Here is a 287,721-nt window from a genome sequence, read left to right on the forward strand (position 1 = left end):
AACCTTTTGAAGACAACACTGCTAATGTGTTTATCTGGCACTTGAACACATTTGGATCTGAGCAACTAGGTAATGGCCTTCATCAGTGTAACAGCCTGATATTTTTAAAGACTTCAGCAGCTAACCAAAACATCATATATTCAAGCTACTTTTGCTAAGGTTACAGCAACCTCAGTTAAGTTCCAGTTTGAGAATTTCTGAACTCTCCGTAGGGTTATGAAATAAAACACGCCAACGTAACAAAAGGATGGTGCAACGTGAAGGCACAACTCCGTCCCGGCTTCCCTACTCCACCCCCAAACGACAGCCGTGGCGTTCTCGGCTGGTTGGGCAGACCGAGCTCGCTGAAAGACAAGAGGACTAAGCCACATTCAGGTTTTCTTCTCTGTGTTTTGCATACCTCAAACGTGCTTCTCTTTTTGAACAATTGCCATTTTTTTCTGTCTCAGCTTATTTTCACAACACAACAACAAAACACCGTGCAGTTATACCAAAAAACATTCAAACGTATTTATTCATTCTTTAAACAAACTTACAAATCAAGTAACTGCAGTGAAGAACAAACAAACGTTAGCAAAACTAAGAAAATTTCAAGCTAAAAAAAACCCCCATAAACAAGAGAATTTAAAGATTAACATACAGTGAGATGCTTGCTTTACATGCCAAAGCACAGACTCAAGAAATCCATCCGTTAGGAAGTGTGTCGATAACCATTAGTCAGAAAACAAAGAATTACTCAAACCATTTTTACCACGATCTAAACCACCCTTTGCATTTAAGTCTTCCTTTCGGCCTAGCACTTTCAGTCTGTCTTTTCTTCCTTTTGCTTTATGAACTTGTTTTGTTGGTTTTTACAAAAATACACTTTGATTTTATTATCAACACCAAAGCAGAGTCAAAAGACTTTAGGGCAAAGTACCAAGGATCTTCTTCCTTGACTGTTTTATCGAAAGCCATAAAACTTTATATTACACTATTACGCTTCCTTTTATTGAAATAATACATTTCTGCTTGTCTAGTGATCTATAATTAGCAACATTCTAGATGAGGTAGATTTGAAAAATATTTATAATTCTATCATAACATGAATTTCAGGGTGGGGGAGGGAAGGGAGTTAAGTTGGCACTGGAATTAAATAATTCTTTGCCCCACACTGTTCCTCTACCTCTGGAATAGCAAATATTCCTGCTAGCTGATTTTGGATAACCTGAGTTTTGTTACATCTCACTGAAATCCCTGAGACTTTGTTGTTTCGTTTCATTAGCCAATTTTTATGTCTTTTTTTAAGCCTGATTTTAAGTAAAAGATGTAAGCTCTTATGTGGCCTGCTAGTTCTGCTACATTTCTCCTCCCGTTTCTACCACCAGTAGCTAGAGGTAGGTAAGAGATGTGGGGGGAATTATTTTTGAGAGGCTCAAGGGAAAGCACCTGGATTTATTAAGGCAGGGAACACAGAGCAGGTAGGGGACGTAAATTTGTAGCGGGGAGCCAAGCTCCACTAGTCCTACTTCTCACAGAACAGAATGTGCCCCAAAATAGTGCTTCCCTTCAGATTTTTGATTGAACCGAGTTTGAGGATAGAGCTGAATTTTAAAATATAAGTTAGTGGCGATAGAAGTTGTCCCTGGCAATCTTTGGAAGGGATCTGATCCCAGGCTGCCGAGACTGTCTGTCCCAGCTGGCACACACTTACCTGCTCGGGAAAAGCAATCCCTGGATGCTAACTACAGCCAGCTTGCACAAATCCCCTTCTCCCCTTTACTTTCTGCCTCCTTTCTGAGAGCACAGTCAAGGTGCTGCTGTTGACATCCTTGCAGCACAAGGTACAGACTGATGCTCACAATTTCGAGCAGAGAAAATACACAGTTGTGCCAGTAACCTTCCGTTGAACTCTGCTGGGTAAAGCACCTCAGAACGAAACCACGATAAAAATGAACAAACCAATTTGTGATTTACAAGAAAAAGAAAAAAAATCAAGCTGCTGCAGAAAATGTAGGAGAAAAATTTAAAAAGTCAAATCAGCACCTTACTTTCAAATTGCCAAGCTCCAAGAGAGGAAGTTTTTCATCAGAGAAAGAAGAAAGCTTCTCCCCCAGAAGGCAGGCCAGGGTTGTCATCCCCTCTTCCACCAAATTCATCAGCTTAGCAGTGAGGATGGGTCTTAATGTCTTTGAATTCATCCCGTTTCTGTGGTTTAGCATGTGTTAAGCATTTGACCATGGCTCCTTAGACTCATGCATCCGTCATTTGGTAATTTTGCTAGACAGACTCGGGATGACCTAGCTTCCAAAATCAGACACTTTCAGGCCAATATGGCCAAAGTAGAACCACAGTCAGGTGAGACTCTATACAGAGTCATCAGCCACAGCACAACACAGGTAAAGAATCCTATTTATCATTTAAAACAAAGTATAATTAACCCAAGCAGTTCATGGAGGCAAGGTAAAAAGCCTGAGGACAGGCACTTGAAAGGATAACAAAATAATAATAAAAGCACAAGGCCGTTCTATGAATAGACTGAACACCACTGGAAGGTGAAGAGGCTTTTCATATACATTTTAAAGAAAATCCCAATTCTCTTTTATTGGGTTTGATCAGCCCATAGCTGAAGCACATCACCCAGAAGCTTCTGAAGATCAGTCCATAAATGCCCTCTGGAAAACACCCTGCTCCCTGTCCAGCCGCCTGGGAACAGACCATTCACAAATGACCCATCTGCTCTAGCATCTGCTCTGGCAGCACTTCCACATAGCACCAGTAATGAACCATCAGCTGTAAACGAGCCTTGTCTCACCTGCTGCAAAACAGAACCAAGTACTTCAGCGAAGTCACAGTGCCTGCGCCAAAAAAGCCCACCTACAGCCTAACGGGAGGCCCAAACACAAGTGTAAACGGTAGGTGGTAGGGCACAGCTGGCACCAGGATGAGAGATGCTGCAACGCTGTCAACAGATGAAATTTATGTACACACTCATCTCGAAAGACCCAGGATGAGTATTTCCAGCAGAGATGGAGGAATGGCCCATGATAGTGATGTTTCTTCTGAGCATCATACAGATGAGAAGGTTCAAAAAGGACTCAGTAAGTTGAAAGCTGGTGAATGTCTTACAGGCTGGTCCACATCTACGTTGTCACCTGAGGTAAGGGAGCACGAAGAAAAGTCTTTCCTCATCATTCGTTGATAAAGAGAGTTTATCGGTTTTCATTTTCAGAATAAGAGCACTCTAGAGTTTCTGTTAAAACTAAAGAATGAATTTCTTCTTCCTTAATTAACCTGTTGTAAGCGTTCACAGAATCATCCTTTGCACCGCTCTGAAAGAGAACAACAACATATTTAACAGAGTTTCTTCGCAGGTAGCATCAGTTTTGAGATACCAGAGAGTCAAAAGGTCCATTCCATGCAAGGATGGTCTTCAGAGAACACCATACGTTGCCTCATTTCCAGGTCTGAATGAGGGTTTGTAGCTCTTTTTATAAAGAGCTACTAAATTATTTTTGTTTGGAAACCCGGACACAAAAACTGCAGAAGAGTTTCTGTAACCAGTACTGTTTATTTTTCCAGAAATAAGGGCATACAGTGAACCCCATCAATCTAAGCTGTGGTTAGTTCTGTTCCTTTGCCAACAAGAAGCTAAATATCTTGATTTTTCTCATAACTAACTGATTGTGATAACTATAAGTTTCTGGAAGTCAGATATAAATAGCTTCATTCAGCAGCATAAATAGGAGCAACCAGAGACAAAGACCTGAATGTTCATGAAAAGTAGTTTAATGGAGTTGCAAAGGAAACCATTTAAGGGAATAGAAGGCTACAAAAATAACAGAGTAATTAAATCATATCAATGTATCTGGAAAAGCTCATGCAATTTGAGAAGAAAATCCTTCTCAGCTTTGGGTAATTATTTCTGTACAACTCTTAGCATTGTAAATACTTAGTCTGCATACGATATACTTACATATATATAAAGTTGACATATATACTTACATATATATAAAATTTATATATATATATATTTAAGACAGACAAATATCAGAAAAAGAGCTGGAAAAAAAAAGAAGCCTACAGATTCCAATCGCAACAGATCAGCCAGCCAAAGAGCGAGGCACTAACCTGGGAATCCTCAGTCTGCTCCCCAAACATACGCTTAAGAATTTCCCGAGGGTCAGGAATTGGTGGAAGGATTAATATCTTCAGCCTTTGGAAGAATGAAAAGCAAAGTTTTAGATGAAAGAGACAGTAATCTAAAAATCACCACGTCAAGGCAAGACTTAGGTGCGGGCATGGAAATTTGTGAAGTAAACTGACATCGCTGGCCAGCTTTCGTCCTCTGCACAACCCTCGCTCATTTGCACTTTTACTCCCCACAACGAAAGGAAACAGGAATGTTCACACACAGCCAAATTCTAAGCAACTTCCAACAGTGACAACAGCAGCAGCAAGAGCAGATTCCTTCTTTTTAACTGGTACAAGGAACTTCATATAGATTTTCTCAATTTTGAACTTGGACTCCATTGCTTAGGAGAGCGGATGCAACGACTGTGCAGCAGGAACCCAGCGGTAAGCAGATACAAGCAGATACAGGCAATGTCACCAAAGTACAACCGGAACGGACATCTAGTCTAACCTAATTCTACCTACTGAAGCACAGCAGTGTTGCCATTTTTTTTTAATGCAATACATGCAAGGGAGAAAACAGCTACTGCTGAAACACGCCACATCACGGACAGTTATCTGGAAGCGAGATGATTTATAATGCAAATCACAGGCCAACCAGAAATAATGGACTGTAAATAAAGGGGTATGATCATTTACCTTTTTAGGTAAAAAAGCAGAATTATCGTAGATACTGCTACTATTATGGGAATGGTGATTATTAAAACAAAATAGAACATCGAGTCTGGCTTTTCACCTGGAAGACAAAAATTTGTAGAAACTTAGAGAAAGTTTCTGGAAGCTTTATAGGAATAAAGACAACAAACATTAATTCTCCAACTCACAGGCTGAACATTTCTGCATTATACTAATGCTTCTGTGGGCAGGAACTTATTTTTCAAAACATACTATAATGCAGATAAAGTTGCTATGACAGTGAAAACCAGAGAGGCCTAACAGATGAAAACTAAAGTTCAAAGAAGAACTGCTCTTACCAATACTCTTTTCCTCACTCCAGTCACTACAGAGCTTGCTGCTGTAACACTCGGGCTTTGGTTTTGCTCTCACCTTGAAGGTATACTTGCTATTAGGATCAACACTGGGAACGGTAGTATGATTATATTCAACCTAACGTTAATAAAAAAAAAAAAAAAGGTCATTTACTGTGTTCAATTACTAGCATACTCTTGCTTGTTTACAAGCCCATTTTCGCTTTGCAGTTAATGTATTTTGAATGTTTTTATGGAAGATCCTTCTGTGAAAGCAGAACTTCATAAAAAGTTCATAATAACATTTAAGCAGCTTGACGAAAAAGGCTGCCAAAACAAAGATTCCTAGGCTAACATTTAAATTGACTCACGCCTATATCTATTATACAGCACTTGGCACCGGTGATTACACTAAGACTCAGCGTCTAGAACTGCGTTTTGGTTTTCTTATTGTTTTCTAAACATCTGCGATTCATGCTGAATTCCCCTCTGCCAGTCACCGTAGCAATGTTGATCAAGCTTTGTCCATGGAAAAGTCTTCTGGGATGCCTCTACAGCGTGAAAAAGATTAGCTGGAATAGGATCTGACTTAAATGCAAGCTAAGAGTCAAGTTTCCTAGAAACTGTTGACATAATTCCAGTTTGCAGCATTTTGGGTAGGACAAACTGCCAGATAAGCTCCCATTGTTTTGTGCAATGGATTTCTGCATGTTCAAATTCCCCAGTTACTGGGAAGATTTCATTAAGCCTCTGTAGATATCTGGCTCCTGCTGTTTACACACTGGTTATTTCTAGAAATTATACTTCTACCTGTCACATACACAAGCCAGAGAAGACTGGCACCTTACTTCTGAATTTATCATGGTGTTTAGCTGTTGGATCAAACAGGCAGCTTGATTATTCAGATACAGGACTGAGCAGATCCAGACACTGAAGTTAATGCCTTTCAGATAAACAGATTTTGACGTACATGACGTGAGCGCACTTTTTTCCTTATCCTCAGTCTTTTTTTATCCTCTTGATTTTCTCGATAACACCCTGTGCGCACCAACAGTTAATCTTGCTCTAGGGCAGTCAAGTCATATCATCCAAGACCAAATAAGTCATCTGACGAGGAGCAGCCCAACGACAGGAAAATGCAACACCGACAGACCAAAGTTCATTCCATACTGGCGAGAAGAAAACAGGTACATGCAATACAGTGCATCTCCTGGGAAGGGCTACTTGCTTCAGTCTACGCCTCTCTTAACTGGACTCTTCTTATATATTACTGCTTTGCCATAGTAAATGCTGGCAAAGATTCAGAAGACTAGTCCTGATTACATCGCATAGATATTGCTACCAGAAACCTACTGTACGGGAGAAAAACCTAGTATGTCCATGCAGAGCTTCCAGTTAGTGCAGCAGACCCATTCCCAAGCACCATATATAATCACTCATTTTTTAGAAGACTATTTGAGTTACTGTGATCATTTCCGCAAATTATAAAAGACACACATGACCAAACAGGTAACTGTAAATAACGAAAAGTTACTTTAATGGTCTGAGCGGTGTCCGGATCATCGCTGTGGTATTCCACCTCATAATACAGACAATTTGCTGGAAAGGTGTCCGATTCGCTCCATTCTAGATGTATTCCATCCTTAATCTTTGACAGTGTAACTGCTTTTGGGGTAGCAGGTTTTACTGAAATGCAAAATAGAAAAATTAGTTAGAATCTTAACATTAGTGGTTATAAAAGTGGCTAGAAGTCTTGTTTTGCATGATGTTACACATATACGAGAGTTCAGGAACAGAAAGGGGGAAAAAATTTGCACCAGGAAGTAAAGAGAGAGTATTTGGATTCAATACTTTAAAGAAACAAACTTTGAAAAAACATCCTGGCAAACTTCAGTTACTTTGTAATGTGATACTAAACTTACCAAGGGTGGTAGGATTTTTACTTTCACATAGAGGCCTAATTTCCTCCGAATCATCTTTAATCAAAATACTGATAGTTGGATAAGTATTGGAGACCTTTGGGAAGGTAAGATTGAAAATGCATTCAAAGATTCCTTCACACACGGAGTAATTGTTGCACTTCTTAGGACTTTCCAAGCCATCATACCTACAAGAATAAAAATACTTTTTCAGCTTCAGAAGATTAGGACTGATAAGGGAAAGTTTGTTTTTAAGCCTATTTTACAAATTCTAAAGATTGGCTCTGCATAAAAGTTGTGCTATGGCACATGTAAAAATAAAGTTAAACAAAATAAGAATCTTGCCATTTATCTCAAGTTGCAAAAGGAATGTTATTCTCATAAAGAGTCTCCAGTAGTAGAAGAGGAGATGGGTCAAAGTGTATTCCAGCATCAAAAATAAGAGCGAGTTCCAGCTCTGTTCCACATTTTCCCATGGGAAAACAATTTCAAGAAAAAATAAATAGGAATCAAATCAATTTGGATCACTTCCTGATATGGGAATTTCAGTTCTGGGAGCGAATGAGCTAATTAATATGCCTTAAGTATCTCAGCTCTTGCTCGAGAAAGTTAAGTTTCACCTACTGCATGCACTTGCTGCCCAAAATGTTGGTATTCCCTCTGAATATCAGAGAAGCTGTGACGGCCTGCTTCCTTGCTTCTCTTTCTTCCCAACAGTTCAAGTGAAACTACCCCAGGGGCTTTTCCTCCCCAGAAAACTGGGGAAACCGATCTCTCTGTATCACAAAACAGAGTAATCTGAACTTCGTTTAGGGGCACAGGAGGAGTGGAGTTCCTCTGCTGCCCATCTGCCTATGCAGGGGTGGGGTAAGCAAAACCCTCGCTCCCGTTTTCGGTCCCAGACCCCTTTTTATCCCCCGTCTCATCTCCCTCCTTTGGGCTCGGGGAAGACGGGAGGCAGTCAGAGCAGACAGCACCGTGTAGATACATCAGCTCCACTTCAGCAATTATTAATGCGCAGTGACTGGATCTGTTTGTCATGAGCAGATGTTATGCTCATGTTCACTTCTGATGAAAACATAGATTTCGCAGGAAAATATCAAGGAAAAACAATATGGAATAGAATTAAGTGACACTATTTCAAGTTCTTTATCCGGTCACTTCTGAAGAAACCCTGCATTACAGAAAATGCACCTTTCAACCCCCAAATCAAGCGTTTCACCTTAGCTTTCATCTTTAAAAATTAAAAGTGCCTTTTTGTGTTACTGAAAAAGTTGGACTGACCTTGAAAAAAGATGTTTGACTTCCAAGTGTTTTTATGCTGAATTCAGTCAAGCAACATGAATCAAAATACTTGATGTCACTATAGATGCATCTTTCATTAAAATGAAAGAGCGAGATGCAAATATATAGCTCTAGCCTATAGCACTATATACATATATATACACATACCATATACAACTACACATAAACCTGGAAATTCTGATCTTCAACTCATTGTTACTGTTCTTGTCATAAAGAAAACGTTTGTTGTGAGTAGCAGCTTAGACACTTAGAGAGCAGTCCTCCCTGCACGTAACTCATACAGCAAGTTCTCTGCTATTTGCTGTCAAAATGCATTTAAAAGAACAGTCAGTCTGTGAGACTGCCACTGGAATGGAAAAGGAAAAGCTTTATTTAGTCAGGTCAGATAAGACACACAGCAGATTTAAAGCAAATTATAACATGGGGCTTTCAGAAAAAAAAAAAATCCACTATTTCTACAGAAGCTACTGCAATCTGGCATTTCACATAAAGCATCAACACGCAGAAGCATGCGTAGATTAGCGTGCACAGATCTCGTTGCCAAATTTTCCTCAAACCACAACTCTGTTCCTCTGGAACAAGAGACTATTTATGGCAGTTCGCTGGCAAGCATAGATGATGATAAAAAGATGTTCTCCATAACTTTCAAGGTGAATCAGTTATTTATGACACAGAAGACACAAGCAAAACTACTGGTAAGTGTTATTAACTCTTCCATACCATTTTCCAGTGATTTAAGAACTGACATATGCATTAGTGAGCAGCTCTGACATAAATTGCAACCCAAGTTCATCGGGCTGCAAAGAAAAGAATGAGTATGTTGGTCCGATGCAGCTCTTATTCCTCCCTGTTTGAATCCACAATTAAAAAAAGAATAAGAAGCAGTAGTTATTTTTAGATGGGCTGCAGAAGTAGCCAGTAGTTCGTGTAAATAAATCAACTTCCCCAAAAGACTCAGCAGCAGCAACCTCTTGAACCTTCAGCAGCTAAGTTTTCTGTTGGACAGGACCCAGCACCATAACTTGGGCACAGTGCTTTGGGATCTTTCAAAACAACAGGAAACAGGCAAATAAAACATACTAAGTAATGTAAAACTGAAGATAAGAGTTAAAGCACTTTAGAATTCAGCATAAGAAGTCGATACGAACCAGTAGAACAGAGCATACTCGGTGTCGCTGCGCGCGTTCTTCCCGGCAAGCCACTTGCAATCCATGTACTCCAGGTTGTGCCAAACGCAGTCCAAGTCCGTAGCCGCAGTACCCGGGACACCTGCCATGCAAGTTTGAAAGGCCTCTTAGATTTATACTGCCGGCAACGTCTTCTCCCCCTTTTCCGGAGCGGAAACATCCCATTTGACGTAAAAAACTGCTGCTTTTAGCTGCCTGAAGGGCGAAGATGGGTTACCTCTCCAGCTGCACGGCATACCTTCGTGCAGCGAGCGAGTGGCGGCTTGCAATAGCCAAAATCTCACCGGGGCAACTTTTAAATGCAAACTAAGCAGAAAAAAATCTCCAAGTTTCTACCATGTCTGAACTACTACCTAGAATTATCTGATACTGAATATGAGTTGGCAGGTCAGGAAGTTGTTTTGCTTCTATTAAACAACAGACACTTTAAAAAGGAGTGTGAGTAACTGGCAATTATAGGGATAGCGCTCAGCTTTGTTTGAATTACTACAGCCATTGATGTTAAAAATAGCCAGCATTTAATTACAGTTATCTTCTCCAGAAACAACATTATTTTCTCTGTATTCTGAATATGGAAATATATGTTGATCTTAAATATGGATAAAAGCAACACTGCGGTAAGCTGAATTTTTAATTGAGACCCATACACCACTAGACATTCTACTTCTTCAACATATTGAAAACCCAAGTTAGAGAACATAAAAGCAAATGAGTACATAGCAACTGTGAATAGAGAAGTCAATATATCCCCCAGGCAGAGCCATTACAGAATAATGTCTTTCATACTCAATCTTGCATCACTGCATGGTACACATTCCTCATAATGTATTAACATATTATGGCTTATCAGATATTTTTCTTCCAACAAGTAGCAACAGCTCCAAGAACTAAAAATGCGTGATAGTTTTAATCAACAGTCCAGACTTTTATTGATGGCAAACTCGAAGCTTATTTCTGCTCCCGAGCTTGCCTTCTCCCTGAAGCAGTGACTAAGAAAGAGTAGAAGAAAATGAAACTGGTTTTCCTATCCCAAGAGGTATTTAAAAATATTTATCTGCAAGCAGACTTTTAAAACGCCAACTTGTTTAGCACATGTTGTCGCAAAGATCCACTTCCCCGGCTTTCCAGAACACCCTTTCAAAGGACACGCAGACAAATCTGAGAAGGTCTCAGATTCTCCTGTCTGCAAGCTGTTTTTATACATATTGAGGCAGGATACTGGGTAAGACAGACTTCTACTATCCAAAGCAAGAAGTACTACTTCCTTGCTATAACCTCCTAACTTCCAGTATTCAGCAGTTCGAGGATATCCTCAGCTGGTGGTTATGTATATATATCTCTATATGTAACCTCAGCTGAGGATATCCTTGAACTGTTGAATACTGCAAGTTAGGAGATATACAGAGATATTGATACACATGACTGTATGTAATAGCCCTTGCTGGACCTTCCTTGCCTCAATGTATCTAAGCAGTTTTTAGAATCCGTGTATGCTTCTAGCATCCAAAATATCGTGTGGCAAATACACTTCATAATTACAGTTTGTGAGGAAAAAGAATACATTTTTGCTTAAAGTCTTCTTCCTAACGATTCTTCTATGTACCCCTTCTTCCTGGATTAAAAAACAACAGAAAATTTTTCCTCCATTCATTTTTCCATTCACAGCTTCTTAGATTCAGCTCCTCTCTCTGGAAAATGAGACAACACTACTATAATTCCTTAACTAAGCTGCTCATTTATTCAACAAGTTAAATTTGCTAGATTCATCCCTCCACATGTACAAATGCAGGGTTATTTTGAGGAGTCGTGCCTGTACAGAAAAATGATACAAAATAAACTGACTTAGATTTTAATAAAGAAGTCAGCTGGCTTAGAAGGACAGAGGCTCTCTCTTATCTCACAACCGGAACATGGCAGAGGTAAGACGAGCGACAGGAATTGCATCATTGCCTTGGAAGAGCATTTAAATTTTAAAAGCCTGCCTGTAAGACTTTAAGTGCCAAAAGACTCCATCCTGGTTTAAATGTAGTAGAATCGCCCTGTTCAGGCTCTCCCAACTGCAGAGTTTCCTAAATTCCCAAATAAATCTCAGCTGCTCTTCCCTACATCGTCAGCTCAGCCGCAGCCTCGGATGGGCCTGTACGTAGCACAGGGCGTGCTACCATGGCAGTCCTGCTCTTTAGTTTCCTGCTTCATAGGTTAATGCTTGCCTCTGGGATCTCTCCCTGAGATATCTCCCTATGATGTACTTTTGCGATATTTTGTTAAAATTGCTCAGAAAACAAGACTGTGTCAAGAAGAGGCACGTCTGTCTTAGTCCTGCTGTCCGGAGCGTTACCTTTTGGCCGAACCGAAGTCTCTACCCATCTGCTCGGCTCACTCGTGTTATCGTACTTGCATTCACTTCTCACTTTGAAACGCATCTCCCCATTCAGGAACGTATCGGTCACACGGAAGAGACTCTTACTCCATTCCTAGGTTTAGATGGGGGGGAAATGAAAAAATCAGACCATTTGGTTTGTCATACACAAGGAAATTACTACTAATAAAAGAATACATTAGAATCCATCAAAAAAACTGCAGCTCAAGCCCAAAGAAATGACCTTCTGGAGACATGCAGAAGACTCAGTGGTGCTCAGCCCACTTGTGTAATCAGGCGCACTCAGAACTCGCAGCATTACAACTTCTCTTGCTCTTAACCCAGCTACCTACAGACACGAACACAAGCCACGCAGAGGTCAAGGAATTAGTATATTATGGAAGAAACTCATCCTAGAGTAAGTCTTCGAGAAGTTTGGGAGACGAGGCCAGTATGTGTTTGTGTGAGGAAAAGACTCCCCCTTTCTCACACACTTTCTTAAGCATCTTTTATTTGGCCAGGGAGATGTCTCTTACTTAACTGCAGGCGGGATACACAAATCTTTGGTATGAGCAAAGAAAGGCATAGCCCCTCCTGTGCACAAAAATATTTCACATTAATGAATGAGAAAGGAAATCAGACAGCCATTAACAGCGTAGGTGCTATCAGCTGTAATGCAATAAGATGCAACAAGATGATAGAGTCTGGTTTACAGTGTCTCGTGAAACCACCGGCTAGCAGCTCTCTCACTGCTGCTGACATTTGTCAGGCCCTTCCACAAACTCATTGGACTCGTTAACCAAACGGAAAATGAATCTATCAGGAGAGGGAAATAGGTTTCGGCTGAGGTGGCAAGTTCAGCTGGCTCACAGAAAGGTCTGATGAATACCCAGCCCATCGTGAGAGAAGGGGGTGTCAAAAACGAAACTTCACCCTTTTAGCAGTGTTAAGCCACTAAATCAGCTGAGTTCTTTGTCAAACTGCTGTCTTAGTTCAAGTCCAGGATATCCTGGAGCTGCTAGAAAGAGTAGAGCAGCAATAGCGAGGAGGCCACTGTACGCGTCAGGCCATAAAGCTATAACAGCACTCAAGAACAAAGGACTATTTCGGAAGGCATCTTCATGAAAACATACTGTCAATTTAACTATATCCACAAGACACTCACTGTGGGGCTGGCAGTGTCTATGTTTTGCATCCCGATAGTTAGAAATTACGCGCTGATCGAATATTATCTTGCTGGGAATAAATTTTAAAAATATTCCCCCTACAGCCCTTTCAGCACCATAGAAATGCTGCTCCCTCCGTCACGGTGAAACAGCTATCGAGCCATAGCTAGACACACCATGAATCACGTCAGTGATGCAACTCGTCTAACAGAGAAATAAAAGGAAAAGCCCACAACAAATGGATTTTGCAGCTTTTTTTCAGGGTACAGATTTGTTCCCTGTCCTGTTCGTAACACAGTCCCCATGAATAATTGCCAGTACCTGTGCTGGGACAGTGCAAATGTAGCAATAGTTTAATACTTGGCATTGCCTCCAGAAGACAATATGCTGGCAAACCACAACCTACACCGATATGAATGTGCGTGCCTCTTTCTTGGACTGAGTTCAAAGTGAAGGAAGACGGCCTTTGCAAATTCACTCACATCTTAAGGTTACGTGTTCTTAATAGAAAGTTGTAAAAACAAATAATGAAATGATTCTTTTCACATTATTATTATTACGGTACTTGCGAGTCGTCGGTAACAGTTGTCTTATCAGACAGCCACAGACAGATTTTTCTGATCTGAATATTCCACACGCTGGCGTGACTCATTTTCTGAGGTTTTGATCCCATGACATGAACTACACGCTGTATTTATAAGTGTATGTATGCATAAACAAACATACCCAGTTTTACTGCAATAATACACTAATTGGAGTATAGAGGAGCTCAAAGACCTGAGGAACCTACTCTTCTGTCCTGGGGGACTTCATTGATGACGATGTCGCTGCAGTATTCCAGGTTGCAGCTGCTGCTGACGTTCTCCGGGGCTGTCCACGTCCAGTTCAGGGTGCAGATTTGGACAAACGAAAAGTCTAGGTTGGATGGAGGTGGAAGAACTTTTGCTCCTAAAAGAAGGAAGAAGCTTTGAGTTGACAATTTACCATCAATAACACTGACAGATATTTAACTCTCCCATGGAAAAGAACGCAATGTATTTGTCTGTTCCTATTGCTATCAGATAAGCTGCTGTCTACTAAAATGTTTCTACTCATTACTGTTAACTCAGCCCTCAATAATTTAAATAATTATATGAAACCATTCCAGAAAAATTTATTTTTTAAAGTAATTTTTAAGTAATTGCTGCAGGTAACAGCACGGAGGCAGTGGCTTATGCTTGTTAAGGAAGGAGAATAAGTCTTACAAAGTGCTCTCATTTTTCAGTTTACTACTGTGAGCTAGCATCGTGCATGCTGAAGCTTTAGTAAACATAATATGCAAATTCTGCAGAGCAGTTAATGCCTTATTCTACCCACAAATTAGCCATCAACGTAGTTTTAGAGAGAATACTCGAAAAAGACAAGCGATCGTATCTCACGGTGGCGACTGGAGGTAAGAACCACAATCTAGCCCAATCTAAGCAAGACGGAGAATGCCAGCAGCAACAAAAAACCCCACAGCACATTCCCTGTTGCACACCTATTAAACCTGTAATGCTCTGCTCCTGCACAGTAAGCAAAATCCGTGTGGGACAAACGGTAATTTGCTGCTGGCACACTTCGGCGGCGCTTTTTTCACCTCTCCAAAAGCAAGACGGAAGCAGGGGAAGAGCCGTGACTCAGAGAGACTTGCCGAGATAAATCCGTCCGTGCACTGCCCCTTCCCCACTCCCGCGCTCCGACTCGCAGCCCCCTCAGCACTCAGCCGAGCAGCCTGAAGGCTGCATTGGAGAGGAGAGAGGGAAAATAGGGAGCAAGTAGAAAACTGCCAGGAAAAACGGAGTAAAGCATGCGTCAGAATCAAATGCCAGAGTTACCAACTGGGGATGTGCCGAGAAAATGGAAAGGATTTTTTTTAAAAGGCTACTGTATGGTGTAGTACGAAAAGGCATTAAACGAGAGGCCAAAGGGCTTCTCGAGCCCATCGCCAGGTATCACTAACGAAGCACCACCACCTACTCGACCGTGGGAAGAAACCGTCCCTGTTACGCAGTAGTTTCACAAACACTTTGCGCTAACATCAGTTGGCACTGCAGGTCTGGCTCATCCTGGGAAACCAAGCTCAAACCCTGCCGGACCTGGGGACGAGGTGGGAGGAGGGCAGGAGCTCACCCCCAGAGCAGCTCTCCCGGCCGGCTCAGCGCGCAGCCAGCGCGGCTCGCACCGATGCAGGGCCGGGGGCGGGTGGAAGGGCACGGCGGCTCTTTTCGGCAATAATTGCGTTTGAAGGGTGCGTGACACCGTGGTCCGACATCTCCCTAGAGCCAGGGCTGCCAAAACACGAAGTCGAAAAGCCCTCAAATTCCTGGAAGTTTCTCGGATGCTTGTGTAGTTAAAGAACAGGCAGCAGTCGAGAGCACACGTCGCTGTTTGCATGTCCATGCGGATGTATGATAATGTATATTCTCACGCAAAATGAGAATAATTACTAGGATTTTACCATTTTAATCTGAATACTCTTAGCAATACTTGACCTAATTCTGTCGTAAATTATGAAGTATGAAATGATGTGTCACCAGGCAGACTCTGAATCTTTTCTTTTGTGGGGGGGGGAAGACTTAAAGCTTTCTTTTTTGTTTTGTTTATTTTACAACTGACCTCAGAAGCAGCAAAAATTTTAGTGCTAATGAACTGAGTAAAATATAGTCTCTCCTCAGAGCACTGAACCTACCCAGAACATCTTTGCCTATTACCTTTCCTACTAATAAAAATTACTACAGGTTTTAGGAACAGCATCGGGGCCTTAGTTTACAAATACTAAGTGTTATGTGACTTAAGTCCTTTAGATCCGGTTAAAAAAAAAAAATCAGCGGGACGATACAGCTGCAAGCATTCTGGTTTTTTCACTATCAAGCTTTTTATTAACTACTAACGCACAAACCTTCAAAATACAACGTTTTAGCTTTGCCTGTCATTCTGACGATCGACACGTTGCCTTTTAACAGGTCTGAATGAGAAATCTGGACGCTCAAGCGGATTTATTTCTTACTGTACGGAGTTAGAACTGGGGGTATTCAAGGTTCATAAATAAATGAAGAAGTACCATTAGCATAAAATCTCTCCTAAATTTTAGATTAACCCATACAATTTTGAGGTGCATGCTTTAATATTATATTCAACTGGAGATTTGCTTTCGTTCAGTGGCTGGGACAATCTCAGTATTTTTGTTATTAAAATCTCATTGATACAGCAATTTAGCAGAACACCTCGAAGACGGGTAACAAAACGTATAAAAGATATTACTTCACTCTGAAAAAAAAAATCGGCAGTGCCGTTTGCAAGGAGATGAGCTGCAGCGGGGCTCACCGCGGCAACCCCGCGTAATTAAAGCGTTTCACTTCCAGGTGCCGTAGCGCGGACCCATCGCTAACGAGCGCTCCGTAAAACACTTCGCGGCTGCATTCTGTGCTCCCAGACTTCCCGAAGGCCGGGTTTATGGCCACGAATCGGATTTCAGCCGGGTAAGAAAAGAAAAAGCGTTTCTCAGACGGTCGCGGCCGCGCTGCCGCACGTCGGCGAGGAAGGCGCGGAGCCCCTCGCACCCGCGGCCCTCCCGCCCGGCAACGCGCCGCTCCGCGCTGCTGCTCGCTGTCCCGAGGCGGAGACCGCGCCCGGGACGCAAGCGAGGGCTGAGAGGTTCTGCCGGCCGCTCGAACGCTGCCTGACCGGGAAGGAGAGGCCGGATCTGGGGCCGCCCGCTTCTCCGAGCGCACCCCAAGCGCTGCCGCCGGCCTTTTACCGCGGCTGCGCTGCCGCCGCGCCCGCAGCGAGCGGCTCCGCGAGGCGCGGGGGCTCCGCGGGCCCCGGCGCCGCTGCCCCGCGCTGCCCGCGCCCGCGGCGGCTCCTCACCTGCGGCCGCCAACGCGCAGCCCAGCGCCAGGAGCAGCCGCCGCAGCGGCCCGGCGCCCGCGCCCTCCATGGCTCCGCCGCCCCGGGCCTCCGCGCGCGGCCCCCGGCTCCCACTTCCCGTCGCGGGGGGACGGGCCAGACGGGAAGAGCCGCGCCGCGGCCCGCCCAGGTAACCCGAGCCGAGCGGGAGCGGCCCCGGGGGCGGGACGCGGCCGCCCCGCCGCCACCTGCCCCCCGCCCCGCCGCCGCCCGCCTCCGCGCCGCCGCCACACGCCCGTCGGGGCCGGCACCCCCGACGCGCACCCGTCGGGGACGGCACTTCTCCGACACCCCGCTGCTCGGGGCCGGCACTTCCCCGACAGCCCTCACGTCGGGGCCGGCACTTCCCCGACAGCCCTCACGTCGGGGCTGGCAACCCTGACACTCCTCACCTCGGGGATGACACCCTGACACCCCTCTCCTCGGGGCCAGCACCCTTGTCACACTCCTTCTTGGGGCTGTCACCCCCTGACACCTTGCTCCTCAGGACCGACCACCCCTGCCACCCCTCACGTCGGGGCTGGCTCCCCCGACACCCCCCTCCTCGGGGCTGGAGCTGCCGACACCCTGCTCCTCGGGGCTGGCACCCCCTGCCACCCCTCACGTCGGGGCTGGCAGCCCTGGCACCCTCTCCTGAGGGCTGACCGCCCCTCACACCCCCCACGTCGGGGCTGGCTCCCCCGACACCCCCCTCCTCGGGGCTGGAACAGCCGACACCCTGCTCCTCGGGGCTGGCACCCCCTGCCACCCTTCACGTCCGGGCTGGCACTTCTCCGACCCCCCCCGCCTTGGGGCTGGCACCCCGCACAACGCTGCCCAGCCGCTTTCAGCCTCTGTTCCCAGCCCTATGTTCCCCCAGGGCTTCTCCTCCCGCTCAGAGGAACGTCCTGACACCCCCAGCTTGGCCCCAGCCCTCCCTTTGCCCGCGGCGCCTGCCTCCCTTCACCGTCACCGCTTGTGTCACCCTGCGCCTTGGGTATCACTCGAGGACCCTGAGCGCTTCCCACGTGCCCCTCTCCGGAGCCCGTGCTGGTGCCCCGTGCTCCCTCCCGCAGCACCCTGCCAGCCCCCTCGGACTGCGCTCACCGGCAAGCCCCCTGCGTCGGCGGGGCCAGAAACTCCCAAAGATCTTGTCTTGGGAGTCAAATATTCTTCCTTATACAACCGGATCTGTACCTAGCCCCTACTATTACTGAGCCGTGCCCGAGACATTTACATCCCCTCACCAGAAAATCGCATACACCAGCGCATCCCCCAGTAGCTGTTTTGATGTTAAACCCAGCTATTCACTCCAGAACGCCCCTCTTCCAAATCCCTCGCACAGACTCCTGTAATCTCTATCGTTCTTCTCATCAGCACTAAAAATGCACATTGTTCCTTCTCGCATCCACGGCTACCGACTTTTCCCTCCGCAAACTTCCTGCTCCCCCAGCTGCTTCTGCTTCGCGCGTACCACTGACATGGTATCGGCGCTTGCAATTTTGCTCTCACTTTTGCCAGTGTCATGCTGCAGTGTTCCTCCCACGTTTCCAGACGCAAATGATATATTGACACATTCCTGGGTAAGAAAACATTTGGAATGAGGCTTTCCTTCTCAACGAGGTTTTTGGGGTAGCTAGCATGCTTGCTCCTGGTTGCCAGCAAAATACAGTTAACATAGTAGTTGTACAGGTCCTGCATACAGGAAACTTCCGCTAAGACCGTTTCAAGGCACGCTGAAATTCATCAGTGAAAATGAATTATTCCTAAGCCAACAGAGCTTTTCAGTATTTACTCAGCTCTTCAAGGAGTTTTGCAAGAATTCATCTGCTTTTTAGAGACATTCATCTTAGAAAAAGGGAAGCGGATCTTTTTATGATAGGGTGGGGAATATCCTGTTTTAATGCTGTATTTTTCTTTTCTGCCAGTTTGTTTTTTATACTCCTGGGAAAAGAAGAAGATTTAGCAAAGCTCCTAGTTTCTGTTAAAAAAATGCCCAGGGGACAGCAATTATAAACAAACATGAACTGTAGCTTAACGATCTGGTTTACGAACATGTGAATCAGGCTGCATGACTACCTACAGCTGGTATGGGCTACGCCTGCCGCGGTGACCTTTGCAGAGAGAAGCCGAGCCGAAGTGCAGTGACCTCCTCCTTGCTTTCGGTTTCCTTGCTAACATTTTCTTTCTTTCCTTCTTCCCATTTTGTCCACTCTGAGGAGCAGCGGTGCCAAACATACATCCCATGCTTAGCACGCTGCTGGCCGCCTGCCCGCTCTTGGAGGCCCCCGGGATGCTTTTCCCTGCCGCTCGCTCCCGCCACCCCCACGCGAGCCGGCTCCAGCAGCTCGGCCCCAGTGCGCAGCCCCGTCCGTCGTGGCTGCGCGGCGGCGAGGACGCCGGCTGCCCTCTGGTCTCTGCCACCTCCCCGAGGCTTCGGGTTTCGCAATCTCGTTCAGTCCTGTCCTGCGTCTTGCTGCTGCAGCTCTCGTGTTGTGGCGATGCTCTCCGTAGACAGTATATCCAGACCACAGTGACGGGGACGCACATAGGCACACCTGAGGTATCCTTGAAAGAATCCACTAAATATTTACTTGGGATATGGCTTCAGGTTTGGCTTAGACTGATTTAAGACCATGCTGGTGATGTGCTCTTGGCTGTACCTTCCTGCTCTTTCCCCCCCTCACCCAGCTGAAGCTAGCGATGGTATTTTTGGCTGGGCAGTGGGTTGGGCTGGTTTGCTGATGCATTTAGAAAAAGCTGGTAAGTTTTTTTTGTATGCATGGGCTTTAAGTCAGATTAGCAAAAGACTCTGGCACATGGTATGGCTGCGCGCTGACTGGGTCTACCCAGAGGCAGCAGCAGTTCTTGGCAGCACGGCGCTGCGTGGGATTGACCCTTTTGGGAGCAGCTGGTTTATGCTGACTGCAAAATTCCTCCCTTATCATCTCGATTTTGCCGCCTTTATCGAGCTGCGCTCTGATAGCGCTTGAGTGAAGTGAGTCTGGTATCTTTGTAGCAGCTTTTGGGTACGCCTTAGGTCTCACCTGGCATAACTACGGGATCTTCAGGAGATGGAAGGGCTCGGTTCAGAAGAGGCTCAGTCATTTCAAACACAGTTGGGTCTGAGACGCAAAAAGCCAAAACTGAGAGATTAAAAAAAAGCCCCAGGGTGACTCACTGAGCCTGTCCCGTGTTGACCTCACGTTCCTTGCGGGGTACAGAGCGTTGTGGCACGTGTGTCCAAAACTGCCGTGAACTCGGCAGCTTGTCCCCTGGCTGCTGCCCAAGCGGCACAGGAATCCCCACGTCGAGGGGAGCAAGAACCGCGTCCCTCGAAGGGAACTTTTGGGTAGATGGGGAACCAAGTATGTCTATGCATAAATTGTGTCCCTCCCCAGGCAACTGCTAGTGTGAATCCATTCACCAACAGTCCTGTCCACAGTTCCCAAAATACTACGGTCTACTGAATCGGCAAGGCAGTAATTCCTTTGCTTTCTACTACCCGTGAACAGAGGCAGGGAATGAACCTGGCTGTTCTGCCAACCCTTGCAAGACAGCCATGGAAGAAGGCAGGAGCAAGGGCAGTTGCTGATCGCACCCCCAGAGCAGGCAGAGGGGTCAGAAGAGGGTTTTCCACCTCAAAATCGAAAGCACGTTTCCGCTCGTGGCCCAGCGGCGCTGCGCAGTCCATGCTTGGCGAGATCTGTTGGGCTTAGGCTTCCACGTGAAGCCATGGCGCTTTGAGGAGGACTCACGTTCTGTCCTAACACGACAGAAAAAGCAGTTTGTCTTTTATCAGATGATACGAAGTAAATAACACCAGTATCACTGACTTCCGTTACATCACGCAATATCCACCACAGCTGCAGATGCTCGGAATATAAATTAATATACTGGCACCTGAATCCAGCCTTTTAAGCGGAGCCGGTGGGAGTCCAGCGAGAGAAAATACATCCCCAAAGAGCAGAAATCTGGGTTTGAAAGGAACTAAAAGACGAAGCAAAAACCCGATCACAACTCGCTGACTATTCTATAGGAAAGCAGAGTGATTTGCTGCCATCATTTCCTGACCGGCGACTCATACTTTGCTTCTATTTATACCTCCGTATGATTAGATTCAGTCGCTGGTCAGTCTTGTTTCCGGGATCTGGGTTCACGCTCCTTCAGTATTTCTGAATCAACTCCTATTTGCCACTGAATAATTCAGTGTTAACAATTTCATCTGGTATCCCTACGTACTTAAAGGTTTATTACAGTAACCTTCGTTAGAGGCAGCACATGCAATAACTCATTTAGCTAGGTTTTAGTCCCATGAATTTTAAAACAGTATTAGCTTCAAAACACTCGTTCCGTGAAGAGCAAAAAAGAAAAAGCAAACTGTGCTGATTGCAACACTTATTTTTCCTGGTTTTGTAGGTTTTTTTTTTTTTTTTTTTTTTTTTTTTTTTTTTTGGTGAGCTGGAACTGCCCCTTCTCTGGATCAGCGGAAATGAGAATTTGCCCTTGCTTCCTGTCAAAATGATTGTTTTTTCAAGAAAGAGAAACTAAGAATAGAAAGAATAATATTGTATCGCTGGTCAGAGAACTCTCTGGGTGGCTTTTGCATATTATGGGGGGTCAAAGGGACATCGGTTAATGACTCCAGCACATGGGATCTACCATCCCTCATCAATCACCCAGAGAAGCTTAAACAGGGGTTATATGACATACGTATATACAACATGAATGGTAAAAGCACTTTTGTTAGGAATATGTAGTAGCAGGTGTCAAATTTATGTGAAAAGAATGTAAATTACATCCATAATAGCTGAAATACTATGTACGGATCATAATTGGTTCACCATTGCTTGCCATAAGCACATTATTTAAATAAGTACCACAGCCTGTAGTTGCATGATAATTAGCTGTGTGCAGGGTGCCTAATTCCGGCAAGAACCCCCTGTTTAATTAGGAAAGAAGAGCTCAGGGCTCTGTGCATCGAATGAATCACCCTCGATCCCAGCTTCCAGATACACCACCCTTGATGCAGCATGGCAGCCTCCTACGTGCATAAATTAACTAGGATGTGGTTTAGTTTGTAGGAGATTTTTGAGCATATTTTCCACTTAAATTTTCTTCCAGTCCTTTGGGCTTGGTTATGTCTAATTAGAGAGTCACTTTTCCCGTCCTATGCCTCTGTGGAAGCCTCTTATGTCTCTCTGAAGCCTCCTGTGAAGCTAGTGGGACTGTCTCTACAAGGAGGGGAAACTTCAACATACTCTCAGGGAGAAGGCACTATGCCTACGTTAATCTTATTCTATAGCCCAGTACCAGGTGGTGTATGTCCCAAAGGCTTCCAAAACAAGATAAACATGTGGCAAAGCACAGCCATTCTCACAGCCATAATCTTCCATTCGTTTAGCCTATGTAATGAAAATTTCTCCTCCATTTTCAGAAGAAATTCAGAACATTGAGTAATATGTAGAAATACATCCCTGGTTGCAGTGAATTCCAGGTGCCAGATTTTGGGGGGAAAGAAATGTAACTCTTGAGTTATTTGGCTTAAAATAGTACCTTCTAATCTCTCTGCAGAGAGAAAAGCAGCATGTCAGAGAGGAGAGTAAATGTTTACCCTTTGCCCACTCTGCCACGCACGTGTATAAATCTCTGGAAGTGTCTCTTGTAAATAATGTGCTGGCAGACGCTGGGTTCTTCTATACATCCTATTTGCACACAGTCTGGCTCTAACACATACCATTAGCCAAAATAGTCCTGATACTGAGACTAGCCAAGCACTCTTAATCCTCATTGACAGATACTTTACCCTTTCTTCTCCATTTATGCAAACGATTGAGTGCTTGCAGAATTACTAGCGCATCTGTTCTGCAGACCGAACGTGTTACACTGCACTTCTGCAGCAAAAGCAATTGGAAATGTATGTGTAAAATATGCATATAAGTATCTATATATCTGTACCTATCTATATCTATCTACATAGATATATTTACAGATACATAGAAAGAGTGCATGCCAGGTTGTAATTTAAATATGTAGAGTAATTTCTACAGACCAAAAAGATTCCCAACCATTTCTCAGGATTAAGCAGAATAGGAAAAACTAAAGCATTAATAAACATTTATACTCCTCAAAAAAAAAAAAAAAAGAAAAAAAAAAAGAAAAAGAAAAAGACAGCAAACAGGAAGTACCCAGCGCGAGTACTGGTTAATTAAAAAATAGACGCATAAATAGTACAGTCCCCAGTGAATTAAACTATTTCAATCAGAAATAAGAAAAAATCTGGAGAACTTTGTTAAAGTGGGACAATTGCCTAAGAAAAGGAAAGAAAGAGATAATGAAAATACTTTCTTGGCACAGTTGCCGAAATACAACTGTAAAATATCTAATGACCACCTCCCCATCATCTCTAGATAAATGTAAATGTAAAGCAAAAACAAGCTCATTTGCTGCTAGTCTTTTTATGACCCATCCAAAAAGGACAAATTTTCTTGTGAGATTTTCCTATTATAAATCCAGTAGAGTTGCTTACCTGCAGGACAGGAGGCAAACCCTTAGAATGATCATTTTTGTTATTCATCAAAACTGCATGTAAGTGTGTATTCTGAACTGCACTGCTTCAAAGAGCATATATGAAATAACTGTAAATATTCTAACTGGAGTTATGTGGTAGGTACTTTTTTGGCTGAATTACTGAGACAGCTTGCCAATATAGTAATTTTAAATGACAGGACAATTCCAACAGCAACAATTAGCTGCAAAAAATCAGCCAAGAAGATCATCTTGGAACATTAAAGACATCCAAAAACATAAATAAAATTTTCACTGGAATTCCAGTAAAACTAAGCAACAACACTTTGAAAAATTCAGTCAAAAAGATTATCTTTGAACATTAAAGACATCCAAAAGCATGAATAAGAATTTCACTGGATTCCAGCAAAACTATTAGTTTACTTGTAATATTTAAGAGCGGTATAGTGCAAGAGCTTTTGGATATCTATTGCTCACCATTGCTTATTGTATTCAAAATATGTATGTTTAGATTTTAGCTAGCCCTAAATAATCATTTAATGTATCCACTATCAAACAACTTCAGCATCTTTTAGAGAAGTAATTTGGAAAACTCTCACTATCTGCCTTTAAATATTCTTTGCCGAAAGATGAAAATCAATAAGGTAGTAGCCATAATTAAACATACTAGTCTCTCTTCCTCTTTCTGTTAAGCTAAATTTGGAGCCTGCCTGGCATAAAAGCACATACAAGCAGAAATGTGGTCTGTTTGTTATATAGGCATATCTGTATTTTGCTTGCAACAACAATTTATGGGTGAATTTAGGGATCACAAAATTTCTTTCTCAGAAGACAATTAATTTTAGGTATTTAGAATCATGCATAGCATACATCTTAAAATGTGGTCCATTCACTATTTGAAATAATTTTGATACAGAAATTAGAAGCTTAACATTTTATAGACACTGTAGCCAAGGTAAATAACCTAACTGGAGTCCTATTATTATGGCTTTTTGTATGCATCATTATAAAAAACAAACAACCCTCCCCTATAAACTTTTGGAAGCATATTAACAATTGATGGGATTTTCAAAAAATGCAGACATTAAAAATGTTGCTGGATAAAAGAATTACTGATCTGTTTTCTTCTTCCTGTATCTGAAAGCATCCTATTGAGAGAGACAGAGATAGTGTATTAAAGCTTGGGGGAGAGAAGGAATAAAGGAATTCTGGAAAATACATTTGCTCTAACCACCAGCCAGACAAAAATAACATGTTCTCAGAAAACAGATCCGTCTAACATCAGGGAACATGTATGTCATATGATGTTAAAAAACAAATTTGTGTGAGTTATTTCCTTTCAATGCACTACATTTTTTTTAAACAGATCTTACAGATTATTACAATTTTTCTGAAAGGTGTTAAAGCACTTTATAATTCCCAACTCATTTTAAGACAGCCTCTAATAATTTCCGTATCTTTGCAAGTACGTCTAGCACTTTATATTTGTGTGAAGCCATGAATGGTAAAGAATAAAATTAGTATCAAATGACAAATCTCCTGCAGACATGCAAGGTAAGCCACAACTGAAAAGAGCCACAGTAAGCTCAGCTCCCACAGATGTTACTTTAAAATTATCTGTACAGGAGATGTATGAAAATTATAATTTCTGAATTAGCTTTTTGTTATTCCAGAGAAGGGTGAGTTTACTCTCATTATGTGAGTGCATAAGTGGCATATGGAGCGCAAGCCACTTTCCAGAAAGGGAGGATCTCTTACTAGTGACTACAATTTCTTCTTTGTGTTCCCTGCCCGAGAAAGCTTTTAGCAGCAGATATGGTATAATGCTAGTTTCTATACACTCTATGCTCCTTCTATGTACAAAGTAGTTTTACAGTTTATTATATTCCATTGTACAATTTTACATAGTACCGTTACCATTTCAATTCATAGTTCAGCAATTCAGTACATACTTAGATAACTGCCTTTCCATGTATTGTTACACATTTAACAAAAAAAAAAAAAGTAGAAAACAAGCACAGTGGTGCAATGTCCAGGCACTTTCAATGTTGCTCAGCAAAATAAGCAAGCACCCTGTTTGAAAGCACGGTAACTTGGAAAAAAAAAATTGAATCTTTGCTCGTTGTGGATTTTTTTAACAACCTTTGCACAGTTCCAAGTATTCCTGAGAAAGCTGTGTAAAATATCACCGGCATGTTTATATTTCAGCAGTGGGTCTAAGCGAGCAGTAACCTCCATCACCAGATGTTCCGCTGATTGCACAGAAGACGTGTAGAGAGTCGTGCATCCATGGCGAATGCATTGTATCTTCCTGGTACATCTACACAAAACAAAATAGTCAGAAATTCAGTAAAAAATTCAGTTCATTATTGTAATCCAGCTTTTTTAAAAGGTATGCGAAAGAGATAGCCAACCTTGTCTTCAAAGCTGTTTCGCAAAGGCAGCATAACAAAGAAACGAGAAAGAACAGTAATTCAGCAATTTCTGTAGCATGCATATATACACTGTTTTATATATTACTAGATAGTTTTCAGTTAAGACTATCCAATTTAGGAAGGAAACAATCCTCTCTGTATGGCAACTTCTTATTATACTCTAACAATAACAGAATTTTCTTTTTTTTTTTTTTTTTTGTAAGAGGTGCTCTAGGAGTAGCTGACCGTGTTTGGTTTTTATCCTGTCCTTCACCAGTAGGCTCAGTAAGTTACTCTGCATTTATATTACTGAAACTGAGATCGCTGGCCATCATAAACAGTTTCTGGACATCCAGTATTCTGCCAGTCTCAGACGTTTCCTGTACCCATTCAGCTGCAGTTCTCCAGTTTTTTGTTTTTGGGTAGGTTGCAGGCTGACCCAGTGAGTTACCCATCTGCCAAAATAGATGCAGTGCCTGTGTGGCTTTTGTGGCACTGAAAATACTTAGAAAAAGGTATGTTATTTGTAATAAGAACCCTAAATGAATCTAATATCCTTTTTATGTTTAACTGAGGAACTTTGCAGAAGAGGAAAACATGCTTCATTGTGTTTAAATTATTAGATATTTAGGGCATTCGATGGAAATACAAAGTTCAAGTTAACAGTTATTTACATAATGCTGTACAACCATGAAGAACAGTCCTTGTAAATACAATGTTTTAAGCTGCTTTTGGATGCAATACAAAATACTAAAGCCAAGTAGAAAAAAATGAAAAGTGTACCATTTTCAGTGAGCACTTCACTTTGCTGTTTGAGTTGCTGTAATAATATTTTGCCTATTAACCGAAGAGAACAAGGCAATGGATTTGTAAACATATATATATAGGTAATAGGGTGTACTTTAATAATGCTTCTTTGTTCTAAGATAATCTTAACTATTGTCCTGCTGAGATGCAGAACTGTATAATTTGTTTTCACTTTGAATATTGCAGAATTCAAAAACCACAAAAGTTCCAGCAGCTGCATGCAAATTAAATGTCTTGGAAAGCTTTACTTGCAAACAGTTTAGAGTAAGCAGGTGGCAACTCCTGTGAACAAACATTTCTGAGCAAATTCAGCAGGGAAGTAAACTTGCCAATGTAAAAGTGGGGGGAAAAAAAGCTGAATGTGCAAAATGCATAGTTGGCCCACTAAGAAAATTGTGGTTGTGGGCAGAATAGCAGGGAAATCTCGGAGCAAAAGTAAAGGGGGATATAGCAGTCACTTATCCTCCTACAGCAAAATTCAGCACCATCATGAGACTGTACTTTGTTTCCCTGCAATGACACTATACCCCCCTGTGCCAGCACTCGATCTGATTCCTCTAAAGATTATTTTATTGCAAGTACACTTGATTTCCAAATATCAGTCTGGTGCAGTTACATTATTTTGTCACTTACGCGTTTTTGTATCTGTTTCCACAACTCCTTAAATTATGTGGAATTTGTCTATATATTTTTATGGGCTTAAAATGCTGCAGTTATAATTAATAGTCACTCATGGAACTGTTGGATAAAAAGTAAATAAACCATGTTTTGTGCAACTCCTCTATGCTTATTCCTTCTCATTTAAGCCGTTATAGTTCTGATTTAAACTAAAAGGCTAAATTACTCTATGTAAAGTAACTAGGAAATTTTGAAAACATTCAAAAAATCAAATTTCAAGAATGATGAATCACTTAATGCAGTCTATACTGTTCACTTTATATGCTTGATATTATATATGTATACTTTTGTCAAAATGAACAGAGATTACTTCAGAAAGGCAGTTTTCATCTTATTTCACAGCTTGATACTAGATAGATGAGCAATTGCTCCTTGAATCTCTCACTGCTCTGATGATATTACTCAAATGTATTTTCCTAGAAGGATGCATGAAAACTTTTAAAATACAGGTCAATTAAGTTAGGACAAATATTTTAACAGTGCATATAAACAGCACGTTGGCATTAGGCCAAAATTCAAAGGAAAAATACCTTTAAAGAAAAACAAAAAAAAGGAACTTAGGCAGGACACAACAAAGGAAACTGAGCTTTTGCTAGCGAATTTCGACCTGTTACTTATCACAGGATTCTCACAACGTAGAAAACACGAGGCAAAACGTGGCACAGCATTTCTGGTGGCCACGGCAAGCAGGAAACTAGTTATACGGATCTCCGAAGGCTCCACCCTGAAGCACACGGTGCACCAACGCCACGATGGGGCTTTCAGTCAACAGAACCCGGGTCGTTAGGAGTTCACCAAACGTGCCATTTACTTGTTCGCATTCGGCGACTCGTGTTTTTACGTTTAGTTAAACAGCACGAGGAGACCCGTGGCGAGTCTGCAGGTGCAGAGAACCAGCTCCGCGGTGCGCAGTACGTGCCTGCTCGTGGATGATGTCAGAAAGCTCTTTCACCATATCCCTGAAGTTCGACTTCAGTCCCTCGTGGTACTCCAGCTGGTCCTCTTTGATGAGTCGCTCGTTGAGCTCCAGAGCAATTCCGCAGGCTTGTATGAACTTCCTGCGGAGGAAAGGAAAGAGCTTGTGGCATTACGTTTTCCGCCACCCCGGCAGATCTCTCAACTCTCCTTTTCTCCAGGTCTGGGACAAGTCATCTCCTAGGGGTACCTCCGGCCCGGTGGAGGAGGTGGCGGGGAGGGACCGCTGGGCAGGAGTGCGCTTTCCTTTGAGCCTGGGCTCGCGATAAGTGCACACGCGTCCCTGCAGCGTGACGCAGGGGTCTCGCACCTTCCCCACCGCCTCGGGCCCCGCACACGGCTTGCAGAGGGCAGGAAGCCCAGGCGGGGAGCAGGGGGAGGCCGTGGCGATGCACAGCTGGGAAGGCTGGACGGACTCGACCGAGCTGGATGTACACGATGCAGCACTTGTGCTCGAGGTGAGGTTGCTAAGAGCAAACACACCACCCGGAAAGAAACTTAGATCATGGGGAGCTGCAATATTTTCTTACTTAGTGTTGCTCATTTTCTTCACTTCATTTCACAGGCATGTATTCCTCCTCATTTCTCAGACTACGGTGGCAAAACAAGCATGCCTGGATTTTCTGGGCTTGTTTGTGTGAAGCACAGTGATCATATTTGTCCTTCAGGGCTGCAGAGCAGGGCTGAAAGGTGAGAACGCCTTCCCTCCGTTCTGCCTCCGTGCGCGGCAGGCTCACCGTGCCCCTGCCCTTCCTGCTCCCACGGCTTGCCACGTTACTCAGTACGCCAAAGGAAAGCAGGAGAGGCCCCAGTCTGCTCCTTCCACGCGGTGACTGGTGGGTGAAACGGGAGCCACCAGCACCCGGCAAAGGAATGGAGGAGCTGGTGGGCGACTGGTTCTCCTGGAAGTCCAGGACGTGCTCCGGGAAAGGCAGGTGGGGAAGCACAGTGTCCTGAGGGCAAGCAGGAGCCGCCAGGGCACTCCTCCTGCACGGAGGTAACGGGCAATGCTATAAGCACTCACCCTGAGGGACAGCACAGAGAGGTTGGGGAAAAAGGGGGAAAAAAAAAAAAAGCCTGTTTCAGGTCATATCGTTTCAAAAAAAAAAAAGCAACAGAAACAAGAATGGTGTTAAGGATGCTAAACTGGAAAGGGTTTTGCTTCAAAATATTTAAAGTCCATCATTTTCCCTTTGGAAAGACTGGGAAACAATGCATCATATGAAAGATCTCTGAAAACACGGCTGCCAAGTCTGCTTTTTGAATACACTTTCTTCGCACTACAACCTCAAATAGCCACGCAAACAGCTGAAGCAGGAATTCAAGGAGATCACAGCCCCGAGCTTGGGAGCTCTTGGCGGACAGGGCTACCTTGGCCCCTTCCCACCTCTGAGCACCTGCAGCCCCGGGAGACCTGGATCTCTGTAAGACACATTCGAGCATTCAGCACCTGCTGATTTAGGAGGCAGATAAAAACATAAGAAAAACAAGTACCATATTCTAACCATATGGTTAGTTTTTATTACATTAGAAATCCTACCTGAACATTTCTTTTAATTCATTCACCTTCTTAGCAGGGTATTTGCTGGACTGACTGTCACTTAGGAAAGCCCTAGCATAGGCCAAGGGACCAGCATTAACCTAAAAAGAGAAGCAATTTATGCTTGAACTTAAGTCGAAATGCTGAAACAGTTATGAAAGTATAACAATTTTGTTTTACTTGAAAACCATTAGCATATTATTTGAATACCACCAACCCTGCACTACTAATGTCACAGGAGGCATCTAAAGTTTCCAGAATTGAGTATTAGTTTTTCTATCTAAGTCTTTAAAACCTAAAGACAAATGGAGATAAAAAACAAAAAGGTAGTCTGTTTCCTCATACTTTCCTCTTATTTCTGTTTGGAAAGCAATGTGGTCTTAGTTTTAAAGTCACATACCCATCTGCAGAGAAACCAGGTTCACAAAAAAGCTACTTCTGCCTTACGTTTACAGTATAATCTTCAAGAATTAAGAATATTTCAGCACCCACCCACTGCAAATTGATGTGGAAATACACTTGTGCTTGACACCGCAAACACAACTGGACAAAACGCTTATTGCCATGGGCCACCTGCTAATATACAATTGTATGTGGCAGGAGAAGCTGTGTTGGCGAGATTATGGCTGCAGTGCTGCAAACAAGGTAGTTAATGATTTCTGGAAAGTAAATGTGCTGCATTGCCAAAAGATGACTCACTCTGAGATGGGCATATAAACATAACCCCAGGTCTTACCTGCACAGAAACACAGCCTTGCAACTTGAGCTGCAGTTGGATCATATCGACATCACTGGCAGAGCAGAGTTTTTGCAGCTCTGCTGTCTTGTCTTTTATCTCATCACTAGCGACATCAATTGGTTTTAAATTAACCTGATGTTCATAATTGACTGGAATTCTCTTCTTTACATACGGAAAGGAGTTCGAGGCTAGCAGAAACAGCAAATGAAGTTTATAGGTTGAAAAGCCTTTCAAGAAATGGGACTATTCTTCACAGAACAAATACAGGCAGCTCCTTGCCCTCAGGGTTTTACAGTGTGAAATCCTGAACAAGGCTCTAATCTAACAGCATGACTTATCCGTTCGTAAACATTTGCACACAGAAGTATAAGGTAAATCCTCCTCCAGCCTCCCGCCACCAGTAAGAATAATGCATCACAGTTGTGACTGAAACTGAATTTCTGACTTGTTTTGGATATTTCAATGTACTAAAAATATTCTGCAAAGAGTTCCTGATACCTGTCTCACATTTAGATGCTTGTACTTACTAGTTAGAACAGTCCTTTTTTTACACTGTTCTTCCACACTGCCGTGCTTTTTTCCAGATAAAGTATAAGGAGTTTCAAACACAAATCTATTGATGTTATGATTTCTTTCAAATTCAGTCTTTCTTTCAGAAATTTCTTTGTCTTCAAAGTAGGGCTTCACATAAGTCACTTGAATATGGGCATACTTAGGATCAAGGTCTTTAACGTTTACCTGTGAGATAAGAGGGTTACTTGCTAGAAGGACAAAGGCTACCAACATGATCGATAATCAGTTCACTTCTCCCTCCTGGGATCTGATTCACCCTGCTGCGACTCCCTGCTGCCCCAGCCCCACTGCAGGCAAGCGAACGACACACAACGCTCTCCCTTTGACCTCAGCTGCGATGGCACGGTGCTAAGGCCATCAGCCAGCAGACACATACAGAGGTGTGGCATGAGAAACACCTCATCTGGTGCCAGACAAGCTACGTCTGGAACAGATAGCCATATCACCGTGTCCATCAACGAAGCACGTGCTTGACCTACTTAGTCCTTCTGACGTGACCGCGTTGCTTCCAGGCCATGAGCTAGCGTCTATACAGTACTGCGCTGTGGCATGCAAATCCGCAGGCTTGCACAAAGCAAACTGTGGGATCGGCAGCACTGCCTTTAGTAACCCACACACACCCACAGCTGCAGCCCAAGGATGCGCACACCCCTTGCAGTGAGGACAGATGGATATTCCAAAGGAAGCGGAAGGAGCTACGGCTGTTGCAAGCTTTATGCTCAGTGAGAACAACAGCATGTGTCAGACTGGTGTGCAGCAGGGCAGTCCATGCAGGAAGAGCTACACAAGTGGGATGTCCAGGGAATCCCCAAAACTGCACCATAAAGAGGGGGAGCTAGCAAGAGGGTGCAAAGGATTTTCTCTTAGACCAGCAGTGACAGAGCAACAAGTGACCCTGTTTCCAACCATCTGCTCCTTTGTGCTAGTTCCTAACTCCTCCTGACACCAAGGCTCAGTGAGATGTGGACTGCAAATTTCCAATTCATAATTCCCAATTCCTTTATTTCCACCTGGGAGCCAGATCAGCACAAGCCTTATCAAGGTATGTAACATGTCCACACTGAGGCACGGGGATGCGAGAGGGAATTGGAAGCAGGGTGCTTGTAAGAGGGAAGAAGACAGGGATAGCTTCTTCCTTCCCACTGGCAAAACGGTATTAGTCAGACACAAGTGATATTTTGTCACACTCTGCAGAGCACAGTCTAGTATGTGGCCCTGACGTTCACTGCTAATAGCATTTTGTTAGCTTGTTTATTCAGTTTAACGCTACCTTGTTAGAATCCTGGATAATTTTTACAGTCTCTGACCCAAATTTTTCTCCATAAAGTTTAAGAAGTCTGAAGGAGATCTCCGAGAGGCCTGTCAGCTTGGGTTCTTTGTAGATGTATTCCTTCCCATCTTCTTCTTCAAAGAATGTCTAGCATTAATCACACCAAAAAAAAAAAAAATAGTGAGAAACAAATGAGTTTCTTCACTTGGGAAACTTTATTTTAAATTTGCTACTTCGAAAGCAACTTTATACTAACATCTCAGAAAGTCAAGAAGGTTTATATGGTTGTGGCTTGCATAAAGTGTCACTGAACATGGTCTGTTTAACAGGTTCCTTCAAAAATTGTATAAAAAATTAAGTTCCTCAACCAACACAAGCATGTCATTGCTGAATACAAAGGCTTGAATAGGACTGATGGGAAATCTATACAATGTGGAAGAGGAATTTGGCCAAAGGTTGGCTTTTAGGGAGTGCAGAGGCAGGCAAGCAGGAGAAAAAACACAAAAACAGGCACAGAAAGGAATAGAAAGACACATACATTGAATGGACCCTGAGAGCAGAGCCACGCGAACAGTCTAAAGAGAGGGATTTTGTGCAGGTTGAAGGGGACTTGAAGCAATAAAGAGAGAAATGTGCTTCCTCTGGTTTGATTCCTCTTGCTTTCGGGGAAGTGGAACTTACTGCATGTGTTGCAAATAGAGACAAAATTGCACGAAAGGCATCCAACTGCATCGCCAGCCCTCCCTGTAATGGAAACAGCCTGAAGGCTTCATACTTTGGCCAGCTATTCCAGTTAGAAGTTGTGACAGAGTAGTAAAACCATCTCTATGTTGTTGACAGATAAAGCTGGCAAGACTTTAAAATGAAAAACTGGATCAAGTATTGTTCATCAGGATAATATGTTTTGTAGCTTAATTGGAGGGAGACTAAAGTCTACCAGTTGTTTCCTTTTATCTGTCGTTAACCTTATTTGCTTTGTAAATATCCAAAGCTGAAGATAAGACAAGGACAAAAACAAAATCTATGTTGCTGCAGCAAAAGCTAGTGCTCAGGTATGTTGTATGTGTAATGATGGTGGTGTTCCTGTATCCAGGATAGTTTCAGGGGTATACATCATCTCACCTAAAAGAAGGAACCAGGAAAGACAGGGCCAATATCATTTACATAACATTTTCTAAAGAGTGGTTCTGCATCTCCCCTAGGGCTAAGGGTTCACAAGCAGAAGCAGACGGTCCCCATGGAAGATGAGAGGTAACACATTTTATAGGACCAACTGATATAGCTGGAAAAAAAAGCAACTGCTTTTAGGCACAGAATATTCTGTGAGGTCTGATAAGAGCATGCTTCTTGGAACTCCAAGCCCCAAATCTTCTCCATTTTTCTAACTATGTCAGATAGTCTAATAAAAAATACCACCTATTCCTACAAATACGTAACCGACACCGGTATATATTGTGCCTCCAGTTTCTCAGGTAACCATTTTACTCTGCTGATGTCTATAAGATAGCAGCAATTGTCCGTAGAAGAAAATATCTGCTACTACTGCTGGTTGTATACAATATGCTATACTATTACCAGTTATATACTACACACACTAAACTGCATTTGTATAAATTATAATAATAATTACACAGAATGTGGTTTTCTGAACCTGCTAAGCCACTTTCTCACTGCCGAGTTGCTGTATGAAAATTCCACCAGCGGCACCACAAGCTTTACAATAATAAAGTGCTCCTAGAAAGACAAACACTGGCCTGAAGAATGTAATATTGAAAAGCTTATGTATACACACCAGCGGCTGCACCCCCAGTAGGCAGCAGGCGTTTCAGCTGCAAAGCTTCACACCTTTAGGGGCCTGGATGTCAGGCGAGTGTTAACAGCCAAGCTGGTATATACACTTACTTGTCCATAAAAGGCCACTCTGAAAAAGGTTCCAAGAAGTCTCTTCCTCGAGTGCATTACCTCCAGTATCTTAGCATAAGCCCCATGAAGCGTTCTGTACAGCTGAGTAAGTTTCTGGAAATCAAATCTTGACATCATTAAAGCAGAATTATGCGAGCAGGAAAATAAATGTATAGCTAAAACACTGGAAGTTCCTGAGATATCTGAACCCAGTCCTACGGGGACTTTGAGCTAGAATTTCTAAAGAGACTCACTTTTCCTTTGAAAAACCTCAGTTTTAAGCACATGCTTAGCTTCCGGTCTGAGAGGTGCTACTTACTGCAATAAAGCCACTACCCTTAGAGATAAGAACTGAGCCTAGAGTCTCGGCATACTCTTGGACTAAGCCTTTAAGGGTATAGCAGTTTGCACTATTATATCCAGAAATTCTTTTCTGATTACAAACAGCCTTATGATGCAAAAATAGATCAAGGCTTTCCCTAGCTTCAGTTGTATAGTTGGATGCTGTCCTAGTGTGGAATGGGACGTGGGAGAGGTAGGGAAAGTGAAGCACTATTCCACCATCCAGCAACAACGGCTCTGCAGTAAGGATCACAGCAGAAGATGGGCAGGAGCAAAGGAAAAGATAGGACAGTAACAACTTCCTTCCTTCCTTCACCACTTGCCGCTGAATTACCTGCAAATTTAGTCCTCTCTTTGAACAGATCTCACTCCTTTTTTAATCCTTAAAACTCTGAAGTCTTTATGCATTAAAGGACAAAAAGAAACACTGGCTTTGATGGAGGATGACAGCATAATATTGAGGAGTGGGAATTAATACCTAGTAAGAGCCTTCTGTATCTGGGATTGCCTTACCTTTAATAATTACACTCCAGATCATTGCTTTTACTAATTTGTTTAATGACTAGCAATGACGCACAGTGTGTGCTTTACTGACACCAAGCCATTAACTCATAATTTCTGAAATAAAAAAGCCTCTTGTTTTTTCCTTAGCAATCTAGGAAATTACCTGAAATGTACAGAAAATGCCTACCTCAAATTCACGCCGCTTTTCATAAATAGGAATGATCAGTTTGGAAACTTCAGAAATTGTTTCATAACGCTCTGCCTTCCACAGGCCATCTATACATTGCTCCAGCAGCTCCACTAGGACTTCCTATGGGAGCAACCAAATGGGTGTTGTTGTTAATAAAGTCAAAGTTAGAAGTTAAAACATTTTAGCTTCACATAGTTCAACAGATACCAGAACACGTGGCCACAATTCCAGAAGTAGAAATTCATTATGTTCCTGGCCTTTCCATAGGCATTTTAAATTTTGAAGGAGAAAAAGATCATTTTAAACAAATTTCATTTTTTATAAATCATTAGCACAATAGCCTGCAAGTATCTCTTAGCTACTTAGCTACCTCCCCAAGAGAATGCAAAAACTTTGGGAGGGTCTGGAGATGACAGCCCTGGAAGCCAGATGTCTTTACACACTTAAAAAACACATCTAAGAAATGTGTGCAATGGGCGATGGCATGTGTTGCTAAGGATCCTCAAGCCTAGCCTTGATGAAAAGACAATCTAGTGGCGAGGTGGCAGGGCCACCTTGCTCAGCCACATGGCCCACCCAACACTGTTGCACGAGGATGGTGCAGAAGTAATTGTGAAGCTTTATGACTCACGGGAGGATTACTCTCCACTTCCCTGGTTCCCTGCTATGGTTTCTGGACTGTTCTGCTGATGTGTTGTGTTGCAGAGCAGCCTTAACTCGTGGGGCACCTAAGCTGTCTCCTCGCTTGGCAGAGCAGGACTGCACTTGACTCACGTTCTGCTCCTCCTTGAAAATTTCATGCTGCAACGCCCTGTGCCGGCAGAATTTGCATTTGCATCATGTGGCAGGCAAAGTTTGTGGTGTAGCCTTTTCAATCTTAGTGCTAGAGAAGCCTTTCAAAGGAACCAACAACTTGTACCGGTTTTACCGACCTGAACTGTACACCTAAAAACCCTTAAGCGCCCTTTTCTCTTGTGAAATTGTCACAGAATATTCTTCCTTACAGGTGCCAGCGCACAGCTGTAATTTATTATAGCTCACACACAAGAAGATCTAAAGCTAAATCCTAATCAGTTATCAAATCTTAAATCTGCAGGTCTGCATTACAGGACCTCACCTCACTGTAATGTACATCCATCATCCCACCATCTTCTTTCATTGCACCTTCTTCATCAATGTTGGGAGTGATTTTCCTGAAGGCAGTGCACCCACTGGAGAAGAGTTCTGTAGAGGACAAAAGCAAATAGCTTTACAGAATAATATACCTCAAGTGCATCACGCTTCAATAGCCAGCGAAGGAGTCTAGCTGACAGGAAGGTCCTACAAGCAGCAGAAGACCTGATTCCCATTTTTGCTACGGATTCGCTATATGGCACTGAACACATCAGAACCTCCTTGGCCATTCTTCGTGGAAGCCACTCCTAAAACGTAACCAGCACCAAGGACAACAGATCTTCCCGCACGCTATCTGGAGGTCATCTTTAATCAACCTAATGGGCTGCAACCCACTGTAAGTTGGGAAAGACAAGGGTACATTTGTGCACAGAAGATGCGAGGAGAAGGCTATTACCAGACACTGGAGAGCTGGGTAGTAAGTGAACAGGGCTGTACACTCCAAGCAGAAAGCATGTTTCTTTATGCACCCCAAAACTTTGAGTAATTCAGCCTACATATGTGCAAAGAGTGTCAGTAATGGAGATAGCTCATTGCATTCACTTGATATCCCTTTGGACTTGTTCCTCTTCTTTTTTAGAAGTTCTTGTTTTACCATGGTTTTGGTCAGCAGCCTCCAATGTATAAATAAAGAATGGCTAGCTTTCAATCCTCTCTGCTCTGTAACTACTTGAATTTTGCATACATATCAAAAAAAAAAGTCACGATTTTTCCAACTTAGCTAATACACAATACATAATTTGGAGGGACTCCAAGCCCCCTGGGCAGGCCATTCAGAGACCGTCCCGTCAAAGGGAGCACAAGTTGTCAGCTTTTGTGGACTCTTAACTTTCTGCTACCTTTTAAACGTTAAGTGGCCATTTCAGCAATACTCCTTCTGCAGAAATGGGGTCAACTGTGAAATAGATATTTAAAAGAAAACCTGCAAAATGGTGTTACTTTAGAACAAACTAGTCTGCCTTAACTTCCTGTTTTGCATTAAACCACAACACTTTTTTCTTTTCTGTGTGTTCTTTATCTATGTGTATAGTTAGGCTATAGCCTCATTTTTTGACTGAAATTCAACTATAGTTTTGTGTACTACCTATAGTGATACTTCTGGTATGATGAGCATACCAAGAGTCAGTTTTTAACATGAGCTTCCCCTCCAAGCACATTTCCTAATGTAAAATACATTTGAACATTTGAACTTAGATGTGATGTATCTGTTCTTATTTTACTCAGCAAAATGCCAATATGACCATCTAAGCAGAACTGGCCAGCCTAGTAAATGCCCGTACTTGAAAATCTGGATTCATTTCTTAAAAAACACTCATCTTCTCCCTTTGACAACCCATGGTGCACTATTTTTTTCCCCCTTTTTAGTTTGTTTAGAAGCGCTCTACAAATAATCATTTACCGAATCAGGAGAAACTTATCTTTAAAAAGATTCGGATCCCCCAAAAACCCAAGGGCAAAAGGTCACGGCATTGTCTTCCTTGTGCCTCTCTAACAGTGAACACTTACTTTTCCTGTGAAGAAACTCGGCAACAAGGGCTGCTACATGAACGTAACACATGGCTGCCTGCAAATTACAAAGGGAAAATTAAAATGTCATCTGTACATCTCTCTTTTTACACACCATGTTTTTAATTACATGGTTACCTCGGAAAAGTCTCCATTTTTCACATGAATCTTTGCCATACTGTCCAGCCAAGTTTTCCGGAGCTCTGGAGTGCTTGCATAAGATTTGGCTAAGCTGTACTGTAGGTCTATCAACATTTCTGGATCCTTTTCGTGTTCTTTCATCTGGGCGGTAGCCATAAGCACCGTACGGATTCTCTTTGTCAGATCTTTGACTTCGGAAGGAAAAGCAGTTGCCTGACACAAAACAAAACTAATGAGAAGCAAACACAGACGCAGAAGATGTCCCAGGCTTTGTCAAAGACAGACCCTCGTTACCCTTTGAGCCAATATTCCACTTGCTAACGGTCTGAAAATGCAGAGCACAGGAGATGACCGCAGCTTCTACCTTTTGAACTCACACTGTGTACAATGCAGAGTATTACCTATGCAACGACAAGCACTTCGCCCTGCGTGTGCAAATCCTACTGATTGTTCAGGCCGAACTCTCCTGGTCATGCACAGGGCATCGGGCTGGTTATTCCTGAGCTGAAGTGAGGTGGGTACCTCGGTGACCTGCTGGGCTGGTGTGAGAGTGAGACAGAACTGCTCCGAGCGTGTGAACGCCACGGAAAGGGGCTTTAAACCATTCCTGAACTAGCTCCCATTTCATTCAACATCCAGCTTGTTAGTCTCTGATGTTGTTACTAATTCCTACAGCACCAAAGACATCTGTAGAGCTGCCCACCGCAGGAATGTAATAAATAGGAAAGAGGAAAAGCTAGATAATCACAGAATTACAGACTCTAGTCCAATCCCCTGCTCAGAGTAGGGCGAATGTCAAAGATAAAGCTCGGGGCTCGTCCAGCCAAGCTCTGATAATCTCTAAGGACAGAGATCCCACCTCCTTTCAGGGCCCTGCCCTAAGACTACACGAGTCTCTTGGGGAAGAATGTTTTCTTCATGTAAAACTGGAATTTCCCATGCAGCAACCTGTGCCCATTGCCTCCTGTCCTGTGACCTGCTACTTCTGAGAGGAGTCTGACTATCATCTCTACAGCCTCCCTTTTTGGTGGTGGAAAGCAGCAGTTAGATCCTCCCTCAGCTTTCCCTTCTCCATGCTGAGCAAGCCTGGTTCACTTTCCCCCTCCCTGCGCTCCGGCTCCCCGGCCATCTTCGTGGCCACGCGCTGCATCCTCTCCAGCTTGCTGAAGTCTCTCTCGTACTGGGGGGCCCACAACTGGGCACAGTATAGGTATACGAGACATGTATAACAATGGTCACACGATGCAAAATACAACCAGCAAAGCGTGGCTCAGTGAAACCTTTTCAAATAAACATCTATGTACAGAAGAGAACCAAGGTCTTCGTCAGGTATGTCCTGAGCATAATTTTGTTGTATCGGAATTCAACACCTAACTGAAGTTCCCATTCCATCTTTACGTCACAGGATGATCACACAACTATAAAATACTTCCCATTTTTTTCTGTCTTATATCTGTAGTTACAGGGTGCACAGCGGAGCATCGTTCAGTGGGGTTGGTATATTGTTCAATGGGTTTGGGAGAAGCTGTTCGTTTTAACACAAGGGTAGATAATTGTTTTCCAAAGAAACACAGAGAGCAAAGTGAAAATATATTACAAACATTAATCTCTATGAAAGAGGACTTTCTTTATATCGCTGAAAATCAGTTAATTAGTTTTACTTCCTGCTAATTGATACTTCTAGGCAATAGAAATGCCAGGCCCTCGCTTGTCATCCCTCTCAGTGCTGGAAGTTCTTGGAAAGCTCTCTGGATAATCTTGAAAGCAATACACTGGGCAAAGCATAATCTGAATTACAGTGCTCCCTCCTTTTGGCTTTAAGCCCAATGGATGGAGCATGATCTGCCTAAGCAGCTGGCCATATTGCTGTTGGCATAATCCTTGTTTACTGAACAAACACAGCCCAATATGAGCTTATAAATCATGCAATTCCATTCATTAGTTTTATCCTTAAACACGATTTTCTTGAGTGCTTTCCCACTCTTGTCCCCAGTAGCTGATAGCACATGACATGATTTATTTTCTCAGGCTTACCTTCATAGGCCTATCACTGTTTGCAAAGTTGTTAATGATGAGCAAGGAGTCCTGAAACCTTGTCCCACCGCTGAGTGCCACATCTGCTATTAACTGGCTCACTGCAATTATTATCTGTTAGGAAAGGGCAGGGGTTTTATTTAAACAAAGCCCTGTAGAGGTGTTTTATTGTCACAGTTACATAAGACATTCATACGAAAAGATCATGTCTTTCTCACAGCGTAAATGACGGTTGTTGTGGCTTCTCTGTCACATCTCTCAGGGACAAATAGTCTCCAGAGTACCAAATGGCTTTGCTGAACACCAAGTTCACACAATTAGCAATATAATGATCTTAATACAAATCCTAATGCGATAGTTAGTACATCAGTTCTCTTCCTCTGTGATTTATTACAACCCAGGTGGTGTTCATCTGCCCCTCTAGATATCTAACTTTGCTTCAAAAAAGCAATGCTGCAAAAGCAGCTCCAGAAAAATTCCTCCTCCTGAGCCAAAGGCACCTCTTCCTCCCGTCCTTCCCACCCCATCCCAGCCAGCCTCCAGGGCAGAGATGTGTCTTTCAGCCGTGATTCCAAAAAATCAACATCTTGGAGTCTGACTTGGCCAATCAATGAAAAGAGGAATTAGGCAAAGCCTGGAAATCAAGAGGATTTTTGACCCAATAATTGCAATATTTGCTCTTTTTAGAAGTATGTGACAAGTTCCTCCGGAGACAGTAGATGACACACAGCTATTAGGGCAATATACAGTCAAGCTCTTGATGTGTAAGTTCATGAAATCTGAGGTGGACTGCTGGCTACCTGTTTCCTGTTCACTGACCTGAAGATGCGTTCTCAGAAACGTTCTCCTCTTGGTGAACTCAAAGTTATTTCTCATCAGGAGATACAGAAGAGCAGAAGCCTCATTCCTAGTGGAGGCCAGCTTTGACGTGCAACACTTCAGGATCTCGTAGCAGAGGGCAGCACACATGTTCACCCTTCCCTTGAAGAACGCCGAGGGAAACTTCACGAGACACACACAAGTATTAGAACATGCACTGCTAAATTACACCCATGGGGCTCAGATGGATCGGGGTAGAGGGGCTACACACTGGGCTCCAGCCTGAACAGCCTATGTAAAACTTCTACCAGAGTTTTGCGCTGAAAAGTATTTGTGGGAATGAATCCAGGGACTATTTTTAACCACACTTCCTAGAGCGACGAGACCTTTGCTGTCCCGCTGTTTGGGGATGTGTTCATCCGTTCCGTCTATCTCCTCCTCTAAAAACTTTCGGGTTCATTGGCAAATTCTCACTGAACTGGAGAGGCAGAAGTTTCTTATGAGTGTCATGAAAACAGGCAGCAGGGCCGAGAAGAGAGGTGCTTCGGACGTTCCCACCAAAGGCTGCCGCGTGAGCCATCGGTGAACGCGCCAGAGCCCACCCGCGAGAGTGACTCTGCCAGGAAACCCGGCCCGCAGTGCTCACCGAGCTACGTCCACGCATCTCCGAAAAAATGCCTAAATTCGTATGACTGCCCTCAGGAAAGCAAACGAGAAGCTTGCTTGCCCCGGCGAACTGGAAACACGCAGCGAGGCTGCCCTGCTGCCCCGCGGGCAGAGCTGGCCGCAGGCAGCAGCAGGGTAAGCCCAAAACCGGGTGCTGCAGCGGGGCTCTGCCCCGGCTGGGTGGCCAGCCTTCGCGGCGGGCTCGCCGGAGAGCCGGGTGCCGGCGCAGCACACGACTTCCCCCCGGCGCCGGCCGCAGCGGGGTTGGCGCGGGGAAGCAGAACAAGGAAGGACGGTGGCGGTGGCACGCAGCCGCCTCCGCAGCCGCAGCGGCTGGCACCGACGCTTCCCGGGGGGGAACGGAGGCTGCGTGGGCATCGCACGTGGGTGCTCCCTCCATGAAAACGCTCCGTTTTCAGCGTCTGATCCCCTTCACATTTCAGCAGAGCCCAGAGATCCCAACGCCTGCTCCTGCACAGGGAAACGTTGCTGCCTCAAGGATTTTTCCCCTGTGTTCCCGCAGGGAGCCAGGGCTCCGGGGGCTCCGGGCAGCAGCGCCTTGGGGACCGGCCCCCCCGCAGCGCCGGAAGCCTGGCACGGTTTGCTGAACGCACACAGGAACCCAAGTATCAATCAGAAATTAGAAATGCAAAGCAGCAAATGCAGTAACTCCCTCCACATGACTCCTAGTGCTAATCTACTTTGTTTATAAAGCATCTTCTTCTCCTTCTTGTTTATTTTGCTATTTTATGAAGCTAAACGCCAGCAATGTCAACAAGCAAAAAAACACCATGGGATTCCCTGGAGGCAGAGAGGCAGCAGAGGGAACCGCACATTTTTGTTCGCTCAGCGGAGAAATGTGCTCAGCTCACTGAGGACCCAGTGGTCCTCATGGGCCACGGTCCATGAGCCACGTCTGTCTGCCCCAGCGCCGACTCCCTAGGGGACACGACGGCAAATACCGCCACGGTATTCAGTCACATCCTCCAAGTCCGAGCCCAGAGCTGCTACTTCATCCCTCTCTTCTTGCATTAATTATGATTGAGAGAAGCTCGTAGGTACTGCTGCAGCCACCGCCATGGCGTGCTGGTGAAAAGGGTTTTGAAACAGCAATGTAGCAGCTGCGGCTGGCCAGACTATGCCGTGGGAATTACACCGAGCCACCCGGGTTGCAAGGCAGCCAGAGCACGCTGTCCAAACTCTCGGTGTTCGCTGCCTCCGGCCAAAAATATTTTCAGGAAAAAATACGGGAAAAGAAAAGCAGCAAATAACCATCATGGTAACACAGGGCCAAGCGTGCCATGTGTGCGCTCAGGAAAGGGGCTGTTGAGTAACTGCTGCTGGCTGTAATGCAATCCTCCTTCCATGGCAAGACGGAGTCACGCTCAGCACTGGAGTTAGCCCAGAGCGGGCCGCAGCGGTGCGGGATCGGGCAAGCCTGGGCAGCACATGGGCAACCAAAGAGAGGTAGCCAGCGCTTGTTTTCAAGATGCATCACTGCTTGCCTGCATGGAAGAGGTTTTTCCAGATGTTTCCAACCCAGTGCTAGTGAGAACAACTTTGTCCGGGAATCTGCTGCGGAACAAGTCCAAGATCCCTTCCCTGTGCCCTCCCCTCCACGCTGCGCCAGCTCTGGGGGAAAGTCTGTTCACAGGGAACCTGCCCGCCAGGGCAACTCCCTTCCGGGGCACTGATCCTGAGCAGAGGCAAACCCTCTTGGCGCCGGGCCCGGGGCAGTGACCCAAGGGTTTATGCCTGCTGGAGATCTGGCCAGGTGCTGCCTGCAGCTCTCCAGCTGGCAGGCGGACGTGAGCTGGGAAGCGCTGGGAGAGCGCACGCGAGGGGATGCGTGCTCTGCGTGCTCTGGAGGAGCACAGCTCTGATCCGGCCCCAATACGGACAGCCACAACAGGAGCCAATGCAGCGAGTGGATCCTAGACAGGCACGAGAGGGGCCCCAGGGCAGGGCAGCCGCAGCGGGCGCCAGGACACGCCAAGTCCTCCTCGCAACCCCAGGGGAGGCTGCAACCACCATCCCGGGGAGCAGACTGAATCACAGCTGCCAGGATGCTGCTTACGAGCCGCGGGCGAGCTCAGCGGACAGCTTGGTGCTCCCCAGCCCCTTGCAAAGCTCACCCGTGGGCGGCAGGCTGGACACAGGCTGCTACCGTCGATGGCACCGCTAGGGAGGAAAGGCATCTCAGGATGTGGCCAGGGGGAATTGCTAACAGGCCAGGGAAAAGCTTCCCGAGCCAGCTGTCTCTGGAAAGGAGAGAGGGCTGGCACAGCAAGGCTCTGCTATCCTGCTCCTCCGTGGCCTGGGGTGCGACGCCCCTCACGCTCTCCCCAGCCTCCCTGCACCGAGGGACATCACGGGGCACGCTTTCCGTCACTCTTAGATCCACATGTTCGAGCTACTCAAACATAGGCGAAGCCAGCCTGCCGCAGGGCAAATTATCCGAGCCTCCACCCTGCGCACGTTCTCCTTCATAACTCTTAATTTAGTGACCATTCCCAAGCATGTGAATATATATTTGTCTGTAACTGACACTCTGAAAAGAAGGATTTGGATTTTAAGAAAACCTAGGGTGTAAAACAAAAGCAATCTTGCTTTTATTGACTCTTCCCAGTCGATAAAACGGAGACAGCTTCCTTCCCAAATTCCTGGCACGCATGCACGCAAGCAGCATTCATTTTAAAACCAAAACCAAACATGCAAACAATTACAGACCTTGCTCTGCACTTTCTCAAGATTTCTTTTTTAAGTCTCTTGCCTATCAAATAATAAGTTTAATGCAAAAGGGCAAAGTACTTTAAATACAGATTTTGGGATGTAGAATAACTATGACACCAGGAAGCTTTTCTCCTCCAGTATCCACTAGTGATGGACACCAAACTGTGTGACACACTATGTGACACCAGATAAAAGGGGGATTTTTTACATTGTTATTATTAGCTACAGAAGGCCATAAAAACGACAACTTTGTCCTTTTTAACTGCCTCAAAGGTATAGTTCACTTTTGTTTTACTTGAAGTTAACACTGATACACTAACCAGCTAACAGCGATATGAAACTCAGAACACGACAGTGCAGTTTTCATATGTTAAAATAAACTCGCAGAAAAACTTGCCATCCTTGCACTTGCCATGAAACACAGTGATGCTGGCTATTTTATTGTCACTTTTGGACTTAGAAAAGCATTTTAGAGGACTTAAAAGGAAGTTTGGAACTCATGTGGTTACAGAGTTGGCAAAGAAAACACTTCCTTATAGATACCATCTGCTGGGCTCATATCTTGCTTTTACAGAAGTAACACTGTGTCCTGTCTTAGGGGAAATGTGAAAAATTAACTGAAATCAATTTTTCAAATCTCTGAAGACCCACGATGCCAGTGTGGATTCAGGCTTGCATAAATCCAAGAAAACTGCCCAACTGCCCATCCTTGCAGCAGCGAAGGCAGCCAGCAGTACTGCAATCATCGCTTTGCAAAGCAAGCATGTAACCCCTGAAGGGCTCCAGGTTTGAAAGCTGATGGCAAGGCCTGATTGAGCAGGTGTGCAGGCTTGGCTTCACAATTAAACAGCCACAGAAAATTGGCCAGAGAGGCAAGGAAAGTCTCTTATTTGCTATAGGCAAGAAACAAATATTTTGGGCTAAATATACTTTCATCTAATAATGGAAAGAGAGATGAAGAAGGGACTGTGTGGTTGTGCACAGATCTGCAGCAGGACATATTTCAGAGCTAAGCAGATCAGAGTCAAGCAGAGAACTTAAAAGACACTAGTAAAGGTAGAACAATAAACAGGTAAATAAAAGGTAGAGTATTAAACCTAGTAGGAGAACTGAGTGATTCCTGCCCAGTGCCTGTTCTCAATTTGGCAAGCTTTAAGAAGTCCCATTGAAAAACACCAAGTAGGAAACCATTCTGTCTGGAGCCAGGTAGATAGCTAGCAGGACTTCTGTATTTTCTTGCTTCTTTTGTGTCTGCTTACGACAAGCCAAAAATCAGCCCTAGGCATATTCACACCAGCTCTTAGCTTTACTGTGTGGTTATAGTAAGATGTTCACAGCACAGACTTTTTCCACCTTTGTAGGGGTCTCTTTCTTTAGCATCAAACTTGGTTCAGTGACTAGTACCAGATACCTCTGCCAGCAATACTTCTTAAATGCATTTCAATCACATACTGTGGTACCTGGCTGCAATCTTAAGCCACACGAATTTAGTTCATTAAGTGAACTTAGTCAATTAAGTGTTGCATTCAAGTGATTTGGTAGCTTTTAATTCATTTTGAATTTATCATGACTGTGCAGCATGGAAGCAATGGAGGTTGCATGCACATTTGGTCTAAAAGAACGTATTTATGAGAAGCAGCAGGTTTTGACAAACAAGAAGGTAAATGTTAGCAACAGCATCAGTCACAGCTCTCATGTGGCTTTGACTCTGCTTGAGCTCAGGGGATTCAGCAGCCTCACTGTGTTCCAGGGCTTGGGAAGTCAGAAGGCTGTAGAAGAGGTCCAGCTGCTACTACCCTCTCTCAAACGCAGCCTGAAGCTAGCAGATGAGCAGGTCCAGCGTGCAAGTACTGTTCTAGCAGTAGTTTTGTTAGCAATGTTGCCTCTTTGGGGAGAAAATTCAAGAAGCACCAGCTTTTGGTGGAACTGATGAGTTTTCTAAAACTCATCTTCAAACAGCACAAATGGCAATTTAATAGCTTAAGCATATTGGTCTCTTCTCTCAAGCATATGTAAATTCTACTGAACCTTTGGCATTATGTATTACATACCTTGCTAATGAAAGCTCTTAGAGAGGCGAACACATGCTTAAGAGCTGCTTCTGATTGCCCATTTTTGAGAAAAGCAAGATGAATATCAAAAACCTTCTTCATGAGTGGATTATGGCCATCGTTGCTTAAGAGCTGGGTCTGGAAAGGAAGGAGAGAATTAATTTTGCAGAAACACTGTGCCTGAAGCTGGAAATGACGGAGATAATTTTACATAATTAATCACATCAATTCTTAAGCCAGATAAGGAATAGGGACATTTTTATAACAGAAAATAAAGCAAAAATATTTAACCATTTTTGCACCATTAATTCCAAAACCTAACTCAATGATTTGCACAAATTTTCACCAGTTCCCAGAGTCATTTTAAACAAAACAAGCTATTATCAGCGTAGTTCTCATTCTGTTTTTCCTGTTTCTTTTTATGAGTCTCAACAAGTGGTTTTTTTGCAGCCCAAAGAGAAAGAGAGAGAGAGAATGACATTTACATATCTTTTCACTGGAAAGATTCTTAGCTGCAGTAAATCAGTACAGTTCCCTTGTGTTTGCAAGATTTTGGCAGTCTGCACCTTCTGGGAACCCATCTCCCACTTCCCCTGCACAAAGATGGTAAAATGGCATTATCTCGAGAGGATTAAGATAACTTGGTGTCAGAGTTATTTTGCCTATGTCTACTTTTTCTGCCTGGAAAAGACTTCTTTCCAGACCAGAAAAAGAAGATTTGGGCCCTTTCCAGAATCTCTGAAAGTTCTTATTGCTGGGAAGTCCCAGACAAACAACCACTGTGTGTGCACCTACAAGCTCTATCGCGCACACCTACTGACTGTGGCACAGTCAAGCCCTTGGGCTGGCCCTTGCCCGCGGCGATCCTTGGAGCCCCTGTGCAGGAAGCCTGGCACCTCACAGCCACCTGGCAGGAACGCGGAAGCCCTGTACTCCCGGGAGATCAATCGTCTCTGTTTGGTTGCCAGCCCCGGGGTTGCCCGGGCTCTGGTTTGTCTTTGACATCCTACACACACCTTGTGGAGCTGGGTAAGCTTACAGTCCATACTCTTTAACTGAGCCCCACTTACTCTGCTGATAAGAAAAGTATCAGCACTTTTACTGCAGCATAGAGCACACTTCTGTGTGGTAACACTGTATGACCATAAAAGCAAAGCAGAAGCCCATTAAAGCGGAAGGGAATCCAGTCTATCCTGTGGTTTGAAAATCACATTGTTTTGTGGTTCAGCTATATTCAAAAAGAGAAAACTGTGAATGTCAAGCAAGTTTTAACTCTTGCTTCTAAAACCTTCCGCTGTAACCAAGCTATTACACGGTAATTTAACATGTGCACCTAGGTTGGTTTCTCGCTGTGTAACAGGAGCAGAGGATGAGACCTTTCTCATTGTGTTACTCGATATATCTAAAAAGGAGATCTTCACTGTGCTTACTCTGAAATCCTTGTCCTTGTGCCATTATGCAAGACACTGCTATGAGTGGGATTCCTCTAATCACATTCCGAGGAAGAGCTTTGCTGGAGCAATATTTCAACACTGTGCTGCCAACCGGCTCTCTCCATCACAGGGGTTTGATTCTTGCGGATGTCAATGACTGCCAAAAGTGTGATTCACAAAATGGAGAAGACTTATACTGGTGGTGCTGGTCCTGTCTGAACTGGTAATGGCAGCTGGAATGCTTTTGCCCACAGACATCCGTGCGTAGCAATTCAAAGAAATCCGGGCCTTGCTTCCAAGCAATCGCTGGTAGAAAATAGACTGTTCTAAGAATGCTAGACCTCCATTTCCCTCTCCGCTGGTCCCTCCTTTCTCTACGATGCACATTTCCTCTTATTCTATTTTTGTAATGCCCACACTCATGGTATAATGCCCACATAATTTTCTCTGGCCTTGCAATTTAGAACAAAGTGTAAGATTGCATAAGTGTGTAATTACTCTGAGATCCTGTGAAACACTCAGCATTTTGGAAAATAAACAAACTGCCAATCATTTGCCTTCCATTATCAGCCTCGCTAGGAGAACAGATCACCAAAATGAACAAACATACAGAAACAGAGCACGCTTCTCTACAGTATTCTTGATTTCAGTGCTGACCTTGAAACTCTGAGTGAAAAAAGAGATGGTGTCCAGGACCGTCAGGCACACTTCGGTGGCAATATTGCCCTCCAGTAACGCCTGGTGCACAATATCGGCTTCTGATGTGCCTGCATCTGCGGACAGAAAGCAAATCAGGAGCAAACGGTGTTCAACGCTACAGCTCCCACAAGACCTAACAGCTGATACATTTATAAGGTTCTCCCCTTACACTTCTCTGGATGCTGGAAGATGAGGTAAGAATAGCAAGAATTTGCTATTTGGCTGGATTTGCCAGCTCCGTTTAGAGAAGCTGTCTCTGCCTGATGCCACCCAAGGAAACAAATGTCAGTATCTTCACTTAATTTGACTGTCTTCAAAACCAGACAGAACGAGGTGCCCAGGCAGCATCCATGGAGGGGAAACTGCAGCGTGCCTCAAGGGGGGAAACTCAGCCACGTGGAGAGACTTAGAGCTGGTCCAGGTCTCTGCATGGGGCCAAACTTCTGCCCCAGGGCAGCTCTCCCACCTGCCCTGCTCACTGCCCAAACCCGGGGGTCTCCTGCACCCACTCTCAGCGAGGGAGCTGAGTCGAGACTGGGGAGAGGAAAAGCTACGCAAGTACTGAGTCCCCAGGCTGATTTTAAAGGGACTGTCTGAAATTTCACCACCTGCGCTCCCCCAACTTTAGGAATGTTGCAGAGACACCAGTGATCACAGTACTTCTCCAGAGCGTAAATATCCCAAAGCAACAAGGAGTGAGTGGAAAAAGGCTACGTGCAGTTTTTAAGAGGCTAAAACTCCACAGTCCCACTTCACTCCTCGGTACATACTGTGATTGAGAGTGAAGGAGGTCTCCAAGCTGCCCAGATGCTGGAGTCGCACCTGCATCCCGCCAGGTCTGCTGCGGAGTGCTGGCATCGTCTGAGATTTCCTATCGGCTCCCACGTGCTTGGATAACCAGGCATCGTGCACCCTACAAGGGCAAGCTAAGGCTGAGGATTTGGACGAGCAGTAGCAGCCGCACCACTACAGGTTACACGAGGCACCGGGCTGGAGTCCTGGCCGCCCTCCAAGGTGCTAACCTCATGCTGGACAATCCCAGCAGAGCTGGCCAGGTCTCAGCAGAGCTGGTCTTGCCTGCGCCAGATGGCCCTATGGCCAATGAAGCAGCAGGGCTGCTGCTCAGGGCCACCGAGACGGAGCCCGCGACTCGTGTTTCACCTGCACTGACTGCAGGGGCCATTGCAAACACGCGCAGGCAGCTGGCAGCACCGCGGTCTCATGCCGGCGCTGGAGGGAAGCGGCAGAGTGCTAAGGTGACGGGATGCTGCCCTGGCCTCAAGGCAGCGAGCAGCATCCCGGCCCCCGCGGCTTCCTGCGTGCTGGGGCTGGCCTGGCACGGGCGCGCATGCTCCCTTCCTGCCGCAGCCGCAGCCAGGAGCGCGGGGAGGGGCCCCGCGGCGCCCGGCGGAAGAGCACGATACCTGGCAATATTTCTCTTCCCCACGTATCTGAAGTGAAATAAACACACTCTAGAAAGAAAGAAAAGAAAATACCTGTTAAAGATCCTGCAGATTAGGAATGACCCCAAACATTCCAGATCGACCCCGTCCCTGCCTGCGAACACACTCCTCTGCGCGCGAGGGTTTGGGGCATATATTTATGCTTTCCTTGACCTCATACCCAAGGTCTCTGAACTTTACAGTGCTCCCCACCCATCTCTTCCACCAAGCCCGCTGCAAAGCGGGGCTGGTGCCAGTTGCTGTGGGTGCCAGCGCTGTGAGCCCTGCTCTCCCCTGGGCAGCTGGGCACCCTCCCCACAGCCCGGGCTGCTGCGTGCAGGACAGCAGCCGCTCCGCCTCGCTCCGGCAATAGAAATCACCCAGAGGAGGAAAACTATTTCCTTATATCCTGGCCAGACACCTCTAGCACTGCACAGGAAAACGGGCATCTTGAGAGGCACAGGGCAGTCGTTTCTTCTTTGCCAGTGCTGCATTGCACGAGGGTTTAACAGTGCAACGGTGCAGCGTTTGAGCGTCCTGATACTCACTCCAGAAGCACAAGGACGTTTATCAGCTCTTGGGGGGAGAATTTGTTCCAGTAAGCTAAAAGAGTATCTGAAAGAAAAAATAATCCAATGAGATAAAAAAAACCCCAAAAACCTATCTTTCAGACCAAAACAGCCAGTGATGGTCTCTTGCCTTTCTGGCTGCCCACCCCAGTGCATGCCCCCAGCGCACGAGAGTCACCAACCTTCAGAGATCATCTTCACAATGTAGAGGTAGCACATCAGGAGCGTCCGGATCTCAAACTGGTCCAGGCGGCTGCACTGCGACACGCTGCTCCTCGTGGAGCTTCTGCGGATCTAACGAGACACGGACGTGATGCAGAGGCCAGCTGCCGCGGCCGAGGTGGCTCAGGCTGTGCCAGAGGGGAGCGTGGGGCCAGATGTTATGTAGAACAACACGGGCACTTGCTGGGCCTGCTGGCGTTTCTGCTCTCCCCCCTGCGTGCACAGCCCGACAGCATCGCATGTGACACGCTTTGGAGACATCTCATCCACCCGGGCTGCTGCTCATCCAGCAGGCACTTGTCTGGAAATCCTGGACAAATGGCCAAACTCTTTTCTGCCCAGAAAAATATTTCTGGGTGGAGAAGAATGACATATCCAGCCAAACACATGGCAACTCTGCTTTCACTTCCCCTGCTTTCTAAAGTTTTCTAGAGGAGCTTTTAAGTTCTGTGACATTTTTGAAGTCAGTTCTTGTCAAACAAAATAGTTCATTAGCTTTCAAGACTCAAAGCAAGATTCTAACTTTCTGTTTAAACAGATACACTTCAAAACAAAATGTCACAGTGAGTAGAAAAATAGGAACTTTCAGCTTAAAAAAGGATTTTTTTTTTTTTGATGTTTAGAAGTGTTCTCTCCCCCCCAATTTGATGGCTTAGACAAAGCTAACTGAAATAACTTCTGGTGAGTCAACCTGTGTGGGAAAGGCTGATTATTCTGTGGTGGGAAAGACCAGACTTTCAAAGTTTCACCAATTTTTTTGCATTCTGTCTGCAAGCCCCAGCCATATCCTCTGACAAATGGATACAATTAAGCTCTAAGCAGGACTCTTCTTTTTAAGTTGTGCCTCGCATGTTGGAAGAGCAACCCAGAGGTCTTATTTGTTGTTTATTCTGGGACAGGCTATGGATGTGAGTCATAAGAAAACAGAATTAAACATTCACTTCAGAGTTGGAGATACAGCGCTACAGCCAGAACTTTACTGCCGGCCCATGCCAAGCTATCAAGTCAGCCCACAACTCGCCCAAAGAGAACAGGCAATAAGCAATGTGTCTTGCCTCTGTTCAGCAGTGTTAAAGCTGTGCACCTCCACACTAGAGAACTGGTCACAGCACTGCTTTTAAATGGCTTTGTAGATACGACATTTATTAATACAGAAGCAGTTTTTGGCTACTCTGAAAACTGTACCTTCTGGGCCATAGAAGAGGGCGACAAGAACTGAGCTGAAAACAATACCGTTTCCTGCAAACCAGTCAGGCATTGCTACCAGCGGAGCTGAAGTATATCCTTAGAGCTTTGCTGCATACGAACATTTTGATATTCAAGTGTTTGGCTAAACTTGGTCTCGTCTTTTCGTGATTCACGCAGGGGAGCTGGGAGTGCTCCACCTCTCCTGAGCCTGTCAGGACAGAGCCGGTGGCAGCCCAGATAATCTTTGCCATACTTGTCATAAAGGCCAAAGCTGCTAAAGGCCCAGGAATGATGCATGCCAACCCAAGACATCTGCAAAGCGCCTTGAGGAAAATCAGGGCTGGGTTGCACAAATACCCGATTTCCATACGCGTAATCTGGCAACAAGGAGAGTGCACGCTCTTTTAATACTTGGGGCCAGACCTCTGTGGTTTGACCACAGTCATTTACTGCAAATTTGGGATTATGGTTATTAATTTGCGCCGGTTTTCCTACAAGTGCCTCATCCTCCCTCAAGTCAATGGTCACAGGAAATCTCAGGTCACGGTGCTTTGCCTCCCAGCTGCGTACGGACACCAGCTCCCAGCACCACGCATGAAGCACTGCTCGGCCAGGCTCAAACCAAGCACAGAAAATACGTCTGCGTACGGATAAGCAGAGATTTTCCGTGTGGATTTTGCTTTTCATGTTTAATAAGTCATTTTTCACCGGTTTGTATTTTTGGCTCAGAGATTCTAAAGACGGAAAGCGTACCAGATCAGTGGGTCTGACCTCCTCTATTAAACACGAACCTGTTTGCTTCCAAATGGAGAAATTTTTAAGCTGGCTTTTGAGAACATCATCAGAGGGGACTCCTTCTCCCGCCCCCCTCTCCCTTCTGGCACAGCCTGGGCACGGGCTATGGGTCCGTGCAGTGAGCGCCGGTCCTTCTAACCCCAGATACATTACATTTTCACACTGATCCGGGGAACCCGTTGCCCCCTCCAAGTTCAGGGATCCTTTCGAGTCCTCTCTCTTTATGCCGTGCCCGTTTGGAAGTGCTGCTCCACAGGCTGCAAAAAATAACAAACCCCACAACGACCCCGTTAGCACCTGCACGCCGCAGGGTGCTGCCCATTACCACCATTGCACGGAGCAGGTGATTCGGACAGAAAAGATGGGTGATTAACCTGGAAAGAGCAGCTAGGGTCACACAACATTTGGGGAAAAGAATATGAGCTCAGAGGGGACGTTTGCCTCTTGAGAGGAGGTTTTGGGTGAGGGCTGCTTACCAGCTGTGAAGTACTGAGCACTAGCAACAGCTTCATTTAAAGTAATGAGAAAGTTAAAGATTAGAAAAATTAATTTACCTGTGTCTTTGTCTGCAATCAGACTGGATCTGTTTGAGGGGGATGCAAAATTGTACATGAATTCATCTCTGGATGCCTGCAAAGCAATAAGAGGCTTTTTGTCACCAGTGGAAGATAACACCTCTTCAAAGTATGGAAGAGAATAATGAAATAAAAAGGTAAATTAGAGCAGCCTTGTAAAACACAGATGAAAAAACATCTATTTTCTTACTTCCATAACAAGGAGACAAATGACTTGGGGAGCTGCACAAAGAATGGCAAAACATACTGAAGTTATAGCAAATTTTTCCTTCTGTTTTTCTTCATTTGATCTGAAATTGTTTGTTTCATTTGAATGTCTTTTTTAAATTTTGCTCTGAACAAGGAGGAAAGTCTAGTCTGCAAGGCTGAGCCCACCTGGGAACCACACACTGCCCTAAAGCAGACAGGCAGCTCCTAAGTAAAGTTGCCTGAGTCTAAGGCTGAGTCCTGTTATAACTCGTTGCACACAGAGGGACTAACCTCCCCTCATTGCACCTCACAATATTGGACACATAGCACAGGGTTACCTTAAAACAACAGCAAGCAAAAGGCTTGCTATTGCACACAGTGCTGCAACCAGAGCAACCTCACAGGAAAAGTGAAATTAAAAAACAAGGACATCACTGGGCTATGGGGAGAAAAGAATAAGCCCAGCCGCGGACAGTTCAAGCTGCACAGCGCGGGGCACGGGGCGAGCGGGTCCGAGGAGGAGGGAAGAGCGCCGGGCGGTCGCCGGGCTTTGCTCACCGGGCTGGCGGCAGCTGCGCCGGGGCAGAGGGTGTCGCGGCCAGCCACGCGCTGGATGTTCTCCAGGAGCAGCCCGAAGAGCGGCAGGTAGAGCTGAGCGATCTTTGCCTGCTGGTTCTGAAACACAGGCAGGGAGGAAAACACAGGTAAGAGCCTAGGGTTTCAACAGGCTGCGGGTGAAAAACAGAAAACTCTTGAGCTCTTTTTTTTTTTTTTTTACACGCTGCATACGGTATCTGTGAGGACGTGGACTCATTTGGCTTCTCACTTCCACTGGCAGAGCTGCAGTTAGGTGTTCACCTTCCAGCAGCTAGCTCCAGGCAGACAGGGATTTTGGAGGCTGAGTGACATTCCTGGTCATAGAGGAAGCGTGACAAACTAAATCCTGGATTTCCTGGCTCTGACTGGCACTTCACTTGCACAGGTTGGCTTTCAAGTGCAACACCCGCGAGCAATGCAACACAAATACTTGTTCCGTGCCTCGTGATGACTATTGCTTCCCGTCAGGAATTCTCCATGGAAAATGCTTCTGGATGACACAGTTTGTAGGAATGGGTTGACCTGGATTGACTGATGCAGATTCGTTTTTCAAGTTTTGAAATGATCAAAAATGGTCTGCCTGACCTTTTCTAAATGCAAGGCTCATACACCCCAAACTCCTTTTTGTTAGAAATTGGTTACTTCGGACTTGACAGAAAAGTTAAAAAATGTAAGGCTTGTAAATTGAATCGCACGTTTGGACTGACACAAGAATTTAACTTTTTCTTCTGATTCAGGATGACAAAATTGAAAGAAATCTTGAAAACGTCCAGGGGTTGAGAAAACCTTCTCTGGCAACAAACGCAGGGTTTCTGCAGCTGCAGGGAGCCTGTGCCGGCAGCCTCGGGCACGTCCGGACCGTCCCGCCAGAGAGGTGGTGCCTCACGCCCAGCTCCAGGCAGGCAGCTGAGCATCCTGCCCCCGCGCCAGCCAGACCAAGTCACTCCTGCTCTGCTGCGCCCGGCCGCCCACCGTGCCGCGGTTGGGTTTCCAGGCAGTGCGACCACCAGGGATCTCGCTGCAGAGAAAGGCAAGCCCACCTCCTCGCAGCGACGCTGCCAGACATGCCGAGAAGGAAGACGAGGGAGCTGGCTCCAGTGCCCGCAAAAGGGCAGGAGTCCCCAGTGCGTGGGGGTCACTTCTGCCAGCCTTCGTGCCCAGGGGGCAATCCATGTTCCCAGGCCAAACCAGGAATGCAGCGGATTAGGAGCAATTTGAGGAGATAACATTAAACAGAGACCGGCTTTCAACCCAGAGCAAGGACAGCCAGTATTCGCAGAGGTAGCTCAGTGCTTTCAAGGATAGGTGGATCACAGGGATCAGCATCAAGAAAGGAAACGAGCCCACCTCCGAGCTCTTTCAGCGATACTACATGCTAATCCTCTGCCTGGAGAAAGCAGAAGGGCTATCCAGCAGAAACCCAGCATCCCGTGAGAATGCTCTGATTCACCAATTAGTGAAACACGCAGTCAACTTGTAACAGAGATCAGTCCTGTTTCCTAATTAGAGTATATTAATGCAAGATATTAATTTAACTCCAAGTCCAGAAGAACACTGATGTTGCTTAATTCTGAACAGCCTCCTGGCTAATGGCACTCTCAAATTCCTTACTGGCTCAGAGCTTTATTACCTAAATACTCAGCATGGATAAGAGCGCTGCAATTAGCAGACTGCATTATCTGTATTCCTAGACGATTCCTTAGAACTATTACTGTAATGCCGTAACTATCAGTGACTTAGAACAGTTCTCTAAAAAGTAATTAGAATACCCTAAAATGCACTATGCAAAATCTGAAACTCTGATGTGTGTCTTTGCAGGAAATTCAAGAACATTATATTTAAAAACCAACAAAATATGCCTGACCTTGTGCTGGTATCTGTTGTCGAAGGCATGCTTTATCAAGAGATTTTTTAAGACTGCGATGGCCGTATATCTGATATCATAGTTGTCCTGCAAGGCAACAGAGGCTTCTCTGAGAAGCATCCCCACTAGGAAATGATGCTTGCAATACTCGTCAGTTAAACTGTATTCAAGATTTACATCTGAAAGAAACAGCAAGGAAATGGTTAAGGAAACTGTTCCTAGAATCTATTCAGGGCAAGACAGAACAGTCATGTAAGCCAAAACAGTTCATAAGGATGGTTTATCACTCATTCTCCTACAGTGCAGGAATCTTTTAATGAGGCTGCACTGACTACAGCCTTTCCTCCCAGTAGATTAAGCCATATCAAAGAACTTGCCCTCTTCCAGTTCTGGCTAATCATTAATTTTGGCCCTCACTGCTTCAGCAGCTGCTAAACGAAGGATCTCTGTGGTGGGATGCTTTTCAAACCTCGGTGCTCCAAAGACTAATTGTAAAGCCAGAGATGGATGAAATAGGGAAGGACAGCTCTACTTGCTGCCTCGGGACAGCTTTGCTCCTGATGGGGGGTGGTCTCATGAATCCCCAAACCACCCAGGCAATGGAGGTGCTGACCACCGCAGGGGTAACGGGCAGCGGAGAGGGTGCATTTATCATGGTCATCGAGCCCTAGCATGCCATCTCTGCAATTTGTTCTGCATCCTCAGGGGATGTGCGTCCCTGTTAGCCAGGGTCAGAGAGCAGAACAAAGGCAAATACTGCTGCTGCTGAAAAGCCTGAGGGATGCAAACAAGGACACGGTGCCAAGTGAGCGCTACTGTATCCTCCGATGGTTTATACAGCCGGGCTTCCAATGCCCCTGCGAGGAGCCGGGGAGCCAGGGCAGGATGCCAGGAGCTACTTGCCCCATGCTGTGAGATCGTGTTAGCTTTCCAGAAGCAGATGTTACAAGCTCCACTGACTCTGAGGAGAAAGGCAGCCCATCATCTAACCACCTTAGTTAGCTTAACTTGTACCCTGTGCCTCCTGTAGACGCAGGCAATATCCATACCGTGATCAAAGCAGTGGCTGCTGTACGGGTGAGGCATCACTGTCACCAACTCGCCTGCGTACAGTAGCAGAGAAGCGACAGAGAAGGTTGCAGCCCAGGCTGCATGTGCACTCAGGCTGCTAGGAATGACCTTGCCCTGACACCGTTGTGTCTTTTGGGCAGCCCACATGCCTAATCAGAGTTTCGATGGGCAGAATTTGACTGTTGCATGATGGCAGTAAGCCTCCCAGAGGGATAACCCCAAAGCTGTGCATTCTTTCCCCAAAGGGAACAAACGCTGTGTGCTCAGCTTGGATGGCTTCTTGAAAACCCCACAGGTGTGAAAGTTTCTCTGCGGTGAGCCATAGTGCACACACAGAGCTTTGAAAATCCCAGCCAAAGGGTTCCAGCAGTTCTGTCCCGTTGCCACAGAATATTTTAAAGATATTTTTAAGTTGATTGATTCATAAGTAGCATTTACTGGTTTGTGAAAGTCTGATTCAGAGGAAAGAGAAAGCAATCTGGAGCATTATCTAGCTTTCATTGTTAGTCATGTTAGCAAATGCCTAAGAATCACACACCATGGTTATTTCATTAACTGGATGCAAGCTAGTTGATTGGTGGCTGTATATTTAATTTGACATTAGAGGATTCAGGGATCTCCGTTGGACCTACCTACTGAAGCGAACCGTTCCACAGCAAATGAAAAAAAATCTAATTTAAGCGTAAAAAGAAAAGGGACAAATAAAAAGACAGCAAAAATGAACAGGAATAAGTAATGTTCTAGACCTTGGAAAATGGGACAGCACTTCATGTCTTAACACTATTTGTAAGGCTATTGCTTAACTTCCAACTTTTATCAACTTCTTGGGTTTTTCGCCATCACAAGATTGCAAAAACAATTCCGTCCTGCTGATTCTGCGGACAGGCTGCAGGGTTTGCTCTGGCTGATGATGCCCACGTGTCTCCCAGGCAAGGCAGCAGGGATGCAGACCAGCAGGCAGCATCCTGTTAGCGGAGACATCTCAGAGGAACTGCTCCAAGATGCCTCTGAAACTCAACAGGATGTGGTCACAGGGATGTGCTCTGCCTGCCTGCCTGTCTACACCGACTTCTGCAGAAGCCCTGGAGGCTATTCCTTCTTTTCTCAGTAACAGAACACTAGAGAGGATCAGTGGGCACATCCCCTCTCTTTGCTCAAGTGAGCTGACAAAGAGGTGAGGCATCCCATCTCCTCGGTGATGTGCACAGGGTCTCTCCCGGCCTCTGGGGTCTCTGTCCCCTGTAACCCTAGGCCTGTTCATAAAAACGGCCGAATTTGCAACAGAGATGCCCCATCACAAGTCTCCACCATGGCAGGTGGAGCACAAGCACCACCCGATGGGGCTTCTGCTGAACGACGATAGGCTACTCTGCTGCCAGAGATGCGTGTGAATGGCAATTAGTACCATTATTTTAAAATAAACATTTTGAAAATAAAACCTCACCTGGCAAGTCCTAGTCATAGTAAAACAGAGGAGAAAAGATGAGCTGCTCTAGCAGCTTGTCAGCTTAACCATTGCAAATGCAGAGCTGAACGCTAACCAAGAAAAAGCGTTTGTATGTTATCATGCTGCCAATAAGCAATGGGGAGGCGCTGGGGTTGTGTGATGTTTTGTGCCTTTCTTAGCCATTTCTAGCAGTGCACTTTGTTAAGCTATGCCAGACAAGTAGCCAAACTGATGTGAGTGTAACAGATTAGCAGCTGGCCCAGAAAGCTCAGAGAACATACCAAAATGAAGAAAAAATGTGACTTATTGTTGCTTCGGCCACCTGGATGTAAAGGGAACCATTATGGGATTTATATAGCTGCACCCAAAGGCTCAGCCAAGCATCCCATTGCCTCCATCAGAATAAATCTGCTAGGCTTTCACACGGGAAGATCCCCATACTCACTCCCATCTCTGGTGCTTGGCCAGGCTGTGAGCACCCAAACCTTGCAATCTTTAGTGTATTTACCTAGCACAGACGAGGCATCAGGACCCAGAGGGAATGAGGCTGCATCTACACTAATCTCAGGAGGCCGGCCAGGCACGCTCCTGGGCTCGGAGCTGTGTGTCCACACTGTCATGTGCAGCACAGCCGCAGCCATCTGTCCTGTTGCACAGCATCGAGCTCAGCTCCTTACAAATCCCCTCTGCCCTGCAGCGAGCAACAGCAGGATCAAAAGCAACACGGTGTGACTGCAAGACAAGGCTGGATACATGGCGGTGCCATGTGTAGGCACATGCTTGGTATGCACTAAAGACTGGCACGGGCCCAAGCTCTTCACTGGCTGCCTCGAGCCCACGCTTGAGCACAGGCTCAAACGCAGAGTACGTGGCTGTACTCTTGTTTCAAAGTGAAAGCAGAAGGAATCTAAATCACCTTCCTGTGGCCACAGAGAGAGCTGACAGCAGAGCAATGAACTGAATCTGTCCTCCTGTATCTCCATCAGCTACTGCCCTGTCAATGAGACATCTTGCTTTTTGGGGCATGCTGACGGTTGTGGGAACAAAGGATTACACTTGCACTATTTACTATATTTACTGAAATAGAGGCAATTTCTTTTGGATATTGTTAATCCAATGCAAACTTAAAGATAGGAAATACTGAAAGGACTGACTGCAGACCAGTCTGGAGCTCAATAATGTAAAAGTGCCAGAATAGTATCTTGTCCTGTGGTTAATGTAAATCAGGCTAACCAAGACATGCATTTATTTGATACTAATCCAAGTTCCATCTGGTCAAAGGCCACCAAGACCAATAAATAATAGCTGTCTAGCCAGTCTCTTGAGAAAAGACATACCTTGAACTCGCTGCAGCTTGGGTTTGGAGAAGGTCATTGGTAAGTTCAGAGGAATGTAGTGCTCGTGGTTGCAAATGGTTTGAAGGAATTCAAACTTGTATTCAACCAGGAGCTGAGGAAAAAAGAAAACAGAGAAACACAAAATATGATTCCAGTTTGACTCATTTTCTCCCAGTTCAGTGTGTTTCTTCCGCAGGGAATCCTAACAGTACTCGCTGAACCTCAGTAATAATCAGCAGATTTTTGTCTAGTCCTTCGAAGTGTCACGGCATGCAACTATCGCTTGAGACAGGGAATTCCTGCCTTTTACTGCCCAGACACTCCCTATTCTCTTCTCTCTGACGCATCTGTTACCTTTGTCATCCAGACTACTAACCAATCCCTCCTTCAGTTCAACTGTTTTGACTCTTTACCTTGTTTTAAAGCTTAGATGCATGCAGGCTCTTGGCCCAGACAAAGGGGTCTCTGCCTGCAGAAGACTCTGCAGGAACTGTGTTTAAAGGTCCTCCAGCAGTGGTATAAAATAGTCCTTACAGAGCTTTGACTGCTGTAATATGTACAACTGCAGACCGTCTTTCAAGAAATACCCTGCTTACCTTAGGGTCTTTCGGGCTGAATCCAGAAATGTAATCATTTATCAAGTTAAAAACGAATCCTCTGTCCATAAAGGTCAAACAGCGCTGCAGAAAACATAACAATGTATGAACGATCATTAAAGGAAACAATAATCTTAAATCTTCTCTGTACTACCATCCTGCCAGCAGTCAAATTTGATCCTCTAGGCTGCTGCTCACTTCCCAAAATTCACTTGACTGTTTCTCTGAAATTACTTGGATGACCTCACTTAGGTCTCTAGTGGACAACAGAAATATTTAAAATGAGAGCACATATATTTCAGCTCAGGTTTTGAACGGTTGCTAGGCATGACTAAAACCCCAGATAGCCTATGGGGGTTACAGCTTCTTTCTGTCCCTGCGAAAGCTAAACCCCCCCGAGTTTTCATTGCCGAGGAAACCGCTGAGATGATTGAGTACAAACATCTGTTTGCTTGTTCCTTGCTTCTAATCATTTTTTCCTTAAAGCCTGGGAGAAGGAAAGAAATTGCTGACCTTCAGGAAGTTAGCCAAGCTAAAACTGACATTCCTGGACTCCTCGGGAATTTCGTTATAGCGAATGGTCACGTGAGGAATTATGGCAAGCAGCAGCGAATGCAGTGCATGCTGGTAGGAGTCGGGGAACCGCTGGCCTCTGGGAAGCTGAAACCAAGAGCATGTCATATAGTCACTGCTGCAGGCAGGACCGAGTCCAGGCATAAGCTTCCTTTAGCGTTTGTTTAGGTTATTTCCTAACAAAATACTGGCACAAAGAAAGCGCCGGCTGAAACTCCAGTAGCTAGTAACAGAAAAAGAGGTTGCACGAACTGCAAGGAGATTTAGAACTTTTAAATTATGAGGAAAGGGAAAAAGGGGAAAAAAAAGGGAAAAGGAAAAAATAAAAGGGAAAAAGGAAAGATCTGACTAGCTTTGTCAGGGTTTGTATAAAGAAAGAGAATTACATAATTTTTCAGAATAATTTTGAGGGAGAGTTAGTTTGTGATGGCTCCGTAATGCAGCAAACTAATTTATTTTTACCTTAATTTTGTTTTCTTCCAGTAGGTATATTGCCATTGACTTTGCCAGTGCTTCAAAGAAAAACCACGAGTACTAGAATGAACAAAGAACACTATTATACTTCTCAGCGGGACCGAACGTGTTTGACTACGTGGGGAAGCAGCAGTGTATGAAGGAGGGTTCAAATTTAAACAGCCTTTTAAACTGAACTCCTCACTTCTTGCCTGTTCCAAATAAGCCTTTTAAAATGGATTTGGAGCATTAGGACAGGGCTCTGCTCTATGCCGGGGTAAAGCCCTGCAGTGGCAAGGCTGTGCTTGGGCAGCTGGTGTTGTGTGGGTGCCTTTGCTACTTGGAGACGTCCTACCAGCCTCGGGTGGCTTGAAGGAAGCAGATAAAACCGGCAAAATGAACCCCCTTTGCTCCGTCCTGCTATGTGCCTTGGCACAGTCAGGCTCCTGGCAACAATTCCTCGCTGTTGGAAGGGGGGAACCGCAAGGATGTGGATACAAAGAGCTGCCCTGGCAGCTTGGCTCCTGCACGCAGGCTTTGCTCCTGCCGTGGGCTTGGACAGGCGGGGTGCTGGGCTTTACACCCTTCTCTTCCTCCCCGATACTTTTGGTAGCCAAGTATTGCCAATACTTACCTTGAGTAGCTTATTGATGGCTAGAAAATCTGCTGATTGCTTCAAGATGGTGGCCATGGAAAGGACCAGGATTTCGTGGGTCATCTTCGCCTGCGTGGCACTGGGTTTCTCGGCTCGAAAGACGTACTGAGAGGCAAGAGGAACAGCGTCAGCAGCGTGCCTGCTCGCAGCGAGCAGCTTCACAGAGCAGCGTGGTGTTGTGACTGACCTTTATGAAAGAGCGCAAGTAGTGGTCCAGGCCTTCCTCATGGCACTTGGACACGATGTGCAGGAGAACCCTGAGGAGAAACATGGCTCGTGTTCAGCCTGCAGCAAGGGCGAGCTCCTCTGGCTCGCAGACACAGCTGCTGCCCGAGCCTTGTTCAGCCCCGAAAGCCTCATTCCTGGCAGAGCCTGGTTTACAAAGAGCCCAGTTCTCCAGCCAACGACCGGTATTTTCCCCAGCCATCAGTGCCTGCCGCCCATTCCCCTACACAGCTCCTGCGGCTGCACCATCCTTGCCACAGCACAGCCCCTCAACAGAGCATGCAGAGCCGAGGCGGCCAAAGCCTTTTCCCTGCGTTGGTCCTGGATGAGGTGTCACCTTGACCAGCTGCATTAGATGCTCCAGCCTCCCTGCGGGACACCTCTTTATCCTCAGCGCATGCCAGGATTAAAGGCCTGCAGCAACTTCAACTCGCGTTGCAGTGAGCATTAGACACCCGAACAACACTCGGGTGTCAGCCAAGTTTAAAACAAGCATATGAAGTTTGTCTGCTCTGCACCTCATTTTCTTTGGCTGGTGTCACCCAACAGCGGCTGTATCTACAGAACTGCCAAGCGGAGAGCAAACGCACGCTAAAGACTCCTCCACACCATACAGCTTACCACATATTGAGCCTGGCTTCACTGTGAGCCCTCTCCTAATGCTAATTAGAGTGCTAATTAACAACTGTAATACTAGAAAAAGTCCACAAGATCAATACAGAAAGCCCACAAAACCTCTGCTGAAAAGGGGAAAGAAGTCTCCACGGTTGTTATAGTCTGACACCTTCCTGAATCTCCTGAACTGATTAATTCTGAAGGCTCATTTTTACTAAATTTATGTCACATTTATCCTCCCTCGCTCCTCGTTATTTGCACTATGTTATTTTCTGGCGTGCAGTTTTCTTGCAGTTCACTGGGGACATGCAGACGGTGGAGAGCATGCCAGCCCGCTGGAAGCACTCCAGGGAGTTTACGAAGGCAGCAAGCACCTGGGTTCCCTGGCCAACATCAGGGATTTACATTCCACTTGCAGTCAGAGGGAACAACAAACTACTGCTCTTTGTCACAGACCCCGCAGGCCAAACCACAGAGGGAAGATTTTACAAGCAATTTATCAGATAAGATGGATTTTAAATTCCACTCAAAGCCTGGATGACAAAATAGTTGTCATGAAACACTGAGCTAAACCTGGAAAGGAAGAAGCAGAGCTTTGAAAAGCTCTCTCTGGGGTTGAACTTGGGAGGTGGTCGTTCAGCAGGTGGCTGGAGTCACTCGCTTCCCCCTGATTGCCCCTGCGATTTGAGCAGAGCGGGATTACGCAGCGCTTTGAGCAGGATGAGTGCCCACCACCTGCACCCACGGCAGCGAGCTGGGTGAGGACTGCAGCCTCGGCAGGCCCCGCATCCCTGGAGAAGCAGGGTTCAGGGGAGCCAGAGGTTTTCAGCAGGAGGAGGCAAAGCATTTCCCAGAGTCGGAGCAAGCGTTAAGGTCTCCAGGGAGCAACTTCCAGCATTCCCCTTTGCATTACACCACTTTGCAAAGGAAGAATCAGCCTGCGTGTTTTCAGTCGATCGACTAACTTGTGTCGCGAGCAGAGCGAGGAAGGAAAGGTGGCTGGGCCCTGCGCGAGCGGCACATCTGGCGGCGGCACTCCCCCGCGATCAGGCCCTAGTCAGCACTGCCCTCTTGGGGCTGCAGACGTTGCAGAGCCTGGTTAAACAAAAAATCCCGTACTTCTGGCCATAGAGCTATATGGTCTGGGCCAACGTGTATGCAGCAGCTACCTCTACGGCGTAACACACATCCCAACGCCAAGGGATTTTGAGCAATACTCCTGAGACAGGAGCCTGGCCTGCAGGGTCCCTGTTGCAACCACGTCTGCCGTGGCAGCCCAGGACGCTCACACGCACTCTGGAGCCTTTCGACACCTCAGTAGCTCAGCTATCTTCACAACCAGAAGCCTCCCACCAGCAAACCCTGCCCCAAGTAACAGCAGGAGATCTTAAACCTCCTTAATGAAGCATTTGAACCAAATGAAGTGACAGATACGACAAATATCCAAGTCCCTGGTGCCAGTTTCCATTCTGGCATCCCTCAGAAAGGAATTTGGAGAACTCTGCAGGATCTTTAACAGAAATGTCATTTTGGAAAACTGCTAATGAATTTCTTGTCATAAGTGACAAAATATCAGGTTTCCTTTGAAAAATAAACCAGGAGGGTTAATTTGCATGGGCATCACAGGCTTAAGTATCCCCGCTGTCTCCAGTGCTCCTTCCCAGCAGCTGTCTTTAAAATAACACAACTTTCCCTGCACGGCTCTTTTTTTCATTTGCACGTGCTCTCAGGACAAGGACTCCATGCTGCCCCACGCCACCTGCGTGTGCCAGGAGAAGAGAGCAGCTGGCGGTTCACAGCGCCTGGTGGGAGGCCAGCCTGGACATCCAGGACAGCCAATGCTGCCACTTAACACCTTGTACCAGGAAACCACACCCTGATTTGCACTGCAGTTTGTGGCTTTGCATTTGTAACTGAAGAAAGATGCATGGTTTACCAGACACTCACATGGTGCAGTTGACAGCGACTTCATCTTCCTGGGTCACATTTGTAAGGACTCTAAATAGTTGCATAAGAATTACAGGTAGAAACTGAATCATTACTTGGATCTCCATGGCGTGCAAACACTAAAACAAATGTTCAAAACACAGACACTTTTAGTTCAATATTTTACAGATGTTGTGAAATATTTATAGTCCACAGACATTTCTGTGGCAATAGGACAGGCATTAGCAAATGCTTCAGGGTGTGGGCTTCAGCCTGTCAGAGGGCAGGAGGACTTGGACCTACACCACTGCTTACTCAGAGCCTTCAGGGAGCAACATGAATCACTCCTGACAGGTACTAATCCTCCTCTCAGATGTGCCCAGGCAGCTATGACTTAATTAGAGGTCACATGCTATGATCTGACCCCAGTAACCCAAAGTTTACGGCTGAAGTTCTGTTCCCAACTCTTCTCGCTTGGGACAGTTTTCTGAAGCGATCAAGTCCCATTTTCACAAGTGCCTTTGGAGCAAGTAAACTTGACATCCAATTACTTTCTGCGAGACTTTTCCCCAAAAAGCACAGCTTGATATTGGAAATAGGATTGAAGGGACTTAGTGAAGGCCAAGATCATCTGATGCATACACCCTTCACCCATCTCATAGACGTCTTATTTCACCTGGGTCTGAAGGTACAAGTCTATGAAGTCACTGTTTCATTTTCAATTTTCAAACTTGCAAATCTAAAGGAAGGTTCTTAAATCTGTATTGAGGTATTTAAATTACTGAAGTACTTAAATAATTGAGGTATTGATGGTGGGAGGCCCTAACTTGTGGTTAGCATGTAAATGTCTCTCTCCCTGCAAGGCTGCAGTGGGATCCCTGTGGCTAGGCAGGGCTGGGACCTAACCAGTTCCTTCATGAAATGCTCTCAACAAGGCAACTACTGTTTTAATGCTTGGCTTAAAAGCCTGCCATTATTTTTATTGCTTAAAATATTTATATATTATCTGAAACACACCCAGTAACTTTGTGATAATAAATTCCCAACACTGTAAGTGGAGCTGTTGCTACAGCAGCACACTTGAAAACAGGCTGTTCAGAAAGGAAACAAGGACAGTAAACAGCCAGGAAAGTTATTCCCTGCAGAAGCCTTCCTTGGGCCTGCTCCTAGGCCCTTACTCATGCTGCAGGGAATGCCAAAAATCACAGGTCATCTACAATTCAATTTCACTGTAACCGAGTTACACTCTCACAGATCTTTTTCTGCCTGAACAAAAATCCTGTGTTAAATGTAAAAAATTCCTGAAAACAAGAGATCGTGCTACAATTTAAAGGTTTAAATCGGGTCTAATGCAGCAGGTGGAGAAGCCCCTTGCAGCTTGTGCCTGCTGAGGAGTGCCTGAGCCCTCCAGGAAGAGAATTTGCCAGGAGCACAGCAGAGCGATGCTAACTGCCTGTTTGCACCTCCCGCGAAAGGCAGCAGGAAGCGGTACACAAACAGCGGGCAGACGTGTCAGCAAGCGAAGGAGAAGGTAAGGATTGTGCACAATGCACCAGTCCTGGATGCTGCAGGCAGTGCATGTGTCTACATGTGCAGCGGTCTGGTCTGATGGGCCATAAAAACATAACCAAAGCCCACTGAAAGGCACTGTTCACCTTCAGGTATTTAATAAGCTCTCCTGGGACTTCCTTAGCTCCCGCCTGAACCAGCTGGCAGTACTGGAAGAATTTGTGCAAGTGCATGTCCTGGAAGAGACGAAAAGCAAGTTCAGTGCAGCAGCCTCAGTCTTTGCCAGCCCACCCTGTTCCACAGCCTCTACCTGCAAAGCCACTGGCACACCTGCAGCCGCAGGCCAGGGCCACGTCTCTAGCGAGCCCCGCATCGCTACCCGTGGCACTGCCTTGGTCCCCAGATGCCTTCTCCCTGGACTACAGTACTGCTTCCTGCCTTTTCCAAGGTTCCCAGTCACTGCCCATCCTCTAGGTCCCAGCTAATTTCAAGATTAAGCACAAAACTGCCACCATTGTTAAAATGCTCCTGATTGCACTACCCTGAGCCCTGACCCCGTCCAACTGCGGCTTGGAGAAGCAGGAGCCTTCCTTTCCTAGCTGCGATTCTTTGGGACTGCCCCGCCAATCTCCTACAGTCCACCTGAGGCTCTCTCGCCTTTCCTGTGATTGTCCATTCCTCTCCCTCCTCCTCCAAGCTTACATTTTATTATTGGGTTATTTAACCCTGAAAAACATCTGGGAACATCACTTGTAGGGAAGTGGGACTACCGTGCTGCTTTCCGTACTGTGCAGAATCAGTAAGACCCCAAACCAGGCTTAGATGACACTGAAAACAAGTTGCAGCGAACGTAAACGAAGCTGACTGCATCTGGCACCGTACGAGGAGCCCTGCCAAGGGCATTCCCCTGCGGGCAGCACAGACGGGAGGCGCGGGGATATCCGCTGCACTTCGCAAGAAGCCCGGGGAAGTCCATCACCACCGTAAGGCAGCACTGCACACAATGACTGGGCAAAACTGCCTGAACGGATCTCGAAGGGAAATTAGGGCTCTGTTTTCTTGTGAAAAGCCTGCTGTTGTCAGCACACTTTTTTTTCTTAATTCAGTGAACAGACTAATACCTGGGGAAACCTCCCATCTCCAGCAGCTCTTCACTCTTTCACGTCATCTAAGCAGCTCTTTTGCTCAAAGGTTTCCTTGGTCCTGGCAGTTACAGTGCAATCAGCCAAGAAAACACTAGCCTCTCCCAGGGCTCAGTCACACAACCACCTTATCACGTCCACACAAAGGACGGACTCCCTGCAAGTGATCCCAGATCTGCTGCTACAGAAATATCTCAGTGCTGCTCCACAAACCCGGTAGCCCCTTCCCGCAGCCCCTACAGCAGAGCAGCAGTAGGGATTCAGCAGTCATTTCCTCCGCATTTGTTGGGAGTCTTTAAGAACGAGGTGCTCAGCTTACCTGGGTGTAAATGGTGGAGTTCAAATGGATTTTGACTTTAAACAGCGGCTTTGCTCCATCCACCCACTTCGCATCCACACTGGACTGCTGCGAACAGACAACACTGAGGTATTTGGTTTCAGATTGTGGTGAGAAAGTGGCTTTGTGCAGATAGAAGCCTGGTCAGAAGGCACTGTGTGGGGTGGAAGAACAGGACACCCCCCAACAGCAGCAGCACCCCCCCCCCCCCCAGCTGCAGCTACACACCACGTGTTGCACACCAGGTGCAACCACCCAGTCTAGGCAATCACAACAAATAGTCTCTGCAAGCCTTACAGCCATGGAAAGCGGAATAAAAGTGTCCTGGTTCCCACCCCTAAGAACTGGAAGCTTCAGGGGCTTCACTGCAGTAGGAATCTTTCCAGCCATGCATCCAGGGGATGCTTCCCTGAACAGCTAACTGGGCTAAAGATGTGCACAACACAAACACAAGCCCAGAATTTACAGAAGTAACAAAAACTCAGCTGGCTTCTTCCTGTTATGTTTAAGCCCATTTTAAATGGCCTTCCTACCCTTCGTGACTCTGTGTCTCCAGGACCCAAGTAGCCAGGTGGAAGGTTGGATGAAACAGGCAAATGCTGCTCCAAGGTGATAATCCGTCCATCCTTCAGCAATGGGACCCAGGCGTATCCCACTGTGGAGGCAATCAATGGTCCAAAGTTAGTACACCCACAGCGATATACGTTTATCTCAAACTCCAGTAGGAGCTGTGTCTCACTGAGGAAGTCCAGCCCACAGCTGTGCAAGTGGCTTCAACTAGGCTGGGATCAATCATGTCAGCCTTGTCAAAGCACGTTTCACCTGAGGACTTAGTGAATGAAATTCAGACACAACACAACCATGATCTCAGGAACCAAGGAGTGGGTTTCTGGGACAGAAATGGTGCATAAGGCTCATGCACCAGGATGAGGGTCCATCAGTTGCCCAAGGACTGGCTGCAAGGAGAGTCCCATCCAACCGGACTTGGGTGTGCTCAGTCACTTACACATGCTCAGTGCCGGCAGAATCAGCCCCTGAGGCCCTGATCTTGCACCAAACTTTTGTTGGTGACTTGACTCACGATAGGATTCATCGTTCATTGATGCCAGCCAAGTCATGATCACACAGAAATAGTTGTCACGTTGCAGCAAAAAGTTGAGCTTTAGTATGCACTGAAAACATTGTGTTCTATTCCAGTTTAGATTCATTATTTGTATTAGGTGGTTTTAAAAAAAGTAAATTCAAATAGGCTAGTATTTTAATCAAATATTTTTTCATGTCCCAACATTTATTCCATTTTGGACTCTTACACTCCAATAGAAGTAATTTAAGCAGCGAACATACCTTGAGTTTCAACGGTGTCTTGTTTTTTCGATGTTGTCTTTGTATTAATTTCACAGCTGACATGATAGAAGGTGAAAAGCAAATGATGCTTTTGATGGAGGTGAATTGGAAGCTCAATTTTAATCTAAAATGATATCATGATAGATAAGACTGTATTTTTAATTGTGGAGTTCTTTAAGTTCTATTTTATTTCACAAATGTTATGTTGTATGCAGTTACACAAGACATGTTTCTACCCATCTTAGATAACTCCTGGCTAACATTTTCATCACATTTGCACATTACTTATTAATGGGGGTGTGTGATTGGAGTGCACAAAGCGTGACAATAAAGACAGCAGAAAACAAACTGGCATTAAAAATTGAGAAAGTCAAAAGGGCTCTGCTGAGCCCTTCTACTGAGACAAAGGCCTGGTGATCACTTTTATCCTCATTCTACCCAGCCCTGGAAAAAGAGGTGTCCTAAAAAGCCAGCTGGCTTTGCAGGATCCAGGCAAGTCTGTTATTTCTCACTGTTTTGTTTTTACCTCATCGTAAAACTCTGGACTTTGGTTGTGATGCAGCACGGCAGCATATGCATTTGTTGTCAAGAGAGGACCTCCAGGTTTGCCATATATACACTGGAATGAAAAATGAGAAGCTGGATTCAGGATACCTGCCACCATAAATTACCTGATCAAATTAAAACAGCCAGCATCAAAGCTCAGTGTTTTGCTGTTGTCCTGCTCAGGCGGGCTGCCATACACTACACAACTGGAAGCAAATGGCAGCTCCAGATCCCTAGAAATAACAGGTACCCACCTTTAATGGCCTGGCATCAGCTTCATCCGAATCCCTGAACTCAATACAGACGGCAATATTCCTCGCCTGAAATGAGGGAGAATAGGAGAATGAGCTATTGCTACAGATCAGCATCACCCTAGATCATGCTGCGTCTGTCTGCAGCCTGCCTTCTGGGTTGCTCACCTTCGCAAACACCTTCTGGTTCTCATACTTCAAATGCAAGGGGTAGACGTAGAGGTGGTTTTTGTAGACAGTGAAGGGATAACAGTATTTGGCAACTTCTGGGACAAGCTCCTCCACTTCAACTGCAATGTTCTCACAGCTCTTTTCAAAGGGCTTTATAGGGATATAAGAAGCCGTGACACAATCTAGAAGGGGAGGAAAGCCCAGATGAGCACACGTCTGACAAACTTGGTAAGTACAGCTAATGTGACGGGAAATCTGTTGGTCTGAAATTCTGCCATTGCTCCTGAGCACCCACTTCTCTTCAGCCAGAGGGTCATGTGTGTTGACCAGGCAGCAGGATTTGTCCCACTCTCTTTGAAGTGATTTGAGAAAATTCTCCTCTTGATCATGCAACATCTGCAGTCCCCAATTGCACTAGCAATACCGAGGAAAGATGAGTGTGGAGGCACCATCAGACTCTGCTCTCCTTGCCAGCAGGAAGGAGGGCAAGACAGTGGCACTCTCCTGCAGTTCTGGGCAAAGCCAAAGAGTCTTATGAAATATTTATATCTGGGCTGGGGCCACTGCTCTGCCCAGCCCCTCCCTGGATTTGCACCTTGACACTTCCAGGAATTTGACCTATTAAGTTACTTTTTCATAAATCATGCAAATATCACCTGACTGAAGCATCCATCACAAAGGACAGTTCAACTCAAGTGATGGCCTTCAAAAAGAACAAAAAAAATGAAGTCTACCAGAAAACCTTTCAGACAGAGGACTTGGCTAGAGAACCTGTGACATGAGCTGCCGCAGGCCCTGAGGTGACACCGAACAGGTCATGAGTCCTTTCTTTGCCTTGGTTTCCTCATATGCAAAGTGAAGAATCACACTGACCATATTTGTGAAGCCCTCTGGTGCTATAGATGAAAAATGCTACATGAGATTGGTGTAATAATAATAGCAAAAGCAGACAGGGGGTTTCCTTTAGATTTAGAATGTGATAACCAAACTGCAAAGCATATGCACCCCTAAAGTAAACCGTTGTGCTTGCATCATGCCCCTCCACAGAATCCATCCGAAAGACTTAGGAGTCAGCAGCTGTGCTGAACCACTCATTTCTCATTGCAGCCCTGAGATCCTCCTTTTTAATGAAATAGCAAAACCGCTCCATTAACACCTGAGGGCCAGCACCATCAGAATTTATTTTCAGATCCAAGATCCTTACTTGTGAAGTCTAGCGGGATGTCTTTGATGACAATGTTTAACTGGGCTGGAATGACTTGTAGTTTTGTCTTCTCTGGTCTGCATTAGGGAGAAAGGAACAAGAGTGTGAATCTTGAAAGCTCATGTGCTGAAAAGATCAGCATGGCTTTTTGTTACTCTGAGTATTTTAGAAACTGTCATCTCATGCTTACACTTACTCTTTAAAAATGTATATTAAAATGCCTGTTCAGCCTCTGCACCAGTCTCTTACACTTACTTCTTATACTCTGCTAAAAGCTTCAGCATATCTTCATTTGAGAGTTTGCCACTGTCTTGCTTGTACAGAGGGGAGAATTTTCCTTCAAAATCCAGAGTTCCTTGTGAGTCTTTAAAAACTGGCCTGCAAAAAAGACAGGACACATTTCCTATATGTTGATAAATAGGCAGACATCCGAGATCTTTGACACATCAGGCTGAAGGGCACTTTTCATCTGGTGAGAGGTTCACTGGCTTGCAACTGTTCTGAATGCCTCCAGGTCTCCCCATCACTCTCCCATCCTCACCCGAGGCTTAGACCCCACACGCAAGCCTGCAGCACCAACCAACACCAAGACCTCTGCCTGTCGCGTAAAACTGCATGTGGCATCACTCATTTCAGTCCCCTTCCTCCGAGGCCAAGTGGTAAAGTATCTTCCTGGTTACTCATCCCCACATGGGGCCAGAGCTTGGAATACGTCCCAGGAAAGGAGCGCTTAGTGAAGACAAGTCTCAGGACAGGCATGAGCTTCCTCCTGAACCCAAAGCAGAACATCGTACTACTCCTTCATGAACACTTGCATCTTTGCCCTTGAATATAAAGACTGCAGAAAACTGTGTATAGTAAGGACTTGAAGCATCCCTACTGCCTTTCTGTGCAAACAACTTCCTCCGAAGCCCACAAGGAAGCTGTTCCAGGGACGCAGAGCGACACAGCTCCCCACACCAGGCTCTTGTGTGCTCAACTTCTTGGACTCCAAACGCAGCTCTTTACCCAGCAGGAACAAATCCAAAGCTGGTCAAAGTTGAGGCACACATAGAGCACACCCTGAGGCTGAGGCAACCCTTGAAAGAGGGCTGAGGCACTGCACAGGCTGTGCGCTGGCTCCTGAGAATGAACCGCATCCCTGAAACACGCTCCTGAAGCTGAGTGGAAAATGTCACAGGAAAATCCAGCTCAAGAATACACAGTGTAAGCTGCACACCATGAAATCACAGCCCAGTGTGATAGTCATCTGGTGTTCCTATGTCATTACAATTCCTCGTGTTAGCATCAGATAGCAAGGCAGCAATAGGATGCAGTGGCAGTGATGAACTTGCCTGTAGTACCTTCCTCTGCTAGCACAGATGTACTTTTATCAGCCGCAGTAGAAGAACAGTGAGGGAATGGCATCACGATCTCCAGTCATTCCCAAGAACATTAATTAAAGCAGAGACAAAGATGGGTGCCACACCTCAGCTGATTGCCACAGCCAGACCAGAAGGTCCCCCACTCTTATCCCCTCCCCAGCAATGGCTGGTGCCAGGAGGGATTTCTGCACCAGATCCCGTAGTAGAAAGGGAGGGCGTAACTTGTCCCCAAGAATGTCCTGCCCTGATATCAGTAGCTACAGGTCAGCAGGAAGGTTACTGTCTTCCCAGCACTGTTTACTTTTTAATACTTTGTTTCTAATTCTGGATAGAGTATTTCAGCCAATCCAAATTCTGTCTCAGGAATCAGAGTCAGATTCTGCCCTGTGTTGCCTCCATGCAACTCCACGGACTTCAGCAGTTTGGCTCTTCGCCCATTTAGCCTGATATCCTCCCAGATAACTTCCAGCAGCAGCTCCCGTAATGGCCAAAGCGAGGTCCGAGACTACTAACCTGGCAGCCCAGCCGAAGGGCATCCTGTACTGCCCCAGCCGGCTGCACACCTGCTTGGCTACCTTATGGACCTTCTGGGCAGTCTGCAAAAAATAAGAGACAAGGTCAACGTGCGCCACTGCTCCCACGCTGTCCTGGGAAAGAAATAAAGAATGTCACACTCTCCAGGGAGAAACTCTCCACGTTCCACAACATGCAGTTTTGCAGACACACAACTTAACAACTGCCTAAGCAGTTGATAGAAAAATCACTGTCACTTCACAATATGCACATTTATTACTTTTGCAAAGATATAAAAGGCACAGTCATATTAAAACTCCACTTGATTCTACATTAAACTGTGAGATATAAAAGGGTATTAGCAGTATATTTCCAAATCTGACTGTAGCTGGCTCATCCTGTACAGGCTTACAAAATGTGCAGAGCGAATGCCATCATTTATGAGATGCCCAGCACACACTGATTTTCCTGGGACCGTTTTTACCAGCTGCAGCAAGGCTTCGTCAGCTCTGCCCGGCACACACAGAGCCTACTGCAGTCAGGACCAGGGCCTCTCACTGAGCACCGGTGGCATATGTTCCCCCATATGGTCACAGCACCCTCCATAGAGCATGAGAGAGGCAGGATGAGCAGAGAAAAGGGTAAAGCCTATGTTCTGTTGCTACTAAAACATGACTGCGGCAATCCAGTGCAAACGAGCCAGGCACCAATCTGAAACACCGGGTATAGCACCACGCAGCAGTGCAGCCTCTCTCAGGGGATGAAGTGTCCCACTTTGGTGCTGCCAGAGGGGGACCTGCCTTGCTGACGTGCAGTGAGGAAAGGCCTCCCTGCTCCAGCTGCTTGACTCTTTCTGAAAGTCCTCTGCCTCCTTCCAGGGGAAGAAACTGAGTTCTCCCAGGACAGCCTGGCTGATGCCAGCCTGGGAACAGCACAAGTAGCAGAATGGATAAAGACCAATATTTGCCAGAAAGAAAGTTCAAGGGCAGCAGGAACATCCCACGTTCCAGATCACACTACTCCCAGGAGCAACAGACAGCATCACCAAGAAGATACTCTCACAGCCCCATCAAATACCTTCCCCGGGTCCGAGTTTTTTATGTACGGCTCTGCACAGTGCGTAATGCTGCCCTGCAGCACCTTCTCCACGCGGGCCACCAGGAAGATTTCCACATGAGGGTCAGTCACGGAGAAAACACCCTACAACAAACAGACAGCAGGCTGTCAGAAAGCTGGACACCCTACTCGCACTGCCAGACTTGGCTCCGATCAGCTTGCCGCCCTCCTCCCGCAGCCCACGCAAGACCCGCTCTGGGTGCTGCTGACACGCCAGCTGGTGCTTTGCCTACCGCTACCAGCGAGCACGAGGGGCAATCAGCTTCAGACGCTGACCAAAACAAAGCAACCCAAAGCCAACAAAAGCCCAAAGCCCATGGGAAATGCTGGCTTCTGTTCTTCCATTTGATTCATCTGTCCTCATTTTAGCTCATGAGGTGAGAGAGATATGGTCAGTCGAGAGGGCTGATGGCTTTTTGGAGGAAAGGCCATCTTTCTGGGCTGTTTCTAAACCAAGCCCTGCACAACCATGCAAGGCCGTTTACAGCGACAGCTCACAAGCACTGGTCCACATAGTGAGTAACAACACACAGCAATGATACTGAACAGCCACAGCATCAACAGAGATACAGATGGAGAGGAGAAAGTCAGTTCTTTACCCGTTTTATATAGCGCAGACAAGACTCAGGGACTCCATGCACAAGACTCTCGCCTGGCGATCGCCCCTTGGAGCCCTCTGCCCCAGGTGTGGAGTTATCCAGCAACATATCACGGACAGACGGAGGGTTCAAGTCCACATGGAAGTCAGCTGAAATCTTGCAATTATTTTTCAGGTCAAATAATGCCAAGCTTAGAAAAAAGGGCTCCACCTGGAAATTTGATTGAATGTATATGTCAAAAAGATGCATGGTACATGCTCAAGAACATTGAGAATATTGCATTGCATTGCCTGCTGGCTTTGCCTTTTGCATCTTTAGTTTTGTGTACCAGAATTTTACCTTGAAAAGATTCTTACAAATACTGCATACTTATTTGCTTTATAAATACATACATTTTTTGTTGCATATTCTTGCATTTTAGTCTAGTTAATTTAAGCAAAGTTATTTTAAAACCATCAATGAATTATAAAGAGTGAAATCCATAGGGGTTTTTATGTAAATAGTAAGCTATGAGGTCAGGAAGAAAAGATGACCCTGATCCATCAGTTACAACTGTTTATCCTTTGCAATGAGAAAGAATTCAACTAAAGAGTGATTATGTTCACATGCTAAAGATGACTTTGCATGTCACTGTCCCAAAGTAAATCAGCTCGGCATTGCCCAGCTTCAGCTATCTACTACCAAGACACGCAAAGTGTTTGTTGGTTGCTGTCAGTGGGGCACAGAAGGAAAGTCAGCATAAACCACCTCCCATCCGACAGAGCTCAAATACAAGGTTAAGACTGTTTTGGAACTGCATGTGCAAGATTTGCCTCTCAGGGGGAACTCTGCGGGCCATCTCACACCAAGCTGAACTCACTACTGACCTTCACAGCACAATGCAAGTGGTAACAAATTTACATATTTTTAGTTCAAAGATCCTAGCAGGCATGCTTCCACGTAAAGATAAAAGCGAAGGCCTGAAGATAAGACTGTAGTGTTTCTGAGACATTACAGCATAACTTGGAGGCATTACATCAATACTAAAAATGTGCTGATTAGGTCCTGCTCTGGGTGCGATTAGGGATTAATAACAAGAATCTCTGCCATGGGCAGCACTCATCAGCTGAGAAGAACAAGTGTGGTGTACTAGCTGATCCCATGATGGCTGCGAGCGCCAGTGTGAAATCATCATGAGAAAAGCTTTTGAACTTCTAAGAGGCATCAGACAGGGTTTGCAGAGACTGGGAACTCCCAGTGGCTCTGCCTCTCCTGCGATGCTATCTGCTGTTCTGGGCAACCTTGCTCAAAGGGTTGACTCCAGCTGGAGGGAGTACAGGATGAGAGATTAGGGAACATATCTTGGGAGAGAAGACTGGAAGAGCCTGGTCTGTTCAGCCCGACAGAACAAAGGCTAAGCAGAGATATGACTGCTGTCTACAGACATCAGAGGCTCAGAAAAGCCAGGCTAAAGCACAACATTGGCACTACAACAAATGCACATAATAAAATGGCCATGAATACAGCCAGGCTGAGAGTCAGAAGAAGGTTTCAGAACAAGGAAACTCCTTAACATTAGGGGAAATGAAATAAAACACAGCAGTGAGTGGTCTGGAGATGGAGCTTAATCATTCACCAACAGGATTTTAGCAGGGGCCCAGAATCTCAGACATGTGCTCCCCATTCCCCATGCCTCCAAACCACTGGTTTCACTGCGGTCCCAGTTCCCGGCAGACCTAGGCATGTCAGGATCCAGCATCCTGTTAAACAGCAAACAGACCCCTCCTCGGCCATATTTTTGGAACACAATAATACAAGGGCAGACAGATCCTGCAACGACCCTGGACCTGTAGACCCTGTCCGTTCAGGTCCCATCGGAGCTCATGGCAGAATGGGACATTTTTATACATCCAGATTACTCTGCCATAGGTTTTTGTCGCTAGGGAGGTGAAAGACAACAAAGCTGGAAATGCCAGAGCTCTCCTTACGTTGGTGGGTCCTCCTTCCGACCTGTCGCTGAGCTGAGCGAGGAGGTTGAGGGACAAGTCCTGGCAGTACACCACGAAGCGCCTGCTGCACTTTTCCTCAAATGGCTTCACGTCTGGCTCAATTCCTGAGAAGTCTAGCCTCTAGACATCAAACAAACAGATCTGGTCTCATTAAAAATGAAAATAAACCCCTGAATAATGTTAAGGGATTACATTACAGCTAATATTGTTTTAACCAATTTTTTAAGTCGTACAAGAAGTACAGGACGTTCACAAATGAGTGCCATTCAGTGATGTTACACAAATGCGTTCAGGACATGAATTCATGAGGATGTATTGATTTTTAGCCATCTGGTTTTTAGAGCACAGAAAACTAAACCTCAGTACGATTTCAGTTCCTTCCTGCTTTGCTGTTACCCTGGGGATCTTCCCAAACACCATTTAGAGCTTGGGGAAGAAAGCAGAACATAAGCCGTCGTTACATTCAGAAAAGTATCTTCCACTTTGAAGATCTGACTACTTTAAGAGATGGTCCCTGTGCCTGAAATAGAGAGAAGGCACAAGCCGTTGGGATTGCGAACAACATCTCAAACCATAAGGTGTTTCTAGCACAGTGCTAACCTGCGTGGTAAGAAGCAACAAAGACTTCAGAGCTGGCTGGAAAATCCAAACAATCTTGATTATAATCACTTCTTTCCTAACCGAGAATGCCTATGGCTGGCCTGTGCCTCAACATAAACCTTCTCAGACAGCAGACATATATGCAGCCAAAATACCATCAGCCAAATAAAGATCCTCAGCCGTCACCATACCTACTCTGCTGGACACTAGGGACACAGAGCTACCAAACACCCCAAAACAGCAGCACGTCTCTCATGGTGGATCTGGCACAATGCTACTGTTTTTCCCCCTCGTATCCTGCAGAAACCAGCATGACAAAACCAGGACGTTGCTTTCTCACAATCAAGCAACTTCTGCAAAACAGGCTGTAATTGTTAATCCAGTTCTGGGAAAGTCTTCCCATTGTTCTCCCAATTTCCTTTCTAGGAGGAAAGTACCTTGCAGGTATATGTTTCCTCTCCCAGCTTTCTTAGCACCAGGCATGCAAGCATGCACATAAACACCAGCATTGACTGGGGCAGTGATTTTGGAGGTCCACTGTCACAGCAGCTCTGACTTTGACCCACAGCATAATGAAGAGCTCTGTGTACACAGAAAGGGCACAGTCAGTTTAGCCCTATATTTGGTTAGAAAAAAAGGTATCTTGGACTCTCTGCACACTACAGTGAAAGATATTTCCACTTTTATCATCTGACTAGAATACAGGAAACTTTTCAACATTTCTCTTCAAAAAACCAAGTCTCCTGCATGATACAAAGAAGATAAGCCTGGGGCAAAGCTCCTAAAGAAGTGCCAAGAGAAGTTTGCTTGGTACAACTAAAGCTTTCAAAAACTAATCACATTTCCCTGTTAAACCAGAATGTTCTTTTTCATAGGTGGGAACAAGCCAAAGCACGCCAGAAAGAAAACCAGAAATGATGAAATAACTTGGAACGATTCTCTAAAACTGCATTAACAATTGCAACTCATTTCACTGAAATCCCACACCTGGGCCTGGGCAGAGGGGTCAGCAAAGACATCAAAGCTGAGAAGAAAACAAGCCAGATCGTCAGTGAGCTCAGTGAGTCCAGCGTAATGAAAACAGCATGTGGTATTTTTTTAATTTGCGTTTCACCCTACATTTGTAAACCCTCTGGAAACTGAGGCTGTTCCTATAAATCCCCATGGCCATGTTTGGTGTCACTGCTCCGTACTCCGGCCATGCTGAGCCCATGCAGCTCAAAGGCCCAGAGGATGGGTTTGTAATTCAGTAGTATCACGAGGCATTATACAAAACCAGCAAAGCTGAAAGGAGGCCACCTGCGGAAGTGTTGTGAGTGCTCCCTTTTTCTGAGTTACCAGCTGAGCATTGACATGTTCAGTTCTCACTGACTACCAGCACTGGTACACCAGGGAGGCAGGCACAGATATCCTGCTTGTTGTGCTCTTCGGCAGGGACACGGGCTGCACATCTATCCTCCAATCCACCAAAAGAGACACTGCATCTGCAGGTGAACGCTGCAGCCACGCAAGGGAACAGGGGAGGCATGATGCCAAGGAGGCTCTTACAGAGAGAGAGAAATGGGGGGATGTTTACCTGGACTTCTGGGTCAAAAGAAAAGAGGTTTTGTCTTCCGTCATTTCTGCTCAGTTTGTTCAGCTGATCTGTTTCTCTTCCATACTAGGACAAAGGAAAGCATTGATGTTACTGCCTGGCCACAGAGATGCAAGCATTCGTATTTGGAAAGAATAGATGCAAAACAAAATAAGTATTCTGCAGGTCCTCCTTGTGATATGCGAGATGACGCAAGGCTGCCCAGCTATACCCACAAGCACTGTACGGTTTGACTAAAGCAATGTGGCTCTGCTAAATGAGAAAAAAGACAGAAGTAGGCAGCTACTGTCTGGATCATATACAATACCAGGTGCCATATAACTCCCCCTTAGCAGTCTTATCCAAGACAGTCATCCCTGCTGAGCAGGAGTGATCAATGCTAACCACCATGTCCCTACACTCACAGTAAGTCTGGTTCTTCTTTGTGAAGAAGCCCCACACTTGGAGGTGAGGAGCATGGAGCTATCTGTGGGGCAGTTCCAAACCTTAGAGCTATCCCAGCTCCATCCTTGGGCAGACAAAATGCTAGAGACAGCAGCAGCATCTGCTGCCGGCCCAGCTCCCCCAGAGCTGCAGTTTGGGATTGACCTTTAGCATGTCACAGAACGTGGAAAATTTCCTTCACAGAAGTGAGAGAGAACTAGCTATGGGGCCGGGAAAGGGAGCTCTGCAAACATAATACCTTCATCAGCTCTGGATGCATGCTCCTCTCCAGGCTCTCCAGGATGTTCTCTGATTTTCCCTGGGTACTTGACTCATCATCTGTAGGGACACAAAACACAGATGTCCAAGACAACTGCGGGAGTGCCATCTTATTCCCGGCTGCCAGAGAGCATCCTGCAACATTTGCTTACAATAGCGCAGGAACAGTTTATGGAGACTTTTCTATTCCTCAGAAGCAAGACTTTTCCATACATTACTAGTACCAGAGTGTACAATTACATCCTGCTAGGTCTTTCCAAAGCAGAATTTTACCTCAGGGCCAGTTTTCCAGGAGTCTTGAAACTGTGCCATGGATTTCCCATCCAGAGGAAGGGTTGTGTTTCACTCTGCTTTTATTTTTCAGACTATCTACATTATATTAAGACCTTCTACATGATATCATGTGTTAGGCACAATTCTTGTGATTAATCTAGAAATAAAAGGAAATGGTTCTACAGGCACATTGCTTGCATCCTGCTGGAGAAGGATGAATGTAGGTATTTATTTATAAACTGACCTTGCACAGATTCCACAGTATCTTTCTTCTCTTGCACCAAACTCTCGGCATTGCTCTGAATGATCTTTCTGAGAGTTACCAGCCACTCTTCCATCTCCTGCTCAGTTTCAGCTGCGAGATAGTGGCTGTACTTATCTATCGTCTTGAGCTCAAATGCATAACGGCGCATTTTAGGACACTGAACGAACAAACAAAAAAAGGGCAAGCTTTGTATTACACTTTCCTCAACTACTCAGCTCAGTACCTGTTACAAGTGTCCTCTCAAAAAAAGCAACCTAAACTGAAATACCAAGATAGGGAAAATCACATAACACCACAAGCATCCTCCTTGACGCAGCACCTCCCCTGCAGCAGTCACAAAGAGCTTTACGACTGTGAATAAGCAGTCTGTGGCTCCACGGTTGCTAGCTGCTCCGAGAGTGGAAGCAAGCCGGACTGAACCACAGTTGCCACATTGGGAGAAACAGGACCAAGCTCCTTCTTATGTCATGAGACCTTTAATTTATCCAGGGAAGCCAGGAACTGGTTTTGTCCAACACAGTAAGTAATGTTGCACTCCAGGATACTTACAGGCATCTATCTAAAAGCTAGTGGTTCAATGCAAATTTTCTGAGATCTTCTGGCCTTTGAACAGCATTTTCTAATGAGAAGCCCAGGCAAATCTGATGCAACCCGGGAAGTACATCCTGTACATCACCAAGGCATGTGCATTACTGCTTTTACTGTATTCAGAAAGATAAATATCTATGGAAATGCACTGCTCTGACTCATCCATGCTGAAGGAAACAGCCAGGGTAATTTAAACTGTCCTGCACTAGCTCCACTACACTCTGCGCTTGAAGCTTCAGCACAGAGGCAGCAATGGCAGAAGGCACACCAGCTCTTCATTGCTGCACTTCACTACCAGCATAACAAAGCAAGCCCAAGTTTAAGCCCCACACAGATACCTGCTCCTAAAACCTCGCAGGCCCTTTACAGCTGAGAAGTCCCAAAGGGCTCCATATTTGCATGGAGCAAACTTCTAACTTCAGAAACAACAAGCCAGTGCATGTAGCAAACACAAAAGGAAGGTGCACAAGACTAAATCACACCAAGTAGATACTGGCCTCAAACCTCAGGGTGTCCTGGAAGACACCTGGCCTACAATAACCAGGTAGAGGAGGCAGACAGCAGGGAAAAAGCAGATCAGGTAACAATGAAATCCTTTGATTTTACTCTGACAGCAGTATCTTCTGCTTGTTGCCTGTCTGGGCAAAATGATGGCACCATTATGCAACCCCTTGCCTGGCTTTTAATCAGATTGCCTGACAGAGCAAACCAGCTTTGAGTTAGTTTGTAAATCCGTGCCTTCACCTCTTGATGTTACAGCCCTGAAGAAAGCATTTCTACCTCTGAGCTAGCAAGGCGCATGCCCATGTACAGCCACGCAGAAAGCACACCTACCTGAACAACGTCGTTGCAAGCATCCAAGAAAATACAGCCTTTGGATTCTTTTGATATTTTCTCATCTTTGTAGGAATTAAGAATATAGGAGCCATCAGTGAGTTGTGACAAGTAAAAATATCTCCTCTTGAACACCTGCAACAGCACAAAGTTTCTCGCATGTAAGTATTCACTCTGCTGTATATCCCTAATGACAGCCTCATTTTCAGAATCTGCCTTCCTGCTGTTGAGAAAATATCCTAAAAGAAACCCTGGTGATCCTAGAATATTGCAAATTCACCACTTTGGATATTACTTGTTTTTTCTGTTTGTTTTTTTTTTTTTTAATGAGAGATTGCTGCTTCATCTTTAATTTTAATGTCATTGTTGCTATTACAAGTTCACCCACCTAAAGCAAAGTCTCAGGGCTTCCAGCCCACCCCTCAGCTGGCTCCAGTCTCCTTCATCTTCACAAAGTAATGCTCCCTAGCTCCTGAATGCAAGCCAAATAACACTCTGTAATCCACACTTACATCTTTGTTTGAAAAATACAAGCCTATTTTCATGAACTTGCGTTGGTTCTGTCTGTCCAACAGACATTGGACCACAACTCAGGAGACCATTTCGGCAGCACTTAAGGTAGTACCATATGCTGTCCAGTCTGTAAGAAACAGCGCGTATTTCATAGGTGCTGGAGATCACTACTAGGAGAATCACGCAGGAAGCCAGGGCAAGGGGGATCGCAAGAATCAAAGCATCTCCACTGTACTGGTAGATCTCTCTAGATTTTACAGGGCTGATATCCCTTATGAGGTATGGGATTTCATGCTAAAACATTTGGAACTTCTCAATCTGTTTGAGGGAAATGCAGAAGCAAGCAGCAAACACTATTCCTATCATCTTTCCCCCTCTTGTAAGCACTGCCATCAGAAATAACTGTCAGAAAACACTAATCATTTGGTATGAATAATATAAACCCAAGAATAGGGGGAACATCCCCTCTGATCAGGCTACAGATGCTAGTGGTGAGCACAGCAAAGGCAGAGGGACAGCTAGAGGACTGGGGAGGTCCATTTTGGCAGAGAGAAAGAAGAGAGAAAATCCTTATGCCACAGTGCAGTGCAGCACACTGAATTAATTCAAAACAAAATACCAGACACTGCTGGGCCAAACCAGGGAAGTTCTTTGCAAAGGAAAATTTATTCTGAAACAAAGGTAGGCATCTGTAGCCTAATTACATTTCACTTGCAGGCTGACTCACCACAAAAGACATTCTGCACATGCTTAGCAGCAATGCGAGGTACCAGCGGCTCAGTACCTCACAGTAATGAAAGAGTCAGTACCCAAGAGATGGGCAAGTCTGCTTCTGCAACAGGACAGCAGCCTCTCAAAGTGCCAATAAGGCTGAAGACTTTCAAAATCCTCAAATTTCTCACACCTGTCTTAGGAGGTGTTTTGCAAGCCAGCTCAGAAAATGGCCACTGATTTTGTGTGGTTTGATTTCTGAATTTCACTAGAGACTCTACAGACCTTATTAATAGAACTGAAGTCAGTGTAGTTCAGACAGCGTCTCTGAACGGTGGGTCTGAGATGCTGGGCACTGAGGCCATCAGTAAGTACTACAAGGGCCTCAGTCAAGCATGCATGTAACTAACTGCTTTGAACATATATGATAGCTGCTCCAGAAGTGACAGGGGCAGAAACGGCTAGCTCTCTGACCTTGCTACTCAGAAAAGCAGAGAATTAGAAATCCCTATTCTGTCTATGCCTTCAAGCTCATGAGGAGTCATTTTAAAGCTCAAATTAAAATTGGGCATGTGAATTGTCCTGTGCCACTTCTCATGCATACATAACTTGCTGAATTGAGCCTCAGAACAACTGAGCTTTTTGAGATTTACTAATAGGCTAACAAAGCAAAGAGCCTCGCAGCAGCCATCCTTCAGATGCACAGTTGAGCATGACTACCTAATATTCTCTTTATGCAGTAACAAGGCAGCTGCATGGTAAAAGAATAGATAGACTTATTGCCACAGCAAAAATCTGTGGTGGAGCTATTAAAAACTACCACTGCAAAATCTGAGCAATGTCATGCTGGATTATGCACAACAGAGAATAGCAGACATTGCAGCTGTTGCTTTTCAGGTCAGTAATTCTCTGTCTTCTCAGTGACATCATCCCTGCTTTTCAAGCAAAGACTTGTCATTTAAATTCAAAGCTGGTCTCCATGAATATTTTCTACCAGTGAGGAAACTAGCAATTCAGAAAGCTTATTTTGTTTTAGTTATTTAAATCATTTTCCTCTTCTGTGTCTCAGCTGCCCATTCAGAAAGCAATCTGAGGTTTACTAGAATGCACTTTACCTTTTTGTTCAGCTTGCCTATCACGATTTGAAGTACATTAGTCTTATATTCTGGGGAGGGAAGGGTCTAAGACTGTTTCCAGACTGGGTTTTCAGTGCAACTTGGGATATTCTGCAAGAGGGCTGGACATCCATCCAAGCCAGAATCCCACAGCTGCACTCCTGCTAGCTTTAGAGACGTGCTCTGCACTTAAGGGGGACTGTGCTCCATTCATAAGTAATACAACACGGGATCCACCTCACCTTCATGGTAACAGTGATTGTGCTATTTACATTTGCTTTATGCAGCCAGCCTTGCTTTATCACGCCGCCCTTCTGGGAGCACAGTGACGAGGAATCCTAGGAGAGAGCAGAAGATCAAAAGAAGAGGTCACCTTAACTGCCTCCCGGGCCTCCAGTGCAAAGCTCCCCTTGGACACAAGGCACGTGTCTACACCAGAAAGTGATCCGTTTTCACTACAGCAAGATAGCTAAAGTACAAGGTATATGTAACAGTTACAGCTACATGTACAGTGTATCACAAGAAACATAAGGGTTATTTCTTTCCAAGAAAGAGGCAAAATAGGCTGGCTCGGGTCACTTTTAAAAGGAAAAATTGCACCCACACTGACAGAGCTGCATCGCAATTTTGCAATTCAGAAACACACGTTGGTTCTTATGCAGTATTTCAAAAACTGGGGGAAGAGGAAGTAGCACATTTTCAAAATGGTCTGTTTGACCACTTGCAAAATGCAGAACTCCAGATTTATTTCATCATTTGTTGTTGTATAAATCAACTTTCTATTTTATATTTAAGTAAACTTCTCCCCCCTGCCCCAAAAAGTTGAAATTTAATTGAAATGTTCCACGTTAATCAACACAAAACATTTCAAGTGACCCAACTAATCTGCTCTTGGCATACCAGCTGGGATTTCAATCTCTGGTCCTGAGTCCTGGTGCCAGGGAGGGAGAATGGCCCTCCACCCATACTTACCTGTAGCCTCCACTGGAGACGGAGGCAAACAAGATCTCGGGGTGATGAAATAACTTGCCCTGGGCCTGCTTCTAGTGAATGAGTAGCAGAGATAGCCTCTCTGTTGATGAGCTATCAAGGGACTGGTTTATATTGTCCCCTGGATCCCAAATGGCAGGTTTTTACTCTTCAAACTTCCAATGACAAAGTAAATTTTCTAATGCTTTATTGCCATGGCTAAAACAACCCATTATTTCTCCTTTATAATGGTTCACCTTTTTTCATCAAGAAATTTCTTTCACTCAAATTTCCATTACTTAATTCTAATGTAAATGCTCTGTCAGGAAGTTATATAAGAATAAGTTAGATAGGGCCATGCCAAAAGATGTAAATGCTAAAGTATCTGCCAGAGCACTTGGAATGCCCTTCCATGAGCGACATCGGAAATTTCACTTGTGTGAGTATTTGGGAACTGATCAGAGGGGAAAAAATTCTCCACTAAATTTTGATAGTATATTTTTGTCCTTTTTCTTTTTCAGAAGCAAGCTGATAGCATACTGCACAGCTCTCTCTCTAGCCCAGACAAGATACAATTAAAGAGATAACAGCCCAAGTTAATGATGTGATGCAAACTGACAAAACAGCCAAGAAATTTAAGGCCAAACTTGATAACACATTTCCATTTACGGAAAAGCCATCCCAGTCTGGGGCTGAAGTGTGTTGGGACATAAACAGCAGTTGTTAGAAATGCACATGAAACAGCCCTTTCAAATCTTCAGCTTTGGCAAGAAAAACTTCCCTTTCTCCTCAGTAAGTTCCTCAGCAGCGGCATTTTGGTGCTGAGCTTATTTTAAACATCTGGGCTAAACTCCTCATACTATAAACTAAATGTTATTAAGGCCAAGCCTGTGAATTAAGCTTCACGTGGTACCTGAGACAGAAAAATATTATTTTTCTTTTGCAGATGGGGAAAACATGACATACATGGGAAAACAAGGCATCACAATAGCCCCAAATGACTGCAAGGTTTGAGATATCCTGGATTTTTAGCGTTGCCAGCTCACCCAAACGGAAAAGCTTCAGGGCTGCAAATCTTCCCTACAACTGGGTTAGCACACACATGCTGACCTCCAGAGGAAGTGAATGCCTCTGAATATTTCTACAGGGAATTATATTCATAGTGTGTCAGGCCCATACAGTACAGGTATGATACACTATGCATATACTGGGTAGAAGTGACTGATTAAGAACTGTGCATTATGAGGCAGAGCACAAACTGTTTTAAGACCCTGATACTGCTGTATTGTAGTGTGCAGTTGAAAACCAACCTGTCCACATTCAATTTTAGACACAAAGAATTTTACTTAGCAAGATTTTTGACTTCCTTCTTTTCTCTTCTGCTGCTGTACCATATCAAGTGAAAATGCCATGAAAAATGTTAAGGTTAATCCTTCACCTAATTGAGGAGATTCTTGGCTCCAAGGGATTATTTTGCAACACTTCCAAATAAATCGCTGTCCCAATTTTGGCCCCAAATCTGCAGGACAATGCATCTCAGCAGAAAACCACTCCTGGAAATGTATTCTGACTTTGCCTTGTGAAATCTGCTTTGTAACAGATATTACAGTGCAACAGGTAAGAAAAAAAATCCACTTACCTCATCCTTTTCAAAGTCTTCATCAATTTCAAACACATGGCTTGGAATCTTGTCTGGCCTAAAGGATTTGCTGAAATCATAATACATTTTAATTTTTAATGACTGAGGAATAAAGGTGCTCTGAGCCCACTGTCTGATGCTGGATCCAGAACCAGCAGCTAAACTGCAGATTATGGAGCACACCAGAACTGTCCTCCTGTAGAAGATTTCACCAGACTTACAGCTCTGTACAGCTGGGGAGAGCTAACTTCTGAGTGCATTTCATGGTAGTTAAACACAAATAGCATGCAGCTGGCTTTTGCCATGTTATTGTCTGATTCTGCAGAGTTTTTGCTGACTTGCATTTGTGCAATACAGAGAACCAGCAGGCCAGTCTATCTTCCATCTTGCAAAACACCCAAATCAGATCAGACTGCGAGATTATCCACAAATTTTAATGCAATCGGATCAGCAATGACACTCCATCGCTGCTTCACTTCCCTGCAAGATCCTCAGAACAGATCCGCCTCAGTCAATTAACAAGAACCAATTAACAACCTGCCAGCCCACGGGTAGTCTGAACAGCGCTCCAAACACGCACAGAGCAGAGAGTGGGAGCAGCACAGGCGCCGCCGCGGAGAAAACAACAATCCATCAGAAATCAGAGATGTATACGCTTGTCTAAAACTGATTAGCTTTGGGGCTGGAATGACTGGCAAGGACTGCTGTCTCACAGCACGTAACTCTCCAGCACTGCCAACATTAATAGTAATATTATGCCACTGGACTGAAGTTGTAAAACAACTTCCCCATGGCACAGGGCACAAATGGGATCCTCTCGGCACAGGAACGCAGCATCCAGCATGCAGATAGCATCAGCCCGAGGAGGCAACAGGGCTCCTGATTCAGGACGAGCAGATGCTGCCAGCACTATTTATCCTGCCAAACACCCCAAGTTTAGTCCTTTCCTATCGCAGATGGAGGGGGGCTGTTTGCATGCTGGTTAATAGGATGTGAAGTAACGACCCACACTTGCAATACTGTCGGCAGCTCCCTGATGCAGCTGTGAGCAATGGTGATGTGCTAGCACGGATCTCCAGCTCTCAAACCTTCCGAGTGTGACATACCTCAGGAGGGGGGGCCCGTTGCAGGACAGGCATTAGGAAAAAGCAAACATCAGGGCAGGCTGTTTCTCTTAAGCCAGAGCAAATGACAGCCCTATAACGACATATTAGTATTCCAGGGGAGAGCAACACTTACCATGGCAACATTCGAAAGTCTCCTGAGTATTCCTCATACTTGTAGTTCACCACGTGCCAGTCCGAGCTGTAGGTTTTTATGCACTGAAAGGAAAACAATACAGTTCTTTGCAAACTAGAACAAGCAAAAAACAAAAAACCAAACCATGCACAAGTCCAAAGGGTTACAAACTGCTTGGTGAGGTAAGCCCAAATGGAAAGGGTATGAACAAAGCCGTCTCACTTATTTTGTGCTGCAGTACAGAATTTCATAAGGAACATTTTCAGCGCAGAGACACAAACACACAGCATCTGGCCTGCCACACAGCTATTGATTTTTTATTTACATAACTCCAAGACTTTAAAAAATGAGTAGTTATTTGGGAGGAGACTGTCTTTCAGAAAGGACCAATTTCCTGCCCTCGGAAGCATGGTGCCTCTAATTCAACACTGAGCATCACTCGGGAGTTGTCTCCACCCATTTGTGGGAATGATCTCAGAGGGCAGCATTTTACACAACCAATTTGTATGATTCAGGCTGCAACCTAGTCCATGCCCCTGCCCCGCTGCACTCCGGTCCCTCGCAGCCCAGCCACAGGCCTTGTCTGCCAGCAAAACCCGGCTCCAAAGAACCGCTGCACAAGAGGCACCAGTGACAACTAGCTAGCGCTGCTGGCCTGCTGGAGTGACCAGCACTACCCCTACGAGGAAGAACAGGTAATCTGCAACCTCCGAGCCACAGCAGAGCTTCTTACCTATGGGAGAAAGCGCTGAAGGCAGGTGCTGCCGAGACTTTGGCTCTTACCTCTTTGACAAAGAGACTCTGAGCTTTTTTTAGGGCATCCTCTGGCACTGTAGACTGGACAGTTCTTCTCTGCCGACCAATGACTGAGATCTGCAGGGAAAAGGAAAAAATGGTTTCAGTGCAGACTAGGTCTTTAGGACTTGATACTTGCTTTTAATAAATATGTTGGACCCAAATCACCAGCGGGTCATTTCAGTTTTACTTGTTGGTAGCACAGCCAAAAATCAACATGTGGCTAGCAGTAGAAATTTTCCAGAGTAAGCAGGACTGGAGATGAGTGAGCCTCAAACATGAGAAGTAGCCAGTACAAACTCACAGACACATCTTCTATTGGAAATATCAGCAAGTCCCGCAGAGGATCACTGTAGATCTGAACTTTACGTTGAAGAATCACATTCTCGTAGTCCAGCGGTTCAACCACTTTGGTTTTTTCCTGTAGGAAAAATAGAAGTAGTTAAATTTATATATAAAAATATATACATAAATTATACATACATACATATAAAAATATATATAAAAATCAGTATATAATCAGTTAATTTATAAAATCAGTTAATTTAGCCTGATGATTTCAAAACACATTACCAGTGGACTGCTCATTAATTCGGCAATGCGACACTCATATGGTGTGAGCAACCACTGACGTTTACGTGTTACAGAGAGGAAAGCAACCACTGACGTTCACGTGTTACAGAGAGGAAAACAAGGTTAAGTGACTTGTGCCTGGTAACAAATGATAGGAAGAAACAAAGCACTGTGCTGCTCTGGTCCAAGTAGAGTCTCCAGTTTCTTAACGGAGCACGTAATCCTCCTGGATATGCCATAGCTTTAACAGCTGCAAGTTTCAGCTTCTCTAAGTAAGAATAGCTCATCAGCACAGCTCAAAAGAAATATGGCCTGAATCAAACTCCTACACTGACTCCTCTCAGCTTGAAGCTGGTTTTGTTATACGAGCTGAGGAGATTCGCACCACATCTGGAAACGTGCCACTTGGGGAGATGAAAGCAAGCCAGCTGTTACGACCTCCGGCACAGGGATCTCACTGTACGGAAGGAAGATCAGCATCCCTCTAGAAACACAGAAAAACCCTCTTCATAAATCACAGCTCAGCGACAGCCCAAGGCTCGAAAAGTCCGGGGCCTGGTTTTGCTCTAACTTACATTTTTGGGAAGTAAGAGGAACTCCTCTAAAATCCCTTGAGCCATAAGAGTAAACTATTAGGAGAATGAGGCCTCTATAAACCAGGAATAAACACACTTAGCGACAGCAACTGCTTCACTTTCTCCCACTCCAACTTGCCAGCACCAACTGGCATCACTTGCATGCTCAGTGTCAGCAGGGGCAGCTAAGTACTAAACATCGTTGCTCTCATAACACTGTTGCTGGCAAATTACTATTTGCAACACAAAGCAGTTGGCTGTTCTCTCTGAGTTTCTATTGTTGCTAAAAGCACTGCATCTGAGCCAAACATCTTTTTTTCCCTTCATCTGACATCTCGCACAGAAAACATGGGTCAAAAAAGCTCATTTCCTTCGCAAAAGGGAATGAGTTCATAAAGATGGTCATTTGAAGACAGTGCAAAGCCATTATGCTCTATTGCATTACTTTTATCCATGTTACAAGTTCAGAAAACAGAGTTTAAGAAAATCTGAGAAAACCATAAAGGCAACTTCCAAAGCAGGAAAAACACCCCAGCTGTCTAGTTCTAGGCTTCAGATTTCAAAAGCAAGAGTTTGGCACTTAGCACTAGACTTGTGAAAATTAAAATTTACTTCAAAAGCAAACACATGATTCTGTATGTAGTGAATGGTCATAATAAAGGGAAAGCAAATTCTGATGCCTCAACTTTGCCTTATTTTGAAGCTTGACTGAAAGCGTACTGATGCCTGGCCACCCTATGGACAGTGTTCGTTAAACCCTGCCAGCAGCCGCGTGATGCCAGGCAGGCACGTGGCTCTCGGAGATAACTCCCTTGCAGCACTGAGCGTTTGGGCTCTGCACCCTTGGAAGAGGAACGCCAGATGATTTCGCATCAGCAGCAGGCTTCACCCCACAGCTGAATTTTTTTTGCTGAGACGAACTGGTCATGTAGCACGCTCCCCGAATTAAAAACGAGACCAGCACAAGGTCTCTTGACAAAGACAGCAGAACCTGCAGCTTGAGTGAGAAAAACAGTGAGGACTGGAAGCTCAGCACCGTATCACGTCTGTGCCCTAGTGATGGCTGTGCTCTTGCGGGCACCGTGTCCGCACCTGAACGGCTCAATTCCCCCAGCCACCAGCTGAGCCCCAGGCAGATAGGGCCAAACCCCCAGGGAAGTAGCAGTTACCACCAAGTGTCCAAGCAGCCGAACGTTGCTGATGATGCATGAGATAAGCCGAGAAATCACCACCACTCTTCCAGCAACAATCACAACCAAAGGTTCCTGTCCCGTGTTTTTCGTTTCTGAGTCTCTAGGACACAGTGAGTAACGTTGTGGAGCTCTTCACAGCAAATATGAGCCACGGTTTTGTTCTCATGACAGCTGGGCATCTCCCACGTTCGAGTGGAGCTGGTGCTGGGGCTTTGGGGTGGCAGCTGTCGTAACAGCCGGTAACGCGACTCCAGGTGAGGACCATTTGGGGGGTGGTCACGTCCCCCGCACGCTTCCCCCAGCCTGGCGAGGTCTCCCAGGCGGTCGGAGGCGGCGGTGTGCAGATGCTGTGCTGCAGCCCAGGAGCCATGATCTCCCTTTGCAGACAGCCCCAGCCCATGCAGCCGGTCCTCGTAGCGCGAGTGCCCAGCGGTGCCCTGGCTGAGGCTCCCCTGCAGATGGGACAGCAGCAGGGAGATGGGGATGATGCTACGGGGCTTGTTTTGGGGAACTCTGCACCTCCAGAGGCAGCTGGGCCCCATCCCTGCCCACAGGTTGGAGGGAAGGAGATGCTGTCCTGGACACGCTTGAGAAAGCTGGGCAAGGCATGGTGCCTCCCGCGGATAACCCCAGCGGCATTCAAATGGCGAGAGGGAGCTTCCTTCTGAGAGGATCCTCGTGGAAATGTCAGACCTGTTTTATCTGCTTCCAGCACTGAGCCTCCACTTGCTCAGGGTTTGCATTCTTGGAATTTTTTTTGAGAATTAGTCTCCAGAACTTAAAAGATTTGAGTGTGAATTAAGTCCCTGTAATTGCTATTACCAGCATTACCAAAGGCATTACCAGCAGTTACTAACACAGTCACGCTAACACAAAGAAGAAGTATAAATCATTATTAACTGTATTACCTTCACTCCCTTCAGGAGACATATCTAGTTAAATTCATCACTGTGGAGACGATTTTTACATGCCATTATTAATTTCCTTAAAATAAATGCACTCATAATCAGGCCAGGTATGTTAGGACGAGAGCATCAGAGGTGCAATGTTAAAGGAAGACACAATGGTCTGAAGAGGCCAGAAAGACGCATCCAACCTGAGAACATCTAATCCTCCCTTTGGGCACACAAACAGGTTTGACGTCCTCTTTGGCCAGCCAGTTCAGTAACAGGAGCCTGAGCTCCTGCAGTCTTTACTCAAGCACACAAACTCCTGCTGGGGCTGCTTTGCTTTGCATGCATGAAGACCAGAAATCTTTCCTCCTCCTCTGCCAGCAGCACTTTCTGACCTCCCCAGGACGCTGCTACGCACTTCTTGCTCTCTCTGGCTCCATGTCACTGCCCATCACCACGGTGCTCACTCCCCTGCAGAGCATCTCTCGGTCCTGGCCCTGGCTGGACCATACTCGGCTCTGCACCTTCTCCTGGGTCTCCTCTGGAGATGTTCCTCTGAACTGCGTCTGGGCCACAGGGGTTTCCTCCAAAGTTGCAATAGAAGAGATAGAAGTGCTGCTTTCTGCGGAAGAGGACCACTGCATCCCTGGTATTTCCAAACACAGCAGGCAGGTGTGAATTTACAGTTAAACAAAAATAGCACACCTTGTTTTAATCTTTTTTTCTGACACATGCAGAAAATGATCTCTGCATAATGATATTGATATCTTCTGATAAAACAAGCATGTTTAAAAACTGAAAAATTGCAGAAAAAATGTTCTTTTCCTTTTTTGCCATGCTTTGTGGTAAAAAGAGAATAAAAATCCAAGGTCTGTAGGAGGCCTGGATGGTCCATCAGGCTGGAGCATGGAATGCACAGCAGTCTCTGCCCTGCTGCTTCTGGCTTCTCCAGCCCAAAGGACCAGCCTTATCGGATGGAAGCTGTTTTTCCACCCAGGCACAGCACTAGCAAGCTTTTAAAAAGTTCAGAAAGCAAAACCGAGACGAGAACATTTCCCCACAGCACGGCAGAAATGTGAGGCAGGCACCTTTTATTCTGTGTTTCCTAGAATGGCATCCAGAAGCAGAAGAACATCCCAGTAGCCTCTCTGATGGAGGAGAGCACAAAGCCCATGCTCAATTAAAGCCAATCTTAATAACGGAGGTGATGCCTGGGTCCTGTGTGAGCCTCTGGGCAGAGCGATTCCCACCCAGCCCTTCGCTGAGCACACGCTCTCTGCTGTGCTTCTGGCTGTCCACGAAGCAGCTCTTACTCTTGGCAAGGGAAAAAAAAGAAAAAAAAATTTATCTCCTGCCCCAGACAGTTTTTTACTCAAAACAGCTCTTTTCTATGCTGCAGGAAGCCAGCAGGGATTAGCTCCGATATTTGAAACTATTCCCTTTTAATCACCCTCTGGAAAACTCTGCCTCATGCCTAACACGGGCCTGAAAGAAATCTCGCAGGCCTGAAAAAAACCTTGTGCTAGCAGAAACGTCGGAGCCATCGCAGGGATGAGCCCACCAGATTAATGGCGTGAAAGGCAAAGGTTGCTCTGCAGAGAGCCTGCGCTAAGCGCTGAAGCTTCAGATCACTGCCTAAATCACCTCCTCCACTGGGATTTTGCGGTGGAGCCCTCGGAGGAAAGGGCAGCAGGAGCAGGAAGGTTACAGATGCTCGGGCGGACCCGAGAAACGACCAGGGAGCAGCAATGGTCAGGAGCCCCCAAGGGATGCTCCCGGGGCTGGCGCCCTGCTCCCCCCATCCCCAAGGATTTGGGGCGCCAGGGTGGCAAATGTGCTCCTGGAACCAGGATTCGGGGTGAACCGGGAATCTCGGCTTGTAGCAAAATAGAGACAACCCCAAAACCCCCCCGAGTCCCTAAAACTCAAGAAGCAGAAGCCAGAGAAAAGGAACCTCTTGGTTCGGTTGGCCTGATGCTCTTTAAATGCTCAACTGAGTTGTGATTAATCACCTACAACACCAGTCTCATTCCAGGATAATGCAACGTGCTCCTGAAAATTTGCCAAGCCTTGTTAGCGAGGAGCCGGACGTCCTGGAGCTGCTCTCCTGTGCACGGGCCCAGCGTGTGGAGGAGGAGGAGGAGGAGGGGGACCAGGCATCCCCCCTCGCCGCAGCACCTGGCTCCGTGAGTCCCAGCACGGCACGTCCCTGCGCCCGGCAGGCCCCCGCGGATGGCAGCAGGGCCACGACGGGCCAGTACGGCTCTCTGCAAACCTGTCGCGTTTGTTCTCCTTGCTGCCAATCGCTGCAGCAATTCCGGCAAAACCCAGCAGCGTAAGCGGGTTAAACTGGCGCCGTAAGCCTGAGCTTGCGGTCATGCCGACTCCCCTCTCACCCCGCTCCGGCGGCGGTTGTAACGGTAAATTAGATTCCCTCCAAGAGCCCTTCACGTTGCTAAAGCATTAGAAAGTGGCTTCGGGTACTCAGCACTCGGGCCTTGAGATTACTCAGTATTTTTAGACCTGTTTTATACTGAAACGTCATCCTGAAACTGGGACTGTGCATCAGAAGTTGTTCTTTTAAAAAGTTTTTCTTTTTCTTTCTTTTTTTTTTTTTAATGGTAACACATTTCTTTTCTAGTTTTAACACCTCTGAAGATCAGACAAAGTCCCGGCAGTCATCCTGGAAGGGTCTGATGACAACTACAGGTAGTGACTTCAAGGGCCCCCATCCTCCCAGCGAGGGAAGGTGGCAGAGAGCCGCGGCACTCTGGCCACGCTCGCCCTTTGCGCCGAGCAGGATGCGGCCAGGCCGGCAAACGGAGCAGCAGCTCCCAAGCAAAGCTGAAAGATGTAGGTCAAACCGTTTGCAAGCAAAGCGGCTGCTAATGAAAGGACACAGTCTGTCCTCTGCCCGCCGTCGAGGAAGGAGCCCGTGCACCACCCATCCGGATGGGTCGGGCACACTGCAGCCCCGCTGCAATGGCCCCACGGGCTTTAAGCCCCGAAATCAGATCCTGAAGTCTTAGTTTTTCTGAGGAGCCCAGTTAAAGTGCACGTGCCTCCCAGCACAGGCGGTTCAGCCGCTCGCTGCCCGGTGCTGTCACAGCAGCAGATGGCACCCACCAAAATCATTACGAAAGCAGAGGAAAAACTATTAGTCTAAAGCAATTAGAGTCTTAGAAACCACAAATTCCTCCACGGGGGAAGCCAATATCCAAGAACAAAGAAATGCTGCCGGTCCAACAACAACACCAACACACTTCTGCAGGCAAAAAACATGCGGTTGTGCCAAAGCAAGCCCTCTTCTCCAAGGAACACCCGGCAGCTTTGACCCCGGCTGGGCAGACGGGTACACCCCGCTGCTGCACGGCTTTCTCAGACCTCTCGAGCAGCGGCAGCGTGGGCAGGTCCCAGGAGGTGCCGTCTCGTGCGGCTCCTTGACCAAAACATTATTTCCAATAAGAAAATCCCCACCAACTCCAGTGGGAAGCTGTTTTTTCAGGAAGACAGAAAAACCTTGGGAAGGGAAAGGCCGTACCTTGTCACAGTCCCTTCGTACAACCCTTGATCGTATTGCTTCTGGTTGCCAGGTGCAACCGGAATATACTTTAAACCTACACGGGAGCTGCATTTTTGCATTGCAACATCACCTTTCTCCCTCTGCTCCCCACTTCATGCAGGGGCCGACTGCTGCACCCCACGGCCCTGTCCGGCAACGACGGTCCAGCTGCATGGGCAAAGATGAGCACGAACCTCCCCAGCGCGTCAGCCCGCGGGAAGGGCGAGGGGACCCCGCGGGCAGGAGACACGCGGCTCTCGGATAGAGCTCCTGCCCCGAGACCGCCGCTCCGTGAAGGCAGGAGCGCGAGGAAGAGCACCGCGGTGCTCGGATCCCCATCGGAGCTGGGTCACAAGGCTCCGCTCGGACAACGGCGCAGGCAAAACAACGGCCTTTCTGTTACGCTACTGACTGTCTACCAAGGAGCAGCTTGGCTGGCATTTTAACAGGAAATTCAATACATGACTTCAACAGAAACATGCCCACAAACACCAACGCGAGGCTCTGCCTTCGGCCCAGCGCGGGCACAAAGCAAGCCAAGGGCCTCCTCCTTCCCGGCCCTGCTCGCCCAGCAGCCCTCCTCCGACCCAAACGCAAACCGCCGCCGGACGTATGCCGCGACAGGGACCAGGAGAAAGCTTCGCATGGTCCTCGGCCACGGCCACAAAGCACTGGGGAACAGCAAGGAAACCACGCGTTAACCAAGGGGAGGAAATCCTAAGAAGCTGGATTATCAGAAAGCTTTTGTACTTCCAGCCCTTTCAGGCTGGCTCTCATTTAAAACAAAAAAGACAGACTAATGTTGTCTACCCACAGCAAGATCCAGAGAAGGAAACACCAAACTGCAAAGCCAACGGGCTTAGCTCCGCTTTAACCAACTCCCTTGGCCCTTTGGGCTAACGGGAGCGCAGCATCGGCTGCCGGCTCACGTTTCCTGCTGCACAGCGGATGTCATCCCCCAAAACCCACAGCCCGGGCGTAAAAACGACACGACGCTCGCCTTTCGTTTCTCATTGCAAGAGCCACAGCGCTAACGGCCAACACACGCAATATTTTTCAGCCTGCCCAGTGAAAGGCTCAGCCTTCCCTGCAAGGCTTCCTCTGCGCCTTCCCCCCAAAATCTCGGGGGTGAGGCGACCTGCTGGACATCACATTTTCTCACATCCTCAGCCAGGAAGCTCAATGCCGTACACAAAATCCACGTTCGCAAAGCAACTAGAAAGATGCAAGTAATCTGAATATTAAAAGTGATGATTCTTCAGAGCATCCGACAGAAAAGAAAGGAAATAGCACAGACCACACGTATATAAAAATATATTGCCTCAGACTGCACGACTGTTCCCAAAATTTTAGTGAGCATTTTACAGCATATCTATTTCATCTCTTGCCGCCCTGCAATAGATGGAGCAGTAGTTGCACTTGTGTGCAAAGCCAAGCTGAAATTTAAAAACAAAACGTAAAGGACCAAGTAGAAGAAGCACATAGAAAACAGGAGGCAAAGTCAAGCTGGGGAACTGATTAAAAGCTAAAGAGAAAAAAAAGGAAGAGTACAACTGCCCTTCAGGAAAACTAGCCACAGTCAGATCACTCCTGCGACTGGCAACACCGCCAGGCAGAGAGGGACTGCTTCCCGTTGCAATATGCAATTGGAAATACCTCGGAGACTGAGGAAATCTCCACAGCTCTGGATTTTTCTCATGAAACTTGTCAGTAAATGGGAGAATTTATATGGAATCTGGGAACTGAGAAAATTCACTTGACAGCATGTATGGGTACATGGAACTGAGGAATTTTTATCCATAAAAAAGCTTTTCCAAAGCCAAGGATTCAAAGATCATGAGTCAAGGTTCTCTGAAATTATTTGGTCCGTAAAAGTTCTTTTTTTTCTTTTAAATAGCAGGTTTGGGACTCTTTTTCTGCCCCCGGTTGCTGTGCTGCTGTATGATCACATCGTCAGGCTCTAACTCAAGCTTGAATGACAACTAGAGAACTTCACCTAAAAAAGCTGAGATTCTCACACAATTCATCACTGCAGGAACTTGGGAGTAAGGATGAACAGTGCAACCAGGGAAACCCTGCGTTTGCCTGTGCAGCGTCTGGAAGCGATCACCATGATTCAGGAGCTCAAACATGGGACTCGTCCCTGGCCCTGGGTGCCCACCGCGCTGAGACCCTGCTCCTGCTGGGGTCCGACGGGCCGCCCCAGGCCTGCCTGTCGCAGGCTGGTACGCCCGGGAAATGCTGCCCACCACACGGCCAGACCCCACACGCTTTCTCTGGGGTTCGGGATGGGATGCTCCAGGGAGTGAACACTCGAGAGCAATGATGTAGCTCTCATGGGCTCTTTCCCAGCTGATGGGGACTTTGTGCCCAGGAGCCTGCTGCAAACCCAGCAAGCAGCAGCAGGGTCCAATGGGCTGGATCTAACAGCAGAGCCTGGGGTGAGATGGTAAAACCACAAGGATGGAAAATAGTCAACACAGCTGGGTATAAGCAGGCCAAAACTATTTTTACACTGGCCAGAGAGAAGGAAATTTGAAAACTCCAGGTGAATGCCCAGAATCCTAGCCGTGCTGGAGGCACAAAAGAGCTGCATCCCAGGCAGGCTCCACAGGAAGAGTCTGTAGGACTCGGATGCAATCCTGACTCAAAAACCCTTGGAAAGCTTCAGGTGAAGGACAGCACATAGGCTACAGGCCTGACAGAGGGCCGCGTGGAGGTGATGCTCTCAGAAAGGCTGACGCGAGTCTGGAGACAGAAGGGCAGATCTGGAGTAGAGCAAAGCATCTGAGAGGCACCAGTGCTGAGACAAGAGCAGCTCTTGGGCGAATACCCTGACCCAGAGAGCAGGGCATGGGGGACCGAGGGCAAAGCAGGAAGGCACATGTCCAGGGCTGAGAACAGCGAGGGGAAGAAGAGGGAGGAAAGGGGACTGTGGAAAGCCTGTGCGTGCATGCTTTGAGGAAGAGCACAGCAAAGGGCGCTGGAGACAGCCGAAGGGCGAGGAGAAGTGAGGGGAGGCCAGACTCGTGAACTCGGCAGAGCCCAGCGTGGGCAGCTTCAGCCAAGCATGAGGCAGCAGTGGCTGACATGGGAACAGCCAGGTTGCAATTAGAGGGTACAAACCACAGCAGTGATTGCAAGGAGCATGTTCAAGAAGTACAGAGATGAAAGGAAGGGAAGCAGTAGCTGAAGATGCAAGTGTGGCCAAGTGTGCACAGCTCTCCTTACAGATGGGAGAGGCTAGGAGAGATGCCCATGGAAAGGGAGATGGTATGCAGAGGAGAAAGAGAGAGTGAGTGAGCATGGGGCTGAAGACCACACAGGAAATATCTGTACCTGGGACATGGGAGAGACAGGGACTGTCGGATGGAAACATCAACATGCTGAGCATTTTGTGAACTGGTTGAAAGAGGAAAACCTTCCAAGGAGAAGGAGCACAGGAAGTGGGGAGAGGTGTCAGGAGCTGGTCTAAGATGGTGCAGAGGCAGGTGGGATTGGGGATGCATGTTTTGTTCAGCTGGAGATGAAGCCAGCTGAACGGAGGCGATGTTATGGGAAACAGGGCTTGTGCAAACACTGGGGCTGCGCGGCTGGGAGAGACAGGGAGACAGGGAAAGGCATGCTGCAAGGAGCTGGCGGAGCGGACGTGCACTGCAGACGGGTGAGAGGAGCACCAGTGGGCAATCAGGAAGGGCTTGAGATGAGGGAGGAGGCTGAGCTGAGGAAAAGGAGCCCACCAGGGAGAGAACAGGTATGAAGAAATTCAGAGCAATGCTCTGCATAGCCCTCCCTCAGGCAGTGAGCAAGCATCCTCCAAAACAGCATCATTTAATGCTGTGGGCACCTAGGGATGCAGTGTCCCTACAGCCCCAGCCCTGCTCTGCCACTGCATGCTGCAAGCGGCCCATCCTGCACCCCACTCCCAGCTCCCCCCAAGTCCTGCAGGCCAGAGTGAAGCTGGCAATACCACCTCACACAGGTGCTCTCAGCACACGGATGCTTTGTGGCCAGGGGCAGAAAGAGGAAAGCAGGACACAGGCTTGCAGTGGCCAGACTGACATACGCAAGCAGATCTCTGCCTGGCCTGGCTGGCAGCCTGCATTGCCGGGAGAGGGCACGCCTGCCCACTGAGGTCTCTTCTCTCCAAGCAGCAAACAGATCCCCCTCCCAGCAGAACAGGCTCCCAGAGGAGATGCTAGCTGATGCCTTCAGCAGGGTCCCCTGCAGAGCTCATCCTAAACCTTGGAAACAAATGCTCCCTCAGCTGTGCTCCAGCATGCTCTCTCTTTCCCAGTCCTCAGCAAGCTGCAGGCCTTCTCTTTTATACCCAGAACTGGGTTCACATGGCTAAAGGTGCCCAGGTGCACCTTAACGAGGCCTTTAACCCTTTCTGGCCTCTCCAGCTCCCAGCAGGAGACACAGCTGCAAGTGCATAATTCCCAGGGATCTCATTAGACAGGGGCCTGGGTGACAGCCCCTCCATTCCCACCTCCATACAGGAGTTACGTGCCAGTCTACACCGTTCCCCAGCTCTGAAACAGAGTGCAAACAGTGCAAGGCTTCTGTGCCCCTCTCCCCCCCTGCTCTAGAGATATGGGGGTGGCTGGGTTTGACAAGCACTCTCACAGAAATAAAAAGCCATGTGGCAAAGAAGGGGAGGTCGGGTACACAGTCCTGGCACCCTGCAAGAAAACACTTGCAGTGAAAATGACTCACTCTTTCCATCTGAAAGTGCCGAGCTAGAGCCTGGCCCCTCTCCCTTGAGTCCCTCCGCTCCGGCCCTGTGCAAAAGCAGTCTCAGCCACCCACGCCTCGCTCCTCTTGCCTTGACATCCTCGGGTGGCAGCAGGCCCAAAGGAGGCCCCGCAGCCCGTGCGGCCCGAGGCTGAGAGCCCCTCTGAACATTACGAAGGACAGACGGGGCCCTATGACCCTGGAGTCTGAGGGGAAATCTCTTCCACCGAATTACAGCAAAAAATCCTCACAGTGCGCTTGGATCAGGATTTACTTGCTGAACTATCCCCCCTCCAGCCTTTGGCCAGCTGTGTTGCATGCACTGAGGCAAACACAGGCCAGGAACTGGGCCACTGCGTATTGACAGCGATCGCATCCACTCGGGATCACGCTGTTCATCTGCAGGCAGAGTCTGAGCTGGTCTTTGCAGCAAATCATGGCCTGAACAGGCTATGATGCACGCCACAAATTACCATGGTGAATCTACCTCAGAACCACACAAAAGGGTATTTTTTAACCGTATGTTTCCTTTTTCAATGTAATGCCCAATTCTCTAATGACAAACCAAGTGTTTGCAGTTATGAACTTTCTTTGCTTCTGATAGTAGGTATTGCATTAGTTTATGATGCCAGTTTGGAGAAGGCTTGGAGAAGCAGTCAGAAAGTTGATGTTTGATGAAGACAGCCAAATATTTACCCTATCAGTACTGCTTAGGCCTGGCAAACAAAACAGTCATGCCCTAAAATATCTTCAAATTGGCTTAGAAATTATAGGAAGCCAGGATAATCAGTGTATAGTTCTTCACTTTCCTTCTCAGCCTTAAGGAGACCATATTTTTTAAACTTCGTTCTGCAGCCATGATGGCCAGGAATGTTGCTGTTTCGCGAAAGCTGAGTTTTTTGCATAATCATTTGAGCTAAAGAAAGCAGTCACCAGAAACAAACTGCACTGCCATGAAGCGGTAAGAGATCACAGCCAGACTGCCGGCAGCACAGGGCGTGATGCAGTGCTGCCACTGCAGCCCACGTGCACTTCACTGTCACACTCCATCTGTGAAAATGATGCCCCAGAGGAGAGCAGAGTCAAGAGGATACACATGGCCCAGCTCGGACACAGACACCCACCCAAGATGATGCAGCACCACTCCTGCACAAGGCTGTTAACCTGGGCCACCATCTGAGGTTGCTTTTGCTCCCCTTGTTCGCTGTGTGCAAGGAGGGATCTCGTGCCCTGACCTTCCCCGGGATCACCAAGTGCTCCTGTGCGACAGACATCGGTGACAGCTCAGTACGGACTGCCACTGCATCTCCAGTCCCCAAATACAACGCCTGAAGTCACGCGTGTCCCTGCCTGCGTAGGTACATCCCGGGTGGAATCCAACCCTTCTGCACGAGGAACGGGGGAGGGATCAGCGCATCTCCACATCAGCAGAGCTACACTTGCATTCAGCTGAGCATCTGGCACAGAGCACGTGAGATATGGAAACACAGCACAGATTTGACTTTCTCCTCTGAAAATAACAACATTAATAGTATTTGGCAAAAGGCTACTGGTTTCCATGGGGCATTTGAATTTCTGCCAGATATGCCTTCTCCAAACATTTTGCAAGCACACGCATGCTTAAAAAAGGAAATAATAATTACAATAACAATAATATGTTATTTATGTAAGCTATTAACTGGAGGATTCCAAAGTGTTTTTCAGATGTCACTGGTATTTCGTCATTTATTTATATAGTATCAGTTCCATATTTAGCATTCAGTTCCAGAATAGCCGCGTTCAGAACATCTTAAAACAATTAACTGCACATCAGCAGAACCCCGCCTTTTCCTGCCTGCTCCTAAAAACCCTTGTTTTTCACTCAAGAAGCTGCATGCGTGCTGGGCCAAGCCAACTGCGCAGCAGCTCCCCGAACGAGAACACCACCAGGGAGGCAGGGGAAACGCTCCTTTCTGCTTTGCTGGCGTGTGAAGTGAGACAGGCCACGGTTAAGTGACTTGCCCAAGCCCATGCAGCAAGGCTGAGGAAAACAAAGCAGGAAGTCATAGTAGGTTTTTTGGGTTGCCTTAGCAATACGGTAACCACCCACAACAGTAAAGTCAAAACGCAGAGATGTCAGTGCTGATTTAACCAGCTCAGGAAGTTGTTTGCGTCAGCCCCTGGGTTCCTTCTGCAGCTCTGTCTTCGGACTGCAGGAATTGCACACCGGTGCAGACTGCTGCAAAGGCTGCAAAGTCAAACACTGTTCTCCCCAAAAGAGAGTGGATGCATGCTCTAAAAGAGCCTCTTTAGTTCCTGGCTAGACAGACTCTGCGCTGCATCAACCCAATCTCAAACCAGCTACAGGCAAAATGCTGCTGTCAAGGAAAGCACCTGAAAGCTCCCCCCAGATTAGGACACGTGTATAAACTCCAGCCTAAACTCTCAACTCCATTAGGCAAAGTGACAAGAGTGTACTTAGGACAACCCAGGCAGAGAAGTAAAGGCAGGACTGCCAGGGAAACGTGAGTTGCATGTGGCTTTCCTGGACCATCACGCTGCTTTGGAAAGAGGCTGTCCGGGGGGAGTTTGGTTTGCTGCCCTGAAAGCCAGCTCTGTGCTGTATTCAACCATCCCAGCCAGCTCCATCATCTCCTCCTTCCAAGAGACCGAGGCTCCTTTCTCCAGCAGTGAAACATTACTTTAGAAGAGGGGGAAAGGCAGCATGATCCCCTTCACAGTGACCACTCATGAAGTGGCGGCGATGCCAGACTCCTCCAGACTACTCTGGTACAGGAGATGTCTGCATCTCTGATGCACTCACAGCGTGTCTTCTCCCAGAGGGATCAGACATGGACTGGGCCCCTCTTGCTGGCCAGTGCGGCAGGCACAGAACCAGTCCCTGCTGCGCCCGCTGCCTGACGGGGCGGCCCGACTCCCTCACCCACCTCTGCCTGCGCCTGCTCCAGCGTGGGGCCCTTCACCGCGCATGGATTCACCGGATCCGCGAACCACCCACGTCAGCACCCGCGGAGAAACGGGTGAGCCGCAGCTTCTGCTTTTCTGCGGGACCTGCTGCTGCCTGGTTACCTCATGCTCCTAAACCCTCGGCAAGCAGGTCACGGTCCTTGCTCTTCATCTGCACCCCTCCTAGCGTAACACAGCTCCAAGCCAGAACCAAGGCTCCTGACCACTGCCAAAATACAGCTGTTAGCCCTACTCTGCTCAAAATCAGCTAAACTGGAGGAGGACAAGCAGGATTTGGCATTTCTTGTGCCACTCCCTACTTCCTTCAGCAACCAAGAGGAGACAGTGGTATTTCCCTATCTTGCACAGGAGCTGTTACAGAGAACAACATCAGGCACTTTGACATGACCACGTCCTAATTACGTGAAGGGGAGATGGAGACTTTCCAGCTGCAGCTGCTGCTGTGCCCCCTGCTCTGGCGGATGAGGAGGGGGTCCTGGCTGTGCACAGGCAGGGGCCACAGCAAGGATGTCACCCCACAGGAAAGCCGGGAGCCGGAGGAGAGCGGGGAGCTCTCTGGACCGAAACGGGCAGGCTCGTTTCCCCCACAGCCACTCCCAGGGACAGCCCGATGGCAGGAGATATTAATAAGAGCAGAGAGAGAAAATGCCTTTCAGCCAGAACGGAGAGAAAGGGGTAGGAATGAATAGACCTGACCCCATTAGAGAAGCGGCGGGAGGCAGGGAAAACCTGTAAAGACGAGACGAGGCTGTGCTGAAGGAGAGAGGAACCAGCAAGGGAGAGCTTTGATTTGTACTTTTTAAGAGAATGAAAGAGATCGAGGGAAAGGGTGGCAGGGAAATGTACTCCAGCGTTTCTGAGATGACAGCAACGGCCACAAAGGCATGTGAAACTCTGCTGTTCCTCCTTGGGCAGGAGAGCAATGAGGAGGCTAATTCACTAGGGAAGCTAGAGGACACTTGCGCCCCAGGACTGGCTGCTGTTCAGCTGCCTTGTGCGACCGTGACTTGCATTCGCAGGCCACAGAAATGTCAAAAGCTTTGTGTAATTCTACATCATTAAAAATAAGAAATCAGTGTGCAAGGGACTTAGTGAAATACTGTAAGAGCCACCAAAATGCATATATAAAAGGGTGTTACAACACGCACTACAACAGCCCAGGTTCAAATGCTCCCGGTCCTGGGGGGGGGACTGTTTCAGCCCTGAAAGGGGCTGAAACAAAGCCGTAGAGCCATCCCCTCACTGGATTTTAAGTGCATCAAATCCTCAACCGCATTGCTGGCATTAGCTGCAGGCACCAACAACAACCATCTGTTCCAGGCGTTTCACTGCATTGACAGTGGCAGGTCGGGGCAGATGCTGTCAATGCAGGGACACCTGCATTTTCATGATACCATTTCTGGCACAGAACAAACCACTCAGCCCTGCCCAGCAAGTACTCAAACCCTGGCCACACGGCTGGCAAAATGTGGTAAGAGGTATATATATACATGAGCGTGAGGGCTGGATGCTCTGCTTTCTTCCTCAGAGCTTTCCTGCACTGGGCAGAAGGGCACAGATTTATTCTAATGATGTGCTTAGGAAGGGTCAGGTGCCTATCGAGAGCCTGCCCCAGCCTCTTCCTCTCTGTAAAACAGCTCCCAGGGCCCTTCTTCCACTGCGCAAATGCTGTACGCTCAGGCAGGAACAAACCAGGCCACTTGCACCGTACGCACTGCCGAGGGCCATCTTCACGGCACCCAGCCAGCCCTGAGCTAAATTCAGCCCCTCAGTGCACACGAGCCCTGATTTGGGAAAGCGTGTGAATAATTTTAAAGAATGTATTTAAGTGTTTTCTTGAATAAGTCTTGGTGAGCAATAATCTCTCTGCGAACACTTCCACGGAAGTCATCCGAGCGAGACGAGGCGGCAGGCTCCGGAGTTACCCTGCCGCACTGCTAAAAGCTGCCCTAGCTCGACTGACAGCAAAACTCCCGCCCACTTCATCAGGGACAGAATTTCCTCCATCTCTCTAATACGTCGCTTTAGCCGCTTAAATTATGCAAATACAGCGTACTGACTATACCCTAGAGCAAACGCATATATTCAGTCTATCTTGAGAGCACCAAGATCGCTACAAGCACAGCACATACACAGTCATCACGTTGATCAAAGAGAATTTAGCTTATTAAAAGAGGATTTTATGCAGAAAGCTGATTTCCTCCGCATGGGTGCAAATCCAGTCATAAATAATACAAATGAAGCTGAAAAGACCCATGAAAAGAACAAAATACCTTTCTGCCTCTAGTCAAAACCATCTTAATATCATTGCTAGGGAGCTTTTTATCTCCAATTTTGCACTTGAAACGGAGCCACACATACAAGCCCAGCCCAGCCAGGATCAAAGAACTCCACCACCTTCTCTTGGCACACCGCCACAGTCTAATGATGAGGGTTCAGAGAGCACATCCCACAGCCCCACATAACGCAGGAGACAGGACGCTCTTGGTTTGAATATCTCTGTATGGTGAGAACCTACACAGTCATTTGCAAGTTGAGGCTCTCCCACTCTGCGATTGCTGGATGTCTGTGTGCTGGCACATGTGTAGCTGAGGTATGTCACTGGGCCTGGGGACACACCGCCGAGCTGTGCCATGGGGTGCACGGGGACCGCGCCGCCGAGCTGGCTGGCAGTCAGCGCGGGCAAAGCCTGCGCAGCTGCTCCTTCTTGGATAAGACACTCTGGGTCTGCATCCTTTGTAAGTTGCTATGGCGAAGCTGTAAATGTATCTTCAGTTAATCTGCATAGAAATGATCTATAGAAAATAGGAGTAATTGTGGGAGACTTAAAATTGCCACCAGCTGACTAGTTTTGGCAGCACTGTGGGAAAATAGATTGTCTGGGTTTTGTCAAACGCTTGCTCCTCTGATCTCATGTCTCCCATACATTTTATTCCTCTGTCACCACGCAGAGAACGACACCTTTGGAAAGCTTGCAACGGGCTTGACATACAGCCCTCTCCTCATCCGAGCCAGGTGCTGCCGAGCGCACCGCTCCCATGAGGAAGGGGAGGTGTAGCAAAGCCCTGGCTCAGTGTTGGTCTTGCTTTCACACAGGGCAATAAGTGACCCTGTGCAACTGATATAGGTCCCAAGCAGAAGGTAGAGCCTTGCTATTTTTCCGGCAGTGCTGCTAGACACCAGATTATGGATCTCACTCATGCAGCACGTGCTCTTTAACTGCCGAACTCTAACAACGCTGGGCAATTCCCTGGCAGGGAGAGCAATGATGTGATGAAGGATGAAAGAAAGAGGAAGCGTGCAGGGACCTCTGCCAGGCCAGGGAACACACACCCTGGAGCACGTGTGAATCCTCCTGGCACGGGCTGAGCCTTCTCTTGCAACGTTCCCAGAGCTGAACAAACCTCATGTCGACCAAAGACTTGGTACAGGTTTTCCCTCCCTTGATACATGACCTTTCCATTAATACTCAGCAGCATCCTCAGTATGAAGAAGAGGGGAGGATGGACATTTTATCAAAGGTCTGAGTCAAAATCACCAAAGTCTTCACTGCCAAAGGTCCCCTGGCTGCTCTCCTTGAGTTCTAGCCTGGCTGTTTCTCCCCAGAGACCACCAGCACTTTGTATTCTGGGTTTAAAGTTATAGTTCTAATATTGTATTTTACTTTTAGTGCCCTGAGGTTTAAACTGCAGACAATCTTTCAGTTAAGAGCAGTTTAAACTATTGCACTTAGGCTTTGACTGTTCCTCTCTTTAAGCAAAACTTAGAACTATTGTATCTTCCCACATGTCATTTATCCCACCAAGCAACCTAATGTCTTTGCTATATTTGTCTTTTTATTTAAATGGTGACCTTGTTTATCAATTATTCTGCCAAAATTCCATGCACTAATTTATAATCAGTAGCATGCATCAGGGACCATTCAAATCTGCAACTGATACAACCTGCCCTGCAACTATGCTAAGAAAAGCGTGGAGAGCGAATTAGGCTTCTCACATGCTCCTGCTGCCCGAAGCACCCCATGCGCTTGCGGCTCTGCTCTGTAGGGCTCTGCAGACTTTCAAGGGGTTCCTGCTGCATTCGTTTTTCTCACCAAGACCTCCCCTACACAGCCCATCTGTGCTGTGAACGCGATGCAGGGCCAGAACGACAGCCGGGGCACTAGGAATACCAGCACAGTCAGAGGAAACAAAACACCAAGCGAAAGCTGCACTTGATCCTTCCCCATCCATGGGGAAGGATGAGTTCCCCACCATGGTCAGCACTTTCGCTACTACAAATCAGGATTACAGCTTGGCTTATTCCATGACGTGAACAGTGTGCAGCCTTGCAGCTAGCCCAAAGGACAACAACTTAACATCACGACACGGGAACCACAGGACACCTTGGAAAGGCTAGGAGTGAGGAATAGGAATGATGCATCTACTGCTTTCCTTTCACAGGCACAAGGAGTGAAGCCCTGCCAGAAGTCACCAACCAAACTCCCACTGAACCTTACTCCAGGTTTGAACACCAAAGAGAAGTGTAACTAATCTCCTGGTGCTAGGAAAGCATAAAACCAGGAACAGAAATAACACAGAAAGAGCTCCATTGCACATGCAGGACAACACTATCTGAGCTGCATTATACAAGACATCACGCGCACACACACAGGTTGGCTTCACAAGAGCAGAACACTCCTGGCTGGAGCTGCGTCTCCTTTAAAGCATGAATTATGGCTCTGCACAAGCTGACCTATTCCATGATGTTAAAAGCTCTCCTCGATGAGACATTTTCATTTAGTAGTATTTCATTCTCTGAGTGCAAATGGTTTCCTACTCTAAGACGGTTCCTTGTCTCAAGGGAGTGACTCGAATGCCCAAAATGCCAACTCAGTCTAAGCGGTAAAGGAGCCCTACGGCACCTGCTCCTGCAGAAGACGTGAGCTGTGTGTTATGGTGCATGCAATATTAGTTCTCCAGCAGGGCAAACGAGGCCTCTTATGTGCTCCCCATCCCTTGGTCTCCTCCATGCTCACTGCCATGGATCTGTCTTGCCCCAAGACAGGCAGACAGTGAAGCTATCTCACAGGATCACCGAGACTACTTCAGGCAGAGTATCCCTAGGGTCTCAGGAAGTATTAAACCATTCAAGGTTCTTATTGACTTAACATCATCGGCTATGTTCAGGCTGCAGGAAAAGGATGTGATCCTGCCAATCAAGGTCAGTAGTGTAACTCCAGCCTGCTTCATAGAGACTGATTGGTCTCCTGCAAACAGCAGCTTTCACCACAGTTCCTCTGGGCAGGTGGTACAGCCACATGCCCCCAGCTTCTGACACCACTCTGGAATTGGGACACACCACACTGCAAGCCTGCTCCAACACTTGCCAAGTACCAGTGCATGTACCTACCACACCCTGCCTCCCAGCAGTACCTATGAACACAGGCTCAGCACTGCCCCAGGGTCATTGCAGAGCTCTTGGCCTGACCTTGACTGCAGCCTGCCTACCCACACAGCTGCCACCGGAGCCAATGGGTGTCCTGAACTCTGCCCCACGGTGAGAAGGCAGCTGCATGGGCATGGGATGCGTTTATGTCAAGTGGGCAGCTCCAGACTGAGCCTCAGCTTGGAAGTAGGATCATAATCTACAGCTTTTCAGTCTCCCCCCTCTCCACCGCTCCCCAGTACCTTCTCCTGGGATCCCATCTCCACTCTCCCGACGACCAGCACACCAGGATGGGGACATCCCTTCCTAGAAGGGGCAAGGACCTGGTGGATGCAGAGGAACCATCTGTGCCTTGGAGCAATACGAGAACCACATACTTAGTCCTGAGTTGGTGAAAGAGTCCGAAGTGCTCATCTGAGATACTCTCACAAGCTCACACCACCTCCTTCACCACTCCCTGGATACTGCAGTGCCTTATGGCTCTTCCTAGTGATGCAGAAGTGCTTGGATTTATCCCTCGCTGCTAAACTGTCAAAAGCAGGAAACTCTGCCAAGATCTAGGAAACAGAGACACCTGCCCTCACCCTCCTCCAGTGCTTGGCTGCAAACACACTAAGCAGTACAGCAGCTCTGGGACATCTGCCCATCAGAAAAAGAGAGAAAGTCAGGAGGGGGATGGTGTGTGTATTGAAACCCTAGAGAGGAACAAAGAGAGTGTGGCTACTGATGGGTGCTGAACACTGCTGGCTCCCTGGATTAGCTTCCTTCAGGTCGCTGTCAGGGTTTTGTTTGTTTTCATCTGCAGTCCACCCACCCTTCCACTCTCTGACAGCAGGCACCTGGCACAGGCACTGAGTGAGCATTTGCCTGTAGGATACCGAAGCTCTTCGGGTCCTATGCAAACGATTTCATTTTTAATGAGAGGTTCCATCAGCTTTTAGAAAGCATTTATCCCTATGTATCGTTTATGGAAGAGTGAAAACAAAACACATGAAAGCCTGTAAGCATCCCTAAACAACTGTGTACAGGAAACAATAGCCACGGCAGCAGGAAGTCACACAGGATTATCGCAATATTTTTTTCAACCTTAGAAATTAGTATATTTGCAAGAAAATTCTGTTTTAAAAAGAATTGTTTGAAATCCTCCATTTATTTTACCATTAATCTACCAGCATAGAATGAGTAAGAATTATTCACTGAACTTGTATTGCACTTGCTGAGTGTCCCATCGACTAACCTTCCATCAAAGTCAAGGTCAAACTTGATTGCATACTAGAGTAATTCAATGAGCAATGATGAAATATATCCAACGAAGCCCAGGGAAGCTTTGAACTGACCCCAACCTCCACCGCGGGGTACAGCAGTGAACGTTTGCACAGCTGCGATCGTAACAAAGACAACCTGCTGCAGCATCCCACATGCAGGGATGAAACGCATCTGATAAAGCACGTGATTTTCACACCAGACGTTTGAGTTAGACTCCCAGGACACGCTGGACTCCCGGCTAATGCCAGTGCCTATAGGGGTGTCTCACCTTGCCAAGCCATGCCCTTCAGTACCACCCTCTGCACTTGCCAGTTTTGCATCGCCTGCACCTTATGCTGGGCACACTTAGTTACCTGTCCTACACAGCCAGATTCTTGTTAATTCCTGCTCCCACCACAGAAGCACCAACCAGCCCTGGGTGGTGAAAGTGTCAGCCCTTGAGATCCTCACATCTCTGAACCGTATTCAAATAAGCACAGTAACAGCAAGCGGCAAATGGGGTTGAAGGTGGAAAGCAAAAACACAACACAAACCCGAAGAGGTAAATTCTGCCCCGGACCTGCCCTCCCCCATCCCCTGCCTTGCCCAGCTCTGCCCAGCCCCTGCCCAGCTCCTTCCCTGGCCCTGTCCTGCCCAGCCCCTGCCCCGTGCCCTGCCCTGCTCCTTCCCTGGCCCCTGCCCACCTCTTTCCCCGCACAGCCATGCCCCAGCCCCAGCCCCATCGCCATCTCCATCCCCAGCCCCGGCGCCGCGCCTGGGGCCAGCCCAGCCTCGTGTCCCCGCCGCCCGCGGGCCAAGCCGGGCCGAGCCGGGCGCGGCGCTGCCTCGGCCCCGCCGCGATGCTGCCCGCGGTTCCGCGGGGCCGGGCCGGGCCGGGCCACGCGCGGGGCTCCCGGTCGCGCCGCGATGCCCCGCCCGGCCCCGCGGCGCCGCGCTCACCAGCACGAAGGAGCTGCGCACCGCCTCCGAGACGCTCTGCCGCAGCTCGGCCGCCGTGCCCGGCTTGCTGAGCCGCTTCGTGAACTTCCTCACGTCGGACATGGCGACATGGCCCGGGCCGCGCCGAGCCGAGCCGAGCCGCGCCGAAGGCTCCTGCCTCCCTGCCGGCGGCGGGCGCGGCGCGGCGGGGCCGGGCCGGGGGCGGGCGGAGCCGCCCCGGCGGCGGGCGGGGACGAGGACGGGGACGGGGATGGAGATGGGGACGGGGACGGGGAGGGCCCCGGCGCTCGGCTCGCCCCGCCCCGCCGAGCCCCCCGGCGCGGCCCCGCTTTGTCCGCCCCGGCCTCCCGCAGCAGGTGCCTCTCGGAGCGCCGCGCCTCCCGGCTGGGGCTCCCCGGCGCCTCACCCTGCGCCTGCCTGTGCCAGGGCCGGGCCCGGCTGCTGGGCTGCCCCCCGCCCCGGCACCCACACCCATCCCGCTCCAACGCGCAAAGCCTGGCAGGGGCTCCCGGGGCCTCGCGGGGGGACGGCCAGCAGCCCCCGGGCTGGCCGGTGCCACAGAAGGGCCGGACCCCGCCAGCCCCGGGGCGGTGCTCCCTCGCCACAGGCGCAGTGGAGGCTCTTTCGCTGTGGCTGCAGGGATGCAGCAGCACATCGCCCAGCGAGGGCACGCTGGTGCTGGGACCCATCCAAAGGAAGCCAGCCTCCACGTGAAACCACGGGGTATTTCTAACTCTACCACCCAGGGGAGCAGGTCTGAGGGCCCAGACGGGGCAGATGGCGCATTTGGGACTGGGGCTTTCCAAGCAGCTCTGCCCAAGCTGTGCCCTTGCCATACTAGCTGTGCGCCTGTGGCTCTGCTTCCAAGGAGCACGTAGCTAAGCTGCATCCAGGACAAGATGCTATTACTCACCGTCTCCAGCCGATACGGTTTGCTGTAGGAAAGTGCTTTGATTATAGGGGTCATGACCCTATCTGCCTGCCTGCCTGCAAAAATGACAAAAAAGCTTGTCAATGAAAGGTTCCTTAACACTGAAATTAAACTCTAGTCCTTGTTACTTTACCATTGTGCATTGCTTTAAGGGTGGTGATTCTGAAATTATAATAGGGCTAGAGAGATCCATTAAGCCTTTCTTTAAATTTTGTACCTTAAAGATTTACTATTAATCTTTTTGCTTATTTTATTGTCTGCTATGGCTCCACAGTAAAATACAATGCAAGTAAACATTAAATAAGCAGCATATCCATTAACTACATGAGCAGTATCAACACTGAATTGGATAGAGTTGCCCATAGTCATAAGGAATTTACACACATTATGCCATATTGCTGATTAAATACAATTTCCAAGGGCTTCACTGGAATTATAGGCATGCTGTCAGTCACGCAACATATAGAGAAGTTGTTTAGATTATTAGAGCCAATCTGTAGGGGGTAATGAATACAGCTATTATGATCCAAACCATGTAAAATGGTATTTACGACTTCTAAAGCATACAAGCCAGTTGTTGTTCTGCTTTTTAGCAGTTCACTGAAGGGGCACTAGACACCATTTCATATTAAACAAAACTCTGATTTCCTATACTAGAGGCAAAACAAGTCTGAAATTTTAATCTCATCTACTAATTCTCAAATGTCTAGTATAGGAGGGACAGGAATAGGGGTAGCTCATTAACTGGAGAATTAACATTCTCAGAAACATCCTTTCTTAAGGCTTTTCCAAATCAGTTCAAATTAAGAAGCAAAAAACTTTGTGACACACGTAATTCCAGCAGCAGAGCGCTGAGGTTCACTTCCTTATTCCTAGGCTCATGCACATACTTGCAGAGGTTTTACTAGCCACTTCAAATTGTCACACCATATAGCTCTAGCCACCACACTATGATGTCCTGGGCTATGTCCATACCTAGAGAGGGCAGGTAACACAGCATGGCTTGTGCCCATACGGCTACTCTTCCCAGAACAGGGTAGCCTTGCTCATCCTGCCTGCTGGGAACAGTCCTTGGCCCCTACAGTTCCTCCGACAAGGCTGGACACTGTGCGGGTGAACACTAGCTAGCAGAACACAGATGATCGGGGCCAGCGCTGCCTTCAGTTTGCTAGTTCAGAAGCAGCTCTGAGAACCAGAAGGTTTGCAAGGGGCTGAGGAGAAGAATGCTGTGATGGGTCACTTGACAGGAAATAAAATCATGCTTAGCACACCCACCCCTTGTTTATCCAGCCAGAAGCAAGAAGTTCCTGATAGGGTTGTGAGCTTGATGTGGTGCCAGCAAGGGGCTGCATGCAATCAGCTGCACACGAGCATCCCACTCAAGGACCCATGGAAGACCAGAGAACAGTGAGGCCGTTTTCTGGAGCTGAGCATGAAAACAAAAGGAAAACAGACGCAATGGGAAGGACATATCACATGAAAACAACATGTAGAAAGCAGTGACTCCCTCTCAGGAAGATTAAACATCAGAATAAGAGTCTCAAGTGCAATGAATATTAAGGCAAGAGAACAATAGTCACAACACCACTGTGACAAGACAAGCCCAAGGTTGAAAGAGTTGTGTTTTTCATCTCCTTGAGCACGGGGAAAGCAAAGGATGGCTTATCAGTTTAAGAATTGCACACAGAAAAATGCAGGGGATTCTGGAGGTGCTGAGGCACTGCAATGCCTCAGAGAACTGAACTCTCCTCAGCCTACCATGGGGAACTCATGGCCTCAAATGTGCTAACATTTTCACCTCTATATTTTCTGACTTGAGGTCTCTAGTCATTCTGACTGTAGGGGAAGATGAAAAACACAGGCTTTTACAAAGCATAAGTGTTGTCAAAATGGCTTCCATTTTCATTATTTCAGTACACATTTTTGTAAAATAATTTTTTCTGGCCAGTTCCTAAAAATGCCCAGACAGCTCCATCTTCCCACATAAGCAGCCAGAGCCTGTCACTTGCCCTTAACAGATTCAATCAAGAGCACTGAGCACCGGGCCCTCCAGCAGACGGATTACAGCTGATGGATTGGCTACCCTTTTCCCAGACATGTCCATTTATTGGGAGCACATGAACCACAAAGAACAACAGATTCTCTGAACAAAGCAAGCATCTTTGCTATAGGCTGAGACTGTCTTTAGGACAAGCAGCTCTTCATGTTTTCTGTCACCCTTTACTCACCCAATTCAGACAGGGAATTCCTCTTTCTGAGAAAAGAGTCAAATTCAGCAGCCTGACCGGAGAAGTGTGCTCAACTGCTTTTCAGGCTTGGGTGACCCACCCAATCCAAAAGGAATCTTCAATACAACATAAATATCAGAACTCGAAAAAATGAAATAGATCCCCTGAAACAACAAGGAGTTCAAAAACAAAAGGGAATTCTTGGCTGATCCAAACCTATTTCCAGCCTGTAGCAACTTTATCTTCGGAAGAGCTGATGGAAAAAACAGCGATAGGAAAAGCACCTCAGGTAGATTTGAACTCTGCAGCTTGCCAAACAATGTAAATGGCAGGACAAAATAAACCAGGTTTCTGAATTAGCTACTGCAGAGCAACCTGATAAGGAAACGGTCTCTCGATGCTGACGTTCCAGGGGACAGTTCATACTTTGTTACCGGCAAGCACATCAGCAAAGAAAAACATGAGAAGGGGCTGTGGAAGAAGAGAGGCTCTGAAATCTCTTCATTTCAGTCTAAAGAAAGAAGCAGCAAGCAGAGGCAGCAGTTTGTGCAGCAGTGTCTGGGCTCTGCTCAGAACCTTCTGAGAACTTTGCTGGAAGTTGTGGGGGCCTTCTGGGACCCTCCAAGGAGTTAGAAGATGCTTGCTGCAGACAAGTCAGTAGAGCTAGGCAAGGACAGCTACAGGAGGCCTTAACTCCTCCTGAGAAAGCTCTAGCTAGGTGCAGCTGCTGCTAATGAGCTCTGTTGGCTGCCCCTGATCATAGGGAGTTGGGGCCTTTGTTCCAGGTGACCCTTGATTAGAGTGGGTCCAGCACCCAGTCAGTCAGTGCTAGGGAGAGGTCTATGTAAGAGCCAAGCCTAGAATGCAGCTCCCAGAGTGCAGTGGACCGAGGCTGCGGTTTGTGCAGAAGGGTGCAATAAGGTGCCTTTGTCCCCAGTCACAGTAGCATACGCTTCCTCAGATACGGTTATGACACACCACTGAGCGTATTCTCCAGCAGCCATTGGAGCTGCTGTATCTGCCGTGTCGGAGGCTTTCACCCAGACAGGCCTCCTGACAGCGGATGCAACTCTGCAGGCTGCAGGGAGTGGTTGGGGCTGACAGTCAACTTTTCTGCAGAAGATGTGCTCTTGATGAGTTGTGTTGTCAGGTGAAGGAGTTAGAGCAGGAATTAAGCAGGCTGTGTAGCATCCAAGAAGATGAGCGACAGATAGATAGGATATTCTTGGAGATCCTACAGCTTCAAGAGTCTCAACCCCCCCATAGCAGTGGAGATGCAAGGGGGCTCTGTGCTGTGTGGAACAGTGAGTCATAACCCTGTAGAAGATAAAGGCTGGAAAGTGGTCACTTCTCTTAGGAAGAGAAAGGCTCTTGCTCCTTCTGAAACCTTGCTGTTGATGAACAAGTTCAGTGACCTCCAAACCAAGGAGGAGCTGGGCATGGCTTCAAGTGAAGCAACTGAGCTGATGGACGCTGTACCACGCAGGAACACCTGGAAGAAGCGGAGAGTGATTGTAGTGGGTAACTCCCTGCTGCAGGGGACAGAGGCACCCATCTGCCGACCTGACCTCTTGTCTAGAGAGGTTTGCTGCGTGCTGGGGGCTCAAATCCGGGATGTCATGGAAAGACTGCAAGGCTTGTTCATCTGTCCGATCCCCTGCTGCTCTTCCATGTGGGTACCAACAATACCAAGGCCAACTTGGAAACTACTGTTGACTACTTTACGTTAAAGTATGGGAAGTCTACATTTTACAGAACAATCAAGAACAAGACAACAAAAGGTGCTTTGCATAACACCTCAAATGTTAATAATAAGCAGGTCTTACAGTGGTATATATGTTGAAAGTTAAGCCTTTAACATATATTTGAGGGTTTGAACTTCAGCTGTTTCTATTAATTAGAAAGCTTAAAAAATGCAACTTAATGAATTCAGTGCTTGTTTATGTTAAACTGTCAAGGAGTTAAGGAGTGATAAAGTGTGATTTGGAGAACATCTGATTACAGACCATGTGGAATTCCATATGTCAGAGAAGCTGGAAAGCATTTTATTGAACCATTGTCTAGAATGTGAATTAATTGCCTACTACTTCATAAAAGATTTCTTAGCAGGGTTGACAAAGGACTAACCCAATTAAATTGTTCATTCAGCTATGTCAAATTCAATCGCTTGAAGAAGGCTTGTAGGTTTTGCTTTGTAATTCTTGTACTGCATGATGGCACGCAAAAATGATGTCCTTGTGGCTGACATTTAGTCCCAGCCCATCATCAACATGATCTCATGCCATGTGAGATAGTGAAGCACTAACATTTAGAGTTATCTTGCTATGAGGAGTTTTAAGTCCCATCCCACCCCTCCCAAAGGGTCCCTTTCTAAGGCATAGATTAGGGAAGGGAAAGCCCATGTATTACCTCCAACCTTTGATCATCTCTCTGAGGAGACAGAGCTTGACAGTCTGCACTGCAGACTATTGCTCTTTCGATCCATGCCAGGAGAAACCATCCTTGCACAGGTAAATCTGTTCCAGTTAACAGTTCCCTCAAACCCACCCGAGAGCTGGAGACTAGCAATATCAGTGCTTTGGCCTCATGTACATCCTCTGAGCAGGATAGTGTTTCCAGCTCCTGAGGTACCTTAGTCTTGGGTGAGATGAGCCCCAGCAATTTTTGCTGTGCTGCAGAGCTGGGTGGGAAAAGCAGCTCCAGCCCACGTAAGAGCTCAGCCTCATTCAACCCTGCCAAAGTGACCAACTCCCCTCACACTTGCTGGCTGCTTCCGCTCCCTTGTGAGGATGGAGGTGAAAGCCCACTGGCACGTGGGACTGAGCGGGAAGCTTGAAAGGAGGTGCTCAGGAGCAGGTTGTGGCCTCCTGAGGTGGGATACAGCGATGCAAGTCCTCTGTGACTGCACTGCACAAGGGATTTAGTAAAAGCCTGTAGCGAGGAGCCCTGATGGTGGGGAAAGCCAGCACCTGCAACCCAGCAGGGCTGCTTAATGCTGCATGGTGCAGAGCAACCCAGCACCTACTGCACTAGCTGTGGCCACCTTCCTTTCCCATCCAGTGAAGCAAGACGGGAATGTTTCCCAGCCCCCCTTTGGTTCTTGGGAGGCTCCGGTCACTCCTGCCTGTTTAGGGATCACAAGTCCGAGGCACTATTTTGCAGGGAGCAGGGGTGTTAGTACACAAAACCAGCCCTTTATTTCCCTCTGCGATGGGTCTTGGCTGTCACCCACTGTGTGTAAGCAAGAGGCCTGTGATGCACGGCAGACTTGTGTTCACATGGCACGTACATGTGTTCACATATATATATCCATATACACAATGGATCTATGCATACATGTCAGTGTATGAGTCACCCTGCATTTTAAAGATGTGGTTTAAATTTCATTCAGATTGAACTTATTTCCTTCTCAATTTATCAAAACTTATCAGCTGCTGAGTATCCTCAGCTGTGTCCCCTCAACTACAACTTTAATATAAACTCTTCCTGAAGCAAAGAAATTGAAAAATGTTTTATATGGTCCCAGTAGAAGAAAACATTTCCCTTCCAGATAGTTCTTAAGCATGTACTTAATTTTAGCTATGTTTAACTCCAACTGATATCCACAGAGCTGAAAAACATATAAAAGCTGAAGTTAACTGCAACAATTCACTTCACGGCTGTTCTGAACAGCTTTGACTTAAGCATATGCTTAAATATCTTCTTGAATCTAAGCTTATATTAGTGGAAAAGACATTGTTCTGTACTAGATTTTTATATGTCTATGACTCTAGGATAGTTTTAGTATTCTCAATGGATCGGTTCTTTGGATGGATTCCTCCACTCATCATTAGTATTTGGCGTCAGCTCTCTTCCTTTCTTATCCATTCCCAGAGACAAGGAAAAAATTTTCCTTCTTTCCATGGATGTATTTATGTTTCCTGTGGAAATTCTTCTCTGTGATATATGAACTATTTTCAGAGAAGTTTAGCAAAGTCTAAATCACAAAGGGGAATAAATCCTCCTTGGCTTGAGTACATAAGGGGAAAAGTTGGGATTGCAGTGACCTGTAGTGTGAATTTCTTTTCTTGAGTTTAATTGTTATTTCCATTCAAATCTCTCATAGCCTCAGTCATAAGACTTCTGAATAATCCTCAGTTTTTGTCCCTATATCTGCCTCCCTTAAAATTAGGAAGAAATATGTAGGAACTGTGAAGATGATAGTGTCCTTTATGGTGGCTGAATGAAAGAAAGAGTATAACTTTGGAAGCAAGCAAGATGCTTTTCTTCAGTGTACGATTTCTTCCGCAGAGACATCATCACAGACTGTCAGAAGCTGGGCAATTCCCCAAAGGTTAGACACAGGGCCAAAGCTTGTAATTTCTGCTATACAGAGGGCCATTTCTGTCTCTGAGATTTTAAATACTGTCTCACCGCAGCTGTAAAATTTGGAGCTTGTAGACTGCAGCTAGTACAAGACGTTAGTTTGCCAGTCTGGGATATGTCATAGCTAGGTCTGCACAAGCTACTTCTAGTAAACTAGCTGGAAATGAGTTTTCAGGAATGAATGCCAGGACAGGCACAGCATGATCATGCGAGACAAGCAATGCAGCAATCACTGCGATGTCCGGCATGGGAACACTCGGCTCTGCCGCCCTTCACCTCCACCAGTGAATATGTGGACATCTCCATGGAGCGCCCACAACAAACCACCCTCCAACCCACTTCCCAGATAAACCTCTGCTTCCCTTCAGCTTGCTGAGCGGCCTGTGGTCTGCTCAGCCAGGTAGACACCTCCATGTTGTGGGAGCTGAGTCAGAGTTGGTGTTGCGTGCAGCCCAGGACACACAGACCATTGTGTGAGGAGCTGCGCAAAGGCACAGGACGACGTGCAGGCTCAGGTATTTCACGTGACATTTCCATTGTGCAGAAGGTCATCCTCTGCATTGACCGTTCACTTGGGGCCAAATTCTTACTGCCTGCTGTGGTGCCTAAGCTAGGGAGAGTTAATGGAGAATTTGCCCATCTGCCGACTTGACCTCTTGTCTACAGAGGTTTGCTGCGTGCTGGGGGCTCGAATCCGGGATGTCACAGAAAGACTGCCAAGGCTTGTCCACTTGTCTGACTTACCCACTGCTGCTTTTCCATGTGGGTACCAACGATACCAAGGGCAACCTGGAAACTATCAAAGGGGATTTCAGAGCTCTGGGGACCATGGTCAGGGGTTTTGGGGCCCAGGCTTCTATCTTGCTAGTGAGGGAGAAGGATGGGAGGAGGAATAGACAGAAGGCTAGGGGCAGCCTTGGCTGCAGTGACCATGAGATGGCGGAGTTTAGGATCCTGCAAGGACGAAGCAGGGAAAAAAGTAGGATCCTGGACTTCAGGAGAGCTAACTTTGGCCTCTTCAGGGACCTTCTTGGAAGACTCCTATGGGATGGTGCCCTAGAAAGAAGAGGCGTCCAAGATAGCTCGTTAATATTCAAGGATCGCTTCCTCCAGGCTCAAGAGCAGTGCATCCCAATGAGGAAGAAGTCAAGCAAAGGGAGCAGAAGTCCTGCATGGATGAACAAGGAGCTCCTAGCAAAACTCAGGCATAAGCAGGAAGTGTACAGAATGTGGAAGCAGGGACAGGCCACTTGGGAGGAATGTAGGAACGTTATCCAAGGATGCACAGATGCAACTAGGAAGACCAAGGCTCATCTGGAATTTAATCTGGCAAAGGATGTCAAGAACAGCAAGAAGGGCTTCTTTAAGTACATCAGTAACAAAAGGAAAACTAGGGAAAATGTGGGCTTGCTACTGAATGGTGCAGGGGCCTTGGTCACGAATGATACAGAAAAGGCAGAGATACTGAATGCCGTCTTTGCTTCAATCTTTACTGCTAAGATCATCCCTCAGGAATCCCAGACCCTGGAGACCAGGGAGAAAGTCTGCAGAAAGGAAGATTTTCCCTTGGTTGAGGAGGATCAGGTTAGAGATCATTTCAGAAAACTCAACATCCAGAAGTCCATGGGCCCTGATGGGATGCATCCATGAGTGCTGAGGGAGCTGACAGATGTCATTGTTAAGCCACTCCCAATCATCTTTGAAAGGACACAGAGAAGAGGAGAGGTGCCTGAGGACTGGAAGAAAGCCAGTGTCACTTCAGTCTTCAAAAAGGGCAAGGAGGACCTAGGAAACTACAGGCCAGTCAGCCTCACCGCCATCCCTAGAAAAATAATGGAACAGCTCATCCTGGATGCCATCTCTAAGCATGTGAAGGATAAGAAGGTGATCAGGAGTAGTCAGCATGGATTCACCAAGGGGAAATCATGCTTAACCAATCTGAGAGCCTTCTATGATGGGATGACTGGCTGAATAGATGAAGGGAGAGCAGTGGATGTTGTCTACCCTGGCTTCAGCAGGGCCTTTGACACTGTCTCCCATAACATCCTCATAGGCAAGCTCAGGAAGTCCTAGCGAGATGAGTGGACAGTGCAGTGGATTGAGAACTGGCTGAATGGCAGAGCTCAGAGGGTTGTTGTGATCAGTGGCACAAAGTCTAGTCGAAGGCCTGTAGCCAGTGGTGTCCCCCAGGGGTCAATACTGGGTCCGGTATTGTTCAACTTATTCATCAATTCATCCCCCTGGATGAAGGGACAGAGTGCCTCCTCAGCAAGTTTGCTGATGATCCAAAACTGGGAGGAGTGGCTGATACCCCAGAGGGCAGTGCTGCCATTCAGGGAGACCTGGACAGGCTGGAGAGTTGGGTGGAGAGGAACCTCATGAAGTTCAACAAAGGGAAGTGCAGGGTCCTGCACCTAGAGAGGAATAACCCCATGCACCAGTACAGGCTGGGGGCTGATCTGCTGGAAAGAAGCGCTGCAGAGAAGCACTGGGGGTCGTGGTAGACAACAAGTTGACCATGAGCCAGCAATGTGCCTTTGTGGCCAAGATGGCCAGTGGTATCCCGGGTTGCAGTAGGAAGAGCATCGCCAGCAGGTCGAGGGAGGTGATCCTCCCCCTCTACTCAGCCCTGGTGAGGCTGCATCTGGAGTACTGTGTCCAGTTCTCCCCAATAAAAGAGATAGGGAGCTACTGAATCGAGTCCAGTGGAGGGCTACTAAGATGACTAAGGGACTGGAGCATCTCTCATATGAGGAAAGGCTGAGAGAGCTGGGACTCTTCAGCCTGGAGAAGGGAAAACTGAAGGAGGATCTTATCAATGTGTATAAGCATCTGAAGGAAGGGTATAAAGAAGACAGGGCCAGACTTTTCTCAGTAGTGACCAGCGATAGGACGAGAGGCAATGGGCACAAACTGAAACACAGGAGGTTCTGTCTGAACATGAGGAAAAACTTCTTTACTGTGAGGGTAACAGAGCACTGGAACAGGTTGCCCAGAGAGATTGTGGAGTCTCCTTCCTTGGAGATATTCAAAAGCCGTCTGGACGCCATCCTGGGCAATGTGCTTTAGGTGACCCTGCTTGAGCAGGGTGTTGGACTAAATGATCTCCATAGGTCTCTTCCAACCTCAACCATTCTGTGAAATATTATCCTCCTTGCCCCCTTATCTATGTGGCAACAAGTCAACATTGCTGTTGAAGTTTGTATAGGAAATATTTTTCTGACTTTGAAAGTGATCATTTTTCTCCATGAATCACAAGGATTTCTGGTTCCTGTAGTTTCCTCTAAGCTAGTCCACTATTGACTTAAGAAAACAACACAAAACAAAACAAAACCCTGAAATATCCTTGGAGCAAGCAGGGAATTAGTGACATAAGAAAATACAGGGGATTTCAGTGCTTTGTAGTATGTGCACTGATTGTGAAAACACACAGTGTCAGGGTGCAGATGAAGAGCTGTCCAGGCTACTTCAACTAGCAGCCAAAGGGGCGATTTGAAGGAGAGGGAGGGATGATACAGTGCTACAGACAATCTTTTCACCCTGGAAATCTGAATGTTCTCATAGAAAAGAGTGTAGTCAGACAACCCAATTTAACAGCGAAAGGAGATTTATGTGTCTTTATGCAACTTAAAAAAAAAGTTAAAACCCTAATCACATCCATTCCAGCCTTCGGACCATCCAAGACTTGCTTCCCAGCCCCTCAGAAGCCTTCATACCTGCCTGGCTGATCAGTGGGTGAGCAGCAGCACCAGCTCACAACGAACAGTGAGGAAATATGTTGAAACGTAGTGAACATGGGTGGAAACAGCTTTCTGGCCAGCTTCTTCTCCAGATCTGGTGGACAGCATAGCCTACAGAAAACAGAACATGCAAAGGGCTTTCTATTAGACCAGCAGAGGAATCCTTCCCAGTGTTATCAGGTAGCGCAGTAGCACACAGGATACATTAAGGAAGACTCTCTCGTCTGGCTAATATCCATCAGAGTCTGCAACTGACACTGATGTGAGCTCTGGAACCACCTATATTGGACTCCTGAACCAGCTGTGAAAACCTCTTGGACAAGCTGGAAGGTTGGTTAAGATTTCATTTCTCAGAAGCCATCCCAGAAAAAAGACAGTATCATTACAAAATAATCCTGTTTTGTGGTACCTTCACTGGTTATCTTTGGACCGTTTTATCACCTGCAGATGGGCCTGTCCCACAAAAACATTTAACTATGTGATTAATCTTAAACTGGTGGATAATCCCATTGACTTCACTTCATTCGATAGGGGTCTATATTCCTGCAGTGAACTCACTGGACTCAGTAACCCATATCCAGACATGCTGTTTTGCTGGGAGCTATAGGGTTATACAGTGCTACTGCACCTTCAGTTTCCCAGCTTCAAAATTCCTGTGAGGTAGAGCTGTGGTATATTAATGTATTTCAGCTGCTTCAAGATAAGCACTTTTATAATTGTGCCTTTTTATAATCGTGTCTGCACATTTACCTCTCTATAATAGAGCCAAGCCAGAGACTGCTCCAGGTCCACACGTGAAGAATTCCTTAAGCAATGCCTTCTCTGTAGCCGCTGCCTCCTGTCAAGAGCAAGAAAGGAAAAACTCTGTATTTGGGTAATCGGATTAGACCTCTCTTCTTAGCAATACACACAGCTCAGCCAGCAGGTCTGGTGCTTCCATGAAAAGTCCAGTATAGCACTGACACTGTTATGAGCCCTATGCAGGGCTAGATATAGCAGAAACACCAGAGTTTGGACACTATCTCCAGTTGAGGTTTAACAGATCTTAGACACCTACTGCCATTATCCCCTGCATGCCACATGCCCTGTCTACTGACTCGTATCACTTAACACTAGGTTTGTCCACGGGACTCTGAATAGGAAGCCATCACTGGCTTCTCTGTGCAGGTGAAGGGAGCATACTTCAGCTGCATAACAGCAAACTGGTCCTTAATTCAGGGCTAAGAAGTCCTTGCTGTTAAAGCGCTGCCCTCTGCTGACTTACCCAGAATGGTGCAGTGGCAGCTGGGCTCCCCCGACAAAGGGAGAGGAACAGGCGGAGGTCTAAACGCTGCCTTTCCCCAGAAAGTCACCACCTGAGCGAGCACTGACATACAGCAGGACCAAATGCTGCTGTACTTCCTGCCAGGGCCACTCTTCTCCACATATTCACCTGCCTTAGTTCCTGGGGATGGAAGGTGATGATAGCCACGGTGTGTCCACAGCTGTTGGTGCATCCTGTGAGCTCCCGCCAGCGTCCACCTTCATGGGAAAGAGTTCACAGGTCTGCAAGGGAGTGATGAGAAAACTCCTCGCTGCACTAACAGGAAGTGAAATAGTGCTAATAGAGTACCAACAGTGCAGCAAATCCCTTTAATCTACTGCCCTGTCCCTAGCATCACTGTACGCCTCATACAGACAGTATTGGCCCAGTGAACAGTGTAGTACAGATATTCAAACCAAACTGGAAAACAACACAGAGGGGTCACCACCATTCAAATAAGTCTTTTTGGCAACATGCTCTACAGTGTGAAGTACAGCACTTAAATCAGGCAAGGCCAATACAAGAATCCCTCATCCTTTCAAAATCTGAACTGTGTTACTGGATATCTATTAATTAGGAAAAAAAGCTACAGGTAATAAATGAGGGCTATTAAAAATAATGGAGCTCCCCATGGGCCAGAGGTTAGGAGGGTGTGTCCGAGGAACTGCAGACTATTTCAAAGAAATGCAAGCCTGCTTAAGGACTGGAAGCAATTTAGTAGCTGCAGGACCTTATGAGTTTCAGTGCAGCGCTTCACTGCTGTGGCTAGATCTACCCACAGTAAGTCCTTGAAAGCATGCTACAGAATCTGCACCCTGCACTATAGACTTATCTCAGACTCATCCTGCTTCTAAAGGGCCTTTGTCAGTATTTACTGTATTAGACAAAAAGGAACTCACTCGGGAAATGATCCAGGTCCCTTCTTCAGAAGGGCTGCTAGGTGCATATGGAAGTTAGAGAAGTCTCTTGGGCTTCTTTTAAAAGCAGGTTTACGTACAGTTAGAGTTACCTCTTAGTTATGTATAAGACCCACATATATGAGAGAGGAACAGCACAAACAGTCTGTTCATAGCCTTGCACGAGTGCTCACAAAAAGCTTTGCTGTTGTCGTCTAGCTGTGCAGATGGGAACACGCTGTCTTTCCAGAACAATCCTCCACTGGGATGTTGGCTGAACCCATTACAGCCTGTCTTTTTTAGGGTTTTTAGTTTTTTTTTCTTTTTTTTTTACTATCTCCTAAAAGCCTCACTACTGTTCCACACTAGGTGCTAGCACAGCAAATAATGTATCCAAAAATACAAGCGAGTGGCAATGCTAATCGTATAAGGCGACACTAAACAATTATCACATTTACCTTCTATATCTTGAACTTTCTTTCAAGCGATGCATTAGTCCTGCACTTGCAGGAACTCTTACTTAACCCTGTGATCAATGCATTTTCCTGGGCAGAATATTTACATATTGAAGCTTTATTTATTTTTCCCTTTAGGAACTAACCAACCTAATCAGTTAACGGTAAGAATCGCACAAAGTCTTCACTTACTTCAGTGGTCTCCCAGAAGGGCTCTGAGGTCACTGCTGTTACAAGCATAGGGACGTCTCCTCAGGTACAAAGACAGTTGCACAGGAAAACTGAAGCATTTTCTTGCAGAGGGTGGAAATGTTTCACAGCAAAGGGATTCATGGCTTATAACATAGAGTTCCCATTTCTCTGCCATTTGGCACACGCTGCAATGACTCCCATGCTTCAGCTCTCAATATTTCATAATAACACAATAATACTTTAGAGCAGTTACAATTTTTCGGAACACAAATTTTACCAGTGTGTAAACCCATCCGCTGTAGTTTAATTTCTTGAGACAAAGATCTGTTGTCTTACAAGAGGCCTCATGAATCCTGTCTCCTCAGCTGCTTTAAAAGGTTCAGATCTCACCAGCAAGTCAGATTTCTAATGCACTAGCTTTTTGGTTTTGTTCTTTCTGTACTTCATGACACAGAAAGACTTGGACCATACTGGTGGAAAAGGTCTGGACAGTAAGCCGAGCAGGGAACGTGAGCTCTGCACTGAATTAACTTAGCTCTGACAGTGTTGCGATACTACGTGGTTGTCGCCACTTAGCACATAATCCTTTTTTCTGGAGTCTCTTGTACAAAAAATACCAAAATCCAAAGGTGATTAAAAAAAAAAAAAAGGAATGTTTGAGGCTGCTGTTTCCACTGTTTCCAAATAAAACAAGAGCGAGGAGCCACAGGGGCAATTGCAGGAACTCCTCCTCCTTGTGCACGAATACACGTGCCAAGGGTTGAGGCGGTGCCCATGGCAGGCTGCAGAGAGGCCTGTGCCTACCAGTGCCTTTTTCTGAACACCTTGTCCAAGTGTGACCCTCCCTGGGGTCAGTGGGTCCATTATGGAGCAGGGGCAAGGCACTCCACAGCCAGACTTGCCCAGAACCAACGAAGAGCTCCTTCCTTCCAGAAGGAGGCTTTGTCATTCCTCTTGAGCAGTGCCACAGAAGGCAGGAATGGGGCTGAAGTCCTGTTCTGAAGGAAATACTTCTCTAGGCAAATATGCTTGACTGAACCCAGAAACAAGACAAGTCAAGCAGGCACAAAGAGCTGGTTGATTTACAGGCTTGGCTCCAGCACAGTATTCAGAAGTGTGCTGAGCACAGACAAGGGAACTGTAGGCAGAACAGAGTGTTTTATCAATTAGTTCAGCAATTCAAGTTCTTTCTAAGAGTAAAGCAATTGTAGGTAAAGTTTCATTGCTAAATATATGGACCTTGCTGTACTACCAGTCTGGTCCTGTGGAAAGAATCCACAGAGACACAAGCAAAAGCAATGACAATAAAAATCACCCACTGAATATCAAAGTGCCTGAAGTTGAAGAGTGGCCTGGTCTAAAAGAAGCTCTGATATTTAATCTGGAACTCCATGTCACTCCATCATTTCCATGTGGAGGAATGCAGTCTTGGCCAACCTGTCCACGCACCCCCAAGCTTTTCCCCAGAGGGAGGACAGCAGCCCTTTAAGTTACTGAGTGAGGGCTGGTTGGGTTTTTCCTACGGGTGGCAGCCCAGTGAACTCTTCTAGGCAGCTCTCTCTCCTTCCCAAGACAAAAACTTCCCTTGCTTTTGCAGCATCAGCAGAACTATGACACTGCCCTAAAGAAAAGCAAAGAATTTTTTCAGGTATGTCAGTAGCTCCCACTCATGTGGCTGTTCTCATGTTGCAGGGCTCTGATGAGGTGTAAGTCCACCTGCTGACAGCATTGAGGTGGTTTTCTTCTCTTTGTCCTGGACCTTTCATGCGTCACAGATGATGGCACTGGCACCGACAGCACCCGTACTTCAGTTCTTAAGCTTTCTGTTAGGCAGATGTTTTTCTCAAAGCACCCAAATGATCTAGAGCACAAGCCCATGTGAATTGAATAATGTACCTAGAGCATTCCCACGCTTGTGAAAACACACCCAGTTGTGGGTTAGATTCTTAATCAAGGAGATCAAAGGTTAGCTTGGAGGAGAGAGCCTGCTGTTGCCTGACATTAAATTCATATTACGGGGGGCTCATTAAGTGCTGCCTGGGTCCATCCTATGGAACAGCTACTCTGAAAGTCTTGTAAGAATTTCCTGGGTTGGCATCAGAGCCGAGGATTAATGTTCTTTTGTCCTAACAGTCAGGCCTCAAAGCACAGAGTGATGGAACAGAACAATACCAGCCTGTCATCTGGGTCTGTACTTGGCTTACAAATTGTTCAGTCTTTTGAATCAGTCCAGCAGCCTGCGGCAACTTTCTTCAGACTACGTCCTGTACTGCAGAAATTTACTTAGGCTTACAGAAAACAGTTGGGTGCACCAAAAAGGTTTTTTTTCCTTTTTTTTTTTTTTTAAATAAAGCTTTTGTAGTTTCATGACTAGCATTCTTCACTTGACAACAGGGAAAGGTCCAAACAAGCCAAAAAATAAAAGGCAAAAGTGCCCAAATGCCGTATCAAAGCAAGCTGAATTCCATGACCCAGCATTTTCTCTGGCCTCTACTGACAAAAATCACCAAAGACACCATCAGAAGTGTTATACGGACTGTGGAATCATTTGTAGCCTTTCAATTTAAACATTAATTACAGATTTTCTGAAATACTGAAACTTCCAGTTAAAAATATTTTTAATATACGACAGGGATCATCCCAAAGACCTTTCTCAACCCAGGTGATGAAAAACAGAAGCATCATCTAGAGCATTTGAACATGACACAACAGAAACAAGAAAGAGAAGAACACTGCCCATGTTAAAACCATTCTAAAATGTTTCCGATGGATAGGTAGCACAACCAAAAACAGTAACATACCAAAGGCAGTTTCTAAAGTTTAGCAACTCCATTCAGAATTAAGTGTTCATGTTAAAACTGCTATGATGTTCATAAAATCATCAAGATGGTGTTAGGAAAAAAAACCCCTAAAAGATAATACTCTTAGAGGACAGTTCAGAAAAACCACTGATCCCAACTTTTTCTCAGACCACTTAGTAGTTATTTCGACAAAGACAAAACCTGCTGAAGAAGTGAAAAACTTGGACACAAATTCACCTAGGCAATGCCTAGTAGGACTAAAAAGACAGAAATGATATTCAGACATCTAGATGTAAAACCAGAGGAAGTAAATGGAAAAGGAGTGAACTGTTCTGATAGTCATGATAATATAATGATGGCCCTCATTCAGGAGGGTATTACTGACATGCTTGAGGTTAAGCATGAATCCTACCAAAATCAAAGGAGTTAGAGCAGTTGCAAGCACAAATTTGTGTGTGTAGCTCTAAGTATATGCTTATCACTTACCGCAGTCTAATTTACCCACAGGCTTAAAATTAAACAAGTACTACAGTCCTTTTCTGAATGGCCTGTTTTTTTTGTACATAGCACTTGGCTTAACTAATTATATATGCTCCATTTACTTATCATTGTATTCTGATCTACTTTCCACACAGAAACCCGAAGTACTGTCACTAAAGCACATATAGAAAAGAATTACAAATTCTAATTGTGTTAACTGAAAAGTCTCTTTAGCATCCTGGCAGCAGGCCAATACAATTTGCAAAACAGCAGGAAAGCAGTAGTCCTAACCAATGGCAGAAAGAACTTGGAATCACAATAGTAGTATCTTACATCCTCAGAACCAGCCAACAGTTCCCTCTAGCTTTCCAGTTTGTCCACACATTCACAAAACAAAGCAAAACCAGTATGCCTATATGCAGTTCTCAAACAAACTAGATACGTTCTCTCTATATGTGCACACGTAGATACATGTAGGGACATCAGACAGTGAGAGGAAAAAAATAAATTCCTAATGCTTGAGATTCCCAGTAAACAGCAGAGCAGTTTAGCATTCACCTATGCTCTGAAGTTCACTTAGAATCAAGTTGGAAGAGCAGCCAGTTTTGACTATCCCCTTTCAGCCTTCCCTGAACACACACAGATTCAGATTGCTTTTCAAGTCCAAGAAAACCTGACTCCTGCAGCATTTAAAGATCCAATTTTAGCAGGTTTGGAGAGGGAGCCAAAACATAAGAGAGGTCCCTTGAGGCGTGAGCTTGTCCCAAGATGCCAGCAAGCCGTGACCTGACCTGTAACACGCCACATCTGCCCAAGTGACTGCAATGCTGCCACGCTCTCATGACGCCTCTCTGCCAGGATTCTGTACAGTCTTTACACGGCACAAACGTGGGTGAGGATTTAAAGTATATATTTACTGTCAACTGGAAAAAGAAAGTTATACTGACCAAGTCTAATAGCATGTATTTGATATATAACTATTAACGCGCCATTCTGGACTCCAGCAAATGCCACCTGAGATAATATTCAGTATTTTTGTTCATGTACTGGAAGAAAAATTCAAACAGTTTGTCCATGACATATGCAAAGTAACTAATATTTCTGATCTAGTATTAACAGTAAATATAGAACCTTAAACTTCACTGCAGTATATTAATATATTTGATTTTAAGTACTGGACTGGAAAGACAACTTTTTTCTTTGAAAAAGAAAAAAAGCTTTGTTCAGAATGCAATATTTACATTGTCCTTTGACCAACGCATTTTTACACAATATATTTTGGCTACAGATACACCGTAGCAGAAGGCTGTGTGAGCTGCCTTTACACACAGCTCACTCTTTCGCTTACAACATTACAGCTGTTTATGGAGAGCTCTGAAGTCCCTGGCTGCATTTCTAGACCCTCCTCAGCTTCATCTAGTTCCATGCTGTTGAGTTCATTGCCATTTCGGTAACTAGTTAAAGTCAGATCTTTCCCGTATAATGCTGTCAAAGCAACATTCAGACACTGATTCTGTCGCAGCGCTGATTTTTTACTGGTCTTGTATTGGCAGCAGATATAATTGGAAAAAGCCCTGCGATAGGTTTTATTGAAGAGTGTGTATACGAGGGGATTAACCCCAGAGCAAACATACCCGACCCAAACAACCACGTCCAGGAGTTCACTCAGGAGGTCTTTGTCGCAGGCTTCCTTGCAAAGGACAGACAATGTTAGCGATGAAAAACGGGCACCACGTTTGCCAGGAGGTTCCTGGTTTATTTGGGTAGGGAAGGTGGTGCTGGTAGGGGTTTGCTCTCCTGGCTAGATCCCTTGTACGCTTGGAGGAGAAACCTGAGAAGCAGCGCAAACCCGCAGGTATCCAGCTGGGCCATTTTTTAAAGAGAGCGCCTCAGAAGTGTAAAAAGCCCCTGCTTCACCTGAAAGACAGCTGTGGGTGCTGAGAGGGGGGAAGCCGTGAGCAGGCACCACCCTTCACAGCCACTGTCAGCTCAGGACAGGCGGCTGGCAGATGTTGCTGTTGCCCTGCCGAATCATTTGAATCAGGTTTTTGTTTTACCCAGAGAAGAGCTCTTGTCTCTTTATTGCTTGGCTTGTTTTGCATTTGCTTCTCCCCCCCCAAATCTTGGGATTTGCAGTATTAAAATTCTGGTGATAAAATGCTGCTTTAGGAGCTGAGCAGAAGCAGGACAGACAGTGGGGGTCTGGGTGGGCCCCCCAGCAGGGTCCTCAGCAGGAGAGGTGCAAACAAGGGGCCCTGCTCATTTGTCCTGTCTGTGGATGAGGGGGCAGAGCTGGGCAGAGGACAGGGCTGTAAGTGCTTGCTAGTGGCATGGTTCAAAGAGAAGCTATGGCCAGGGACAAGAAAGAAGCCAAACATTTTCCTCAAGATCAGCTTTGTTTACTGCCAGTAATGGTTAATGGACTGGTAATGAAAAATAACAACAACTTTTATGAAGTGCTGAGTACTTAAAATGCATCTGACCTGTTAACAGAACTTCTGGCAGTGACAGGGAGAAAGCAACGTCTGACTTCTTAAGTCTCCAAAACAGTCATGTTTAAATCTCTGAGAAATCATTCAGATCACTAAGGTGTTAAAGAGCAGACACTTTGCACAGAACATTTAAAAACAATCTACCAAGATGGGTGTCATTAATGTTGCAGGATCCCTCCTGAAGCTCACTCAGTCCCAAATCTAGCTTCAACACTGCATGCTGACAGGCACCAGGTCTCCAATCCCTTTCTCTTATTTGGATTTCATACCCACTAATAAGCATTCCCTCCTCCTGTTATTCACTACCAATTTCTGCAATTGCTATTTTAATGATAATACTGGAATCCAGCAACAGGACGGCAGGACACCCAAAAATAAGTGTGCCCCCAGAAGACCAATGCAAAGCCCATATGCCTTTTCCTCCAGTCTGGGCTTCTAGTTCCAGAGACAGCAAGGCCATGTGTGCCAAGACACTAGGGAGACAGTATATTTGACAGAGCGATGGTGTTCACACTGCACTCTACTGCAGAAAACAGCTTTTTTTTCTTCTTCAAAGCTTGTATTTCCCTCTAAAAGTGTGGAACATCTAAAGCAGATTCCAGAAATGTCTGGGACTAGACCATAGGAAACAAAATTAATCAAGCACAGTCTTGCACATATATAACTTATTACAGAAACACATTTTTGGGAGTCAAAAACTAAATGTCTTTGTTTTGTAACATTTCTTCACCTGTGTCAGTTCAGAGGAGCTCTAAGTAACCAAAATATCCTAACACAAGACAGCTTGTCTCATCTATACAAGTATTTTCAAATCAACGAATCACACTTAAAAGTATCAACTAAGAATCATTTTCTATAGCATGTACCACTTCTGCATTTATTATACAGTTTGTCAGACTATGTAGCCCCTTGCAACGTCTTCCTTTCTTGTTCAAGATAATTCTTTTACACAAAGCCATGGTCAAATTCATCTGAGTGTAAATGAATTAAAAGAGTAAGCCTAATTTCCTGTCTTTCCATTTTCCCCCCCCCCACTATTGGGAAGGAGAGGATTCTTTACGCACTTTGGAACTCCCCTCCTCACACTAAACTATCATATAATTACGCTTAATTCTGCTTAATATCTAGTTCCAGTATGCCATTCCCTATTACTTCAGAAAGAAATCTGTCATCGAAGAAGTGACAGATCAGAAAAAGCAGAACTCAAAAGTGAGCAAGTGCATGCAAGACCAATGATCTGAGAAAAAGGCAGAAACTATTCACACAAAAGGCAAATTTATGAATGAAAATGGAAAAGAAGCAACAATTTCCAAGTGTGTGACCAAGTTTAATGATATATATGTCCTCTAAAACACTTGACCATCAATAACATTTCATGGGTTATGATGCCCAGAATGTTACTTCATAGGTGTTTTATATGCATATTTACAAAGACTTTCAAAATTCAGTGACACTAAACAAACAAGAAGAACTTAAAACTTTAAGCTACAAAGCTTAAAAAAATGTAAACAGTTTATTTTACATAGTTGTAAAATATAAGAATATCTAATGCAGCTTAATTTTACCTGGAAGGTGAATATAGCCTGGTGCCCATCAACAAGGAATGAGAGAATTCTTTACACATAAGTATTGTGCTCCAGTGTGCAAAAAATTATATATAAGAAAGGAATCTAAAGTCCACAACAATTAAAAGACAACAAAAAGTTTTCATATCCTGAAGTTGAGAAATTTATAAAAACATTTACACATGGTTGCTGACCCATCAAAAACTTGCATAACTTAAAATTCTGAACAATAGCTACTGCAAATTCAAGATCTTTCTCAAATGGAATTTTGTGCAAAGATCAAGCTAGGTCATTTAGCATTTTTCCAGCCATCCCTCTATCCTTCCCTTCCCACCCCCATTCCTGACATCTAGTGGCCACAAGCACCACTAAAATCCTCTTGATATATGTTCAAATTAGTGCATGTAACCAAAAGGCACACACATGTGTGGATACATTTGGTGCAGAAACCTGTGCATGTTCACAACTATGTTGCAAAACAACTGCTCTTGGAAAGTTTACACTCTGATGTTTGGCAGGATTATTTTTACACATTCCTTTCTATTCTACAAGCCCCGGCATTAATAGGTTGTCACTGCTTTCAAAGGATCCAGTATTTGAGTAGCTTTAAAATAAAGATTTTAAAAATAAATCAGCCTGCAACATTATTATATTAGATACTTTGCTTTTGCCCACATTATTTATGGAAATTCAATCCCACAGTACCATAGCTTTATGCTGTCAGTTGCAAAACAATTAAGATACATATTTCTTTTTGTTAATGAAGACTTTGATTGCTCCAGTAAAGTCAGCTGATAAAAGCACTTCTGTGTGATCCGTCTTCAAAGCTCCTTAATAAGGAAAGAAAATAAATGGTCAGTTCTTAAAATCAAGCTCATAATAAAAAAAGAGCTATAAGCATGACATCCCTCTTCCTCTATCACCTGCCTGTTATCGAGCCATTACTTCAAGAAGCATGTGCATTTCCAGAAGAGGGACTTGTTATTAAATATGGGTATAGCTCTACCTCAAAATAGCTCAGATGTGAAAGAAATACTCCTAAAATACACAGGACTACATCTATGCCCCTCACTTCACACATCCTAAGTGGTTTTAAGAATGCATTTGCTGCCAAAATGTTCAACTGCTAGGATATGAGTATATCCATTCCCCTGCAAGGATTTTCCTCCTTGAGAAACCTCCCAACTTGAAAATACTCTTTATAACCTTTTCCTTCTTGCAAAACATATAAGTTTTCCTTTCAGTCAGTATCAAACAAAGCTTATCTTAAACACCTACCAGAGGGTATGGTATCTGATGTTTCAGAGTCTTCTCCCTTACTTTCAACCTCTTGCTTTTCAGAAGTTTCCAGTGACACCATCAAACCAGGATTGGGAGCAAAAATCGCAGATGTGACCACTGCATTGTGTGCTTCAGAAAGACAATCCAATTTTGATTACCTTGTTTCAAGGAACTGCTAATTTTGTAAGAATAGCACGCATAAATTAGAGTACAGACCCAAGAATCTCAGTGCTAGTGGCACCAGATACACTCATTCAAGGAGCAATTGTCCTCATTTTATAAGCTTGAGGATCTCAGAAGTTCCTGCAAGTCCCCCAAACCAACTGGCAAGACTGCCAAAACACACATTTAATATAAACATGGTCTTGTATTTCCCAGGATTTTTTTTTTTTTGGGGGGGGGGGGGGGAAGCAGCAAAGCAGATAGGGGCTTTTTTTTTTTTTTTAAATCCTGCAATGAAAGAAAAACTTGCATTTGGTTTCAAAGTCACTTTTCCATAAAATGGAACCTCTAAGGATTGATGAATATTTTGAGTAGTTCACTTTTATAATGATGATCAGTCAAAGATTCTGGATGAATGTAATGTTTCACTGGCAGAAGTTGGACTTGCTCCTAGCTACTCAGACTTCAAACCCATTTCTTGCTACCCCAGTCATGCATCTGTGAAGCGTTTCCTGAAGACGAGGTTTTCTGACAGATTCCACTCATTAAAAACCCACAAGTTACTAACATACCCTGCTTCTAGAAAACTAATAATTTGTTAAAGCTAAATGAATAACACTGCTGGGAAAATGATGATTTTTTACCTTTAATGCCTTCCCAGAAGTCATTACGGTCTCTTCTTACAGACGTAAACTTGCTCAAGTCATGGTACGTACTCCAAATATACACATATTTATCTTCTGAACCACTTACAATGTAGGTAAAGTCATGGCTATGGATACAAAGAAGAAAAAAAAAGCATTACTCTTCCTAGCTGTTCAAAAGCTGTTCCAAGATGACTTGTCGTTTTACAAACACAGTGAGGCTAAATTCACAATCCAATTTGATCCTTTATGTTGGTGACTGCAGCTCAACAAATATGCAGTCCTTTTAACAAGGGTGCATGCAGGCTCTTCGATGCTATCCCTCTGGAAAAAACAGTCCTCATGAAGAGCACACAACTGATGCAAGAGCTTGATTTCATCATGGTGCACAGAAGATGTTTTCCTGCAGCTTCCGATAACGAAGGGGGTTAATCCAACAGCTATGCTCAACAACGAGAAAGTGACATGATCTTTAGCTGCAATTTGCTGCTGTTTTGGACTGGAACCTGTGTGAACACCCAATCCGATATGTAACATATTGTAAACAATTTCTATTACAGGTATGTAAGATCCACACACGTGGAAAGAGAAAGGCATCCAACAAGAAAACCAAGTAACTGCATAACACACACAGGGACAAAATAGCACATGAAAATCCAACTCAAATATTTATCTTTAATCCTACTGCATATGTATGCCACATATCTAAAAGCATAATTAAACTCTAGTACTATCTATCCTACAGCCTTGTGAGCAGAGATGATTTGATTTGTAAAATGCTCTCAGCCTTAAAGATACTTCTATGGCTAACAGCTGACAAGCAAGATTAAACCTGACATTATTCCTTGGGCATCACCCTCTCCCTCTGCCCAAATGTTCAGGTTAAACCAACATCCAAGCATTTTTCCCCCTTGGCATCTGCAAGATTCAATTTAACAAGAGTATGGAACAAACCTCCTCCTCGTCCCTCTTTTCTACCTTACAAATGAGTATTTCCGTGACAGTCACAGCAATACACTCCAAGTCAAAGATGATGCTTAAGACAGCACAAGGAAACAGAAACAACCTCCAACTCAGATCTGCAAGCTGTATGCTGACAGTGAAGATACACAGGCAATGACCAACAGCCTTGAACAACAGTTGGGTGACTAACACTCATCCGCACCAGTACATGATGAAATTAAGGAAATAAAACCTATTTACCACAGCGGAGAAAAAAAAAAAAGATACGGTGTTCCAGCCCTACAGTTCTAGGATACTTCCTGCCTTTACAGTAATAATAATGGATACACACATACTGTCAATGCAAAAGGATTCACTCATTCCTGTAAGCTCCCTGCTCATAAGCAGGTTTGTCATTCCGGACCATAGCCTTCCCAGTTAGTTTGGTATTCCTAGTTAGTGGCATTTCAGAAGCTCTGTTTCATACCAGGTTACACAGATAACAAAAACCTCTCTGCTTCACCCACAGTATTTCTGAAATTCACCAACTCCATTGCCATAGTACTTCCTTACCTAAAACTGGCTTTGATTTGACTGCTGCTGTTGACATAGCCCTTGTATTTCATGGATAAAGACAGATCTCTTAGGTCGTACAATCTGATTCTGGAGTCATTTGATGTCACCAGTATCTAGAGAGAAAATAGTGAAAATTTAAAAGTGGAAGCCATTAGGAACTATCAATTTATCATGCATAAGAAGGAGCACCACAATTCAGTCAGAATTCCCAGTTCTTTTAATAGAAAAAATACACGAAGTGACATAGGCAAAGGATAGTCCCAAAGAAGTGGCCAAGTTTTAGGACAATGCCATTCTCCTTTCTGGTCCTATGATAACAGACAGAAGACAACTTCACTGCACGTCAAGAACATAAGGACTTGTCTCAACCAGAAGAGCTATTCTTTACCAAAGTAAAATGTGGGCCCAAAGAACAGTCACCAATTTGCAAAGGTATTTTGGAACACATTCTACAGTAATATAGCAGAACAGCTGTTCCATTAAGGTAGATTCCTGGAAAGTCATGGCCTGTCAATCACAAAGCACAATTTAGAGGCCATTACTCTTTATATAAACAAACTGAGCTTTCCTTGGTCAATGGAAGTTTGCTTCCTTTTCACATTTTCCGAGATCAGAAATTTACATGCACTTTTCAATAAGAAACAACGAGCTCCATGAAAGGGTCACCAGAATGAGTAAGAGCATTCAGCTGATTAGCCCTCTTCTGGCACCTTCAAAAAGGAGCAGACCACAGGTTAGCAGTAAGTCTCAAGATGACACTATGAATGGGGTACCAGGGCAGATATCATAAATATCGACTATTTCTATTTATCAAATCATTTTATTCAACAAAGTTGTGACAACCCTTGAAACACTATCACTGTCAGATTACAGAATTTCCTACTTGCTTTTTAAAAAAGTTCCTTGAACTGTGCTTCCTTAAATGATCCAACATGCCAAGCACAGCACTTGATGCAAGTGCTAATTTCTGAATCTTCTGTATATCTTTGGAATCAAGTCAGCTATGTAAGTATCAGTGGCAAGAACACAACACCAGGAAATAACAGCTGGTAGTTTACTACTCTGTTAAAGCCAGCTGTTGATCCCAGGTACACCTGAAACTTTACACACAAGTGAGAAACTCTCCAGTTTTAGATTATGACTTTAATACCCAACAGCATATTCTGTGCTTGAGAATTTGACCCTTTCAACATAAGACCTCAGATCAGACTGAAGTTAAACAAAAGGACCCATTCTGAAGAATGGGGTACACTTTCTGCTTACAGCTTTGGAACTTTCACCTTCTTTTCAGCTTCTGCATGAAGCACATTTCATGAATTCATCATTCATTTGGAAAGGTTAGTTATGCCAAAGAAGTTTTCTTTGAAAGTCAGCTGTGAGCATTTTTTCACTTTTACATAATGTCATTAAAATACTGCATAGTGGCAGAATAGAATTTTTTCTATTAGTCTAAACCAGCAAAAAGTGCTTTTATTTTAGTAACGTCAGAAGACTTCTGATTTAAGCTAGTGACAGCAAACAAAAAGCTTAGCACAAACTTACCGAGCATTGGATATAAGTATTAGACTTCAATACTGAGCTGAAGCTGCACTGAAATACAGTACCTTATTTTCTCCAGGCAAGGGTTCAATGCCTGTAATTTTTCTTCCAACTCTGTTTCGGCCTCTGGTAGAACGCACATGTATTTGTGTATGGTACTTCAAGTGCTGAAAAGAAATAAAAGTGTATCCTTACTCAAAATAGGTGTGTAAAAGCTTCAGTTCTAAAATATTTTGCTTTAAGTTCTAATAGATTTGTTTCCCGATACTTACATAATAAGCGCGATTTTAAACCATTTGCAATTTAACATGACAAAGAAAATTTTTCAAATAGACAGTCTCAAACTTTTTACCTCTGTGTCATAGAAGATGCATCTTCCATCATATGTGCCAATGACTGCATATTTGCCATTTTGACAGAAGTTGGCAGCTGTAATCAATTTTGTCTGCCCATCTACTTCATTCCATAGTGCCACTTTTTTGTCAGGAATGTTCCAGAGTCGGAGTTTCCCATCCAGTGAACCACTTAAGAAGTACCTGTCATCCTGAGGGGACACACTGCATTACTCCTAGCTTGTGCTATATGTACATCCTGAAATATTTCCTAGAACTTTACTGCCCCGTTTCCAAATGGCTTCTCTCCAGAACCTCCCAAATAAGAATTCCCACATGAATTCACGATGCATTTACCAGCTATATATGACCATTTCTAGGGAACACTGAAAAATGCTTTTCCTCTCCTTCAATTTTATTAATATTATGAAGCTTTATGTTACAGGGTTTTTGTTGGTTTTTAATTATGAAGTTGGAAGGGACCTTCCGAGGTCTGTGGTCCAACCTTCCCTGCTCAAAACAAGGGCAACTTCGATGTTTAAATCTGGTTGTACAGAGTCAATCCAGGCAAGTTTTGAATATCTCCAAGGATTCCATGTACTCTCGAGACAACCTGTTCTACATCATTATAAACTGTTCCCCCTAATACCTAATTGCAACTTCCCGGTTTGGAACTTCTGACTTTTCAACAAGTTATTCAAAACTATGCCAGCTGTGAGGTTATAGCCAAAATAAAAATTCACTTTCAGCATCATGCCTACAAATGGTTAAACCACAGGAACATTCCTGACGAACTTTCACGAAGATGAACGCTTAAAGTTCTGGAATACTATCCAACTGAGATATTTTCAAATTTACAAGCCCATTTTATTCTTTATTTGGAAATACAGGGGGAGGACTCCTATTTCAAATCCTCCCTCTCAGGAGAAAAGAGAACAACTACACTTACTCTGGGATGGAATGCTATAGCAGTGACAAAGTCTATATGCTGGAAACAGCAGAGACACTCTCTTCTTGATATGTGCCACAGTCTGACAGTTTTGTCCATAGAGGAAGAAAGCAAGAAGTAATTCTGTGGGACAAGCGAGAGAAATATGTGGTTTATTAATAGACACAGAAGTAACAAAATACAGAAATAATCTGATACCTTGTATTCTTGCTTGGATTATAACACTTAAATGCTAGCTTTCTTGCAGCTGAAAAGCATCAGCTCCAATGTCCCAATGCTTGATCCCTGATGAATATATTTAGTTAGCAGTTGTAACACTGGTTCACTAAGCAATGTAACCTGATGAAGCATTCTGCAGTTTTCTTTAGGACAGTACTTTTGAGGCACTGAGTATAGCTGTAAAGTAGAATAAAACAAAAGTATTTTTTGATCTTCCCCTACTCCCCTTTCTTCATTCTATGGGAAATGATGGAGGGAATTTTTGAAACTTCTCTTCAAACAAGACGATGCTGTCAGAACTGCTTAGTTTCACATATTAAGACAAAATACTCTATTCACAACACAAAAATTAATTTCAGTTGCTGACGAAGTTAATGTTTCGGAAGAGCAGTGATCCAGCAGGAACAGGGTAACTCTTCGTAAAAAAAGTTTCTTTAACTGCAGCATCCTGAGGACTAAAGGAAGGAAGTCTCACCAATTGCTCTGCTGTCACGATACTCATCTTTTCAGATAAAATGTTTTATCAAAGTTATCAATACTGATTAGTGTTTTCTTTAACACCAGGGCACTGATGCCTAGCTACAGTAATTTTTCTAGAGAAATCTCAATGGAAGAGAAACTTGTAAATTAGAGTATTCAGAGAAAATACTGCACAGTGGGTTTCAGAGAAGGGGTGAGAGCCTCTCCTGCCTAAGCTCCTTCAGCCAGACTGCGTTCTTAAAGAAGTCTATTCCAATACAGAGAATTAACTGAATTAGCTCCATAACAGCTGAAATCTTCGGATTAATTCTTTTCAGATACATAGCAGTAACTTTAGAACCTGTATACTTTGCATAAAAACAGTGAAGCATACTGAAGGCAAGAGAAGCAGTAACACCGTAAATCAAAAGTCACATAATAGCTCAGTGGAAATTCCTTTCCTTCTACTCTAAACAGTTTAGCTTCATTATTGAATACACAATGGTAGTTATTACTAGCTTGATTTTTTTAATAAAGCTTAATGAAGGAACACTAAGTCCAAGAATTTTGTTCACTTTATTCCAACTGAATAGTGGGATAAGTGCTCTCTTAACAAACCTTATCTCTAACTGCAGTAATTGTTTCATATTGTTTAGATACATAGTTCCAACAGTAACTGAAAAAAAGAAAACCATAAAACCACAGAAGAACTATGTAGTCTATTTTAAGGTGCCTTACTTTAGACCAGGAAAGATCAAGAAGGTCTGCAGTATGTCCTTTGTATTTGCAAAACGGTCGTTGACGAAATGGGGCATTTTTATCATCTGGGTCTTCGTCAACTCCACTGCAAATCTATCAGATAAGTGTTTAGAAACATTAGAAAACATTAGCTGGAAATACTACAAATAATTCAAAAGCAATTATTGCTTATAAAAGGTACAAGGCCAATAATAGTTTGGAGAACAATTCTAGTGACATTTAAAAGAATGACACAGTAGTAACAAACAGTCATTTTTCAAGCACAATGGGCTGTGATACATCAGCCTGAAATTACAAGATTAAGCTCTACATTGTCCATCAATGCAGCTTTTATTTCAATGGGATAAGCTTAAGACAGCAATTTAAGCAAACATCTTAAGATCAGCTTTTGGAACAAAGTATACCAACCTTGAAAACTGTATTCCAACTTAGAGTATAAACTGTGAGTTAAAGTTTCCATGTTCCTAGTGCACATCAAAAACATTAACTTCATAATAAAAGATCCTTTCAGAATAAACAGGTGCGAAATAAAAGAAAACCAAAAGTCCCTATACAAAAGCTGTCCAGTAAAGAACTAATACAAAACAATATCCTTAGTGTGTGTGTGGTTAGCCATGCATATTAGCTTATCTTTGATAAGAAATGACCTCTCCCCATCGCACCAAAATGGCACATATTTTTACTGATGTTACTGCTAAAATCTTTGCTTAAAACCCTAATTTTATCATGTGTTTCTTACACTACTGAAGATCAAAACCAGAAATAAATACATTAATTTTAATGTAAAGTTCATTAAAGTATCCAAACACTCTACAAGCAACATTGTTCTAATACTTCTGGTTGTTCATGTTTCATTATAGTCTATACAGATGTGAAATATTAAAGAATGATATATTTTAATATACTGAGTATCCCATTGCTCAGCTTGGCCTTCCTCAAAGAGTCATCAAGTCAGATGCTAACGTTAAATAATACTGTAAGGCAAAACACTAGGACAGGAAATTCAACATTCCCCCAGCCTCTTTTAGTAGTTCACTCAAAATTCCACCCAGAGATGAGTTAGCTAGCAGAAAGCCACAGGGAAGCTATGCAGATTTTGTAAAGCATTAAGTTTAGCTACTTTGTTTCTTGCTTGTATTCCATACACATAGAAAAACAGTATTTGACTGAAGATGTCTATTTATTAATAACACAGTTCACCCACGCCTCAAAGATACAGAATAAAAAACTTTTTACTGATGAGAAATGACAATATGTGTTTGGCTAAAGTCACAATGAAGATCTCACATTATAGAACACTGCAACCCTCCCTTCCCCAAAGTAGCCTCCTCCCTTGCAACAGCTAGTGTACATACCCCTGCATCAGTATCAGACTTTGAAGAATTCAGACTCTCTTGAGATGGGGAGGGAGAGACACGGCCTAGAACACAGGCAGAAACCCCACGTCCATTACGAAGTTCCTAAATAACTGTAATTTTTAGTGTTTTACAGCTATAGTGATACATAGAAGGATACCTTCTGTGTTGTATTTCATTCGCATATTATTGAAATAGTCAAAAGCATTCTTTAAAACCCATATTCTCACTACATTGTCCTGTCCTGCAGATGCAAGTAATCGACCACAGTGAGAGAATTTCATTGTCCAAACAGCACCCTGTCAAAATAAAGAGTTCATTGTTTCAGCTTTACGAGAAGTGCCTTTTCCCATACCAGAAAGCCTTTCTATCATGTCAACTGACATGATTTAGTACCTTTACAAGATACCACAAGTAAAACATTCAAATTGTAGATCAAGGCACTGAAAGGTAGTTGTCAAAACCAGCGGTTTGTGGAACATACTTGCAGAAACACATTGCAAGATCAGCGCACAAGCAGTTTTACTGTAGAAACTAGGACTGTTTGATAGCTAAGGGAGCTCAGCACTGCCACAGCATTCTGCCTATCATTGGTTTGCTGATTGTTACTAAGCATACCCATTTTTAGTGACTTATAACCTGCGGTTTGATTTGCAGAAAGGGCGAGTATTTGTAGCTGCACCTAAAGTTAGCACAAGCTGTACTAACGATTTTTGGGGCAGGAGGGGAGAAACTGTGCTTGGTTACATCAATTCTGGCACCCAAAATAAGTACTACATGTATTTAATAAATCACAGCTACGGCATGACGTTTTGCAAAGCTCGTAAAGACAACAATTCTTTCTCAAATACAAAGTTTTAATAATAGCCAATAAAGCACAGTATCACACACATACAATATTCCATTTTCTTGTTATTTAATGAACAGCTATTTAATTAGTCATTTGACTGCCAACCTAGCATCCTTTCAGAATACCTTTTGGAAAACTTTCTAAGTTTTAAGCAGCAAACTATTGGCATGATGGAAATTAACACAAATTGAGTACCAGTAGGACTGGAAACATTAGCTCTGAACGATAGCTGGAACTCTTCAGCTGCCAAACTGATTGCTGTAAGCCATCATCCTTAGCTTAAGGGTTAAAATGAGGGTCAGTTTTAATTGTTGTCAGATAGTTGCTGCCAGCAGAAGAATTAGGGGAGTCTGGAATTCTAGAATCCATTTCAGATTCTGTGGGGGAACACACACACTTCCAACAGTGACAAATAGGTAGTTTTTCTGCCTTACATGCCACAGTCATCTCTTTGCAAACCTCACATCCCAGTCTCTTCCCCTGATCATCACAATTCACATATCCCATGAATCTCTCCCCACTTTCACCTCCAGAGCCTATCTAGTAGTTCTGTTCAATACTTGGATTCATACCTCTTGCACTCACAACGGGCAGATTATTTTGTTCACTGCTAGGTTGGGTCAAAATCTGAACTTGCTGCTCTGTGCTCAGTTCTGGTAGTTGACCACAGCCCTCATTTCTGGAGGTCATCACATAGATGAATACTTGAAGTTCAATCTCAGGCTGAACAGATTGAGCAAAGCCACAACTGAAACTTCACAGACTTACCATATGCTCTCCACTGAGATCCTGAACTACTTTAATTTGTTCAAAGTCATAGGGTCCCTTGAAGCCATGTGCTGCTTTGAACTTAACTGGTCTTGTGTATGGCATCCCTTCATCATCACTTGAAGAAGGATCATCTTGATCTGTATGGAAGACTAAGAGGAACACAAATTTAGAAGTATATTGCAGCGAACATTTATTCTATCAGTAAACATTTGCCAATACTTTCTGATAGCCGATTAGCCTTGAATCAACAACTCTCTATAACCAATTTTAAGATCTTAAAGCAAGACAAGGGTGCTGTTGCGTCAAGGTCTAAAAATACATCTACACTAGTTTTAGGTTGCAGTGAATATATACACTCAGCCAAAATAATTGCTATCAATTTTTGTTCTGCCTCCCTTCTTGCATCAGCTCTTGCATTCATCGCATCCTGCACTGAGTCATTTTTGGCAGTTTAATATGTACTGAAAAGCAGTCATTGCATTTTGTTTCTTCCCATCGAATGTGCTGAAATGGCCCAGTAATTAGTCCATGGAGGATGTGAACAGACAAAAGAGCTGGGGCAAACAGCCACTGGCAACACAGAATGCTAAGGTGCAGCAGTTCTATGGCACTTATTTCTGAGTGTGCTACATTAGCTTACTGAAGTACTAGAAGTCTGCCTGAAAGAAGGAATACTAATGAGACAGTAAGGAGAGGAAGAAGGTTCAGTTTTAACCGGGAAGCCTTCTAATAGGAATTCAAGCTACATGAGAATTCTAATGCTGGGATAAGTAATCAGAAAACCATTTTATTACATAAAAATAGTAATGATAATCCCCACTTCTACTTTTGCTGGAAGAGCTCTCCAGAAAGTTTACATTTTGAATCCAGACAACTTTCTAACAGCACAAGAAAAAATGACTCAACTGAGTTAGCCGAAAAGGTCCCTCAACTACCACTTTACAAGGATTCATCCCTGTAACCTGATAGTCTCGGAACGTCCACTCAGCTACAAGCTTTAGCTCTTAAAAGCCACGTTGTGATGAACTGTATAAAGCAGATGATGTCCCTCAGCCAGCTGTTTATCCTTGGGCTTCTAGGAATCAAAGACTATCCTATTTTTAAAAATATTCAGTTTCACTGACCTTCATCTCGAACACTCTTAACTTTATTTACAGCACGTTCCCCATATTCTTCAGCAAGGTGCTTTGCTCGCTTTACGGATTTACCCAGGAACTTTTTCAGCTGGGTCCTTAAAAAACAAGAGTACTTTTTCAGCATATAATACCAGAAAATTCTTATTTTTTGTTATTATGAATCAAAAGTTATGATTTGAAATGCAGTATTATCTCCTTCCATTATTGCTTCTTAAAATAAGCATTTAGCTTGACAGCAGTCACAATCATCAGTTTAACTACAGAACAATGGGCTCATACAGTTTCAGTTATTACTTGTACTTAAAAAAAGATAAATTTTTTCAAAAGTCAGAAGGGGAGCCTCAGTTTAATAAAACAGAGCAGAACTGCCTTTTCTTTGTAAGGACATGAAATAGCATCTTACGTTTTTTGTTTTAACCTCCCTCCATCAGAATCTGTTTGCTGTGTCTGCATTTTGTCTTCATCATCAGACTGTGCTGCGTCATTACTAGGAAACACAGAAGTGATCATCATTTAGTACAAAACCATAATGAGCCCAAATCGAATGAAACATTATTAAAGTAGGATCATTATTTAGGACCCATCTTTACTCCTTAACATGGCACATCAAAAGCACATGATGTTCAGCAAGTAATGCAACATATCTTGCAGTCCTGAGGCATATGCTCTCTAGATGCCAAGCTATATATTACTCTCTTCTGCAAACTCAAAGCATCGCAGTAAGCTTAAAGTCTGGAAAGCTAAAAGCAGACAAAATAAATTACATATGAGAACAAGTTTTTGTATACTTTCTTTTCCATATATATATCAAATAAGGTAACATTGCTTAACTCTGAATTCACAGTAAGAATTTTTTTACACAGAAGAGTAAGGTTCTACAGAAGTGAGCTTTCCACTGCTACACAGCAACGCTAAAAACCTAAAAATTGTCTGATGTATAATGCACATAAATTCAGGCCTTTGAAATAAGTGTCTAGAACGACATGATTTTCTGATCATTAAGGAACTGCTTTAGTCTATTACAGTCCACAAACAGATTCAGTTTTAAACATTACAATGGCCTAAAGCTTTGTTGAAAGCAAGGGAAACCTCAAAGCGCTCAGCTATAGTGATGACTGCAGACCTTCACAGCACCAAGGTCTACCAAATTAAACACTGAAAAAAAATTACAGGAGGAGTTAACATAAACACACAGTACTTGAGCATAAAGTTCTGAATTAAATAGATTTAGTACATCTATTATTAACTAAAATTCAGCTGAATTTTCAGAGATACTTGCCTGTCAAGTTCCAGTGATATCAATCTTTAGTCAACTTAAGATACAAAGATTCACAAAACAATTCTGCTGCCTCAATAAATAGCCTAGTTTATTGAGAACTGGGAATTATCACTCATGTTAGACAGTAAGAAACAGATGGGTTGGGACTCCCTTACGTGCATAAAAAATAGAGTTGTGCTACATGCATAGAATATCAGCACAGCACTATCAGAAAAATTTGAAAGCTATCTCCATTCATACCTGACATATTCTTTAGTCCTCCTCATGATATGCAAAGTCAAGGGATTGATGCCTGTTGGCAACTTTTCTTCTGCCAAACTCAGGGGTATTTCTTCACCTGTATCAAGGTTTTTTATCATTACACTTGCTAGAATTTCCTACGGAAAAATAAGATGTGAAACCAGGGTGATTTCATTAAGCCCCCAAACCTACAGCAAAACAGAAATCAAGTCTTACGGGTTATTTGTCTTAATGGGAAATTCTGTAATTCATTATGTATTTACATGACAAAGACTGAATTTACAGGAATAAGCTTACGCTAAAATTAATTAAATAATACTCCAGCAGCTATACGCAGATTAACAATTACACGCCATCAAAAGCTTCCACTTCATAAATCTGAAATGCAGCTATGTAGGCATTTGCCATTGCCTGACACCTTCCACGCTGACATCAAACATATGTAATTGAAAGATTTCGAAGCCTTTCCCTTTTCAGTTCTTCTAACAGTTTTAGTTTAGATTTAGGCAAAGACAAACTTTACCCACACGAAAATACATTTAGAGAAAATACATTTAGACATAGCTAGTACTACACAAAGGGAAAGAAGTTTTTCCTGGAGCATGAGTACACTGTTGAATAACCTGTTCAGCAATAGCAAAAAAGCTATACATACAAATATACACGCACAGCTGGCAACAGCTTCATAACATCATTAAGATTAATGGAAGTTATTAACTGAAGAACCCACTTCCTAACATTAGTAAAGTTATTCCCTTCTACTAACTCCTTTCCCTTTCAGATGCATGGCAATGTCAAGTTTGCTAGCATTCCTTCATACTGAAATCTTATAACATGTCTGTATATCTACAAACCAGCTCACAGCATTCCATATCTACCGCAGCTCACTCCTTCAAACACCGTAATACCTAGTGACTCAGGGACCACAAAGTTCTTATACAGGAAGCACAGTATGCTAGCTTTTGCTGTTCAGGTCCCTGGTCACAACATATAGCGCTCAGAGTGGAAAGAATGACCTGAGACTTTTCTAATTCCTTCAACAGACTGGAAAAAGCAAGCACAAGAATGTATTATGTACAGACCACAATCACTAATACCTCATCTGTGAGCTCTCTTCCAGAATTAGACCTTGGTCTTTGTGGCCCAAGTACTTCATTTGCTGTTTGGCCATCAGCTGCTTTCCCATTTTCCTGAAATTTTGCAGACACAGAATACATGATCTCTAGTGTTACATAGAAAGTGTTACAGCTAGTCTAAGAGTTATAACTATTTCCCAGTACCTGTGCAGTAACTATTTTATCTCCACTAGTTGCACTTGCCAAATCCAGAGAAGGCTGAGAGTCTTTGGGCATGCCTTCTGTCACTGTACTTGGAGTTAAGAGACCACCAGTTGTAAAATGCTCTCGAGGAACTGAAAAGAGATTTCGTATTAGGAAGAACATAACACTACCCATAGACAGGCTAGAGCTTACTAGAAACCTAACATCATTGTTGCACTCCTAAATGCCCTTTCTGGCAATTTTTTTTGTTTTATTTTAAATCAGTTGCCACTGAATCTATCTTATCGATTATATTTTAATACATAGCTGGAGGCACAGGGATGATTTCAAGCCTAGTCCTCTAAGAAGTTTTATTAGCAAATTGCTTTTTTCTTCTGACAGTTTTTCTAGTGTCCCAGGATTACTCATATTCATGACACCTCGGTTTACATCTCGATCTGTATTTCCATGCTGATACAGATTGCACACACTTCTTCTGAAACATGCAACTTCAGGCTTGTGGCAGCCTTGTGGAAAAAAAGGGTCACTTGATTATTCTGATAGTTAGCATAATCCCCCTCCCCTCCCATATTGCCATGGCCACTTCTCATTGCTTACAGAAGTAGCTACTTTGGTAGAAGGTGTTAGCTGACAAAAAAGCCTGTGTAGTAGAGACACCTGTAATTCAAAGCGGAATTCTGCTACACTTTAAGTCTGAAGCTAAGACAGTTACAGGATTTTTTTCCTTGTTAATAGGTCAACTAGTCTGAAATCAAGAAATTTAATGATTATTCACTCAAAGCAGGAAAACAGTAACCCTGTAGATAACTAAAGTCATCTAGACAGAATACTTGCCTTCTAAAACAGGTTTTTGTACTTCGAAATCCAGTTCACTCTTCTTCTTCCGCGGTGGTGGAGCAGGCCGGGCAGGCGGTGGTGGTCTTGGAGGAGGAACATTTGTTGGAGGTGGCGGCCGGGCTGGGACAGGCTTCTTTGTGCTAGCAACTATATCGGGTTCTACAGTAAGCTGCCTTGGTGGTTTTGCTGGTGGCATTTCTTCTGTTCCAGAAAGGTCTTTGGTAGATAAATCTGAAGCCACTTGTTCTAAAGCATTTGCTTCTTTCTTGTTTGTTACTTCCTCATTTTTTGATGTTTCTTCTTGTGCTTCTGTTTCACTGATTTTGTGGTCAGCTGCATTGGTAACTTCTGTGAGTTTATTAGTTTCTTGTTGCTCAGAAGTAAGCAAAAGTTTCCCAGAGGCCAATTCAGTGTCCTTACACACACTCTGATGCACTGGTTCTCTGGGATCTTCTTGTAATGATATTTTAGGAGATAATACTTCTGGGATACTACTAATGATGCCTGCTCCAGAAATCCAAGCATTTGCATCTGAAGTTGGAATACACAGTTCTTTTCCTCTAGAAGCTAAAGAATCATTATCTAGTTGTTGTACCTTCTGGCTTTCTTCTATAATACTGTCAATAATCTAGGGGAAAAAAATGAAATAAAACCATCCCGCTGTTAAGTATCAGGCAATCCTGGGGAGCACTTACCAGTCAGTCTGTACAATGCCACAAAAACTCTTCCATTGAAGAGTTGCTTTGTATACAAAATATATTTTGTTTAAAAACTCAGGAAACCAGAACCCAGGTGCAGAAATAGGCCTATCTGAAAGATAAGACAAAGTGACTAATTCCCCTTGCATTTTATTACTCTTTAATAAACTTATATTTTGAGAGAGGAAGTTAGGCAACAAAAGGTGCTCAGCTCTTCAGAGGTTCTTACACCCAGCAATAAATGATCCTGAAAATTAGACAAGTAAATTAACAGTGAACCCTAAAAATGTTTTGAAAATAGTCAGCCTGATATTTACCCTTTAGCATACATTAGAATTTATCAGTAACATTAGTGAGACTGTTCATCTAGTTTCAGGATGAGGCCTGATTAGTGTTCTTTAAATAATTTAATGTTTCTAGTACTATGCTGAAAACGAAGAGCACCATTTAACTTACCTCTTTTGAATCATCGTGTTTCATTTCTTGTACAGAAGCTTCATTTCCAGCTTTGTGTAGTTTGCTGTCTGTATCCTACCGGGGGGGGTGGGGGGGGGGAAGAGGGAAGACATAGGAAAAGGGTAGTAAAAAGTTCTTGAATTAAGATGAATTAACAAAGAAAGCTACAACCAGTCAGACAACTGAAAGGACAAGTATTCTGCTGTGTTTTAACACATTACTGTTTAAACATCTGACAGCAGTATATACTAAAAGCATTTCGCACTACTGTACATAAAGAGACAGCCTGCACAGTACTAAACAAAAAAGCTGTTATATTCATCCTGTCTACAGACAGGAAACTTTCTTTTTATTTCTGTTGAGGTAAGAATTGAGGCCAGCAGTCCTCAATTCTTACTCCAGAACATTTAAGTCCCCAGAGACATTCTTGCTACTATAAAATAATTTTGTTAAACTATGAATTTAATTCAGCTTATACTGGTTTGGAAATGTGCATGACACACAGCCTCCATAATAAACAGAAGCATAATATTCATTTCTCAACAGTTATTTGAAAGGACCACTACATATTTTTTGGACCCTGACAAGACTGACAGAGTGACCACCTAGTACAGATACATAACAAATTTCTCCTCAGATTTTTTTTTTTTTTTTTTTTTTTTTTTAAAGACGACTAGCCAGTATATGAAGCAACATTAAAATCTGTTGTTACTAAATGAATGCTTGGTCAGAAATACTAGATGCCAGCTATACTAACTATAAACCTATACTAAACTATAGAGACAACCTTCAGCTGGTCAGTCACAAACAACAGAATCTTAACAGCATACTAAAGTACTACAGCACACTTGAAAAACCCTAGGTAGACATCCATTTCAGAGAGTTCTGACCTCAAGAAATGCCGTATCAAGCAGAGACAGCTGCAATCACTAGAAAAATTCCTCCTGTCCACTCCTTCCCCCACTTCCATAAAAATATCCTTTCTAAACTGTGTGTTCTATTTTGCTTTATCACTAAAACTAATCTTCAAAGGTATGACAACTTAAATATTTAAGAGTAATTCATGTCTACAGAAGCCCATTATATTAATTACTAATTCTGTTGACATTAAACTCACACCTGTTAAACTTTGGACTTGAATATTTCTAACTTGCTCCAAGACAAACTATACCATTAGTCACACATTCAGTGAGCTGACATGGTACCAAGCAGAGAAGCAACTACTTTTTCACCTTTAGATAAAGTTAGTTTTGAGCAAGTGACTTAGGAAGATACTTAAGAAGAGAACCCTACACGCAATATACAGAACTTTATAGTTAAAAATTCCCATTTCCATTGACATACAAGTTTTGAAGTGGATCGGCTGCACTGAGTTTAGTCAGAAAATAATAGAATTATATTTCTTGAAAGGCTTAAACATTTAACATTGTATTATTAAAGGAACATTAAGCAGAACAAAATAAAAATCTGTTCCCAAATGATATCACTGTAAAAAGACTATTGATTCACTGACAGCTGGGGATCAGACTGCTATCACTTAGTTTCTACCACTACTGACTAATCGGAAACACTGTTTTCACTACGATTGCCCAACATTTTCAGGACAAAATGTTGAGGCTTTTTTATTCTACGTAGGAGTGTATAGCACTCCTACAACACAGCATTACCTTTGGCCCCTCTGAGACCAGGCAGTGAATGTTATCTGTACAATGTTCCAACTCCTAAACTACTTAAGTGTCAGATTCAGCTGCACTGTCACTATGCACAGATGCAGCATACTGATTACCTGCGTGGGAAGTGGCAACCCTGCCTCATTAAGCTAAATATAGTCTTTTATTTTCATATAACCTAAAGGGGAGGCTTTTGAAGTACAAACACTAAGACTTTTCTTATTTTGATGACAGAAAGGACTAAAGTCAACTATTTCATATAAATCAGACCAAACCCCAAGCTCTGCAGAGACTTATTACTCACAAATCACTTGAAAGAGGATTGTCTAATAATTAAGTACAGCTCAATTAAACTACAAATATAAGTTTCAGAGTAAAATTAGTTTCAAGACATGTTAACATACCCTAAATAAAAGGGAAGCTGGAAATTCAAGAGATAGCAGCACAACTGCTCCCTACAACAAGGGGAGTCTGTAATTTTCTATCTGTGTAGCTGTTAGACCATCACAGTATGTCTACGTTTGGTAAAAATGCTCAACACTGTTCTTCAATAAGTATTTGATTGGTTTTGTGAAGAAACATACCTTTAGTACATGAGATCCAACCTTTGTCGGTGACCTGATAGAAAGAAGAAGCTAGATTTAGGTAGAGCTCCAAGAAAAACAAAACAAAAACACACTCATCACAATAAGCTTCATATTGAACAAAATCTATAAGGCAGTCTTCCTTTAGAGTGAATGTGTACTTCATACATTAGATTAGCAAAGTGAATGCATCTGATACTGCTCCTTTACACAAAAGGCTCTAAACAGAGTCAAGTGCCCAACTATCCCTGAGATACACCCCCACAGCTCCTATAATATGTAGGCCCCAGAGGTCCTATAATCCCCAAAAGTTTCTCAGCAACAGTTATGAGAAATCATATTTCTATCACTCTTTTCTAATAAACTGATGCTATTCCTAAGGCACATTTAAAAACATGTCTCATTAGAGAGAATTTAAAAGTGGCATTTATAGAAAGCACAAGTTGGACAGCAAAGAAAAGCAAAACTTTCAGCAAGAAGTGTGAATGCTCTAAGTATCCTCCAGACCAAGTGCACAAATCCTTACCTGTAGTATCAACACCATCATATCCATTCAACTCTTCAACTTCTCTAGCAAATGCAAGCTCTTGCTTCTAACTATTATGCTCAGTATAATCATCTACATCAGTTTTGTGCTATTTGCTTTCTACAAACATATACTCTGAAATAGTGAGTTGCAGTAGCATCCATTCACAGAGTCTTTTGTTTAACTAGAGGGAAGAACAAGGTATCTTAGGGGACTGGTATCAAATAATTACTTCTCTCTAGGTCACCAATCAAGTCCAACCAGCATCAAGCCTAACCAGCAAACTGTCAACTGTTACTACACCCTGAACTTGCATTTTCACAAGATCTTCAGTATTCACATATTTAGTCACATCGCTGACTTTGATTAACAGCATCTTACTTGGATATAAAGAAGTTTGTTGGCTACAAGTGGAGAACAAACTACAGTTTACTACTTTACAGGCTGCATGCAACCTGGATTGCACAAGTATCCCAACTGGCTGCTGAGTTCAGTGACACTGGACAATTTATATCATCTTGTACTAACAATATATATAAATACAGAGATCTGTCTTATTTTGATCTCCAGCCTCCAAAATGATAGTTTCAAGGGACAATACCTTCCAAAAAATAACGTTATTTCCATTTCATTTTAAGCTATCATTGTTATGCCAAAAATTAAGTATCAATTCTTTTGTTTACCACCTGAAAGTGTTTTATGGCAAAAAGGAAACTCCACTGTATAAATGTGAGCTTAAGAAAGCAAGAAAGTTCAGTGGATTTATATATAATCTCTTAAACCTACACATTTCTGCCCAGATACGTACACTTGAGACAAGGCGTATTCTTTCTAGAAGGAAATGCTAACCCCAGTATGCAAAAAAAGGCAAAAATCAGTATTTCGACCTGAAGAGCAAACATGTGTCTTTCATTTCCCATATCAATATATTGCCAGGGAAGGCCAGAAGGCCAGTCTGTTTTGGACTTCCAGTTACTGAAACATTTTCAGTTGCACTAAACACCCATGGATTTCAATAGAAACAGTGACAAACCTGTGTGTCAGTGCTTCATTAATTCTTCAGCAATAAAATACAGTTACAAAGAGCAGGGTCCCACTGTACCAAGCACTGCTCAGACTTCACAGCCTAAAGAAAGTGCAAATCTCTCAACTGCAAATACATACTTTATAGCTTTTTATTGAGACACTTCCCACCAATTTGCATGTCACTCCTGGTACAGGCAAATCATTCCTGCACTGGTAACACAAAATTTGAGGTTCAAAAGACCTTGTTTCCATTTCTAACTTCTTTGGCTACATAATCAGTTTCCTGGAAAATCTGCACTCAAACTAAAACAGATGTTATTACCCACTCTCATGCATTACTCAAATGCCTTAGGAAAAAGCTACTCAAGTGACAAAGATTACTAAGATAGCAGGTATAGAATATAAAACAGCACTGAGAGCTTGATTATCAAATATACAATACTTATGTTAAGATTAACCTTTGTCATGGAAATTACATACTTTTAAAACATTCCAAAGCTTCCATAATGGTTTGGCAATAACACCAGGCCAGTTTATAGTATAACCAAATAAATTTAGCAGCTTGCCTGAAGAGTATTTGAACTATGTGCACATCGCACCCTTATCAAAGTAACAACTAGTTTCTTATGTGCCGTTACATTTATAAAGACACAGTACCTCATAGAAGAAGTTGATAACTGAAGTCTCCTGCAGTTTAACATTATTCTGCAATGGTCTCACTTTCCCAAGCACTTGAAGTTACCAGCCTTTTCCCCTCTTAGTTTTACTTTAAGCCACTAGGTTTGCAGATACAGTATCTGAAATGCCTGTACTTTTTAAAAAAGTATATATAGGGGCAAAGGTGTCTGAAAAGATTTGCTATGAAGATCAATCCACTGATCAAATATTGATCTTGCTTTGGAAGTTCTGCAACTTTACAGGGTTACCAGGAATAACACAAAGACTGACATTACCACAGAAAACTTAAGGCAAATACTTAATTTTGTTGTTATGTATTATTGTTCGGTAAATAACGGGATTACACATTTGACAACAACGGATCTTAGAAGCATTTTATTTGAAATGCATTCTATAACTTAAGTTTTCTTTTGTAACACTGGCCATGATAGCACTAGTTTAACAAAGGGGATGTTCAAGGTTATCTATAAAGATTAAGGAAAAAAAAATCCTATTTTACCTGCACAAAAATAACTAGCTGTCTGAAGGTCAGGTAAGCTCCTAAAGAATGTTATTTTTGCATTGATTCAGCCTTCAAATTCATCCTGATTCCTGACCAGGCTATACAAAGCTGCCTTTCCCACTACTTGGTAACTTCAAGCTAGTACCTATTCAAACAAGGGTCTGAATCTTCACTAAGCTTCCATTTTCAGCACATGCTTGATAAAATTTATCTGAGCCTTTAAAAAAAAAAAAAAAGTGTCTGTGTGGGGAAGCATTAAGAACAACTGGTTTTGGTCAAAACCCCAGGGCTAACCTGCCTGCTCTCCTAAAATGATCTATAGTGTTACACAGAAGGTATGTTAACAGGCAAATGGAAAGAGTGAATGTACAATAGTATATTGTACAGAAGATACATGTTTAACCACAGCCAGCCCAGTGAAGATATTTACTGCTGTTCTTCAGCTTGCAGAGGCATATGATGCTTTCCTCCCCCTAACCTATAGCTGGCCTGGAAGCTACAATTATTCTTGATGCAGCTCTCTGCAGTAGTCCCCACTTTTGAAACCACAAGGATTCATCACTGCAATGCACCCTCGGCTACCCTTGGAAAGCACTCGGGAACTTCAGCTAACTCAGAGCACAGAAGCTTGTCTGCAGTGCAGCAAGCTCCTAGGCTGACAGAACTAATGCTCCATACTACATCTCTGTGCTGCCGAGATCAGTTCTGGATGTTGGCTAATATACACACAAGCAAAGGTTCTGCTAAGCATGTCCCATGTGCCATCAGGGTACAACTCAGCATTATCTAATTTCCTACAGAAAAGAAAACTCGATGCTTCAGGAGAAATACAGAAGCAACTTCAGAAAGACAGGATTACTTAGGTTAGAATTCAAGAACTTAAACTAATTAAGGTATTAAAGGATATTTCTCATTATTCACACTGTCTCTTGGATACAGTACCTTTTGTTTAGTTTCTTGTAACAATTTTTAGGATAAGAGTACACTACACACAAACCGGCCTTTTACTATTAGGCATATGATGTTCAAACTGCTTGGCAGTTCTTCATTTCAGAGTGGGTGGCCCCTTTTTCTTATAAATAAGACATAAAAGGGCCAGTCACATGCTTGCATCTGAACAAGTGTGCCTTACTTCATATTTTCCTCCTCTCGAAACTGTGGTTCTCCTTCAGGGGAGTGTTCATGCCTCTAATAATTTCGTTATCTTTTTCTAGACCTCTACTATGGTTATAGTCTTTTGCAAGCAGAGTGACAAAGGACATCTGTACATAGCGTACACAGGGTTACCACATCTTCGGCCTTCTTGATTATCTTCTGCCACAATACCTCCGATTCCCCCTCCACTGGCTAGTGGAAGGCATTGAAACAGATGACTTCATTGACTGGTCTACACAGGCACGTAGATTTTTTTTAGGGTCTACAAAAACTAATGGAAACAGACATAGTTTGGGACCCAGTTATCCAATAGATGGACACTCTCCATATGTGCTGTCAAGAGCACAGTTGCACATAAAAAGGAAAACATACAGCAAAAGTGAAGCAGCATGCAGGCCTAGCCAGAGAGGATGCAGTAGTCTCCAAATATCTGGTTTAACACACTTCATCTTACAGAAGTCATCAATCCTGTAGAGCTATCTCAGCCCATAATCATCTGAAATAAACATTCTGTAACAAGTTCTGTAATTTTTGCTAATTAATCCTTAAATAGCACCAGTTATGCATGCGTTTGATGATACAGATACGGTGCTTTCCTCGATAAGGTTCTTAAACCTCAGTGCCACTTGACTTATGATGGGAATTGGAAGCTTACAGCAACTTGAAAATGCTACTTTTGCACATGAGAGAAGACAATTAGCAGAAACAATTAAATAGCAGAGAAGTCAGTAAGCTTACATAAACATTCAGTTGTCATCACTTTCAGAAGTTCTGTATCAGCAGTTACTGAACTTCCCCACGCAGAACTCTGGGCAGGAGGGAGGAACTATAAAACCTCCTTAAAACCCCATATGAATCATGAGGGCAAATACACCTATACAGCTTTGGGAAAACTAGCTACAGCACATGCTGCGAAAAATGATCTCCAGGCATTTTTGCTGATCGGAGTGCTTACTGCACAAGCAGATAATTCAAAATGCAGAGAGCAATATCCACTTGTTTTCAGCTGTCCTTCCTCCCATGAGGTTTTGATTGGTTTTTTTGGTGCATCCCAATTCACATTACACATGCAGAAGTCTCAGAACTATGATCTACTAGCCAGCTTCCGAGAAGTGCCACACTCAAACCTCAATTTATCTCTTGAGAAATCTCAAAGCTTAGAGAAAAATACTCTTGGTATTGTTAGTACTATTATGCATTCGGTATCTGGATTGCCCACTAAGCCCTCTGAGATCACCTCCTTACTTGACTCAAGCCAGTTGAATTCTATCGATTTCAGTCAATGGTGCGTCCTTACAGGTTATGGAAGCGCAATATAAAAATAAAAAGGCATCTTCAGTTTTAATCTCTAATGCATGACTTCATAAAATGAAATTCTGCTTAGATAAAAGTTGGGGGAATCTTCAAAATCTGAACGTACAGCATTATTTACATCACATGCAAGCTAGGAAATGCAGTTATTACACGTTATACACAGAAGCCTACCAACCCTAGCACACACCTCAGTGACAGTAAGCTATGGCTGCATTTGCACCCGAGCCAGATTTAATAGCTCATGTCTAGCAAAAGATCTGTTTTCTCCTTCCTGCCTCTCCTACTTCTAGCCACACCAATCCAACTCCTTCACACCTCCCCGACCCTTTTGTTAGCTATCTGAACACGCAAAATAGTTTTTGCTGTTTCCAGTTTTCAGCTGTTTTCAATTACTTAGAGTTAAAGCAACACATAGAAGAGTTCAATAATCACCAGTGCAGTGCAAGGTAAGCAGCTGGAGCAAGACCTCATTTCATACTGCTATTTCAGCAATAGCAAGCTGTTGATTTGGCTCACTGCATCTTGCGGAACTGTATGCCAAGATATGCTTTTCACAGGGCTACTTAAAAAGCTAAGTTCAGAAAAGCTTTGACACAGGATGTGTGTAGGAGCAGAGTAAACCTAGTTTTTCCTTTGTTCTAAGCATCCAGTGACCACCGATATACAGATTAAAACAAGCGCTTAGTCAATTAAAGCTTCAAATGGACGGACCCCACAATCTATTTTATCACTCTTCAGACAACTACTGTACCTACCGTACATGAAACCTCACCCTATGAGATCAAGTGATGGAGAGATCTGGTCCACACTGTGTGAAAAGTAGAACTGATACAACTCCACTTATTCAACATACAACCAGAAAGAGAGAGATTTACATTTTAAGAAGTGGGAGTGCATTCGGCTGCACCATGACATAGGGGTTCAGTTCAGTTCAGTTTGAGGTAACAGCAGTAGGAATTACCATTATAAAGTCATGTTAAAAATCCACTACACTGAACCACACCATGACTAAATGCAATACACAGCACACAGAGGCATAACCATCAAAAGCGAACGACACAGCGCACCACAAGTTGTTTCGCACGCAGCAACAGTTAGCCTCAGAGGAATCTTACTCCGACTTTTCAGAAAATCGGTTACTCTTATCAAATTTCAGAGATTAGCTCTGTTGGGACCTAGATTTATCGCTGCACGTCTTCTCTGGAAACTACGTGTTGTCTGCCCAAGGAAGGCAGATATGATCTCATCAAGATAATGGCTACTGCCAGCCCCGCAAGCCTCACAAAGTGCACCGACAGCGGCTTGATTTCTTCGCATCCTCTCGACTTTCGGGCTTGCCAGTCGCTCAGCCGCCCCACGGCCAAGCGCAGCCCCGCCTGCCCGCGGCCGGGACCCACGAGCCGCCCCCGCCCCGAGCGCGCGGCCCCGCGGTGCGGGGGGCCGCGGGCAGCCCCTTCCCCGCCGCAGCTCCCCAACGGCCGTAACGGTCGCGAGCCGCCGCCTCCCCTCAGGGCCGCGCTGAGGGAGGCAGGGCAGGGCAGGGCAGGGCGGCGGCCGCGGCGGACTCACGGCGCGGGGGAGGCGCCCGCCAGGTGCACGTCCTCGGGCGCGTCGTAGAACTCCTCGGTGTCGCTGTCGGAGGCCATGGCGGCGCCGGGCCGCACCGCACCGCGCCGGGACGAGCCGCCAGCAGCGCAGCGCAGCGCGGCCGCGGCCACCTCAAGGCAGGGCGAGCGGGCGGGGGCCGCACGGCTCTCGCGAGAGCGGCGCTGGCACCGCCCCCTACCGGGCGGAAGTGCGCGGAGAGAAGGGAAGTGAGGGCAAGCGGCCGGGGTGGACCCGCACGCCGTGACGTCACGCTAAGGCAAAGGGCGGGGCAGAGCCCCCCCATGCACACTGCGACGCCTCCTAGCGGCGGCGTTGGGCGCGGCGGGCTGCGCAGTGCGCCCGCGCCGTGCAGCGCCGTGCACCCTGCACCCCCGTGCACCCCCTGCAGCGCCGTGCACCCCGGTACTGAGCTGTGCACCCCCTGCAGCACCCCACACCCCAGTGCACCCCCGTGCACCCCCTGCAGCGCCGTGCACCCCGGTACTGAGCTGTGCACCCCCTGCAGCACCCCACACCGCAGTGCACCCCCGTGCACCCCCTGCAGCGCCGTGCACCCCGGTACTGAGCTGTGCACCCCCTGCAGCACCCCACACCGCAGTGCACCCCCGTGCACCCCCTGCAGCGCCGTGCACCCCGGTACTGAGCTGTGCACCCCCTGCAGCACCCCACACCCCAGTGCAGCTCCGTGCACCCCCTGCAGCGCCGTGCACCCCGGTACTGAGCTGTGCACCCCCTGCAGCACCCCACACCGCAGTGCAGCTCCGTGCACCCCCTGCAGCGCCGTGCACCCTGGTACTGAGCTGTGCACCCCTGCAGCACCCCACACCCCAGTGCAGCTCCGTGCACCCTCTGCAGCGCCGTGCACCCCCGTGCTGCACTGTGCACCTCCTGCAGCGCCATGCACCCCAGTGCAGCTCCGTGCACCCCCTGCAGCGCTGTGCACCCCCTGCAGTGCTGCATGACTCCGTGCAGTGCCGCACACCCCTGTGCAGCTCCATGTACCCCCATGCATCCTAGTGCACCCCTAGCGGTGCCGTGCACCCCGGTGCACCCCCAGCAGCAGCAGCATGCACCCCAAGCAGTGCTGTGCATCCCAATGCACCCTCTGCAGCAGCACTGTGCACTGCACACAGCACCGTGCACCCCCGCTCACCCTGTGCAGCGCTGTGCACCCTCTGCAACATCATGTACCCCATTTTACCCCATGCAGCGCCGTGTGCCCCAGGCAGTGCTGTGCACCCTTGCAGTGGCACTGTGCCCCCCAGTTCCCCCTTTGCAGTGCAGTGCACCCCACGCCGTAAGGTACACCCCAAGACAGTGCCGCGCACCGCACCGCACACCAGCACCCTTCACACGCTCTGGGCCGCAGGGCTGCATCCCAGAGCCACGCAGCCCGGCACGCTGGGTGACAGGGGCAGAGGTGGCCTTGCTGTGCCCCCGGCACCTTGGTTTGCACCGAGCGCTGCACCGTCCTTGTGCTTCCAGCCACTGGCACGGCCCCAGCCCACCCTCCCGCTCCGGCGCAGCCGAGAGACGGGGAAGCTGCACCGCCACCACGCCGGGCCCCGCTGGATTTTTTCCTATTAGTTTGGCCACAGGGGGAAAGCAGCATGGAGATAACAGTGAGAATTAGATGACAGGGAATTAAGATACCCTGGTAGATGAATTGCTAAGAAATTTCAAAAGGATTTTTTCCGATTAACTTCTGTAATGAACATCTGAAACCGGTAGCAGGAATTAAATTACATGGTTCCTTATTTGGTTTTCCCGGCATCTTCTTTCCAATAAATTTTCATCTGATCTTCTGGTCCTTCTTGCTCGGCCATCGAATTAGGTGATCGACAAGAATTCGCAGAGGAAGGAAGCTTCCCCTCGAAACCTGGGATGCTTTTCCGTGTAATATCTGCAGTGTTTTGGAGCCAAAGCAGGATCATGTCAAACCAGTGACCTCTGAGGGAGACACACATGGACACTGACACGTGTGTGCGGGCGTGTGCGTGTGTGCAAGCACGCACCCCCCCCATGCACGCACACGCAGCGTGCAGCCACGTCCCTTTTTTCTCCCCAAATCCCAAAGCTTATCCACCAAGCCAGCAGAAGCACTGGGGAGACCAAAAGGACACAAACTGGAAACACATGAGCAATTTGCCCGATTCCTCTTAAAAACGCGGAGGCCAGGCCCAGCTTACACCTTGCGCTTTTGTGGCGAAGGATTTGGGCAAACAACTAGCACAGAAATTTGCTGCCGCGTGATTCATTGCTCCATGTTGCTGCTCTAAGGGACGGCCAAACACGCCGACTGCATTAGCGAAAGCAGGATGCTCTCTAAATTCTTGAAGACGGGAGTGATGCCGCCCTCGGCGGGGAGGCAGCGCCGGAGGCCGGGGCAGCGAGCGCTTGCGAGCTGCCGGAGCTGCTCAGCCGCTTGCCAGCGCCTGACGGCAGCTGCCCAACTTACTTCGGGTTTTGTGGCACGGAGGAAACCCTGTAGCTGCGGAGTGAAGGAGGAGGGAAATGAAAGTGCAGTTGTGAACGGCCCAGGCGTTTTCTGCCTGGGGTTGGTGCAGACGGAGGCGGTGGGGACTTGTGCTCGGGGGAGAAGAGCCTTGGAAACAGCAGGCTCGTTGACACAGTGGACCGTATATGTGCTAGGAGGTTTTGGTATAAAATAATTTACAAATTCAGCCTGTTTTCAGGGCTTGAACCGCTTTTTGACCTCCTGGTCGCTGAGGACCTGCCGTCCGTGCTCTGCTCCTGAGCTGAGCATGGTGATTCCCATCCTCCTTGGCTGAGACGCGAGCGTCCCCGAAGGGCTCCCAGGGTCCGGGCTCACGCGTCAGCCGGCCCGGGCACCCCGCGGTGTCAGCGGGACCGTGCTGTCGAAACCACCGGGGGTATTTGCTAGCAGGTGTGGAAGCTCTCCCTTCTTTTCCCACCACCGAGCTGACTTCCAGCCTACGTGGCTGCATCCGCTGAACCGCGGGAGTCCTGCTCAGTTGTCTCCTAGCTCATTTGCTCGTGGGGCTGAAGTTGGCAGATACGTCTTGCTACCTCCACGGGGCCACATCAGCATCTGAGAATACCCGCTGTGGGCAGATACAGGGTAGATTTATGGCCTCTGCAAGATATTACCCGTCTCTTGATCCATCTTGTCACCCAGGGGCATAAGCTTTTAAAGCAAAATTAGATTTTATCCATGCATTAAAAAAATAAGGGCGAGAAGTATGTGTAGAGAGAACTTGGAGCTGGCTCCGTGCCGCGGTGTAGCCGGTGGTGGGTCTCGGACACCCGCGGTGTGAGCAGGGAGATGCACGCCGGACAAACTGCTGGTGCCGCTTCACCCTGGGGAGAGGAGGGTCCGGGTCTAACACATGACCAGAGCTGAAGACTCCGTGGGGCTGTGATGTGGCTTGGAAACGGTGTCCGTGGTCAGATAAAAGCAGGTGATTCCCTCGGATTTGCAGTCCCGAGCACCGAGCCTGCACGGCTCTCGGCGGAGCGGGAGAGCAGGAAAAGCCACATGCCGCTCACGCACACGGACGGCTCTGCCCTTGCCAACTCCTTTGACAGCGATCGATGGAAATCCTGATTTCGGTTCTCGCCCTCGGCTCTTGGCGGTGGGGGAGTTTTGCACTTATGTGGGCCAGGAGGCTGGCAGAGCCATCGGTGCTGGAAGGAGCACCGTCCCTTGCTGGGACGGGGAAAGGGCTCCGCGCCGGTCGCCTTGCAGGAGAGAAAACCACGTGCACATCTGGAGGTGCACCTGCGCATCTGGAGCAAGGCTTCCCAGCAGGGACAAGGCAGGCTTTTCCTGCCGCAATTCAGAGGGAAAGGTATTCCGGCACCCGGAGACTTTGCAGAGTTGGTGGGTGAAGCCTCACGCTGGAGATGAACCGCGTGAACAAGGCAGGCTGCGCTCAGGCAGCGTCCTGCAGTCTCCGATCCCGACACAGCCGCTTCGGTGCTAACTGCCTCCTGCTTGCAGCCCAGATGTTGCAGCCAGCATGAAGCCGCAGGTCTCCAGGAACAGCAGATCTTCCTGCCTTTCCAACCCCGGGACAAGGCGGCTGGGAGGTGGGTCACCACCCATGGAGGGCTGTGCCCTTGCAAATGGGGGAGCCCAGCCCAGACCTGCCTCCCCTCGCACTGGGCTGGGAAGCGGCTCTCCGGAGCTGAGCGGTGACCGCCCATCCCTGCCGCGGAGAGGCCCGGATGGGCTGAGCAAAGCCCGAGATATCTGGGGAGGGCTCCCTGCTTCCAGAACCGGAGCAGCCAGCTGGTTTGGTGGAAGAGTTATTAATAATTTGTATTATTTTTATGGGATGCTATCCAAAAAATTGAAGTAGGAGGTAGTGCAGCTACTAAATTGAAGGTGAGCTGCAAACTCGGGGTCACCAACTGGAATAGGAGAAGGTGCGAAAGCCATGTCTGCCCCTCTGCAGCCCTCCCACGGCGTGGGCTGCTCGTGGGTTTGTATTCGAAGACTTTCCCAGCTGCTCAGATTTGCGCTACACCATCTGCGCTCCCAAATAAACTGATTTAATTACCCAGACTTGCGCTTTATTCCTTCTTGCTGGCACACTGGTGACTTCTGCATGTGCAGATGGGTTGTGCCTCAGCCTTTGCCAATGCAAATGCTCCATCCTCCGAATTTCCGGGCTTTATTTTTGTCTGGAGATGCTCAGTGGATGCGTGTGCACTCACGCACAGTCCTCACGTCTTTGCTTTCTGTACGCTTCACCTTCCAATGTCCAGCAGCCCGCTGCCAGCTTGTGAACCGGCACGGGTGCCTCGCCACGGCGCGGAGCCACGCGTTACGCTTTCCCCCACTTTTACTGGCTGTACGACTGCATTTTGGACTCCATTCCTCCACAGAACAATTGCAAAAGTGACTCAAAGTCACGCAAAGGAAAGAATATAGGATTTTCACGGAGAAAAGTGAAGCAGTTCTTGTCGCAGGGGCATCCACCAGGCCAAGAGAGGACCTGGAGCTGCACAGCCTGTGCTGGTCCCGGAGGTCCCGGCTCTGGGTGCAGGAGTTCATGGGCTCCCTCACATATGAGCCCTGGCTTCGCTCGGTGCACGTGTTTGCACCCCCCGAGCTTGGGTTACAGTGCTTTCCTCAAAATTTGCATCCTTCTCCACGAAAGCCCCGGCCGCTCCCTCCAGCAGCTCCGTGACCCGTCTGTAAAACCCCCACAAAAAGCCGAGCGAAATGCCGGCACTTGCCGGGAGGTCCCGAAACGCTGCCGTGCTTGACCACACCGCCCAGCCCTCGCTTCCAATGCTCCTGCTTTCGTGGTTTTCTGCCTCAACCTTAGTCTTAGTTTAACCCCAGTTTATATATATATCCGTGCTTTTGATGATAATTACTATTTACTCCTAGGGCCTTGTTCTGCTTCTTTTTCTCTTGACGGGTTCTGGCTCCCAGAAGAAATGAAACAGTCTATTTTTGCTCTCTGCAGAGCCCCAAACCAGGGAATATTTGCAAGCCCAGCTGCCAGGCGTGGGAGAGCAAGGCGGGTAGAAGGGGCTACGTAGTAGAGATGGACTGTATTTTTTGAGGGTATATCAATAGCAATAAATATCCCGATCTGTTAGCTCCCCAACTGATGCATCTGGTCTGTACTTGAGCTCACGTTATCTCTGCTTTTTCCTTTCCAGTGGGGAATGTAATTTTTTTCGCCGTTGCACTTCATTTGAAGGCTCGCACACGGTGCGGTGAATTCCTGGGGTGCAGCTCCGTTTGTGTCCCCTTCGGGCTGCATAGCTCTCTTTAACTGCAGCCAGCAGAAGCAATTCATTTGCTTAATAGCATCCAGAAAACATAGCTGAGGGAGAGCTCCGAACACGGCCGCAAGGCCGATAAGGATTAACGGTAGGATATTGGAAAAGGCCATTCCCACGTTTGGGTCAACATCCGCTGTTAATGGCACAAGCACTGGGTAAGGGAACAGCAGATTATTATGTGGTATTGCATTTAATAAGAGTCCGCATTTACTTTTCCTGTAAAGGAGGATGGATGCGTCCCTGAGAGGGCTGCATTTGGCCTCGCCGCGTGCTCAGCAGCCACGAGACAACCTGCCCATCTCTCCAGCAGCGAGTTTAGCACCACTGTCACTGAGCTTTCAAAGGGCACCATGTGGCCTATATATTTTTTCTTAGACAAGACCAACAATATTTGACTTATTTTTCACTGCTAGCAGCAAATGCATTATTAATGGAAATAAATCTCTCTTCCACGGGTGTTGATATGTGCTGTGAAGCTGATGGAGATGTCAGGGGACATGTGTAAAAGCAGCTCCAGGAATGCGGCGCTCATAGTGCTGCTGATTATCCGACCGGGCCAGCTCCTGCGGCGTGCGGGCGAGGACGGAGCGGCTTTGCCGACACCTGCACGTCCATCCTCACCTCCCGTCATTTCCTGCAGCTTCGTTTCAATAAAAAATAATAAGAATCCCAGGAATATTTAGGATGTGCAGAAACCCAGCTGTGTCCTACACATGGTGAGCCGGAGCTGGAAGCTCCTCTCCCCGGCGGCCAGCTCGCGGGGCGGCTGCAGCCCGGCAGCATTTCTCCCTTGCTTTCCCATTCTCCCGTCCCGTCCATCGTGCTCATCCCCCAGCCCAGCCTGTGGGCTCGGCAGGGCCAGGACGGCCTCTCGCCTTGCCCCTGCTCTGCTCAGGGGGCTGAGGCTGCAGATCCCCGGTGCCCACCGCCACGGGCACCAAACCAGGTAACACCCAGCAATAGCTTCTGCACGGAGGAGAGGGTTGGCTCGGAAAGCCTGGGTACCACGTGCTGCTCGGAGCCACACTGTGCACCCAGGTGGGCTGAAACAGCTCTGCGACATCTTGGCATTACACTGAAAAGAAACAAATTTATTGTGCTTATTTTATAGAAGAGTCAAAATCTCTTTGGCAGTGAGCAATAAAGAACCATCTATGGGGATGCGGAAAGCAGCAATGTTAAAGCATATAAAATTGAAGATCCTCTGTAACGGTGCAGTTGTGTGAGAGAGCCGAACTGCCGAGCACTTCGCTCACTGCAGCAAGTCGATGCCGAGCTGTCGACGAGCCTCGGCACCAGGCTCGCGTCTGCACAGCGGGAGAAACGTCCTGCCCCGGGAGCTCACAGCCTGGCTGCAACACGAGAGACGAGGCTGAAGAAGGCTATAGGAGCCTATAAGTGCCACATGAGGGGCAGAAGCGCCGGTGTGTTGCTTATACCATCACCTTACAGTCTGCGGGCTTGCAAAGCTGCACGCCTGCTCCCTGCAGCGATGAGACGTGCCGGGGCGGCTGCCTGCACGGCTGCAGCGAACCCCTGGAGCGGGATCACCGGCGTGCGCCCGCCTGTGACCCGCGTCACGTAGAAAGGGTTTTCCCATCCTGGGGGCATTTGCAAGATTTCACACTTTTCTCTACCTCATCAGCCAAAAACTCAAAAACGGGGAGAAATAGAAATCGCAGCCATTCCGTCTTTAACAGAGCTCCATAAATCATACAGCCTAATAGGCAAAAGAAGCTACGTTAAGGTCTTTGTTTAGATCTTTAATCTAAATTTTTGGCTTTTACTGACTTTAAATAGAATTCTTATAGCTGTTTATATACAACATTTTTCCTCCTCTTGGTTTAATTTTAGCCGTGCACAGCTAAATGTTAAATATGCATTGCTAAGTAATTGAAATGTCAGAGTCCTGGATTAAACTCCTCTGCTGGGATGAAATGAAAAGGTTTCTGCTCCCATCCTGCTTCAGACGAGCGCAGCGTGAATGTTTATAACAGCAGCAGAGCCAGAATTACAGGTTAGGCTCCCAATCTGTGTGCATGACTAACACCAGGAAAAACACAAACAGTTTGAACTTTTAAAGCCAAGAAACAACAAGGGAGACGTAACTTATTTTAGCTGCAGCCGGCTGCCGGAGTGGCGCAGCCCCTGCTGTGGCCCGAGTGCAGGGCTGTGCGTGTGCAGCCTGGGGAGGACGCGGTGGCCCGGGCTCATCCCGGACATCCCGCAGTGCTCAATTTGGTGGAAACGGCCTTGCTACTGCCTGCAGAAAAGCGCGGTGTATGCTAAGGCTGTGCAATCACCCTCATATCTCTTGCTCTAAGGGATTTTGGAGCTCGCAGCCATTGCGGCCACCACCCCGCCAGCCGCTGTATTGCATCGCAGGGTCACAGCTGCAGCAAATGCTCATTGCACGTGGGAAAAGCAATCCCGTGGGAATATCGGCTGTGACCGTGCCGCTCCCGCAAGACCTCCTCCACGCGAGTGTCCATCCTCCCGCGGGTGATTCCCTCTGGCCGGAGCAGATCTGGAAACGCAACAGCTGATGTGAAAAGAGAATGAAAAAAAAAATGTGGAGACGTTTTCCAGCTTTTCAGAGCGCACTGCAGAAAGAGCTGAGATTTTTCACCGGGAAGCACAGAGTCCGGGGCGCCGATCCGGCAGCCCATGCGACCCAAGCCGCCCCGCGCCCATCACCCCGGCGGGCAGCGGGGGGGGGGCACCGGACCCGTCCCCAGGCGGTGGCGCTGGGGCCCCGCGCGCTGCCTGCAGCAAGCGGCTCCGGCCGGCGAGGCTGAAGATTGTTTTAACAAAATCAGCCAAAAGGCAAAATGTCTCTGTCCTGCCCTGGTTTTTTTGCAGCGGCTGCGAACTGATGTGCTGCGGGCTGCAGGGGGTCCCCGGGGCAAGGACATATCAAAGAGGCAACGAATAAACTGGGCTGCAGCAGCAAAAAAAGAAAGGGAAGTGGTGAAGCATGGCTATAGATTAAAAAATACGGGAGAAGTGTTATGTCTGGTAGAAATTACCTGGGTTTTGAGCAAAGTGCTGCGCCCCAGGGGCTGCTGGGGGGAGTCAGAAGTGGCCCTGGCCGGGCACCCCGGCAGCACTGCTGTGCCGAGGGCAAACCCACGCCGGAGGCTTTCGGCTCGCTGGTCCCCGGGGACGAAGGGAGCTTGATACAGGTCCTGCGAGGGGAGAGGTCCTGCCCTGCCGCTGGTACCCGGGAGCCAGAGCTGTGCTTTAGGGAACACGGATCATGCCTCCCTCCAAGGGGCCGGGCAGGAGCCACCGCCGTGCCCAGAGAGCTGCCATCTCTGCCTCCACACGTGAGCTGAACTCATGTGTGCTCAGCCGCTTGGGACCCGTCCGCTTGCCTGCTTTTATGGCACGGTCGCTCTCAGCCCAACCTCATCCTCCGCTATTGCCCTCCCCTCCGCCTCGCTGCAAGGGACCAGCTGGGGACGGTCCCGCGCAGGCTGCTCTCCCCCTCCTGCCCTCGCAGGCACCGCTGCAGCCATTGCAACCTCCAGGTCTCCCAGATAAAGTCACAGTATTTAACAGCATTTAACGGCCATTCATGCCCTGCTTGCTGGCAGCGTCGGTGGCAAACCTGCTGTCCGCTCCCAGCGCAAGAGCTCCGGAGGCCGGAGCCTGTCCGGAGCAGGACGGAGCTGAGGCAAAGCATCTCTGCGCGGCGCAGCCGAGGCTGAGGGGCACGGGGAGACCAGGGAGCTGATCGCATTCATCCGTGGCTCAGAAACACAAGATAGGATCCTCTTGCCTTGCACGTTTTAACCCCTTGTTTGTTTTTGCAACAGCAAAATGAACATTTAATTCTACTGAGCACATAGGGAAGCCTGGTCCTCGCTGGGGCAGAATAAACCTGTTGGGGAAGAGCTGCTCCATGCACACAGCACAGGCACACAAAGAAACATACTGAAGGACATCTTGAAGAATGGAAGAAAATACTTTAAGTGATGCTACCGTGTGTTTAAAGCCCAGTAGGTATCTGTCTGAATGAACCTTGGAGCCGCAGACGGAGGTGCGGATGGCAGCCCGGGGCCGTGGCTGCCTGCCCGGCACACGTGGCCTCGGGAAGCCTCTTCCCGGGGCTCCTGACCCTGAGCGGGGCCACGCGCGGGAGCTGCCGCTGCTGGGGAGCCCGGGCCAGGGCCCCGTCAGCTGGCACAAGGGCAAACAGCAACATTTTGGTGAGGAGATGACAGAAACTCCTAAATAACATCTGGGGTAAAACTTAATTTAAGCAGGCAGAACCTTTGTGCTCGCAAGTGATGCTACATCTGCGAAGCCCGAATGTCAGCCCGTACCCCTTACAGACCAGGACGGATGACCGCAGGAAAGGGCACATTGCGAGGAGTAAAGCTGAAAGCAGCAGCAGTGCTTGGAGCATGCGGGGGAAAGAGCATCCATCCCCGCGGAGCCCCGTCCTCATGGTGTTGAGCCCCAGGAAGACCATTTCTTCTCTCTCTCCAGGGCCCAGCAATGCTGGCCAGGAGGCTGCTGCCTGGCACAGACTGGTTGCACTGGGGGGATTTTCCGTGAGCTGTTTTGAGGCAGAAGTGCGGCGTTTGCTCAGGGCGGTTTTCCGGGGCTCGTGTGCCAGCGCTGCAGTGCTGTGCGCGGTGATGCTCGCCCGCTGCCCCGGGATGCAGGGTGGGCGCCCACCTTTCCCTCGGGGGTCTGGCCTGGAGCATCCCTCCATCCCCGAGTCCCAGCCCTGGGTGGCGTCGGGAATAAAAACATGGAGCTGGGTGGAAACCCACCAAAAATAGGTCAGACCAACTAATCTGCTAATTTCCTCATATTCGCATGATCACGGAGGCGCAGTGGGAGCGGGGTTGCACCCCGGAGCCGGCACCATCTGTGCGGTGCTGGAGCTGGGCCGGGGCAGGAGAGAGCCGCGAGCCTGGGATGGAGGTGCCAGTGTCCCCGAGCCACAGTCCCACCATAACTGAGCTTCCCCTTGGAGACCAGGTGAAATGCAGCTCTGGCTTGTTATTGCATTTATCATTCACGCAGGATGGCAGTGCTTTGGGGCGCAGCGGCCGGGCCAGGCAGGGACGGCTGGTGGCAGTGGCCGTGGCGGTCTGTCCTTCACCCTGCAGACGAGCATGGGGCTGGATTCAGTGCTGTCGTGGCAGCAGCTCTTCTCCAAGGCCTTTGGTGCTGATTTCAGGACTTGCAAATTAAAATGCTCTAATGTGAGCTGGGTTAATGGTCTGGCAGGCCCATACGCAGGGGACGGCAGCACAGCGCGATCTCCCAGGAGCACATGCTGCAGAGCAACGGGCTCGGGGACATGGCGGGACGTGTCACTCGGGCTGCTTCCACGCGCCCACCTCGAGCTGGTGCTGGGAAGAGTGGTTTGCTGGAAACACAACGTTCATGCTTTTGTGGGATGTGTCTGGCCCTCAGCGTGCTGAAATCTGAGTTCCGCTGCCATCCCAGCCACTTGCATTCGATTTGCTCTTCAGCCGGTCGTGATTTCTGTACTTCTGCCTATCATGGCTCATTAGGTCTCAAGAGGGTCCCATATTGGTCCAATTTTTCATGCTGATTTACACCATCATGAAGCCAGTCAGGGCTGTGAAGCTACGCGAAAATCTGCTTTGGGGCCCACCAGTCTGAAGTCCTCCAAGACCCAGAAGTGTCCAAATTCCTGACCCAGGGGACTTCCCAGAGCAGCGAAAGCCGCACTGCCGCGTGCTGAGCATGGATGATCTGGTTACAGCACAAAGCGCCTAATCCAAGGAGATGCCGGGGCTCTGGCTCGGGATTTGCTGCTGCGTAGATGCAGATAACGCCCAGCTGCGGGCTTGCGAGGTGGCTGTCGTGGGAAATGCTAACGGGACTTTTGCTGCTCATTTGCTGTGGGTCAGCACGAGCAATAAGAAAGCACAAACTGCACCGGGCTGCAGCAAAGATGAGCCAGTTTTGCAGAGCAGCCGTAGCCCTTCTGGAGTCAAGGAGGATGCAAACAGGAGCCAAAGCATTTGCCAAAGCATTTCACTCTGGGCCAGTGCTGGGCCAGCACTACCACTGTGCCCGGGGAGATATCGTATGAGGACTCGGCTCCCAATTTGTCCCAGGCAGGTCCCCAGCCATCTGCCATGCTGGAAGTGTATCCGTGCCCCCTCAAACGGCTGGGTGTTTGCGCAGGGCATCGCCTACCCACTCACACCTCCGGAGAGGCGGTTCGGGGTCTCCTGCCGCATCCTCCTCACGGGAGACAGCCCCAGGCCGGTTTCGGGACCATCCTCCGCTTGACACGGTGGCAGCTCGGCCGGAGGGGAAATAGGAAATGTTTCGACTTGGCACTGCAGAGTGACAGGCATTAAGCCTGGGGGAGATGGTGCAGAATGAAATATTTCATTTCTTGGTGAGAAATAAGGACGTCAGCACAGCGGAAATGTTCTGGGGAAAATGTTGATTTAGCAGATAGCATGTTATCTCCTGAGAAAGCATAACCAGAAAATCCTGGGCTGGGTCTTGCTGGCAACGTGCAGACGCAGTGGTTTCCCAGGGCTCGCTCCAAGCGAAATCACCCCATCTTCTCGCACGTGTGCGGTTTGGAGCTGTTTTGCTCTCTCTCTACATTGCACCTTTGAAGATCAAGGGGAAAAAAAAATCAACATTATTGAAAGAAACGTCCTGCCCACCCAGTAACTTGGAAGCAGCTGCTCCGGAGGGGGATGACTCATCTTTACCTCTATCTTCAGAGCAGCAGCTTGCTCTGTTGCTCACCCAGCGGATTGCAAACGCTCTGGCCTGAAGGACCAAGCGCTCCTGCACTGCCACGGCTGCCCCCAGCAACGGGAAAGCATTGGGCCAAGCTGCTCAGAGGCTGCTGCCTTCCCAAGCCCCAAAACCCCCAGGAGCAGCCGGAGGCATCACTGCAGGGACCCCACTGGTGCTGACCCTCCCCTTCCCAAGGATAACCCCGGCTTTGATTAAAGGCAGTTTCCCCCACATGGGGAACGAGCTCCTGTGCTAATTCCCAGGAGGGGCAGCTGAGCTGTCGTTGGATCTGTGACGTCCGAAGGGTGTAACTCAACTCCTCGGGAGGCTTTTCCGCAGCAGATGGGTATCTCAGTTATGCTGTCTGCATTTCCAGTCGGATATTTGTTGCACAAGTCACGTTTGTTATCTGGATGCCGCGTGCTTTCCCGCGGCCGCGTGCTCGCGCAGCTGCTCTTGCCTGATGGGAGAAGCGAAATCGCCGCACTCGGTTCGCAGACGCGGTGTCCGCCCCGTCCCGCCGCCGAAGCCGCAGCCGTGCTCCCTGCAGACGCATCGGGACGTGCACGTGCACCAGCCTGGTTTGCCCAGACGGAGGTACAACGCGGGCTGCGGCACCGTGTTGCGGTGATGAACTCGGGCAGCAGTTTCAGAGCGCCAGCTTGTATGATAAAACCTTTAATCATGGAAGAAAACAGAGGGATAAAAATATCATTGAGTGCATGTAGCACATGCACATCTGGTTAACAAGTCACTTTTAACCACAGGCAGAATTGTTTTGAAGGAGCAGGACCTCTGATGTTACGTTTGTGAAACTTCAGCACATGGGCTAAGTAACAGGGTAAACGGCTACAAAATCACCTAACTATAAGCAGGCACAAGGAATTGTATGTATGCAACAAAATGGGAAGTGGAGATTTATTTCCATCTGGAAGGGAATGGTATCCACAACTGAAGTCTAAAAATTACTGAGCACTTATTTTTGTCAGCCAATTTCTCCTTAGGGAATCATGAAAGCAAAACATTCTGGGACAAGAAAAACAGTATCTCGGCAACCTCCTGAAAAGCCAAACTGCGATCTTAGAGTCAGAGGGGATATTTTAAAAGGCACAAAAAGTACCTGTCAAGTGCTCAGGTGTTGCTGGATCTCAATGGCTTTCAATTTTCCCTTGGATCCTTTGGGAATCTCCCCCAGCGAGTGGCTTCAGAGCAACCTGGAGGCTCAGAAATGCCTAACGCAGCAAGGCCCAGCAGTGGTTTAAACATATTCTCTTCTCTAGGCACAAATTGAAGTCTCTGCGGAGCTGGCACCCTGATGACTCAAATAAAACCATGGTTTTGAATATCCATGTTTCCATATAATTTATTTAAATCAAGAAGTGATATTTACTGCTCATAAAGTCAGCGTGCTGACCAGCTTGCAACACAGAGGGCTGGAGCAGGACCTTTACGCTTTTGCTCTGCACAGCTGGAACGAGGAAGCCTCCCTGCAACTGCAACGTTCCCTGCATTAACTGCTTGTCGCGACGGTGTTCCCAAGGGATGGAAAAGCAAATGAACCGGAGAAGAAGAAGCAACTTTGGACTGCCAGATTTGAAAAAGTTAGTCCTGCAAGGAAGGTGGTTTCTGCCACTGTAGAACAGACAATTACTCCCCATGAACATGTGCAGCTTTCATCTACACCGTGCTTGAGCTGAATAAGCTCTACTGCATCCTGGCCTAATCCATATATGCTCTTGTACTGTGCTTTTCTGGGGGTGCCCAGCACCGTCCATGGAGCAGTGTGGCCGGCGTCTCTCACTAGCTGTTCTTCCTGCCTCTCCCAAGGGCACAAGCAAGCGTGGTGCTATCTAGTTTTGGTAGTTTTAAAATATAAATCACACTTAGGTTAGGTGAGCAGGTTGATGAAATGCACCTGCACTTGAGGAGGAAGAAGAGGATGGTTGTGATAGCTCGTCCTTCCTGGGGACAGTTCACCTCTGAGCCTGAGGCCGGTCCCCCAGGAGGTCCATATCTCCTGCCCTCACGGTGGAGAGCCTCATTGTGCAAGGAGTGTTTTCACCTTGGGTCTCTAAACGGTCACATGAGATATTTCAGGCCCAAGACTTGGTGTTTGAGTCAGTATGAGCAAGTGGTGTAAGAGGGGACACGGTTCAGGAATGCGGATGCTGCCGTGTTCCTGGGAAGAAGTGCGTGGTCTGTGCGATGTGCTGAGCCTTCATGGCCAGAAACACCGTGTGCTCTCCTCCTCTCCAGGTCTCAGCTGAGCCTTGGTCACAGTCTGCTGAGCAGGATGGGGTCTGCTGGCTGGTCGGAGGTGACTGAGAGGGTGACTTCCAACCACAGCTACATGGTGGCTTAGCATCAGCGATACATCCATGCGCTTCCCTCTGGCACAGTCCTGCTCGATCAGTTATGAGCAAGTGCTATGAGGAAAAGAGAACAGGCTGTGGCTTCCACCAGCATCCTCTGCGTCTTGCTGCCGCTGGTTTTCCCAGGGCGCAGAGGCTCTTACAGGATATCGCTGGTGTCAGCGTGTCTGGTGCTGAGCGCGGGACTGATGTCCCCGAAGACAAGCACTCCTTCTCCTTTGAATTAAGTTTAAATAAACTGAATTAAAGAGCATCTACCTGAGACCTTGCAGAGAAACAATCCAGCAGGGAAAACAAAAGCCCGGAGGTAACGTCAGGGACGGCTTTCGAGCAGCCTGGCCCTGGAGGCTGTGTCTGTCCTAATTTTGCACTTTTGGTTTTGGACCTTTCCTTGTACCCTGAGGAGCGTTACTGCAAGATGTAAACAGCTGGGACAGAGAGCAGAGCAATAGCTTTGTCTCATCTAAAGCAGGGGCAATAACCACAGAGGAGGACGGGGTGCTGGGCAGTGGGGCACTCACCTCCCAGCACTGCTGCTGGCTCCCAAAGATTTTAGGGTGAAATGCTGCTCCTGCCAGTTTGGGCATTTGCTACATTCAATATTAACTGCTGCTCTGCCATTACTAAAGATGGATAAAGTTCTGCCAGTTTTGCCTTTTCCATTCAGGGTCCTGTACATGCAAAAATCACCTCTGCACGCTAATAAAATAGCCTTTGCTTCTCCGATGAGCTGCAAACTGGTGAGTGCAGCTGGTGTAGCCATGGTTTGAAGCTCCTAGGTGGCCGCTCATTTCTTGCAAATGTTATTATTTTTCCTTTTATGTAAATAATAAAGATTGCTATTCTAGATCACAGACATTTCAAGGAATTGGCATACCACCCCTTATTTGTTCATATATTCCATGCACATTAAATGAGTCCCAAAAGGTACAAAATGAGTGAGGGAATGTCCTTGTGGAGGATGCTGGATAGGTTCCCTGAAGCTAAGTGGGGAAAATGGTTTCTCTTCCGAAGGTGAACTGGAAGCTACCAAGGAAGTTTTGCTCTTGAATGTAAAATTGCTTTTTGTGCAATTATGACATTCTTTAAAGCAAGGAAACTCCTGAAAAAAACAGCAGGAAGCTGCTCTGCTCGGGGCTCCTGGCCTTTCTGCCCACTCTCCCCCGTATTTCGGGTCCCCCTGGGCCACCTCTCTCGTCTGGGGTTTCTCTTCCCCTTGCACACAGATGCCGGGGACCGGGATGCTTCTTCTGGTGCTTTCTCACCTCTCCGACACCTGCTCTGCGGTTTGCAGCCCCGGGCTGGAATTGCGCTGTGAAAACCAGACGTGATGATTTAAGCGGGCTAACATGTATCTAGATCAAATAAATCCGCAGCTGCCGCAGGTCCCTGTTCAAACAGCAGGCAAGCTGGGGAGCTGCAAAGCGCGCAGTGACTCATACAGTTTTTGAAGTGGTCTGTGCCACTTATTTTTACGCTATTTAGCATGCACAAGAGTTGTTTTTTTGTTTGGTTTCCCGAGGAGCTTCCAGCCACTGCAGTGCATGCGTCCGTCTGCGGTCAGCACGAGGCGCGGGCAGCACCGATTTCTCTCCTGCATCGCCTTAGCGAGGCCCCGTGCCGCGGGAGGGGTTGTCTCTAAAACCTGGTCCTTGCAGTAGTTCTTACCAAATCCTAGCTTACGCAGAAAATCTGCGCAGCTCTCGGAGCCACAGGTGAAAAAATGCAACCTATTGGCATGAACACGGCATCCAAACGCGTAATCATCGCATTGAGTATGCTTGTGGGTGACTTTATTGAAATAAGGAAAATTTGTAACCAAATTTAGGAAGTAATAAACTGACCATATATATATGCTTCCGCTAAAATGCAAGGAGCCAGAGCAGCCCGTTTGGTACAGAGGCAATCGGCTGTTTTGGAGGTACGATGGCACACGCACTATGCAGTGAAGCGCTGAAGCTTGACTTTACTGCCTTCCCACTTCGCTGCAGGCTACGATTCAATTAAAATTCAGATGCACTGTATTAAAGTGCCGTTCCTCAGCCCCCTCGGGAGCTGCGGGACAAGGAAAGTGGCAGCCAGGCCGCCGGTCTGCAGCGCCGAGCATCAGCAGCACTGCCGGCAGGGAGAGAGATCCCTGGAAATAAATACCCCCGTGTCCGTCTTTCCCCTGCGAGGGCAGTCGACTCAGCACCGCGCTGGATTTGGCCCTGGGGAGCTGCTGCTGGAGCGCTGCGTGCAAACTGCTTGTGCAAGGAGACCGAGGGGGGCTGAGCAGCGATGCCGGCATACAGAGCAGCTGCGAGGACAGAAGTGGTTATTCCCGTTTAATGAGAATCCTCATTAATGAGAATCCGCATTTTTGAACAAAGTGACTCTTTTGGGAGTCACCTCGCCCGACCAGGATGCACAGGCTGGCCGGGAAACAGCACTGGGCAAAAAACAAAGGAAAATGAGAAGGGACGATGCAAATTCCTCCCTTTTTTTTTAACTAAAAAAGAAAGAAAGGTTAAAATCCTCGGTATTTTCAGCTGGGGGGCTGGTTGCCATGGGGCATGCAGCCACGGGGGGTGCGAGGGACCCCACTGGGCCCCCCGGCACCTTTTCACAGTGGGAGCCCTCCCTGGCTGGGTGCCAGTGTGCTGAGCGGGGCAGCAGGGCCAGACCAGGAGGGCTGTGATTAAAAGGGAGCAATACGACCCCCCAGCCGTGCCGGGATGGTCGGTGTCCTCTGCAAGAGCCCCACGACTGGCAAGAGACCGGGGTCGGCTGCGGAGCGTGACGAGCTCAGGGCTGTTCTCAGCCCTCGTAGCGATGCCGTGTGCAGGGAAATTCGGTTCTCCCCCGTTCGGGTACCTCCTGCTCCAGCCACCCCAAATTGCACTGTTCCTCTACGTGCACGTACAGACCGTGGTGCCCCAAATCTCACCGCGTTTTGTTTCTCCTGGCTGTACGGGAAGCATCTGCAGGGCAGGGGCTATCGCACGTGTCGAGGGGTTGCATCACCTGCCAGACACACTTTAACACAATATTTCTACTGAATCCCATTCCAATTTATTTTATATTCGCCTTAGGTATCATAACTAAACAGCGTCTTTTTTGGCTCAAAGGGGTGTTGCAGAGACAGCAGTTGTGGCCCGCACCGACCGCAGAGCGATCGGAAACGGCGGAAGGAGGAATTTCAGCTACCAGCCCCGGGCAGCGCTTAGCCGGGCAAGATATCCAGATGTTGCTTGGGAGGATTTCCTCCTCGCCACTGCACAAAGGCTGTGCACACCATAACAATAAATATATATATTAAAAAAATATATATATATATAAGTATATTTTATATAATAATATATGTGTATAATAATATATGTATATAATGATATATTAAAAAAGTAAATGTGGCCTGAGCATTTCTGTCATTCAGAAGTGAGAGGACAGACTCGTTTCTCCTCTGTAGCCTGGACTCAGCGGCAGCCAGCCTGGGACAGCGGGGCTGATCTAGCCGAAGCCGTTCCAGGCTTCTTGCGCGGCCCCGGGAGCAGCACCGAGCTGCTCCGTGGTCTGCGGGAGGCAAGTGCGGAGAGCGCTGAGGAAATGGCCTGCAGCTGGATGTGTTGCAGCCGCTACAGAGCAGCTGCTGATGTCATTTTTACGACGCTTTATTGCAATTAATTCAGCTGCCTTGTCTGCTACATCTGTGTAAGACATTAGTGGACAAACAAGGAGAAGGAAATGAGGTGCTCCTTGGCTGCCCTCTGCATGGTTTGATGTTTTCACAGCTATAAGAAAGGTGACAAGAAAAGCCCGTGAGGTGCTGGGGAGGAAAGCCGTTCAGGTGGGTGTCCTGCGAAAAAATCGTTTTCCGTAATTTTACCCGACTCAGCAAGACCAGGGGTACGGAGTAAGTCGAGCTCTGGTACAGCCAGATGGGATTGCTCCTACAAGCCTCCATTCAACACCACCCGTGCAGGCTGTGCTGCCTTTGTGCAATGCTTTTCTCATAGACAAAACTTCGCTTTTACATCCGAGGGGGACAGGAGCTGAAAATCTGTGTAAAACAGCAGAAAATCTTCAAGTCAGTGGGTAGTCGCTGCAGCCTGGCAGAGGAAATCCGCCAAGCAGCTTTTCAGGGATTTTCTGCCATGTTTTATCTTCCTTCTTCAAGGATGAGCTGTCGACGGACACAGAGCTTGTGTAACCGGGGGCTCTGGCTCAGGCACGCTCCCGTGGCCATACGTTTTGTGGGAGGTTGACCGGAAACAGTGAAACCACGATATTATGACCTGACTGCTGTTGTTCATCACCACACATGCCTCACTCAATGAAAATCAGGCTAGAAAGCTCGTAAAGAGGGTAAATCTCTCTGGTGAGAACAGAAATCCATGCGGAGACCCTGCAGAGCCATGAGTCTCTTTGGTATCTAGTCTGCAAATGCACAAGGAGCTCAGGTTATTTCTCTTCTGATGTGTTATGGTGCATTTCTGTTTGTGCATTTTACCTTCCTTGTGCCATTTACCCAGGCTGAACTCTCAAGTTGCCCACTGTCCTCTCTGGTCTTACAAATCTTAGTCTTACAAATTTTGCGTGCAAGTGGTTGAAATATTCCACTACTGCTAAACTGTTAGACTGAATGCATTTTTTTGTTTGCCCTCCTAAGTCAATACTCTTTTGCTGGTCAGAAAGAAAAGGGCATGCACTTTTTGTGCAGCCACAACTCATAATTAAGGATTTATATCCGTGCAGCTCCTGCAGTAAAATACTCCGTTATGAGATAGGCTGGTTTCATTAGATTGTGCCGCTACTGCGGGCACACTGCAGCCAGCGTCTCAACGGTACAAGCACATTTTATGACCATTTGTTTATCTCTGAAGAAATAACATAGCAAATAAACAGTTTGTTATTGCTCCTGCAGCCTAGTTGAGCCGTACTAGACGTGGCTAAATCTGTCATTTTTTCTGCCTCCAAGGAGGAGAACGTGGGAATTTAATATGTACGCTATTGCTTTGGGGAAGATCGTGATGAGGCACTGCATTGCATCCTGTGGCAACTTCAAACTTAGTTTTGAAGCATTAGTCCTGGAAATACAAAGCGGATAGTTCTGTATGGGTCCCCTGACTAGGTTTAGGAGCAGTGTAGTACGTACCAAGCTTTGCTACGGGGTCAGCTCAGCTGATTAATGGAAAACTTCCAAATCACCGACAGTTGCTAAATTTGCTCCACTTGGAGCCATTGAACTGTTCTTGCTTGGAGATAGATTTGGCAATGTGTTTCCTGACAGTCATCAATAATTTATTTTATATTCATTATGGTCTTTAACTGGAAGTGAACCTAAAGACGTATTGCTTGGCTATGAGAACCATCGATTGCCCCCGAAAGCACACTTATCAACTTACATCCTGGAGAACGGGAATATACTGTTACTTGTTTGTACAGCTCTTGTGGTGTTGAGAGGGGTAGCAGTCAGCTCTTCCACTAGAGCACAGCTGGGCTGTGTCACGTCCAGCTTTGGTCAGGTCTTACACCTTCACATGAGCAGCGCTGCAGAAACGGGCACGAGTGTTTGCAGCAGGCGAGCAAGATCTGGTTCTTAATAGTTATGATATTAAAATAACGTATGATAGAAGTCTGTATCTTGGTTTGATATTGTAGTGATATATGATAATTTGATAAATGATCATTTCAATGTCTTCTGCTGGTGCACATTCTTCATCCACCTCGTTCCACGTGCGGGAGCAGGGCGGGCGATAACAGCGCGCTGCTTTACCTGCCTCGTTCCTGGCAGGAGGAGGAACGCTGAGCTCCGTGCTTACTCTTTATGATACCTCTGCCGCCAGTTTTATGGTTTGAAAGCAAGATGATTTTACAGAAGTTTGAGAAAAAGGATTAAAAATTTTTTCTTTAATTCCTCTCACGTTATCAGAGCTGACTTGCAGTCATATGTGAGGAATTAATACCATTTGCCAGAGGGGAACAAAAGCGTATGAGCATGCAATGATACGTTGCCCAGCCTGGAGAACATGCAGCCTACAGAGATGAAAACAGTTTTGTGCAGCGACTAGTAAAGTTTCTGCAAAAAATGTTGTAGTTATTGCTCAAACTAGAAGAATAATGAGGCCTTGTAGAAGATATTGATTAGCCTAGCGGTTTTGTTGACTGTTTGAACTTGCGTATGATAAATGAGAATGTAATTATTTAATGAATCATGAAGCATCCCCACGCTAGCACATCAAAGCTCAGTGCCTTGTGAGTTTTGCTGTATAGACATTCCAGGAAAAAAAGAGCCATTGGTGGGAGTGATATTAAAAGACGTATTGTAGCCCATTGTAGAAACATGTATAGTTGAAGCCAAGTACTGTATTTTGCTCTTTTCCTTTGACATTTGTTGGAATCTTTGCCTTACTCGCACTTGCTTCACTTACTGCCTAACAATGAAAAGGAAATGCATTTGGCTATTTTTTCTCTAAGATGGTAAAAGCCAGATAAAAACGCTGGAAAAGGGGAGATGAAGATATAAATTTGGCTTAAAAAAAATCAGACAACCAAGACTTCAGAGTTTCTGAAAATCCAACTCAAGCTGTAAATTCCCTCCCTTCTCCCGACTGTCTCAAAACCAGTATACAAAATTAAGAACTAGAGTTATATAGATAAATAGTACAACTCAAAAATTAAGTAACCCTGCTACTCTTCATAAACATATACCTCAAAGAGAGCAAGCAAGAAAGATTTTACAGGAGAAATTCCTGTATGGCTTACAGATGAAGGCTATTTTGGAAGAGCCCCTGAATTATGGGACAAGCAGCTCTGCTGAGTCCTGGTACTGTGTTCTTCAACACGTCCCGCGAGGCTCCATAGCTGCTGGAAGAGCTCTCTACGGCCACGAAGGAAAACCACTCCCTGGCCATTTGAGAGATGTTAGTATTTTGGTAGCACAAAGAAATCTGTTTTAAAAATAGCTATTACTCCCAATCCAAAATTCTGCTCTCCTGAGATTAGCTGGAGGAAAAAAAAAGATAAAGCGCAGAATGATGTTTGGAGCAAATCAGCACATTTCAATACTGTGTGTTTTCCTTGAAGGAAATCTTCAGAGGTAAGGGAAGGCTGCAGGCTGCGACTGGCAGGCTGCAGTTAGTGAAGGCTTGGTGTTTGTTGGTGTTTTTGTGCCAGAGGAAGGCTTTCCAAACAGCTTAGTCAATGCAAGATGAGGAAGTCCTTATCACAAATGTAAATGTTGAAATCAGGCAAGAATTTGGAAGACTAAGTACATAAAACATTTTGTGTGCCCGCTGTGATAACTTGCATTCTGGGCAGTGAAAGGAATGATTGACTGGGTGATCCTGACTGCGCTAACTCATACAAAGCCTGGATAATACAACAGATAAGATTTACTGGTGCTTCTTAAAAACCATGACTCATTTAGCAATCATTATCACTTGTGAGCTAAAAAAAAATCATTAAAATGTCAGCGTTACCTTCACTTGAGTTCTTCATGTTCTTGAACTAGAGTTATTGCAGCACTGGACAACGTGAAAATTTAAGTGGCATATTTAGGTCAGATCCTGCCTTTGTAGCTGCTATGTTAAATTTTGCAACGATTCCAAATTCCTGAGGCACTTAAACCTCGGATTGCGCTGCTGTCCTCCCTTTTGGCTGAATGTCACTTACTGACTCTACTCCCTGAAGTAGTCTTCTCCGATTTTCCCAGCTTTCCTTCCGCTTCTTTCACATTTCATTTATCCCTCCAGACTCTGAAGGTTTTGATCAATCGTGCGCTGAACATTTTTGCTTTTTTCACACACGATGAATTTTAATGCTCAGTGGCCACGACAGTTCCCCCTTCCTACATATTTTAATATTTTGACTGCGTCTCTCTAGCGAAATGCTTCATTTACGTTGGAAATGTCTCTCAGAGGAGAGCGGTGATGTTCATGCTGAGTTGTTCCACATCCTGTTACAGTTTTGCCTGGAAGAGAAGTGCAGACTGTGGAAACAGCGCTTCTCTCTCGCCGCAGCAAATGTCCTTTCCCTGGTGGGAGACCACACAGACAGCGAAGAGAGACGAGATGTTAAAAAGCGGTACGAACAAAAATCACTCATTAAGTTGGTGTTTTGTACTCGTTTTGCATTTGTGGAAATGACCGGATGGTGAAAACAAGTTGAAATTCAAGGCTTGTACACACAGAATTTATCTGTGTTGGGGTTTTCATTTAAAACGCTAATGTGTGGCAACATGTACTGGTCAGCTGTTTCCTCTTCTAAGCACAGAGAAACTCCGATACATCCAGCACTTTTGGGTGGTAAAGGCACTGGTTCTACAAGGACAGACAATTCAGGCACTTTCTGCACCAAACTTTAACATATTTGTAGTTAGCAAATATGTTTGGGGGTCCCAGAGGGCTGGGCTACAAGTCCATGGCTAAGTGACAACCCGATGTGGCCGTTTCTCCACACTGGTGGATACGGAGCGGTGCTGGGTTTGGAGTCACTTGGACCCGTTGCCCGTTCCCATGCCCCTGCCTCAGCAGGATTTCGGTGGGGGCACAGACCCACACGGAAGCTCCCCCGTGGTACCCGGCAGGTCTGGCTCGCCTGCCGCCATCCCGGAGAGCCGACCGATGGTGCCTGGCTGCCTGCGGCCGGCTCCATAGCCGTGTCCAAGGCTTTCGTCCTACCACGGTGCCAGTGGCTCAGAAGATACAGCATTAGCCTGGAGTCTCATCACTGGAGTGACCTTCCTCGCTGGAATTCCTGGGAAGTGACTGGGACCTCCTGGATGCCTCTGGGAACGAGCACAAAGCAGAGGACAGAGCGGGAGAGCAGCGGGAGAGCAGCATTTTCCCAGCTGTTCTGGAAAAATTGAACCTACCACTACGGATTCTTCAGTTCAGTAACTTCCTCCAGGAAATTTCCAATTCACACTGCGAGAAAACAGCAAGAGCAGGACTCGGATACACTCTGCTCTGCAAAGGATTTTTGTGAGGCTCTGCCAGCCTTGGCAAACATGATTTACTGCTGTTCAAATCCCTTTCCCCGCCCGGCGGCGGGAGCAATAGTCGGAGAGCGGTGGCAGATGGTCTGCTGCCGAGCGCTTCCGCGCGCAGCCTGGCTGCCGGCGCTGGCCGTCGGGACAGGACGTCGGCTGGTGGGAACAAGCCGGGGTTGCTGAGCAGATGTTAACTTTAACTTCAGCAACTCGGAAAAACCTGCGCTGTAGGATTTGTTGTGCGTTAGCAGGGACCAGACTAATTGGCGAACTTCGCAAAGGCAGTGAAAGATATGCGTGAGGATGGAGTCGAGCTGTCCATAGCTGTGGGCGAAGGGTGAAAGTCAAAGATTTGAAATGAAGGACTTAACCAGGGAATGTGCTTTCAGGGTTTACCTGTTGACCAACATGCATCTCCTCTCTCCTTTTAGAGTGATGTTAATTCTGCCCAGCTGTTACTCTGGCATGAACGTGCGGATCGACTCGGCACAGAAAATTTCCAGTGCCGAGGGAGCATTAAGGGCCGGATCCTGGAAGTCTCTGTTTTCCAAACTGCAGCCTGCAAATGCTGCAAGGAGAAATGCAAGGTGGAAATAGTGTCCACGGAGCACAAGAGCCAGCTTCCAGAGCACGAAGCAGACTGATGCATCTGTACCTACAGCACTGCGCTTGGAGTACTCAAAGAAGGGGACATGGACTGTAGCGTTCCTGTTGGCAGGGAATGAAAATCAAAATAGTTGAAGAAATGCTGCTCTACATACAATATTCCTAACTGCAACTGCACGGCTACTCCCACTGCGACTATTCACAGGCTCAAATAAGTGAATATCTGCAGGATCTCAAACAGTGAGCGTACCTTGTCACAGGGAATTAGAGCTTAATAGCGCTTAGTTCCTCCTTACCAAAGTTCTGTGTTCACCTTTATAACAAATTCTGCATAATTTATGGAAAATGTTCGCAAATAATTTCCTGTAGCCCAAGTGGTGGGCATGAATTATTTTTTCTTTTTAGATAAAATCAAGCTGTAAAATTTTTAAACAGGAAATATTGCTGCTTAATGGGTATTATTCTCTTTATACGATCTGCAATACCAACACAAAATGAGTGTGAGGTGAATATAAACATACTCTTTCTGGACTGGCAGTTTTGTTCATTCTTTATATTGTTAGGTGCTGAAAAACATCCCTGGCTACAGCAAATGCTGTTCAGTATAGTTATCAAATGTCAGATTTGGGGGCACAAATGCTTAGAACATTGTTCTGAAAGGAACTACACTTTATTTAGACTTTAATAGGAAACGTATGTAGTTATGGATTTGTGGTAAAGTTATGTTAAAAAAACTTACCCCATGAATTGCTTTACATTAGTAATTTTGTATATTTGTCTTGTGTCATGTTTATATTTTGTGATTCTAGAGCAATGTCAAGGTGGTTTCCTTGCTGTAAAATATGTAACAGAGATCTCAAGCTTTGCAGAGAAATGAATAACTATTTTTAGACAAATTGTGTTAACCACGGCATAACATTAGAGCGATCCTAGTACACAGATTTTCTGTAGGACTGCCATTCACGAGAAGGGTTAATCCGTGGTAGCAACACACAGGTCAGCAAGCAGAGCTTTGCCCTGCTGGCCTGTGCTCTCTTTGGGGCTTCGGGGGCAGATCTGGGGGGTTTGGTGCTGAGGGGCCCCAGGTACGTCCGAGAAAACCTGCCCAGTTGGCAGGGTGGAAGTGTTAGAAGACCACGGGAGCACTAATAACCCTCGATTAGTTTGCCGAGTCCTTAGGAAACAAGTGGGTATATTGAGACGAGAGATGAGATGGAACCTGGGCTGTAAAAACCACTCTCAGCCGTGTAAGCAAGTAATGAGAGGCATTAAATTTTGGTGTGGTTACAAGTGTGGGATGGGTTTGAAACTTGGACAAAATCCCACTTTAAATGTGCTGCAGAGACATTAACCTGCTCTGTGGGTAAAAAGAGCTGAAAGAGCATTGTATCTAGAGGGGCATATGTTTTATAGCTACAGCTTAAATAAGCAGCAGATTTGATTTCCTTTCGAATGAAAATAAATACATAAGAAGGTGAGGAACTAACTATTACAACCAGCCTTCTGTAAAATCATCCCAGTGAGCACATTCCAAGGTTGCAGCCATCCTATCTGGAAACATCTGGGAAATATCCAGCGCGTCCCTGTGTCCATGTCTCTTCTCAACAGAGATGAACCCAAAGCTCTGAAAGGTGAGTAGTTTGGCATTGCCTCACGCAAGAGGCCATTTCGAGGATGGAAGTAGGCAAATACATACAAAAATGCTTTACTCTGCGAAGCAGGCAATGACTTCTCGCCATCCGGATCGTAGTGATGAGTTGGCTCCCTGGGCTTGATTTTGCTTCGGTTGATGTTAATGATCTGAAGGGAACAGAAGTGAACCTGAAACTGTCTCAAAAACTGTTGGAATGACTTAACCAGAGTCTCTTTCTCTGCAAGACAGATGATGCACTGCCTTTGACGAGCCACTTCTGAAAATCTCTAGATAAAATGCAAGTTTAAAAGTATGCAACTTCAGGGATATGCAGATGGCATCAAATGCACAATGGTATCCAACCTGCAAACGTATCAAATGCTGTGATACGGTTTCACGTTTTTGCTGACGTTTTCCTTTAGGGTGAAATCTGGCATCTCTGAGGACGAGACGCTCGCCAGGCCGAAGTCACAGAGCTGCGAGGAGAGGTGGCGGCGGCCTTGGCGGGAAGGCGCCCACCGCTTCCTAAGTAGTTTTGCCCCATGTTTTGCCCAGAACTGCACTGCTGAAATTCCTCCGCCTCCATGAGGACTAAGGGGTTTCACTACGGCACTGTCCGACCTGAGGTTACCTGCCGCCAGAAACGTGCTGAGTGCGGGGGTTCAGGAAGGAAGATGGGTTCGCAGGAGGCGACGCAGGCAGGACAGCAGCAGAACAGCAGCTCCCAAGGAAGAGCAGCAGCCGCTGGAAGGAGGAAGAGGAACGCGAGGAGACTTTCACTTGGAAATAGCGCTGATCTCAAGTTAAGCCTACTTAGATCGCCGACAGAATACTTTTTTTGCACAACTGCCGTTCATATTAGTTAAGTTTCACAACTTAATCTGCGGACGCAAACGGTTTTCCTCCTAAAAAGTATTTTAAATAGACCCCTGGAGTAAGTTTTGTGACGCGTTTGCTCGTGCAGAACAAAACAAGCTGTTCGCCGCTGGCGGTGGGAGAGCCCCCACCCCGCGCCCCCACCCCCCGCTCTCCCCGCGAGGGAGCCAAAACACCCCAAAACACGAGTTGGGGGCAGGGGGCGGAGCTTGCAGGGTGGACGCCCCGCCCCCTGCGGCGAAGCCCCGCCCCTCCCTTGGCCCCGCCCCCGCCCCGCGCGGCGCCTGCGCGCGGCCCGCCATGTTGGCGCGGGCGGTGACGGGAGGCGGGGCCAGGCAGCGGCGGGCGGGCGGGCGCGGGGAGCGGGGCCGCGCTCCCGGTCCGCGCGCGGGACTTGGGGGACGCTGCGGAGCGGGGCCCGCGGCCGGGGCCGGGCGGGCAGCCGCGGCCCGCAGGTGAGAGGGGGCGCGGGGGGGGCGCTGCCGGCTCTGCCCCCGCCGGGGTCCCGCGGGCGCCGGGGGCCTGCGTCCTGCGGGGCCTGTGTGCCCGGGGCGGCCGGCGGGGGCAGCGGGGCCGCCGCGGTGCGCGGAGCGGGGCCGGGGGGCGAGGGGGGGCCGCTCTTTGCGGGGGCAGGGGGCTGCCCTGAGGGCGCGGGAGCGCTGCCTGCCGGGGGGCCGCCTGCTGCCGAGGGGCGCCGGGTGCCCTGTGCCCGCGGGGCAAGGTGCCTGTTGGGGGGGGGGCGAGGGAGGAGTGCTCCGTTTGCGGGGGGGGCAAGGGAAGTGTGCCCCGTTTGCAAGGGGGGGACAAAGGAAGAGTGTCCCGTTTGCAGTGGGGGGGGCTTTGTTTGCAAGTGGGGGGCGAGGGAAGGGTGCTCTGTTGGCGAAGAAAACACAAGGAAAGGGTGCTCTTTTTGCAGTGGGGGGTGCCCCGTTTGCAAGGGGGGGACAAAGGAAGGGTGCCCCGTTCGCAACGGGGGATGCCCTGTTTGCAAGGGGGGGGACAATGGGAGGGTGCCCCATTTGCAAGGGGAAAAGTACCGCCTTGGCAAGGGCAGGGGGACGAGGTCGGGGCACCTTGTTTGCACTTGGGGGTTACCCTGTTTGCAGCGGGGGCTGCTCTACAAGGGGGGTGTGTGCTGTTTGCAATGGGAAGTGTAGCCTCGTTGCGAGAGCGAGGGAGAGAGGGTGCTGCAGGGAGGTGTGGGGCGGTGTGTGGGGCCGAGGGGGGCGGTGAGCGAGGGCCGGCGCAGGGGTCTCCAGGAGAGGGTCCGGGCAGCGGTGGCAGGGACGAAGCGGGACCCTCTGTGGGAGCAGGTCCCTCCTGCCTTTAGGCAGTGCTGCTGGTGGCTCGCTGTGGGGCAGGGACTGGTGCGCGTTGTGCCTCTTTCCTAAAAAGTGTCTTAGCGCTTCAGCCCTGCTTTTCCAGGCATTGTTTTGTAGTCGTTGTAATCATTTTCTTTCTTTCCCCCTAACACTTTCTGCTCATCGGCGTTTATTGTTTCGTGGTCTTTAAATAGGCCAGTTGAGTTGTGGATGCAGGAAGGAATCTGAGGGATTAGTCTGTGATGCGGCCTTTAGAAACGGGTGTTACTGTAGGCTGTGATTAACTTGCTAGTCTCTTTACCCTATTCGCATAAAATTTAGGCCAAGCTCTGTTTTTACGAGCTGCTGTTCAGGACTTTTCTTCTGCTCGTGAAAAGTGGTGTTAACTCGAGACCTCCCCAGCTTTTCACTTGTGTCCTTTGTATAATTCGGGAGCTGCGAGGCGCATGTCGTTTTTCTGTTTCGTACGGCAAAGGGCTCCTTAGCTTGAATGCTCTGAGTGTTAATGAAACTGATGCTGCCTTGGACCTGCGGTGAAGTCGGCATCAGAAGTATCTCCCTTATTTAAGTGCGGCTCATGCATTTGAATGGAATGCCACGGCAGAGCCTTCCTTATTCTTTCCCCAGTGAGCTATAGGCAGATAATGCTAATGAAGCACCTTGGGGCACTCTCCCCACTTCTCTGATTTCATGGTGGAGCCTGTTCTGCAATGCAATCCCATTTAATGCTAGAATACACTGCAGAGTGTTGATAGTAGAAAGTTTGGGTAGCAGCTAGAACTAAATGATACCTTGAATGCTGCTCTTATGATCTCTTTGATTCTGTGATTTCTAAAATTGTGCTTCTAAACATTTTTCCCTCGCTTGTGAAGTTCAAAAAATTGCAGGGAGCTGCCAGCACGAATTAACATACCGCTCTGCTTCAAAGAAGGAAGACTGTTTCTAGTGAGCATTGGCTTGACACCAGGTATCAAAAATGAATTTAAGTGGCTTCGCCCCAGCCAGCTTTTCTTTCATTTTAAATAGTTTCTGCTGCTCTATAATTCCCTCAACTGAAAGTCATCTGAGGCAACGGTTCAGCTGTACCCAGTTTATCGCAGTCATGGTGACTTGAGGAATTCTGCTGCTTGTGGTCTCGCTGGCGCAACTTCTGGTGATCCCGTGGTGTGAAGTAGGTCAGCAGATTCATCTGGCCAGAAAAAAAGGAACGCGCAGAGACTTCCTGATCCAGTTTGCAGTGTGGTCCCGCAGACGATAGGACTGCATGACCATGGGGAGAAGATTGACCGCTGGGATCATCTAAACCAATGTTGTGAGGAGTTGGCTCACCGCTCTATGGGGCTGAGTGCGGTGGAGCAAAGAGGGAGCGTTTTCAGCTGGTGTCACTGCTGAAGACAGAGATCGATGATGAACGTTGAGCTCTAAGGGGGCTCAGAGGAGAAGCAAAATGCAGCTGGTGCAGCAGGGGCTGCGTGCTGGCGTGGGGACTGGGCATGCAGAGTAAAAGCTTGCTCTTTCTCCCTGAATACTGGTAACTTTTAAATTTTTCTTTTACAGCAAGCAGAAGAAAATGGATAAAGCATTTAATTCTTAGAGTTCATTTAAAGAAAATCTCAGACTATTTAGTGTTTCTCCATGTAATATCCTTGTATATGGTTCTTCAACAGTGGGGATCAAGCCCAGGAGGTCTGGATCTAAAGGCATAACCTCTGCTTCTGAACTAAAAGTTGCACCAGTGTTACTCGAGGGCTGCGTATTCTTAGTGTGGTCCAGCTGTTTCGAAGGGGTAATTAGTCTGCGCTACAGAGAGACGTGTTGGTTGAGGCTCCAAATGAATTTGCAATGTGTTCTGCTAGAAATGTTTCTGCTAGCATTACTATATCGCCTCCGCAAACACCACAATCAAAGCTGTCAAAACTGCTCTTCTTTCTCATAGTTGTTATTATTGCTGAAATAGTTGTGATGCTTAGTGCATGGGTTTTTTCTCTGCTTTACTCTTCTAGGTGATATCTGTGCTGGCAAAACTTTCTAAGGAATTGCGTCAAGGTAAAATTGAACAAATCAAACAATTGGAAGTGTTTGTTTTAAGAGCTAGCTGTCTCAGGGAAGGTATTCAGTGTTTGGCCATTTTGCTATATCAATAGTACAGAACTTTCCTAATGACTCTTAGTAGCTTATGAAAGTTGACCTAAATGGCCTTAGGCTAGTTTCTCATGGCTAAGTGCCTTTATCACAAATCCAACAGTGTATATGGGTGTCAGTGCGAGTGGGAGGTGAAAGCTTAAATGCATGGGGCAGCATATCTTCTACTTTAAGGGCATTGTTGAAATACTGGATGGAAGCGTTTTTACCATTTTCTTTTAACTATTTGCCATGCAACAGGTTTCCTAAAGTTGTCAGACTAGAGCTTGATTAAAAAACTAGTCTGGAAGAATTACTTCTTAGTATATTTGCTATGCCTAAGGAAAGTGTCTAGGAAAAAAAACCCTAGGAAATAGGTAAGCAGTGTTAAATAATCGTCTCAGGCATGCTGAGAAGGCATGCTTTCAGTACATATTCAGTATCAGAGATCTTGAACTTACATAAAGGAAAACTTATTTATGCAAATGAGTCAGATGAAAATAGCATTGCCTCCAAAAGTTTTACACTGTGGTGGGTGTTTCAGGGTGAAAGCACAGCGTATAGTGAAGGTAGCGGGTATGCTGTTTAGGAAAGCATTGACAAATCAGCTGGGACTGTAGGTGCCTCAATGTGAGATACAGGGCGTTGCAATGTGAGACTTGATATTGGTGACAAAACATTTCAGAAGTGCATTTATTGAAGACAGCTTTTGGATTAAGAGGTAGGAGAGGATCTGTTTGAATGCATGGAGGGCTTGCAAACTGGGACAAAATCTCAGTTTGATTCCTTTAAGTGACTTGCGTATTTTGGAAGACTAATCAGAAGAAAATTCAAAAGCGCTCTTATGGTCAGTGAAATAGCCTGTTCTGTAATGAATTTGATGTCTTCCCTGCCTATTTTGAGAAGCTATTTTTAAGTGAATCGGGTATATCAAGTTTCTGGATAATGCAGCAACTGCTGATTTGTGGTGTTAATCAATGTTTGGCTTTAAACTCACTGTGAAAAATATGTCATTTTGTTTCCTTTTGTGGAAACAGTGCTTTTATAAATACTAATGATGCTGGTCATGTGATTTCTTGGGGCTTTTGTTTTAAGCTCTTTGATTGATGCAGCTGCTGTTGGCATAGTCTATAGTTGTAAAATCTGTGAGATTTGCTGGGCAGTGCCAATACATTCTCCATTTTTAAAGCTGTTCTGTTTGTTTCTTTTAGTAGGAAATACTTAAGATGTGCGAATACTTATGTACAGGTGAAAGTAGATTGTAAGCAGAAGTTTTGTTGTCCGAGGAGTTCTTAAATCTTTTGCCCCATCCTGATGTTGCTTAAGTCTTGAGGAAGCTTAAGATCTTTTCCTATTTCTGTATTAAAGTGTCGGTCTTAGCAGGTGCCATGTGCCTACTTGGACTGTCAGCTTATGTATTCTGCTGTTCCTTTCTGAGGGACGCTATTTTGGAGGGTGCCTAGACACACAGTGGTGCACGTGGAAGGATATCGGCAGGACAAAACCGCTTATGTCTCTTCCTATAGGTGTGGATGGGACTGGAGATGGAGCCGACTATGAACAGTCCAAGTGGTTCAAAGCACGTGAGAAGGTGTTGCGCTGGCCCGGTGGTTAAAACTGGGGATGGGAAGACGAATAGCTGTCCCAGCTCTGAGGACTTAGAAGTATTTTAACAGGTATTGCAGTGCTTGGCTCGTCTCAATGTGTTAGTTCCTTTGTGAATTTAAATTTCCATCGTTGGGGGGAAGCGAAGGAAGAATTTTGTTGCCTTGTTCTTGGTGAGAAATACAAACTGAGCAGGCCATTTTCATCCTTCTGTATCGCTCAGAGATTGCAGACCAGGATTTAGCGACGCAACAAATGAGAACCATGGTACGTTGTGAGCCAGCTTGATTACACTTCCATCTGGTCAACAGCAGACTGTTACAAGGAAGGTTGGGTTCCATGTTACGAGAAAAATAAAATATAGTTTTGAGTTATGCAAGAGTTAATGATTAAATGTTAGGAGATAATCGTGTAGATCCAGTAAAGCAAGGCTGTACAGGTGAAATTCAATCTGATTCCTTTCTCCTGGTTGTTTTCTAGGACCTCTGTGCAAGTGGTCTGTTTTTCTAGTTTCAAGTTGAATGTGCTCCACTTGCATTTCATTTAGCATCGTGGGAACTTTGATTCTTCTGAATAACTGACCTTATCTGATAATGCAAATGTGAAATATCCAGCAGCATGTCAAGATGATGTAAAATACCAGTAATTTTTTTTGCTGTACTGGCACAAAAATTGGACCTTTAAAATTGAAGCTCTGTTTCTACATTGTACATTGATGTAGTATATTTTCTGTATATTTAAATAGTTTTATAAGAGAAATAAATGTCAGGTTTTCATTTCTTTTAAATTTTAAGCATATCCATAAATGTGTTAGGGATTGAAAATTAACTGTATGATTCCCACTTGAAGGGCTAAATCTGATGCTGTAGACTTTGGGGGCAGTTTGGTGCTGCAGCTAATCTGATACATTTTAGGGCTGCTGCCAGGAAGGGGATGGTCCTGCCTCGCGGCTGCTGCAGACTCCTGCAGCTCCCTTTGCAGCACCCACACTTGTGTGATTGCAGGGCAGATTCTTTCATGCTGCTTATCTAATGGGAAACAAACCCACTCAGTAATGATTTTTTTTATCAGTTTAACTCACCCTGGGGCTACACCTTGCTACTGCTCTTGCAAGCAGAGGTGGGAATGGCGGGGCTGGAGGTGCGTGGAGGGGAAGCAGGGCGGCTGGGGCTGGGGCGATGGAGCGTCCAACTCCACCTCGCAGGGCTCGCCCTTGGCGCCGCTGACCTTTCCAGCTGCCTTTTAGGGAGGTGTTCCTGGGTCGACGTCTGTCAAGCTTTGCAACTGCCCAGGAGCTGGATGGTCCACGTAAATATTTTACTGAAAACGTGAATATGAAACTCCACTCTGAATTAAGGTGTGGGAAAGCTTCGTCTCTTAGCTCTGGGAGGAGTCGAAGATGCTCGCAGGTGCTCTCGGGCTCCTGAAGGAAGCCCAGAGGAAGAAACGGGTTGTTCTTCTGCCTTGTCGACTCCTGGCGTCGCGGTCCCTGCCTCGTTCGAGTAGCTGCCGTATTTATGAAGCAGGCATGATTCTGGGCCAGCTCGTTGCTGCCCGCAGGCTTTGCATAGAGCAGGGGAAGTGACTAGCACATCCGTTCCTTAAAGAGAGCCGAGTGGCACTGGAGTCCCGCAGGCTTAGAAGGGCAGCGGTATTTTGGTATGCGCTCTGCATTTTTTTTTTTTTTTTAAAGAATCTGATTATCTACCAGGAGGGCCAGAGCTGTACAAGGCTTGTATTAGTAGTTCATCCATTTTTTTCCCCCCCCCAAGGTCATCTTTCCACTCACTACCAATGAACAACTTTTTAAGTAGTAGCAACTAAAAATTATAAAATATGCATGTAGTTGTAGGTATCACTGTCACTTATTAATGACTTATTGCAAGTTTATATTGAAAGGTTTTTAACAAGAACAGAATTTAACTGAGGAGTCAGTTTTGTTCCCTTGAACATTGAGTTAGTAGTTGAGCAGTGTTGTTATGACACCTAGAAAACGAAGCTAGACTCTCCTGTCCTGTTGTTCCTAAACTTATACCATGGAATGAAAAAGGTATCTTTCATATTTTTCTTATATATAAAATACGCCCTATGAGTTATATTTTATATAAACTGAAGACTTGGCAAGCTTCAGCCCTCAAACTATAAATCAGGGCTTAAACACTTGAGCAGCAGAAAAGTGGAAGGATCAGTCTGATCGGGTGCAATCTCGCTGAGCTGCCTTTACTCGAACATGAGAATTGCCGCGCGTCGCCAGCCCTCGGCAGGTATGCAGATCACACCGGCCTCTTGCGGCTGGTAGCGTTTCTCACGGAGGACTAATGCTAAGTGCTTAAGCATTCGCGCTCCCTTCTCAGTTAGGTTTGAGCAGTATCAAACGCTGATGCTAAAGGGCAGAAGAACATACCAGCGATGGATGGAAGGGCTAGTGTGGGCAGTTCAGTACTCCAGGTGGGACTTGGTACCAGCTCTTCCTCCTGCGTGTGAAACTCGTGTCCTTAATTTCCAGGCCAGCAGTTTTACTATGTAAAGGAGAGGAGTAATGAGATGATTATGATATCAGCTATCTCGGAGTTAGTGGAAAAGTGTTATCTCATCCAGTTATCTTGGTGAGGCTGGTGATATCACCAACTACGAGAGGGTCTGGCCCACATCTTTGCAAGCAGGCGAATCTTTTTCAGGAACAGTTTAGCAGCTTTTCTTAATGTAAATTGGAATAGTTGGAGGAATTTGCAGTGAGGCTGTAAATAGATCATGATCCAACTCCCCTAAGCATCTCCTTTTTGCAAGGAGATAGAGGCCATGCGTTTTTTCCTACATTAACTTTGATTTTCTTCTGTATTAATAGAATGCTGTTGTGGATCTGTATAATTGATGGCACGGACTTCTAGAAAGTTTACTATTTTTGGCTGGCTTTACATTTTAGGGTGTCAAACTTTTAATCCTTTTAAAGAAAATGGTGATCACTCATGGAAAAACTATATTGTATAGGTTTTCGTAATACTTACGTCTAACTTGTACTATTGTTATCCTCTCAGTTTTTTTTCTTGTAAAACTGACGGTACTGCTTAAGAGCTGCAGTGATGGACCCAGACATCGATGTGATCATGCTTCACGTGCAGAGCAAAAGGCAGTTTCTGTTCCTAAATCTTATCTTATGCCTGCTGTAGTCTTTCTTCCACTTGTTATTATGGTGTATGTGGTGGGAGATTGGAGGTACAGGGGAGTAACTAAACAGCGAGCATGGTAGGCGGGGTCTTAGTAAACATGTTGACTAACTTAAGCCTGTTGTGGTATCATTTTTATCCTTCAAAGTATGTAGCCCTGAGGCCACTTGATGGGTTTGCAGACATCTCTCGCCTTCCTTCAAGGGCAGGGGCTTGTGTGCCATGTTAGGTTGCTGCTGGTGTTGGTGTTCCCCGCAAGCAGAGCCCTGCGTGTTGGGTTGTGTCTTCTCTGAAAGCGGGGTGAAGCTGGACAGGACTGCACAGACCCTGTAAGCGGGGCATGCCTGCTTCTTAAAACTCCTTCCTTGGAAGGCAACAAGCATTCAGAGAGCCCGAGTTTCTCTGGTGGTGCCATCAGGGATATCTTGACCGTCTCTGATGTTGGCTGTCCTTGCTGGCTTGTGGAAGGGGTAGGGGGCTATAACCCTTATCTGTGGCAGCTGAGACAATTACGTGAGCTCTTCTGCAGCACGACAACTGAAATAAGCAGGGGGGGTTTAAACAGGCTAAATAATCGGTCTTTGTAGCGGTTGATCCTGAGTAAATAGGTTAGAAAGTACTTAGGGGCTGCTGAGCTGGTAACCTGTTGCCGAGAGCGATGGTGAACTCTTGCCCTGGCATAGCTGTGCCAAGAGGAGGAGAGCCGAGTGCAGGGCTTAAGCTGAGAGTGCGCTTAACAGAAACGTGGCCTCTCTGCTATAAATAACCCTGCAATTACAGGTGGAGTAAGAGAATCCCGGTTCGTATTCCCTGCAGAGAATGGATGTATCTTTTGGCGAGGCTGTAGCGGTTTTATGCTGGTGTGGGATGGATGAAGAAGTTTACGCATGGCTTATTGGGGCGGAGAGGAGATGGCTGTAGCGCAAACCGGTGCTGCCAGTCTGGCAAGCGCCGAGCAGCCGAGTGTCCCGCGCTCCCCGCGTGCGTGCAGAACAGTCCACGCGACGGCCGTGAACGGCCCCACTTAGCAGCTCAGATTGTTTATTCATCAGTAAAAGTAATGGTAGGAGGGAGCTGGCCTGGAAGATGAGAAAGTGCGAGAGAAGAGGTTGCATGGCAACACTTTACACTCCAGAACGTGGACTCGAGAATAAATAATGATGGAAAAAGAAATGGGAGGAGGAAAAAATGAGTGGGTTGGAGGGAAAAATGCTATCTTTGTGTTGACTTCATTGTTTCAGTGCCATCCCAGATGTGTCTAACAAGCCGCACATTGTTCCCGTTTTTCGTTACTGACGGCCTTTCGTGAGGGCCTCCACTGTCGTGTTGCGTCGCTGGAGGAGCCTGACACTGCTTTGCATAGATGCAGGTTATGCAAAATGTTCAGCTAGGCGATGGCGGGAAGCCTGCGTCTTATGCCCAGTTTTGGGGGGCTCCTTGCCAGCAGATACTATTTTCTAATGTCAGAACTTCATGGTTTTCTTCCCAAGAACGGCTCTTGTACACGATTCAGCAGGAAGACTCTTATGTCATCCTTGCCGTGTTAATACTCCTTTAAGCCTTGAATGTAGGTCTTTGATGGCTGCCCATACTGCATATACAAAAGAAAAATAATTTGATGCCTCTTAAGGAGAAATATCAAGAGGAAGCAAGTTTCATGAAATAAGACTGCAATAGCCTCTCTGATCTTCAGATAACTCCGTCGTTTTGGTGAAGTTTGAATGCTCTGTAGCATCTAGTGTTTCATTTTTTGGCAGTTTTTATTAGTTAACGTAAAGCTTCTATAGGATTTTGTTGTCAATAGGATCGTTGTATTGTTTTTGCTGGAAGAATGATTACACTTCAGGTTGGCAGGTGCTTGTACTTAGAAAGCTGTTGTTCTTATGTTTTCTTTCATTTAATGGTAGAGGTGACCCTTCCGGGTACTGTTTGGATATGTGAATACAAGCTGCCAAATTATGTACGAGTTACGTTGCCATTTTTCTTGCTTTCTGAGAGAAAATGCAGAGGAAGTAAAAGCAGGCAGCGTTGCTGCCGGTGTTTCCTTGCTGTGCTTTGGGTTACAATGAATTAAAAAAAGGGCTGGGGGGACACCCTGCTAATTATTCCTTGTGTTTTTGAGTGACTTTTTTTTTCCTAATTGGACACACAATACCTACTCAATCTGAACATGCAAAGCAGTCTCTCCTCCCCACTTCTGCTCTCCAATCGCTCCTTCTCCGCAGGGAGATAGGGTGCAAGATTTCACAGCCCGCTCTAAGCTAACTTTGGCCTGTTTGTGTCCCCCCTGCAAGGCCATCCAGGGAGCTTCCTGCTGTGCGGTGAATCTATGGAAAGCGTGCTTGGTTTAGCGCGATGGTGCAAGGCCTTACTTCTGTTGAAAGCACTGCGATTCGTATGCATTTCAGCGATTTATGTAAAATGGAGGCTCTAAGGAAATGCTGTGTCTGAGATAGGACTGATGAGTTTCAAAGCAAAAGTTAACTTTTTCTCCCACACTACTGTTGAATTGAAATTGATTTTTATTTGCAGCCCTGGTCTTGAAGAAATATGTTATAAATGCTCAGTATACACGGAAGAGAGCAGGGCAGGACAGATTTGTAGTGAGTTAAATGAACTTTCCCTTCAGGCAAAAAGGGGGGAGTATCCAATTTCCCACTCAGAGTGGAGATGGAGCTCAAAGAGCTGCAGAAAGTAATAGTTAACGCTTCTGGAGATGATGTGCTTTGTAGTGCTTTTAAATAAAATCTGTAGTGAATAATAGCGTGCAAGCGTGTGTGACAATTTTTTTTCTCTTCCTGAACCTTGTTCTAGATGTCAAAATTAACCTGGACTACTTGGGAATGGCGAAACATAGCCCTGGGATCCTGCCATGAACAGTAAGAAAGTTGAGATGCTTTGTGTATGCAACTAATTAAAAATAAAAATAAAAAATCTGGGGCCCAGTGAAACTGCTTCTGTTCAATTAACTTAGCTAGGCAACACTTTCTGTAGTTTAGTGTAGATGTCCTTCCAGCTTTTCATGTAGTAATGAGGCAGCACAGTAAATCTGTTATACTGAAAAATTGCAAACTTGAGTTGTAAATTAGAAGTCGTGAAAAATTTTGATTTGATAGTTGCTTTGCCATCTAGTAGCAGTTTTAGGAATTCTGCGCAGTTCTCACAAGTGCTGCATGAAGGTGCTCACAGGCATCTTTAGAAGAGGAAACGAGAAATGCACTGTTCAGATGTTTAGTTCAGGGAGCATCAGCCGCTCGCGTTCAGAGGGCCGGCTCGGCAGGGGAGGGCTCTTTGGCCTGGGAGACCGTACTGGGGAGCCTCTGCAGCCAGGAGGATGCTGGAGGTGGGCAGGCTATCATGGGGGGTGCATTATGATAATTAATAATTATAATTATATGCTGTGAGAGTATAGCATTCCCTATTAGTCACGCTACTTGCACTATTCCTGGAGCAACTGCTACGGGGCAGGTAATTTGGCTGAACTGGTCTGTAGTCAGACCTTTCATATCTGACTTCTCTGGTGTTTTTCTTATATGAAGCTTAGCATTTAATAGAAATTGATTAAATAGTTTATGTTCCCATGAAGGCAAGCACCTTCAAAGATATTCTTGAGTGTTTACATTTAATGAAATAATCAGATATTTTTGTGTTGTTATTAGTAATCTGAAACTTTTCATTTTTAAGGATACAGGAATAAATATGTATGTACATGCTATGTATGTTTTATCTAGTCTTTTCTGGATATTGCAATAGGAATCCTTAAATGGATTCACTGAAAATTATTCTGCCTGATTTTTATCAGTGGAAAATAGATGACTTATGAGAGACTGTGTGTGGGTGAGTAGCATGTTAGTAAAAGTGTAAACTTCAGCTCAGTTTGGTGCTGTTGACACTATCTGTCAGTCGCTTTTGAGATGGAGATTAGAAGGCTTTTGTATGGTAATAGTATCACAAATTGGATATAATCAATTGGAAATGAACGGCACTTGGAAGCTCCTGTATCTAAATGCTTCACAGCAGTTTAAATGCTTAACTTGAAAATGTTGATGAAATATATTTAATTTTCTTTTGTGGAACTCTCTGGCCGTGTCTTGTTTAAATCTTTCACAGGAGGACTGTTTTACGTGGGACTTTCAAAAGCTGATTAATATATTTGAAGCATTAGACAAAACGTTGAATATCTTGAAAAACTCAGAAGTCTTTCAATGAAAACTCTATTTGTTTAAATGGTGACTGTGGCTCAAAACTATGTAGCCTTAGGTCATTTATCCGAACAACTGAGTAAAGACACAGGAAGCCGTTTAGTTTTGTACGTGCACAAATTGTTTATGCAACACAACACGATACTGTTAAAAATCTACTTTCACCTTCTTTGATAAGTTTGTTCAACATAGCTGAAAAAGACATATAAATATAAAATATAAAGTTAGACATGTATATTGCATATTATAAATAGCTAATTTAGAAGTCTTTCTAGAGTGTGGCTAAAGCATTAATTTGTTCTTTGATCATGCTTAGGCAGACCTAAACTGAAGTTGTGCTGCTTTGGGGTAGAGAGTTTGTTCAGTTTAAATTGTCCCGTTTAACGAACTTCACCGTTCAACTGTTTGTTCTTTGCCCAGAACCTGGTCATTTCTTGTGGGGCTGTGAACAAATGTACATAATAACAGTGAATAATCCTTCATGCGTAGTGTAGTTAAGAGGAACTTTAAGGATAAAAGTGGTTCTCAGTCAAGAATGATGTTTTTCTATCTACCAGTTGGTTCTGGATACGGGGTGGGTATTGGGGCCAGAAGACCTGGGCTGCTGTCGTACCTATGTTCAATGTCCTTGTGTTCAGGAGATTCTTAATGTTTGTTTGCAGGGCAAGTAGCATTAGAAATCCAAATCTCACCTGCAGTATTAAACCTGCAGTGTTAGAAAAAGTCTGTATGGCATTAATAAGCGAAGTTGCCAGCACGTGAAGCAAGTGCATCTTATTCCCCTCTCATGGTGTTTATTTGGCTTACGATAAGCCAGGGAATGGTGTGTGCCGTCTTGTGCTCTGTCTTGCCTTATGCTGTAGTGTTTCCCAGATGAGTTCAGTTCCTTCCTTGGTTTCTTTCTTTTTTTTTTTTTTTTTTTTAAGGTATGCTCAAAATAGCTGTTAAAAACCAAAAGACTAATGCTTTTAAGTTGATCTGTAGCCTGGTCTTCCCTTAGCTTAAAACTTTGCTCGTTAACAGCACTCTCGAATTGGTAGGTGTCCTGACAGTGGTTGGTTCGAGATCATGCTGACTAACTTAGTCTAAAAGCATTTTTCCCAGGCCTTTATTAGCATACGTAGATTTTTTTTTCCAAGGATGTGGTTTAGATGGAGCCTGCAGGTAAAGGACGTGGCTGGATAAGGTAACAACGGGTGGAAACGCTCGGAGTTGAGTAGAAGGGGTTGCAGGGTGGCTTGTCGCATGGCTGCTTGGATGATAGCGCAAGGGAATATGAAGGATTTAATTTCTCGGTGAAGCAGGTGGCTCTGGTAGGCTAGTGTATAATACAGCAGAGGAGTACCAAAACGTTTGATGGCAGAAAATGGGAAAGTGGTTTTTAATGTTCTGAACTTTTTTGCTTTTGTTTTACTCTGAAGTTTCACAGGTTTTAAGCCTTTCTTACAACCATTTGGCTTTGGCCTGTAGTGGAACTGTCCTTTTGATTAACTCTTCTGGCGCAGAATTTAGTTGACATCTGTAAATTTGTGGCTCGCACCCTCAAAACAGAGCTCCTGACAAAGAGAAGCGATCCATCCAGTTTAAGAGTTTGCAACTTCATACTTTCAGGAGAGGTCGTTATTAGAAGCCTTCCTTTAGCCACAGCTCCTTGTCGTGGTGGGATGTCACCTGCAGCCGTCTCCGTGTCTCTGTCCCGTGGTCCCAATCTGGGACCGCTGCCGGAGCGGCCGCCGGTGGAGCTGGGCTCCGTGTGGCTCAGCCCAGCGGGAGAAAAGCTGCTTCCCTGGGCTTAGATATTTTTTTATGGAACTTATTTTTCAGTGCATTAACAAAGGACATTAGTTAATTGATGTATATGACAGTTAGCTAGCATGATAGCATCCCTTTGGGTGGTACAACTTCTTCCCTTAACACAGCTACGCGTTTCTGTTAGGTTAATGTTTTTTCTGCTCCCTGGAGTTGTATTTCAACAGCTTGTTCGTGGCTTCCTTTATGACACTGGGTTTTTCAAAGGGCAGTAAATTGGTTGACTGAAATAAGTTGGTAATTTCAGTTTTTGTATATCCTGTAGCCCAAGATATGGGGGTTTTGTGCATGGATGTAGTTTCTATTGAACGCATTGAAGCATTCATATACCCCTAGTTTGTAGGTGGAACCTGTTAATGATTCTGCTTCTTCACTAGTGATTATCAGGTGATGCCTGATGCCTGTTAATACTGCTTCCACATCGTGCAGCTCCGATGTGCATTATGAAAAATAGGAAGATCCAAAAACTTGTGGGAAGTTCTCCCTGGAAACTGCCATTAGGTTAGTCTAGCTACTACTTTATGACTAAAAAGGCATTTTTATCTTACACTTTTCTCTCTATTTAGAGAGAGATTCTCTCTAGAGATTAAAGCTATGCTACGTTTAAGGGTGTAGTTCAATGTCAAATTTAATCAGCTGCTGCTGGAAGGGACAATCCGGCTTTCTGCGCCCAGTTGCCGAGCGTGTGCCTAGAACATGTGGCTGACACCAGGGGAGCTGGGTCAGCTTGCTCATCTGGTGGAAAACTGCTGTGTGGAGTGGGTTCGTTTTCCCTTGCACAGTAGTTTTCTGTTCACCTGTGCAGCTGGTTGGTTTGTCAGGTCCAGCACGAGGAAGGCAAGTGGTGGTGGCTGCCTGCGTTACGCTGTAGCTCAGGCTAAATCACAGCCGCTTCGGGCTTTGTAATTTCTGAACAAAGTTCTAAATTTTAATTTCTGCACAAAAAATATTTGTGTGCCCCAGCATATTACCAGCATATGCAGTGATTTTTATATGTTCTCCAAAGTCAGTATTGCAAGTAGTTTAACTTGCCTGTGAAATGCTAAGCGATTTCCCATGGCGCTCAACCACACCACTTTTAAACTATACGCCTAAATTCATGCTGGAGGTCATTACAACAAATATAATGATTATATGGGAAATGAATCATTATTCGTAAGCGTATGTATTTGCTTTTGTGCGTCAGAAAGAATGACGGCAAAATGCATGACTCTTGCTTGGGTCTCCAAGGAGCGCTTAAAAATCCTTTAACAGCAAAAAGAGCAGCAATAACAGCAAAGAACCGAAACCAGAGAGACTTAAAAAACTTGCACAGTGGTGACGAATTCAGCCCCCAGGTTCTAGCAGGGGCGAGCCAAGTCAGTCCTGGTGATCAGATGTTTCCTTTTTGAGGACGTAGTGGGTAGTTGTAAGCAGAGGTGTGAAATTTTCATATTTGTGTGTTGGGCATGTAGAATTGATGGTGAGAATGGAGAAGTTGATAGCAGCTCCATCATTCAAGTGCAAATTAAAAAGTTTGTTCATACTCTTTTTTTTTAAATAGCGTTTGAACCATCTGAATTTCTATGGTAATGACACTGTAAATATTTCCCACGCATTTGCTGAATTTTGTATTTTATTGGAAGAAAATTCTTCAGCTGCCAGTTGTAGAACTTACATACATTAGGTTACCTATTGTGCACTGTTTTCTGTAATCTTTAATTTTCTCCTATGTGCAATAAAATGATATATGTAACATTCCTCACGATTTTCTGCTGCAAGCCAGCCACACACACAGCACACAGCTCAGGAGAGGCTCTGCATCTTCTGTCCCCTCAGCAGTGGTTCAGAAAAAGAAAAGCCCCCAAACTTAAAAAATAACTCAACTTTCCCCTGCCACTGTAATTGGCTCGGCAGTCTTTCACGAGCAGAATAATGTGAGTAGACAGTCTGTAAGCCTTTTAGCTGAAATCCCATTTCCCAAGGAAACATTCAGGTAAGGGGAGGAGATGGACAGATATCAGGTATTTCATTTTTGAAGTCACTCCAGTGTTTTTTTGTTTGAAACTGGTGAAACAGGCTGAGGAAGTTATTAGAAGTAGTGCAGTGGTGGCTGTGTATGAATAGCTTGGCCTATCTACAGTGTCAAACTGTAGAAGAAGGTGAAGCAGATTTGCCAAGGATTTAGTTCTAGTTTTTTGTGTGAATAGCCCACTTACCTCTTTCTCCCAAAATAAATTCCACAAATTTGTAACTAAGTGGACTGGGAGTAACCTGATTAGGGAAGTTATGTAAAGTGGAAGGATTAAAAAAAAGTCACATTTGTTTGCTGAGAATAATTGATAAATCTGGTTTTCTTCCCAATCTTTGAGGAAGCTGGAGTGAGTATTCTAGCTGATACGTACAGATAAGCAATCCTGTTAAAGAGCCTACCAAAATAACTGTTTTGACCTTGGCAAGGGGTATATGGATAGGAGATGCATAACTACATGTACAAAACTATCTCTAGTGTACGCTAGCCCCAGACCAGGCCAGCTTCCTTTATTTCTTGAAATGCACTTAATCTCTTGGAAGCCTTAGATTTTTTGCAAAGTGGAGAGGACTTGTCTTTTGATCACCTTGTAGAGTTGTGTAATGTATTTGCCTCATCAGATACATCTGCGAAATACCCATAGGATTGTAAAACAACTGATGCCGTATCTGTTCTAATTATATTAACCCTACTGTACATGATACAGGATTTGACAAGTGACCTTTTCCTGAGTACAATTCTAGGAAAGCAGTTTGGGTGACCATGGTGCTTTTTGAATGTGCTGGTTTTTTGATGGAGGATGGATAAAGCATATCCTATTTACTCAGCAGGCTTCTTTAGTAGAGGAAAACCTGAGGTTTATCTGAAAGACTGTCCTGAGGTGCTGCAGTGCTGGGGTTAGGAACCACCCTATCCTGCCAGCAGCTCAGACCTCGGTGGGGAGGGAAGAGAAGGGTTTAGCTGCTGCTAAAGGATTCTGTTTGATGCCGTCTCCGTTATGGCACTTCTGAAGTCTTGCAAAGAACGCAGTGAATTTATAATTCATGCTTACAAACACTGTGTGTAACAAAATCAGATTTTAGACAGAATCTTAAATGAGCATTGCTTGTGGCTTATTCTCTGAAGTCAGAATTTTATATGTAATTGGTAGGGTTTTGTTTCGGGGGTGACGAGGGGAAATAGTGACTAATGATTTGCAGAAGTTCTTGCACTTTTTAAAATATATAAAGCAACCAAACATTTTGAATGCTATATATGTTTGTTGTTTTGTGAACATATGCAGCAATACTCATTTACTGTTGTGTGTTGTTGCTCATTTATGTTTAAAAAAGCAAAATATACACAAGACCAGAGATTTAAGTGTGGCTTTCTTCAAGTGTATTGCATAGCTTATATTTTGCAATGCTTGCTGCAGAATGACAGCAGCAAATTGAAATATTACAACTTACCACTGTACCTTCAAGTGGAGGTGTGAGCTCACAAACCTGAAGGTAGACTAGTCTTTTTTTTTTTTTTTTGATTAATGACTGAAAGATATCATACTCTTAGAGATTGAAAAAATCAAACACAGCTATAGCTTTGTGATCAACTGTTATTAGATCTCAAAAATGGAGCTCATTAAGATTTAGGCCTTTTTTCCTCTGTACAAATTAGTGTCATTACTTACTGCACATAAATAATGCGAGCTGTTTCTCTCCCTCACTCTTAAAATAAAAGGTGACTTTTAAAATAATGAGTCACAGCTTCCATTTTAGTAAATTGTTCATGGGATAGGCAGGCTCAGGAACAACTGGGTTAAACCAAGAGATTATTTGAAAAATCTAGGGCATGTGCTCTCTCTGTTCCCTTGATTAGTTTTCATAATTCATCCTTGTTTGCACAGCAGGAAGGAGCAGTAGTCATGCAATACATACAAATAAGAAACATTTTTCTTCTCTTTTGTTCCTTTATTTCTGTTTTTACTGTAGAAAGTTAGTGAAACAGGGAAAAAGCCATACTGTGCATGAATATTTAGAGAAATCTTGTTTTGTTTTCCTAAAATACATGGGATTTGAGAGGCAGAATGCTACTTCTGGATGTCTGTCTGTGGCTCTCTGCTTCAGTTCATTTTCTTTTTGTTTGACTACAGGTGCATGAAGAGCAGAGGAGATATTTTCGCTCATCAGAGATGATGTGGAGAGACACTTTGTGAGTAACTGAAATGTGTGCTCTTTTTTTCTTTTGTTAAAAGAAGCCCAAAATGCTTTGTGAGATTTGAGAGAGAAAGTAAGAATTTATTCTCTTCTTTCTAATTTAGAGTAACTGTGTCCTTTGCCTAAAATTTTCACTTGGTTCTGGAAAGCCGCAAATACAGGGCCCTGCAGGGAAAGAACAGGCAAAGCTGAAGTTTGCAATAAAGAGCTGGAGGGCTGAACAATGGGATCTGCGTGGCTTCATGAACGATTAACCATGCCGCCTAACTTTTCCACTGTGATCAGTCTACCGAAGGCTTTTGCTATTGCCTCTGAACGCTGTTGCAGACACCAGTGGAAACTGATGCTGGGTCCATGGATCACCTTTAGTACGAATAATTAGGTGCTTGCAGAACTACTGCTATGAAGCCCGAGAGGCGCTACCTATTCTGCATGACAGATTTTCTGCCGGTGTAATTAAGCTCTTGTTAGTACTTCTCCATGCCTAATTTTGATTGTCGGGAGCATCAAACTTGCAAAGGTGGGAATAGTGGTGGTCTGCAGAAACTGAAAAGTTTCCTGAAAGTTTTCAGTTTGCGTCCCTGTGCTGGAATGCAACGATATTCTGATGTTACGTGGCTAAACTACTCTTCCAAAAATATGACAGGAAGCGAAGAGTCTCAAAGACAGCATATAACTGTACCGAAGTACCTAAAGTGCTTACTTTTGTGGAAACAGTCATTTTTTATGATTGCAATTACTTGCTGTGATGCCTTATTTGTCTGAGGGACTCTGTAAGTGTGCTACTTTGGTAGTGCTGTAGACTCATCTGACGGCTTGCTCTTTTGAGGTGGCTAGGTGCCAGGGTTTCCTTGCGGATCCTTAGCAGTAATTTTGCTAAATTTTAGTTCTCTACTATTAAAAGAAGAGTGTTATAAAATTATTTTAGGATTTTCCACAATAGACTTTGTGCTTAGTTTTTATTTTTGTTTGCTTTAAGCATAATATGAGTAACGTGGTCTTGAATGCTTCTATTTAAGCCTTAGGATGGGATACTCTGGAGGTACTGTTCTGTCCTAATGATAGCTATCTAGGAGAATGGTACGTTCGTGGACAACTTCAGCGCTTTTCTTGGCACTGAAGAGTTGGAGCCTATATTAGAAGAGCTGCTGTTACCTGGGGCACCTCCATTTAATTCTTTTTTGTAGTTATAGGAGTATTGTTACACCAGGAAAATTTTTAATTGAAAAATCTCCTTTTGTTATAACAAACTAGTAATAGCTTTAACTCTTAAGCTGGAACTTGTTTGGATTCTCACTCTGTATTTGCCTTTTTTCATTACCTAGGTCTAACAAAAAAGTTTTAAAACTGTTTTTGCGCTTCTCTTACTCTGGAGCCTTTTGCATATTTTCATAGATAGGGTTTTGTGATTTGTAAGATTCAGTATGCACAAATAGTGGGAGGCAGCCTGTCTTGCTTTCAGTGAAATCTACCTCAAGACAGTATTGGCTTCTAGTTGTCTTTCCCTTGGCTTTTTCCAGGCTCTGCTTGCCAGCTCAGGAAGGCTGCCCGAGGTTTTCGTTGTTCCGGTGTCCTGGCTAGGTGCTGGATTCTTCACGAAGCAGCAGAAGAAATCCTTCTGCTGATCTAGCTGACTTATCCAGGAGACGCAGTGTTGATTTGGTTTACTCTGTGAACTTTAGACCATTCTCTCTGGCCAAAGCCCGTGAAGGCTTTGCCACAGTTGGCTGACAGTAGCAATGATATGGAAAACACAGTAGGTGAATGGACTTTCATTCTTCTTACCCAACTGTGCTTACAGAAATGAGCAGGGTCACCTCTGGTCTAACAGTTGTTAACATGGACTGCAGTGGGGAGTTTTTGTCAGTGAGGAGTGCCTGGAGTCTCCTCTGCCCCTACAGAGCAGCTTCTGCAGCTTTTGGTGGAGAGCATCTCTTCTGTCTCGTCGTTCCTCTCTGGTGCCTCGAGCAGAGGGACAACCTGAACAGACCTCACTGCCGCACGGTGTTTGAAGAGTCATTGAAGAATATACTCTTCAGCATTCGAGAATTTCTTATGGTTCCTTCCAGTCGAGATGAGATGTTTATACAAAGCTTTTGGGGAAATTCTGTCCCAGTGAGATAGTTTCTCATATCCTAGAATTTGTTTCTGTGAAGCCTTTTGCAGGTAACCGTGCTGGTGGGTTGTCTGCTCTGTCGGTCCCGGCTCGTGTCGTTCTCGGTGTTTGTGCATGCTAGGCAGCACTGCCAAGCAAAATCCCTGGATCCCGCGAATGCTGCTTCATGCAGCTCTTCACTGTCTTGGAGGCACAAGGAGCATTCGATCTTTCAGCAGTCCTGTTTCTGACCCAGCAAACTGGGTAGGAGCTGCCCGGTGGTCTACATATTCTTTAAGACTGAATAATCATTCAGTGGATAATGCTGTTTTAAAAATTATCCATGTTTAAATTCCCCAAACTTATCAAAAGATATTTCTGCTGTTAGTAATGAGAGTGAAAGGATATGGCCAAAGCCCTGGCTTGTAACAGAATCTTTTGTTTCAGCTTGCTAGGCTATCATGTTCATCCTTAGACAAAGGAGACTTTTTTCATAACTCAGAATCTTTTTTTTTTTTTTTTTTAGTAGTTCTTTACCTAGCTTTTGATGTAGCTTTATGGAAGCTTTAAAAGTGAATGAAAAAAGCAGAACTTGTGAGTCAGTCTGGTCTGTACAGTTGAGAAATAAATTCACCATTCCTTTTAATAAGGCATCTTCAATACCAGGTTAATAAAATCATAACTTGATTTGTTTACCAGAAATATAATTTAGGTATGAATATTTCAAGTATCAGTCTACATACATTAAATGAAATGTTTTCCTAGTGATATCACATTGACTGATGCATAATTTTTTCTTTGAATATATTTGCAGATGTTGGATGTATTTTACTATGGTAATTTTCAGAACCAGCTCTGAAAAATATACACAGCAATTGTTTAGGGAGGGGGTAGTGTTTAATTCATGCAGATCGCTGCTGTTAAGGACTCTTAGCTCCAGAGCAGTCGGCTTTTCAGTCTTTAACATACGGTTGGGTCAAGTTGTGCTCTGATATTTGAGAGAGAGCGGATAAAGCTTACAGCCAATGACACCCACCATGAGCAGTGTCTCTGGATGTGCCTACGTTAAGGCTCCTCTGTGTCAGCATTAGTAGCAAGCAAAGGTAATATCTATATGGCTAGTTTGATTAATTCTTACAGGATTATAGTAAGGGTGAATATGGGTAAGATATAATTGGATATCTTGTTAGCTGAATAGATTTTAGTCCTTGTTGCAGGGTGGAGGTTATTTTTCCGGTTCTGCATGATCATAACCTTGGCTTTAACCTCTGTGATGCAGTATCTCTCCCTGAGTGATACTTACCCATTTTTTATAAAGTTTGTGGGATGTATAAAGGGAATTGCTATTGATCTGTTTTTTATTGTTATTGTGAATATTACTGTGCAGTTTTGAATGTACAGAATTTCTCGTTAGAAGTGGGAAAAATGTTTTTCCTTTGAATACTCAAGCAGCAAGCTTTCAAGGGTTTAAAATATATACTGCAACTTTAGTGCATTAAGTTTCTTTATTAATAAAGTGCAAGCACGCAATAGAAGTTTTTTCTTTTAATAGTATTAATTCCCACATTCACAAATTAAAAAAAAATATTAATTCATAAGTATACTTGATAAAAATTAAATTGTGGAAATAAAATACTTCTGACCAAAATGCAAAGCTGCGTGCTGCTTTCCTATTCTGCTCGTGCTCCGCGAGCCTGACAGGCGGAATGAGGGTGCCTTGTTCAGCTTGACACCTGCCCTTGTCTCAGTGAGTCTAATTTGTACAGTAGTAATAGGTACTTGAGCTGTGCCCTCAGTAATCAGTAGATTAGGGGTGTATGTGACAAGCTGGACACTGAAGGGACATGCTGTATCTAAGCTATTCGGTGTCCTAGTGAATGGACTAATATGTTCCTCTGGCCTTCCCAGGTCTTGGTAACAACATAAAGCTTTACACTCTTAAAATAACTGGCAGGCAGCAGTTGGTTTATTAACAGGATTTTTTTTTCCCTCTGCTAGTGAGGAGAAAGTGATATCCAAAGGTCATTAGTTCTGTTGTCTTAGTGGAGATAATAGAGGCTTTTATCTTTGACTTTTGTCATATTTGTTGGATTGCTTCTGTGCGCTTTTTTAAAAGCGATGCTTATCTAATCGGACTTTGTCAAGGGATCCGCTTCACCAGCATGAATGTATTACGTACATGATAATGAGTGAGCTTTAATGTACTGAATTCATAACCATAGGTTACTGCTATTGGCCCAAGGCTTTGTGAAGGAAGAAGAGTGCAGGTGAGAAGTGAAAGTCCTTCATAAAGCACTGATGATATAATGATTCTGTAATGACTTAAACATTTTAGGAATACTTTACATCAAATTGAGTAGATGTTTTCTTTGGTCCAGCCAAAAAGCTTGGTAATACTTTTGTTCACCTTTCTGTAAATATGTGAGATAAAACTTGGTTCAGTGTGCAAATCAAGGCATGAAATATTTAATCAGTGGACTTACTCATAACAGTATTTAAAACAATACTTTGGTACCTACATCTCAATATTGCAAAAATGCTGCTATCTGCTACTGCAGTTTCAGTGCTGTGAGTTGAGACTCTTCTGTGCAGTGTCCTGACCTGGTATCATGGGCAACAGCCTGTAGTAACGAGTCGGTTTGCATGCTCTGCCTCATTCTGTAAAAGCATGATGCCATGTCTCAAAGAGCTTTTTCATCTATGGTAGTTTTCAGGTAAAAGCTATGTTTGCTGGTGATAAAATGAGGGTATTGAAGAATGGGAGGGAAGAGGGCAAGCTGCCACCCGTGAGGCTCCTTAGGTGAATGTAGGCTAGCCAGTTGCCAGCCTGCTTGTTTTACTATCCAGAACATTAAATGCAGCCTGAAAAGGTGGATGTGGAAAGAGGTGCTGCTTCTACTACAGGCTGGAGAGGCACGTGGGTGGTGGAACGGAGCAGTGGGGAAGAGCCGTGACTTCGATGAGGCTGTTGGCTGCAAAGCTAGGCACAAGGGTACGGGTCGGAGGTAGTGACATCTTCAGTGTCATCAGTGTGGGAAGATTATCTGCCTTGTTTCAGATCACCTTTAGAAATAAAGTACAGTAAGTTTTTTTTTTTTTTTTAAGTCCGGCTATTATCCTACATCTATTTAGAGTCTGTAAGCAGACAGGTTCAACTTTAAACTTCAGTTTCATAAATCGTTCTATAAAATGCCACTCCGTGTTTGTTTTGAAATTTAACAGTGACATTGGTATTGTCAGACTTGTTGCTCTTATGGTTCAAATTACGAAGCCCATGACTGTTGGACACAGATTGACTTGAGAGTCAAGGTCTGCAAGGGCACGGATGCCAGTGTAGTTAGACAATGAAACAATCCACTTCTAGCATGATTGTGCTATAACAAATGCAAATACTATCCAGAGGTTGAAATTGCCAGTTTGTTCTGAGATTAAAACTTGGATTGCATTACAAACTGTATAAAGCTTTTTCTTTTCCCATATAACAGCTGTGGAAGTTTAATTTGCTGTCTATACAACATCTTAAGGCTGCTGTAGCTCCACAGTGCAATAGTTTGTGTTTTGATTTGGTGCAGGCATCCTGGGTGACTTCAGGATCTTATAAGAGGATGAGAGTAAGGCAGTACATCTTTTGGAGCTTTATAATATGCACATTGCTAATGTTTCTCAGTGTCAGCTTGTCTCCCTCGTGTTAGGCTGTATTTATCACAAGCCAGATGTTCATGTTGCTTTAACAGTGCTCTGTCTGCTCTACACACTAGCTTTGCAATAGGATGGTTTACGTATAACAAGAATTACTTGTACTGATTTTAAATATGGTTTTGTATTATGGAGTTCAGTGTAGTGGATCCTGTTCTATTAAACAGTCTCACTTCCTTTTTAGTGTACGTGGCTTTCTTGAAATTGTTGTTTGTAAATGATATTTCAGGAAGTCTGAACTCATCCAGCATATGCTTAATGCTGAGTTTTAATGAATGCCTGTGTGCAATATGAAGTGTGGTGTTTTTTCAGGAACAGAAGCTTCCTTAAATTTTAGGCTTTGGGCAGTTTCACACTTTAATGATGGTCTCTTGGTTTTGCTACAAGAAGTGAAAACTAAATAGCTTTGGAAAAAATGCGCTGATTTTTAAATGTGGCAAGGAACATTTGTTTTGGTGTCTTTTCAATTAAAGAAAAAAATCCATGGGAAATATACATATACGTATATATATTTTGTTCCATTTAATGCTGGCTCATAAGCAGTCCTGACACAACATAGGCTGCAGTTGTGCGCTTGCTGCTCGATCAGAATAACCTGCAGCAGGAAGGCCCGAGCCTTTGTGCTGCTCTCATGCTAGCAGAGCGCTCAGCCATCAGCTTACGCCTCTTGTGTTTAGTTTTGGTGGCTGTTGGGCAGAAATAAATGTTTCGGTTGTTTGCACAGATTTGGAGATGCAAAGTGCTACCTCAGTAGTAGGTAGGTGCTTGCACTGGTCCTGCTAACCTGTGGTTTGTCAACCTTCAACTCCTGCTTCTGGCTGCAAAGGCTCACAGGTAGTCTGTCTTACTGGAGGAAGAAGTCTTGGGTCTTAAATTCAGAAATAAGGTTTTAGAGGGATTGTTGAAGAGATTTATGAACTTTTAAGAATTAAGTGTTTTTTTTAAACTTCATCTGGATGACTGGAGCATGGAGCTTTCATTCTTTTGTATTGAATTGAATTGAAGCTGCTGTGTTCCTGCTCTTTGTTTTGTAAAAATGCTAGCTGCAGAGTACAGCTCAATACCTGCTTTGCACAAGCTCTGTTTGGGTAATACATTGCTTAAATACTCACCTGACCAGCATTGCCAGTGTACAAATGCAAAACGTCTTTCAAATTGCTTATAAGCCAAGAGTGCAAAATGAGAGAGCAGGGACAGATGGGGATCGATAGGAAATCAGACCAAGAAGAAATAGTTGCAATGTATCAGCCCTCTGACAAATGCCGTGCATCATTGCTGACTTAGTGTGGTGGTCATTCTGAAGGAGAAATCACCATGGCCTTTTTATAAAAAAGCACCTTCATGCGTAAGGGGTCACATGAAAGAAGCTGTAGAAGTGCTTATTGGACAGTTTGCCAAAGGTTGATCTAATTAAGGGGAATAAACGTAGCAACTGCAGCAAAGCTGAGCCCTGAAGGACCTTGGGAAGCAGCCTTTTGTGCTTGATGTGCCGAGAGAAGCAGGAGCGCCGGATGGATGTGCTGAAACAGATTAACGTGGCTGAAGTGACAAGCCGGGAGGACATTCAGCAGAGTTTCAAAGGATTAAGAAATGTGGAATTTGTCTGAAACCAAAATAACTTAATTCCGTGCAAGGTGGATTTTACCCGAGTAGGTAACAAGGGGCAAAATTGTTCTAAAGACATAGAAATAGTTACAGGAAAAAAATGTTAAATGTTTGACAGTAACTCCTCTTATGCAAGCAACACACTTTTCCAGCTGGTTTGATGAAATAAACTGGTGAGAACTGTTTGCTGATGTAACTATTAGGTTAAGGCTTTTGCTAGTATAAATGTGTAAAGTGTTTAAAGAAACAGCACATGTCATATTTGCTATACCTCCACCCTCTTCCCAAGGGAAAAAGGTGAAGCAAACAAAACACTCTTCTCCTCTCCTCCCGAACAAATTTCCCGTCAGACAAAATTGCGCGTCTGTAGTGATATAACCGCGCAGCAAGATGAAAAGCTTAAATGCAGATCTGTCCAAAGACTCGAGGTAATACATGGGTCTAAAAGAACAAATGAAAAGACTGTTTTGCATATAAATATTGTCGCATTCATGAAAAGCTTTATATTATTAACATGTCTGAGGACCTAGTTCAACTTTTAATTTCATTTTCATTCCTAGAAGCTTTCGCCAAGAAAACTGCTACTAAAATTCAGTGATGTTGCAGAGCATATTCCTGTTGTCTGGAATGCTCTGTGGTGACAAAAGTGACTTCTAAAGCTGATTTTTCATTGGAAAGTAATTTCTTCAGTGCATAATACAGATTTTTTTCAAGGAAGATTTTTAACGAAGAATAAAGAGGAGGAAGTAGTAAGTGTTAAAAGTAGCAGCTGCTGTGCTATATGCATGTAGTATGTTCAAAGTGCTTCACAGGCAGGGAAATACACCTGGACTGAAAGTCGTATCACTTCATTAGATACCCTTATTTTAAGACACTCTAAGTGCCTAGTTCTAATTTTGAACTTCTGAGGAAGGATAAGTGCTTCTGAGCTGCTGCGTGCCCTGGGTCGCACGTTTTGGCTTGAGTCAGATAAGCTATTTTAATTGTTAGTTCACAAGCAATTATTTTTGGCCTTGTTTTCCTGCCATTTGGAACTCTGATTTCTAGTCCTCTGATCTTTATTGGATACAGAATTTAAGCCTAATATTCTTTAATAGTGAGTGGAAAATTTAAAAACAACTCAGTGTTTTTATTGCAGAATGGAGGTTTATATGCAAAAGGTGCATTTTTAAACAGCTGCTTTAAATCTCAGGGATTTAAAGGGTGCAGAAATCTAACTTTCTGTATCAAGATCTATTGATGTTGGTTTGGTTGCCCACAAAGTTCTTTTCCATGTTTATTCAAAAAACAAAAAAAACAAAACCAGAAGAACCAAACTCACATTTTTTAATGTCATTTGAAGATCATCTCTACTGAAGCTCTCTCTTTCTTTTCTTCTTAGTGCAAGATTATAGTATTGCAGAAAAGTCTAGCTTAGAAAGGTCTTCTGGAGGTGAAAGCAGGGTTTTAGGTTAAGTCATCCTGGGCCCTGTCAGGCTGAACATTGAATGTTTCCAGTGAGGGGGAGACTACCACCTCTCTGAGCGACCTATTCCAGTGTTTAATTCTTCTCATTGTGCAGAGGTTTCTTCTTTTGTTCATGGTTTTTCTCCTTATATCCAGACGGAATTTCCTCTGATGCAACTTGAGCCTGTTGCCTTTTGTCCTGTTGCTGTGCATCCTTGTGAAGGGAGTACGTCCATCTTCTCCATAGTGACATTTCAGATGTTGAAAACCTGTGGTTATATCCTGCCGAGCCTTCTCTTCTCCAGGGTGAACCAAGATGAGAAAATAGAGAACAATGCCATTCTCTCATTTTGTTTACTATTTATTTTAAAGAGTAGGCCTTATATTTCAGTTCATACATACAAAGTTGAGGAGCAGCAAAGCTTTGGTCCTGGCATTGAAACTGAGTACTGTGATTATTTTATCTCCTAAATGATCTCCTTGAGTTCCTAATGCACGCATGAATGCAAGACACACAACACTAATCAGAAATTAGCATCCTAGATTAGAGCCCATCTTTGCAAGCAAAGGAAAACTAATTGAAGTTTATGGTAGTCAAGGGAATAGCAGAAATATAGGCATCACAGCTGAACAGTAGAGAGAAAATTTGTGCAAAGATGGTTTGTAGGCAGTAAGTTTGTGGAAGACTTTAAAAAAATCCTAGAAATGTAATTTATCATGAGATAGAAGCTTTCCATCAAGATTGGTACTTTTTTAATATTGTCAGTATTTTTTGTCCTTTTTTAACTTGAGATTTTGCAGTTGATGGAATTTCTTCCCAAGTCAGTTTTCTTTCTGCTGCTGCTCTTGATAGTCTTGACTTTTTTTTTTCTTTAAAAAGCTCAAAAGGTGATACTGAAATGAACAGCAGGCAGATACTGTTGTGCTTGAAGAAATTTTAGAGTACATCTCTTGTCTGCTTCATGGCTTTCTGGGATTTAGTTTAAAAAAAAAAAAAAAGGCCTCATTTTCCTATCAGAACAACGGATGGACTTCACAAATCTTTGGCAGTTGCTGGCTGCAACTTCATGTGTTCTATGGTGCTAAGCATGCTTTAGGACAGCTACTCTTGTCTAAAATTACATGTTGCATTTTATCTCCTTTGGTCAACAGGGGAGTTACTAACCTCGCCGGCATGGATCATTCTGTGCTCCGAGGGGAGATGTCAGCAGTGCTCCACGACAGGTACGTTGCAAGGGGCTACGTTCATGGAGGAGTGTCCGTATTTGGTGGCTTTTTTTAGGATGGCAGCCTGAAAGCTTTTTTCCCATCTGGAAAGCAGAAGGAATCTGTAAAAGCAAAGTAGCAAGTGACTTGAGAAATGAAAGGGCCTAGTATATGATTCTGTCCATAAACTAATTTGTTTCTCAAACTGTGAAATATATAATTTTTTCAAACAAACCCGAAAAACCCCAACAGCGTTCCCCTTGCACTTCCCTAATCCAGGATTTCTGTGGATTTTTCTGATCTAGTTGGTCTAGCTGCCATCGCATCTGCTTTTAGCTATCAAAGGCCAATTTTACGAGTAGGCAGTGACAAAATTAATTATCAAACCTTTCAGAATATGCTAAAACATTGATTTCTGATATGGCTGGAAAGGGATTTTTGTCCTAAAATATATGGAATACAGCTGTTTCTTTCTTCATTACACTTTATCTGCCACTTCTGCTACTTAATTATTTTTTAAAAGGGATTCAGGGCAAGAGTTGAGATGCTTACCTTGTCTTGGAAGGAATCTCAGCAACCTCGTTCAGTGTCTTCCTGTCTTGAAAAGAAGTCCTTAATAAAGGATCAATTATGTTTAAGCATCTGAAACTGTTTTACAGCTTCCTGAAATCAGGTTACATTTTTGTCTTTCGCTGTACTTTCTGTTCCTTTTCTATTAATGGTTGTCTGGTCTGATCTGTTTAACTTAAGATGTTAGGACTATTGGTTTCATTCTTTTAAAGAAACCAGAAAAATCAGTATTTGTTTCTAGTGCAGTATCTTTCCATTTAAAGACTGAGAGGTATTGATATCTTGATTATTTTTCATGCTTTTTGTAGCTGAAGTAGGAACTTCAGGTTTAATAAAATGCAAAGGAAAACAAAAGCTTAGGTGTCTTTACTAAATTTCTCATGAAATAGTTGCTTGCACGAACCATTCTGACACGTCCTTCAGATGGATTAAGTGTTACTATATCTGCACACTGGATGCTGGATAGTCCTGTAAAGGAGCTCTGCTGCACCAAGAACAATTGTTTTGCTTTGATTTTTGCTTGAGGAAGTGACAGATCCCTGTCTCTCTGCCCCACTATATCAAATAATAAACAACTGCAGCGTGAGTGTGAGTGTTCGGTAGTGTTGCTAGGAATCTGTTTTCCTTTGTGGGTGGCTGAAAATATTGCTAGATGAAACGGCATCGTGACTAATGGTCTTCTGTTAATGTCGTTTAAGACTTCCTCATTGTTCATTTGGATTATTTATTACGGGAGTTTAGAGCTTTTATTTATTGAGGGTAATATATTGAAAAGGCTGTTTTGAGCATGTTCCTTAAGAATAAATGCTCAATTATTTCTGCTCTGAAGCTTATATTGACGTTAAGCAACCTTATCCTGCTTAGTGAGTTTTAGCCTCCTGACTGGGCAACTAGAGTTGTAGCTTCTTTGACTGATCTTGTGTATTATTGTCTCAGTCTAAGCAGATAATTTATGGGACAACACAGTAAATTATTGAAGTTATGTTTTGGCAGTAGCTAAATCTGTCTTGAAGAATGACCAGTCTCACTGGTATTCTGCTCTCCGCTTCAGCGGTTATTCTCACCAGTATGCTTGGGCTGGGACCAGAAGCAAAAGATTTTTCTGCTTTTTTTTTTTTTTTTTTTTTTTTTTTTTTTTTTGGAAACAGGCACACAAGTGCCTTTTGTCTTACTGGATGCGTTTGTGGTAACCTGATTACTTGAGCGTATTCAGTCTCAAGTTTCATTTTTCATCCTTATGTATGAGTGAAATTCTTGTGTACTGCTACAAATCAGTGAACGTCTATAGCCTTTTAGCACTATTTGGTCAGCCACGTTTCTGCTTAAAATAGAGAATGGCTATTTAATGAATAATGCTGTAAAAACCGAAGAATAGACTCTGAAAGCTTTCCTTAGAATTATAATGAAGAAGTTCTGTCCATCTTCAAAAGTTTCCAGGTTCTAGTAAACCGACTTATACTTTGCTCCATCCTATTTCCTTCTAGTTATGCTCTAACACTTGCTTTTATTTACTAGTCATGCCTCTTTCTCCCCCCAGCAGTGACATTACCTGTATTTTCTCTCCTTGTAATTAGTTCTGTGCACTTACTTTCTACATTTTTAGCACGTACACTTTAGTATTTTAGAGCAGGTTCGTTTTCCTTTGAAATGGGAACGCTGGTGTTTTTACATGAAACTTTTCAAATATATTCATGTAAGAACTAAATTTAGAAAATAAAGAACTGGAAAAAATCCAGTGGGTTTTTTCAGGTGATGAAAAGTTCTTTTGTTTTTGTTTTTGTTTTGTTTATTGGACAGTTTTGTTCACATCCAGTTTCAGTACGGTATATGTGTTTGGTGTGCTTGTTTAGGAGGAAATGATTTCTTAACTTCAATTGAAGAATTAACCTCTTCAGTCAAAAGCTTGCATTCCCCCAGTGAACGCTTTGAGCTTTCCAAATTAATTTTTTTAACCAAACCCTCCACAGCTTCAGGTGTAATAAAGTAAAAACTGACAGCTTCTGTATTGACTTGAATTTGAAAAATCTTATTTTTGACTATCTAGCTAAAAATTTTCTTTTGTTGATAGAATACTTAATTAAAAGCATCAACTTTTTGCATAATTTGCAGTTGTATAGCTAGCAGTTTATGTACAGGCTTGGTGACTAGATGGGTAGCACAACATAGGGTGCACTGTGTTTACATTTTTTTGCATGAAGAAGGGAGCAGTGGTTCAAATTGGAAACACCCTTCTCCATATTCCAAAGCTGTTTTTTTTGGTTTTGGTTCAAATGCATTTTTGGGTTAGTTGCAGTTGAGCTTCCTCTATATGTGCCGGCTGACTGCTAACATCTGTGTGAATGCAGTCTTTGTATACTGTGTGCGCTATGGTGCCTCTGACGCGTGAAATGTTTGTAACTTGATATTGATGTGGACAGCAAATAGGATTTAAAATAGGTTTTTTTTATCTATGAAAGAGGCGTATTGCTTTTAATAGGGTGGGTAAAATTTCAAACTAAGTTTGGCTGCTTGGAAAATCTGTTCTGTACTATGCTCAATACTGTGTGAGCAGTTTTTTTTTTGAAGAAGAAAAAAAGACTTTCTAAAGTTCTCCAACTCATGGCAAGATATTAGCAGCGTAATGTAATGTCCTGCCGATTGTCACCTTCCCCTTTGTTTTTGTATTTCTGATTGTCTTCTGCCACTTGGGTGGAGGTGCCTGTTGCAGTGCTCTCCTGTTGGGAGGTGGGTGGAGAGCAGGCGTGACTGTTTCCTGGCTCCCTTTGGGCTTTGTTTGAATGCATGAGGTTAAAAAAAGAAGTTTTAGCCAAAGCAACTTAATGCTGTATCACAAGAAAATGTTTGAGTCCTAAATCTAGAATCATCTACTCAAAAAAACATGTATAACATTCTCCCTTAGACCTGTTTTTTCTGCACATAAGTAATTTATCCATTGCCACCCTATATTTAAACTGTGCATGTCACTTTTGGGTATGCACTGGCCAAATTTTTGAAAGTTAATATTGTGCAGGAAAGTGCAACTCTTAAATAGCTGCTGCTGTTTCAAAAATGAATTGTTTTACTATGCAGTTTAAGCCACTTTAGCTAGTGAGCAGGTGACCATCTAAATAAACACATTTGAAATAAAAGTTGTGATCTCGAAAAGCGGAATGCTATCCTTAAATTCGTCTTGTAGTCTGTTTAGGAATGCCATCTGTTGATGAATAAACATGTTTTTTCATGTTCCTTCCTCCCAGAAAATACTTCTTGGTGTTTACAACTATAATCAATGTCCCGAGACATTAGTCAAGCATAAATGGGTTGTTACTGATTCATAAAGAAAGAGGAGGGGGAAAAACCAGAACTTTTCTATTGATGCATCTGTTTTGTTTCATTTTGCTGTTTAAAAGAAGTGACCTAATTTTAAAAAGGCAAAAATACTTCTTTGTGGGTGCTAAGTACTTTATTGGTACTTCCTATATTTAAAAAATACCCAAAAAACCCTCAAGGACTTCCGTGGAATTTGTACCTTACTTGAAGGAAACAGAAACAGCCAAAACCCAAAAACCTGAATGCCAAAAAACCCTGACCTTGCGTTGTGAAAAATACACTTCTATGACCCATTTTTTCAATGCTAAAATTCATCCACATGTGCATGTTCACACATGCACCCTGGTAATATTTTTCTGATAGCTCCATTGTCTTTGGACATCTGGGAAGTGTCTGTGATTCAGGTTGCAGTTCACTTGGATGCAAAATCAAGCATATTTTGGAGAATAATTATGCAGTGGTGGAGACTATGCTGGAAAAACAAGATGCCCAGTCTTATTTGGGTGTTCGCTATACAGGGAGATGGGTAGATTTTTGCATCTTAAGGTAACTGATTTGTTTTAATGAGCTGCACTTCAAACTTACCAACAGTTAAGCATACCTTGTAAAAATGAGAAGTGCTAGGTTATTTGGATTACTGTCATGCACCGGACAGAGAAAATCAAAGTAACTATTAAAGTTTTTTCATGATCTTCAGAGGTGTTATAGAAGCATCCTGCAGAGTCGGTGAAGGCTGTTAAGGGAAACCAACTGCAGTTGGTTTTTTGGACAGTATGTTCTGCTATTGCCTGGGGACTACTGAGTCCGTAGATATTTTGAAAGCAAGATGTACACTGAAATCCAGGTATCAATATGATATTTGTTTCTGCAGGTAATAGTAAATTTAGCAGCTGAAAATAAAAATACACTATTGAAATGCAAAAGTATGTTGCCAGCAAAACCTTTCAGGTGGTGTTTCTACTACCACTGCTCTGCCTCATCTTACATGTATATCTATACCTGACCGATCCATGACATTCCTGAAATCTGAGCATTTTGCTTATTTCCTTCCATCTTCCCAAGCTACATTATCGCTTCCAGATCCATCGCTTTGGCTATCAAAAGTTTTCAATATGCAGCTGCCAAATTCCAGACTTCTAGTGTCATTTTTCTGCCTCAGCTCACCTGAAACGCAGCTGACAGCCAGGTTGATGGAGATGTGCCTGCAGAACATCTGGAAGGAAACTTCGTTTGAAGTAAATGTCTTTGATTTCCACGTGCTCTCCATTTACTGCCGCTCTCTCGGAGAGCGTGAAGGCCACGTATCAACAAGTCAGCAATTTCTCTGTACCCCAGCTGGACGAGGGTAGCAAAGCCGTATTTGTGGTTGCTGAAAACGTAGCTCGATGTGACTGGGGTGAGTCAGAGCAGTGTGGGAGTAAAGCAGAACATGAGAACCGGAGCAGGGGAGTTTGCAGGCTTTGCGAAGCTCTCCTCGCCTGGCACAGCAGCATCTCGGGTGCTGCCTGGGTTCCTCTTTGCCTGCACAGCGAGGCTTTCTCCCCTCCTCCTCCCTCTCCCCGGTACTTAGCAAATGTGACTGTGTTTGGTCCTGTTTTCAGATAAGCATTAGAGCTGGGCCTATGCAGTACACTATATAGTAATCTTGCTTGGATTTTGCTCACAGGCTTTACCGTGGTGTTAGCAGGACTTCACCGTCTGTCATCGTAAATCGGAAATCCTTCTCGTTGCTGCTGGTTAGTGGGGTGTGACGAAGACTTTGGCTGATGAGGAGTAATTATAGGAGGGCACCCTGGTCTGATCCGGAGTTAGGCTGGCCGTCTCCCTGCTCTGCGGGGCTTGGGAGTAACGAAGAGCACTGCTTAAGAACAGGGATGGCCTTGTTTTCCGGACAGCTAAAGTACTGGGCTATGAGACCACTTACAGTGCAGAACCAGGGGGCAGAGGGAGGGGGAAGGAGGGTGAATGAGCTGAATCCCATTACTGAAGTTTGCTGTTATAAAGAATTTATTATGTGCATTTGACAACTGAAAGGCAAATCCAGACTTGATAATTGTCCTACTTTTTCCGAATGCGATACGTGTCCCTCGGATCCTGTGCTCTTTCATCAGATTACATCAGGGAAACAAAAGCTTAGTCATACTGTGGCTTCTGCATTTGCTCTGTCGTGTTGGTGAAAGATGATCATGAATAGAGTGCTTATCTGCGAGTACTGGAATTCAGTTATTTTACATAGGAGCGCTCGATGTGATGATTGAGAAATCCTGAAAAACTTCTTAGCTGTTTGTTGAACATAATTATTTAACGTTTCCCTTAGTCTCAAAAGAAGTCTCTTTCCTTTTAGTAAATCAGTAGTTTGTGCTTGAATTTGGTACTGTTCAGAAATCCTAAAAAGCTCCTTCCAGGGTCCAGCAGAACTTTAGCACAAAGAAAAAATGTTTCTCTTGAGCAGCTACTTTTTGTGCCGCAAGGTGTTGGTACTTTGCTTACGTTTCTGCTTCAGTTAACAAATCTGATAGAAAAAGGTATGTTTATGCATGTTGTTTCTTGATTCAGGATATGAGCCTGAGTGCAAGTTTTCAGAAATTTGATCAGAAGCACTGAAGAAAGGATAGACTTGTGTAATAGCGTCTGTGTAAAACTCCCGTGGTCCGGTAATTGCTGCAACTGTTGGTTTCCCTGTGTAGTTTTTAATTCAGTGTTTACAAAGACTCTTGTGGCAAATGTTAGTTTTTATCTCTGATCTAACAACTGGATTTTGCTTTATGTTCAGTACTGACCCTATTGAATAAATACCTGGCTGATTGCCCTTCCTAATCTGACTACTGTATCCTGTGCTGCTGGAGTTGGAGTGGTGCCTCAGCTGAGATTTCCCAGGTGCCCCCAAATTAATCTTTCTTCCTTTTCATGTTTCCTGTGTATTCTACTCAAAGACCTCAAAGGCTTCAGCTTTCAAGGGTTTTCAGTGCCATGAAAGCACCGAGTTCATTTGAGATTTCCCTTGACTCAGCAGAGGCCAGCAGCGCTTTCAGCGTGAGGTTTGGGATGTAGATGCAGAGTTCCAGGCGAGTGAAGAAGTGCTTTGCTAAACTGCAGAAATGCTTCTCTGCAGTCGTAGTTAAAGTACCTTGAAATACATGTGCAGGCAGGAACAATCCAGCAATGACTGATGTCAGACCTTGATCTTTTTTATGTGTGTTTTTTTTTAATCGTTTAGCTTGATTATTTTAACACGTCATTTTCTGAGATGACACCATTACATTTTTTCATGCAATACTTTGTTTAGGTGGCTGCAGTCACATTGTGCCTGGCCTGAGTTACTGTCTTGGTTCTTCTGAGGGTTCGTTGTGCAACCTTCGTGTTGTATTAGTTACTTCTGCAGTGGTTCTTGAGAAGGATGCAGGTAAAGAAGAAGCTGTTGTTCCAGCATGACTTCTGGTGATGGCTGTGCTTCTCATCATGTGTGTATACCCTTCTCATGTTGCGATCGTTCTGCCTTGTGTAGGCAAAATAGTAATCACAGTATCTCCAGAAACCAAAATGCTGAACTTAAGAATTAGTGAAAAACCTTAATAGTAAGAACATGTTAGAGCAAAGTTTTGCTTAACATAAGCTTTGCTTTGTTTAGAGATTCAGAAAATGATTATACAATAAAACATACACTGCTAAGAGCTGAATATGTAACTGACAGTATACAAAGGCTTATTGGGAAGTGTGATGAGCAAATGGGGATGCTCATAGACATTCTCATATTTCAGCTGTGTCTGTTGATTGTTACCTGTCTGCAAGTATCTGGGCATGATTACATTTTAAACTCATGTGGTTAAACTTGTCTAGTTCAAACTTACAATGGTAAACTATGGCCCAAGTAACTAATTTGTGGGGAAAAGAGTGACTAAAATTGGAGAATTTGTGGATGTGTCTTGTGAGCAATGGTTGAGCATCAGAGCTGAAAAATGTTGGAGTCGGTTATCTGCATGCTTTTGTCAACATAATTTCTTACCTGTTTTCATACCTTTCCCTTTTCTAAAGATGCTCTGCTTTTTCTGTCTGAAAAGTTGCATGTGGAACTGTGAAATCTAGAAACAATTTTACAATGAAAGCTTAGTTTCTGCAGAAACTTGGAAACAATCAAAGTTCTTGTAACATTCCTGGCTTAACTTCATTCTTCATCATGTGCTTAACAGCACAGATCATTTTGCGTAGTTCCAGATGCAATGCAGAGAAGGAAAGGCGTTTATACCTTGCAGCTCAGTGTATTTGTCCTACTGCAGTATTAACGATGCTTTGGTGGGAGATAAGGTAAAGAAGTTTGTTTGCTGGCCTTGTATGGTAACTCTGTTGGACCTACTTGTTAGTCCAAAACATTTATGTATTTACGTGTTTTATAGGGCATCTGCAGGTCTCACAAGGATTCTGTCCTGGTTCAGGTGAGGTCTGTCCAGTCCCGTATCGAGTCTCTGACTATGGCCAATAGTGAGTGTTCAGGGAAGAGCACGAGAACAGGACAAATACGTGATGAGACTTCCACAGTATCATCTCCCAGCCTGTGGCTGCTTATGCTCAGGGACCTTCTAGACCAGTGATGGATGTTGCCCTGTTTATAGCTCTGGATGGATTTTTTTATTACTTTGTACAGCTGCTGCTTTGAATCCATATGTGTTGTTGTAATAGGAAATTGCTACTGGAAAGCTGATAACTTGATAGCCGAAGCACGTGCTCTGTGAAGAAACATCTCTGCTGCTTGCTTTTTTCTTTTTTTTCTTTTTTTTCCTGACTAGCTTGATTTGATACTCCCTATTTATTGTGTTGGAGATGTGGTGAATGAGTACTCCTTGTTCACCTTTGCCATGCTTTTTGTGACATTATGCACCATTAATGTATGTATTCTCGGTTATCTCTCTTCTGCGTTGTTAAGTCTAGTCAACAAGTTGTTCCTCGTACAGAAATATGCTTGCTCATCCTTTTCACCCTTCCGTACCTTCTCCGAGTCACTTGTATGGCTGTTGAGATGGGGCGAAGAGCAGAGCAGCTCGTACCGCACAGCAGGTAAGGCAGGGGAACATGCTCCGTGTGACGGGAGGTGGCACAGCCCCAGGCGCTCTGAGGCTGGGTGCCAGCTCCTACAAGCTAATGTACAAAGCTATTGACACGAGGAAAAACCAACCAACCAAAAAAAGCCTCAGTCATATTTTGCATCTCTGTCCTATTTAAGTGAATCTTCTGCGTATGGTGGTTTTTTCCCATTTAAAATGGAAATTTGTGAAAATTGAGGATTTGTCTGGTAGAGCAGTTCTTCTGCATACCAGAAGGTGGCATAACTGAATTTCCTAAAACTGTTTCAAGTGCAAGAAATACTCAGGATACTGCTAAGCTTATTTTTAAAAGCTCAAATTTTGATCTGAGGGAAATCTGATCAGTTTAGTGCTTTAAATTTAAAGCAGTTATTTAAAGATGCACACATTCTGCTGTTTTTTTCAAAATGCAAAAGCTCTGGTGGGGTTCATGTTGGCTTTTATGGCTAAAATTTTTGAAGTTGGAAGTAGTTTAACTGAATCACAGGTTGGAGAGAAAGGACTGTCCATCATGTGTAGAGTGGAATTTTTTTCCCGAGCTGCTTTACAGAATCTTTTTTCCCATGAACAAGTTTAGACATTTTGCCTTTAATCTGCAAAATGAGACCAACTTCAGCCTGCTTTAAGCTCTCCATGTTAGCTGGTGCTATGCAAAAATAAACCATTAATACAGTATAAATTAAAGCTTTATGCCATAGCAACTCCACCTACATGCAGATTTATAGGTGTATTCCTAACAGTTTTTTGAAGCAGTAAGTAGAAAGTGCGTGCAAAAAAGACCAATAAGCACTGAAATGAAAATCAGTTTTCAGTGTGATATTGTTGCGGCAAACTGGAAACTTGGCCTTTGCAGAGTTTTGCAATTCATCAGAAGGAAAGAAGCTGATGTAATAACTGTAATATGGCATTAGATACCATCTCGCCAACACTTTCATAAGAAGCTAGAGAAGCCTATTGCTGGACTAGATAGAGGGTGGATCAAAAAGCAGTTAAGTGTATCCCGAAAGGAGGAATTGCTTCCATTTTGAGACAGGGCGTATTGATGGAGTGGCTGAGGAGAGGGGACTCAAAACTGGGAAAGGAAAGGTTGAGCAGCAGTTCTTCAGGGAAGATCTGAGACACGGACTGGGTCTTGGCTTGGGAGGTAGATACTGCATTTGGGAGTTTCAGGCACTGCATAGCCAGCGACAGATCTGTCCTACATCAGCTTGAAGTAGTTTGTGTGTTGTGCTGGGTTTTGGAAGGCCCCACGTGGCGTGCTGTGTCTGTTTCTGAGCACCACCCTTGAAGATATCCAGGAACCGGTTGTCAGCAGTGTAGAAGAAAGCAATGAAAGTGACTGGAGAGCTAAGAACTTTTTACAGTGGAAAAGGAAAACAATTAGGGTTATTTAGTTTGAAGAGGAACAAAGTGTAGGAAGAAATAATACTAAAATTTTTCCCAATATTTCTTGCTCAATCAACTACAAATTTTTAGATAACTTTTAAGTCCAAGTGTTCAGTTTCACAGTGGTGGGGTTGGAGTTGACTCTAGAGCTGTTGGTTGAGACCCTTGTGCAGGGGTGAAACAGCAGTTTGGTGGGGGGAAGGCTTATGTGTGGTGATTTTGCAGTAAAACCTGATTTTGCTGAATAGTTAAATGAATTGGTGTAGGACAGAAAACTTGAAGTATTTAAATATATGGGAGTTTTTTCTCTTTCCTTCAGCTCCCTCTGGCAGACAAACACCTGAATTACAGCAGTTTTGAGTTTGAGTTACTTCAAACTATATATCAAAGAAAAGCCTGTCTCAACTCAGTTATGAGAGTTTGGTATGCTGTGTGTTCAATCCGAGAAAGTTTTCAGCTGTAGAAATGTAGATGGCTGCAGCTACAGAAGAAATTAAAATATTTCTTGGTTAGTGATGGCTCACTTTGGTAGAGCCCTTTCGCACATCATAGCTGTGTGATGCCATGTCACCCCAAGGACCTCTGCACTATGCTCGTCTATTTATTTATTTATTTATTTTCTTTCCCCTCCCTGCTAATGCAGTCTTTCCTGAGCCTGCTGAGCTTCACTAGAGTAGCACAGATGAGATGTGACCATTTTGCATAAAAATCTAACAGCGTTTGCAGAATTGTTGGCTATTTCTTTTGCTGACTTACGTCCTACGACGGCAGGTGGAAGGGAAGTGGTGTTACAGCACCGCTCCCGGTACCCGTCCTCCAGCTTCTGTGTCCCTCGACCCACCGCGGTGCAGCTCTCTCCTCCTCAAGCCGTGGCAGAGGCTTCCAGGTGCGTGCGTGCTGCGGCAGGGCGGTTCGTCAGGATGAAGTGCTGTGGTCTGATGTGCAACACCATCTATGAAGCCGTAGAGAGCTTCGCCTAGCCCGTACAGTAGTGCGGTAAAATGGCTCATCAGTGGGAACCCTATAAACTGCTACATGGAAATGTTTGAAAGCACCAAGCTATCTTTCGTGTTTTAAAACATTGAAGTTCATTGTGGCGTCCTTAGCGAACCTAAATGTGATTTAAAATATTCCTGAAACTTGTATTCCATAATGGTTTATAATCAGGAGAGTCTAAGCTCTTTGGTTTGAACACTTCATGATTTTGTGACTCCAAATGTCAGATTATCATTCTGCTGTGAGTCTTTCTAAAAACAGCCTTGTGCTCAGACTTTTCTTGCTACGTACAGTTTTCTTCATGCAAAACAACGTGCCCTGAGTTGATCCTAAATTATCTGGATAGTTGCTGTTGTCACTATATAGGGATGTATAACTGCAAACTTGTTCCAGTCTGCTAAGTGAGTATCCTAAAACTGTCACTTTAAATCTGCCTTTGGAAGTGAATTCATGGCTGGTACATTTGTCTACTGTAAAAAGCTCGAGTAAAATACTTAGTAACCTTCATCTTTAGAAACTTTGCACAGATTTCTTTAAGTTTATATCCACGTAGATACTAGGGGAGAGTGCAGTTAATAATTCTCTTTTTGTGATTTAACTATTATGCAGCACTGCTGGCATCTGATGAATTAGAAATAGAATATAATAGTATATTTCAAACACATTGAACTGTTTAATCTGAAGCAGTCATTTTTGTGATCATTCTTACTTTTTTTTATTTCCTAGAAAAATCTAATTGTATGCAAGGATTACATTTTGAAAATCTTCTTCATGCAGCTTTTAAAAATAAGTTCATAATAAATTACTAAAGTTGTGCTAATTCTGTGGCATGAACATACTCATTGACCCTCCTGCCCCGTCAGATCAGATGTTAAAGGCTGTGGCTTTCGAGTCCTCTGTTAACTTGACCGTGGAATTAGCAGAAATCCTCATTTTGCTATAGATGATCAGATATCTTTTGAATAGGCAGTGTCCAATTCTGTAGAAGCCAAGCTTTGCAACTAAAGCTGTTCAGTGCCTTTAAGACTGGAGATTGTTCCAGATATGGCTGAGGTGTAAATCTTCCTTGAGCTGCAAACACATTTTTCTGCGACTTTGCTCCTGGCTCTCCCCAAGTGAAAAAACCCGTGAAAACTAACCACTCTCAATTTCTCCCTGCTGCTGTTGAGAACAGCAAAGCAGCAGCACAAGTGCAAACTAGGTTGCTCCGTTTTGCTTTCCATTTGGAAACAGGTAATGTAGAGGTTATCACTAGTGTAATCTGCTGAGGAAGGGAGGATCCTGAGAAAATAAGCTCGGGAGGCTCCCCCGCCCGTGCTGGCTTTCCGGTAGGAGTCTTTGGACTGCACCTACCTTGGTCAAACAGGAGGAGCTGATTTGTGATCGCCTCAGGCTTATAGGCAAGGAAATTGAAAGGAGGCAATTTAAAGCCTGGGGTTTTAGTACAATATCCCTTTGTCTCATGTGGCCCATTTCAGCTGTTTAGCTGGAATGATCTGAAGGCTTCATCTCTTTTCTAGTGTATAGAAGCTATAGCTTGTGGGGGGGGGGGTTGGCAGTGGTGAATATGGGAAATGCTAGTATCAGTGATAAATTTGAAACGTAGCGTTTTGCTATGTAAGCCTTTCCTTACACCCTTGTTTATGAAGACAAGCTGAACTTTTAACAATGAGTTGCCAGTTCAATAAAATCTATACCTAATTTATACTTCAGGCTAGCTAATGGCAAATAATTAAATTGATGGAATCTCTTTTAATATTGTGTCTTTTGTGGCTCCTTAAAGTGATGCAGCGAGCAGCAGTGAAATGACTATGCAGTCTGGTATAGTAGCTTCAAGTCTCCTAGAAGAAGTGTCCCCGCTGTTCCTTGGCCTACAAATTGCACATCAGGATTTCCGACAAGCTGGCCTTGAGCACCAGCATCTTCCTCGAAACCTTTGCAATCTCTGCAACCTTTGGTCTTGCCCGAGGGGCTTTGGCCTTCAGATGATGCCTTCAGCCTGCCCTCCTTGCAGGTGATGTAGGTTGTGGGTTAGCAGACGGGATCCACCAGTGACAACGCAGTGGGAATTCCTGTGTTCACAAAAAGTTCATCTTTGTCTTTGAAAAAAACAGATTGCTGTTGTTGCTGTGTGTGTCTGTAGTGGCTTAATGGACTTCGTTCTTGCCTCCCCCTGCCTGCCCCTTTGAGGAGGGAATGCTTCGTGTGCACATGCAGCAGCAAAAGCTCACCCCAATGGGTAAAGACAATAATAAGGCTTAGGGAATGCAAAATGACTAACAGATTCCATGTAAATAATGCAAAAAAAGCCTAGAAACTGCTATTTTGAGAATATTTTCCAAATATGTTAATAAACACGGTATTGTTCATTTGCAATTTGCAATGTATTGTGCAGGAAATGCTGAAGCTGTTAGTGACTGGAGCTCACTCCTGGCTTCCTTTTAGTTACTAAACTGCCTGATATATTTGCATCATGTGGGTCTGACGTGTGAATGTGTCTAGGCGTGCTTTACTAAATGGAGTTGTGCAGACCACAGATGATAACAGCTGTGGAGAAGATGTTTATAGATTTTGTAGTTCACAGATTGATCTAATTAAAGTAACTGTTGCTTCAGACCAATTGTTTTACACAGGATCAGTCTAACTGCTGTGACTATGCGTTCAGATTTCTATGGGATTTTGTTAAAAATGGGTATGCAGTGACCCGGCAAGATAAGCTCAGTACTTCGAATAAGTCAACATTAATTCAGAAGCATTTCTTTTTAGCTGTATGTCATCAGTAGAGTGCACAGGCTTAGATCAGAAGTTGGAAACGTTCATTAACTTGCTTTGGTTTTAAGAACTTATTTTACCTACTGCCTTCTCTGTAGGTAGTAGTTCAACCAAGCAGAGCTGAGGTTTTGGTGTTACCAGTGTCATGACTTGTAGCCTGCAGTTAACAGAGCATCTCAGCTCTTGGAAGTGATCTCCTGCTAGAGATCTTACCTCCAGTTTAGAGGGCTTTGCTCTCATTTGCTCGATGAGAAGATGCAGGGCATCCACAAGGGGAGCAAAATAAAAAGTACTTTCATGAAATACACACTTAGGAATGTGTTTGACATTTCTGACACTGCATAGTTACAAAATACACATAATTTGTTATTTTACTAAAGTAAGCTTACTGAATGTTCCCAGAGTAAAGACTGCAAACACTATCCAGATTAGTGGTTCTTCTCATTTCTTGTAAGTGTCCCTTTTCTGCTGAGTTTCTGGGAAGCTGACTTTAGATTTACCTTGTTTGTTTGTCTGTTTGACAATGTTATCTCTGTGACCTGATAGGAAATAAATTTGTTTACCGTTTAGTGTTGCTGATTAGTGTCAGAAACTTCATAGGCTTTCAAGCTATTTTTCTTGCTAATGGATGATAATTGCAAGGAGCAGGGTTGTGGATTTTTGAGGAATATGTTTATGCAGCTGGGCTCGTTCTTGCTGGGTGATGGAGAAACTCTGTGCTCGATGCGATGACGTCTCGGTCGGGCAGCTGCTGCTACCTGTCTGGTTTGTTGAGGAATATGTGTTTTGGTAGGATGAAAATCACATGAGACTTCAGATCTTTCTTTCCAACTGAGGTGTTGAAGGAAGGGGAAATGGCGTTGTCAGATATCGAGTTACACACTTCATTATATATTCATTATATATTATGTATATATATTTATATATAGTGAGTGTATATTATGTGTGTATGTATATAGTATGCATATATATATATATATATATAAAACAATATTTTTCTCCGAAATGATGCATTCTAAAGCATTACTGCAGCAAGTTCCTGTTTTTTTGTAGGAAAAAACGCTGAGTGGGTGGGTGGCAAGCTGCAGGACTTTCTGTTAAGCACGTGGTACATGCCCTGAATGGAAGCCTGGCTGCTTCACTCAATATTTAAAGACTTGGTGGTTTTTCTTCCAGTTTTAGAAGTAGCCCTACGTATATTGCAACAGAGACCGGAACTTGCACCGTTTATGGCATGTAGACAGTGGGAGGGGTTGGCCACAAACCTAGTTTATCTACTTTTTTGTGCTTTTCTCTCTGTGACTATTCCTCATGCTTTCATGAGTCGTTGGCCCAGTTTAAAGGAATTAATTAAGCTTGAGAATAACTTTTTTTAGGCATCTCTCTGCCATTGATGAAACCTGGTGCATCTTCCTGTCTGCCATGCCACTGCTTCAAAAAGATGCTGCAATATATATCTGGTGTCTGAGGTCCCTCCTCCACACTTGTAAAAAATTCTTTGAGACAACATAGTAGATAGTAAGTCAAAGCACATGCATAATTCTGTCTTCAGCTATATTAATGCCTATTTCTTTGTTTAAACAAATCTAATTGAAAGACTATTTCCTTGTAAGACAGATCTCTGAGGCTTCTAGAAAAGTTGTAGCTTCAGGAAAAGCGTTGCCAGATGCATGTTGCTGCTTTTTCTGTAAAGTTTTAATATTTGGGGAATGTTTCAGTGTCATGGTAAGGAGACTGCAGGCATAACTCCACTGGTCTCATCTGCACTCTCTTTTTCAGTCAAGGATTTGCTTTACCTTCATATGAGATTTGCTACTAATATTTTTTGTATTAATTTGTATTTTTTGTGTTGTATTAATTAGCTGGCTTGCATATAGGGCAGTACAGGAGGCTCCATCTTTTAGTTGTTTTTTTCCAGTAATCAGGACAGCCGCAGTTTAATAGATTGAAAAGCCAGGGGTGAAGGCATGAGAAGCATCAGTGTGAAGGGGAACAGGGAGGTGAATAAGGAAAGTCAATTAAACACACCGTAAATTTTTAGGAGGCCTGCAGAGAAGTGTTACGCATCCTTATTTGCCTTTATTCTGTTTCTAGGCCTGTGCTTTGAGAATCACATTTAGAAAGCTGATTTTCCAAATGGCTATTGCATTTGGGCTCCATGTCTTCTGGAATGTTTTATCAGATTTTTTTGGAGGTTTTGTTTAATTTTCTTCTGTATTAAAATGTGTAGTACTACACAACAGTTCAGCACATTGGTAGTTTCAAGTTACACAAAAGACCAGAAAAATTTCTTCCGCTGTTTAACTGAGTTTCTGCCCTCAGTTTGAAGCAAGTGTTTTGTTAGAGCTAATATCATATAACAGTTTTTTTTTAAATGGAAAAATGGCTTTAAATCCACCGATTTTTAGAATGTAGATGTTGAGAGGAAATCTCAAAAGTCCGAAGGTGTTTACAGATACTAACCAACAGCAGCATTTTAGCCTATTTTTGTCTGTCATAGTCTGACACTTTTTCTTATATTAAGAAATGCTTTTTCAGTAGAAAGTAGCTTAATTAGAAAATATCATTTTCATGACTCAGTAAATATTTAGACCTTTCTGTTGTCTGCGTTTCTGGGTGAAATTGGGAGGTGTGCGTCACAGTCGCTGCAGCTTTCGGCATGCCTCCTTATGCCAGGCTGGAAGACGCGCGGGGTTGTGGAGGTGCAGGTAGGGTTCAGGTCACGCTGCGAAGGGTTTGCAGGGCTTTGAGAAAGTTTCCCTATCGCCTAACGCTTTCCACCTAGTGCTTTCCGTTCTGCAGAGACTTAGTAAATGAATAAAAGCAGGGAGTTAAAACGCCTGTTAAAGCAGAGCAGCAATTTCATAGCCATAGCTGAGCAGTGGACTGGGCAAACGTTTTTGCCTTTTAACTGTTTAAAGATTGGAAATTCAGTGGCATGTCTAGAAGATAACTTTTACGATGCTTAATTTTCTATAAAATTCATGTGGCATTCCAAGGCTAAGGATAATATTTTCCGACAAGGATCTTCTTGCATTGCCGCTATGTTCAGATGCATCTTTCTCCCTGTGACTTGTTCTTCTTTGAAAGCCCCCGAAGGGGCATCTTATGGGAGATTTAGAGATGGTTCAGAAGTTATTTGTTGGAAACACATGTGACACAGCACAGTATGCTTGTGTTTTTGTACGAGAAGAATTTGAGTTTTATAACGCAGTGCTTTTTGGTAAAAGGCAGCAAAAGCATATGTGTTGGCAATCGGTACGTGCAAAACGTGGTAGCAGCTGAAAGCATTAAATTGCACGAAGGGAAAAAAAAAGGATGTTGCAAGAAAAAGGAAGGAATCACAAGGGAAACGGTTTTGATTGCAGTCCTCTGCAGAGGACTGCAGAGTTGCAGAAGGAAGGGCTGTGGTGGCCGGCGAGCGGCCCGCTTGCAGGCACTGCCGCCGTTGCCTGCGTGCGGTTCGCTCCTTGCTGCCCGCCCGCTCCTCTTGTTTGGGGCCAAATCTCGCTCGTTGGTCAGCAGTGAGGAAGGACATCGAGGGTGGTGGGAGGGCGATAAGAAATGTCTCACTCTGTTAGGCGCTCTGGTACATGTTTGGGGGATGAGACCCGCGCTGGTGTGCGGCCGTGGTCGTGGCCATTTCTGGCCTCGTTGAGTGTTGAGGTCTCTGAAACAGCAGCTTGGGATCCTGCCCGCCCTCCGTTCGTTCTTGCTTTCCCTGCCTCTTATGCCACCTGCTCCATGACTTTACGGAGGAGTTTTCTGCAGAAGTGGATGGTGTGAGGTTGGTTATTTGCCGTGGTGGCAGTCTGCTCGGTGCAGCTTTGGAGACGTGAGCATGGGAACGAGCACCCCAAATGAAACGCTTCCCCTTCTCCTTTGTATACAGAGTGAGAGCCGTGTGAGAGATTCAGGTAACGAGTACAATACAATTACAAGCATCTAGCTTTTATAACTTGCTTATAATCTTGAAAATGAACCTGTGTGTGAGGAAAAATATGGAAGATGACCAACTTCAGCAGTGCGGTGGCCCCAGCATCTTCTCTCCTGTAATCAGTGCCGTTACCGTGGGCCTTTCAACTCCTGGCTGCTGGAGAAAAGCAGATCTCCAGATCAGTGCTGGAAATGTGTGTGTCTACAGCACTTGCCTAAAAACAACTGTTTCCCCTGCAAGGAGGGCTCTGCCCGGAGCTGCAATGCTGCTGTTGGCCTTGGGTACCGGTCAAGCTGGGGACTAAGGGCAACACGTTGAAATGCCAGGTAAGAAAATACCATATACCGAGTGGGCGTAATATAGTCCCGGAGATCAGATGGGTTATTTTTGTGTATTATTAAACGTATGACTAAACCATTATCTTAGTCTCCATTAAAAGAATTGAATAGTATACTAAGATTTTTTGTTATCGTAAGAGTACTTTATGTAAAGCATATGATATTTTTGGCAGTCTTTTCTCTGGGAATATGCAACCAATTCGTGACTGTCAAGAAGAAACAGTTGTACTTGATTTGGTTGCCCACCTGGGTGCAGATAGGTGATTCATCCCTCACATGGTTCGTTCTTTTGCAAGTCAAAAGCCTGGGGTTATTTTTGGAGTACCTGGCAGCGCTGCTTCCCCCGTGCCGTGGTTTTGATTGACTGCTTGCGCCGGTAGCGTGCTTAGCATCGGGAGGAGATGAAGTTGGGTAGTGCTTGGCATTCATGCCCTTTAAAAACATTAAGTTTACTGTTGTAAAGCTCTTTGGTCGTTAAACTCTGGCCTAATGAGCGTGCTGGTGTGCTGCTTTTTAGTCTTACTGTAAAGGTTTTGATTAGGTTGCTTGTAAATTAAGTGGAAAAATAAGCAAGAACAGCAGCAGCCAGAGGAGAGTAGGTGTCCGAGCGCTCATGTCGCCCTCTGCACCGAATGATCTCACTGGGGTCAGAAATGACAAGGGACTTCTGCTCCCTGGGTGTATGTTCGTCGACTTAAATACCAAGTCAGTGGCTGGGAATGCCCGGATTGCTTAACCTTGCTTTTTTCTTCTCTGCTCAAAAGACAGATATAGAGGATATTGCAAGAGTTATTTTCCAAAAAGTTGCGCCTTGAGTGTCCTTGGCACCTTGCTTTTATATGAGCATTGCTGCAGCTAATAAAATCCGTAATCAGCTCCTTGGGCTGGGCAGAGCAGGCGTAGGCAGACGGCTTAAAACACTTACTAGTTGGTTTCACTGGCTGGGCACTTTGCATGAGGGAGTAGCAGCACTTACGCATTGTATTTTAAGATGCTGTCTGTATAATGGTAAATGTAAAAACAAAATTGGGTATACTAATTCAAAACTTGTTTTTTTTTTTTTCCTTTGTGGTTTTAATACTTGCTATCTAGCTTCTCTTTGAACTTAACTTGCAGGCCTTCGATGCAGATAGGGCATGATCTAGTAGTCTGGCTACACGTGTGAGTACGAGACTGCATGCACTCTTTGCCATATGTGCAGAGAGCCAGCTTTCCCGTTAGCATGTCAATGCACAGGTGCTTTTACCAAAAGAAAGAATCCTTGTTTACGCTAAAAATGCATACTTGCTATTTGCAGGACTAGCGTTTCTCAGTGTTTATAGCATATACAGGTTTTGTTGCCCTATGCAGCAAATATCTGTGTAACATCCTTCAAGTAGTAGTTTCTATGAAATTTTTTGCCAGTATTAATACAGCTAACACATAGTGTAAACTTATTCGAAGTGCTGGGAGAGAGCTTTTCGGCTGCTTGTCAAATAGGTGTATCTGCTTTTGGGTTAGTCCCGAGGTAGGATCATCCTGGATTATTTTAGTTCATTACCTGCGGTTATGATAACAGCTTTAAAACCCCAAAACTATTTTTGGGGGAACACTTCCTATAATCATCACAGGCTGCAGAAGCAGCAAGTGTTGCCTAGTGATTTCATCCCCAAAATAAACTTGATAGTGTAGGTTTCACCTCTATTTTGATAAACCTATCAGAGTGCCACGAAATGCTGTTAAAATGCTTAAAAAATATTTATAGCCATTCTGCTCCCGGTTCTGCTCTGTGCCGCTCAGCACCGCGTGACAGGGTGTTGGCTTTGTGGCGATAGGATTAAACTAACCTGGCGAAAAGAGAAATTGTCGTGAGACCGTTCTGAAATCTGTAGAATAAGTGTCATAAATGTTGTTTTGTTCTCCTGATGGAATACGTTATCAGGGTGCTTTTTGGTGAGGGGGGTTGTCAACATAGCTGAAGCTCTGCATTTTCTCTCTCTCCCCCCCCCCCCCCCCCCCAAAAAACCCTAGCTGCTGGTGCACGATACCTTGTTAAATTCTCCATCCCGTTTTTATTAGCATGTCATCCAAGCTCCCCTCCGCCTGCCCCGGGAGGTCCCGGAGCGGCACGGGGCAGCAGCGTGGTCCCTGACGGACACCTGCGTGACCGGCTGCTTCCTCGCCGTTCAGGCGGTTTGGGAGCTGCCGGGGGGGAGCTGCTCGGGATTAGGTTGTTGATAGCGTCCCTGCGAGGACGGCTATTAGCAGCGTGCTCCTCCGCTGCAGGAGCCAGAGTGGTATTTGTGTTCCCATAGCATGTTGTAAAATGCATGAGATCTTGCTCATCCTCCCTGGAAATGAGAATAGGAAAATGAGAGCATCCTGAACCAGAAGCTGTTAGAAGAGCATGCAGAAACCTGCAGCGATTTATGCTTTATTTTGTCTTCCTAGCTATGGATTAGAAGGACTGATTTTTGCAATGGGCTTTTTCCATAATGGCATTCTTGTATTGTTTGGCCAGAGCTTGCACAGGAGGAAAACAGGCTGCTGAATTTAGTCACTGATCTCTATTAGCCGTGGCCTAAGGCTATGCTGAGATTTATATCCCATTTGTATTGTTGCAGCTCAAAAGAAGAATGCTCAGAGGATGACAAGTGTATTCTGAGTAGGTATGTTGCTTCATTTTCGTATGAAACCCTTCCTTTTTTTTTTCCTGCTTCCATTGGTCAGAAACCAGGTTAATAGGGAGAGAATATAGTACAGTGCTGCAGTGTCCCTGCTAAGGCAGAACAATAGCATCAGAAAGAGTCTTTTAAAAATTAGCTGCTTTTCCTAAATAAAGCTGCATTGTGCTGGTGTGCACAGTGCAGTCTTTTTTTTTTTTTTTTTTTTTTTTAACCATATACTGCAGTCAGCGCTTCCCGAACGAGGTGGCACTATTGTTGAGTTAGAGCGATAGAATCATCATCTCGCTTTAGGGGACAGCAGGATTTAAGAGGAGATGCCTTGCAGCCCTGTTTTGCAGCTCGGAAGCCTCCGTTTAAGGGCACTGGCAGAATTGCTTCCTCCTGCTCCGCAGCAGCCGCTGCTGTGCTGGTAGCGTGTGGAATGGAAGTCCTAGTTGGTAGTCTGTTATGGAAACGCTGTTTGCTGTTATTGTAGTACCGTGGTGACAACATGCCATTGAAATGGAAAACGAGCTCTCCTGCTATCTGGAAATTCCCAGTTCCTGTGCTTAAAACATCCAGGTCATCGCCACTTTCTCCAGCATACATGTAAGTGAGAGAAATGAGGATAATAAGGTGGGATTGCTTTCGTGAGACTACCCTGTGGCAAAATACCCTGTTGTTTATTGAATGACATTGGCACTCAGTATTTTACCTTGTTTTTCTGTGTGGACCCTCAGACTTTATCCTGGATGTTTCATGGTGGATGTTGTGTCGAGTCTTTCCCTCTTTGTTGGAACGTAGAGAAATGGGGCAGATTAAGCCATGCTTGTAAAAATACCCGAAATGTTCATTTGCAAACTTCGTGTTGGTGTGAATTTGTAGAGCTGATCTTGAATTGAGAAGTTGAAGCTTTGAGGCAGGCTTTGTTCGGAGTGTGTGTGCTGCCGTTCCCTCCTCCTGCAGCCGAGCATGGGATCACCTGCTGTACGGCAGTGCACTTCTGCTTCTGTGAGTTCTTGTGCTTAAGAAAAAAAGAAAAAATCCTGCTTTGCTCCTGATCTGTTCTTTAAAGTCCTAGCCTTAATACAAATGTAATGCCTTATATTTTAAAGAGTTACAATAAAAGCTGAAAACATAAATGTAAATCATTAATATCTGGAAAAAAACCCCAGCTTATTCAGGTTTTCCATGTCCAGAAGCTTAATATAAATGAGTATTTCAATACACGTGAAAACAGTATGCCTTTGTCTGTCTTGCCAAATCTTGGTAAAGCTTATATTCACCTTTTGTTGCTGTGAGCTTTGTATTCGCATATACAGGTGGCTTTTTCTTTCTGAAATAAAACTAAGAGTAGGCTACTCTGCTTGCTTCTGGCTTTGTTTAAGGAAGCAGCTCTTTCAAAATGAGGAAGAGTTGCTTTAAAAAACACACATATAACATTGTGGATGGTTTCTGGAAAATTATTATAGAAGCTACTGCTTCCCAATAGTATTCTAGCAGAATAGCTATGATATTTGTACTTTTAAGCTTATATTGTCTTTTCGTAGATAGGCTTTTGCTTCCTCTGCTGTAGGTACGTGCCGTAAGAAATGCATGTATGTATTTACAGGTTCGGTAAATATCTGCGTGTGTGGTAGGAGTCATGGTGTTGATCAGCAGGGCTGAAACAACACGAGGGGCCCGGCGTGAGCGTGGTCACTATTGTTCTCGGGGAGAAGGGCTGGCGCTCGGCAGCTCACCTGCCTCCGTGCCACCCGCCCTCCCGTTTTAACACCGATTCGCATGGAAGTTCTTCAGCTTTGCCTTTGGATGTGTCAAACATGCTTAAGGCTATTAGAAAATCAGCTGTTTCCAATAAATTGCTAGTTGCTATGAGTTTATTAAAATGACTAAATACAGAAAAAGTATGGAAAAAAGAGTTGTGAGGACTTGAAAGCGATTTCGGGGAAATAACGACTTGAGTGTTGTCTGATTTTGGTTTTGTTTTTTAAGCTATAGGATTTATAAAATGCAAGGAAGAAACTAATCTGATATATCTGCTGCTGAAACTGAGCACTTCCTTCATGTATTGCCATTAAATACCTAATCTGTGTAGGCTCCAGCATTTGTTATGGAGATCATACGGCTGATTATCTCAATGTGCTAAAAGTATGTGGTCTTGTTTAGTAATCGTGCATAACTCTCTGATGCTGCCCTTATCTGGAGCATGGAAACTGTGATCAGCAGTCTTAATCATCTTTGTCTCATGATACAATGCACCCCAACGCTCACAGAGATATATTTCTTCACTGATGCATAAGTCCTGACGTTAGCAGGACTCTTAAATGTAACATTAAAATTATTCATACCTCATATTATAAAGAATGAGAAACATTACAAGATGGCACCTATTTGATTAGATAGTATATATCAGCTGCTAAAAACAGCCTTGTGATTTAGGTTGACCAGGAAAATAGGCGATGGAATTCATTTTTTCTTTTTCATTGCAAAGATTACACTAAACTTGCTAAATGTAGGGGCTTTTAACGCTGATATTTATAAGTTTTCTTTCATCAGTAGTACTCTACATGTTGAGAAAAGACTTATGTTTCAAGTAAGACTCAAGAGGACGTGACATGTGAAATGGAACATCTACTGATGTCAAATATATGACCATAGGACTCTTGCATTTACAGATCTTAAGATTTACAACATTTTTATACTTAACATTTTGGATCTAGAATATATAAATGTATAATTGAACCCTTAATCCCTTTAATACTTGACATCTAAATCGTATTTTATAATCTTGTAGTGCAATTTGGAACGTAAAATATATTGGTGATAGTAGGGTGATTTTAAAGTATTTTTTTTTATGTGAAGTGGAATTGCAAACTTTTCAAGTTTTTCTGGTAAAGTTGACCTTAACTTTAAATGCTTCATCCTACTTACTGTTTATAAGCAGCTTTGGTAGGGGTTAAACCGATTGTCAGGTGCCCTCGATTTTATTAGCGGTTTATTTGGTTTGTGTACCTGATACCTGAACTCTGCCACAGTTTCACCACATTGGAAAGCGGAGGCTTGCGGTTACGTGGCCGTCCGGCTTCGTGGATGGAGCAGGCGCCCATGTACAAAGTACCACTGTAAAATGGTTAATTGTCCTGTAAGTCTTGTAGCCGGATCAGTTTACCTGCAATTCCTGGTTTTAAAGTCTGTGCTTGGTTCCAAAGGTGCCGCGGGAAGACAAAGCGCTCTTTTAGGGGAGTCTTCTGCTGGACGGGGTTTGTACCCAGGCAGCGTGTGAAAGCCAGCACCTCTCTGAGCTGAGCTGATGAGTTTGTAGAGAAATACATGGCTCTGTTAGGGGGAAGTCTGCTGTTTTCACTGGTCCCAGTACTGCTTTCCAGGCCGTGGAAAGGGGAAGCAGTGAATCGCTGCTTCTCGGCTGGTGCTGTTGTTCCCCCCGAGGTACAGGTACAATTCACGGATATTTTCAGAATATCCTTAACTGCAAGAGTAACTCTTCACATTACGCAGAGGGCGAAATGTCCCTTGCAGGGAAACGCAGATGTCCCCTGGCCTCTGGTGGAACTGGTCCAGAGCAGCTTGAGCTTTTCCACCAGTTGGGCGAGAGCCGCGGGGGTGGTTTCTGGGGAAGAACAGGCAGCGTTACAATGGGAGCGTTGGCGTGTGAACAACAGGCGTAGGTATAACGCAGCCTGACTGTAGTGCTTGAACTGCCAATTTGCAGATGTGTATGCACACGCATGCCTTTATCAGGTTATTTTACACTTTCTTTCATGGCACGTATGTCATTGAAGTTCAGGGTATAGATTCCTTTTGTAGAAATGAGTGCAACAGCTATGAAGCAAGTGTATGCTCCACTAGTGAAATTATATATGTATTTTTATATATATATATATATATATATATATATATGCATATATGCATATCTACTTGGGGCAGGCCTAGTTGAGCAAGTGAACTAGAGGAAAGGACAAAGCGAGTAATGGTGTGTTGGGAACGCGGCGTTCCTTGCAATTGTAGGTGGGCATTGGTGGCCACATTTAAAAAGAAACAAAAAACCCTGACTGGCATAATTAGAAGTATTGAAACACTGCTTTAGAGAGGGTGGGGAACAGCACAGAATTTCATTATATAAGTGCAGCTTAAAGTATATCAGAATATGCGTCCTAATTATTGAATGAGCAGCGATCATGTCATCTAACACATTGCGAACTGAAAGGGGAATTCTCTTACTTCTTCCCAGAAGCAGCGTGTCCTTAATACTGTTTTCTAAATTTGTTTAGATCTTCCGTTAACATGACTGAAGAGCTGTATGTGGAAACTCTGGATGTTAGAGTGCTATCATGCCTTCCAAAAAGAGTTCAAGAGTTCACTAAATAGAAATGAGGATAAGGAGAACTTCTATAATTCTGATTTCATGCGAGAACGATTGCTTTCTGAAAAGCTAGGTGTTCGGTGTTTTCAATCCTCAGGATGCTGTGTTTAAAAAACTAAGTGAAATTTAAGAAATTCTTAATGCAGAATAACTGGTTTGTAACCTTCGTGTCGTCTAGCTTTTTATGTTGAACAGCGTTTTGATACTTTAAATGGAAACTATCCTTTGAATGTGTTTTCATAAATAACTGGCTAAAGTTAAGAGAAATAAACAAGTGTGATGATACAAATTCATTATCATTAAAGCCTTTGCAACAAAGTATGTGTGTCCAGAGTCCTGTGTTTTTAAATTTGTCTGATAGGAAATGCTGTACTGTAATGGAAATCAGTTACTACGTAGAAGAGTTGAAGAAATTCTCAATACTCGGGAGTGATCGGTGTTAGTTTTAGCTGCTTATATCAGTTAAAGCTTTTGTGTCTTCTCCCCAATCTCTGATTTGCTCTACAATGAACTTAAATTTATGCTATACAATGTTGTGTACTTAACAGGGAAAAGGTGTTTCTGCCGTAACAAGTAATTCATCAGAGACCATCTGTACTATGCAGTTTTCTTTCTTGAGACCACCCTATGTGTCTCTGCCATTTTCATTGGTCATATTCAGCAAATAAACTGTTTTGCTGGGCTTTGGGGAATTTGACAGGCTGCCCCTTATTCACCCCAAAGCAAAGACTCACCGGTCTTTGGCCGCGTTTCCATTCTAAGCAATTGCTTCCTACATATTCCAGATTTCCACAGGCTGGAAGTCAACGTGCAGGTGTCCCCAGATATTTTTTAAAATAATCCGAAAATGCATGCAAACAGCTGAATTGGGGGTGGGGGGAATAAAAGAGGATTATTTTCTGAAAATAGAAGGCAGCTTTTAATCTCAGCCATTTTCTTCATAGACTTCTCATTTGTGCTTGTTAGTCATACTTTCGCTGTCGTTTTAAAATACTAGGTATTTCAGTAGGATATTGTAAGTTGGAGATGTGAAATTTTGTTGTAGCTTTAATTGGCCAAAACAAAAGAGAAACTGGTTGTCCCGATGGTTCCCAGATCCAGTGCTCTTTCTGCACAGGCTTTGCTGGTGACGCTGTGGTTCTCCAAATCCCTCTCTGCTCTTCGTGCAGGATGATGTTGCAATATTGAAATCATGTTGTGACATGCTAAAGTGTCTTTCTGGACTATCTTGAATATGTTGCTCAGCCCATTCTGCCAGAACATCAGATCTGCCAGTTTGTCATTTTTGCCATTATTTCCTTGTTATTTTCCAAAACATTGTTATGCAGTGACTGCTGTCACTTGCTGCTCGCCAGCCTTCGTTGTGATACAGCAGTTTCCACTGAAGTTTGGGGGTGCCCATGGATTTTTGTAGCAAGTAGTTGGTGAATATTGGGGTTTAGAAAGAAGTCCCTTGTTCTAAGTGATGATAGTGGGAATAGCGGTGTAAAATGTGTAGATGTGACATTAAATGGAGGTGCACATTCGTATTATTGCTATATTACTTTGTCTAGCAATGACTGAGGAAAAAAACCCTTGCAATACCTAAGTTGCAAAAATGTGTTTTTCATGGCATTGACAAATAGCCCACACTTGTTATCTGACATGCTTAGATTTTAAACTCTTTGTGGTCTGGGGGGGAAAAATATTTTACAATTTGAAGTAATAAAAAAAGGCAGGAGATTGTAATAAAGAAATGATGAAACAACTGTGATAAATCATAAAGGAAGAGGAATAATAGAACAGACCTCGGTAGCAGAAGGAGCAAGGGTTAAATAGCAAACTGTAATGTCAGAATATTTTTGTCTTTTTTTGATAGCTTTTAAGCTATCAAGACTATCCTGGATAGCATATGGACAGAAAGAGGGGATATGGGAAGGAGTTCCTAGGTGTGATACAGCAATGCAAGGGAATGAGTGACCAAATCTTGAATGCACAGATACCACCTTAGATAGACAAATATGGGTTTTAGTCCATTAATTTTGCTTTCCTTCTGCCAGTTTAACAATTTCTACGTGTATAAATGAACTAAATTTAAAGACATGTCACATCTGTAGTCCACTTGTGAAGGCAGAATGTTTTTAAGTGTTTTGTACTGCCTGGGAGGTGCCCAGCTGCCTGGCTCTGGTTATGAGTTGCATTTTGGACGCTTAAGACTAAATACAAGGGGCAGAATATTGGGCTACACTGACAACGTACATCCTAAAAGTGGAGCCTCTGAGTGATGGTTGTATTTTACCTTTTTGAACTTCAAGGAAATTAAAGTAGTTCTGCTTCCGTGGAAAAGCTACAAAGCACGCGTGCTTGCACTGCTTTTTCTGTTCTAAATGATAGAAATCAATAGCCTAACGACAGCTTTGGCAAAATGTCATTAGAGAACTATTTCTAATTTAGAGTCATTACACAATTTGAGTCTGCAAATTTGAGCTAGAAATGGCTTAATGAATGTAAACCCTTTGTCAAATAGATAAATGCGGGTGTTATATTAAGGCTCCCAGAGAGGTGAAATACTGGTAGGGACAAAAGCTTGATAGCAAGGACTGAGCCAAATACTGCTTTGTTTTGGTGGAAAACAAATTTGGTTTAACCAGGGGGCTGTAATTACGCAGCAAACAGTTTGAAATGTCTGATGGAGTTTGGTTTTTAAGCAGGGATTTTGAGGTGTTTTTTGTGCGTGTGTCCTCGGAGATGGCACCTGAGCAGTCTGGCTGTGCTGTGGGTGAGGGAGCATGATGATGATGATACTGCTCAGTCCTCTTCTGCTGGCTTTGTGGGACCTAATTTTGTGCTGGCTTTGGTGCCATCGTAGCCTTAAAAAGGGTCAAGCGATGTGGAGAGCATCCTCACTTCTCCCTGCCTCCTCCCTTCCACCCAGCTCCGTTAGCATTTGGGACAGTCACCACTTACTTAGTCATCCAAGTCTCTCTACTAGCTTGTCTTGTTTCTGTGTCCACCATGAGCTTGCGTGCTTGGGTAGAGGCTTCATGCCACGACTTGTGATTTTGTGTGGCAGTCCAAAGAGACTTTATATTCTGGAGGAAAAACGTAAATTGAGAACGACGAGATGTTTCTGCACTGGTCCCGCAAACTCAGTTTCCAGAATAACCTGCCTTGAGCCTGACTCCGCTTCTGTGTCCGAGTCGCTGAAGCCCACATCTGAGCCTGTCCTCGTTCCCCTGGTGGTTTCGATACCTTCAGCAATTGCAGTTATGGAGCTTCTCCTTGAATTCAGATTTAGAGGGGCTCGATATCGGGTTACCAAATAAAAGTTTAAATATTCTGCCGTTATATTCTGCTCTATAAACAGGTTCAGGTGTAAAGAGTGTGATATTCAACTACAAGCTCTGAATTCGCGCCGCAGTAGCTAACAGCAGCGTTAATCCATTGGCAGTAACGATTGTTAACTTTGGGTTGTGGTGACCCTTTTCAAGTAAGCAGCATGAAAACGCAGTTTACCTGCTCTTCTAGGTGAGAGAGAAAAGGTAGGAAATGTGTGTCAGTAACCTGACAAATGCAAAGTATTTCTAGGTGAACTATCCCATCTCTGTAGCTCATCTATCAGAAAGCATCTTTTAAATTGTGCAGTAAAAACGGTGCCATCTGAAGCAGATCGCGTGTGACTAGTGCTCATCGTAGAAGCCTTAGGAGTAGGAATTGGGGTGCGTTTTAAGTACGACAGGTCATTTAGCGGTGCCTTCCAGTGCTGCTCTTTTCTCCATCCTCATTTCAGACCCTCAGCAGCAGTGAAGGATACAGAGCGTGAACCCGAATGCACCGTGCCAGTACCCGTACGCCTCCAAAACGACAGCTCCAGGAGCGTCCTTGCTAAATGTTTTGGTTGATCTGTTAGAGAGATCAGCCTGTCAACCCGTCAGAGCAAAAATTGCCTTTTGTCTTTTTCTCTTCTGGCTGAAGTCACGCATATATTTGGAAAATTTAAACTTGGGTTTCCTGTGCAAACTTGTACTGTGTTTTTATAATAAGTAATTGTGAACAAATGATAGAAGTGGTTACTTTTACTGCTACCACAGAAGAATGAAGTTACAGAAACTCCTGTTGAAAAGGAGTGATAAAAAGATGAGAAGTTATTTTAGGGGAGGACAAGAGTAAGAGTAACTGCAGGGATAAAGAATTTCCCAAAAATGTGGGTCGAAGATGCAGAATGGAAGAAATGTGAAATGCCATGATTATGCAACTTGTTCATCTGCATTATAATAATATTTGTCTGTCTTTATATCAGCATGATGAGGTTTTTTATACAACACTGCTGTAACAGTTACACTTATTGAGCTCTTAGGTGGTCACGTAGGTTATTGGGGAATTCCTAGATTCATTACTCAAGAAGCTGGAACATCTGTTCATGAGAGGAAGACAGTGAGACAGTCAATACTTAAATTATTTTTTGGCAGACTAAGCATACTAAGAATGTATTTTGGCAGACTAGGCATGCAAAGTAAAGAATTACTACATATTCTAATAATAGCTGAAACTTTCATTGTATTTCAGTTGCCCTTTTCATTAATAGTTTTATTGGCAAAACATATACTCAGCTTCATGCACTGTAGCCCTGTAATATAGCAGATTTTTTGATAGATCATAAAATAGTAAAGATTTTTCCTGTGATAAGAACGTCATAATATGAAATTGAAATCCAGTTCTTCATTTGCTGATAAATACCAGAGTACTGGCACATGCCAAGGGTAGTTTCTGAAGATGCCACTTACCAGTGACCAGAGCACTTGCAGTCATGGTTCGGTGGATAGTAATTTGACAAAGAAAATAAGGTTATAATCCTTTCAGAAACAAGCCATTGAGCTTCACTGAATTAAGATGCTCTGTCTGGGCAATATTGCTTTGGTAGGCTTTTACTGAGTTATGTAGAGACTGTGGGTTTTAAAATAAATTGGGGAACATGTCCTCTGAAATAGCTGTCGATGTAGGCTCTTCTTCTGCGTGCCAAGACCGCGCGCTGTGTTCTGACCATGTCCAGCAGATCAGGGCTTTACTGATGTACATGAACAAGTTCACAATAATAATTTCTGTAGTTGCCTTGTTTCCGTCGCATCAGCGTGAGCTCAGTTTCTTACTAAGGAAGCATCAGAATAATTGCTTTATTTCATCGCTGTCACTGAGTGCTGTACAAAATGGCAATTCTGCAGCTGAATGTAGTAGTCAAGAGTAAAAGTTTCCACAGATCTGTGCTTATTGTAAGTCACTTGTATGTCTTTTAACTATTTTAACAGGTTAATATTTGCTAAGTGCTTTAGAAAGCAATTCGGCTACTGCTGCTGTGAATCAGGTCGTAATTCAAGCCAATTCAGAAATATTTGTCAGTGTTGGCTGGAAAGTGCCATCACTTAAGCTCAGTTTTGAAGGAAGGTACCAATTCCGGTTGCACCCGAGATGGAGATGGAGATGGTGCCTCCGTCAGCCGAGCCGCGGGTATGGATCGAGCAAGGTTCGCACTCTCGGTCCGACTGCCGGCTCGTGTCCTGTCCTCACCGTTGGGTTATCGCCATACGTACCGCTCTTTTGAGGTCAGTGCTGGCAGCCTACGTAAATCACTGCAAATACTCTGGAGAGACTGCGTACAGAATTGGGAGCAGGAACGGAGAGCAGACCTGCAAATGCTTTCGTCTGCGTATTTTTCAAATTTCTTCAATATTTTCCGGAAACACTCAGCTCCCTAATGCTTGTGCAGGTCCAGATGCTTACAGATGCCTCTCTCCTCCCTGTAGGTGCTAGCAATTAAACTTAGAAACTCGTTACAAAGACCTGTTGTGATGACTTTCATCTTCCAGTCATCTCTTCATTAACAGAGGCTGCTCGTTCCTGTTGTTACCCCTCTGCATTTTGTCCTGTGTTTTGATTAGCTTTGGGGAATTATATACCTGACTGACTAGCGTTTAAAAGCCACTGAACTTTATCTCTCTCAAATAAATGAGGTGAATGTAGAATGATATTACTGAATTGTTCTTATTTAAACTTCATCTTCTCCACTCTTAAACTATTTTAATATTTTTTGTAGCTCAGCATTTGGCTTATGGTCATCTTTCCACTTCTAAGATAATTGCACAAATGCCTAAGAGGGTGTTCAGGTAACTTCTAGTGGATAAGCAAGATTAAAAAGGATAAATGTAAAGAGAAGATAAATGAAGAGATCCTCGTGGGTCCTTTAATTGCTATGACAAACTCTGCAGACCAAGTGGGTATGTTGGAAGTGGGGTTAATATCCATATTTATCATGACTTCTTGTGAATTATCACTGCTGTAGTTGTCTCCACCAACTTTTTTTCACCCTCATTAAAAATGCTCCCGCTGCACTTCTTGTTTAATGGCTTCTATTGATCAGAACAATAGGATTAATTAGAAAACGAATCAGCTTTCTTCTTTGGTAGTATGCTTAATCATGATATACTGCACTTACAGTAAAAATCAATATATTTACATTCATTATTATCTAATTAGTTAAAGCGCTTGGCAGACCTATGTTAATGAATATAAATAATGCAGCTGGTAGCAGCGCTGCAGCAAGGCGGATGTGCTCGCTGTGCGTGCGCCGGGGATCCGGCCGGCTGCAGACCCCCGTGGACCTCTGTGGCCTGGACCTGAGCGGCGGAGCTGGGCTTGAATATTCGTGTTTGAATCTTCTTAGGCATACTGTAGTACTTGTTTTCATTTCTTTGTCTTCTGGTATCAATGCAATGTGCAGGCGCTGTTGCATTTCCATTGCCTCGCAAAGGTGCGTAGCTTCTACTGTTATGTGAAGATAAATATTGAAACTGGTACGATGCCAGCGGCAAATTCAGAATATCTGGTCGCTTTGGGAGTGCTGCTTCCTTCTGCGCATACGTCACAGGACTGGGGGGCAGCAGATCGGTGTGCGGTTTCCAGCTCTTACTGCTGACTTGCACTGTGACTTTTGCCAAAATAAACTCCTAAATGTCCCTTTCTGCATCACAGCAGCGTGTGCTGGCCCTTCCTCCGCTGTTAAGTGAGCTGTAGGTGAAAGATGCAGTGTATATAAAACAGCACTTTTTTTTCCTTTGAATGGGAATGAGAGGAGATTAAAAAATTGTTTGTGGATTTTATTTAAACTTGCAGTAACCTTCTGGAAAGGAGAACAGTATCCTGACTTCAGAGAGGAGAAATCCTGAAATGTTGAATGAGATGCAGTTGAAGTGGCATAGTTGATTTGTTTGATTAGGACAATGCATCTTTACAGGAACTTACTTTTGTCTCTTTAATATGGACTAGGTCTCTGTGTTGGCAGTAGGCTCTTAGAAGCATTTGTGTATTACAAACATTAAAGGCCCCATAACGGTTGTTTGAATATAAAGCAAAGACTGGTATTATAAGAACAGTATTGTGTGGTTATCTTTGAAATTTTTCCCACTGACTCAAATGCAGCCAGGTTAGCACTTGAGATTAGAACTGTGACGTTTATATTTGTGGTGGATGTTTACAGCATTCAGATTTGCATTTTTAATGTCTAATTAGCGTACACAAGCTATATTATATCCTGTACGTATCTAACAGCAATCGTAGAAGAGAATGAAAGTGTCTTCTGCAGAATAGCACCAAGGCAGTTCTGTGCGGAGCGGCTTGTGAGCTGCTGAGCTTGTGTGTGTGATAGAGAGCTTAGACAACTGCCTGTTATCTACTGAAAATCAGATAGGGGAAATAATTGCTTGTCGCCACATCTCAGCTCGGTTAAATGCATGGTTTTGTAAGTATTACAAGTGTTTGAAAATATATTGTATTCTCTCTGTTGTGTGTGCTATAGTCAGGTATGACACATGTTGGAGGCCCTTTTAGGACAAAGCTTGAAAAGTTTTATGCAGTTTATGTTCAGAGATGTGTATAAAATTCACCATGTGCTCTGTATTGGCAAACACTAGCAGGGACGGTGCCAAAGCCACTACCAGGGCAGTGCCAAGCAGACTGTTGTTTACTGCCTTTTGCCAGTGTATGCAAGTTGCAGAGCGCGTGCTCTTTCCAGTATTTACTAGTCTCCTACTGGTAGGACTTCAGATCCAAGGTGGTAAACGCCCGAATGAAATGTATTTTGGGTAGGTTGCTTTTCCTTGCTTTTCCTCGCTTTTCCAGCGTTTCAGCACACTTTGTGGTAGCAGCGTGGCGTTCGGCCCGGTCTGGGTGGGGAAGTGCTCGTGGTGATGGTGGCTGCTGGCTTGCTGGACCTCCTACAAGGGAGCTGTGTGACAGCGACTGAAATACTGCCGCTTCCTAGCGGCCTGCCCAGAAAAGTGGTCTCTCTTACTACTGCTGTTGAATAAATGCATCATGGTCAAGGTCTTTGCCTTCATTTGCAGACATTATAAAGTATGCTAGCTGTTGAGAAATGGAAATAGCGTGTGGCAACCATGATAAAAAGCCCATTCCCAGCTGGCAAGCAAGTTGGTTTGCTCCCCCCCTGCCCTGCAATGATTGAGGAGCGCATCTTCTGTTTTCTTCCGAGTTTAAAGAGAGTCTTGTAAAAGCCCCTTCACATAATGGGTATCTGATCTGACGTCTTTGGAAGATCTTTCAAGAGCATATGCAGTCAAATTAATGCTAGCTGAATCTGCAGCTCTTTCCTGCCCACGCTCACAAGTCTCCCAGCATTATTTTGTGTTTCTTCTCTTAGAAAGACATGTAAACAAATTTAAAGACTGAATGTCCTTTGAAATCACAGTAGACTTGCCTTGATGTGATTATGTTCGAACTAACAAAGAACTAGAACAAAATAAGCAAAAAATCTTTCGGGTCGCAAGCTAGGAGCTGCTTTGCTGCTGCGTTGCGTTGAATGATACATTTATTGTATGCCAAGGATAGCTTGGAGAACGCTTTTTTGAGTATGATATACTATGTAAAAAACATTTTATTTAAACCACACTCTGCATTTGTTTTATAAATTGAACATCACTGTTTTTAAAATGACTGAGCTATTGCATCCTACAGTACATCCACATTTAATGTAATTTTTTGGATGTATGAATATTGGGTTACTGCATTAGAAGTCAAAGCGATTTAGCTGTACCCTTGTTCCTACAATCCGTTCTGTCTGTGTGCATAAAATCTCACTGTTTCAAACCCATGTAAACTGTCGAATGGTGAATTTGTTTTGAGTATGTTTTCGTAGCTGACCTAAAGTAACCATGGGTTTGAACAAGGCACATCAGTGCTATCAGAAAAATTCCTCGGTTTCAGAAACTGCTCTAAGTAGTCAACATACCAAAAAAAAGGGGGAAACTTAAATTATTTTTCATCTACAAATTCCTGTTTTGTCCTTACATAGTGATCCCAGTCAAATCTTGGGAGGAAGGAGAGGGGAACAAATTTAAACACATTCTTGTTGCTTATTTAAAGTAATTTCTGAAACTAGTTTGGAGGCCAATGTTTTTACCTGCATGTAAAAATCTGGAGAGCTTTTTTGTATCTGAGACTTGCAGCACTTATGTCAAATGTCTATGAATCTTTTTGGAAATATGGAGTCTTTATTAATAATGAAAATACCCTCATCTGTGAGTTAACAGCGTATGTTTGCTAATTAATATTGTATATATGCCCATCTATAGAGAGAGCATGCATTACGTTGGTGTGCGTGCCAATAGTTAGTATATTAAATCATGGAAATCATGGGAACTAGTTATTAATATTTCTAGAGATGAGGTTTATTTGTATCTTACAATAATTACAGGTTAGGGTAGGTAGAATTTTATATGCACATCTCTTTATGTAAATATACTTTACATCTCAAGATTTAAAGTGATGGGTCAGTAACAGGCGGTAATTTTTTAACAGGGCTATGTAAAAGTAGCCCTTCCTATATAGATTGGACAATAATTGTTTGGAATCAAGATCACATGTACTGACTCTTCACACTAACAAATATTAAGTGAAAATTATATGAAGTGGTTGCCTGCAATAATCCAGTACTGAATTTCATATCCTAGAAGAGTTCTTCTAGTTGCATGTTTCTAAAAGTTGTTTAAACTTACTGTTTGAGACTTCACTAGATATGTTTTCTATTGTTATTTTTGTACTTCAGCGAGCTGATACGGCCTATAGAAATGAAATTACTAAGCTTTAAAATTACCTTTAATGTTTTAGCTTTTAGCTTTCCGTGGCAATCTGACATGGTGAGATATTTGACTTTGAATGCTGAATGCCTGAAAACATCCTAAAGTACTGGAAGCACAAATAGAAATACAATGGTGCCCCAGTTTCTTAATCTTAGGGGAAAAAATGAAAAAAAGCTAAAAATTAAAATTCTAAGTTAGATTGTTTAGACATGCTGACACTTCCCTTTCCTAGGTTAGATGATAAGGACCGGTTGTGTTGCCTGCTGATTTTGCCCCATAGCCTCTGTGCTGTTGCGTTTTCCCCGAGAAGACTGTGGTTTTAACACGCAAGGGCACTGAATGAAGGTGAATTTGCTCCTAAGGCATCTCTGTTCTAATCTTCTCAGATCTCTGGTGGAAGAGGAGGATCCTCATATGAAAGTCTCTCTGGGGAGCAGCGATATGGGCGTCTCTGCCCATCTACAGTCTTCGAAGACAGGGACTACGAGATTTTTCACCAGCAATACGCACAGTTCTGTGGTATTACAGGTAATTGCATACTCTTGTGTTGGTAATGACCTGTATGGAGAATTTTGAAGGCTCTGTGAGTGATCCCTCCACCCCACAACCTCTTCAGACTAGCAATTCCTGAAAAGCCTTGGAAAGCGTGTGCTTGCGTGCTGTGCTGACAGTGCCCCAAAGCAGCGTGGCTCGTCATTCCTCTTCCTGGGAGTTAAAGGTTCAGCTTCCAGCAACAGCTTGAAAAATCTGGCCTTTGGAAAAACAGCCAACTGCCTGTGACTTCTGCACAGCAGCAAAGGAGCCCACACATTGCTGGAGAGCCTGCTTTGTCTGCATATAGAGATGCTCTATTTTCTGGATAGATACTTTATTATTTTTTTTTAAGTCACTGTAACTGTGTTCTACAGAACTACCTGTGAAATGATCTGCAGTCTGGCAATTAGCTAGGCAAACAAGATATTAATAGCTACTGAATCAACGAGTTTCACGTTCTTGCAGTTAGTGTGGATTAGAGTAGCTGTTATGCTGCAGATAGTGGGTGACTTTAACTTTTGTCAGTCACAAATGAATATCCCTGTTTCTCAAAATGCAGAATCTTCCCTGTTGATAAATCTATCAGTTTTGCTGGTCTGTATTTCTTTTTTAGTCTTCAAAAGTTATGTATTTAAAAAAAAAACAAAACAACAGAACTTTTGACCATGTAGCAAAGGTGCTGTAGAGCCTACAAAAGAGAAGAAAAGGAGATGAAAGGGGATTGGCTGTGCTCTAAAATCAGACCAAAATGTATTTATTTATTCAAAACTGTATCAGCTAGCTTCCACGAAACTTTATTTTTCCTACCATGCTTGTGTTCTATAGATTAGCAGTTCTGCTTGTCTGAACTTATGCTAAGAAAACAAATTAAATGGTAAGATCGTCTCACTGTAGATGTGAAGCCCATGCAGATCACTGCAGCCATGCTGTCTTCTACGTGAAGTACCATTCTGATGGGAAGGTTGTAGCGGTGTCGTTATCTTGAGGTGCAATGTCTTAAAACTGGTACCTTGGTTCCCTGTTGTACTTTTTTTGTCTGTTTAGCCGCAAGCGAACTATGGAATTATACAGGGCTGCCATATGGTAGTGCTTTCTTCTAACAGATATAAACATTATCCTCTCAAACTTTAAGAATCTAAATATAAAAGCGTTTTATCTTCTCGTTTCTACTGGAGATTTTACACATCATAAAGAGCCAAGCTTAAAACTTGGATGGTTCTTGCTACTTTTCCGCAGATGCTTTCTCAGGAGTGCAGGCTTAGGTATGCGTTGAGTATGGCATAGTTCCTTGGAGAACTGCCATCAGTGAAGGAGAGAAGTGGGGAGAACAAACCCATAAAACTCCAGATGCAGGGTTGTGCTGTGCTCCGTTCGTACATTATGAGGAGGAGACTGTATCCTGAATGTGCTAGCAGCAAACATGCTTGCTTTTAATGTGGGGAAGGACATAACAGCAAATAAGAATATTGGGAAGCCTAGGCAAAGTGTCGAGATGTTATTTCTTCCTCATCCTGGTCTTGTCTTCACAATTTGAGCTAATGGAGAACAGATAGTTGTAAAGCTGTGTTTTTGTGAAAACTCAAGTCCTTGAAATACATCAGTTTTGGAAGAGCTGAGAATAAGGGGTTTGCTTGAGTTTGTGAATTGCAAAATATCTGATCTGTTGTGCATCAGAAATTAGCTGTGCTGGATGAGGTGGAAGGAGCTATCAGGAATGTGGGAAGTCTCCGTATTTCTTTGCTGTTGAAGGCTGCTACTGATAGAGGAGTCCTGCTTCCCCTATTTATTGCCATTGTCTTGCAAGCCTGATACCATAATTACAGTCCATTTTCTTATGACCTGTAGAGAGTCCTGGCTTCAGTGCAACTCCGTGTCATGAGTTATGCTGCTGGTTTGACATTGGTCTGAAAGCTTGGCAATAAATATCACAGAAGATGCTATAGAACATAATCCTGTGTTGGCTTCTGGCATTTATTAGAGCTGATAATTCACCTCTTCATTTGTACTCTGTTCTTTTCTCTTGGACAAATTTGAGTGTCCTTTCCTGCTTACCTTTTTAGTTTTAAAAATACAGCCTTTCTTTAAGGTATCTTTAATTTGAAATCCTAGGAGCTGATGCCAAGACTTCCTTAAGTGTTAAAATGTTAAAGGCAATATTTGCATGTTTGTTAGTACTGGGAAAAAATGGTGATATGCCTGGCTGGAGGAAATTATTTTATGTTTGAGCTTTTGTTCTGCAGTGCATGAAGGAGGCTAGCATTGCCCTCATCCACCACTATGTCCAACCGGGCGTACATTTGGAGGAAGATCTTTCTTTAGCATACTGTTGCAGATGACTGCTTTTTTATTACAGTTAGCACTGTACTTCAGAGTAAGTACTTCAGAAAAGGAAGCAGAGCAGATACACTAATATAAGAGCGTATTTTGGAGCTTGTCTTCTTAACTTTGATAGTAAATTTGATAATCATGTAACCAGGTGACCACTTTCCTTGCAAGCCCCAGCATTTTGCAGCCTCTTAGGTTGCAGAGCGCTTGAATGGTGTGGAACAGAAATGCATCTGGAATGAGTGCGTGTCCAGAATGGTAGGTCACAAAGCGATGATATCCATCCCTACCTAAAACAGCTTATGGAGTATGAGCTGTTGAAACAAACTCCTTCCTGAAAACAATGTAAGTAATGAGTAAGGCTACTTTATTAGGCACGGTATGCTTTGCATTCTTCAGTCATTTAGGGAAAATAATTATTATTCTGCTTCAGTTTTCCAGTGAATAGTTACCATTTAGTATAGATATTACGGTATGTAAGATGACAGCTTATTCCTCTGACTTTTTGAAACTATGTGTATGTGTGTATGTGAATAAAAGTCAATAAATTTCCCTTTTCACTTAAGGGAAGCAAGAGACTCCTGCTCCTCCCTCAAATCAAACAGGCTTCACCTTGTGCTCCTCTTGCAGGGTTTTGACCAGCTGCGAGTGGAAGGTTTGCTCTGCGATGTGACGTTAGTTCCCGGCGATGGTGACGAAGTGTTTCCAGTTCACAGAGCAATGATGGCTTCTGCGAGTGATTACTTCAAGGCCATGTTCACAGGTGGTGTTTCTGTTAAAGTAATGTGTGTGCCCATCTCTAAATCACCATCACTTGGACACTCAAGCACATGCTCAGTGCTGAGTGTGAATCAGTCCTAATCAAAATGCTCATATAAATTTACCTCTGTGTCTTTCTCAGGAGGAATGAAGGAGCAGGATTTAATGTGCATTAAGCTTCACGGTGTGAACAAAATAGGCTTAAAGAAGATCATTGATTTCATTTATACTGCAAAACTTTCCCTTAACATGGACAACCTTCAGGACACTCTGGAAGCTGCCAGTTTTTTGCAGATTTTACCTGTTTTGGACTTCTGTAAAGTGTTTCTTATCTCTGGGGTAAGACATTTTGATGCTACTCATGTTTCACATTCAAAATGATAAAGGTCTTTTTTTTTCTCCCCAACAGTGACTAAATAATAGGCAAAGTTAAGGCCTTAAATTTGCCATTAGTCATAATTTCTATTCACACAGTGTAAGATCTAGAAGGAAAATTTCAAGGAAATTATGAAAGTCTTTTCTCTTTTGAGTGTTATGTATAGGGTGGATTTGATATGAATATTATACCATATGACAGTAACTTTAATTTCTAACTGCATTTCAGTGATGGTGATGGCAGCAGTAATTATAGTTCACAGATTCCCTACTGGATTTCTTAGTTTATGCTCTTACATTCTCTATCTTTCTGTAAGAAAGCCAATTGTTGAGTTCAACTGAAAAACTACCAGAAGAGCGAGCTGTCATGTTGTTGCCCAAGTTAATACACTTTATGTAAACCTTTTTGTTTTGAGGAGTGAAGCGCACAATTGTAGTGATCCCCACAGAAACCTTTACATCATCTCTCTGAATTGGCGAGCTTGGTCACAGTCCTTTAGTATAATGCACCTTCTAAAGGGATTGCTAATAGGTATGTTAGAGAAATGTCAGTTATGTGAGAAAAGTAGCTACAAGAATTTTATGTTGATTACCTTTTTATTCTAGGACTAAAAATGGCCCCAAATGCCCACTGGAAAATTTTTTTTCACAATGAACAAAATAACTTTGTTTTGTAAGCAGGGGACTGCCCACAAGTAGCAACCCCCTGCTCCAGCAGTACTGTTTAATTTAGAAGGAAATGCACATGCAGCTTGAATCAGGGTTGCTTTTATGCAGTGGAAAAGTTTGCCTTGCAAACAAGTATAGTGTAGTTGCAATGCAGTACAGTCTCTTTACAGTTTAGAGTTGGCCTGCTGATTTTTATTTATAATTGAGATTAAAAACTCAGGTCCTGAACCCACTCCATGGGAGGCACTTCAGTAACACCCTTTTCTTCCCCTTCAGTGCCGGTGTCCTGTCCTGTCTCTATATTAAAAGACAAGCAAGATCATTTCTTCCCCAACGGCAAGACAGATTTTAAAGATTCCGCTTAAGTGGTAACCCAGCTTCTACTTGTGTAGGCTTTTTCCTGGGTTCCGTCTTCATGTAAGCAAAGAAACCTGATGTGAAATATTTCCCCTTTTCATGGAGCTGCAGCCTCTTGTTAACAGAACTGTTGAATACTCCACTGTTTAATCTTGCTGTATGCTAAACATCAGCTCATGTATGCGTTTCGTCAGCCTAGGCTGTCTTTCAGAGGTTTTATTTTTCAAACATCCTTTCCTTTTTAAATCTCAGATATCAGAGGCTTCAGGGTCTCGCTGTATGACTGTGCTCCTTCTAGCGTTACATTCGGTGGACTCATTCCATAAATTTTGTATGCTTCAGTTATATTTACTTAATTTATATAGTTAAACAGTGCAATTTCTTAATACGGGTGGAGCTATCTGTATTCTGTCTTGCACACAGGATGTAAGCAATGCCAATATACGCCGCTCCAGTGCCTTGCCTGGCTGCTGCTCTGCAGTCCTGGGTAAATACAACTCTGTCCTGCCCGCAAGTAAAGGGCACCTCCTCCGTGGGGATGCGGAACAGGCGAGCTGCAGAGCTGTGCTCTGAAAGGAGCTTTGCTTGGAGGGACGTGCCTTGGCATCATTTCTAATGTTTCCTTAAGCTTTTCTGACGTTAATCGCTTGTGTACCTTACTAGGAATCCACCTCCAGACCTTCAGCAAGGAATGTGGTGGGTTCTGCATGAATCGTAACATTATTTGGCAGAGAGTGTCCTGTATGTCCGTAATGACAAATAAGCAGGTAATCTCATAGTTTCACAGGCTACAGAAACGTGGCCTATTTACTAAAGACATGTACCAGGACTTAGGCAAACAAGAGGACTCAGAGATGCAAACAGAAGTCTGCTCCATAAAGAAAGTGTTAGATGCATGTGAGCTCTCTAGCGCTGCTTTTTATCTTGGCATATTTTCTAATTGGCCAATTCTCAAAGCATTGAGTTAATGTTTCCTTAATCTTAAATCCTGCTATGTCAGGTTGCTGTAAACAGCAAGGTGGAACAGTCGGCGCGGCTCCCTTGGGCGGGAGCTGTGTTCTCGTTTTTGGGAGCTCTTCCACTTAGCATTCCCTCGGTCGTGGCTTTGGTTCGGATAAGTAACCTCGTGTTTGATATTCCCTTTAGAAAGGGGTGAGCCTCAGAATCGTGAAGACTTTATTCATTCTCTTAATTTTATTCATACTCTATTCTTACGTATTTTGATTTATATTGATGTCTAAGGGGTGTAAATCTATAATCAATCTCTACTTCAAATTATCCTGAAAGACTATTATTTTAAAGGGTTTTTTGAAACACATTAATATTGCGGGGCTCCTGACACCTTTCCAGATTTGAGAATACTTGCGTAAAGCATGCCTGTTTTTCTGTTAGATCTCTATACATTGCAGAATGCGTTTAGAGGTTAAAACTGTCAGAAATACTTGGCCTTTCTTGAAACCAGGGTACCTCATTCTTTACGTAAAGGGGTACATAACTAATTTTTTGAGCAGAACAAGAACATTTGGCATGGAGGAAAATAGTCAAAAAGATTAAAATGTAGAAATCTCATTCATTGTATAACTGTAGAGAAAGAGGACAAAACTGAGTCTGTACATTCAGCCTAGTGATGTTCTCAGCAGTCTTGTATAAAGAATAATTTTTGAATGAATTTACTCTAAAATTTGTTTGAACAAGAGTTGGTGAGCAAGCCTGAGGTTTTTTTGGTTTTGCTTTTTTAATTACCATATCTTAGCTTTGCAGAGATTATGTCACATTATACGAGTTTCACTCCATTCTCAAATTAACATTTCTAATCTAAATGAGTTCTCTGAGCAAGTCTGAGGCTTTTTTTCCCTGAAATTAGCTGGGTGAAGAGCAGCATCCGAAAGCTGCGGTAACCATTCCCAGACAAATACCTGGTTGTCTTTGAGTTGTCTGGGAAGTCCATTACTAAAGAAATCATAGAAGTCAGCTTATGTAAAGCATAATGTAACTGTATTCCTTTATAAGAGGATGTTGGAAATATTTACAAAGCAAAGCATAAGCTCAAGGTAACAGCTTAATTTGTGTGAAAACAGTGAGACCTTCAAAGAATGATGCATGTTTTAGCTGGCTTGTAGATGTTTTTTTCTGTTGTGCATTTACACCCTTCCTGTCCCTGAGCCTGAACTCAGTAGTTCTGACAAACTTTGCCAACTTGCTCTGCAGCCGAATGGGCTCCCAGTGAAAACACTGGAAAATCTCCTGAGGTGCTATCTGTCTTTTCTTTAGTATTAGTTTTAAATATTTATAGCTTTGCAGAATGCTACAATAGGCTAGGATTGCTCCCATGTTCATACCTAAAGGAGCCATAATGTAAGGAAAATTAATAAAAAAGGCAGGGAAGTGTTTTCAGAGTGGAGAGCTGGAGCCTGCACAATACTCTTTTGGTAAGAGTAATAGCAGTGTATAAACTGGAGGAAGGTTAGAAACCTATCCAAATAAATTACAACATTCAGAGGAAAATAACAGTGTAATGGGAAATAGAATATTATACTGTAATTAAACAGAAAGTATTCCAAAACAGTGAAAATAAATATCTCGGCTTTACCTTTGGTATAGTTGCTCAGATAGATCTGACTGCTTTTATAGTTCTGTTTTACGTTTCTGTAACAGCTGGCAAATTGTCAAAGGTGGTCTTAATATTTGAAAGTCTGGTCACAAGGACGTGGTGTGGGAGCAAGGTGGGCTCAGCTTGCAGGAGGGTGAGATCCTGGTCTCAGGTGGAAGCTGAGGACCAAGTCTTTGGGCTGCTCGAGTGATTTACCATTTTCAGCATGCGTGGTGAACCGTGCTAGCTCTCAGTCCTGCATGGAGAGGGGCCCAAACATGATTAATTCCTATTTCTGAGCTGGTTGAATTTCTATATTGTTATTTCTAGACTTTTGCGTATGGGAACCCACAAAAAATTGAGAATTTCAGGGGAATATGAGCTCTTTAAAATGTTGGAAAGGGATGCATGTTAAGTGCTTTGACGTCTAATAGTCTTTGAAATATAAGACTAAATGTTCTGTGATACTGGCCTTGAGGACATAGTAATAAAAATAACTTGCGCAGAAAGTTGAGTTTTATTCTGGGGTTCTCAGATTACTTGCTATTTTGCTCAGTGTCTGCTTTTATAGCATGGTATAGTCACTTAAGGGTTTTTTTTTTTTTTTAATCAGAGCTTGAAGCCCTTGTTTCAAAATTTCCGAAGAAATAAGTCAACTGCTTTCTTGAGAAAGCATTTTTGCTTATGCATTTGATTTTTTTCAAGCTGTGCTTGACATTTCTTTTTCTTTCTTTTTTTTTTTTTTTTAAAGCTTTTCAGTATTTTCTGGAGGTCTTACTTCTGCTTTGTAGTGAGTAAACATTGTGAAAGAGCAGTTCTGTCCTGTAGTCAAAGTGGAGTACCAAATAAAAAGCCCAAGTAAAAGAGAATTTATCAAAAAATCTCAACTTCTTTACTAGTCACTGGATTCTTTGTACAACCAGTCTTTTATTTTTGTCTGGCACTTCCATTCCTGCTGCTCACTTCAGTAGATCCCTTCCTTTTGAGCTCCTGACGGACCGGCTTCCGGAGAGAATACGGTTTCTGCACCTCTCATAAGTACTATAGCACAAGTCCTTTTTTTAAAAAAAAATATAAATATTAAGTTACTGAAGTGTTGTTTTTTTAAAGTGTTTAAATAGCTTTATTGTACTTTAACCCTGTCCAATTTAAAATATTTAGGTAGAAGTGACTCTTACATTTCATTCTGTTAAAGGATTATATTTCTGGCTCAGAATTTAAGAATAGATACTTTTTATGACCGTGGAATAATTCTTTTGAATGAATTTTAGCGTAGTTTGTTGGTTATTATCTCAAAGCACAGTAAATTCGGTAATAACATGTTTGGCAAGGAAAGTAACTTTTAAGAAAATACTCACTATGGCACTGTAATTTGAGATTAGTGATGGGCTTGTTACGAAGCCAAACAAAGTGCACAATTTCGCGAGCGTAATGGGGACCAGTTGTAATCATAACACGAAAAAAACAAAAAAGAAAAACCTGAATACAGTACAATACTGATAGATTAAGGCAGTATAAAGTAAATTTCTGAGAGGAGTAGGGGTGATTGGATGCTGCCGATGTGATGTTCATCTGTCATTAACGGTGTAAAATTAGTGAGTCCACTATCTCCAGTGTAAGCATTGCAGGAATATATTTGATCACAAAGATTTACAATATAACCTAGTTATTTATATATTGCACAGATACTTTATAACAGAAATCCTGTTAGTCTGCCACACACTAATCGCATAGATTAATCTTGATTACAGGATTAGTGTTTATAGAGATGAAAAATAAGATATGGAGCCTATGACTCTCCAAAGGCATTTCAGGACATGCGAACAAAGACTTCTGATGACTGCGGATATTCATTCTAGGACATGTTAGATCAATTTCTAGTGAATAAAAAGAATATATCTACTCTTCTAAGGCTCATTAGACTTTTAGAATTGTCTGGTAGTAAAGGGCAATGATTAAATTCAGGTTATGCAGTAGAAAAATCTTGTAATCTCTGTCATGACCTTCAGGCTTTTGAATGCTGAAGCTACAGTCAGGTAGCAGTCCTCAATCTTTATAATCTTTTTTAAATAACCATGAGATTTGGGAGCTTAAATTCTTTTGGCATTACAAATATAATGAGAATCATGAGAAAATTATGGAAATTGTTGAGGTTGAGTATGGCTGACATGCTGTTGGCCAAGGTGACTAGAAAGCATGTACGAATGAAGTTTGAGTTAGTGTAAATCTCAGGACTGAATGCAAGAGGGTTGCAATTCTCAGTGAGAAGCCTCTGAAAATTGGCTTGCCGTGCATCTGTGTCCTAGAGCTAGGTGAAGTGGCCAAGTTCATTGGGGTCCCGTTTTAAGTTGTCCCATCCTTTCCATTTCCCTCCATCCCCTGCCTTGAATGCCTGGTGACCCCAGATAAGAGAATTTAAGGAGCCTATGATGCAAGAAAAATAGATGCAGCAAGACCTAAAAGATATAGTCATGGGATAAACTGTTTTTAGAAGTGCCGTCTTCAGTCATGAGCAGATTGCCCCATCTCCAGAAGAACAGACAATGAGAAATGAAGTAAGCAATAAGGAAAGAAGAAAATATATTACTTTATATTGAATTCAGTTAGGGTATGATTTATACTGGCAAAGCATTGCATTTACTGGGTGTTTCTAGAGTGAATCCTCCTATAATAAATAATCCAGTAGCTTTGTGTTATTTTCAACTGCTGTGTATTACTATGTATGGTATGGACATGTTCTGTAAGAACACCAGCGTAGGTTACTTAAGATGCACGTTTCTTCATTTGTAAATAATATATTTATGGGATTGAGCACTCTAAATAAGTTGCCTGAAACATAGCATGGGAGAGAGGTAGCTACTTCATTTTCTTTGGCTGCATTAGGACAAGTTCAATAATACATTAGTCTAATGGTAATCCCTACTCTTGCACTATTCTCTGTAACCTTGGGCTAATCACCTCTCCTGTGACTGTATTTTCCACATTTCTAACTTGCAATGATGTTTGCAGAGCATTCGAAGATGAAGTGTTGTATAATTGCTGTGTATCATCATTGTATAACACATCTGACATAATTAATATATGCCATCTGCTTGCAACTTGTCTCATTTTTTCTTCAAAATATGGAATATATTGGGTCTCCCTTTGCAGTCATGAATATATGCATCGCATTGAATATTTATTTGTTCATGTGTAAATCACCTTGAGCATTTCAAAATGATGAAAATATTGCTGCTTCTATAGTATTCATTAAAGTCTACATTATCATTTAGACACCAAATTAAGAAAGTGTTTTGATTCATCTTTCTATTTACTTAATAGGTTTCTTTAGAAAACTGTGTTGAGGTTGGGCGCATTGCCAACACATACAATCTCACAGAAGTGGATAAATATGTTAATAATTTCATCCTGAAGAACTTCCCTGCATTATTAAGTACTGGTGAATTTGTGAAACTCCCCTTTGAACGTCTTGCCTTTGTGCTTTCAAGTAACAGCCTTAAGCACTGCACTGAGCTCGAGCTCTTCAAGGCGGCTTGTCGCTGGCTGCGGTACGAGGAGCCTCGGATGGAGTTCGCCGCAAAGCTCATGAAGAACATCAGATTTCCACTGATGACGCCCCAGGATCTTATTAACTACGTTCAGACGGTGGACTTCATGAGAACTGACAACACCTGCGTGAACTTGCTTTTGGAAGCCAGCAATTACCAGATGATGCCGTACATGCAGCCCGTCATGCAGTCGGAGCGGACTGCCATCCGGTCGGACAGTACTCACCTGGTGACGTTGGGGGGAGTGCTGAGGCAGCAGCTGGTCGTCAGTAAAGAGCTACGGATGTATGACGAGAAGGCCCACGAGTGGAGATCGCTCGCTCCCATGGATGCACCGAGGTACCAGCATGGCATCGCTGTGATCGGAAACTTCCTCTACGTCGTTGGCGGCCAGAGCAATTACGACACGAAAGGAAAAACCGCGGTTGACACGGTCTTCAGATTTGATCCTCGCTATAACAAGTGGATGCAAGTTGCATCTTTAAATGAGAAGCGCACCTTCTTCCACCTAAGTGCCCTCAAAGGACATTTGTACGCCGTTGGTGGTCGAAATGCAGCCGGTGAGCTAGGTAAGTGCTTCGCCTGAAGTAGGACTTCTTGCCTTTCTTTTTAGGCCTTGAAATATTATGCTGCCCTGTGAACAGGTGCAGAGAAAACAAAGAAGTCGGAGTTGTCACACTGCTGCTTCCTAGATGTACTGGAAATACATAGAGAAATTGCTGCGGATGTTGTTAGCAGTTACTTATACTTTGCTTGTGATTCGATTGTATCTTGTGACTACATAGTTAACTCTCACTAATATGAATGACTCTGCCTTGCTGCCTCCTTTTTTCCCTCCTTGCCACTGATGATTCATTTCACTTGACAAAAAAATCCAATTTTGTAAATCATAAATTTCATAAATCAATTTTGGACATATTATTTAATATGGATGTAAGGTTTTGCTTCTGTTACTTTGTTTAGGCTTGCTGCTTTCCTCCCACCACTCAGCCATGTCTTGTGGTCAAGTCTCTTTTTATAGCAGTATCTCTCACTGTGAAGGTTGGCTTTTTACAAATGCCTTGTAGTGTCTTTAAGTTCACTGAAGAAAACAAAAATTGTGCTGCAGCATCTGTAATTTTTTTCCTTAATGCATCTTGGCCATTCAGATAATCCACTCTTTGTTTCATGGTCATGTTACAAACTTTAAGAAACGTACAGACTTTAAATTTTTAGCAAAAGTAACCCAGTTTTGAGCAGTAGAATCGGTCTGAGGGATGACAAAATGAGATGTTTTAAAATGCCTGCTGTTTCAAAAAACATTGGAAACTGCTTTGCAATAACTCGTTTTTGCCATACGGCCATTTTCTGATTTAAATCTGGATGGTTTCTAGATTGAATGTCTAGCTGTCAGAGAGGAAAATTGTTGTTTTCTAGTTAAAATGCTAACTTTCTTACAGGTCACTTCATCTACCTGAAAAGTCACTCTAAAAGTGTAATACCCTTGAAAAGACCTAATTACAAATTAATGTGTATAGATCGTTATCTTCAGAGTATCAGAAAACCTGGCCTTCACTGGGAAATTTTTAATGATTTGAATTAGTAACAAATGATCTACTTGCTGTTTGCGCCTAGTGTACAAGCTCAACAGAGCAGGGTTGTGGGAGCATTGATGAAGTTGCGGCAGTTTAACAAAATCAGTATGAAACAACACTTCCCTGAGCCAGGGCAGCCTGAGCGTAGACAGGGCCTTAAGCGCAGTGTTTTTCTTAAATTAGATCAAGCAGTGTCATTCTGCTGACCTCGACTCTTCTGCGGCTTTAATTAAAACAAAATTTATCACCTGTCTGAAATTCTTCTGTAAAGAGATCATTAAAATGCTGCAGGGATTTCCGCACAGACCTGGAAAACATCGCTGGACCGCTCCATGGGAAAAGCACTCGGTAAACGCTGAATATTGCGGGCGCTCGGTGCTTTGCTTTGGGGTTTGGTTCCTTCTCCTGTTAATTGTGAGGCAAGTCACCTCTCGTTTTCATGTTTCTTTCATAAACCTTGACAGCTGAAAAATGAAATCCAGCTTAAACTTCCTCTTCTCTTCAGATGAGAAAAACTCCAAGCTTTTATATAAACAAAGGTCAAATGTATGTTGGACAGGTATTAAAGAACTTGCCCTTGGGTTCAAACTAATTTCAATCTCTTGTTGTCATAGAGGGAGAAACTCTGGAAGCCCTGAATTCGGCTTTCCGGAAGATCAGCTCTGTATGGAAAAGGGCCAGAGGATTAAAGTTACTAAAATGAATTTCTGTGGGTTTTGTTTGCCCTCCCGACAAACTGCGGGAATAAAAATTAAATGTTTTTATACGGTTCTTTACTGAGCCTGCCCAAGACGCTTTCCAAATGCTTAGACTCCTCCGAGCATTGTATCACTTTCTAGCTCAGCAGGATGTACTCAAGCAGTAATACACAGCTATTTTATTAACAATGCATCACACTTAAGAAAAAATTGGTTCATCGGTAAGGAAGGGTAAATTTGCAGGTGGATGGTGCCTGCGTCAGAATGTGGTACGCATCTTTGAAATTTGTCGTGTTATGAAATTACTCAGACTTCTGTCCCTGAGAGCATAGGGATGTGGAAGAATTTGCACCACCGCTAAGACTGCGTGCCACTACGCGTTTGCTTGGTGGTTCTTAAATGTGAAAGCAGCCCCTGCCGAAGGTGTTAGTCGAAGGCAGGGAGAGCAGCCCTCTGCGACAAGGGAGAGGTCAGCCTGGAGAAGCCACGTGTGTGAAAGAAAAGGCAAGGCTTTCTGGAAAAGGAAACAAAATTAAAGAAAAAAGATGTCATTTACAGATATGCATGGATCAGTGGTCACAGACATTTCCCAGTTAGGCTGTTGTGCAGAGCACAGGATGCTATTTCTCCTCTTAGACAAGTAGATTTTTGGTTTTGTTTTTGAGAGTACAGTTGTGGTGCTTGATGGTGGCAGAAGCTGTGCCTTTAAGTACTGCAAAATTTAGTATATGCAGATTCCAGATACTTCAGGCTCTGCTGTTGCTAAACATGTATGCATTTGAGATTTTGTATATGCAATTTTGCTAAACACTTCTGGGAATGTTGGGTTGTGATTAAAACAAATTCACCTTGTTCATCATGCTGCAATAAAGGTAGCAAGAGAAGACTCTTCTGGTTTAGAGCAAGACAGTTGTGATCAGCTGAACCCTTGCCCAAGAAATGGGAAGATGTTTAATTACCAGGTGCCTGCATGACGCTTAACTCAATTCAAGCAGCTCCTCACTTACATAAAAACTCCTTGTCGATATATGTAAGATATAAAATGTTGTTGGGTTAAGATGACAAAATTACATCATCACTCGGCTGGGCAATCTGCTTGCTGCCTGGTTGGTGCTGTGAACATCAGAGCAAGGTTTGAACTAAAGGACCCTTGTGTAGAAGTTTATTTGAGGTAACTCCTTGCCGTGCTGCGGACAAAGATGTGTCGTTACACAGAGCTCTGTTTAATTGAACAAAGTAAGCTTTGAGTTCTACCAAAGCAAGCTGTGTTACAGAAATAATGCAATAAAAAAAAGAAATCCCAGGTTTTGAGACATAACACGCACCAGCAGTACAGTTGCTGAGCGCTGCTGTAATAAACCTCAAGACACATTTGAAGCTCCTGACAGAGGCATGGCGAATACCTGTACACTTCTCGGATAGTCTCACAGATGACACTATGAAATGAGTGCAGACGGAGTATCCCCTGGGACTGCCCAAGCGCTGGGTCTTTTGGAGATTGCTTAATTCTGTTAAAATGTGGCATGTCCTCCCTGGATTTATTGGTACAAACAGGCCAGAAGGTCCACCGTTAAAACAGAGATCAAGCTGATGGAATCACTCAGGCTTTTGGGAGAACAAATCTATCCATTTTATAGTCTGTGTGTGTATATATGTGTATGTAAAGTATATCAATATATATAAAACATATATTAGCTACAATAAGGTAGGGGTTCTTTTCAGTGTTTTGTGGACTGTGCTCATTATAAAAATGCTATATAAGATATCCCAGCTTTCTTTTTATTAATTTTTGATTGGACAGATACTTTAATAGCTCAAATTTGAAAGTTTTTTGCTTTTCAGTGGAGGGGGAGACCTTGTTACAAGAGAGAATATGAATGAATCTCCTTGCAGGGAAATAGGGAAAACAACTATACGTAAAGGACAAACAGAACAGCAGAGTTTGCTTCAGCTTGGCAATACATTAGCTTTGTTTTAGAGCACAGCAGAGGCAAGACATGAATTGAGATGGTTTGTCTGAAATATTCTGGGACGCTGTTGTAGCCTCACTGGTGATGTTTGAGGGAATCCTGGGGCCTCATCAGAAAGTGAAGGATCTTGGATTTGATAATGGTCTTTCTCAGATGACTAATGTCTCTCTGAATTGGTGCTAGAAAGGTTTTAGTAGGGTAACACATTCTGGTTTCTGCATGCTATATCTTCTCATTTTCAAGCGATGGGTTATTTTGGCAAAGAGTTCTCTGGATTCTCTCTTAAATGCAATCTCTGGTGCAAAATGGGATCAACAGTTCTCCAGTGTTAAATGTGACATCTTATTTTTCAAGTTCCTCACCTCAGTATGGAGCAGAAGTACTGTGGGAAAGAGGATGCTTCTGGTTATGAAAGCAAATAGGATGGTACTTTTGGTGCATTATAGCAGTTAATGGCAGGTTAGAAGGGTCTGCTGACAAGGTAGAACTGGGGCAGCTATAATTACTTGCACGTCAAATCCGTTTTCCCTCTGTGCTTGGAGCTTCTGCACATCTTTGTTCTTCTGATTGCTAAATAGAGCAGAGTAGAAATGAGGATTCCTTTTAGAAAAGAATATTGGGATGGATTAATACATTTATAGGAGAAAGAGCGCTGATTTAGGTGTTGGGCAGATACTGGGCATGATGCCCAAGACTCCAGTATGCCTAGATGCAACGCGCAGATTGAAGCTTAGGTGTGCTTATGGAGTCGAATCTTTAGTGTGCCTATATCTTTTAGTTGGGCAAAATGCTGTTTCCTGCATTTGCTGGTGGTAGTGGCCAGTTATGACAGTGTAAGTCCTTGTTGGGTATGCAAAGTGTGCAGGGCACAAAAAGGGAAAACTACAAAAGTTTTTAGAGAGAGATTTTGGACTTAGAGGTTTTTTTTTTAATTTTTAATTCAAAAATTTTTTGCAGAAGTCATGAAACTTGCTTGAATACCTTTTCATACCTTTACTTAGCATATTTCTATCTGTCTGTACGTGCATGTAATATTTAAGACAGCCCAGGGCTCATTTCAAGTGGCTGAATTTGGCAATTGCAGTAACAAGAAAGCTAGAACGTAGGAAGTGTTTAGTGTTTACTGATTTCCTAGAGTAAATTTATTTGGAAACTTGTCCATTTTGGGCAGATTTTCTAAATCTGGATGCATGTATTCAAGACATTACCTTTTTTTTCTAATCACTGTGGAAAAACACAAAATTAATCAGTTTATAACTGTAAATCAATGTGTACAATTTATTTCAAAAGAAAGGTTTTGCCTTATACCACAAACGACACTAGGATTAGCTTCTGTTTTGAGCGGGTATCTACTCGAGATCCTACTTGCGTGGAATTACAAAACATCATCCTGTTCTGCAGCAATAAAGAAATTATACATGGCATAGCAGTTAAAACATGGTTCAGAAAGTCACTGTTTAGTGCACTTTTTTGCAAATTTCCTTGACTGGGGATCTCTGGGAGGTGGTCTGAAGCGTCCACATTCAGCCGTAGCTGTAGCGTACTCTTCTAAAGTGCTCCAAAGAATTTTTTGTTTTTAAATGAACACAGATTTGAAGCCAAGGCGGAGGTACTTTATGGTCACTGTACAGTGTCATTGACCAGAGGTAGTACTGAGGCTTGCACTAACTCTGTAACCAGTTTCTACACCTGTAGAAGGCCAAGATTCTCTGCATCTGTATTTTTTTTTCTTTCATTCCGTTGACATGAAATACTGGTCTGTAAGTCACTATCACTGATTCATGAGAGCTGAGCTCTAATTTTCTACACTTGACTGAATAAAAGCTTGTTCTAGTGCAAGTAAAATGCTACTTTCAAAGACTGAATAAATTTTCTATGCACAGTCAGTAAGCATCTCCCTTCAGAGATGTAGCACTGTATAACAAGCATCAGAATCTGATTCGTAATTCTCATTATTTAGTGTGAGTTTTAATTTGCCTTTCAGGTAACCCAGTTGTTAATAATTGCCTTGTGCATCATAAGGTCACTATATTACAGGGTGCTTTAGGATCTTCTGCTCTGGTCATATTGTGCTATTCAAATTGCCAATCTCCATAACTTGCTCTGATCCGTTATTTAGATCTACTTCTGTGCTTATTGCCTTCTCCTGGGACCTTTGCATCACTTCCCATGTCCTGGAGAGGAATCCTTCCCAGAACTGCCTTCTGCAAGGACACTTGGGATCTGGGCTGCTTTTTAATTTAGTACTAACCTCTGCAATTTCCGATTTGATAAATCCCATGATAGTTTTAACGTTTTAATCCCACAAAGAGAATTGCACAAATGGAGCTGTGTGTCAGTACCGGGACCTCTTCTCTCCAATCTAACCTCAGTGATGTTTCAGCTTGGATTTTTCCAAAGCTCAGCTTTTGTAAACTATTTGAATTAGTGACCTGCATGTGCTATGTATGTTGCTGTGCAAGTACTTAAGAGCTAAGACGATAGAAAATTCTTAGTCATCTGCTGCTGTCACCTTTTGAGGGCATCATACCATTTCAATACAAAATACTAAGAAGTAAATCTGGCTTATTTTCTGCATGAGTGGGACATTGCTAAAGATAGGGGTCTGAGAAAAATGTTCTGCTTTTCAGATACAGTGATCCTTTTTGCAATAGGTTTTAGGGGTACTCCTTACCTCACCAGTCTACAGCAGACATTGGAGAGGGCTGAACAAGCAAAACAGGTAGAAAAGCTGAATGCACCCAACTTTGTCACCTTTTTCTTCTCATGTTCTGCTGCTGTACCTCTGGCAGGGTACCTGAGCTGGGGCAGGTTAGTTGTTGGGTAGGAGTGGGAAGGAGACAAATGCAAGGCAAGAGAGCAAGAGGATTTTTCTTCCTTTTTGTTCCTCTGGGACAAAGCTTGAGGTTTTTCTGCGTTGTCTCTAGACATAATATTCAATAATTCCCTTGACACTTCCTCGGCTAAACAATGTTTTCTCATTGATACTTCCTCTGTTTATGCATATATTAATGTCACTGCTACTGTGTTCAAAATCAAATCACTGCTAGATTCAACATTTTCATATTCTCGCTTGTTTGCTTTAAACAGCTACTGTGGAGTGTTACAATCCCAGAATGAATGAATGGAGCTATGTCGCAAAAATGAATGAACCCCACTACGGCCATGCTGGAACTGTGTATGGAGGATTAATGTATATTTCAGGTAAATAATTCATATGATCAAATAATCTCACTTGAAAAAATCACTTTAACTTTTCCTGTTTCAGCAGAAACGATAAGAATTAGTCTCTAGTTACAGTAGGCTTGCTGTTTTATAAGCAATGACTCAAATTCTTATGAAGCCAGCCAAATAACATACATACTGCGGAATCTAAGACAACAGTTTTAGATAATATTATGCGTTTACATATTTAAACAGCAGCTCTGAATTGCAAAGCAGAGTTATGCACTTCAACTGTCAGAATACATTTTTCTGGCAACAGCACTTGAACACTCATATAGCAAAAACCATTAAGCACATCTATTTTGATATATTTTGGAAAGCCTGGGAAGCTTTAATACTGTAAAGAACAACATCAGTCGTTACTGAGCTAATGTGAAGGCAAAAGTTTCGATGTTAATCACAGTAGACAAATGGTATCCTTAGTTTCACTGCTCTTTAATTGTAATATGCTTAGTCCTGTGTGTTGCCAAGGTTAGTTTAATGTCTTTTTTTAACTGGAGGGCAGTAGGCTTTCTGAAAATCTGGTATCTCGTTTTAAAGAGGATTCAATCTCAGTCTGTCAGTGATCTCTACTAGACCTATTCCAGTTTCCCCACTGAGGGGAAGGATTAGACTTTGCACCCACATTGCTGCCTCGTGTTTGGTTCTAAATATCTGCCACTAGGTTTGAACATCTGGCAGCGTTGGCAGGGATTGTACTTTCCATGATCATAGCAAGGGTGAAGGGTGAAGAAGAACACAGCCTGGTTTGTGTTCTTCTGTATGGCTCTCAGGGAAGTCCTCCAAGGACGGAGTTGCAATTCTGGAGGACAAGGTGGTGGGAAAGTGTTTAGGTATAAATGTAACCAACGGGGAGATCCATTGGAACAGACTGATCCTCGAGGTGTTTTGAACTGGGGGCTCGTGTGGGTAGAATAGTGGTTTGTTTTAAAGTTGAACATAAGGCTTCGTATTTATTTTTCTATACTTAAGTCCGTGTAAGTTGGCTTCTAATCACTGTTCTGGTGTTTGTATTTTTTGCCTGTTTTTTCTTGTTTTACTGCAGGCAACACATGTATATGCTCTCTGCTGTAGCTGCTGTATATTTCCCGCAGATTTTTCTTTTCCACCTCCTGTCCCCTCAGATATCCCCGGGGGTATAAACATGTGTTTCTCTAAACGTGGGATGAGAGGCTCTTTGTCACCAAGGCGTCTGCTCTTTCGCAGGCTACCGAGCACTGTCACTGCCATGGCTGTCAATAACTATCAGCACTGTGCAGTCCCCTCTATTTTTCCTATGTTTAATTTTTGCTGCCTAAATGAAGAGTTAAGTACATTCCCGTGTAACTCCTGTAGACACCATGCAATTGCTCAGTCAGTTAATGCAAGCGAGAGCGTGACGCTGAGCAGCTGGGCGGCAGGAGGTTGTTCAGCAGCGGTGTGTGCTCTATGTACTTAAAGCACTCGAGCATAGTCGCAGTATGGTCTGAAGCAAACCACAGTTAATAAGCCTACAGTGCCTGAAATGGCTGAGACTGCTTTCCGACCTGCCTAGTGATCTTGCAGAAAGGAGGGACACTTCATCCTCTGATGGGAAATCGCCCTGTGATTTCCCCTGAAGCCCCTCCATCTGCTTTTGCAGGGAGCCACTGAGAAGGTAAATAGCCAGAACCATAAGCATCTATTAACATAAGAATATTTGAAGTCTGTGTCCTCTCTCTCTCTCTTCCATTCAAGTCGATGAGAAAAGTTTTCTGCAGAAAATTCTGCTGTGTAGTAGGACTACCTAGAACACGATACTGTTGTATTAAAATTTGTACAGGGAAATTTACTCCTAATTTCACAATGGTGAGAAACAAAACTAGCAAAGTGAACAAGTGTAAATGAAGAAATAATAATTTTGGCAAAATGAAGCATAGGTAGGAATTTGTGCTTTTCATCTCCCAACATCATCTTATATATATAATAAAGTACTCTGAGACATGGCTTCTTTCCATATTCAGATTTGAAAGAACAAAGTACACTAAAAATGTAATTTGAAATGTAGTAGATATGTGTGAGACTATTGTAAGCTAATGTGAAGATGTTTTAAGGCAAATTGAATTAATTCACTAAAATGTATGTTTTTGCTGTTTATTGCTCACTAGAGTAAGCACTGCTTTAACATGTGTTTTCTTTCTTTAGGGGGAATTACCCATGATACTTTCCAAAAGGAACTTATGTGTTTTGACCCTGACACAGACAAATGGACTCAGAAGGCGCCGATGACGACAGTCAGAGGTCTGCATTGCATGTGTACTGTAGGAGACAAGCTTTATGTTATTGGCGGAAATCACTTTAGAGGCACCAGTGATTACGATGATGTTCTAAGCTGTGAATACTACTCCCCAACTCTAGACCAGTGGACTCCAATTGCCGCCATGTTACGTGGGCAAAGCGATGTTGGGGTTGCTGTCTTTGAAAATAAAATCTATGTTGTTGGAGGATATTCGTGGAATAATCGGTGTATGGTGGAAATAGTTCAGAAATACGATCCAGAAAAAGATGAGTGGCATAAAGTGTTTGACCTTCCCGAATCGCTCGGTGGCATTCGAGCCTGCACTCTCACTGTTTTCCCACCGGAGGACAATACAGGGTCACCTTCTAGAGAGTCTCCTCTCTCAGCACCTTAGAAACATCCTCTGACTTACGATGTTGTAGTAATACCTTTGCACTGCGTCATGGAGTCTGTTATTTTTCTTCAGTAGTTTCTGTTAGGCTTAGCCTACAGCAGTTGGTACAATTACTGGAAAAAAAAGACTTTAACGTTACTTGTGCTGTTTGTTTGGCCTAGAATGTTTGTCAAATGGTAATAAAAGAAAGAGATGTACTCACCGGAGCCAAATGTTTAACAAATAAGAAACAAGATATTGTCTATAAAAATGTATGACTTAGGGTACGTTTTTAAATGTTGTGTATTGGGTGTGAGGTACCTTATAACTTCCATCTGGAAGCCCAATGAGCTGAATTGGAAGAGTTTGTATTGAACACGTTCTTTCACTAAGTTTCATAATTGAAATCCTTCTTCCTTTAATTTTTGACTGCAGATTACAAAGGGAGGTAGACTGCATCAATGTGAACTCTCACAAACGGTTGCCAACGGGCCTGAGCTACCTCCCTCTTTTCACAGAGTATTTTTGACATATCTGTTTACCCACCTGACTTTGTGGGTGCTTTCAGAGCATATGGAGTTTCTTAGGCAGACAGGAGAAATAAAAAATAATTTTGAAATATTCATACTACAGGAAGCGGGCCTTGTAGAGGCCAGGTGTTTTTTATAACATGTTGAGTGTTTTTCCTGAGTCAGTTGAGTGATGCTTCAAACAAAAGATGTAAAATGTTTGGGTTTTTTAAATTTGGGTTTTTTCAAGAATTGGCTTCCGCTTGCATGGGAGCACACTGTTAACAAACGGGAATTCAGTGCAGTTGTATATCCTGCTGTATGCCTGTACTGAATGTAGGTAGATAAGGGCTAGAAACATTAACGTAAGCCACTGAATTTGACCAAATCGTTCCATCAGATCAAATTTAATCTACCTTTTCTCCTTTGCTGTTGAGATAACTTGCATATTATGTGTCCTCTGTATAGTTTCAGTTAATAAGGTTATTTAGCACAAAGTGCAGCTTCAGCAGGAGAGCTGCTTTTGCTCAGTGAACTTGGACTACCATGTTTTACCTTCTTTTGTTCAATAAAACTTTTAACTGCAGTTATTCAGTCTAAGCTACCTCATTAATGTATTTGGTTTTCTTCCTCTGCCTCACTGTCGCCAGGATACGCGTTACGTGTATCTGTGGGTAGATTAATTTGCTAGGAAACCAATGCAGAAGTGATCTTGAATGGGTATTTTGACCTACTTTTAGGAAACTATTTTGGCCGGACTTGTCCACTTTATTGTTAAGAACTGCGAATACAAAAACTGTCTAATTTTTTCTTTTCTTGGAGAACTACTGCTTAAATGTTCAGCAGTGAAAATGTACAGAAATCTTCATTTGCTCCAAAATACAGTGCACTGCTGACAAATTGTAGCTTTGAGTGCTCGTGTAAGGCTATTGCCACCGTGATTGCTCCGAGTTTCCCATCGTATGTTGCAAGTGTTTGTGCTCGTGAACATGGTCATGGGGGCATCATTTGGGGAAAGCAGTGTCTAAATCAGTTTGCTTAGTTTATCGTGCTGCCTATTACCAACAACAATGTAAAGCTTAATAGACTTGCTGGGAGTGTGCTGTTTGTATTTTGTCCCTGCTTGCTGCATCAAACGGCAGTATTGTTATGATGTCAATTTTTGAAATACTGATATTTATTCTTCATGCAGTTTACCAGTTATGATCATTACCAAAATGTGTATATAAAAGCTTTTGGTTTCATAGTTGCTTTGGTTAAAATCGAAAGCAATTCTTCCTCTTTAAAAAAAAAAAAAAAAAAGTCTTAATTCTGTGTAGCTGTGCAAGATATCACAGGTGGGATGGTGGCACCAGTGGATGCTCTTGGAGAGCAGCCAGTTCAGATGAACTGAGTCATCAGCTTAAGTATACTGTTTTAAAGTTAGGGAAAGCACCAGATAGGAAAATGTTGCTCTGTCATTTGAGTGCGTCATACCGATTCTTTTTCAGCTTAGATACCAACTATCTAAGCATTTTAGAAACTGCTTGAGGTTAAATCCCCTAAAATCCATATTGCATTTATATGTTATTAATTAACCTGAAAAGTAGGAAGTAGTTGCAGCTCCTTTTGGATGTTTGTAAATATATCCTGCTGCTGGCATGCTGGAGGTGAGGAAGAAGTGCTGTTTAAAAGTGGGTATCTGCACTGGTATTCTCCATTCGGAAGAAGCTTAGGGTAGAGTCAAGCCATCATCACACGGTTACAAGTTAAGATGTCAGTCTTGCGTCTGAGGCTTGAGAATAGCCCAGGAGCTGGCCACAATTTAGAGGTTTTACTTCAGTGACACATTATCTGTTGTATTTAAAGTGGAAGAATTCTTTTTGAATGTTGTTTTGTCATCAGTATTGGACGCGGCATAGTGGATTAAATGTAGCGCTTCAATAAAATTCATCTTTGAGGTTTTTTCTTATATCTCCCTGTGGATTGAAGTGTTCATAATGACAATAGTTAACGTCTCCTCACCAGGATTGAAAAGCAAACATCAAAGATTTGCCAAAGACTTCAAACTGTTTCATTTTGTAATGCAGTGTGAAATGACTTGATGCTCATTACACCTTTTTTAACCGTAGCATAGCAAACCCTGTCTCTCCCTGAATGCGGAGTTGTAGCTGTACATACCGATGTAGCAGGTACTCAATCTCCATTTTCGGTAAGGTGCTTTTATGAAGAGAAAGCTCCTCATCGTATCTCGTGCCAACAGCATGCAGATGGTAATCAGCCTCTTTTTTTTCCCCCATAAATCTTGAATACTTTCATTTTGCAGTTGTACCTACTTGAGAAAAACATCTAGATAAAAAGCAGTTAGTTGGTACTTGACAGGAGTGAGATGAAGACTACATGAGTGCACTGGGTGGGATTGCTGCTGGGGCTGGCTGCCCTCCATCGAGTATGGCAGGCCCACGCTGCAGTAGCAGCTCACCTGGGCTTTGCTTTTTGTGGTTCCCAATTAGCACCAAATGCCAGAAGAGTTCTCTTCTGCATAAAACTGGCCAGAAGGCCTGGTTGATATCCCAGCAAAGAAACGCAATGCTCTGAACTACTCAGTACATCCAGGGTGACTTTTCCCTTGTGCTACATTTGAAACAGAAGAGAACATTGGGAAAACCCAGGATATTTAATGTTTGTTTACTCAGTTCAGATCGTAGAGCTGATTGCCTGCAGAAGTCCAGTTTCCCATGGTTCCCTTAAAAAGTTGCATAAAGTCTGAGATTTTGGCCCAGTGGAAGGAATTCGTGGGAGGAACCCGCTGTGTCTGGGGCAGTCTGCAGCCTTGGCGTCCTCGGGAGGACGGAGCTGTCGACGAAGGGGCAAGAGCTGTGGCAGCAGAAGGCAGCTGCTGGCCTGCAACTCTCGAGCTCCCTTTGTGGTAAAAGGACTATCAATCTTCACCTGTTCCCAGGACAAAAATGTAGTAGCTTTCCCTAATAATAATTATCCCATTCTGTTTCAGAAGGGTGAATCTCCAAGGAGCAGCATTGTAGTAACAATCAAGAGAAGTCCAACCAGGAGTTGCCCAGTTCCTTATCGAGATACCAGAAAGCTTGGATTAGGGCAAGTTTGCAGACAGACAAATACCATTCTCCCCAAGGCTCACAGCCTTACTGCAGGGTGGGCTGGTTGGATGTTAAAAAGTGGTATGATGCCACAGCAATAAGTGCAACACAAATGTCTGGAGATGTTTCTGGAGTTGGTTTGGGGGAATTACCTGATCTGGAAAGTTTACTCTTTAGCTACTAGAATTATTGTTTCTTCTTAACTTACCATCTAGCTAGTAATTACTATGGCTTCGCAGGGATGTCTGACTCTGCTGGTTGCCAGTCTTCTACTTCCTCCTTTTTATAGCTGACATCTTTGCTACTTCCTCTGCTCCTAATTAGAATTGATAAAGCTGGTGCTTTTCTAGTGACATGATCCTCACATCGAGGCAGAAAGTAGCCCAATGCTGGTATGTAACATTTTTTTGATGAATGAAATCATAATTCAGCTTGTGCATGCTTGGAAATCAGTTATGTAAGCAGTTTTCTCCTAGTAAAAAGTGCATGCTTGTTGAAGGAGTAATACTTGTCCTAATTCCTACTGGCTTGTACCTTATGCAGCCTTTTAGGTTGTGCATGGTGATAGCTTAGCCCGTGATCTGGAGGTTGAGTAAAGATCTCATATGTAGCACTTTATGCTTTCCAAGCTCTGTGTAAGTGGTTTTTACTTGCACAGCAGATATAATTTCTCAGATTTCTCTCTTCTGTGTTTTAGTTAAAGTAAAATGTAGATGATTGCTCCTTGTGAACAGATGTGGTCAGAACATGTCTGTTAAAATGCAAAGTTATATATGCTTTGCTTAATGATAAAGGGTGGGGTGGTTTTTTTTGGTTCTGTGAGTATTGCAGGACCAGTTCAGGTGTTCATAGTTTTGAAAACAAGCCAGGGAATTGGGATGACTTTACTGAGTGGTGGTGGTTCACAGGTGCTCGTTGCCAGTCTTTCTCTGTACTTGGTCTTGCATGTGAGTTAGGAGTAATATCAGCTGCCTCACAGCACTGTGCTCTGCATTGCAGGTTACCTCCTTCGGTGTTCGGGGATTCATCCCTTCCCTGCTGAAGGGACTTCTTTCCTCAGGCTGTAGGCTGCATCTGTTGATGTGCCCTCTGCCAAACTTGGCAGTTACCTACTCTGGGGAAAATGCTGTGGGCTTTATCTTCCGTGATGTGTTTTACCTATTGTCTTCCTTGGTAAAATAACTAGCTAGTTATAACTAACTAGCAATACCTTGCTAGTTATTGTTGGGAACTGCAGCATCAGTGATACCCGGGAGTCCTCCAGTGTTATTTCATGAGCGGATGATTTGTGGAAGGTGCAAGTCCAGAGAGGCTCCAGAAGGGATGGTCTGGAATGGGGACTGCTGCCACCTCTGTGTATTATTTTGAATCTTCAGTGCTGGTTTTTCTCATCTTTGCTACTGTTAAATTTATTGCCCCTGTTTGTTTTTCACTTTTTGTCCTCAAAATGAGTAATGCCTCTTTGAATTTGTAATGGGAGCAAAAGGTTACATTGGCTTTTCTCGAGCAACGTGCTCTCAGAGTATCTGCGTATGCTTTATGCATTTGCTATTCAGGGCTCTGCTTCCTAAGCATTTGGGAAAGATCATTTTAAAATGTGAAAAAAAACCTCCGATGAAAATACGTTTGGGACTAGAAACACATGAAACAAGCAAGGATACTGCTGTTCAGTTTACAGAGAGATATTATAATCCTGGGCAGAGAAAAGCTTCTTTAAAATTTGCATTATTATTTGTATTAGATTTTCATGGCATGATATTGCCATGGTTCAGAGGCTCTTTTGGATGCTGAGCACTCTCAGACCGTCTAGAACAATTTTTCATACCTTGTAGCTGGCTCGGGCAGACCAGCCCTCAGTTATTGGTATCTGCTTAAGCTTTTGGCTCGACTGTAGCTACATGGCTGTTAGGTATTCTCCCAGCGACAGCCACAGTCTGCGCTAGGTGATGTTTATTATATCTAAGCAACTGTAAAAACACCTCTCTTATCCTACATACTGAGTTCCAAAATAAATTGGAGCTTTCGTTCTTATCTGTGAAGTACGTGGTGGCTCTGGAGCTGTGGGATGAGGAATGCAGCCTTTGACAGCTGATGCTGCTTCCCCCTGCTCTGCAGGTAAATGTTCCCAAACCCGGCTAAAATTTGTGTATGGGAAGCAAATCTCTTAAAGTTTCTGACCTGAAGCGCTATTTACCCTAGAATCCAAAAATCACCAGAATCTCCTCATCCTCTTTCCAAGGAAGACTATGTCCCCAATCTGCTGGACAGGAGTAAATACAGTAACTCTTTGCTATGCTCAGCAGAAAATGAGCTTCTTTCCTCTGGCAGCCCTTGCTGGAAAAAACAGCTGTAGGAACCCGGTTTTGAACACTAACTCAAGAACAGTATGAATTAAATAACAACAACAACAAAAAAATTGGTCCATTTTCACTTGTGTCTCCCTGTATCCAGTTATTGTTCCAACCTACTTGGCGTCTGCTGTATGAACAACCTGCCTTTGCCTCCCTTGTTCAACATCACTGTAAAAAATTGCTTGGTTGCTTTTCCATTTGTTTTTCATTGCTTGTAACTTCTCCTTAGAAGTATGGAAATAATTTTCCTTACGTGTTTTATGCACCAAAATAAACAACACCGCTGCTCACCTGACTTCCCTCCCCGTTTCTTACGCAGTGCCTACCGATATATCTTCCCAAATTTATCACATAACTGTTAACATTTTCACTCAAGTTTTTGACCATTGTGAAGATGAGTTACTTCTGCTGCTGGACTCAGTCTCCCAAGCTGCATCATATGGAAAAGGTGGGTCCTCCTTTTTTTAATAAAATACATTAGAAGAAATAGTTGGTTGCTCTGGAAAACAGATCTGGATCAGAGCTCTAAATGCAGATAGCTATGGCCTGGTGCTTTCTAACTTTCTTCAGTTCTGAATGTTCTATTTTTTAAGATATTCCTGCAAATAATGGCTAGGTAGCTTTTTTATAAATCGTGCGTGCTCCTTGCTCGCAGGTAGACACGGCACCGGCGTGCGGTGCTTGCTCCGTGTTGGCCTGCCAGGCTCCCTTCCCGCCCGCGCAGAGCCGCGGGGAGCAGAGCTGCCTCTCCCTGCTGCGAAGGAGCAACTCGCGCTAATAGAGCTGCGCTGGGGACGGGGAAGCTGAGCTGGCATGGGAAATCAAAGGAGCTTTATGACTGTGGTTAAGAAAGAAAAATCAGCGTCTGGGGTTGAAAGCTGCGCCTCTAGAAAGGGGCGGGAGGGTTGCTCTCCCCTGGGCATGTTTTGTCATGGGTTTAGGGTATTAGCGATGAAACGACTGTGCTGTGAATAAAGACAATTAAGTAAATCTCTGAGTCTGTCCCCAAAACAGAGACAGATTGCTTCTGTCAATATGCAGCACTATTAACATTTGACTATACATATGTGTGTGTGTGTATATATCTCTATATGAAATGTCTCCAGTACTCACATGTAGCAGATGCCTCACTTGTCTGCTGTAATCATGTAAGTGATGCTCTAGAGTCCGTCAGTCGCAGTGTTTTCTTTAGTTGCATCTTCAAATTATATAGCGGATACAGGATAAACCTTTTTGTTGTTGTTCTGTAGCTGTTATTTAAAGGCAGCTTCTGCATCTAACTACAATAGAACTATTGCATTTAACTGAACCTGACAAAGACAACGTGACGTGTCAGGGCTTGGCTCGTCAGTCACCCTTGCTGGCCTTGCTGCCTTGCCTTTCCCGCAGCGTTTGCAGGAGGGTGCTCTTGTCTGGCAGGAGGAAACGGGGGGTGAGGAAGCATCGAGTGCCAACTGCATCGCTGGATACGCAGTCAGCAGCCCTGCAATTTGGGACAATTCTGTGATTTACGATCCTGTCAAATTGATCTTGCTTAATAACCCACAAGGTTCCCGTGTGCTCTGCAGTGACGGTGCGGGGAAAAGAAAAATCAAGCGTCTTTGCGTTATTCCCAGAGCTGCGGCTTGTTGTCGTGTGTTGCCGAATAACAGTGCACGCTTGTCTGCACCAAGGCAGGCTCAAATCCCGTTTTTGCACCCGCCCCGGGGACCGGCGCTCCCCGGTCCCGAGAAGGGCAGCCCGAGGCCAGGGTGCTTGTGCAACCACCCCTTCCCCAGCTGAGGCTCAAGCCGGCAGTGCTGGAAAGCTGGACGGTGGAGGGAGCATTAGCGCGTGGAAGCGTGGTGCCAGCTGGGCTTGCTCCTGCATCCCTCTTCCCGCGGTGCCGCTGGGAACGGGGCGAGCAAGGCTGCTCCTGGGCAGGGAGCAGAGCCCGGAGAACCTCTTCCTCAGGCGAGGTGGAAGAAGGGTTGGTTGTCTTGTTTTGTTTTTATCCTTGATTGCTCATAGGAATAATTTGAATCCTGGCTCTCCAAAATGTAGGTCAAACTCAAGCTGCAGTCACTGCTTGTGGAGGTCATTGCAAGAGGAGTTCTTGGTAAAGAAACTTAATTTTAGCACTTTTCAGCCACTGGTTTGCAGGGGGAATGGGGTCAGTTTGTGGTGGTGGTGGTGGTGGGGTTTTGTTTAGTTTTTGTTTTCTGCCCACTACTTTAAATGCTTCACATACATTTTGTCTGTCCTATTCCCAGTGCCCTGGGGTGTGCAGAGGCTAAGCAGGCAGGAGTGGGACTGTGCCCCCCTGGTGCCACCAAACGTGTGTCCTGTGCTTAGGGATGCTGATCGGGGAAAAAGCTGCAGCTCTGCTTGCTCTCTCCTTCCTTACCTCCTCCCCAAGGAAAATCCATCCTATTTGCAAGCATACATTTTCATTACATCATGCCTTACATCTGGGTATTTTAAGAAATGTTTCACGTTCTACCTCTCCCCCCTCATTTTTGTGTCTTTTCCAAATTAAGACGAATTCTTTTTTAGTCTTCCTTCAACACCATGTGGTGTGAGAAATCACGCCATTCAGTAAACAGCTGCATCTTGCAGCTTAGGGTTCCTCCACAAGATGCGGTTCTTAAGGCATCACATTTCCTTTGCCTATTCCATATTTATATACATATGTATAAATGCGGACTTTTTGGAATTTAGTTAACTTGATGAAGATGACGTGTGCTACGTGGTTGCTGGGACAACTTCCAGTTTCATTAGCAGTCCACCAGGCTGAAGGGAGCTGAAATAGCAGTTACTATTCTGAGATGTATAAGATCTGTCTATCAATTAGCAAACTAGTCAAAAATCACAAGTTTCTCTTTACCAGAAGCCCCTGCTCTGGCTCTTCCCACCACCCTGTGCCCTGCACTGAACTGACTTTGCAACACCAAGCCAGGAAACCACATGTCCATCTTACTCCACAGCTATTGGAAAGGAGTTAGAAAGAAGCAAAGGTTGCTTGATGCATGTATTAAGTGCAAATATTAAAATTAATGGGCAAGATAAATCTCTATATTAATCTTGCTGGCAGAGCCTTGGTTGAGAGCGGGGAGAGGAGCTTGCAGGAAAAAGCCACACATCTGTTGCAATGGGTGGGCCAAGCCAGGGCACCGAAAGCAGGAGCATCGTGAATCTCTAGTGGGCCGTCATCCTCCCGGCGTGCTGCTCGTCAGAGCCTGGTAGTTCGTCTGCAGCTCTGCAAGACAGCGAGCCAAAACCTGAGCATGAGCTGGAGGTCCAGAGAGCAGGGACCATGTCTTGGAGGGGACCTCGGCCCTGGCTGTCCATGAGCTGAGTTCAGGGACTGCATCTCGGTTGGAGCGTGTGATACATCTTTATTTCCTTAATTCCCCTGTTTGCTAGAAAAAGACTTTTCTCCCTCCTGCTCCTTTCTTGCCACCTGGAAAGTCTGTGGTTCCCTTTTGCATGAAATAGCAGCTAATAACTTACCCTGCTCTTACTTGATGCTTGTTACGACCTGGGGTTTCAAGGACTCGCGTTCTCCGACTATTTATTGGGTTTCCCTGCAGCCCTACCATCTTGTGACCTGCCCGGAGGCAGCCCGTGGGTCACGTTTAGACTCTTAATAGCAACAGCAAGGACAACACTGTCAAGCAGCTGTAATGACCCTTCACAGAGGGGATATGAGCCCCTTAGTGGGAAGCAGTGGCTATTTTATGAAAACTGTTCTTGAACTGCTGCAAATAACTAGGCTCATTGCAGGAGGATGGAAAAACTCAGATGGAAAGTGCAGACTGCACGTGCTCGATGTGTCCGGTGTGGGACGGGCAGCCCGGGCAGCTGTTACAACAGCACCGCGGCACGGGGGTGGCAGGACTTGCCCACTTCCAGCTGCCCGGCTGCCAAAAAACGGAGGGGCTTCTCGGGGCGCTCAGTCCTGAGCCAAGAGACGCTCGTCCCTGTTGGTTAATGCCCCCGGCAAGATGCTGCGTGTGTCGCTGCTGTGCGATGTGAACCGTCCCTGAACCCGCCGGTGCTATTTCTGCAGAAGGTGCTGCGCCCCTCGCTCAAACGCCAGTGCCTGCTTGCTCGCTGGGCTCTGTATCCGTGTGATTTGGCAGTCTTCGTTAAGAATATTTGCCACAAATAGTAAGTAATAGTCTAAACCGGTTCTCGACGGCTATAGTGGAATTGAGCTGAAGATGTTCCCAACCCGAAGAGCTGCGCTACAGAAAGCTGGCTGCTTTTCCTCCGTGATTCGACACAAACTGCGTATAATCCTAAATGCAGTTGGTTGTGAAACCTCACCCCACTTGGGCTTGCAGGGGTTAGTGCCCAGTCACTACTTTCAGATAAAAACTTGGAGGGACTCGTAAGCGGTTTGAAGAGCGCGCGGGAACTTGCCGCCCTGTTGCGGGTCTTCTGCTCTGCTGTCTGCTCCGCGTCTGGGCTGCCTTGTCTTGCAGATCATGTCACATCCGTCAGCCGTCTGCGGGCAGGAGCAACCTGTAAGCAAGCTGCCGAGGCGCAGTGGGAGGAACCGCTTAAAAAAAGGGGTAAAAACCCAGACCTTGAATGGCCCTATAGAAAACCGCAACATTCACCCTATCGAGACCTTTGAAACCCCCGGTATTTCTGTCTGTCCCTTAGCAGATTTGCGTGATAGGAGCGCTCTGGTCCACAGACAGCACAAGAGCAAAAGATACTGCGTAGGCAGGCAAGGAAGACTTACGGTTTACTTGGTCAGTAAAAGTAAAGTAACTGGTAACTTGTTGGAAGATCTGTCATGAATAATCTTATGTTCCCGGCTGAATGAAGCGATAAGCAAGGACAGGTTAACGAGGAATTGATTTCCCTTGGTTTATCTGAAGAAGACGCAATGTTAAATATTCGGATGCAACGTGGTATGTTCTTACAAGGTCCCTTTTCCTCGCAGCTCTAGCGAACCATGTGGAGCAATGTAAGTGTTTGGGGGGTTCCCGGGTGAGGTTTCCATGGCCTGAAAAGCTGTTTCAGGTCCTATTCTGCAAAGCTCGGAGGCAGCGGTGGACCACGCTGCTGGGGGTCCTGCGGGCACGGGGTGGTGCAAGCGCTGCTTGCGGCTGCCCGAGTGGCCACGGAGCTGGTTCCCCGAAGCAAGCACGATAAAACTGGGTAAAATGAGAGCTTTGAGAAAGCTACCGTAGTTTTACAGCACTTTAGCAGGAACGCTTCTTACCTTTTGGCCCATTTACTAGATTCCTAGGTGTCGGCACCCGCGGTGTCGGCTCCCCTTGGCTGGTGCTGCCTGCTCCCCGTCCAGCCGTGCCGTTTGAGTGGGTGATCTCCAGACCGAATGCCTCCGGGGATGTAACAGCTACTTCGGTCACTTCATTTTCTCAATATAAAAGCTAAATGAAGCAGAGAAGGCAAGTGAGCTCTTGCATGCAAAGCGGAGTTGGCTCTCTAACTGCATCCCCAGAGAGGCCCAGTGTCAGGCAAAATTCATAAGTCTGTTTTTTTTTAAGTGCTTTTTTTTCTTTCTCCCAAAGCATTGCAATCCACTTCAGAAAGCATCTTCACGTTTGCTGTGCGCCGTCTTTGTTAGAGTAATGAAAATACACCCGTGGCTGTGATCGTTTCTGACTTCCTGATGCTATTTTGCAAAGTAACTAGCTGTTTTCTTTCTTGCCCGTAATTCATCTGAACAAACAGCTCAGTTGCTGGTAAATACGAGGGAGCTGACTTCGAGAGACAGGGAACGCAGATTTACACAAGAGGCAAGAGCCCACACCGTATCCTCACTTCTGTGTGGTCTTAAGAATCTATAATTGCTTATTTTAACGGTTCTGTCAAACTTACGTTTTTGCAAATCAAGCCCTTGCGTGAAAGGGCTGCGCAGGGCTCTGCTTCCCGCAGGCTGCAGGATTTCGGCCGGAGGAAGCACCCGCTTTGGAGAACCTCAGCCAGCAGCTGCCTGCGATTTGGAGGCCGCTTTCTTGCAGCGAAGGGATATCGGAAAGCCACAACTCAAGAAACCAGAAGGAGCCAGAGGTGGGACTGGAGCCCTTTGGGGCGCCGGGCCGCTTCCAGGCACCGCTGCGTCCCCCCAGGCGGGTAAGGCTGGCTTTGAGGGCTCCGGGAGGGCGATGAAGGGCCTAAGTGTGGGGCTGATATGCGGTTTGAGCGCACTGAGCTGTATGCTGTAATTTATACTTGCGCGAGATTATTGCCAGCTTTTGTAGCTGGTTGTTAGAGGGTTTTTTTGGTGTTTTAGAAAGAAAATAACTGATCGTTTTTACTATTTTTGCTACTCAGAAAGGCATAAAGCTATCTTTTAGTTTCTTTGATGTATTTTTCCGTATATATTAGCCTGTGCTGTTGTGTTAGATAAGACTTACCATGATTTGCTAATGAGAATTACTGTATTCCCAGAGACAAACCAAGAGTGCTTTTAGCAAGGGGATAGACCAGCAAGAAGACCAAGAGGATATGTATTTGCATTAAATGTAGCTATTTAATACACCTACATTTTGCACAGACATTTGTAAAGGCAGTACTCTTTCCAAGTAGGATAAGTATCACTTTGAAATTATATTTAATTTTCCACTCTAGACTTTTATGTCATTTAGTGTGTCTAGCCATGCTATTAGTGACTTACGTCACCGAAAGCCTGCTGTGACCTTACAATGCACAAACCTCTACAGCCTCTCTCCATCCTCCTCTCCAGGCAATCTGTTTTTCAGGAATAAAGGCCTGGCATAAAGGAAAACTAACTTTAGCTGCACCAGTGGCAGGGGGGAGCCTGTTTTTATGTGTAAAAGCAACTGTTGAGGCTGACTTTCTCGATGTACCTGGATGGGTCCGACGGCATGGGACCCCTTGAGCTCTGGGTCCAACCTGCCTTGGAAAACTGCCCTGAAGCTGCTGCTGTAGGGAACAACCTGCTTCAAGGCTGGGAGGTCTCTGGGCAAAAGTGGCGATGGGAATGGAAATACTTTGCTTAAAACAATTAAACGCAGAGGTTTAGCAGTTACTGCAACTCCCAGCTGGAGTTCCCCCTCGCTAAACGTCTCCGACGGCGGGAGAGCCGACGTGCTGAGCTCCCTCTGAACTCTGCTAAATGGACTCCTGATGGCTTCTCTCCTCCTCCGGGATTAAAGCCTGCTTCCCCAAATCAAAGTTGCATTTTTCATGTAACGAGTGCAGCAGCAGAACTCGCTTGCATGGCGAGCAAACCGAGCGGATGACTCATCGCCCCGGCTCACGAAAGCGCTCCTGCAGGGCCTGTTTCAAGCGTGGAGTGATGGCAAGCATGCCCATCTCCAGCAAAAGGACCACCTGGCTCCTAAAGCAACACGCCGGCGCTGAGACATGGGGTCCCAGCTGGTCCCCATGGGGAAGAGCTTTGCTCCTCAGGGCTCTGCAATTAGGAATGGTCCCCAGATCGGTGAGTTTTCCAGCTCTCATCATTCATCTGTGTGCATAACCCCTCTGGCTGAGCCAGGGAGCTCTTGGTGGCTGGTCAATCAGTTCCTGACCATCAGCTCTAAGCAGAAAACCTGAGCAAAAAGAAGGTTGTATTTTCAGCAGGACCAGAGGGGTTTGCACTGAACCCCCAAATTCACAGGACTTTTTGGGAGCTGCAAACCAAGAGGGTGAAGGGGAGAGGGGTTTATGGGGAGCAAGAGCCCTGCGTCTGCCTGGGGCCAGCAATGACAAGAAAATGGTACCCACCACACGTTGCTCTCGTGGCAGCGCTCCGGCTGCACCCGTTGCATGGACAGGCAAAGGGAGCAAAGTCACTGGGAGCATAAGTTTTAAACAATGTCAGTATCTTCTTAAGGCAAACTTTTGCTTTATATAATTGAAGGTAAATATCAGTGCGGTGATGTTTCCTTGTAGCACAACAGCTGAGGCTGGAAAGATTGGGCTGGAGGGGGGAAACGCAGGACGCGATAGAGATCTAAAATAGCGGAGGAAAATTGAGTGCAAGGAGGGTACGGGAGCATTCAGCAGAAGGGTAGATGTGTGGAGAGAAAAAGCACCTCTGTGCTGCTCCCAGCGGGTGCTGGGGTCCCAGCAGGTCCTTGGGTGCTCCCTCGCTTGGTGCGACACCAGCTCAGAGGCTGCGTTTTGGTGCAGAACTGCGTCCAGCTCACCACAGACGGGCTGTACCTCCCCAGCTGGGTCTCTGGGAGCAGAGCCGCGTCCTCTCCTACCTCTCTGCGATGGCTGCGAATCTTGCAAAACGCCCGTGGCCTAATGAGATTGTCACACGGAACAAAAAGTGGCATTAAAGAAAATTAATAAATGTCAAAGTCCGTGTTAAAAACTGTTCCTCATTACTCGCATGCGGCCTGACACCCCCAGACTTGTAATTTCCAATTTCATCTTCTCTGCGCGGCCACAGATAGGAATTCATTCAAATAGCAAGGAAGGAATTAAGTGCTAATTTAACAGAAAGAAAGGGCTACAGAGGAATTAGATTAGATGCTTAAATTAAATATAAACCTGCAAAATGGTTTTCCAAGTGTTCCCAGCATTTCTCCTTGATAATTCTCTGTAGTAATAAAAAAAAAATGCCACCGAGTACCTGAAAAAGTAGCAGGACCCCCAAGCAGCAGGACAGGAGTACAATGATGTTATAATGTGGTGGGTTTCTTTTTTTTTCCTTTGGAATAATGCTGCAAATTTCAGTTTTCCTCCTTGATTGCCCTGCAGCAGGTTGTACCAGCGTGGCTCAAGCCTGTCGCAGCTCAGACCCAAGCGCTGCCTGTCCAGAAACACGGTGTGCCACTGCGCCCGTCTCTCGTCCCTTCCCAGCACGGCGGAGATGGCTTCTGGGACCTGTCGCAACGGGGAGAAGGACAGAAGCAAATTATGGTTTAAGAATTTCTTCTGGGACTTCTCTAGGCCAAAAAAAGAGGTTTTTTAATTGCTTTTCAATTCCGTGGCAGCCAGCGGTCTTTAATTAGATTTTTCATCATTCCCTGGTATCGCGCTCCTTTTCTGCATTTAGCCCACTGCGATTTGGGCTTCTTTTAACAGATAAAAATATGCCATTTGTCTTTACTTAAGAAAAAATGAGGGTGCCGAGTGATTTCACGCTAAATAGCAGATGAGGTGTCAGAACTGCAACCTGCTCAAGACAGTGTTTCAGTCTGATGCCTTTAGCGACTGTATTTAGGTTGCATGATGAATATAGCATCGAAGGCCTGCTAACTTTACTCTTAATTATCTTTTCTTTTCCTGGTATCCTTTAGCTGGTGAACAGGCTTTCAGATCTAGAGGTGTAGTTCTTTTTGTTCAGTCTGCCCTTTTTTAAGGTCTCTAGTTACAAATATCACGCCTTGCAGCGGCCGTTTGCCGAGTTAAAGCTGGCGCATCTACAACCGTGGCTGTTGTCCTCGCTTCCCGCAGCCGCCGGCCTCTGAACAGGTAAAGGATTTTTGTTCGTATAATCTTTAATCAAACTCTTTTTCACTAAGTGGAGCCCCTGCTCAGTGGTCCCCGGCTCCGCTCCCTCTGCCTCCAGCAGATCCCAGTTTAGACTCAGATCGCTTCAATAATCCAGTAAGAATCCGAATGGTGACTTGTTACTTAAGCCCGTTAAGCCCCCATTAAGCAAAATGTCCAGACGTTTCAAACAACAGATTTGTTTAAAAAAAGAAGGAAAAGAATAAAACAGCAAGTGGAGGATGACACTATCATTTGCCTTGACTGGCTGAATATCAACTCACTCTTGGGAGTAAATCATTTTCCGGGTATTTGCACTGGTTTAACTGGAATCGTGCAAAGACCGAGCGTTGCTCTGTTGTACTGCAGATAATTGTTGGGAAGGAAACCCGCAGCCCTCTCCAAAAGCAAAACCAAAAGACCAGACCCAAACATCAACGCAAGCAGAATGATTCAGTGGATTTGGAGATTGTTCTCCGTGTACTGATCTGCTCTATCACCCAAATGCGTTTTTACCCCCAAAATCTGAAGCGCTGTTTGGCACTCGCGGTCCCCGCTGTGCTCACACCTGCACTCGGATGATGCAGCAAGGGACGTTTCCCCGTGGCGCGCGACCAGCCCCGCGCCGAGTTGGATGTCCCTTTCCCCGCTTTCCGCTCCCAAACGTGGGCGAAGGGGTCTCTGCGCTGGGAGCGTCACCACCAGTGCTCCGGACTTGCATTAATAAATGTATGATTATATAGGGGCTTTAACCAGGGGAAAAAAACATGCGCTCAAATCACATTAGTTCCACTATTGGAAAATTTTTATTATTATTTTTCTCTTTGCATGGGAGAGGTTGCCATTTCTGCTAGTAACTGCTGCTCACCAGCTTTGGCTTTGGCTTGGTTTTTTTTTTCCACCCTCTCTTGATGGAGCTACTTGCCGCTGCTCTCCGCAGCCGGGGAGCTCCAGGCTGCTCCCGGCACTGTGTCGGGCGGCTCGTCGCTTTGCCCGGGTTTCAGCCCCTCCTTGCTCGTTCTGGGTTGCCGTTCGAATCGGCATTAAAACGGTTAAAAATGTTTACTTTGCAGGGGAAAAGCTCTGACGGTCCCTGTCCTGACATCCCTGCGACGCCGTCCCGAATCTCGGCACGCAAACAGCAACCGTGGGGCTATTTTTGCTGTTCCCCGCCGCGCGATGGAGCCGAGCTATTCCCTGTGACGGCCCTGTCACATCGGCTTAGGCGACCACGGCCGACAGCCACCGTCGCCCGGCGGAGCCAGACAGGGCTGTCCAGAGTGACAGAAACGTTGCTTTGCGCTGGCGAGATATTTTTTGGGCCGCGTTTGAAAATCATGGTATTTTCAGTAGAAAAATTCAATGGAAAAAGTAAAAGAAAAAGTGCCGCTCTTTTTTCCCCTGTGAAAACTGCAGTTTCTGTAGCCTAGGCATCCTCCCGTCCGCGTGCGGAAGGGGCTGATCCGGTCCCCGGGGACACGCGGCAGTGCGGAGGTGCCGCTGCTCTTAGCTGCCATTTGAGCAGCTTTGGAAGGCAAACGGAGTGAAAAAGCATGACGATGCCGGCATAAGCGGGAGAGCCTTAAAATTAACATCGTTTGATGCAATCAGGAGCTAATTAAGGTGAGCGCTCGCCTCGCTTTGCGTGGGTGCTGCTGGCCCGTGCGAGCCCCTTGCGGCACTG

General features: G+C 44.7%; 4 protein-coding genes and 1 long non-coding RNA gene across 15 annotated transcripts; 1 reads left to right on the plus strand and 4 right to left on the minus strand.

Moving 5' to 3' along the window:
- Positions 1-485: 485 nt before the first annotated feature.
- Positions 486-17,135, minus strand: IL13RA1 (interleukin 13 receptor subunit alpha 1). Its single transcript, XM_064518343.1, has 10 exons — positions 16,966-17,135; positions 13,868-14,025; positions 11,891-12,026; positions 9,514-9,634; positions 7,064-7,248; positions 6,676-6,827; positions 5,148-5,280; positions 4,813-4,909; positions 4,111-4,195; positions 486-3,311 (listed from the first exon to the last, which is right to left on the minus strand). The coding sequence occupies exons 1-10, from the start codon at positions 17,033-17,035 to the stop codon at positions 3,192-3,194; spliced, it is 1,257 nt and encodes a 418-aa protein (XP_064374413.1). The 5' UTR covers positions 17,036-17,135; the 3' UTR covers positions 486-3,191.
- An 8,234-nt stretch (positions 17,136-25,369) lies between these two features.
- Positions 25,370-111,290, minus strand: DOCK11 (dedicator of cytokinesis 11). 3 transcript variants are annotated; one of them, XM_064518345.1, is made up of 54 exons: positions 111,093-111,290; positions 89,265-89,381; positions 88,949-89,038; positions 88,166-88,248; positions 86,927-86,996; positions 84,561-84,656; positions 81,980-82,114; positions 80,537-80,714; positions 80,000-80,079; positions 79,300-79,383; positions 77,103-77,243; positions 75,136-75,345; positions 74,498-74,620; positions 73,421-73,503; positions 71,799-71,921; positions 71,544-71,620; positions 70,337-70,521; positions 70,172-70,237; positions 69,898-69,990; positions 69,372-69,495; positions 68,561-68,682; positions 68,010-68,093; positions 66,695-66,784; positions 65,061-65,179; positions 62,461-62,530; positions 62,253-62,378; positions 61,628-61,699; positions 61,106-61,252; positions 60,593-60,676; positions 59,997-60,108; positions 57,845-57,883; positions 56,142-56,320; positions 54,239-54,355; positions 53,471-53,546; positions 53,070-53,173; positions 50,894-51,005; positions 50,691-50,757; positions 50,125-50,172; positions 49,471-49,613; positions 48,659-48,774; positions 46,569-46,706; positions 41,119-41,301; positions 40,300-40,413; positions 38,263-38,478; positions 38,125-38,182; positions 36,563-36,669; positions 35,443-35,565; positions 34,410-34,523; positions 32,508-32,654; positions 31,192-31,402; positions 30,662-30,852; positions 29,926-30,026; positions 28,330-28,468; positions 25,370-25,831 (listed from the first exon to the last, which is right to left on the minus strand). In XM_064518345.1, exons 1-54 carry the CDS (start codon positions 111,192-111,194, stop codon positions 25,709-25,711), a joined length of 6,252 nt encoding a protein of 2,083 aa, XP_064374415.1. In that variant the 5' UTR covers positions 111,195-111,290; the 3' UTR covers positions 25,370-25,708. The 3 variants fall into 3 exon arrangements, with proteins under 3 accessions (XP_064374415.1, XP_064374414.1, XP_064374416.1); XM_064518344.1 differs by having other exon boundaries at positions 68,010-68,096; XM_064518346.1 differs by lacking the exon at positions 57,845-57,883 and having other exon boundaries at positions 68,010-68,096.
- Positions 111,291-112,291: 1,001 nt separating this feature from the next.
- On the minus strand, positions 112,292-131,989 carry LOC112989738 (uncharacterized). Its single transcript, XR_003260892.2, has 3 exons — positions 123,107-131,989; positions 122,333-122,467; positions 112,292-115,743 (listed from the first exon to the last, which is right to left on the minus strand). It is a non-coding gene; the product is annotated as an uncharacterized LOC112989738 (long non-coding RNA).
- A 292-nt stretch (positions 131,990-132,281) lies between these two features.
- Positions 132,282-158,532, minus strand: WDR44 (WD repeat domain 44). Its single transcript, XM_064518347.1, has 20 exons — positions 158,329-158,532; positions 151,559-151,592; positions 149,305-149,379; positions 148,148-148,778; positions 147,314-147,444; positions 147,131-147,223; positions 146,034-146,170; positions 144,918-145,001; positions 144,503-144,609; positions 143,376-143,527; positions 141,918-142,056; positions 141,758-141,822; positions 140,382-140,495; positions 138,966-139,088; positions 138,037-138,228; positions 137,750-137,851; positions 136,143-136,258; positions 134,628-134,755; positions 133,819-133,950; positions 132,282-133,370 (listed from the first exon to the last, which is right to left on the minus strand). The coding sequence occupies exons 1-20, from the start codon at positions 158,403-158,405 to the stop codon at positions 133,276-133,278; spliced, it is 2,727 nt and encodes a 908-aa protein (XP_064374417.1). The 5' UTR covers positions 158,406-158,532; the 3' UTR covers positions 132,282-133,275.
- A 27,141-nt stretch (positions 158,533-185,673) lies between these two features.
- Positions 185,674-271,736, plus strand: KLHL13 (kelch like family member 13). 9 transcript variants are annotated; one of them, XM_064518349.1, is made up of 11 exons: positions 185,674-185,832; positions 190,347-190,496; positions 196,404-196,468; positions 203,740-203,798; positions 213,798-213,869; positions 249,774-249,915; positions 252,877-253,009; positions 253,148-253,344; positions 260,318-261,113; positions 267,877-267,990; positions 270,175-271,736. In XM_064518349.1, the coding sequence occupies exons 4-11, from the start codon at positions 203,779-203,781 to the stop codon at positions 270,660-270,662; spliced, it is 1,962 nt and encodes a 653-aa protein (XP_064374419.1). In that variant the 5' UTR covers positions 185,674-185,832; positions 190,347-190,496; positions 196,404-196,468; positions 203,740-203,778; the 3' UTR covers positions 270,663-271,736. The 9 variants fall into 9 exon arrangements, with proteins under 9 accessions (XP_064374419.1, XP_064374420.1, XP_064374418.1 ...); XM_064518350.1 differs by lacking the exon at positions 196,404-196,468; XM_064518348.1 differs by lacking the exon at positions 190,347-190,496.
- Positions 271,737-287,721: the final 15,985 nt, after the last annotated feature.

This window comes from Dromaius novaehollandiae, chromosome 11, assembly GCF_036370855.1.
Source record: "Dromaius novaehollandiae isolate bDroNov1 chromosome 11, bDroNov1.hap1, whole genome shotgun sequence".
Lineage (NCBI taxonomy): Eukaryota > Metazoa > Chordata > Aves > Casuariiformes > Dromaiidae > Dromaius > Dromaius novaehollandiae.

Bases quoted from the DNA above. Each gene is read 5' to 3' on its own strand.
- IL13RA1 (XM_064518343.1), bottom strand. From the start codon at position 17,035: ATGGAGGGCGCGGGCGCCGGGCCGCTGCGGCGGCTGCTCCTGGCGCTG. The intron at 4,910-5,147 runs GTAAGAGCAGTT...TTTGTCTTCCAG, and splicing joins GAGTGAGGAAAAGAGTATTG to GTGAAAAGCCAGACTCGATG. The intron at 3,312-4,110 runs GTTAGTGCCTCG...GTTCTCTTTCAG, and splicing joins AGCAGACTGAGGATTCCCAG to AGCGGTGCAAAGGATGATTC.
- DOCK11 (XM_064518344.1), bottom strand. From the start codon at position 111,194: ATGTCCGACGTGAGGAAGTTCACGAAGCGGCTCAGCAAGCCGGGCACG. The intron at 49,614-50,124 runs GTATCGTGCTCT...TTGCCCTTGTAG, and splicing joins GGGAAGAGAAATATTGCCAG to GGTGCACGATGCCTGGTTAT. The intron at 36,670-38,124 runs GTAAGTGTTCAC...TGTCCTCTACAG, and splicing joins CGAGTTTCTTCACAGGAAAA to AACTCTTCTCCAGTGGGTGC.
- WDR44 (XM_064518347.1), bottom strand. From the start codon at position 158,405: ATGGCCTCCGACAGCGACACCGAGGAGTTCTACGACGCGCCCGAGGAC. The intron at 144,610-144,917 runs GTAAGATGCTAT...TTGTTTTTTAAG, and splicing joins GGGAGGTTAAAACAAAAAAC to GACCCAGCTGAAAAAGTTCC. The intron at 133,371-133,818 runs GTAGGTGTTTAA...TTCCTTATTAAG, and splicing joins ATCAGATACCATACCCTCTG to GAGCTTTGAAGACGGATCAC.
- KLHL13 (XM_026110965.2), top strand. From the start codon at position 235,391: ATGCCATTGAAATGGAAAACGAGCTCTCCTGCTATCTGGAAATTCCCA. The intron at 235,489-249,773 runs GTAAGTGAGAGA...TAATCTTCTCAG, and splicing joins CCACTTTCTCCAGCATACAT to ATCTCTGGTGGAAGAGGAGG. The intron at 253,345-260,317 runs GTAAGACATTTT...TTTACTTAATAG, and splicing joins AAGTGTTTCTTATCTCTGGG to GTTTCTTTAGAAAACTGTGT.